At 42.3% G+C, this 288,358-nt stretch overlaps 1 protein-coding gene and 1 long non-coding RNA gene across 2 annotated transcripts; one reads left to right on the forward strand and one right to left on the reverse strand.

The window, feature by feature from the left end:
- Window positions 1-14,867: 14,867 nt before the first annotated feature.
- On the reverse strand, window positions 14,868-188,103 carry LOC126921464 (MOXD1 homolog 2). The gene is made up of 9 exons (XM_050733112.1): window positions 187,292-188,103; window positions 105,727-106,003; window positions 63,363-63,512; window positions 31,949-32,143; window positions 24,687-24,773; window positions 23,323-23,505; window positions 21,858-22,310; window positions 21,432-21,625; window positions 14,868-20,343 (listed from the first exon to the last, which is right to left on the reverse strand). Exons 2-9 carry the CDS (start codon window positions 105,973-105,975, stop codon window positions 19,869-19,871), a joined length of 1,986 nt encoding a protein of 661 aa, XP_050589069.1. The 5' UTR covers window positions 105,976-106,003; window positions 187,292-188,103; the 3' UTR covers window positions 14,868-19,868.
- Window positions 172,571-177,171, forward strand: LOC126921494 (uncharacterized). The gene is made up of 2 exons (XR_007712358.1): window positions 172,571-173,143; window positions 176,562-177,171. It is a non-coding gene; the product is annotated as an uncharacterized LOC126921494 (long non-coding RNA).
- Window positions 188,104-288,358: the final 100,255 nt, after the last annotated feature.

A 288,358-nucleotide genomic window follows, 5' to 3' on the forward strand; every position in this document is an offset into this window, starting at 1 on the left:
ACACGATGCTTGAAAGCATACGAAAAACAAATTCGAAAGCCTTTTGGAAAATATGATTTTTTTATTACCGTTATTACACTTGTTCGTTGAAAATATATTTCGCCCGATACAAATAGCTAACACATACCGATATACCGTGTTTCATTTTACTTTACTTTCCGCATGACAATTTCGAATAATTATCCTCGGAATCGAACGTGCAGGGCAATTTCCGTAATTTGTTTTAAAGCAGTATCGACGGTGAAAAAGAGGCGATGCGTTAATAGCTGTTGACTGCGTTTTAGCTGTCTTGAAGCTCGCGCCGAAAGTAGAATACTTGAACACGCAGTGTCGAGCGGTGAGAACATACGAGCCTAGCCGGCTAGAATCATAAATCGACTGCGAAATTGGGACAATTACGATGACGCCATTTTCATGTGACTAATGTACTCGAATTGATGTTAAAACTGGATTTTCTTTCAAATAACGGACGTCTTTAATATATCAATATTCCATTTTTGTATCACGGATGTATCGCAATATAAACCAACTAAATAATTGAAATGGAAATGGAAATATTGGGAAATATTTAAAAGTCCCCGTAAAACGACGAGGGAAATGTAAGAACGCAGAAGTGCAAAAATGTAAAATATCCGGGAATAAGATTATATTCATATTAAATATATTTTCACGTAAATATACCCTGATAAATATCACACAAGCGATAAGTATACCACTATACTACAATTAATTAATTTTACTCTGAGTTTGGTGTGCACCTTGAATTACTTAATTTGGAATTTCCTAACATTAATTACGTACCATCTTCTACTTCGGTTGAGATCTCAAATTTCTAATCTTAATTACGGTATACGTTCTACTTGAGTTAAATTCTCAAATTCAACTATTTAAGGAAAATTCACGGTTTTTTCTCGTTATGTTGGACAATGTCGTGCGAGAAAACTATTTATTATAATCAAGACTTACGCAAAACCACACACTCGACACGAGCTTTTTAATTATGCATAATTGACGGTAATTAAGAACGATTCCGATCTGATCCATATCGGTTCGGAGCAACGTTAATCTCGACTAAGAACAGGCCAGCTCTTAGTGAATTATTTAAACGCTAAATTGCACGAGAGCCGGAGCTTTAGATATTTTCGAATGGCGTTAGTAGCCGTGTGTTGTCTACGACTTATGCACGACTTAGTAAATCAGCCGTTTCGCAGTATCTAAACGGATTATTTTCCCGTGGAGCTTATAACGTTCACGCGCTATAAATATTTTGATGCACGACCGCGAATTACGCGAGCGTTTCGCATTCTAAAGCGCACGCAACCGGAGCTATCCTCTGTATCCAGTCCTCGAAGACGGCGCGATAATTCTAGATAAAAACGGACCATGCTGAAACACGAGGGAAAATTACCCTCGACACGGTTATGAACGCGATATATATTTTCGCCATGAACCACCAGTGTGTGCTTCTTTTATCTCTCTTTCCTTTTCTTTCCCTCGTTCCTTTCTATGCCATCCCGTCGATTCTCATCGTCAGTCACGAACAAAACGAACCGATAAAGGTTTTGGAAACATTCAAATCGCGATGATATCCGTCGATATAAAACGGTCGGAATTCGAGCGATCGCGGAGCGTCGAGGAAAAAAAATGCCAAAGTCAGCGTCGAAGGTGACCGTAATAAATTTCCTTGGGGTCACGCTCGAGCTCACACAGTTTCCTGCTGGCGCGATTTTCTGTGGAACGTTTCTTCGCCAGCTCAATGGGAGAGCAGAAAGGAAAGTAGGAACAAGCACACCCCTCGAATCCCTTCTCGCTGGTTCCCGTTTTACTGTGTATGCCGGTAGCAGGAAGAGGTGGAACAAGGCCAGAGCCGAGAGTGGGACGAGTGAAGTGGAATTAGAGCAATCCTCTCTAATGGTAATTAATGTGCGGCGTAGTCAATGTAACTCACGTCGAAAGAAGAGGCCACGATCAAGTCGGAAGCGCTTGGAAGATTCAACCTCGACGTTCGACGCGTGTATATGTGTTCGTATATATTTTGCGCGTTCGTGGAAGGATGTTGGAGATTACCGGAAACGGCGGTACTAGCTGACTGGTTGGTGTGTCGTGGCCTGTACCGCACAAGAAACAGAATTGTCCCTTTGGTGGTGTGTGGCGCAGGCAAGGAGTGAGAGAAGGTGGGAGTAGCGTCGTGGTATCGCGGCCAGCACTTTTAAACAATGAAAGCTGATTGAATCGGGCTCCGTGCCGTAACCTGGGCTTCGCTTTTTCGCCAGAGGTGAAACTTGGCCAGGGTTTGGCGTGCGCGTTCCCTTCTTTGCCGCTGTTGGAAGCCATCGTGCACGTTCCAATAGCAGGTCACTTCTCCCTGTCGAACGAGGGTTTGGAATGGCCGTGCACATGGCGCATTCGAGGTCAAAGAACACATAACGGCCACTTTTTCCGATGTCACGACACCTCGTTTCCTCCTTCCCTTAACCGCAACTATTTTTATTATTATCGGTAGGTACACGAGGGTCACTTATCGACGGATGATTTTCACCCGTTTATTGGATCCCAGACGTTGTTACGCTGCTTGGTTAAAATATATTACGCCGTGAACGATGACATAACCCGTCGGCTTTTTGAAATTTATCGGGACACCGAGATAAGCAGGGAAATTATTGCCACGGGATAGTAAGCGTCCTGCTGTATACGATCGCGACACTATGGTTTTCCTTTGTGCGCGCGAAAGGATGGCTAGAGGCTTAACGTACGATTAATTTCGATACGCTTTTTGGCATGAGAAAGTGGCCGAGATTAATACCAGAATGCATTAAGAGAATGCTTCAATGATTCAGACACGACAAAGATTTCGTACGTCCGACGCTTTCAAGTTCGTTCCACTATCGCCCAGCACTCTGATGCACCGTTCCATTAAGTGTTAATTGAATCCCAGAGCTTGAACAGAGTAAAATAGATACGGCTGCAAGTGGAACAGGTACAAACTGCGGCTCCTAAAAGCCCTCTTTAAAACTACCCTCACAGTGCTTAGCCAGATCCCTCGCTGACCCGTGGTATGTTTCTTTCCGAAACGCTTTGAAGTTTCACCGAAAGCATTAGCAGTGCACTTGGTGAGTGCTAGTGAAATTACATACGCAATATCCTCGACTTTCATTATTTAATTGCTGGGATATGCCGTATTGGCGAGTCCAAATGAAATACACCAGAAAGATCGAAAATATAACACAAGTAATTTCAAATAGAATTTTCAAGACGTTTCCGAGAAAGCTGTTCTCGTGCAGATTCCTCTTTTAAAAACTGTATTTCATAAAAATATCTTCGTAGAAAGGACTTCCCTTTTCCAGAATTTTTTAAAGAAGAATTTCTATCAAAAGAAAAAGAGAAAAAGATTTACGGAAACTTTCGTCTCCCTGGTGCCTCGTATTGAGAACACGATGAACCATTTCCCTTCCTTATTCTTCAATCATAAAAACGTCCGAGCTGCAATAACCTATGTTACGTTGCTGCATCAATTTCTTACTAGTTTTCTAAACAACCTATCACGGATATTGAATGTGAAATGCAACAAATAACATTAAAGTCACGAAACGGAGATTTACAAAATAAAATTGTTCCTTCTCTTTATTTAATTTTAGCGCAGCATACGAAAATTTGAAGGAAATTACAGTGTCGCTTGGCACGCGTGTAATATTCGTAAATTAACTCGCATGGCTAAAGCTCGAGTTTTGCGGGACTCGAACGCATCCCTCGGCCTCTGACGATTTGTATTAATACATGGATCGGCGATCAGTATTCGCGACGTGTACATCAATTAGCGTCGACGCGATGGCGGCGGCTTTGACGGCGGAACACAGTTAATAATGGCGTGGTGCGGTACTACTTGCTAATGGTTTTCTATTACCAGCGGCAGAATAATTAGCTTATTACAAGTGATCGTGAGCTACCTGTTGCCGGCTGACTGCTGTTTAAAGTTGCCAACAACTCCGCGGGGTCAGCGCGCACATGCGAAATAATTAACGAACCGGCTGCGGATCGTTGGGACAAACAAGCCGCGTCTACCTGTAATTAAAAGTAATATCGACTCGACAACACAACGCGAGAACTTGGTCCGCGGGATCGATAACATCGGTGCCGTTGAATAAATTTACGCTACTTCTGATGTTCTGTTTCGAAGCAAAAGTCGTGGAGTCGAAAGGAATCAGGAGGAAAACAGAGAGAAACTATAAAGAAGAAAATTAAAGGATGAAATAAATGTTTATGGTGAATGGAGGATTTATGCGTTTTTAATCTGTACCGGCCATACTTTACACCCTGTAGTTACTAATGGTGGTTATTCGAGAGTGTATCATAATGAAATTGTAAATGGATAAATTTGATGAAATAATGTTTAATGTGTGGTTTGGAAAAATGTAATTATGAAATTATTCCGCGTTATGATTACTGTACTTTTGGTGAAGGCTAAGTGATGCAAACATTTCACGTCTATTTCTTCCTAAATTACATTTACGCCTTCTATTAAACTACTTGAACGATTTCATTTTCTAAGTAAATTTAGTTCTTATATAGGAGTGAAAAGGCTTTCGTCGTTATAAAATAAAATATTCGATATTTGTGACGATAATGCAGCCATGACACAACCTTCATTGGATGGCGGTTGGTAGTCACCTTATGGAATTACTTGAAGCGCTTACTTATACTTGCGTCACTTGGTAGAAGTTATTAAACCGTAACACTTGACAAGAAGAGGTGCACTCGAAATTAAAAGGGAGGGCCAGATTTCTAATACGCGAAAGTTGCCTGTACTGTGAAAATTCGATGTAACATTAACCCGTAAAGTTTGGCTTGCAAAATCGGTCGCACGATCGTAAAATCTTACAACTTTGGACAGGGAACGAATTTAATGATTCTGCTTTCTCTCTGTGAAAAAGTGAGCCGCGAAGCTGTGGATAACCGTAAGATTTTACTATCCATGGGATCCTAAGAATAACTTTTTTTTCCGCCGTGAGGGACAAAGAAAGCGAACAAGCGAAGAAGAAAGCGCGTGCACGCGTCGAAGCGGTCTCAAAGCGAATTCTTCGCTAACGGTACTAGAACGCGAAGCGTCGCCAACGAAGACGGCGATATCCATTTAATCGATTCGAGGCTGCTCCTAATCGCTTATTCGCCGATGGCCCCCACTCCCTCTCTCGCCCGGTCGCCCTCTCTTTCTCTTTGTCGTTGTGTGTATAGCGTCCTTGCCGTGCAATCGACTGGTCGCTTTGCAAACGCACAGGACAACGACGTTGGTCGGGAGGCCACGAGGCCACTATAAATGTCTTCGGCCGGTTGATTGAAATTTATGTTTTAATTCATAGTCGAATAGGCGACGTCGGTGAACAGTGCTCTGCGAATCACTATAGAAGAACCGAGAATAGATGGAACAAGGACGGGACGAAGGACGATAGCAAGCGAGAAAAAGAGTTCGAGAAGCCGAGGTCATTTCGTTTCTGTGTTTGCTGTTAATTTACAGTGACGTGTCGCGGTTCAGTGCATCCTAAGCTAATAAATTTCTAGAACGGTCGCTGCACCACCACCACCCATCTCGCAGACAAGCGGCTTTCCGCTTTTTCTGCTATCCCCCACTTCTATTGCCTTCTATTGAAAACCTAGTTTCACCTTTATTTCCTCTCGAACGTCTTCTTGGACATGCTTTTCCATACGATCCCGCCGGCGATTGGTAGTCCTCGATCGCTTTGCATTCGCCATACTGCTTCAAGGATAGGCCGTTGCGACAGACGTTCCTTTGATGAAACTTCATGCGAAGGATTAAAAAGGATAGAACGTTTCTTCTCGCATAGTCCTCTTTTTGACTTGGAATGGAGCTCTTTGAGAAAGTAGATTTCTTTCACTATGTTGTCAATAGCAAAGTACTAGTTTTTATTTGACAATCATATAAAAGTCGGATTGAAATTTCGTAAAGATCACTTTACGGTTACTCGAAAGTCACTTGAAGACCACTTGGAGATCATTGAAAATCCTTATGTAAGGGTTTGAAGCTTACTCTAGATAAGACCTACAAATCATTCGATATAACACGCTATCGATCAGATATTCTATTTTTGTAATCATTCATTTTTCATTTCGATCTCTTTACAGGTAGACTTTAGCTGACCTCCGTCTAAAGAATAGAAATTGCGAAAGGATCACAAAGAGTTCTCACGGTGGCAATACCATTCCATATCATATATTATGAATCTCAGACTTTGGATTAATTAAATTCACGAGAGTCGATAGAATTCGGACTATGGAATAATCGCGCGGCTCGGCGAGAGAAAAACTATCGATGAAAAGTTGCCAGACTATTCCATGAAAGCGAGAAATATTCAGGGTCGTGGGGAGTATGGTACAAAGCGTCGGAAGTCAAAGTTCGCTTGAAGAGCGTCTTCGAAAGCCCGGCGGAATATTCTTACATCGAGGAGCAGCAGGGAAACAGTTCTGGGACTTCCCTATTTGTGCAAATATAAATAATGCCGTTCCATTTACGAGAACGGGGCGCATGAAATCGCGAAATACAAGGCAAACAACGGATACGGTCGATTGAACGTGTACAATTGAAATATTTAGCGAACACGACGATCCGCGTGTCTTTCTATTATGAGGAAAGCCAGGAGGGAAAAGATAACGAAACCTGGTAGCGGATACGGAAAAACTTGAAGGGAATTACTAAGTTCGAAACATTTGCGGTGAAAGGAATTGTAAAGTAATATTCAGCTTTCCACACAGAAGCTTTCGAACGATTTGTTTGAATTCCACGTTGAAAGAAAAAGAAAAGAAGAGAAGTAGAGCGACGCATCGCAGTCTCTCGTTTCGCCTATTGAAAACTTTAATAACGCGCATCTTTTTATTGTCGTTCAGCCATTGTTTGCTCGAACAGTGTAAATATCTACAGGAAACGAGTATTGCGAGAAGAAGAGAAGAAAGCTACTGCGAATCCTTATGCAAATATGTGAAATACCACAAGAACCACGTACTCCGACCTTTGACATGCTCGCCCTTAACAAAGTTTTAAAATCATGTCCTTCCGTTACTCGCTGCCACGTGATTTTCTTTGCATCGCAACCTTACCACGGTTTTCCACCGCCCTTTTTTCGTTCCACAAAAATCCAACTCGGTGAATTTAATGCAATTTCTGCTCGTTTCGCGGGAAACGTTCATTTTCAACGTGTCACGTGTCTCTTCTTCGCAACGTTCAATTTTCGAGGCAGTTCGAGGCGACGAGTTTTTGGAAGAAGAGCAACGATCGAACAAAGGAAGAATAGGGCTAGATACTGTAAATCGGTATCGATACGTGCAATTCTTCATGAAAAATGTCACGAACAAATTATTCCAACGTACAGTATCTTTTGCTGCCAGTAATTTAGCGTAAACGAATGATCGATAAATTTCACAAATTTTTCGGTCCTTCACCCGAACTTTTCGTACTTGTGGTGGGCGTGTGTATGCGTATATTTTGTTCGTTCCTTGTCCAGTGCCGAAAATAAAAGGTCACGAGAACAAACGTTATCGAAGCGGTAGGACCGCGGTATTCGATTACTGCGCCGGAGAAAAGTGGGATGAAAAGTCAATGGAAAAAATAGTAACGTCCGGCCGCGAAATCGCGACAAGATAAACGAGGCGAAGATTTACTTCGACAGGCGTAAAACGCCTCTGAATCGAGAGCCTTTCTCTATTCCAGCGATTTCTCGCGAGAGGATAAAGCGTCCACAGGTTGAAGTCGTGCGCGCGAATTTTACAAATGTTCCAGCCAACGACGTTCATCGAGTCGCGGGGTGAAACTGACTGAAGGTAGATGGAATGTTTCGAGCACGGTGTATAAGTTTACAAGATGGACGATTTTACGCGAAACTCGAACTTTCGAATATCTCATTAATTTCTAACTGTCTGTCGGTGGCAGTCATAAGTTTCGCCACGCTCGTGGCAGTTTCAAAACTTCAGAAAGATCGCGCGCTGAACGCGAAATAAAGAAATGCTCCTGGGAAAGTTCGCCGAGCTAGGCTGGCGCGTTCGAAATATTCGACTTACTGTAAGAGGCTGGCAGTCCTCGCGATGTAAAAAGGTAACTTGCTAACGGGCTGTTCAGTTCTTAAACAGGCAGTTATATCTGCAGCCACGAGAAAAACAGGAACGTACCGAGAAGCTTCGTAATTTGCGGAGCAATGTCTCGATTAAATTCGTTATATCTTTCTTCTTTTATTTCATATATATGAGTATGTAACAGTGTAATTTAAAACTTGAACTGCTTTCGCGAATTCTTAACAGTTTGCGACTTCCATGAAATTTTATTAAAGCCACAATTACCATTGTATACTCTTCTCGATTTTCTAATTCGTTGTACAAACTCGAAATCAACGTACCTGTTATTGAACTAACATAAACACAGCGACAGAGAAATATTAAATCGATACAAAAGGCTGGACTATTTAATCGATAGCCGAGAAGCCGAATCCGAGAGTGCGTTACGTCTGACCACACGCGGACTGATTTTACTGCGCGCGGCACACAGAAAAATATTAACTTTAGAAAGCGTCATCGACTTGGACGAAATCATCGCGAGCTGCTGCTGAAAACAGTCAATGGGAATCGAAATTACAAAAAGTCACGATAGAAAATTTTCTTATCGTCGAATTCGACGATATAAAGAAATATCTTGCATAAACATCTCTCGTAAAGGGAAATGCAGCCGGTTTGACGTATAATTCGATGTTAATTTATGGACTAATTAAACAATCAAACTTCCAACGCAAACAATCGAAGTTTCATTGTTGAAGATGAAAGTAGGTCGGCGAATGGGATACGCGGAACAGGCTAAAAGAGAGAATCAGCGTTGAAAGGAGAAAGATAGAAAGCGGAGTACAATGAGGGAGAATGGTTACGCGTACGATATCACAACGGTGTAGAGTTGGATTTTGTTACGGTAAAGAGGAGGGTAGATTTATACGGAACTGGCGAGCTCGAGTTCGAGTTTCCCAACTTTTTGCAGAAGTGGCGTGCATTATAAATGCGTACAATAAGCTGTGCGTATCTTACGACCAATTTCGGGCAAATTGACCATTTATTATCGGTAACGAGCAAATGGTTCATTTAATGCATGCATATGTATGCAATCGTAGCTGATCTCGAATAATAGATAAAATTGCGCGTCGATAATTTTTCTTGCAGCTTTAGCTACTATTAGATAAACGTTACGTTACATAAAAATTGTTTTCAGCGGGAAAGAACTTTATGCAAAATGTCACTGAATATATTATTAAGGAAATTTATTTCATTGTGGAATGGAAAATGTATTTAATTCAGAGACGTTTAAGTATACATATAGAAGTCGAGTGATTTTAAAAAGCAGACTGACAACGCTACAAATGGTGAATTCTAAATGTATATTTGTATTTATGCATTTCTGGACTCGATTCGTGTCAACCATTTTTCACCTTCCCACTACACGTATGCACGAGCAGAGCGCGCTTCCTGGCTTTGTTCAACACATGCATTAAATATGGCATCCGTTGTTGGCTGGCTTTATAAAATAATATCTGGCAAAACACGGTATTGAAATTTATAGCGGAAACGTGCGGTGCTGTATTTAATATAAAATTAACGTCAACGTTGGCTACCCTTTTGAACTGCTAATTGCAAAAATGACGCACTTAAATCTAAACTGCATAATTTTAAATAGATACAATTTTTAGAATATTTTTAAACGATTGAATAGCTAAATATTTAACAAAAAAGGTAGGAATTGAATAAAATTTCAATTAAATGTTGTACGTCAAATGAATATGCACGGTTGTTTCATTTGCATTATAATATAGAATATAATGTTTATAAGTTAAATATTGTTCCAGTAAATTATTAAATAAGGCGCATAAAGATGCAAAATTAAATTCGAGCTGTGAATCAAAGCGCGATTCCAATGGATTCGCACGACACAATTCATACATTGTATAATGTGAGGCCAGGCAAAATGGACCAGCGTATAATTACACGAAAATGGTGCTCAACAGTTGCAAAATCGGTCAAATTTACCGAGCTGTGAAATAATCCAAGCATATAGTTGGGTTAAAAAAGATAATGGAGGACATCGTGAGCAATGGTTGAATACACGTTGTTCATACATGCCATACGTAAAAATTTCGTTGGAAAAATTCATTTTCATCTTGAATCGTAAACTAATTTTCACCGGAATTCGTTTTACATAGTGTGTAATTTCCTATATCGAAATATCTCTCGAAAAAACCTAATATTATATAGTATTAACACGTCAAACGGTACAGAAGCAAAACAACTTACATATCCAATTCGCGTTGTTAGCGACAGATTTCAATTTCAATTTTTTAAACTAACGCTTTCAATTCTGAAAATAAAATTTTAGCTCGCTACTTTAGCTCGATATTTTAAGAACAATATTTAACACCCCTATGTATCCTCCATTTTGCCGTGCATTTACAAACTCCGAATTTAACCGCAACGAAACGAAGCGTTAAGCCGAACCTACCCAAACGTCCACCTCTTACGCAATCCAGCGCATCCCCCTTTACTTGATCCGTTTTGCAATCAACTTGCATAACCTCTTTCACTTCTAGGGCAGAAAATCCCAAACAAAATGTTCCATACCCTTCTGCGACAAATATAGAATAAACCATTCCCGGGATATATCCACTAGGGTGAACGAGGAAGCAAAGCTAGAGCAGAAAAGGGGTGAAAGGGATAGATTCGAGGGATACGAAAATCGAAGCGGGCAAAAGCGAATTCAATCTCGAAACACTTGGGTAAACGCGAGAGTGCTCGGACATCGAGACGAAACGAGAAGTTTAGCGAGACTGGATCCTCCTGGGTGTATCGCGGAAACGCCAAAATCTGCCGACAGGCAACGACGCGACGGTATTGCCATGCGAGCCGCTGGAATTGGCGTGGTCCCATCGGACATAAATTTCAATCAACGGCACCGACGACGCTGCTAGTCGATGCTAGTTCGAAGGGAACCCGAAACACAGTCCGCGTTCTCATTGAAGGCGTCGCTCGCATACTTCGGCCCCTAGATATTTATTGCTACCTGATCGAAGGTACGCTGATTGGTTCTCGTCGCTCTCTTGTCTTCGTGCGTAACACACAGCGCACGAAAACGTAAATTTCATGACAGTGCGAACCGTTGATTGGTTCCTGGAACTAGCCAGAATTTGCATCTAGTGGAACGTCGATCGGCCATCCTTTGCTGTTACTGCTGACCGATCGTATGTTTATCATCGTTATCTTATCGTATTCCTTTTTAGCCAATTTCTTTGTATTATAAAATGGAAAATAAAACAGAGTGATATTTTTTTATCTCGTAGAATTCGAACAATAAGTAATTCTTGAAGTAACACAGATCTATTTTTCTAAAGTATTTTTTGCTCGGTTACATCCTCATCTCTGTTCATATTTACCTTCTATATCGCTGATAGAAATATATTTTTAACCTACACTGTTTCGACACTGACGAACCCCGACGTCCGAGAGATTCCGTGCGATGAGATTGTTCGACCTATTTCGTATCTCTCACGGTCGACTAAATCAATTTTCCATTTTTATATTTTTAATCAATCTCCGATGATTCCATCGAAGATTCGGCCCTTTTTCATTTCCTCGTCTCACACGACACACCGTCCAGCCATTTTAATCTTTCCTATCGATACCTTTATTCTCGTAAATCGTCCACAAATAAACCATCCTACGTTGGTCGAACAGATGTTGATATCTAACATAAGCACTTACCAGCACTTTACCTTGATAATTCTTACTTACTTTTCGACTGAAATAATAAGAACAATATTTAAGGAATCCTAATAGAGAACAGTTTTCAAACACAGGTATAAGTACAATTTGTTCACCGTCAAGTCGTGAAAGTGTTTCTTTACTACATTTTTCTCCATCCATCGTTCAGAATACGATGTTCTGACCGATATGAGCTTGTCGAGGGGAAAAACGTCCATCGCAAAACGTCGGGCGAATATTGCTTCATTAAGCTTTCCTTAGAGCTCGTTCTCGAGACGGTTTGTTTATCGATCACAGGTACCAGTGCCGGCTAACTCAACCGGCTAACAATCGTTAGAAAAGATTGACGTCCCTCGACAATTGAGCACGGTTTCCATGAACAGTTTCGTTAGCTCGCTGTCGGTGTGTCTTGGAATATTGCTTTCCGCGTTCATTGGCAGCTTTTAATTAACTTCGCGCACGGAAATGTAATAATACCTAGCGCACTTTAAATAAACTCGATAATCGACTGACATGAGCGAAAGCAGCAAGGCGGCTGGGTTGCGTCATGGCTCAGTTACATTGCAGCGAGATACTTGCTTGAGTGCATTCTAGAACAGCAACGAAGTAGCCGCTAATTGCTGGAAATTTTCGGTTCAAGCTGATTACTAGGTAGCCTTGACTGCGACGTAATTAATCATTTAAGGATCTTCGTTAATCTATTCTCAGCCAAATGAAGCTAATCTTGAACAAACAGAATTTAGATGTCGAAAATATTAATAAAATATATTGGAGTAGCTCGAAAAATTCGTAACTAAATTTAAAAATATTTGAAGACAATGTATTTATATGGATTTCATATTTTATTGAATTTTTATCATTTCCTATCATGTAGCTTTACTTTTTCTTTTTTTTTCTTTTTTTTAGAAAAAAACTATTCTTTTTTTAGCAATGGACTCCTTCAAATAGTTATTGAATATTTCTAACAATGAAATCTTTTTAATTAATCAGTTACAGCTTCTATTGTTGAACTAGAAACAATATTTACTTCAAACAGCATTTAAATATTTAACACAAGTTTATGATGAATAATCCTCTTCTAATCCCATTAAATATACTTACCGTAGAATAGAAAACAGCTTTAGTAAATAGGTTTAATTATTAAAGATGAAATTTGTTAAGGATTAATACGAAATAGATGACTTTGCGTTTGTATTATAATTGAAAGAAAATATTATGAATTTGTTAGGATTTAAACGCAGTTGCAAAAATTGAACGGATGCGAATTTTATAACTGACTGAATAAAGCAAAATGAATTGTTAGCAAACAATTATATGGCAATATTGAAAATACTCATCAATCGAAATTATCAGTCGAATACACACGTTTTATTTTACCTGATCACGGTGCAATGCGCTCTGCTGTGCTTTCAGTGAGAAACTTGGCGAGAAACACAGGAAAAGATCAATAGTTCTTTTTCACACTCCTGTAAATTGAAACGAACACCAATGTAACCGAACACTTTTGCAGAGTCAATTATTTTCTATAGATGCGATTATTCTTTGTGGCGTCGCATTAATATCAATTTCATCTATTAAACATTTCATATCTATTCTTATTTTAATCGGATCTTGTCATAAAAACAATTTAATTTTACAAGTATACATACTTCTTAAACTAGAAAAGCTTCTTCAACTTGTACGCAGCTGGAAAAGTGTTTCTATCGTAAAGATAAACTTAAAAGATAAACCTTAAAGAACACTTTTATGCATAAACTTTCTTTATTGTCCCGATATCTAAAATCACATTTTGTAAATATATTTTTACTTTTTTTACCATGCACATAATACAACACATAAAACATTGTCATATTCTCCACGTCCAATCAAATTACCGTAAATAATATTAACGAGATTTGACAGGTAGCTTCCGCATCACGATCGTTGTGGATTCGCACAATATCCGCTGCCGAAACTTCTGAGAACGCCTGGAGGACCTTCACAATTAGTGAATTCAGCTTCTCGAATACACCTAGCTCAGAAATAAAAAAAAGAAACCGCTTGTCTCGTTAAGGTAACGCGCAAGGGCCGGAAGTTTGATTAGTCGGCAGTTGGTACAGGCAGAATATTAGCGAACTTAGCCGAGGAACTTGTTCATTAGTGGATCATCCAAGTATGTGTATATGTGTGTGTGTGTACGCGCGCGCGCGCGAATGTGTGTGAGAGAGAGAAAATAATGAACACTAGGGAGAGAGAGTTGGACGCCTTGGTAAATCCACGTTGTAATCTGACGGTTAGATCGGGCCGCCGATTGAAACTGCCAGCAACAGCCGAACAGTTCCAAGCCGCCGTGGTTTCAGAAGGGTCTGGCCTGCAACTAATATACGTGCGTGTAATTAGTTGTGTCGCGCTCGATAGTGTGTTTGGTGGCTGATTTGTTGTTGGTTATGGTAATTTTATTGGCCCACCGCGACCCTTGGGGCTGTGCTTGGATATCACACGTTCATTTCTATGGCTAGGTACGTTCCTGTGAGCCGTATTTCCGCCATGTTGCAGCCAAATTGGTGATAGACGGGGGAAATTCTGTAATACGTAAATTAGCGACTTAAAACGTACAAAGTCATCGCTGCTTCGACCTCATTAACGAGTGATTTTTCGATTTGATGGAACCGAGAGAGCGAAGATTGCTATTTAGGAATTTGTAGATCGCGACGCTTCGGCTGACATCAGTTTCCTTTGGTGTTATAGTATTAAGCTCCACGGGTGTTTCATTGCATATCGCTCGACAACAAAGCCTTACCGTTAAAAAAGTTAGAAGAGTTTACGTAAATTAAGCTTGTTTCTAAGAAAGCTGTTTCCTAAGACTTTGTCTGGTAATGCACTGAAAATTAATGAGAAAACAGAAACTGTACTTACCTAGTATCTTGTTACTTCGTTGACTGGTAATAAATTTCTTCTTTTATTATATAAAGTCCTCTTTCTACTTTCCTAATTACAATTTACATGTTTAAGTTGATATATCGAGTTGAACATACAAACACATACTTAAAGTAATCATGAAAGGAATGAGAAATATAGCAAGGTGAATGAAAAGTGGAGACTAGTTTTAGAAAAACATTTACATATTTATATATATAAAATATAATACAATTTGTTACAGTGTAGATGATAGTGTAGCGTTTAGACGTTAATATCCAGTGTAAATTAGGTATAAATCTAAGAGCGGTCTGGAAGGATAGGGACGCCCGGTAACGCGTACGATCCGTGCGTGAGCGCGCGTGTCATTAGGCGCGGACACACGCGCACACACACTGCGGGGGAGTACAAGTTCAACATATTACATGTAAATTATAATGATACAAGATGCTATTTAGCCAGCTATCTGAATTCGAATGTGTAGGTGCCTATAAAGAGTCCGGGACGTAATTTAAATCTAAAAACTATATATACAGGGTACCTATGTACACGCACACGCTATTCGCTCGATTCCTTTTTCCCGTCCACTCGTTTGCTTTTTCTCGCACGATCACCGTGTCCCAATATCTAGCTAATGGGTCACAGGCATTGGTTGACGATGGTCGCTAATCTTTTCTACATACAGTACATACATTTCCCGATTTCCTGGCTCCGCCGAGTTTTCGTTCAATGTCTAATCTTTTCGTACTCCGAAAAGCCACTTTTCATACGTCTCTTCTATTTCCATTCTCCATTCTCTTGTCAATTTTATCGACTTGGCTCAAATTTGTTTATGTTTCAAGTTTGAATCGGTGAGTAATCGGTGAATGCTTCACCAATCGCACCGATTCTCCATTCAGGTACTGCACGTTACTTCCTCGTTGTTCCATTATATAATCGTTCGCTAGTATATACGTCGTACATGTTTGTAATTTACTGTTAGGAAAAAATTACAATGGAACGGTAACCTTTGTAGTAGTTTTTCTTATCGAAATCTCGATGGAAGCCAGGGATCTCGGCGTGATAACGAACCAGCTAACGTACATACGATGCAAGATCATTGAATATAAATGCGTAATATCGTTCCCTATTTATCTAACATAATTATCCCAGCATAAATGACATTTACTTGTGACACTTTGCTTGATTGTTCTGGTCATATCACCGGCAGTTCCTATCAGCTCCTCCCAACACGCAACATCCCCTAAAACATCCTGACGACGGCGACGCCTGCGACAACAGCGTTAGCGAACGGCCACTGAGACTGAAGCCAGCGCGTCGACATCGTAGCACGGAAGAAGTCTCGAAACGACTTCCTCTCCTCGCCTCTCGCGCGGCGCGATTATAACAAGTTCTTTCAGCGGTGATAAATCATCGCTTATACCGTAGTGGATCGTACATTCCGTACACTCAGCGAAGAAATTCGAGGGAGGGAAAGTAGCGATCCTTTCTATCAAATGTTTCTCAAATTGTTCCATCTCTCAATACGTGTTTACTATCTTGCTTCTATCCTTCAATCATCGATCAATTGCATCACCGTCGTACTGTTTTGTCAATGTTTTAACATCATCGACAAGTCTCGAACGACTTGTTCTGTTTTCATTTCTGTGTACGTAGGTCTGCGTGTCGTATGGATATTTTTAAACGTGTAAATATTGTACGTGCTGACTCGATGGTTCCATGTTATAAGCATTTACAAACAAAAAAAGAGGGACAATAATAACAGAAAGACGGAGTACAACTTCGAATCGGAACGCTGACATTAGCGAAGCGACGATTGGCAGTATCACGGCAGTATACTCGTCGGCAGTATACAGCAGTATGATCGGAAAGGAATGGACCTTCAGCGCTTAAAAGTAACGTTTTTTTCCTTCGAGGATGAAGGTAATAATCGCTCGACTGCCCTACGATCTCTACACACACAGATCTCCTATGACATTTACGAATTATCGTAGTATTAAATTGTAAAACGTGGCTACGCGCTTATTATTTTTACCGATTAGTCCGACTACGTAGTGAGGTTTTTTTTTTTTTAATATTTCTACACTAGGAAAGAGAGAGAGAGAGAGAGAGAGAGAGAGAGAGAGAGAGATTTATCATCGACAATCGGTCGTCGTAAGTCGTGGGAGATCGGTAAAAGACATCGACAGAACAAACGAGAGATTTTAATAGACGACCGAGAGACAGATGTGAGAATGAAAAACAACCGACACACACGGAAACCGAAACCGCGACATTTCGCTCGTGTGATTTTCTGGAAAAAGAGAAACGCACCTACGAAGCTTTTCGCTTCTCGTGTCTCCGACTGTGAAACCTGCGTTCTCCCCCGATGCAAATAGAATTGAGGAAAAGCGCGCGCATTAAGGGACTCTTGACTACAAAGATATCGATCGCGGTGCTCCGGCGTAAGTTCTCTACTTGCACGCCATCATACATGTTATTCCTTCCTTTCCCCCTTCTCTCTTTCTCCTTTCCCAATAATTAAAGTGGTGCTTCGAAGACTTAATCGACTGAACGAGTGTCAAATGAGGGTACATTGTAACAGGTCAAGAATTGGATCAATTTAAAGTAACAACGCGAAGTAGATTGGATTTAATTCTGTATCGAAAAAAAGAAACAATTCTATTGTATAACTCTTGTTGGTGATTTCAAAATGTTAATAGCAAATGGTAATTCCCGACCGATATTCGTACATCTGTATCGATATTTGTAAATTTTTCCCTCGTATGTTCTCTCATTTAAACATGATCGTGATAAATTGTTCTTTAAAACAATTCTTTTATTGTCTCAAATGTTACATTGTTCGATAAGTCGAATAAAACATGACATTCCAGTAATAGTTTCGATAATAGATCGTTATTTGAATCATGAATTCATAAGTCTGAATTAGCTATGACGGCTGTTAATTAATTACAAACGCCCGACGAGACAATCATTATCGATTGCCTACCAAGGAGTCAAAGCACCGCTTTAAAGCGTGGCATCGCGAAGAAACGGAAGCACGTGTCTTCCGTTGGTGGAATCGATCACGTAGAGATCGATGCAACACCGCGTGTGCCATTCGTAGTGACAAGTGTCCCCGAGCGAGCGGTGGAGAACGCATCAAGAAACTCAACGTACGCTTTCCGACCGTCGCGCTTCGTGAACATGTGACGCGCGGAATATATAAAAACGCATATATATCTAACGCGTGGAAACGCAGGCGAAACAGAGTATCAACGCGACAAGTAAACTTCTTCTCTATACAATTAAATAAAAAATAAATAATCTCCGGCGCGAACAGCCAGCTGAACAACGAGAGCTATACTTAAGGAACTGTACAGAATATTACAAAGGAAATGGTACAAACGTTGGTCAAGTGACACGTAACGAGGCTAAAATAATTCCACGATACAGTGAAGAACGTTGCAAACTTGGTTTGTTAGTCCCGAGTGCGAATCGACCAACGTTTATATGGTCTCCGCTAAAAAACGTATCTATTCGTATAAATTTAATAGTAACAGAATATACAGACTCCGGCGGGAACCAAGCGATTCTCCATGAGATTACTCTTTGAAAAATCTAGAAAGCTGCGCCTGAAAGCTACTTCTTTAGAAATTTTCTCTTCGTTAAGACCACCCGAATGCGTTGAATTCGCTTGGTTCTCAGCCTGCTAAATAAACAGCCAACAATATAAATTCTTTCGAGTCTAGAAGCTTCGAAATAATTCCGCACAATAGACAGGATTTCAATTTCCTCGTGGATATCTTTCGTTCGAGAACTGCTAAAGGAGAGAATCGGCTAGTACATATTCGCGATTTACACTAGGTTGCTTTTATCTTGAGACGACGAGTCGAGTTCGAAAACGCAGCCCGTTGTTTGTAAAAATGGACTAGAAAACTTGTATCATATTTTTACTCTTTCTCGTTCAATCGCGCTGTCACGTATTTACTATTATCAACCAAAGGAACGTAGGCTAAGATCGATTAAAGTTATACATGTATGTAAGTTCATATTCATGTACGACCGATCCAAAAATTATTGTATTATATTTCACGCAATATAATACGCGTCGGATCATGTATAACAGACAGGGCTATAGTGAAAAGTAACGAAATAGAGGAGCAATGAGTAACTTTGTCGCTCACGATTTCGATTCACGATTCATCCGTATTCACGTTGTTCCTTTTATCTGATCGTGTCAAAGGGCGAGAGATCCAGTCGTTTTGATGCAAGCGCCGACTATGTTAACGTTACGACGGAAACGCAATTCTTTGCAGGATTTCAAGGGACTTCCTTTGATCGTATCAGCCTTTGCCCGCGCCATGTTCAAGCGAAATACTTCGCGACTAACCGAATGAAATCGAATTAAATTCTGAATCGATTACTTGCGAATGAACCTAAAAGCTTGCTTTTATGCCGGCGTCGATACGGATCGATAAATAGTACCTCGTAGATACAAAGGTATTTATACGTTTAGCTCTTCACACACAATATCATTTGTGCAATATTTTGAAAAAGAAATTAGATGGTGAAAACTGAGAAACGACGAGTGATCGAAGTCGAAAGATATCCAACGATGGTCCTGCGCGAGTACGCGATTCGTTATAACAATATAGTTGCACGAGCAGAGATCGCGAAAAGGGAGGTTGATCCTTGAATGAGGACACCGTAGATCCTACTCTTCGATGGACGTTCATTAGGGGAAAATATATTTGGCAATCTTCAGTAGATCGTCTCGTGTCGACAACATCCATTATTCGTTCTGTGCGCGATCACGACTCAAAACCATCAAAAATATTTCTTTTTCTCACGTCGATCGAGGTAATCCATCCAGCTGATTCATCGATCAACTCTTCCTTGATGTGCTTCGTAAAACGAATCGTCTCCGTAAGAAAAATTGCGATCGTTCGATAGTAGGACAAACCGGATAGACGTGGAAACGGACGCGAAAGGGAACCCCGGTATTTACCGCTATCCTCATTCAACAACCAATCAACGACGAATATAGTTGTTTAGTTTAAGTGACGCGTTAGAGGATACACACCGGTACGTACTTACATATGCATCTCCTCCCCGATCCAGCGCGATCAACAAGAAGATAAAACGGCCGTCCTAGATAAACGAAATCGATCGGTCGGTCGATCAGCGTGCAGACGACCAACCAGTGTTCACCTGAACGTGCCGCCAACTACAACCACCAAAATGGTCGATATTAAGACCATCGGTGGTACCGATCTAGTCGAGGAACTTCCGCCAGTTGGTCCGTCACTGCTGCGGGACACTTTGCTGCGCACCAATTGTCCACGTTCGACGGCGTTTGTCTCGTCACTGTCAGGATCCACGGGAGCACCGATATCCTCGTCTTCACTAAGCAACATCGACAACTTGTTTCTGAGAGGTTTCTTCGAGCAGGGCAAGTTAACCTCCTCGTACGGCCTCAAAATCCTAGGATAGTGGACTTCCAAGTTCTCCGTGCCCGGCAGCACACCCTTGTTCGTCCAGCAGAGGGGTTTGAAGGTGCCTCCACGAGTAGCTTCTCGGAAACTTTGAAAACTGGTCTCCCAGTCGTAGCTAAGCAAACGTTCCTCCAATGTCATGCCGGACAACTTTTGCGGTTCTTGAATCTTTACCGGGCTGGAACCCCTGTAACGAGAAAGAATGATACGTGAAGGTTTGTTACGGCTTGACTCGATTCCACGTCCTACAGAGACGAAGTTTCAGGAGTCCCGAGAATGACTTTGCTCCTGTGACCCGCATCGTGAAAGCGCGCTCGTTTGCCGGAACAAAGCTTGTTGCAAGTCTTTGTGTATGGCTTGAAGAAAACAGGAACGCGTTTACGTGTGCCTCTCTCTTTCTTGGCCAGGAAATTTTAGTGAACGTCCTGAGACTGAATTAGATTTCGAACGGATAAGACAGAAAATAGGAGTTCAGATCGTTGGTTATGGTTGTCTACATAATGATAATAAGTTGATCATTTAGGTATTTAGGCTAATTAGTTTGATGGCCCAGTAATGATCGCATTGTTGGTAACAGGTGTATGGTTTTGAAGTAGGAGCGTTGTTTGCCTGTCTCTGGTCGATACAGCAATTTGGTCGCGATGTCACGCAAAGATGACAATGATCTCTGTCGGAGTTAACGATCCAACTAGCGACGACCTGCCGATATTAGTGGTAGTAATAACAGTAATTTAACTACGGTATTCAATGTAGTCGGAGTGTGTTTAGTGAAACAGGACGCTTGTTACATTAAGGTTCGTGACACGTCGCAGGAAGCGTCTTCGTGACACACGTAACATTACGTAATGCAATAAACGATGCGTCTGGCGCAATATAACCGACGCTCGTTGAACTAACGACAGGTCGTGCGGTCGTGACGCACGGGCCATCGCCGTCCCTAATTGCCAATTTAAAGTAATCAGAGTAAAAGGAGCGAACGTCTGGTCATTGCTTTGTGTGTAGAGGCATACGTCGTGATCATTAACGTGGTATCAAACCTGCCGCGTAAATTAATCTCAAACGGTCTTTGAACTTTCGATATAAAAAAGAAAAAAAAAGAAAAATGAAACAACCGACAAACCGACAGGCGTGATTATTTCGCGAAATTCAAGTCAACCTAACTGTTTCGTTTGTTTCATAGCAGACAGTTTGGCAAAATGAACGAACAAAAGAGATCTCATCGAAATTATTGTCGATATTCAAACACGAACAGAAAACGTTACGACAAATACTCACTGCATCAGCTTTTGGATTCCCAAACTCTGCAGAACCGTCGGTAATGAAGGCAGAGAGTAGCAAAGCGACAGTTCGATGCGAGGATAATAAAGCGTGGATACCAAACAAGTTTCTTCCCTCGTCGACAATCCACCCAGCGTGATTGCTTGTCTGGATTTAGATGAATATGTACATTCGGCTATTAAATGATCACCCTGTAACAAAAACACATATATCCACCTATGATTACCCCATATGCTTCATTAATACCAAATAAAGAATTACACAACTTTTCCATCGCTATACGCTTCATTTTCCTATTACCTCCAGAAGAATTTTATCATATCGACTCCTTGGATCGCTATTTAAATCTCTGCGAAAGAAACATCGTGCAGAAACACGACCATCGACTTGGTCGATGATCACGAGAGAGAAACAAACGCTCACCGGATAGACCCTGACGGGCTTCTGCAGCTTCCGATACTCCTGATAGCTAGGATCGTAATTGGTGTCAGACGCAATGGGTGGCAGCTCCTCGCCAGACCTTATCTGACGCAATCGGACCTTCCTGCCCAGCTGATGAGTATGCATAATGACAGCGAATATGTTGATGCCGCTGTTGGGTATGGTGTGTCCGGTACAATCCGAGATGCAATGACCTTCGGAGATAACGTCTGGCTGGCCGGGTGGTATGATATGCCTCCAGTTCGGGTCGATGCCGACGCTTAGAATGCCGGCATCGTGGGTGCGCAGCTTGTCCGTGTAATGCAAACGCAGGCCAGAGCTGTCGCTGATGAATGCATCCATCTGCGGGTTCGTATAGTGTGTTTCTAGCATGTAGTAGCGCGGTCCTGTGTGCGGATCGAGCGCATAACCGGCCTCCGGTGGATAATTGAAGCCCTGCGAGAAAAACCGTGACGAACGTTCGATTATACGCTGGCTAGGAACATGTCTGACGATTCGAGAATCGGGGGCGTCAGATTTATGGACGATGATCAAAGGTTCATGGGGTAGCTCGTGTTAGGGATAAATGGTTCTTTTCAGTTTTTATTATTGTGATTTACTATAAATATTTGCGTGAAGAATTTTTAAAGGCAACGCGAAAGTGCCTATGTACGTGCGTTATCGAGGGAATTTTCATTATCGATTGTGTTATTTATTATGGATTAAGTTTCGTGTGTAACATGTTTAGTGTGTGGTGTAGTTTAAAGTAAAGCAAGCACAGGTGCTTAATTATATGTATAAATCATATTTGAAATATAATCGAGATTTGAATCAGTGAGGCGGGTAATTGCACCGAGGTAAATCATTGTCCACAAATGTTAATCTGGCATCATCCTGGGACAAGCGTAAGGGACACACTGGTAGAACACAGAGAGTATCGCGGTAATTCTGGGTTTTGTGTAATGCATATCAATGCGGAGAGCGAGAGAGCGTCGCGAACTCGTTTCTTCGTGGTCACGCTGGTAACACGAATACCCTGAGAAGATGCAACTGATCGCGGGACAGCCGGTAATCTCACACGCGACATCGTGTCATGATTTAATTGCTCGTACATGCGAAAGCACTGTCATCCATATAAAATAATTTAAAAGAAAAGAAGACACTTCTCTCTCTCTCTCTCTCTCTCTCTCTCTCTCTCTCTCTCTCTGACTCTTGGGCGAGTACAATTAAACCTGTCAAGTGTTTTTTTTAAACAATACTTCAACATCAGAGTTACATTGTTCGGTACCATGGCTCGAATCGATTTAGTAATTTGCATTTAATTTCTCTTTTAAGAATCGCTTGAATCGAAACGAACCTAATTTTTCACTTTCTAATTCGAGCGAAATTATATCTCGAGCCGATATCTGTGTCGGATGGGAAATTTATTTAATTCTTCATTTATATTTAAATGTGTCACGTAGCATACCTCAGAACCCAGGCTCCAGATAGCCGCGATTGTGTTACACTCAAGAGACGGCTGATTGGGCTCGTAGCAAACACTGCCGGACGTCTTTGCAGCGGACTCCAATAGCGCCTGATCTCTACGACACTCGTACAAAGTCATGTGATGCAGGTAATCGTGACTTCCGGGTTGTATCACCGGCTCGTACTGAAAAAGGAAGAGTCCATGCACGCTCAGTTCAACACCTGTCAGATAAGAAGAAGGAAAAAAGCGGGAGAGGGGGAAAAAAAGAACGGCTCGCGCCGCTGACTTTGAAGAACTTAATTCATCGCGTACGTACCAGCGTTTACGAATGGATGAAAAGTTATCTTCGATAAATCAAGGATCTTTTCAACGAATCGACGTGTGCCTTTGAATCGGTATGAATTGCGCGTCAGAAATTTTAAGCATGTGTTGCCTATTGACGAACATACGCTATACCTCGATAAAGGTTAACTTTCACATAGAACGGTCGTTCTTGCGACTTCGTTAGACGAGAATCGCAACGTAATCGCATTACATGACGTAGTCGCCAACGGTTCATACAGAAATATTGTTCCAATGTTACGTATCACAACTACTAGGAAATATCGTGCTACCCGTCCATTTCTGTTTTATTCCGTTTTCCCAATTAATAATCGAGTTAGATCCGAGCATCTCGTGTCATTCCGCTGCTTCATGCGTAAGATTAACATTAGTGCGGTGATGAAATATATCATAACGATAAATATACATATAGGTATGATGTCCGAGCAAATTCGAATAAGACCAGAAAATACTTTTTGTTGGTGCGTTTTACTGATGGAAAACAAGTCGCGATTTTACAGGTCGACTGTCACACGTCCTCGTCGATCGGTCGTTTAGAAATAGATACATCAAAACCACGAAGCGTTATCGGAATTTTCGAACATCACGGTTGGAAATAGAGATCAAACTCGACGAATGATTTCGCGCGAATGACAGACCTCTCGAACCGTGTAAAGATACTTTGCCGTATATGCGTGAAAGCAACGCGATGATATGTTCGTAAAAGAGAAGGATTCGCGTTGTATCTGCCGGAAGCGCGATTTATACGGTTTCATCAGTCGTTTGTTCTAATGGAGGGGCTCTTGACTCTCGACATTAACCGTAAACCGACCGACGAAACGATCGTTCCCCAACCTTAGAAGATACTTGCAAGGATTTCCAGTCGACAAACTGACTGAGATCTCTGGTGCTCGACGGCTTCCACGTCGACGAGAATCTGTTCATACGCTCAGGGTTTAATCAAGTTTAGATGGGTTAGATGCGTAAGACGCGGCGCGAGCAGGGTTAAGAGTAAGTAGGTTACAGTTACGAGGAGAACTTACCTTCACGACGTGGTGTTTGTGATCAATGTTTGGCATCCTTAGAACGCGACACCAAAGCAGCGTGTCTTGTCCCTTGGGTAAACGAACCTGCAAAGTAATTTAAAGATGCTTGGTTAAACGGGCGTAATTCTTTGCGTTAGCTGTTCAGGTGCATTGAAACGAGGAAACTTTTCCACCCTATAAAAATAAACCGACTTCGCGTTTATTTCAGAGTTCGAAGGATTTCCAGGTTATATAATACAGTCACTTTGAAATTTTAATCAACTTTATTACAGCAGTTTGCGGCTATATATAGGAGAAAGGTCGCAAACATACAACTATCCATGCATGGTATGGGTACGAAGAGGGTAGAAACGAATCGAGATTGAATAAGGGCATAGAGATGGATGCTGTTAGCCGTACACGCACGAGTTAATGTTTCCTCAAAACTTCTCAAATGTTAACGCTCTGTACAGGTTGGCCACCACATAATACGACTGGGAATTCATCCGATGCTGCACGAAACTGGACGGAACTGTATAGATCTGTCTATACCCGTTAATGGAGGAACGTGGTATTTAGCGCGGTACACGCTTGCTATCGCCGGACTTGCCAGCCTCCAAATTGTTTTTCTAATTGCAACTGTCTTCGACCGAATTTCCTCCAACAACTCGCATGACAAAGATAATCCAGCGAAACGATTTTCGGAATCGGAGCTGTGTTCGCCGGCGAAACGAGCGAAACTATTGCTGTTTTAAACAATTGTGTACAGATGAAATAGTTTCTCAAACTACCGTCATCTCGTTTCCCTTTTACTCGAAAAAAAAAAAACTGAACATTTTCACACCGATGATAATTAAACTGAATATTAAGCCTCCTAATCTAACTCGACGAGTTGAATATTATTGAAAATATTATACAACTATTTAAACTATTCCAATAGAGAAAGAAAGTCAAGGTGTCGTTTGAATAGTTAAACTGCAGGTCAAAAGGATTCCTCTGGAGGCACATGTATTAACGTTGAAACGTCTGATACCTGGCGTGAATCTTCAGGTGTTGCCGCAGACCGTTTGCCAGCAAAGAAACGCACAAAAGGCCATTGAGTAAATTTAATCTACGGTAAGAGATAGAGAGAAAGAGTAAGAGAACGAACCAAAGGATTCCTTACCACCGTGATTACGAGGCGTTTTAAACGATCGAAGAAAAGTTGTCGATGCGCCGATCGAGATTGCATTTATCCCGAAAAAGATCTCGCAATATATAAAGAAAGAACGGGAGGGTTCGGATGGAGTAGGAAACGAAGGTTGAGGCTCGAGTTGCAGCCGCGGGGTATGTGTGCGATTCTGAAGAGAAAATTACGATTCTTTTTTCGCGGCTGTGCTGTTCGACCGCCTTGAGCTTGGGCCACGCCGCCGTAGGGTTCTCCCACGCGCTTCTGCGAAATTATCGATGTCAAGATTACCGAGAAGGACGACTGCGTTTATTGTTTTGCGGTCGAATATGCTGAACGGCCTCAGGGTTCGGTCAAGATTTCGGTCTAGCGAGCCCCGTTTACGATTCTTCGGACTTCTGGCTGCATTTCCTACGGAATATCTTCCTTTGGCCAATCAGATTTCTCTCTCTCTCTCTCTCTCTCTCTCTCTCTCTCTCTCTCTCTCTCTCTCTCACTTTTCATAAAAAAGCTGATGTTTCCGGTATACGCAATATGAGAGCCGATACGTGCGAAGGATGCTTGCAGAATCACTTTGAGGTGGAATATTGTCCGTGATAGTTGTTGTTGCTGGCTGTAGATGTTGCTGCTGGGGTACTGCTGATTTTCCTCCTAATTTAGTTGCGTAGAAGAAAAATCGAACTCCGATCGCTGGGATTCGCACCCGGGTCCCGAACGTTCATAACCTAAGGCGCTAACCACTGCACTGCCGTCGTCTGACACTAGTTAGTGTCGAGTAATGGTATTTGGTCTGTCGAGTGCCGCCTCAACTTTATCACATGAAAACTGGGCATAAACTTTTATGTTCGTCTGGGTGTAATCTGGATAAATAAGAATCGACAAAAATGGATGTTGACCTCATATAAGAAATTCTTCGAAATATGTACGTGAAACGTCGATTCGTTCCGGAATAGATACTCTATATGTGTGTTACGGTAGACACGTTAGTCAGAGATAGATAGCACCGGGATCAGCAGAAATTTTAGATATATCCGAAACTTGGTTTCAACAGCCTAAAAATTAGAGGTATCCATCTCTAACCGTATCTCCATCTTGTATCTATAAATTGTGAAACATCTATATCTAGAATAGATTGATTTTTGAAACTGTTGAAATACTCATCGCAAACTTTTATACATATATATGAGAGTATTATTAACGTTTTACAAACATTTTGAAACTTCTCTGACATAGTATCGAGACACGACTGTCATGATTAATATTACTAAAATTTGAAACCACTGTGATTATATTTGTTAGAAAACCGTGAACTATCGAACTAGAAATAAACTGTGCTGTTTTCATTTATCACTGAATTCTATTTGAATGACACTCATAACACATACACACGCACGTTTTAGTAACTTCCATAAACGAAACATTAAATTGTCAAAGCAATACCTCAAGCTCAGGCTATGAATTCAACGCAAATAGCCGTCATCGCGAGAGCGATTCACGACACGCCTCACCCTTGGCCGCTTTTTCCTTCGCTGCGTGGATTCTTGGAAAGAGAAGAGACAATAATTATCCTGCGGGTATGTCGGGTTTCGCGCACTATGCGTTCAAATGGATGACTTCTTTTGAAGGACAACCCACATAAAAACGCGTTTTATGTTACTCGGCCGACGTGCTCATATAAGCATTTCATATTTCGCCCTTTCCTGTTTCTCATCGTGGCGCCAACTTTTTCTCTTGGTCGGTTGCTCCTATAAATAACTAATAACGCGTCGCGATCCCTTTTCGAAATCAGATCTGATAGAGTCGAGCGAGGCGCGAGAAAAATTAGACGTGTGAAAGAAGCCCGTTGAAAAGCGTATGAAGGGGAAAAAACAGAAGATATACAGGAAACGTGTCTGTTACGAGAGATGTAACAGCGATTCAACGGGGGAGCTTCGTCAGAACTCTCTGAATAACTATATTGAGAATGAAGAATGATGGCGTATCCTTTCACGAGGCACATTTACCAAGCCTATGATTGATGACGAACATCGCTAATGAACTTCATAGTTCATGGAAACTTCTGTGTTTCTTGCAAACATCAACTACAATTTCTCAGTTGAGCAATGAAACGAAAGCTTCATTCACGCGAAACTATCAACACAATAGCGGATTAGGCGAAAAGTCGAAATTATTTATGCGTCAGAAAGATGGTATGCAAACGATGTTTGGGGAAGAGCGTGCGAAAATAAAAATGAGACTATATAAATTTACGAGGCAACAGGGATGACGATGAGGCGCGAAACGGCATCCGCCTGAGGCGAATTTGGCGCTCTCTCGTTGGTGAAGTTTGCCTTTCGATTCGTCCCGAGAATGGCCGGCGAAAAAAGTATCACTGCCGGTCTTGGAAAAGGGAGAATCAATGCAAACCCGTCCTAACAAGTTGGTCCTCGCTCTCTTTGTGTCCACAGACATTCATATTCATCTCGTCACAATACAAAAGTTATTCAACTGACGAGGAACTTCCTCGTACGTAGTTAGCGAGGAACAAGTAGCATTTGTATAAGAAAGAAGTAAGAAACGGAGAGAGACGAGGCACTGTGGTCGTAAGATAAACGACGCTCTGGCAACTTTAATGTCGCCGCTATCCGGCCGTCTCCAACTGTGAGAGAAACAGAGACGAGCAGACGGCTCTTCTCATCGTGACAATTAAAACCGCGATCGCGTTATGAAAGTTTCGGCGATGCGAGAATGCGTGTCGACTAATCAGACATCGCTAGGATTAAGAAGTTTGCGAACGAGGCACGTTACCGTAGCAAAGTATTGTAACTCATGAAGAAATTGTAGATATAAGATGGAATAACAAAAAGGAAGAGCGACGGAGAATACCCTGAAGAACGGTGAATTATTTCTCGGAGATACTAAACAAAATTAAATAGTTGATGAGGTACGGGGCTGACCATGGTAATTTATAGTAGTGCTCTGTAATTCTGAGCAATTCAACTAGGTCGAGGGAACTTGGAAATTGTACGAAGCCTTCTTCAATGAATTCGGTGAGACATCATGCTGCGTGATACCAAATATGCGTACGAAACTTCGTTGCTGCATGATTTACATTAGCACAATCATTTGTGCTGTTAACTTGTCGCACTTGTAGGCTATTACCATATTCAATAGCTTGCATAACATTTGAAATTTTACTCTTTAGGTTTCACGTGAAGATACGTGTATCATGATACACGTGTCATGAACTGCGTATCGTGTGAATGTCGCCATTTGGTTTAATGTCTCATCTATCGCCTTCATATCGTTGACAAGAACACGAAATGAGTATCGCGATACTGCGTCGCCCGAGAATTGTCGTGTTATCGCTTCCATTACTGTACATATATATTCAGTATGTATCATATGCGCATCGCGATACACGTATATCCGTGTCTTACTATTATCACGATCTTTCATTGTAGCATTTAGCGAGATGTACGTAATTGTATAATTCAAACTGTGCTCATTGCATCCCTCTGTTACAATTAAAGTAAAAGCAATCAAATCAGTACTACAAACAATTTCATATCAGAGAGATATCAAAGTAAAAACAGAAAGGAGAAAGGGAATCGTTCGATTTGCTGGACGAACGAGTAATTCCTTTCCAGCTGGGAGACGCGGTAATTTGTTTCAGCTGATGAGCACCGAAACACCCCAGTTTCGCGATCCTGTTGGATACAAATTGTAAACAGAGCTGATGAAATTAGAGTCGTTCGGTTTCAACCAGCCACCTACCCCTCCCTCGTAATTCCAATTTATTATTTCGTTCCCGGCTTTTCCTGATAATGCAAGCCGTTTCCGTTCGTTTCCATTACCAGATTCGTTGACACACGTCGTTCGATTGAATCGCGCAAAAATATCGAAAGTGCCATTTATCGGTAAAATCAGATACGATGCATTTCGCGACGAACCTCGACGGTGGAAATTTCACAAGATACGATGAAAACGGAACGAAAGAGGGAGAGACAAAAAGAGAGAATAGAGAGGACGTATTCTGAAATTCCCGATTTTTCACCGGTCGACCTGCCAACGCGAAAAGACACTGAAGCGTAAGCTGACTGATAACTTCGACATCTCTCCTTCGCTATATTTGCACATCGTCCATCCGCCAATCACGTCATGTTTACGACTTCATTCACGTTGAAACTCGTCGTAGTTCCTCTTAGACTGCCGCCAAGAGTGCTCTCGAATTCTGGCATCGATAATAGAGTACTCGAGTATTTTTCATCTTTATTATTCACGCGAATGATCGATCTCTGCTCGTCGACGACGCGGAATAGGCGCCACGTAAATCCGTACTAAACCATCCCTTCGTTCTCTCTGTCGGTATAAACTATAAGCAAAAGCTCGGCAGCCCGTGGAATTAGCATTGTCCGATCCCAGTGATAGCGTCGACCCGTAATCTATGACCCGGCGACGCTAATGAACGAATAGTTTTTGCCGGATGTGACCCGGTTAAGATTTATGCCATCATAAATTCGGCGCACAATGCTCCGCGGCTTGCATCCGATAAAAATCCACTCGTACCAGGCTGAACGTTAAACGCGTTCGAACATTCATCTCACGCGCAACCCGAGCCACCCACGCTTCGCTTTCTCTTTCCCACTTTCTTTCTTTCTTTCTCTCTCTCTCTCTCTCTCTCTCTCTCTCTCTCTCTATTTTACTCGCTCGTTCGCTGGCTCACTCACCTTTTCGAATAACAACGTCCGCACACGCCAACATGAGTCCACGCGTTCGCGAAACAGAAGCGTGACTGAATTGACCGCGAGAATACCACGACTCGAACAACGAAACAAAAGAGACCGACCGACTTCAAGCAACGAACAAGAACGAATAATGGCCCCTTGGATACGAACAGATCGCGGACCAAATTAGTAACCATTCCTTAAAATTCTGTTAGAAGTTTATCCGCTTTGGCATATAGGAATTTTAAAGCTCATGAAACTTAAGAATTTTTTATTGCACGAATTTCCACGATTAACCTACACGTGAAATTTGAAAGAAAGTTTTAGCCAAAGATATGGGATACTTGAAATTGGATGATGAACTTCGGTCTTTATTAATATTGCCATCGTCTAGCGTGAAGATTCACACGAACGCTCGTTACCGAGGTATTAGACGAGCAGCCGTCTCCCGTGCAATTTCCTTGAAAAGTTTTCACCGCATTCCCCGTTCAATTACAATCAAATTTTAATAACCACGGTCACGATGAATGTGTCTAATAACTTCAAAGACATTATCGAAGTTCGATGGAACCGTGTCAGAGTGAGAGTCTGGCGACGAATCGGAACAGAGCCGCGATTCATTTCGTCCGACACACTTCTCCCTCGGAAAGTAAACTCAGCCACCGAAGCTTCCGGAAAAGTAGCTTCCACGGAGATCGAGTTTAATATGATATCGTTGACACTACGTTCCAGCCCGTAATTAAAACTCTTTAATCGCCTTTTCCGGGAAACTCTTCACCGTACCGATGAATATTAAGCTCGTTCTCTCTTGTTACGTGTTACGCGCGAACACGTCGAATGCTGAATCGAGCCAACTGTTCCTTGAATAATTGGATAAACAACATAGAGAGAGAGAGAGAGAGAGAGAGAGAGAGAGACGACCGTTCGAATATATCTTCGTAAAACCATCTTGAACGAGTTCACACGTATAACATACACGTCACGCGAAACTTATCGATACACACTGCGCGAAACATTCGTTTTCATCTTTACCCTACACATTTAATCTCACTGTTACACTGAACCAAAATCCAGCGAGCACCTATCCATTACATTATTACCACCTACGCCGGTCTCTCCATCATTATGCATACGTAAGACGCGTTGCATCGCACCATATCCTCCCTCCACGCGGTATAATCATATTATGGTATATCCGCCACGCAATGGCTCGTATTACACCATAATTTTTCGCCCACGTGATTCCGCGCTTCGGTTTCGCACATTATCGGCCCATCGAACAGCGGCCGTTCGTGGAACGCGGTACCACACGTTCTACATTACATAAGGATAAAATACATTCATAGCATTGGTAATCGATCGTCTGTATGCCACCAGGGGACCTGGATAAATGATTCGATACCAACCTGCTGGTTCAATATGTCCCACGTTTGAAGCTGCGGCTCGGCTTCTTGGTTACGCGAAGTTGGCTTCGGTTGCGCGTCCCTTTGCACCAGATAAAGCGGCCTCGATCCTCGGATGGCGTCGTGATCCGGCAAAACTCCAGCAGCAGACACCGGTTCCTCCACATGATATTGCCAAACCACTTGCATCGTGTCGTTCTGGAACACAAAGGAAAATGATTGCCGAAGTTCGAGTGGAATCGAGTCTCGGATCGAAAGTTGGATCGAGTCGAGTCGAGTCGAGTTTGGCCGGCAAGGGCCACGGCCGAAGGCTCGGTCCTTCATTTTTGTTATCGAAAAATATCGATAAGGACGGCTTACGGAGGCACAAAGGCCCGTCTTTTATACCTGGCTTGCTATAAAAGTCGAAGACTTCGAGTTACCAGAGGAACGAGAAGGATAAAGCAGGGAAGAGAGGTGGTTGGATCGGGGTGAGGGTGGAAACTCTCTTCGTGCTTTCACGTTCAAATTCCACAGGCATATTCTCAGAGTCTCTCTTCGAGCGAAGGACGGAGCACTCGACCGAGAATTTTTAATTTAACCCTTTTTATTTCGCAATATCCCCCTACTGTCAGGCGAATCGCATATTGCAGTTTCGACAACATCGCCCGAAAGAGGGAAAAGCGTTCCCATGTACGTCGCGTTAACCTGTGTCCTATTATAGAAGACTATCCTCGTTGCTTTTAGGCTAAGCTTCCTCCCCTTGTTTGCGTCCGCATTCCCGCCGCCCCTTGCCGCTCTTCGCCATCGTTCACCAGTTTTACCCATTATTTTTCGTCCGACTAAAATAAAACCGACGTAAGTTGATTAGTGAATGTCGGCAATAGAGTTGCGAGTAGCACGGAATCGAATAGATCGAGTTTCGAGAAGGGGTCACGATTCACAACTCACGACCACGCCTGCCGCAAACGATATTTCCCTTCGAATCGCTCGCGTGGAATTTATCGCGATTCGATTATATCGGTGGAATTAGATAGGCACGCATAGACCATCGTCGATACTCACCACCTTTTCTTCGCGATCCCTCGAAATCAACACGCCTTCCCCCCATCTACGAATAACCAAATTACCAAGTTATCGGAGTGAAATTAATTAATCCGTCGACTATTCGATTGCTCGCTCCCTTCAAATGCTCTTCGGTTGCATGCAAGAGAATCGATCGGTAGAAAAGTCGAATCGTCCATTGTACGGCGCTGTCATTTCCATTGAGCAGCCAGGCTAATCGCGTTTGTCAATAAATATGTTTCGATAATCCGGCTAGTTAGTTTCACAAACAGATTTCGAAATAAGGATGGTCGACCGATTTCGTTTGAAATTCACCTCTCTCTAGAGAGACGGACCGACGCAATGTTATCTTTCTGAAAACCTTGTATTTACCTGGCTGCTGGCACAACTCCAAGAACAAAATAGTGTATGCTTGGTGTTGCACGGCCACCAGCGAAATTAGTAGCCAGCCGCATTTGTTTTGCCCTTTTCGATTAAATTGTGTATGAAATCTGCGCATGCACTCGCGGCGTCTCTTGATCACGAGTAATACAAGTTTGAAGCACTCGCCGTCAAGTTACAGTTTGATCCTTTTGTCGCGCTGGTAAAATATGGTACTCCTTGGTAAAATATACTATATTATACAGTATGTATAGATAATTAAAGAATCTTATGTGCAAAATATATAACTCGTATCAGCGCTTCTGAAAAATTAATAGAGGAATTCGTAGTTCACTCAGATATTTCAGAATACGATAGCGAAACACAAATATATAGGTTAATTACATATAGGGAAAATTTTATCCGGAATGGAAAGGTGATTTTCTTAATTCGGACTATATTATGTCCCAAAATATATTCACCAAAAAAGTGATTTGCAGTGTTATAGCTGCGATGTGCAATGAGCAAGAGCTACATTTTGTTCAGAGCTCCCTAGAGAACACGTGATTAAAGCTATTTGACAGATTCGTCGTTTAAACGTGGTTGAAGGTTTAAATGATACATCAAAGGACATATATCCATGCCGACGAGATGATCAGCCAAAGCCTTTTGAAGATCCTCTGTTGAATCATTCGACTCGAATGCAAGAGAACTGGCATGCAAATATTCACGCTTATAGCGATTACGAATTATCGAATATCAATCTGAATCATCATCGATACTGCTCTCGGTGGAATGAAATACAATGTACATCGAACGGAAGGTACTATATCAAAACATCGATAGACTATCTAGTTTCGACTATTTTAAATATCATCCACGCAGTTTTATCACAAAAACCTGGACCGCTTCACTGCGGGATTACTTAATCCAGCCTTTTTTCTGTTCACGTTTAATAAATATGCCAACGAGCGTATCCGGTTTATTCACGTGACGTGGTCGAAATTTTCCCACGTGAACGCGAACCAAGCGAGCAATCAATCGGCAGCATTTTCATCTCCAAAATTTTTACGTACGGGCATGCCTCGGGGATCAATTCCATTGCGCCGTGTGCACTGATAATCTGTGCCTGTGTCATGCACCCGCATCGGGTGCACCCTTCGCAAAAGAAAGGTCACACGCGAGCCGAGGGTGTCCCTATGCTACGCGTGTCCCGCTCACGATACCGGCAATGGTATTCCTATCCAGTCGATGGTGGTCGACCTCGAAACACGTATATCGATCCGCGTTATGAGCCAATGTGTGCTGGCCCTCGAACAATTTCGAACAATCACACTTGATTGAAGCATTGGCCAGATGCAGTCTCGTTAATGTTTCATTCGGTCGAGGGACTCCCTTATCAGCTGCTTCTAAACTAATTACAGCGGTGAGATTTGTTGCCTGGATACTCTTCTTTCACCGTTAATCTGTTTCTCGGGACATTGCAGTCCGGTGATTAGTGTTTCATCATGTTACTGGCAATGAAATAATCTATATAAATATTTTCATCCACGAATAGTTTTCGATAAATTATATAAGTACTTGAACTATTCTGGATTCCAAAGTTTTGCGCATTGAGCCTAATTGACTGAAGCTGCTATTATAACGTAGTGGGTTGTCCGAAAAGTGTCTTTCTTTCGCAAACGTGTTTTTTACAACAGTGCACATTCATAAAAACGTGAAACCATGTCTGTGAAATGTCACGGTGTTTATCTAAACAGAACAAAACGGATCATACGTAATTCGACAAAATAATATAAAATAAAAAACGTTGTGCATCTATTATTTCCTAGTAAAACGAAAGAAACTTTTCAGACAACCTAATAGATTGGATTCTAGTTGATTACTTAGGATTAATTAATCCTATATTGGATTCTATATTTGCATATTCATATCTGTATATTTATTTATGGTACATCGATAGTCTACCTTACAGAATCATTCCATAAAATTGCACAAAATTCTCTTGGTCTCAAACGACCCAGGTGCTTAAACTGCTTAAACTACCCTAGATTCCAAAATTTCACGGGTCTATCGCACGAAGCTCAATTGGCATTCCAGCGCGAACGATCGTCCCAAATGATCTCGTTATCGTTTCATAACGACGGATAAGATTAAATCGCACAGTCCTTAACGATAAAAGCGAGACGTGCACTGTCAGTGAAAAAAAGGGGAAAAAACTGGTAACACGAACGGTGATTCAGAGACGGACAACGGAATTACGCAGTCGTCGGAATCGAGTGACGCTGGATTCGCAGGCAGCTCACGCGTCGACCATTCACGTTCTTCGATAATCGTCGCTTCGACTAGTGGCACTGATCCAGCCCCGGGAATCATCGGGGCTTACACGTTTCCGCGCCTACGTTCATTCCAGCTCGAGACAATTGGGCGCCGTTTACCTGAATTGGATAGCCACGGTTAGGTGCAGAGCCACCTAGACGACCTACATCCAGCGGGGAAGATCGAAAGATTCCGTTTGAGCGAAGAGATGGAAGGTCGATAGGAGGAAATGGGCATCGCGTGAGAAGCCCGGACGGAATCACGCTATCTGACGCTATCGGTCGAGCCCGGAAAGCCTCTTTGACGACGTCATACGCTTCTCCGCGCTGAATCTCTGTCTTTCTTTGTGCGCCCAGTCGAAGGTTGCCTGATCGTTAAGAAAATTAAACGTGTCGCGTGCTCAGAGACGATCTACGGAGGAGTGCTCTGCATTGAATCGACAACTCTCTCCAGGAACGTCCGCTCTTTTTGGCCTTTCTTTGTGAAAATGCAAGGGAACAAAGATGGTGGGTGGATAGTTTCAGTGAACAGAAGTAAAATCGATGCGTAAAACTTTTGAACTTCTCGCGTAAGAAATTACGCACGTCCTCTCCCGGTTTTCGAGTTCACTGAGTTCCGTTCGTAAGATCTCAAATTTTTCCAGGTAATATAGAGGAAGGAGAGATTGAACAGAATATAGAGGGACGCTTGACTATCGGGAAAAGTTAAAATCCGTTATGGTCGAAATTCATTTCGTTCTGGAGCGTTTCATTGGACGCGAGATTGGATCGAAGGGTATAGTACTCTTTCGAACGGCACTGTCAATAGTCAGCGGAGAGCAAGTTGGAGGTGAACGTTTCGGCTGGAACAACGGAAGATTAGGGGAGAAATGGGGAGCAATTCCGGTGGACAGGAGGCAAAGGAGAGGAAAGACTACGAGAATCCCCGGTTAAGTGGAAATATCTTTCCTTCGCTGGGAACGTTATTCTTCATTAAGAAACTTTGTTGTTCTTCGCTCTCGAAATGCGGAAATCTCTTTCTCTTTTCTCTCTTTCCCTCTCGCGACCCTTACTCCTTACCCTTATATCCCTGACCGTGCGTCTATCTTATGAGAACTCGTAGCTCGCGATTATCCTTTCCAATAGTCGTTGAAACCAGGAGACGAGATCCCATTTGGGAAGTTAAAGATGTCGCTGGGCGATGCGAGCAAATGGTGTCGCTTGATCCCTTCGAAAAGAGAATTGTATCATAAAAGATTTAGTCCTACGCTCGCCCCCTAACATCACCGAATAGAGTGCCAACTCGAGCAAAAATTGAAATTGACGTGGCCGCAGACAGGTCCGGTTTAATTGTGTTTTTTAACGGCACGTCTTGAAACTTTCGATTTAATTGCTTAACGGTGTTACGAGAGAGAAGGGAAGTTCCAATATCTTCGTAACAATGAGTTGAAAGTCACAAAGGGCCTGGAAGTCGACGCAATACGAGAGGAAAGAGATTAATCAGAAGTCCGAATACCGTAATGGATCGCGAGAACGAGCCTTTTGTCAAAGCGATTCGTCCCGTTCCGCGTAAGTTCGTTTGTTTCCCTTTCTTCGGCCCTCCCTTTCCATTTTCCACCTCCTTTACGCCGCTCCTCTCGAATTTAAAACCTTTCGCGATTAACCATTCGCCACAGCGTTTGGATGCAAGAAGGCGTGCTCCGATTTTAACCTAGCACTGAAAGAGATGTTGGTCGCTTGCTCGAACGAACTACTACCTCTCGCTATTGCGAGGAGAAAGATTTTCCAAGACGGTTGTCGTAGACCGCCCTTAGAACGACTCGAAACTCAGAGAAAATCGAGGGAACAAGATAGGAACAACCTCGTTTTCCCTAACTGCGAACGCGTCTCTTTATGAAATTGCTCCTTCCCCGTATATTCGAATGGACATTTGAACGGAGAAAATATCCTAGCACTCATACAATATGGATCGAAATGTAGATTAAACGCATATCGTTCCCGAAACCAGGATAAAAGGATCGTTCCGTTCAGTGACTTACGTTTTGCGGGCCAAAAAGAGAAACTAGAGGTGTTTTAAAACTAAAGCGCCGGTTTTCATCGATATATCATCAATAACGGCGAATCGTTTCACGGATCAACGACTAGCGGTTGTTCACGTGGATAAGAATAGTTTGATCATCACCACGACAAAACTTCGTCGAGTACAATAAAAGTATACCGTCGTCTGAGAGTTTGCGTCACACGTGCAAAACGAAAGAACAGAGGAGAGGATGGACAAGGAGAGTAAGGGGATAGGAAAGTTTTGGAAACGTCCGGCCACTTTACGGTTTCTCCGCGGAGTTTCGCGAAAGAAGAGAGGCGAGATCAACGCCCGAAGGATGGGCAGAACCGATGGAAAAGTAGGTACGAAGCATAGCGCGACTCCTTTTTCAGGCGTCGTTAATTGCTTCGAGTGCAAAAACCAAAGGTAGGATGAGAGACAGTAACGGGGAGGGGGGAAGCTGATTATCGACGAGTAGAACTGTCTTTCTCCCTTTCCTCGTCCGCTGTCGAGTTTTCTTGCGCATCGCCACCCTCTTAGCGGCTCGACTCCGTTCAACGAGCCTTTCTCACCCCCTCCGCCGCCACCGTTGCCGAACGTGTTTGTAACTCCGATAGGGAAAACTAATATTGAACATTCCAAAGTGGAATGCAAAGGGTGGGACTGGGACGAAGTTGCGGGAGACGAGGATGAAGAACGAGGGAGAGGTTCGAGTCGAACTTGAAAGTTTTAAAAAGCAATTAAGGGCTTCAAACTTCCGACGCTTACTTCTCCCGCTACAAACCCATTCTTCTTTCTCAACCCTTATTTCTCTCGCGCCCATTTCCCATCACGATCATCGTTTTCGTCCCTAGCAGCGTCTCGCTTGCCTTAACTACCCTTTCCTTCTCTTTGCCACCCTTTATCGGCCGTGTCGTTCCAAAGCTGGTCCATTATCCCGATCGCGAGTAGAAACCGAATTCTTCCGTTATTTGCACAAATTTTCAACCGAATATCGCTCGCGTTTACCGAGAAACCGTGGTAAAGTTGAAGGAAGCCTACCAGAATTTACGTTACCACTGGCTAATTCGGAAAACAGCGTTAATTGCTGTTAGTTCCTTATTTAGCGGGTTTCCCTGTCCGCAGCCCTAGATCAACTGACCCAGTTTGAAGTTCATTTCAACCAGTCGCGTTACCTCGCGAATTTTTTATCACGAACAAACTTTGTCATGCACCGACTTCCGGTATATTACCGGTAACTCTGACTTCAGATGGTTTTACTTGTTCAAATGTCGAAATTCCGGCGACACAATGATAAATTTACAAGTAGAAAAATAGAGAACAGTTCCGTGAATTATGATCAGCATTGAATGTGCATTTATTGGAAATTTAAATACGGAAACGTCACTATTATACAAAAATATACAAAATGTCTAGACAACTCACCGTAATATTTACAGGGACGAAACCAATTACTATTTAGAATTTCTGTTATATTATATTTAATTATATTTATAATTTATATTTCATGAATATTCACGAAAATGATATATATATATAATGAGATCGGACTCTTACTAAGTATTTATATTATTGCAGAAAATATTATGCACTTCCATATACATTTTCAAATTGATTTCAAATTTTACAAAATTCCGAATGTTTTATATAATACATACAATACATATATAATCGTTTTTTTTTTAACGATAAATATTGAAATTCTTTAGTGAGACTCTGTATAAGTATTCGCAATCTATCAGAAATTGAGGATTTCCTGTAAAATTTCCCTGTTGGAACATCGGTTTCTCGCAATTTTTCTAGGAACGTAAGTGGCTGCGTCTCGAACTTTGAGACTAAATCTTCTAAAGATAACTAACCACTTATATAACAATTTGGCCCGGGAATCGATTCACTTTTCAACCGATAGAGATCCTTAAAGCGGCGTTACATAATGTGCGTAAATCTCGCAGGAGCCCCAGGCTTCTTTCCTTCTCTGGATGGGCAGATCTCACGGCCGTTTCAATTGGAACGCGATATGCATATCGTTGGCGCAGTCAGTCATCTGTAACACGGTCCCATTGAAAGTGTCGCTGCCACAGTTACAAGCTAGCACGTCTACATCGATTAGATTCGAATTCACATCGGAACGCTGCGCGTATATCCGACACCTGCAGCTCGAATCTCTCGCTGGCGGGGATAATCGAATTTCCCTGTAAATTTTTCCATCGGCCCTCGAATAGACTGCAGTTATTACGGGTATGCACGGCTTTTTTCTCTCTTCCTTTCCTCCCATGCAATTTTTTCGCAGAACATAAATAAACGGATTTAGAAGAGTTGCGTTGGTAATAAATTTGTTTCGCTTCGGAGATCTCGAAATTGATTAATGTAACGTTTTTCGTCGTAAATTTCGTTTCTCTTTTATCCATTTTCTACTAATTTCGCATTCTACTTTGAATTCGACAACGACGAGAATAAATCGTATGGAAATAAAAAATAATAAATATTCTGGCGAAACATACTTCGAAGTTAAGGGAATGTTTCTTACACGTGTAAATGATCGTGATGGCACGAATCGTGACGAAACGAAGGCACGCCCCCGCATTGGATCATGGACACGGGACGATAGTTTCCCTCTATCTTTTTTCTCCCTTGTTTCGAGCCACGGCCAGCGCCTAGCCTTCGCCGGCGCTACGAAATATCCTTCATAGCGCCGGCTGATAATTTTAGAATCGCGTGATTAAAGTTTTCGCGATTAAAGTTGCCAGGCCGCGGCCGTGAATAATGAGTTTAAAGCGTGTACCGAGAGGCGAAGCAAAGACACACGAACCACGAAGCGTTCGGGTTCCTGTATTATTTTCTATGCTATTCGCTGCGTTGTTGGTAAAACAAATTGAATTTTAAATGATGCCCGGCCCGGTGTGATAAAATTTTATAAACGCGGCGGGGATCGATCGACGTCATTATAAATATTTCGCGTCGTAATTAGGCCGCGAGCGATACTCGCGCGACACGCGATCACGTGCTCGAAATTCCGATGAATTCTCGATGTACAGGATTAGCCCAGCCAGTTCTCGGTGAAACTAACGTAGATGGAAAGAGAAGAACCGAGCTGTGCTCGTTGTTTATCTTCGTCCTATCCACAGTTTGGGAAACAAAGGGACAATTTTCCAGTGTTCGAACGAGGGCGACGAAACTCCGTTTCGCAAACTGATCCAACATAATTCATGAGGAAACATTGATTGGTCCCGCTTGTATACCGTCGGGTCAACGCCGGAAAAGAGACAGTTGCACTAACAAGATTCCATCGCTTCGACCCCAGAATGGCACGGCACATCGTCAGTGTATACCTTTCCTCATCAGTTCGATGTCGGCGAGCTAACATGGATGAATACGTGGTCATTGGAATACCTGAATACGCTCCTACTATGTACTCAGTCATTAACGAGTAAACTCGACCGAAAGTTTCGATATATTCCGTTAAGATCCACACGAAATAGATCAAGACGTCGCATTTGTATGTTGCGCTCTCATCGAGGAAACCGATCGTAATAGCTGTAAGTACCTGCACGTTTGAGACTCGGTATCTTGCCGATTAAGCGATCTACTAACCTTATGATCGTGATACATTGACATTCTGTTATTTCAACAAATAGCTGAAACATTGATTCAATTTACCGTGGACTAAGGCAGTATCGATGGGATCAATAAGAGTAATTTTCTTTCATCAATATCTACGAGTTCATGGCTCTGCGCGGAGAATTTCTCTACCAATTCGTACCTTCGTGAAAAGAACCAACACTTACGATCAGTCTTGGTATCGATCAGCCGCTGCTGTTCTACCATGGATTAAAAAACTTCAAGCTATTCTGGCTAAAGGAAACGAACGACGATCGATGAAATCGAAACGACTTAAAACCAGCAATCCCGACTTTCGACGTTGATATCCAGAGCGAGGAATTATGTCAAGTAGTTTTGTTTACTCGGCGAATAAGAGCAAGTATCCGAAATTGCAGCTCGCCAAGTATAACTAGCCAGCGGCGGACTAACAGCGAGACAAAGGCAATGAGCATTGGATACCTGGATAGATTGATCGATAGCTGAAATTAAAAGTGAACAGATGCAGACTTTATCGCCTCAGTCAACGTAACGGTCTTCTATACAAGGATAGCCAATTGAATATTCGCGTCTGCATGCCGCTAGGCATGTGCAGCTCTTGTATAATCGATGACTTACAAAACTTTCCGCTTTCCATCCTGGATATCTCACAGAATACACATGTGTTCGTTTGCGACCATGCTATTTACACTGGCCATCGTGAATTATTCGCGATCTTATGCTGACGTTTCTTCCTTGTGATTGCTTCATGTATCGATACAAAGGGTAAATATATATATTCGTAATTACGCAAGATAAAAATATCGTTAAGGAATAATTCTACGTAAGTATTATTAAATTTAACTATAATCATATACATATACATGTATTTATACAAATAGGGTTAAACTGGAGTATAGAAAAATTTTCATTCGATCGACCCGTTTATGAGTTAGAGAAGTTAATTTAAGTTGCAATTGCTGTACAGCGATGTTGTTGAGACAACAGCTTTAAAGTTACGACTGAAAAGACTCTGGGGCTTCTATAGTTGATCCGTTTAACTCGTATTTAACAAGGAGGACGAGCTTAATAAGAATACACAAATTAGTCTTGTCGATTGTCGGAACACGGCGAGGCCGAGCATGAGATATCCTAACTTTTGACGCTGGCTGTCTTGTCGACGAACCGAGGAATCCCTAAAGAGCAAGGCGTAGGTGGGGCTTGGCAGACACTAAAGTTTACCCACTATGTCTCACGAGGAGAGTGTATTACTCGCTTCAACGTACACGTGGGTCAATATTAATCATTGTCATTAGTGCAGGCTGCAAGACAATTTCGGAACAATGGATGTCTGGAACTATAAAATTTCGTGCTTCCTTGCGGTATCTATACGACTGTCGTCTATCATGACCGTTCGTCATGCCTCTATATTTTTATAATCAGACGTTATAACTGAAAAAATACCATATTCCTTTATGGGACATATCTATGCGATTATGTTTTAATTCGATGAACAAAGTGTTTGATCTGACAGATACACGTGAAATCTTTTTACAAATATTCTTTGAAAGGAGACGTTTCATCATTTTCAAATCATTTTTTCGATTTCTATGTGATAAAATTTTTAAGAAAGCAGCAGTCGCAGCATTGAAGGTAGCCAGAAAATAAAGTAGAATTTTCTTCAGTATCTTCGAAAGGAAAATATCGATTGAATTAAATAAAGAAATTGAATCATTACCGAGAACGAAACAGACGCGATGTCTCTTTAAGGCACATGGTAAAAATAACTCTGGAATAAAATGGAATCTTCCATTACGGACCCCCGAGGTTCACGCGGGGGTTATCTAAGACCCCCACTGTTATCTTAATGGTACTTATTGTCTTGACGTATAGTACACGTTGCTTCCTCGCTTCGCTCTCTCTGCGTCCCTTCTACTTCTTCATCCCTTCCAATTTTACCCTTTCCACTGGTACGTACATTAAGCTCGTAGGGCTACGAAGGTAGAAGTAGAAGCACGCTGCTGATGCCAGTCGTTATCGTACACTGAAAACCCACCCTCTTTTCCCTTTCTCCATCTTCCTCCTCCCTACCCTATAACCCTCTTGCTCACCCTTTAGCCCTATCGTGCCACGTTTACCCCATTCCTTTCCATCCTCTCTGTTCTTTGCTTCGTAACCTAGTGCTGACGCATGCGTGCCACCCCGATCAGTGCACGTTGATTTCGAGGAAAGGATGTAGATGGGAAAGGACAACGGAGAAAGGAGAGCAGAAAAACGAAGAGAAGGAGATGATTGGACGTAGAAAACGAGGGAGGGCGGAAAGGAAAGGAAGCAAGTTCGGCACGTCCGATATCCGTGCACATATTGCCACAGCGCGCGCCTTATCCCGATCAGTAATTAGTCCGATCGTTTGCCAAAGACCGAAAGGGAAGGACCGTTGATTGCTATTAACGGCGTCGCTGATTGGGTGAAACCGATTCAATTGCCCCTAGCGAACTTTCCACGGTTGAGCCTTCGTTTCGTCTCGTTTTTTCGCCACTCTTCCCTCCTGCGTCACACTTTCCGTTCAATTCCTCGGTTTCGCTCGTTCGTTTGTTTCCACGCCTATCAATCCTTCGCTCTGTTTCTCTTCGGGGAGGCTGTTTCATCGTTCGTGATATAAAGGGTAATAAATTGCGGACATGTCCATTGGACGGTTCCGCTCGCGTGTAGCCAATCGTGGTTTATTGTACCAGTGCCATACTCGTCGCTAACGTGCAATGTAAACGAACGATAAAACTGCATCGCTATGAAACTATATCCCATCAGTCCTCTCTTTCTTTACCCTTTACTGTGTTTTTACTTTTCCCACTATCCTTTAACGGCACCGTTGTTCCATCGAAGAAAATGGAAACGGAGGCTTTGCAAAGTTCACGAGCCACTGTTAATTTTGATACGCAAAGTGATATATTTATCCAGCCTATGATGTCGCAGAAAATTTATTTACCGATAAACATACCTTTTTGTCGTGACATTAGTTAACTCGCTGAATTTTCCACTCTTGGCCGCGATTCAATTTCCTTTCGAGAAATTCAGTTCCGACCATAGAGTCGGGTTAATTTAATCGTCCGTTCGGTGGGAAAAGGGTGGAGAATCGCAAGAGATAAAACTGAATAAAAGAGAGACACGAACGAGAAAAGCACGTTCTGTTTGGGCAACAGGATGGAACACAACGCGGGAACTGAACGCAGCTATATCTCTGACGTGCAACGAAATCACGAACGCGGCGAAAACAGACGCGAAGATTGGATTGAAAACATCGCTCGATTCGATCTATGAAAATTCTTTTCGATCTTTCCCCTTTCCTATCTTCACCGAGCACGATTTTCGTTTGTTCTTCATATTTCCCTCGGTATTCCTGCCGTGGCAGCGAACGTTCACCCTGCGCGCTTGTTTGAACGTTTTCCACGTTACGGATAAATAAATTTCGAAGCCGAGAGTGCGCGAGGATCACGGGTTGTAGCATCCGGGTAAAACAATTGCCAAAAAGCGGAAAACGGATACAGAATCCGTAGATACACGTATAGGCGAGCAAGAGGATCGAAGAGACGACTGACAGGCTCGTTTCCAGGGTATGGACCGAGCTAGCTCTCTCGACAACAGGGAGTCAGGATTACGCGTGCACACAGACAGAGAAGATGGGAACGAATACCTTATGGGCTTTGAATCGAACAGCAGCAGCAACGTAGCCGGAGCACTGCGATTGATCCAAAAGTTCCGTATCAAGTCATTCAGGCGTGCCGGCCGAACCATCCAATCAACAGAACCAAAAGACCAGCGGCGGAATATTTGCCATTTAGCCGAATAAGCTGGCGGACGAGCAACAAGGCAGGAAAACACTGAAAGACCGGAAGGCAAGCAACGAAGAGAATCGAGAAAAATGGAGCATGGCTAAAGCCAGGGCAAGTAGTCGAAACTCGATGCAGCGCGTACAGTACTGTTCGTGTTCTATTCGAAATCGTTGCACGCGTGGAAAGAGGGGTCGAAGAAAGGCCAGAAGGAAGAAGCCAAGGGACGAGGGGAGCATCGATGGGGGTAGGATTCGACGTTCGTTCGTTGGGCAAAGGGTAGCAATGACGCACGATCGAGCCTGTGTGCTCGTTGCTGGAAGTTTTGCAGACAGTCTCGAACACACACGTGTGTGGGGAAGGACGGTCGGCAGCCGTGAACACGGCCGGAGAAACGAGTAGTCCTCCTGCAAATACGCGAAATGGTAGAAGAAGGGGTGGCCTGGAGGCTGGATAGCATCAGGCAAGTCGAATAGCGCGAAATAGCGCGGATTTCGTGGGAATGCTGGGATTTCGTCTATAGAGGGACGAAATTGAAGATCGAGTGGCGAATACCGGAAGAGTGGTTGCCACTCTACAGCGCAAACGGGTGTATTCGCCGCGCTATATATTCCGTCTGCAAAAGGGAAAACGGCGATGGTAGAGCCTTGCCTCGCCTCGCCTCGCTCAGTCGCGCGTGTCGTCTGGCAGCGTGAGGAATACCGGTAGATTGGGCCGAGGAATAAGCCGCGTAATAGGAATGGAATATGTTTTTGCCTCTATCGTGGAGACGCAGCGATACGGACGCCGATTTACCTACCTTCCTGCTATTTTCAACCCTGATTGAATTCTTCGTCGCTGACAAATCGGAATACCGTCATCTCAACATGCACGCCCCCGCGCTTCCTGAATTCTTATGCAGTCGATCTAGAATGGTGACTTCGCATTGATTTAAAGCCACGTCGATTTTCCAATGGAAAGTAGACAGCTCTGTAGATTTGTTTGCGGCGGACATGAAATATTGAGAACAGCTACCTTGCTTTTGTATGTATACCAAGATTTTGCGTTGTTGGAAAGATAAGGATTTGTTGCGACATTATCGCGAAACAATAATTCAATCGGTTAAGTTAAATATCCGATGAAATAAAAGACTAAAGTTCGAATCTCGGTTCGCGACACATCTTTCCCTAATATTTATAGTGAGATAAGGCGATATTTCTGGGAAGTTATACGAAATGAATCTAGCTCTGTCATCAAGGATTCCTCCCTTTATTACGTTTCTTTCTCTTGATAAGCTCTTTTCCAGGAATATTTCTTACAAGAAAAAGATAAGAATACGATATATCAAAAGTTTCGCATATTTCCAGAACAAAGGCAGTTTAGGTCATCCCCAAGAGTCCATGTTTCAATAAGAAGCAAAAACTAGTACGACTGTACGTGATTATTAATTCCATATTTCCAGTCGACACACTCAGCATACTGGCTGAACGTTCCCAATCATCGGAACGAGATTTTTCTTGTGTGGCGCCAACGTGATCTAAATACGCCATCATTTTCCGTGGACTTTACGAGATCGTGCGTAGATACCAACGTTTTAAAGCTGCCGCGAATCCGCGCGTATAAATCGACACTATAAAAAGCTGATGATACAGCCGGCTCGCGTGTACTTCGAAATAGAGCCACGCTGATGAAAGTGGAATCCGCGTAACTGAAACATATGAATCGCGCCGCGTTATTCCCACTGTCGGTGTTTGTGAATCGTGCGTTTCGCCGTTACGTATGCGCGCTTTTGTACAACTATCGCCCAGCTTGCGATATTATTTTCTATTTGCGACAGGATCGACAAAAGCCGCGAACATAGCTTTCCTGTTCTATGTGTGTACACGCGCGACAAGTTAGACGGTGACCAGAGACAGCTATGATAGCGCTCTCAGCCGATAGTTGGTGATTTATCTGCGAGAACGCGCGTTATAATAGACAAACGTTGCCCAGAATGCTGGAAAAACACGCGTGACGTGCCGATAGCCGCACGTCAAATTCAATTCACATGTGCATCACTCTTCAGAGGTATTAAGGCAAACTATGGTTTCATATAAACTGTGACAATTGTCTTAATCTATAAACAAAACGATTAATGATTTCTCCCATAAATTTGTATTCATGCAAAATAATGATGCAGAAATTTGTAAGTGTAACTACTTATATAAGTTAGAAGAGGGAACGTGTTGTACTAAGAATCGTACCTCTTAGTTGTCACAATTTCGAAATCCAAGTTTCATCAAAAATATTTGTATGAAACAGATGTAAAACTCGGAGATGTTATAAAACATATATATAAAATACGTAATGTACACATAAAAATTAGATTTTTAGTTTCTATTTAAATGTACACATAAGTTATAAATCAAATTATAATTTTTAAACAGTTTTCTTATAATTTCTGACGATAATCTCACTTTCTGTGCATGTTCTAATACATATGAACAGAGATGTATATAATTCGCTATCATACGAAATTATACGTGTGGATACGTGTATTCATATGTGTCGTGGCAGGTATTTCGCAACTTGTAACGTTATTAACGTAGCCACGATAAAGCCATCTCCGTGGCTTTTAGTACCTTCGCGCGTCATCGCCTTCCGGCGAATTTCCATCGCATGGCAAATCAGCTCCGACACAAACAAGAAGTTTGTAGAGAAATTTAAAATCCGACAGAGAACGAGAGACCACGAGAAACGTTTGTACGACGATGTTGAACGTTCACGAAGACGATGAAATGAAGTGCCCGTTAATTAGCTGGACCGTCTGTTCGAACCGCACGCGACCAAAATCGCGCGATATCGCGACCCGTCGAATTATGAAAGTTTCCGGTTAGAACACTTTGCATAAAACAACATCGAAGTTCGCCTGTCCTTGCCGGAGGGTTAACAGCCGACCCTAGTGAGCGCGACATCGCGCCGCCACCAACGATCCACTTACTTGATGAACTTCAATTGAAACTCTAATCGTTTCTGTTCACGGACTCGGCGCTACGGCTCTACTGCCATAAGCCACAACTTTGCTTTCTTTCGCCAACCAGCGAAACACGTAACAATTAAGTCTTTAAAAGTTTCGAAAACATAACGCGATAATTGACCCGAATCTCGAATCGTATCTGGTCCGTTTTATTATTACGTTGAATTTCCACTATCGCCGATTTTAATTTCGTTACACCGTTTCGAATGGAGTGGAAACGTCTATGATCATGTGTGTTTTAATTTCTTTAATATTAAACACGACTAATGTTCATTTCTCGAAAAGCTCTTTATATAAATGATAAATTCTAAAGTAAATTTAAAACACAGTGTACCATCATCATTTTTCTATATGAAGTTGTGGGTTTTCTTAATGCGTCGTTTTTTATTACTAGCGTATGTAATGACGATGAAAAGTATTGATAAATTTCACAAATATTGAAAAGGTAGGATTATTTATTGATTTTTCTTGTAAAATATAATTTTAGAAGTTGAAGCTCAAGTAAGCAAAAGCCAATTATTGATATATCTATGATATGTCGAACTTTACAATCAAAAGTTATGCATTACATAAAATACATTGAATAAAAAATCGTGCTCTCAAAATTTACGTAGGATTTTACCGAAAAATCTAATTTGTACCATTACTTTTTGTTCGCCTATCTTCACATTGTAAGAGAACAAGGCGAATAATACTGAGCAGCGAACGGGCACATAATGGCGTTCGACTATAGTAAAGGTTAATGTCCACGTCTAACGAGTTAACTGAGATCCAAGAATCAGCAGACTAAATTCGAATCGAAAACTGAGAAATTCTAACCGAAGCGGCAATTACGTTTCCACGGATGATTCACTCTTTTGTTCTCGAATGACGATTCTTTCCATTCTCTTGGCATACTACCATGCTCTCCAGCCACGTTCTATTACAATGTCTCTACTCGAAGAATTGATAACGGTTGCTTTATTATTCTGGGATCCCTCAGTATTGGTGAATCGGCCGCTTTTGCATCTCCATTGTCGCTACCTGACTTGCTGTGACGAAGTTAGAATCGTGGAAAACCGATGTTACATTCCAGATTACTCCAATAAACGATGGAAAGCTTGTTTGAACATTATACACGAGTATTGGACACCTGTTACTACTGCGCCACGTTTTAGGGAAAAAAGACTAATCGAACAGGGAACACGCAACATAGTGTGGAAATGCCAAATGATGGAATTCGTGTCAGGCGTATAGCACGCTGTCGAACGCGAGCTTGGACGATTGCAGGGTCTCAACTTATATTAATCCAAGGATTCCACGTAGCGCTTCGATAAGCGCGTAATTCACGGGCAAGGAAGATTACAGACGAGCGCGAGCTTTTACCGTGTCCACGGTAATTCCAAAGGTTATCTTCGCTTTTGGAAATTCATGCCGCTTCTAGGGAGGACGCGAGGCGCCCGCGTAACTTTCTTGAAAGCATTTTTTTAAAGGATACTTTCGTTTGACGGGAATAAATAATTGTTAGCGACTCTTTTTATTCTCGGATACTTTAGTCGAGTTGTCTGCAGGTCAGTCGAGTTGAAATTCAAAATATTTAATTTATAATTACTTGATTTAAAATATATCTGTAAGTTTGAATAAGTATGAAACTTTAAACTTTAAACTATTTTACTAGTATGCATTCAAATTAGAAATATTCGTTTAAGCTTCAAATGAAATTAAAATTTTATCGATTTGGATGGAACAACAGTTGCTAAGTAACATGATTCAATTTCCGAGGTAACATCTCTTCTAATTTTCCATTAGATATCTCCCTTGCAGTAAGGTTACTCTGATTCAAACAACATCAACTCTATTATTTTATCTTTTATAAACACAGGCTTGCGCGAAGCCAAGCTGCTTGAACTCGATTAAGTTGACTAATCCAAACGAACTTTACCAAGATTATGTTCATACAATATAAGGAAGTGCTTATTTTTCTACGTAGTTATCGTCTGAAATAATCTATTTTAAAGGCATTGATTATTTTAGAAGCTCATATCGCTACTAATAAGAATATTATAGATACATTGAGAATATTTTCATTACCATTTTATTTCAAATTGTCATATATTAATGTCGACAAATGACCTACTCGTGATAGTATAATACGTGCGTAAATAATGAATGCATCCGTGGAAGTAGCTAACCTGTTAAATTACATTCATACAGATACGAACATCCTTCTTGGAAACTTAGTTCTGGATACAAAATATCTCACGCGTTCATGAAAAGTGTATGATGCTAATTAACGATTAACAACGAACAAGCGAAAGATACAGTAACCCTTATACACAAACCAGTAGAAAAACATGCTATTATCTATTAATTAAAATTTACATAATCACTAGGTTACATAATTTTCACCAATTCATTGCCCTGATTAATTGCTCCCCTCGGGAATATGGTCTCTAGATTTCTATCGCGACCTACCTGTCAGCTCGAAACGCTTTCGTAATTCTATCTCGAAAAACTCTGTAATGATGCGGATATTCAGCGTACCACTACGCATATCGTATCACGAGGTGTCTCGTGCATCTGTACTTACGTGTACACATTTACGTGTATGTGCATGAAACTCATCGATACCGAATACAAATCGAACGGGGCAAGGTTACTGCAATATGCGACTCGGCTTCTCAATTTCTTTGGCGCGCTTTCACGCATGGAATGGAATCCAATCGGTGACCCACATTTCCCTTCGATGCTCTCGTCGCCACGAGCGGATTTATAAGAGAGGAATCTTCGTAATATTCCGTCGTCGATTCATACAAACCTCATCGATGTCTATTTCAAAAGAATCCCTACATCAAGCTTGAAGTAAAAGCGGAGAAAAAGAAAAGGGGAACCAATAGGATAAAATAACCCGAGGTTTTTTTTATAGGTAGCATTGGCTTAAAAAGTTATCGTTCGATACGCAAACAAAGATTTATATAACTAGTTGAGAATCACAGTATTAGTATAAACCACTGTTAGAGAATAAAATTATAATTTAATTAATTGTGGAACTAAAGAGTAGGTACTAGAGTTTTCAACTCATCATATATATTATAGATCTACGATAAGCGTATATATATAGAAACGCCGAAAATTATATGAAAAATAAACGAGAGATCTGAAAACATCTCTTCCGATTTAAGAGGTCGCATCCTCTGTTGCTCAAGATCAATTAAATATTTCAGACATATCAGTTCATCAGTAAATCAAGTCTAAAATTAAACGAAAAGGAAGACGCATGCTATATTTGTCTTAACATCTCGCCCCAGTTCGCGGTGGCACCGACCCAGCTTGATACGATATTCTCACGGAGAACGATATATTATGTGCGATAACCTGACTGCGGAAACGGGAAAGAGTTGTTCACCCGTAACTTAGTTCAACTATCGCTGATTCCAAGATATTTGCTCGGGATTACCTCTTCGTTTAACTTCCGCGTGCTCGAGGGGGTGGTTCGCCAGCGGTGCATGCGCCACAGTGTGTGCACACATGGATTAACGGAGCAGGAACGATAGCAGAGAGTAGGAAAGAGGACGGCCGAGTGAACGATAGATGGGAAGACAAAGAGAAAAGGAGAGGGAATAGAGGGTAAAATGCCTCCTTCCTTCCGTGTAAGTCGCGTCCTCTCTGGAACCGCTCGAACAAGAGTCATCCAGCGGAGGCCTGAATAGGAGAAAATAGGCAGGGGAAGAAGTTTCCCTGTGTGCAGCTAGAGATGAGAATTGGGAAGTAACACGCGAAACTTCAACTCGAACTCTATCCGGTCTCACAGGCTCGCAGAGAAAACTATAGTTTTACAGCGGAGAAAGATCATACTCCTGTCTGTTCTCCCGTTGGCTGTCTCTCCTGGGACGATGGTACTAGATTTACAATTTACGTTCAAGTGAGGGTTTCACATTTCGAGAATTGCTAAAAATTAGCAATCACGATCGAACAAGGCAACGATCGATACGGCAACATTATTCCGGTCATTTCCTCCTTTTTAATAGATACAATATTTTTTTGTTTCTTCGTTATTATATAAAATACCACTAGTGCCACAATGTCTCATAATAACCAACTTGATTATTCACAAAGTTCACAGTTAAATTTTGAGATATTGAAGCTTAATTCGCTCAAATAGCTTTGTCCTAACCTGAGAAAACTACTAGTTCAAAGAAACCATAAGAAAAAGTATTTATCACAAATGAAGAACAGAACGAGATACCTTTTTCTTCGAAGAAGAAGTTCAACTGCTTTAACTTGTCACGTGGATTACGCGTTCACGTGCGTCAACTAGCAGATTCCATTCCATTAAAAAGTATCTCCACCATCTGGTGTCACGATACACTTTGCCAACTCCCTAGAGATACACCTGATCAGAAATACGAACAATTGCTCTCGTTTTCCTGGACAACGTCTGCTCGTTCGAAGAATGAAACTGCCACTTAGATAAGTTGCACTTACGCATCACGTTACACACGGTATACATCGATTTCCGTGCATATACACGCGACACGGAATACTACGTCCGACGATCGGACATGCATGCTCACGGTTTAGGGATGCAAAGTAAGCTGCAATTTTTGTTTGCTCGAGGCGAACTGCATCGCCGTACCAGCAGCAGAGTTTTCTAATAACAAGGAATACTAGCAGCGTATATATATTTGTACGATGACGTTTCTCAGTGTCTCTTTCTCAAGGATCCCGCGATTACATGTGCGAGATTAAATTAACACGTACACGCGTCCTATTAAAAAATCATTACGGAAACCGGCTTCTTATTAACGTGACTGCTTTCCTCTTTTTCCGGCTATCTTCAACTTGGAATTTTAATGAGATTCGGGATTGAACGGACGTTGTTTTACGGTTAAACTCTATTCTAAATAATGTGGCGTTTTAAATGTCGCGAGTGCTATTGTAAGAAATAGCAACGGATGCGTCAGAACATACAAAATTGCGGGCAAACAGGAGAAAGTTTAAATTAACTTGCAATATCTGGCGGCTGTTAGCTACGCCAACTCCGATCCTAGGCACAGCCGCAGACATAATAGTTGCATTATCGCTGCCAACGGGTATTTCCTAGCTGGCATTTGGGGTCGAAATGATCGGACAGTTTAAACGTTTGGGCCAACACTTAATCGATCGACTCGCGGTGGCTATCAGCCGCGCGATAGGAATGCGACTAAAGAGAAGACCGAAGCGCAAACTTTGTTCGACAGTTCGTGGGTAACTATGATGCATCGATCGAAAAACGAAATCCAGACACCGATATTCTAGTTTAGTGGTCCTTTTTTGCAATATTTCAAGGTGTAAAAATTTTTTGCAAGTTCATGGTTAATCAACGAATGAATTTTATACAATATGAAGTTATTTCTTTGAAACCTCCAGGTTATCGAATCACCCGGACAAATCTTTAGTCGCGATGAATCCTTTCTTTGAAATTTCGCACATATGGAGACCATCTGGACCCTCGTCGTTTTATTTTCTCGTCACGGCTGCTCCATAAAAACTTGGAAATTAACCCTTTGAAAGATCGTCCTTACGTATAACGCGACTTCTCGTTTCCGCGAATTTCGTCTACCTTTTTGCTCCAACCTTTTTTTATAGTGGTGTATTAAAAATTGGGGAAAGAATTCAGTAAAAAGTTCAGTCCGCGCTTAAAGGGCGGACTGGGGCGGAATTGCTTTCGACCGTTCGATTATTTTCAGATCATAAATCACAATCACATTTTGCTCACGAATCCAGGTAAACCTCGTTACGAACTATAAACTTCCGTGCGTGGCTTTTGATGTAACGCCGCGATGTGTACACGTCAGTATGGCTACAAGTGAAATCATTCGCTGGATCAGTTTTATTAATGGAGGGCCGCGATCGCGATCGGCAAGGCTATGACAACCCCGTCAACTTCCGAAAGATTAATGTCGTCTGTGTATTGCGTGAGACAAGTTCTCTCTTCCTCCTCCTCTCTTCCACTTTCTCTCTCTCTCTCTCTCTCTCTCTCTCTCTCTACTCCTCATCCTTTTACCATTCCACCTTTTACCACTCTTTATGCTTGGAACGAGAAACCAGGTCGGTGCCGCCACATTTTTGCATATAAAACCGCAATTAATGATAATGGAAATTGTTTCCTCGGCAAAGCCATAACGCATAATCGTTATAAGCCTGGCTTAATCTCGCCGTTCGGTGTTTCAATAAAGAACATGCAGAACCAGGGGGTAAGGGATTGTACGCTTGCGTTCCGCTGCATATTCGTATATTCGACTCGATCGCACGGGCGTAACAGAGACAGTTTAACAAGGGATTAAACGATTATTAAAAGATACTTACGGAACTCGGATTTCACTCGTGTTTCCTAATCGGTCCTTGGAATAACAATGGTTAAGCTCTTACTGATAGGGGACTAGAGAACTAGAGTGCAGTGTTGTTAATGTTAACACTTTCATCCTTCAGATTTTCCATCTCATTGATTTCAAAGTTGCCACCGAGTAAAATATTCCATTTGACGAGATTTAATCACGATTGACCGTGAGTGATAAGAGGATTAATAAAAAAAAAATGCGCGTAAGCGTGGGTTTCGTAAGAACGCAGCTTAAAATCGCATGACTGGCTCTTTCTCTATGGGACGTCCCCTTTCCGTTGCACAGCCACCTCCTTTAAATACGATCGCTTCCGTTTTGCATTAGCTTATTTTGTATGCAGCTAATTTACATGTCTAACGGCCACGATAAAATTGGTTAACGCTGTTCCGAGCTTGTGAGCGAACGCCACCTAATTTAAGCTACGGTGTAAGCAGTTAAGCTCCGTGGCCGATTTCGTAATATATATGTTGCTACGATTTAATAGCGTCGAGCTCGGCAAGCTCGCACGCGTATAAACTAGTTCGTGTCCGCGGACCCAGCTAGAAAAGCTTTGACGACGCGATTTTAATCTAATTTTACGACTGTACTCTGTGATCGTTATCTCACATCTTTATCCGGAAATCGTTCGTCGGTTTTCCGATTTCGGACGAATTGATTTTGTCTTCGTTGAATCCCGCACGGAACGTCTACGAAAACGGATTCATAAAAGAAAAAAACACTACCGAGTAAAATACATAGCAAAAATGATACAAAGTAGGAGTAACATCCCGGTGTATTTTGCACGTGGAATGATTTCGGCTATTTTTATAAATTTGGCGCTATTTAATATCTGATGTCGCATGTCGACGAAAAAATAGAGAGCGGTGATCAGCCAGCTAAAAAAAACAGAAGAAAAAAAAATGATAAAAGAGACATATTTTGGAAAATTCTACGCTGAGTATCCAGACCAAGAGTACCTATGATTTTTCATTTCCACAAATTACGAATAATCCACTGACGCGCTATATTCTCGTATATTTGTTTAGAAATAATCTCGTGGATTTTTATGCATTCTTTTTCCAGGTCATATATAGCATCCTACATTTGGGACGCAATTCTTATAATATGTCCGTCGAATATTGATCTACTGCAGTGCAGCTATATAAAGCTTTTCTCTCGATTCGTTCTTTCCAAGGTAACGAGGTTTTCGCATCGATCCGCACTTTCTTTTGTAAAACGAAATTAGTGTGGTACAGCGAAAAGTACTTTTCCCCTGGATTCTTCTCTTTTTTCCTTGTCATTTCAACTTCGACATGTCATCGTTTTCAAATCATAAGCGTCACTCGTCTATCTGTCAAATGTTCTCGAAACAAACCCATCGTACGCTGAAATTTAAAATGGATATGGCTGAATCATACCGACGACAATATCCTTGATAAAAAAAACTCAGAAAACTTCCGAGGTTGAATCCAATTGCCTGGTTAAACTATGTACAAAAAATTGCATTGTAATTTTGAAGGAAGAAATGCTTCGAAATGCATCCGCTGCTTCGAGGTTCTTCCGCGCCATTTTCCTTTCATCATTTCGCCAAGACGAAGCTATGGGCCAGCAATGCTTATCCAATTTAGCCTCAAGCGTAGCGTCGATAACTTTTAGCTCGCGAAGGAAAGAAGAGCTTCTAAGGAAACCCTAGAGAAGTTTCGCCTGGTTGCAGCCATGGCCAGTAACGTGTCCAACAGCTTAATCTTCAACTAATCTCCCCTCCCTCTACCCGACGCCTGCGAGGAATTAGAGGTAATCCGAAACACGAGTTTAATAGCCAACTCCTCATACAATCACAAACTGAATGTTTACGGGCGCCCCCCGAATCTGCTACATAAACAAATTTACAGCTTTAGTCGATCAATAATTTGCCAATACCAGTTCCTTATACGTTTTAACAAATACTGGAAGAAATATTCATTGCAACGAGATATTGAAATATTTAAAAAAACATAATGTTCGCTGTTATGTTTTTACTTAATTTCGTTCGATCAACCAATAAAACCTTGACGTCCAAGTGACACATTTGAATTACGGTTTTCCTCCCATGTAGCAGAGGGCCAATAGCAAATTATCAAAATTCCGCCCGATTGCCACACAATTTCATTTAGAGGATGAAATAGTTCGATGATTTAACTTTGATCCTAATTACTTGGGTCTCGTTCAGTCAGTTGATATCCCCTTGTTAGTCGCCTTCGTCTCCTCTCTATTTGCTGCACGCGATTTTAATGCACCGACGATCGGATGGAACATGATCGGCAGATTGGAAACGTTCGAAGAGAAACAAGAGATAGAACAATTCAAACGTTTTCTTTCTCCGTAATCGCGTCACATTCGAAACTTCCACCCTTCTCTCGGTTGGAACTTTATCGCGTCGTTTCGAGTACGAACCATGGTCGAGGGTGAACGCAACGCTGATTGGAACGGGATCCAAAAGACTGGGATTGATCGCGGCCATCTCGTGGAAAATCGCGTCTACTTGCCGCGTCGATAACAAAACGAATCTCTGGTCTGTCTGCTGGACTGGATTCTTCTAGGTAAATGTCAGTTCACAAGTTTTTGGTCGATTGGAAAACTTAGAGAACGGGGGAACTTCTTCGAACTGTCATTAGTTACCGATGTGTGTGTGTGTGTGTGTGTGTGTGTGTGTGTGTGTGTGTGTGTGTGTGTTCATAGTGGGCAGTCGGTTTCACTCAATCTCGTCTGGCTCCCTTTAACAAACATGTTGACAACCGGCCGGATTGCCAGTTACGAAAAATGGGGGAGAACAAGCATCGATGCAATTGGAATTCGCCTGCCCTGTACGATTACTTAAAAATTTCGACTATTTTACAGAAAACTTCAAAAACGATCACTTTCGTTTTACGCTCGATTAAATCGATGGCTTTTGAATGTTCGTTCAACAAAATCTTCGATTGGCTAGGAAAGTAAGTCGTAAAGGAAGCGGTTCTGCATAGTGGAAAGCTTGGCTAAGAGGATTACTCTCCGATAAAATTATCCGGTTAATTTATTGGGTTCGATAAAAAGTCAAGTCGATTCATTTACCGAAGAGATTGCACGATACGAGGCGAAACATAGACTTCTCGATCGATTGAAATTAAAGGACAATCCATTCTACGCGTAATAGCATCGAAATGACCGATTAACGCAACAATTCAGTCTCGGCTGCGTGACGGAGGAATCGAATTTCTGCCAATAATTGTCTCCAAACGTATGTAATCTGGCGCCGGAGGGCCCGCGGAATCTCCTTCCACGTTGATTCGATTTCCCGTCGTACCGGATAGTAGCTTCCGGCAAATCCCCCTGGCGCCCTCTGCTACGACGCTACGGATCCACCCAATAAGATCGTCAGCCCACCTGGCGACTCTCCCGTTACTCCACCCCGTTAGTCCAAACCCCTCTTCTCTGTCGATCCCAAAGGCATCGGTCAAATTCGATTTTCCTTTTACATCGAACCGAACCATTCGGAATAGCGATCAGTTCTAGTGCCGAGGGAGGACCTTATTCAGGAAGTTCGCGTTGGCTACTATAGAGCCGGCCAGTCAACCAGCCAGCCAGAGGGAGTGAAGTGGTAAACTAGATACGGCTACAGATAGGAAGCGAATAGAAGCAGAACGAGGTCAGCTAGCCAATCCCCTCTGCAAGGCACACCAATCTCCCCACCGCACCAGTAACGTTCACGTGCATATCCTCCAGCTAGCGTGAACTCTCTTCATTTCCATCCTCTCTGTTTTTCCGCGGTTTTCCTCCTCGACCTCTTCGTTTTCCATGCGCTTTTCCGAATATGTACGTACGAATCGGCCGATTTCTCCCTCTCTCCTTGCCTCTCTTCCTTCCTACATTTCTCTCTTTTTTCTGGTTCCCCGCAATCCTTCTGTATCCATTCCTTTTCTCTCTCTTCCTCTTTACAATTCGTGCCGATTTTCCGTCACCGCACTAGGGAGGATATCATGTGAAAAAGAGAGCGAAACAGGAACATGGAAAAACCGGACTACGAATCTTGCAAAGTGGAAACTGCCAGTGATGTCGGTTCCATTGCTAGTCAGGTCTGGGTTGCATAATACTACCCGACCGCAAAATCCTTGCCCGACTGCTGCTCCTCCTCAAAGGGGAACCCAGTTGCTACGTGCCGTAGAACTTTTGCGGTTTCTATCGTCGACATCCGACGCAGGAGTTCGCCGCTCGTTGACTCCAGCACGTCCCGCTGCGCCGTGTCGCGCTCACCGTTCATCGGGAAATTTATCGCATGCAAAGGACCAAGACAGCATTCACTTTGACGGCGCGACCCGCGAGCATACGTAAAACTGGGTCGTAGATCCAATTGTTGGATATTTATTTGTCCCGACTGAGAAGTCAACACAGGCTACCGTTTACACATCTTCTATCGTTTCTGTTCGATTTCTGTTCCGTTTTCTTCCACGACACTTCACGACGCTACGTAAGTAAATATACATATTACGCGAAACGTCTTCCAGGAATATTTACATTTCTGCGTGAGTCGGAGAATCTCCGTACGCCAGAGAGAACACTGTATTCTCGCGTTAGAAACTCTGCCTCGGTCGTCAGGGTTCGTTTGCGACAGCACACCATGGCTAACGAAATAATTACTGGTTTGCATAACTCCGCTTCGTGCAACTCGCGCTCGTCCAGGTAAACAAGCTTAATTATGAAAAATACATATTTCAATGCACGCCGAAACATCACTCGTTTCTCCCTGTCATGACCGTACGGCCCACGTACACATTCGTTAATGAACTAATTACAAGCGCACACAAGAGTGATGCGCTAAAATTACCGCCCCGTAAGTAAGAGAGACCTCGTAAGACCCTCTGCTCCCTTGGCTACATCTGTGCCGTCTACGACGTAGTCAAGTTTAATTTCACGTACCGCTGATGAGACCGACTGCATACTAAAGCAAAGGCGAGGCCAGCCGCGCAATATTAATATGCAATCGAAGCCCTCTTCCATGTAAGTCTGTTACAACGGAACATCGCTTAATTTGATGCTCATTCGATTAATCCGCCATGGCTGTCGGTGGAAATAACAATGGTTCGAAGCCTCATACCGGCGACAATCCGTCTCGTATGTACCTATTGCCAATTTGCAGCAGCACACGGATACATGAGAAACGCCGCTAGGTAGTTGTGCGGAGTATCGATAATTTGACACGAAATCGACGCGTACCACGACACAAATTCTTTTCTGTCTTACGTTCGTATAAACTATGCTCGTATTTTGTCTCGACTACTATGTCGACTACGTCGATCGATTGTCAGATTGCCGTGTAAATACGTCTTCACGTTAAGAATTTTACGTGTACGTATATTCGTTCGTTGCATATAATTAAAATTTGTTTATCTTATAGTTTCCCATTCAACAAATAGTTGCTATAAGATTCTGTAATAGAAGTCATTGAAACTAACCTCGCACATATTGGCTTTCTTAAATACACTTTCGTTTGATCCGTTGTTAAGAGAATACGTGTCGTAAAATTTCTTTTCTTCTCGTTTTTCGTCTATTTTGAAATACTATGATTTAATTTTATGGAATTGAAATTAATACAATGAGAGCATATGAGTTTTTCGCGACGATGTCTCATAGGAAAGTACATTGTATTACAGTTCGACCTATTTACTCACAGGTAACCTCGTGGCCGATCGTACCACGGTCTCTTCAACCGTAACTTTTGTTCCGAGACAAAGAAGCCTGGTACGTTTCGCTTAGTGATTCAGCGATCGCCGATAACCCTGTATAAACGTACGCTGTAACAAACCTCCCTGGTCCGTTTAAAGTATCTCGATCCACCTACGGATTCAGCGGTGCCTTCCGCGAGAGCCACCACGCTACCGGTTAGGGTCGTCCTACGAGGCGAACGTGACACGTAAAAATATCATGTAAGGTACCGATACGTCACGCGATCAGATAAAAGAAAAGGGGAGCTGACTTCGTCGTTTGTCGTCCCGATACAATCTTGACCCACGGTGGCTCGTTTTATTTTTGCACCCAAGTATTTTGATGACTCAACTGCTAGATGGATATTCCTGCGGTCGCTGCATTCGCCATGTTCAGTTTCCTCGCAACGGATTCTCGAGATCGAGATCGCAAAGTAGCCACCGCCTGTTTCTTCTAAATTCTGTTTAGCGACTACGTGGAAAAGATCGGACTAAGCGACAACGAGATTCTGAAATCTTCATCTACATAACGTAGACTTCATCGAGTTCGCAGGATCAACAAACCGATTTACTTTGTTCGTGTGTTATTCAGTAGAATATTGAGTAGAATATTGAACAGTTGTTCCGATTAATTAATTTGTACACTCGAGTCCTTAGGATCGGTAACCAGCTTGGTTGGTTTGTCTTTTCAATTTTTCTTATCCAAAGTAGAATAAACAGATGTTAAAGTAATTCTGTTCTCTACGAAAACGATGTGTAATTACTCTATTGACAAAGCAATCCTATTTCGCGAGTTTTGAGACGTGCATCGTCCAATCCAGAGGAATTTCTCCGTGTCAACGTGACTTCGCTTCGTTCCCTGCTAATATTTGCGTTCCACGGGTCAATTATTTACGCGAACACAGAAAGCGAATATTCATCGTCCGTCGAGTCGTCGCCAGACTTGATACATGCATGTTCCCCGTGACATTCGCCGACTATCAACTACCATGGCTGTCGACGACTTATAAACGCTATTCCACGCAAAACATAAACCGTGCAATTATTTCCAAAGTTCGTGATCGTTTTATAGTCGCGTCGGGTTTCACGAGTCTACGTATAGGTACTAGGGCTAGCGTGAAACAACCTTGAATGAAGATATGGACAAAGGAAACGTTCAATTACCGTTTTCATGTTACTGGCCCTTAAACGGCAATTAGTAATATGTAACTATACGCGTTCATCGACTAATTCGTTCGACAAGCTTGTAACTTCTCTAAGCCTAATTAAGTCCATCTCGTCCTATGTCTTTCCTAATTAGCTTGTCTTTACATCATTAATAGTATTTTTCCTAAGATGCGTCCCTCATTGAAGCAATAACGAGGAATTTTTCGTCCGTTGTAGCCGCATGTTTCAAACAATTTTGTTCGCGGTTTCAAAGCGACATTTGTTCCTAGCAATGAGTTGTGCTATGAAACAATCAACAAATATGCTTCGAAGAAACATTTGTTTCTGTCGCGACGTGCTTCACGTGTTTCTTATTTGTCCTTAATTTCTAACGCTTTGAGTGGAAACAGGCAACAAGTAGCAACTCTCTCAAGAAGCATGGAAAATCGACAAAATATTCGTCAGTTGCAAAGACGTAGCTTTAGGCTTATGTTTGACAATAGACTGAAGACAGCGGAAGACATAACTGCATATCAATAGCGATATTAGCTATGCGACCAGTCCCTCGAAAGCACACCGTGGTTCAACGCAAATCGTCCGCTGCCCTGCGACACTGCCATAAATTTCTAGACTGTATGTACGAAGTTCGAGCGAATCGCAACACACGTGTAATCTCTTCTATTGAAGTTGAAGCCGCGGTACCAACCGATTAAACGTCTCTATCATGGCTCGATCTATTTCTGAGTTAATTACTGGCGAAATAAAGAACTAGGTCGGCTTGGTCGTCCTATTCCGCCGCGTGGAATTCAGAGAACGAAGGCTGCCTGATGATAACGAGTCTTTGAATTTTCACCGGCCTATGTTAATATCTTCTCCTTCTCTACTCCCCTCTTTGGCTCGCTAATGATTCTGCATACCGCCCACGACTTTCCGTAACGCCGACGCACTACTTCGTTCTCGTTAGCCGACCGTGAACCGTCGTGAAATTCCTGACACTTTTGCTGCCGCTACGCCGCGTATTTGCTACCCGTAATGTCGGTTAATTAACGTTAATTGCGACGTGTAATGAATCGCGCTCGTATTTCCACGATTTCCCATTGTCGGACGCTACTGCGGCGATCCTATGTCGCGCCGTCGCCTCGCGTTAATTTCTACCTTGCGATAATTCTAATCACTCGTATTGAGATAAATATTTTTGAATATCGCGTTTAGATCATGTCTGATTCAATCGCATCTTCCTATCATTAAACACTTTCACTTTTCACAGTGAGAAAAACAAGCGTGAAACAATCACTGATGCGTGTGATTTCTCGTCTCAATTTTATGTTGAAGAATAAAAATGGTTTCTAATATGTAACTAAGTAAGTTTCGTTATTTATAAAAAGGACGTACTACCAACCTGTAATTATAGCCAAATATCTGAAATATATTAATTACCATATTAACAGTAATATCATAAAAACAGATAGATACATGAAATCACGTTTCTAGCTTAATAGAAACCTCAGTGAACATAGCTAAATGCATAAACTTTGAGTAACTGGAAAAACAACAAATCTGAATCTTACGTAAGATCATATTAGAAATGCTTTAACGATCACATGGCAGTTCTAGATTAGTAGCTCTTTAAAACATGTAATTTATATCATCAAGTAATATATGCATTTGAACGTTGTAAAATACCAAGTTTTCACGATAAATTTACGGCAAAATGACACGGATGGTTAATATCGATTCGTGGTTCTGTTTTTGTACAGTCCGGTGACGGTATGTAAACGCGAGACAGTTACGAAATTGACGGCAATTTTGCAGGATCGCGAAATTAAGTACTTCGATCGTGATGTATACCCATACGCTTGCCATTCCAGCAGAAGGGATTAATTATTTAGCGCGCTGTATATAGCTGCGGTGCTCAATTTCCTAAAGAACCGCGATAAATAATTCCTCCTCGGCCGGCTGGCATCATGCTCAACTGTTCAATTTTTCTCGTAAATCTGTCAAACGATCCTCAGGCGAGCACTTGGCGCGCTACGCGAAATTATCTTTCACGCCGGAAGCCATATAAATCAAACCACCTACCGTGATCTTGAGGTCCCGCGGGTCGCACGTATCGTATCGTCTGCTGAAACGAAGAACTGTGTGCGTCTTGTTCTCGTAACCCAGTAGTAGAGAATAGTCTTGGCTGGAGTCCATCTGCGGATCCTTGCTAGAATTCTTCACGTGTCGATCCTGAAAAGAGTAACAGTTTTTAGTTAAACTTTTATCTATCTATCCAATAGTAAAAACGTTAGAATAATTTGTAAAGAAGATTGAAATCATTTTCGAGAAGAACTTTTACAGAAGAACAAATTCTATCGAACAAGCTTTTCCAAGCTCTCAAGTAATACTAACTAACTAACTTCATTTAAGGTTCAGTAGTTTAAAATCCCATTTTGAACTTTGCACAAAATAATCAAGCTTGACGTATGTTACAAGAAACCATTAGCCTTTAACGTAATAACGAAAGAATGAGGAAATATTGTGTAGCCACATTACCTACAATCAGAGAAAATGTTAGAAACGAGAAAATGATTCGAACAAATCAACCATGAGATTGTTTGTTTCACTTTCTCATTTTTAATAATAATCTATTTTCAAATGTAGATTACAAAGCAAATTGCGTAGCTTGACTCAAATATCTTTCTGACTCAAATAACTCTACCTTATCCTATACTTTCTTGTACTCGAACTTTTCGCACGTTCCATACATCAAACATTAACCGAATCTCTCATTAATAACGTTGAATCACTCCAGTTTCTTGCGTGGTTTCTTGTCCCCGTTCTATTCATCAACGCAGAAAGATATCAAAGCTTCCGAACGAGACAAGAGACAACCGTGCTACCAGGCAAAGTCCGCAGGGAACAGGAGGAATAAAACTATTCAACGCGCCGTCTTTTTCACCGATCACCTTTTTTACACAGGGCCGACGCGTTTCGAAAGCGACACACCTACCACCGAACACCTACCACCTGAGCGACGTAACCGCTTAAGTTAACCGTCCCATGGCGGCACTGCGAGCACCGTAGGGACCGAAGACAAGTTTTTCTGCGAGAATTCCTGGTCACCGCCTCGATATAATTATCCGCGGTTCGTGTCGGCGAAGACGCGCTGCCTGCGACGCCTTCCAACGCCATTGTTCGCTGGTGGACCACTACTCGACTACTTTTTTCTTTCCCGTTTCGGCGAGCTTTATTAGAATTTAATTTACCAGCCACGTGAACCAGCCGGTACCTGCGTAACCGTGCGCCGTGATCTCGAACGAGTCACGCGTGTTATGCTTCTGGCCTCCTTTTGTCCCGACATTCTTCGACTCGCCATTCGTCTCACCTGCAAGTCAGATGGGAGCGTACACGGGAACGAAAATACAGTGTTCAAAGAGGTAGAAAGAAAAGGAAAGTAAAACGGAGAGGGGAAAAAAGAAGGGAAGAACTCGAGAATATCCATTTATGTTATCCTCGACGCGTGAAAGATTCGAACTAACGTGGCAACTGTAGCCCGTTCTGATTGGATATAAAATATAAAACATTTGCAATAAAAAAATTTAGCGGGCGGGCACATGCGTGAGGGAGCCGGGTGGCAAAAACAAGAAATTGTTTTAGCGATAAAAAAAACCGGGCGCAGGTGTAGGAACTCAGGAAAAGAACGATATTGTCAAAGTTACTTAGCGTAGCAGACGGTGCTCGTTTCGACTCCTATAGATTTCTAGCACGCCCAGATTTTTATTAACGATCTGATCAACCTTCCCGCTTTACTCTTTTCTCGTTCTTTACTTTTCTCCTTCGTCACTCTTTTTCGATCTTCTTACACCTTTCTTTCCTTTCTTGTCTTTCCGCTATCAGCATTTGCAATGGACATGGAACTGCTTTAAAATGTAATGCAGTGAATCTAGGAGAAAATTCGAATTCCTAGAAGAAGCAAGAACCATTCTTTCGCTTTGAGAACGCGACGATCGTGCTTTGAAAAGCTCAGTCCGATATTGCCTTCGCGCTTAGCGTGAAGGTTTCCAGCGAAACAGAGAAAAGAAGAGGGCAGGAAGGGTCTTGTGCACGCTGATAGCTAACAACTACCCTCTTTTGTCTCAGCACGCGGGGAATCCGCGTCGTTCGGAATAAGACACTATGGAATTTAAACTGACTCGGCTATAACGTTACTCTTTATTGCCAGCTTAGCGTCGCTTAGCAATCTTCCATTGCAACACCACACCAAAAGAGAACACAATCTGTTATACACATACTGCCAGAAACTTTACCCCTTCGTATATATCGTACGTTATTTAATTTTCAAGAATAATCACGAGACTCGACGCGTATTTTATCTTTTAAAACGCCATGATGAGGTACCACAAACCTGAGTCGAGAAAGACCTGAGAAACCGCAACAGTTCGTAAGTCAAGAAAAGTATCTGCGACCGAGTAATAAATATTTTCCACTGTCGTCTCGCGCAACTTCTTCAATTTCCGCCGCCACATCGGAAATGGGAAGCATATTTTTTCCTCTCTTCGGTAACCTGTACTGGCAGTCGACACACGAACGATCGGAAAATCGGACTTTCCTCCTTCATATTACTCTTATACTCTCTCTCTTTGCTGCATCGCGTACAGCTTATTCTTGTACGATACCTCTTCTCACAGTTCTCGATTCGAAGACTCACAGAGATTACTGTTGCGTTCGAAGTACGTACTGAACGATAGAAGCAAATCAGATCGAACCAACCATGATTGTAACCCGTCAATGTGTACTAGCTTTCCTCCCGCGATGCACATGAAGAACAGAAAGGAAGAATGAAAAAGGGAACGCGGAGAGTATGCAGAAAACATGGTTCTCACTGGTGAAAATAGTTCGCTAGCGAAACGAGTGTTCCGTTTCCGTGAGTATCCCCATGCACCGCAATTGTCTTCTTGTCCCACCAGCCATTGTACCGACTGTTTATTGCCATTCACGTATGAACGCGGTTGATATCGCGGAACGTTGCATATTACCGCGAAAGAATGGTGAACGATGAGTGGCAAGTGTTCTGCAATTATACGAATTATGTCTGCGCCATTCAGAGGCCCGACAATGCCTTCTCCATACATTTAACTGCGCCGATTTAAATGAAAATTTCAACTTCTGTTTCGATTAGTCGGTTTTTCAAACGAACCACCGTTCTTTTGGATACGTATCAATGTATTTAATGATGATTTTTATTATATATATCCAATATGTATCGAAAACAGTATTTTACCTACAGTATATTTTATTTACAGTATTTATTATTTACAGTATTTTTTATTTACAGTATTTTAGAACATGATTTTTTAAATCAATATTTCTTTTTATTACTGACGACTAAAGAATTTCTCTTCAAGAGCTCGTGAAAATTTCTAAGAAACGTTCTATATATCCTCTTGCATGCAACGTTCAACTTTGCTCATGCGTTTACATTTTACACACACTGCTCCATGGAAGTATTGAAAAAATCAGAAAGTATACGCTATTATAATACGTTATCGCGATACGAGGAATGTCGTTTCCACGCTGCACGCGTCCCACGGTGGTATGGCCTTTCTTTCCCATCGACTGTCATTCTCGTATTTATTGTCACGTGGGTGTCATACTATAGCAAAAACACACGGTACTACATAAGTTGTTCGATTCCATATAGCTACTTCATTATGCAACGCGCGTTGCAATTATTTACGCAATGTCCGTTCCGGGTAAATGTCGTGAAGAATAGAGACGAAGTTTAAATGGGCGGAAGGAGGTCGGCTAAGCCCACACGAGCGAAAGAATGTTTTCGAGAAAGACGTACGTAGGCGTGCAATTATACTATATATGAAGCTACGCTGCGCCGCTGCCCTTGTATTGGAACGTTTTAAAGTCACGGTAAAAAACGGACCTTGCATCGAGTAAATTAAAGTCGTTCCCAGCGATATCGTACAAGGCGTATCGCGATCTATGCTCGTTGCCTGGTGAATGGACTTGGAACACGGAATGAATCAGAAAATTTCCTGTAAGCAACAATGTTCTGTTCAATCATGTTTTCCACTTAGGTGATCGTTTGGCGCGGTTCTCCTGTGAAACTTGGACGTGCAGCTTATGCAACATTGAAATGGCTGCGTCTGAGGAACAACGCCAAATAGGACGTGTGTTTTATCGCTCTTCTGACCCTGTTTCATTCTTAAAATAAGATTCAATTGCTACCGGGAAGCAAAATTATGTTAAAATATTGTCGTGTGGAATTACTTATCGTTAAGGGAGAAACGCGACTTTCAATATATCCGACGAATCGGAAAACTCGAAAGAACGAGCTCGATCGAGTTATCAACGGCAGTCAATGAATTAAAGCCTCTTCCCCTACCACTTTCACCGACCACTCTCGTTATCGCGATATCGTTTCACCGATCAAGCAATAAATTGCTTTCGTCGCGACCGTACTTGTTAGTACAATTTCCGATATACCCGGTAATCAAATAGCCCGGCAGTATCGCTTAATCCGCAATCAGATCCGTAATCTGCGATTGAAAATTACGATCACCGCTGAATCTTCGGTAAATTCAATAGTTTCGTCGATTTCGATCGCCACAATCGAGACACACGCGTGCTATATATTTTACCGATGCCTCGTGTGCACGCATACGTGCACGCGCATTGCCCGTGGTTCACAACATAATTGTCTTGCTAGTTCTATCGGGGCAGGTATCTCGAGGTTCGGTGGACAGTGTGCTCACGTTGCAACAACAGATTCCACGCGTTGGGAAATTATAGCAATTACGCTAGGCCAATTCGCTGTTGTCGCGTCCCAACGTGGCGCGTCATCGGTGACGCTGAGAGGACAACGCGACTATATACCGCGTTAATGATCTAACGCTCATGTAAATACTCTACGCTCGACCAGCGACAAATCTCCCGATACCAAACGGAGAAAATCTCACGCGGCATTGCTATGAACGCGTTCGGTCACGCGCGCTTGTATCCGGACCATGTTCACGACGGAAATAATTACCGGACGCCGTGATCGTTAATAAATTGTCGTTGCGTTCTCGTTTGCGCGTTTTCCTCACGAATTTCCGTTCTGAGGAGAGTAACGCACGAGCGAACCAACGAACAAACGTGGTCTAGGAAAACGTTTCCGGAAATACCATGTCGCGACTCGTGGCCAGAAAGTTTCTTTATAATACTGAGTGGCACGAAACCAACGAGGTCGGTTGTCTGTTCGTGTAATCAAGCCCAGTTGTATGTGTGTGACCGCTGTTTCTCACAGTTACCGTGAATCTGCGTTGCGGTTCTACGTAGAGAGACATTATGCCAATTAGGTAGAATACGCTGCTTCGACGGCAGCTATTGTCTCCTATCGTTTCGAGTGTAATAAGAATTATTCGGTGGACAGCGCGAGCTCTATGGCGGAATAGAAATGACAGTGACAGAGAATGGAAGGTACATATCTAGATAATTGGCAGCAAATCCGTGATGCGGTACGAACAGTTTCGTGCCGAGCATATTACCGTCCCCATTATTTTCACAAAGAAAATGAATTATAATTCGATATAATATATAATTTTATATAATATAATTCGACTTTTTGTTCAAAATAACTACGTGTTTTCATGTTTGATTAATAGTTGGTCGCCTCCTGAGCTACGTATTCGTACGCATCTCCTTATGTGCCAGATTGAACAAATATTACACGCAGTAAATATATGGACAACAGAAGTTATTTAAATTGTTTAAGAGGGAGCGATTTTTACAAAATTAATGTAATTTTATATGGAAGATGTAGAAGGTGCATTTTTTTTAGTATTACAGGTCGTCCGATAAATTCGAACAATCTGATAGTAAGTGCAGACTCTTCTTGGCATTGACGCCTTCTCATCGGCATGCTCGATCGATTTCACGTGCCGGACAATTATGTCAATTACTCTGTCCCGATTCGCCGGTCTCGATAATGCGGCGCGACGTCACCAACGCTGACAGCGGCATCCTACCGGAGCTAATGATCGCGCTTAATGGGCTCGCATGGCGACAAGAACGAGATCGATGGCCGAAATTCCCGGAAGAACCGCGACAAATCAGGAATCAAATGTAGTTGCAGATGTTCTTCTATTGCGATTGATCATACATGGTATGTGTGTATAGATGTTACTATATTTATATATATATATTATATAGATATTCTGTGGATTTTCACATCGATTTATAGTTTAACATTACCTTATCCGAAGCTTACTTTATCATTCACAAATCTCTGACATTTATTCCTTAGAACGTTATAACTAGTAATTCTATTTTTGAAACATCTTTCCTTGTGTTCTGGATTTATTTATTTATTTTTTATATAATAATGCTGCTTGTTATTTTTATTTGATATTCTTTCCCAGATCTGCTTGAAATTTTCTTGTTAGGATTTCTTTTTTGGTCTGTTTCTACTACGTTTGTATCGTTGAAATTTTTTTATGATAGCCTTGCAAAATGTTTTTATTGTCAAAATTCTTTTCGTACCCGAATCAAATCTCCTTTAATACAAAACTGTAAATATATCTCAATTGACTCTTGAGACTGAATACGACTCTAGATGTTACTGTTTCTTCTAGATGCGCCAATATAGATTATTTGAAAGGTAGAAATTTAGGAGTTTAAATTAAAATGTAGTTGAATAACTTAAACCACAATATCTCTAAGGTATTTACAGTACTTCGACCAAAATAACTAACTAAATTTGGAGCATTTAAAAGTCACGGGTAAAACAAATAATTTTTATAGAAGAACAATTTTACGATTTAATGCAAATTTATTAATATTAATTAATGCAAAATATTAGTTAAGTTAAATTAAAGTAATAACTAACAACCTATGCTTCACATATGAATCTCATAAAAGTATGGCGTGTCGAAATGAGAAAAAGGCTCAGCACACAGGAGAACCGTCATAAAGTGATTATCGTCGCGCGGCGATCTACGCCACGGTGGCAACCTCCGACCTCCGGTTTGTCGCAATGCGTACAACGAGGCCGACGGATTTTATTCGCCACGCTCGCTTCCACCGGCCGTAGCACGTAATCATTAACACGACGTCCGTGGACATTCCTCTATCGTGGACGTTGTCGTTATCAGTTGCCGATAAATAAACACGATGCTCGGCCACAGCGTTTCTCAGGCGTGAAACGATTCGAGCGTCCGTGTTCTCTCGAAATCATAAAATTGATAACGACAACTGCACGCACCCATGGCTTCGTGTTTATCCGCGGCCGCGAGAAACGCAGCACCGGCCCTCCAAAATGGCTACGAGGGTTAATGACAAGTGCTCGTGCGATAACAAAACTAAGCACGAGCAATTGCGTGCGCGAAAGTAGCCATCAGTTGCTTCGAAACATGCGATAGGAATTCGCCAGTCGAGAATCGTTTCCTTGCTCGTGTTGTCACGAGCAATTTGTCATGTTGTTACGAGGAAAAATAGCGAGGCTGACGATGTATATAGATGGTTTACGATTGATTTGGATCACTTCTGCAACGTATCTATAAAGGTATTTCTACAATGCTACCGTGAATGGTAGGGGATTTAGAAATTTATTATGAACTCCTTAATAGGCAGAATAGATAGACCTACCTGGTTCAGATAGGTCTGTTCCTAACAGCTCGTGCAAATCTATCACCTGACCTAATGTACCAAGTTTAGGGATTCACTTCGAGTTCTCATTTATGTACATTTAATTATTTATATCGCCAACTGATAAGAAACTTTAAAATAAAACATTAAAATATCAATAGTTGCGACAACTGTTTTATCAAACATAATAAAAAATATATTTATAATTTAATTTTATTAGGTATATATGTAATGCGTAACAAACTCTATGGAACATAAAAAGTTTCGTAAAGTATCGCTCCTAACCTGGCGAATCCTATATAAGGAATTAAGAATACAAGAATTAAAGTGAATTTGCGAAGAAAGGCGAATAAGAGACCAACGACAAATGTACATCTATTTGCAATCGCACTACGTTGAAGAGAAATTTGAAATCGGTGCAAGTACACATACAGTGATTTAACGAAACGTTTCTATGGGGGATTCGAGGCGAATGGTTTTTGCTCGAACGCTCTACGAAATTCCTGACAAACCATACAACTCGAACACGTATGTTTACAATTGACACAATTAGTTTGAAAGTAATGGACGGGGAAGGAGAACCGCAAGATCGGTCGATACAAGCGTTGAAAGTAGGATGAGAAGTCGTATGCACGATCTGCTAATTGGAACGAAAGGCAGGAAAAGCTTTCAAGTTATCGAGTTGATCTGTGAAACGGAAACGCGAGAGCAAATCATACCACGGATCAACGGTAAGAACGCAACAAAAACGAAATGCATATAACTTTATTCCTATCGATGTTATCCAGCCGACAGTCGAGCGTTCAGCCAACGTGTTCTCGTTCATTCTCCCCGTCCTTCTGCCTTTTTGTCTCTCCCTATCTTTGTCTCTTTCCGTCGCTCGAAAAATCATACATTTGATAAAGTTAGCGGAAAGTAAAACCGGATAAGCACGCATTCTCGACAAAACACGCGAGGACGAAAGAACGTAGCGGCGGAAGTTGCCAGCTCCAAGTCATCAACGGGAAGATAACAGCTGCAGATGCATTTAATCCGATAGCGCCGTGTTTTCCACGGTGTTTCAATCTGTATGTGCGTCCGCCGCAAAATCTTCTAGCGCAACGATATTGCACGGTTTCAACGTGTTTGCTTGATACTTACGACTCTATTGTCCAAAATTAGAAAACGCGAAGGTAATACAACTGGAAAAGGAACGAAATAATTTTTTGATGCGAATTAAACGATAAAGTAGAATGAAATTAATTCGACGTATTTTCCAAAGCGGACACATGGAGCATTTCGTATACATATTGCAATAAAATAAACAACAGGTTCCATTTCATCGAAATATTATTTACCACTTGTTAGACTCCACTATAACTCCTTTCTTCCTTAGCGAGTCTGTTCTTGACTAGGTTACGTTATTTCCTCTCAATACGTAACACGCTTCCGAAGCTTGAATCAGGCATAAACGACCGGTGTCGTGTCAAAGAATGTTCGCTGTGCGGCTTTCCACCTTAACAGCGCGATTACACGAAGTCGGATTAATAATTTAGTCGATTTGCGTCGAGCGAAACATTGTTCCGTGCAACACGATTCCGCGAGCACACGGCCAGCCTGCACGACATAATCGATATTTCAGCCAGAACAACGACCTTCGATTCCTCGTATTCCATTTGCCCCCGCGAGGATTACAATCCCGACGAATTCGTGCGTCTCGCCGATCGAAAGTAAAGCTGTGCACGCCGGCTGAATTACAATTACCAGCCCAAGAATCGTACGGAAGTACGATGTCCCTTCTTTCGTGTTACTGTTCGTTCCATGAATGACTTTCGACTGTGTCTGCTGTGAAATTTGTTTCCCTATCGGAGGTTGGAAGTTTTGATCGATCAACGACTCGAAAAGAAGGTAAGGTGTGCAAAGGCAGGCGTGAAAATCGTTTCGTTACAAACCATCCTTAGAGGATCGACGGTAGTGCACGTTTTACGGTGATGGGTCTGCATAAATTGGTGTTCGAAGTCAAAGGTCTTGGGAGTCGATGAAAAGCAGCGAGAAGGAACTCGACGCGCAACTCCCGTCGATTTCTTCCATTTGCAAATCAATTCGTTCCTCGACTACCACTTTAAGGTTTCGTCTATGAGCGATTTCCGAGAGGATTACTCCGGCTGCGAAGAAAGCCTCGCCGATAGAGTAGAAGATAGAAGCAGGTGTCGAATGGCGCATTATCGAGAGCGGTGCCTCGAATCCTGAGAATTTACTGGAAATTATCGAACGGCAGGAAAATGAATGTTGGATGTACCGTGCGGATGTATCGCCTTTGCAGAGATTGAGCGCGACTGACGTCTTAGATAGCGAAAATATTTTATTCAAAACATTACCTCGTATTGCCTTGGAATCGTAAGCGGTAGCTCTGGACTTGTTACAGATGAAGACAATTACGGGTCGGCGAGTTGCAAAAGATTGCACGGTATGGCAAAGAAAAACAAAACAGGGATACGGGTAAAAAGTTCCATGAATATCAAAAAGCTGGTAGCTACAAATTTCACGCTAACCTAGATTTCCTGGCTATACTACCTATCCTTCCGTGTGAGTAATATGTCGATATCGGTGCGTGCTACCGTCAATGTGAACAATAAATAGCTCTTACTGTTAGAATCTTTTGTACAGCGTATATTATACACTTATACTATATCTCAGTTACTTATATAATAGATGTTCTTTGACCTAGCTAATTTAGTACAATATAAATTTTCATTAATTAGCGCGTATAGTATGGGTCATGATATAACGAAATTATAATTTAAATCATCTGTCATAGCGTTGTAAGTGGAAATAAAACCGATTTAGGACGAATTGTTTTAGACTTCCATACAATGAAAAGGATATACTTGAAGCAAAATTACTACAAATTTTAGTCGCGATTACATTCCAATAGATTAAGGACGAGAAAGCGGAAGTTATAACTTCAATATAAATTTTAATTATGTACAGAAAGTTTCTTCGTACAACATTAACCATAATTCTACGAAGTTTCTATCAATCCCTTAGTCATAACTCCGGAAACATAATTACTTCGGCTGATTTTACAATCTCGCAATATCGTGCCTCAATATTAGCGTATTGTATCGTCTACAATACTAGTCTCTCTGTAACGTAGCGAACCGAATTCATTTAACGTGCTCTCTGTCTGAACACCTTCACTGCTTCTAAGACGAAATCAAATCTAGACCAGACCTAGTTTGACGAAATTTCAGACGCAAAGTGCCTCGGATTTCGTGGTAATTGTTCAACCAGCATCCACTTATACCACTTGCCGTGTACGGTAAATTTCCTGTCGCCAACGAACTGATACGTGCAGCACCGGTGTTCCGCTCGAAGGAACCAAACTCTGCAGCGAATGTACGCTGATCGTTGTCGCGCGCGGAACGAAGGATCCCGGTATTACACGCTCATGTCTGCCGGCAGTTTAAAGCTTCCCACGAAGGGGGCCACGCGAACAGTCGCCGTTGTCGTCGCGACGCTGAGGTTTGCTTCGAAAGGAGTCATCAGTGCGCGACGCCATTATTCTTTCCGTCCCGTGCAGCCAGTTTTTCTGGATCACGAGTCGATCCTGCTGTAAGACCGCCGTCTTTTCACCGACTGAGCGGCTGCATTAATCACGAGACACCCGAGGATATTATCGTGGAAACGCGAAACGTCCGTTCCTCGTAAATTTTCTTTTTCCACGCCGCGCCATCGTTGTCATCGTTTCTTCTATTTTTTCTCCCCTGCTGCATTTCGCCACTGTCCTGATTAAGTATTAATTTATTCGATTCTTTCTCGGCTCCGTCGCTTGTTTTCCAGAGATATTGCGCGTTACGACGTCGTCGCCTTCGCGAGGGGAATCCATTTCCGTTGGTGTCTCTGTCTACAATCGTATCGTCGGCCGTTATCGTTCCTCGTGGACTTGATCGTTCGATTCTATTGACAATTGTTGCCGCGTTATTCCGCACGATAATGCGTTTCGATGGTATTATAATCCGACAATGGCAGCACAAAGAAAGATGTCTTTATGTCGCGAAACTTTTCCTTTAAAATAAGCTATCGTTACTTTTATGTTCGTACCGCTGCTATGCTAATAGCTTCTCTCTGTAGATAAAATATTCCGTGATTCAGAAACGTAACGTTATTTCTTTAAAAAATAAGTTTCTCTGTGTAACGCTTATTTTTCATATTTTAATTGCTCTCTGGTGGATAAAGATTCATGTAAATAACAGAACGTATTTATGAAACTTTTACATTTGTCGTATCGTACGAACGACGTTTCAATTTTAAAATCACCGTTCCATATCAGAAATATGTACTCATTGGTAAATTTTGTAGGATTATCGTTACACGCAACAAAGAGGCCCTCCTGTTGATCATTTTGACATAATTACGAGTGTTCGTAAATTATCTGCTCGAGTATCGTTGGCGACCGCGCGCCTGTGACAATAGAAAATCCCAGAAAGCGTTTCACGCTCATAAATCATTTTCATCGTATTTAATATCTCGCTACTCCGCCTGACTCGCGATACAAGTGCACCGTGAAAGAAAAATGGTCGGCCTGTGACATCACCTCGAGGTAGAATAATAATCATCGTCGCTCCATCACCCTGCGAAGCATTTTCGATATATGAAGTTGGCTGCCAGTGAACAATCGTTGCGAAACAAATTTTCATCGAAGAAATATCCAATTCGTCCAAACAACCACATTAAAAAAAGATTAGAATAATAAAAATTGTATTGCTAATTTTAGACAAATAATTTTCGAATCGACAGTGGCTATCGCAAGTACTTACACATACTCTTATTTTCCAATGAAGTATCTTTTTCCAGGTTTTACATTTTACTTTCGAAGTATTAATTTTTTGTAGTCATATGAAACTACTACTAAATAATACAAGATTTACACCTAATTAATTAGTAAATACTGATGTGCGAATACTTTTTGGAACCATAGTACAAAAATTTAATATACTGAAATCTAATCTACAGATCTTGCGAACGAAATGGGTTTGAAATTCTAATTTCTATGAATGTTGAATCGACAGTTAGTGTCATTCCCTAGAAAGTTGGTGAAACGGCAGTAGTGTCACAATATCCGCTATCGATAACTAGGAAGATTGATATGGAATAGTTCACATAAAGAACACCGTCCGCGAAGCGGGTTGGGTTAAAAAGTCACCGTTCATCGGCTGAGCGGAGGATCGAACACGAGCTACGAGAGAGTTTGCTCTTTCTCGATCTAATTCATTCGTAACTTCTACCAGTCCGACGAAGTGAAGAAGAGTAGGGGAGGGAGCAGGGAGGGGGCAGGTAGAAAGAAGAAGTCGTCGTCGAGGCGATGGGATGAGGCGAAAGCTAAAAGACGTAAAAGCAGTCTGCGGTAGGCAGTGAAAAATCTCGAAGCCATTCCTCATCTGCCCTAGGTGGAGGGACAGAGATACGAAAAGAGTAGTTGACGTCGATCCAACGGTAGTAACCGAGCTACTCTGGGCGAATGCCACCCGCATCAGATAATATTTAAATTGATGATAAACATTTATAAAAGCGTTTTGTTATACAGAAAACATATTTGGATCATTGTGCGCCGTAGGAATGAGGATTATGAATTCAGGGGGCCCGACTCAAAACCCATTGTCCATCGCCCCTCTCATCTCCATAACGGGTCCCATCTTCGTCCACATACCGTCCCCGTTGTTCGATTCGTGCACGTTCTTTACTGCGTTGCTTTTCTTTCCACTCTTCTTTCTTTTTCTCTTTCTCCCTACATTACAGTTTGCTCGATGCATTCATCTCGCTTTAACATTAGTCGTCGACCACGAGCGCGGAGGAGTTCCACCTTCTCTCGCCCAGAGGTGGGCCTCCTCGTTCGACATCTCTCGCTACCGCTTCTTCCGTGCGACCGCGTCCTGCCTTTGTGAGCCCAAACTCGACTCGATTCCGAACCCTGATTGTTTTCTCCTTACCCGCCTAAATTGTCCAAATGAATGCAACCGGCTGTGCCGCTGCTTTACGTATATACTCGACCCCCGATCGGTACCTACGTACGTTAAACAGCGTCGGCATTAATCGTACCGGCTGGAATCACACGATCTTATCCTTACGAGAATCCTTCTTCGAACTCGTATCGTGGAATTGCAGGTCAGGGAATCACTTTGTAACATCGTGAACATCGTACACCAACTTTGAATCGAATTCTTCATAGTCGATGAGATGGCGACGGTTTTAGGAGAATTCGCTTTAACAAATGTTTTTAATTTGAACGCGCAAATTTTTCATAGAGGTATAAGCGATATAAGCTTAGAATATTATAATATAAAATTTTTAAACAGCGTACCGATGTTCAAGCGATGCGAAATTTTGTTCATCTTGTGCCTATCTTATTTTACTTCAGAGACATAAAAATATCCAAATCGAATACCTGCCCCCATTATACACCAGCTCGAGGAGTTAATAACAATTAACAATTAACTCTGACACGAAACACGCAAAACGAATCAGAGGGCCGAAGAAAATCGTATCACCGAAAATTTAGAACACGGTTGCATGCTATATAGACAGGCTCGTGTTCCATAGCCCCTGCGTTTACCTTGTGATTTCGAGGACGATTAAGACAAGGGATCTTCGAAGGCAGCATCCCGCTTAATTCGAGCGTGCGTCGCACCTTCTCAACCACGACGAGTTCCATGAAAGAGAGCTCGGTATCTTTTTCTTCGCTTCATGTCCGCGATAGATCAACGGTCTTCCGAGCGTCAACGCGCATCAACCACATAGGTAACGACGACGGGAAAACAGTCAAAAGAGCGCGGGCCATCAAACGAGATAAAAGAGGACAAAGAAGGTGAAAAAAGAAGACGAAGAAGGAGAAGAAATTCGAGAGACCGAAAGGATTACGAGCGTCGAAGAGATCGAGCGAAGGTGATAATGCGTGGAACGTTCTTGATGCCTGACTGCCGGGGCCGACGAATAAAATTAAAACATTTTCGCCGGCCCGTCACCGGCGACAGGGAGCAATAACGCGGCCTCGAGTAAATTCCTTCATGGATTATCCCTTGGAAGCCGTTTCCATGCTGGAATCGGTAAAATCGCAGACGACGAACGTTTCCGTTCGATGGTGGACCGTGTAAAAACTTCACGGAATCCCATGAATTTAATTACCGGCACCGTTATAATAAATTCACGAGCCGAATAGTGTAACACGTCGCGCTCTTCTTGCTTCTCCCCTTCCCTCTCTTTCTCGCTCTCTCTCTCTCTCTCTCTCTCTCTCTCTCTCTCTCTCTCTCTCTCTCTCTCTCTCTTTTTCTAGTCTCTCTGTCTACAACCTCTCTTAACGTTTCTGTGTTTTTGTTCATCCCTCTTGGTCGACGACGCCAACCAGACGAACTCTAAGCGAAGCCATTCTCTACTCTACGACTTACATTTGTTTCGGGCGTACGTAACATGTCACGGCCAATAAAGTCACGCGTGCGTCTCCGCGATTTGCATACTACAGCTATCGTATATCCTATCCGCAAAATAAATTCCGCCCGTAGACCAGACACACCGATTTACAGCTGTAACGAGAGAAGACAGGTCGTGTCTCTCTTCAGTTTGGGCCCACCCCTGCGGTACAAGCGCTCGCTGCCGCGTTAGACCCGCGGAAAAATAAAACGTGCTGTGTCGAATACCGATCTCCGGTGTCACTTCGAGGATAAATATTAGTAACAGGTTTCACGGGATCCGGCTCAGTCAACCGAGAAAATACGGATCGACTAAGGGAGCAAACGAAGGCATGTCTCTTGGAATTTCTCTCGAGCACGTATAGTTAGGTTTCGCGAAAAAACGAAAGGTTCAACAGAAGGGTGCCAGGGATTGGCTTGTTGACGTCTTCGCACGCTGATTTCGGGAATTTAAAGTATTCTACTTCCAATTCCGACGGCAATTAAAATGTCACGCACCCATCGATGATCGCTATAGACACACGCGCACGTTTACAGAGTCTAAGTTCAAGCCTATTAAGTATACCTATTAACACCTTCCTTCCACGTGTATCGCGTGCCAACCTTTTCTTGTCGATAGCAGATGTAAATTAGGAGCGTCGAGGAATTTATTCTTAGGAAAGAACATATACAGGATGTTTAAGACGTGATACAATTAAGTAAAAGATAGTTCCTTGTGTAGAAAGATAAAGACTTTGTGTTTTTGAGCGTCTGTCAAGTGCAAGTATAATTTAATCATCTGCTTCCTGCCATTACTAGATACTACTTCACTATCCATCATGCCATCTCCTTATGATAGATAAATTTATGAAAATCAGATTTTTTATTTGAGAATTCGAATATTAATTACATATCTGGAGAATGCGAAATTGATAACTGCAGAGAAAGTTCATAGCTTCGTTGTTTCTGTTCAAAGCATCGTCCAAGGGAACATGCGAAAACATTATCCCGCACTTGCAACTTATTTCTAGGCGAGAAACCAGCCGCGCTCGCCCAATTATACCACAATAGCTGAAACAACTTATACAAGTACAAGTTGCCATCTAGCACAATATCGCGCGAACGGTCCCGTCTGGTCTATTAGTTTTTCAGCGGATGTCTCTGCCCGTTGTTAGACTTCATCCCGTGACCTGGAGTAATTAGAAATTGTTTCCCGTTGCTTGGGGCGGCGCGTCAGCGGGATCAGCGCGAATCCGCCGCCGATAATTAATGTCTCGGGTGCATTGTAATTTATTAACAACGTGCAAGCTTACTTAACGGTGTTCCGCCGCGGATGCGAGTATCTCCGGCAGCTCGTCGCCCGACCCATTATATGGAGATGTGGGGTGGTGGTACCGGTCCGTTGCGGTGTATTTTACCGGGTTGGAACGGTTATTAATTCCGCTTTGCAGTCTCCCGCGGTGACGGAGCCTGTAAACTAACAACGCGATCCGCCTCGTCGTATTCGGCCCGTTTCGATCCCCCGTGAGACTCCGTTCCAATGCAATGCTGTCGATATCGACACGCGTTCGCGTTCCTCGCCTTTGAAAACTTTATTCGACGCCTGTTACACCTTTATAGTTTACGTCTTTTCCTCTAGCGTCGGTTGTGGTTTAGCTTGGTGTAGCTTAGCGCGGCACGACGCTGTGTGGCGTGGTATGGCATATGCGCGCGCGTAGAATAGCGAATGCAACCGGTCGCAAGTTAGCCAAGGAGGAGGGAAAGTTGGCGTGTCGAAAAGTTTTCGAGAGAAAACGAAAAATGGCCGCGTGCATTTTTCCGGACAAAGACCGACAAGGTTTCTTTTATTCCCGCTGGAATAATTTCGTTTTTTGTCTTTCCCCGTGCGCCGACGAAACCCAGTCGCTTTTAGCGTAATGATTTCGTTCTGCTTTCTTTCCCTCCTTTATTCCTCTCTCTTCCGTATTATACGACGGTCCACCGATACGTATTTTCTCACCAATGTCAGAGCACGCGCGATGCTCGATGGACATGCAACTATCGAGAAACAAGGTTATATATTTCTTATAGAAACTGGGGCAGATTCGAGTTGCTCGCGTTAAAAGATACGAATAGGGGAGATGTACGAATAAATATGGTGGAAGAAACTCACACGAAGGCGTTTTCTCTTGTTCTCCGGAGAATTCTCCGTGAAAATGATAGCGTCGGTGTGAAACGACTGGGCAGAAATTCTGGCCGCCCCAGCAAAACAAAGCGACCGGATGAAAAAGGGCAGATAGTCTAGACAAATCACGCGCGACTGCGCTTTTTCCGCCGCGTCCTGGCCTCGACGTCGCTTCTTCGCTTTTTCGACTTATCGCGACGCGCGAGATCAACAAGCCACGACATCGCGTCCTAGACAAATTAATGGTGACGGACGAGCTTTTTCCAAACGGTGCACGATTCGAAGCACCGACGATGAAAGATCGCCGCCGTTGAATATGACAAATTCACGGCATCATCCGCTCGTGTTATTTTACAAGAGAGAAGAAGCGGGTACCCACGTTTCGATCATTTTCGAGAAACCTGATACCCTTAACCGAGCTCGTTCGATTCCCACGAGACGCGTATGGACTATCTTCGTTGCCATGTTGTCCTCGAAACTCTAGGGGTTTCCTTGTAATAAGATGTCATTGACCCCATGAATCTTTTACAATACTTGCCCGCTGCGAGTTAAAGGATTGAATCGTTCAAAGAATCAAAAAGCTGATAAGAATTTTTGAAATATCCTACGTATTGTTACATGTTGCAAGAAATTAACAATTTTTACTGATTTCTTTTATGAATCAAAGTACAGACGGCGAACTTCATAATGAAAGCAACATATATACACCTGTGGGTTGTATTTGTTCTTTAATTGCTTGTGAAGGTATTGACTTTTAGTTTGAATTTAATTATACAGAAAGTCTATCTGAATCGGCCGGTACATCCGGATTTAACAAGCGAATTGACAGAAGATTGATTGCAGCGAGGGTCGGTAAAGATTCATACGCAGCAAGTTCCTGCGAGCTGCGGTCGATAGTTCGATGAACAAGTCAGAGACTAAATTAGTCGATCCGTTCGACGTCAAGCCACCATTACAACAGTCGGACGTCGAACACGTATCAGATTGTCTAACGAAAAACTTCAGTTCGATAAATCAATCTTTGTATTTCTACGTGATCTTCGACGTGAAAAGTGAAGAATTAGAATCAATTTAATCGGATGAAAGACGAAGGGGAAGAAAACGACGTAACGTTTCATTAAAATAGACGTTTAATGAACGATCGACTAACCTGGCACGAGTTACGGGCGAACGTGTACGGGCGGCTGGCAACCAGGTTAAAGGAGGTTTTGCCTCGCAATTAGACATTCCACTGTCTGACGGGTGGAGCTCGCAAATTTCGAGAAAGGCGGAGAGCCAGTCAGAGGCGGGAGAACGTCAGACTAGGTCCGCGTTTTTCCCTCTATCGCCTTCCCGATGGCTCGTACTTGCGGTACGCGGTGGCGAGCAATTATTGAAAAACGATTTGCCAGACCGCAGAATATTCCGCAATTCCAACTATCGCTGATACACGCCGGGTTTCGTTCACAGTCGTGGCTGATCGTAGCTAACCATCGAACTGGTGGCTGCCGTCCACGCCGCAAACGTTCGAACACCGGTCGTAAAGCGTTTTAACGAGCGATACAACGCGCATCGGAATTGACATCTTTCGCGGCGCTAATTTATTTCCCACCCATACACACCGTCGATGATTCACGACGCTACAAGGACCACCACGGAGATGGCTTCCGTACTCCTTGGACGCAATTGATCTCATTCTTCCTTCTTTTATTTCTTTTTTTTTACCTTCTATTTAGATCGACGCTGTAATAACGAAGCTGGCGTTATCCTCGAGCGATAGCTGTGGAATTAATCAGAGAATCGATTGCAGATAAACGTCGACTGGCTGCCTTCGGCTCTCGTTTGTTCGATATCAATTATAACGTATACGGGTGGCGCGCATCTATACCTTATCATTAACGTCGGATTTCATCGCGACAAAGAGGAAGAAGGAAATAGCGAATCCGAGACACGTGGAACGTTCCATGAAATCGATTCCTAGTGATAAATTAAACACGTCGTGCACGTTAAATGATATTCGGAGAGTTTTATGAAGTGACTAAAAGGCGATCAAATCAACGCGTGAATTACGTACAATGGTAGGACAAGAACAGCGTACGACACGAGACTAATCCACTTACATAACCTTTGGCGCATGCACGCATATGCACCGGTAAACGCGTGGCATTCATGTAGGAAGCCGAATGGCAGCTCTGCAAGCAGTGATCAACGCTTCGGTGAACGCACAGGGTTCGCCCAATGCGAGGAATGTCAAGCAGCTGAAAATCTTCCGGCTCCTTTGTGAGATTACGGTGATAAAGCCACCGAAATTCTCCCGTAAACCTTCGTCGGGATTCCGCGCTGTGCACGCCTCAATTATTCACCATCGATATACCAGATCGCCGATCGGCTGGTCATAGAATCTACATCACTACTATAGACGCAATTATGTTTTCATACTTGACGTTTTATCGGATTCTATCAGATTACATTGCGTGTACGATTTATGTTGGCTGTTTAGTCTGCTAATAACGTTAAACGTCCATAAATAGTTTACATCTATATCAAACCTGGACATATGTAATCAATAATTACAGTTTTGACGTTAAAATAAGATTATTGTCATCATTAAAAAATCCCAGAGAAAGAAACTACTTCTCGTTGCACAAAACCATCGCAACGCGTTCATAAAACACATCGAAAACATGATATTAGGGAGATTTATCAATAATAAAGTACCATCGCGAATAGAAAATATAGCATATCAAAAATAGACTTATAGACCACCATAAAAATATATAATCTGTACATCCCTCCCCTAATTAATTAAAAATTTTCTTTTCCCTCTAATATTAATTTACTCGTAAAATTGCAGATGCATTTTAATGAGCATTTTTTTAATGAACTGGCCTATTTAACGAACTAATGAACTGACCATTATCTTCCATTGCCATAATTCATTCTGGAGCTCTCACCTGAATAAAATTAACTTTCCGTTGGACTCGCCTTTAAAATGTCGCAGATATTCGGCGTATATTTTCTTTGCCGAGTCTCTGTGGGTTTATCGTATGCTATCGATCGAATGTATCCTTTGCGGTTGCGGATCTTGAAGGTTCACCCTGGGAAACACCGGTGACAAGAATTCTCTGCGCGTGAGGTTGAAACGCGATACAAAAAGCTGCGGTGAGACGATTCACGGACGCGATGAAGAAAGGACTGACAGGTGGAGAGCAAAAGTAGCGGAATGAGGGTATCGTATTCGCGAGAAACGTGCCGATACTAAAGCTTCACCAGGCTGGAGGAACGATGCCGTTACGCAGTTTCAATTATGTATCTTTGATGATACCGTGCAATTATCAGGAGATAACCGACGGAAGAAGCTAAATGAATTCCGAGAAAACCGAATACGGAATGTAGCTTCGTAGAAGCGATCTTACCGAAACATGTGGTTATTGCGGTTGTTGAATTAATATAATATCATAAGTAAAATTTTACAAGTCATAAGTTGCGAGTTATTAGTGCTACTAAATTCTCTTGCATGGCAGTAACAGGTCTGATGATAAAACATAAAATTTTATAAGTTACTAGTTATTCAATTTCCTAGTTGGTGTCAAATTGTGGGATTGCGTGAGGGGATTTTCTAACCTACACGTTGTAACTTTTTAATTTACCAATGTTATTAGTTGGTAAATTATAGAGCGGGGATATCCATATAGCTACATCGTCCTTATACACCTCGCAAAGGTAAAATTAAGAATTACGAAATAACAGAAAAAGACATATAGATCGGCGTTTACTTCATTTCTTGAATATCCAAGAAAATTGAATACACAGAATGTAAACCCTTACAAGCAGCTCAATTGAAGTATGTTGTACGAGGTAACTATATTATCCTTGCATCCTGCATACGTTGGAGAGCTATAATTAACAATTACAAAATAGAAGAAAAAGACATATAGTCTGACATTTATCTAATTCCACTAGGAAGGAAAGACGAACGAAACGTGCTGCATCATAAAAACGACCCAATTGAAGGATATAGTTGTTAGACGAGCAGAAGGCAGCTATATTTGCATCTATTACTAAGTAAGAGAAAAAGACAACGATACGAATATAAAAGTTTTCTTTGATAAAAAAAAAAAGATTAATTCGTGGTTGGATATCCAAAATAGAAGGAACGACGGCAGGTTCCTTAATAAATTATGTGTTCCCCGACCAAGCAGTCGGACGAATGTCGTCCATTTATCCGTCCCACTTTTCGTCTGTACCTATTTTTTCAACCATCTCTAGGGAAATACTTTTCCTCTATCGTGGAGCTTTCCTCGGCTCGTACCAATTGCTTCGCGCTTGCCTACCAGCCGGGAGAGTTCGCGCGAATGTGAATTTCTCAGTTGGAATCTCGTTCGAACGTAACGAGCGTCCTGCAGCGTAGCGCCACGCTGCCTGAATTAATCGGTTCGTTCCTGTATCACTTTTAATACGTCGCTTCGAATTTTGGATAGGATCACGGGGCTGATAAAATTTTGTTATGGAAACAAACAAGAAAAAAAACAGATCGCTTCCGGTGTAATTGTAAATGTAATAATGAGAAAACTGTAAATTCGTTTCGTCGTATAACAATATAAACCTTTAAGGATTGCGGTATTTATCGATGTTGTTTCTTTTGACCCGATGAGTGCCCTTTTTATGGTACCGTAGTATTTTCAGGAAATCACAAAGGTATTTTTATTTCGCTCTGTCCTAAAATATACTTACCTATTGGTTTTGATTGCATCGTATTTGATAAGACGATCCTTGATTGAAATAGATGTTAATTAATGGATATCCGTCAACAGAATCGTTTCACTCTCTGACAAACAACAATATTTTCTTCGCTATCAACGCCAAGAATAATACAAAATAGAGAGCCTCCAAAATAAAGTAAGCTTGTGACATTCTAATACCATTTGTTTCGAAATGCATCTAGCCAATTGTTCGCTTCACGTCGGCCAGTCGACGACCAACTACGGCGTCAGTGAGCAACAGGAAAATTGTCAGCGGCAAGCGAAAGAAAAACACGACTATTCTGCGGGGGCAGAAATAAAGTTGATAGCCAGAAATGAATAGGACAGAGAGGCAAGGTAGCGAACAAGTTAGACGAATAAGGTTATATACGAGCAAGTGGCTAGCTATCACGCTACGTTTCCTCCCACGTCGTAGTTCGACGTCTCTTTTCGTGGTATCTTGCGTTCGTTGGTCCGTCTTGGCTCATTGTCGACAAAGAAGAAAAAGAAACGACAAATCAAGAGGAAGGAACAACAAGAGGAGGCAGAAAAGAAATACAAAGGCCAACCCCGTTTTTCTTCTGACCATCTTATTGCGGCTCATTACTGCACGCAGGATGTCCCTGGCCGGCAAAAGGTTTGTCTCCACGGAGAATCGAATCGAATGCCAGGTGCCGGCTACCTTCGCCGACTCATACACGCAATACATTATCGAGAGAAATCGAATGGCAAAAAGTAACTGAGGACCGTTTGCTTGTCAACTCGGTAATGGTGTAAACTCTTACCATCATAATCAGATGACAGGAACAGGGAGTACAGAAAACTTCTAGCCTCTTTTCCACGCCGGCACACACAATGGAGCGGATAGAAAACCGCAGTTACGTGAAGCTCGTTACTCGGTGAATTGAATCGAATGCGTCTTACCAGCGTATAGAGAGAAATAGGACCTTACTGACAAGGTACACTCTCCGCAAACCCACGACCAACGTCTTGCGAACATGCAACGCTTTTAATTTGCCAAGTATCGGCTGCGCTGTAATTCGATTGGATTTCTGCTTACAACGCGATTGAGAATGCGATAGAGAACGCGATCGGGGACTGTAAATCAAGGAAGTCTTTTACGACACGTAAGTAACTACTCTGTTGGGTTTTGTATTTCGCGATTAAGATGTACACTGATTCAAAGTATTAGCATAACTCGGTGATATTTTACACGAGGAGAATTTCGTCAGTGATATAGAAGATGATAGTAGAAGGTCGAGGATAAGAAATTGCGAATCACGCTACGTTGTTCTCGTTCCCATAATTAACGCCCTTAATTTCTCGAGTAATCTCTCGAGGAGTGCAACGTGGCTTGGAAAAAGAAAGGAAAAAATGACGCAGCCGCGAATCGCCTGGATCTTCCTTAATTACCTCAAACTCCTTAATTTATGAGAGCCGTCGAGACGTCTCGCAAGAAACCGGGACGCCAATGAATACGTGCCTGCGGAATAATTAATCTATTAACGATTATTGCTTTCCTAACGTGGCTGTGGACTAATTGGTTGTGAGGCGTGACTCTGTAACGCTGGTAGGGCAGAGGTGCGGCCGTTACAGCTCGAAATGGAAGCATCGTTAAGAGTGAGCCATTACACGGACGCAGCAGCCGTTCTACCAATTAACTATAATACGAGTTAAGTAGCCGAATAGTTGGAATTTATCTGACATCCGAGGAAAACCGGTGAACCATAGCCTTTGCCGTGGTCCGATAATCCTTAACAAGACGTGAGTATCCATCGGCCAGCCGCGTTACTCTTGCGTGTGAACGATACCACCGATAATTTGTCGAATTTACAGATAATTCGTTCTCAGTGGCGAACACCGTGGAATTCGAAGATTCTCAAGATGTTATCTCGCTGCCTGTTGGGCAGCCAGAGAGAGTCCCTCGGAATGTCCCACCTACTCCGAAAGTTAACACACCGATCGTGACTTCGCCGCAGCAACCAGTTTGTTCCTTTCAACGGAAACTTAATACGCTTTTAATTCCTCTCCGGTTCAGATTAATCTTCGCCATCTTCTTCTCTGCTGCCTCAGCCTTTTTTCGACTCAATTATTCACGATACTACCGCGGCTCAATATTGACACTCGCGGATGTTTTTGCGACACTGAAAGAAATGACATTTCTTTCTTTCCAGCTTATAACAAGAATAACAAAGTTTATGTATCCATATGTTAAGAAAGAGTATCCAAAGTGTATTCACAATAATTTCCATAGTAAGGCAGCCATTACTGCTAGTTCACGAGGCATCGTAAGCAGATATCTGCGGTGGAAATCATCATACATATACATATACGCATCGCGGTCGGACTACGACGAAACAAGCAACGCCCCGAAAAAACCTCCATTTCCGTTGCACATCTCGAAATGACGCTCGGGCCGCGTTCCAGATAATACGGCGCCACTGCGAGTTATTTACCATGTTTAAAGTGAGCAGCCCATCCCATTATACGATGGTGTACTGGGAGAGAGGAGATACAGGCACGCAGACGTTGGCAAACGCGTGCACGTTCACGTACACGCAAAGGACGGCGGTCGCGATGCCACAGATTGCAGCCTCGCACGGATAACAGCCATCTCGGACAATAAGGCATAAAAGGTGTAAGCGGTCTCGAAGATCATTGCCATACGGGCAGAGAGCGAAGAACGTAAGAGGGAGTCAAGCGAAGCAGAGCAAAGCTGGAGCGGACGCGAAGCTATCACTGCATCTCCTCATTATCATAACTAGTTCCTCCTCTTCCTCTCTACAGACTGTCTTCGTTCATGCCTCTTTAGGCCTCCATCTCCTTCTCATCATCCTCTACCTCCTTCTTCTCCATCCTCCTTTGCCATCATCTACTCATACTCTTTCTTTTCCCTTCTGTGTTCCACCTTTTTCTGTCCTTCGGTCTCCATGTATCATTCCTTCTGATACACATTCACACACAGATACATACATTCTGTGTGTGGTAGAAAAGTGTGTGTCGTTGGCGGACCACGGCTATCCAACAGAGAGTATGATAAAAAAAGAACAGAAAGGACGAGGGCAGAGACGCGCGAGGGATCAGAGAGAAAGCTCGGAAGATGTTCCACGACCAGCAACAGCTGGCTCCGCGAGATGTCGGCGTTTGCCTTATAAGATGAAACAGAGCTGGGAAATGAGAGGATAGAGCAGGACTCTGAAATACCTCGATGAATCTTCCCGTGAATTGGGATCGTATTACAGGGACTTTATTTCTGCCGTCTGTTTTTCCCTTAATGTTTGTAGAATCCTGGTACTGTATATATTTCTATGGCGTTAGTACTTCGAACTTTAGCGACTATGAGAATAATTGGAATTTGCGCGATTTGACACGATCCAGAATAGAATGGACAGGCGCGAATTGAACCGGTTGAAGCGCAGTCGACTCGACTATGAAATTGAAGGTTCGAGTGAGTTGGGGCCAATCAAAATAGATAGATACATGTTAAAGCGGATCGAAGTCTACTAGAATCGAAACTATCCAATGATCATCCCATGCCAACGACTATAAATTTCTAAAATATTACTGCTTGTTATCCGTTCTCCTATTGTGGTCTGGACATCGTCAGCGAAAGGAATAATGGGGCAAACATTCTCAGGCAATTCCTGCCTCCCTACAACGGAACAACGGCATTAAGCTATATCTAGAGATATGACCAGGCGTGTGCTTTATAAGATCAACTGCAGAGTAAGACGATGAAAAAGGCGAAGAAAAGCAAGACAGATAACGAGTCTTCTTTTAAGATGATAAAACACGTACCCCGGCTATTTTCCTTTCTCCACGGTCTAACTGGAGAGCATCCTCAGAAGACAAATATTCCTCTACGTTCTGTCATGCTAGAAGCTATCGAATCTCTACACGGTCGTCTCTCTTTTTCCCTTTTTTTTCATCGCAGAATTAATATTTCTCGCCAGGGTGTACAAGTAACCGAAGGAAAAAGAAAACGGGTGCTCATTAAGTCCGATCGTGACAATGCTCGCAGCTGCTGCGTTGAAAAATATGATAACACGCTTGGCTGAGCGAAATCTGCTACGATGAAGTGAGCTGAATGAGAATAACAGAGAGCGAAGAGTCAAGAACGAGGAAGAAGAGGGAAAGAGTGAAACAACAAGCCCGGGAAGGAGATTTCGGTTAACCTACACACACCTAACCCGACCTCGCCATTCGTCTTCGTTGATGCGCTACCAGCGCAGCGCCGTAAGCATGTATCTTGCAAAATGAGGAATCTCATCGTCAACCGGATCGCGGCAACTCGCATAAAAACGTGTCACGCACGCTCCGCGCAGCGTGGTAGCAAGAAAGTAGCCGGTTTGTGAAATCTTGATGGGACCGGTCTCGTTCTCCACGCGTTAACCTCCAAGTTCCGGGCACCGTTCACGAAAAAATGCCCAACCGAGTGATATAATGGCGCGTGCGTGACTTTCATAACAAAACTTTGACATTTCGCTCCACTGGATATCAACTTCCTAATCCTGAACCGCAATATACATTCTCATTGGGATCTCTGTGTTACCAGGAAAAATTCGTCAATGCAAATTTTTTCAAAACATCTTCCTACCTTCTGTACCTTCAACACGTATAGGTATGCATATAATGTATTCGCTCCCAGTATCTAGCATCCCCTTACGAGTACGTGTCATCTCAGACTAACTACGCTCGCGAACAAACAATAGCGTCATCCTTCCAAATTTCGTGTTAGTTACTCTCACTTTCCTACCCTCTAAATCTTTTAAATTCTTTACTGTTAATTGTAAACATTGTTCCACAATTCACACTGGTAATGGTCTGTCAACTGTACTCATTAGTTGAAAGTTGTTGGTCCTCTAAATAAAAATCCAATAGAAAAGCAAGCTCCCGTCTCTATTATGTTTCTATTACCTGCTTGTGTATACAAGTATGTCGATTCAAATCTCTACTACATTCAATCGCTTGGAATCCCAAATACTAGTGTTCGATGCTCCAAGCACGTATCCTTTCAGCTTAACGTGAAATTGTCGGTATCGCAATTTTCGAGTCCATTCGAGAAGGATTGCCAGAGGAAAGGTGTAGGTCCGTAATCCGCGAGGAAACAGTCAATATGTGGTATCGGCGGGCTTTCTGTAACGTAAGTTTGTCCTTGGTACAGTGTAAAAGGCGGTAAAGAGAAGGAGCACGCGCGCGACAGTCGCAAGCGCGTCCGATTCAGCCGTTTCTTTCCCATAGGGGAAAGAAACTCGAGCGTGCCTAGCCTAGCGGGTCTTTGAAGAGGGCCGACCGTGCAGCAGCATTTGTTTCGTCCCGAAACAGGAAAGGCTCTCGGGAATTTCGATACAATGCTACGCCCGCGCGCGCGGGCCGAGGGGCGGCTGACAGAAAAGGGTTACAGCACGAAGCCAGCAAGGGATGCGAGGAGGTAAAACTACACGGTAAAGCTGACTCGGCAAAGTCGACTTTACACTAGTGCTCCAGGAACAGCCGGAGATATGGAAGGGCGAATACAACTAGGCAGCGAACAGGAAGGGGCCAAGTTGAGCCGCAATCCTTCTTCATCCACCGACCAAAACTGCGACTGTCCCTCCATCTATCTGTTTCGTTGCTGCGCCGGCATCTTCTGGTCGGTTCTATAACCCGATTCTCTAACCCTGGATGCTCTTCTCGGCTTCAACATCGTCCAAGTGTCGCTTAAGCCAGTTTCACCTTGAGGATTGCGTTTTAAGCCGGGGATTGTTAAGAGCTGGCAGATTTGATCCTTTGTATCGTGCCGTCGAGTGGTCTCTGGACTTTGTCTAGAACATAGGACACCATCGTAATATACGTCCCTCGTTTCGTTCTACTCGCCTCTGTTCCACGAATAAGTCCGGAGATGCGACAGAAATAATTATTAAGGATTTCTTCCTCCGGTGTTATTCGATTCTGGTAACCAGAAAAAGTACATTAGCGGATCTTTTTCCAAAGTCAATGCCGTCTCGACATTGCAAAGAATACTTTGATGCTTAGATTAAGTCGAGGTTTTATAGATCCATCCGATGGACGAGACAGGGCGAATAAGGAAAAAAGTAGATTAATTACGTTAAATGGTTGACGAGCGTTTTCACTATAGCCCCGAGTATTTCGGACAAGCACAAAGGAATGTTTAGCCAGTTGACTATCTCTTTTCTCATTAATCCCTTTCGTGGAATCCAGGCTTCTCTCTGAAGTCTAAATAAACTTCGACGGAAGACTGTTTGCTCAGTCGTTGTTTTAAAATAGCCATGTAAATGTATCTCACCCGATCGCGCGTCACTTTCTAAACATTGGCGGCCAGCTACCCCGTCGCACCGTGTCGAGTGAAAATGATGATGTCCCTGGTACCATTCCGCCACTCGAGACTACGTCAACATCCTCGTTGCTTCGGTTCCCGGAGTGAAGGTATTCGTGTGACGAATCATCTGACGGCCGTTGGTATTTGAAGTGCCTTCTCGGCCAAGCGCAACAAGATCGGACTGACCCTCTGCAGACGTTTTTTCGATTAAGAAAGAGACCGTCCTCCCACGAGAACCGCTTTCAATCCTTTCTCATGACCGTAATAATATGAAGATTTTCCAAATATTCCACGTTCTTTCTCCAGAATTACACCACATTAAAGGAAATCGATACAATGTCCACTCCAGTCGATGGAGCAACGATTCAATTCGACGGGACAATTCACGAACGCGTGTTACACTGAAAAATGCGTTTGTTCACGTGCAGATAATAATAACGGTGTTGAAAGAAATGACGAGAATTCAATGTAGCGAATGATTCGAAATAAATACGATTGACTGCTAACGATAAGTGCCCCTTTCAATTGCTAATTCTCGACTGGCTGTTAACTGTTCGCTATCGGCGTACTGGACCAACTATCAAAACCCGCGAAATTCGATTGTAACACGCGACACAGTAGAAGGATTAAAAGCGATAAAGTGTCGCATTTGGATTTGGCGTTGATACGACAAGAGTACAACAGGTCGAGCAACGTGCTTAAAAATGCAATTATTTACTGCAAACGAACGCGAAGGATGACTCGGTAAATCCTCTTACGTGGAGTTCATAATTGCGCGCAGAGAAATCAGGGAATGGGAACCGCAATAAGTCCGTAGTTAGCGTTATATCTGCTCGGCCGTGTTTTATTTCGCGCAAAAGTTGCTGGCTGGTAAACGAGGCTGAATTAAAAATGAACAGTTCTGCGTGCACGCGGGCGGCTTAGCTTAAAGAATCGGCCATTGGGAAGATACATCGGTCGGACAGGACAAAAGACAAAAGCCTGTATCAGTAATTGGCTTAGCCACAATACAATCGATGAATCCTGGCTGGACGGCCGGAGGAACCCAATAGAAGTTAAACCCAATTTAGCAGACCCACGCTAACTTTCCCTTGTACAGTAGCCATGTTTCGCCAAATCTCCGTTTCTCCCTGCACTGAAACCTAACGCCTACTTTCTGCTAATTAGGTAACGTTCAACAACAATACGGCAAAATGAAATGGCCCACATTATCGTATTCCTGCCAGTCTCTGCCATGGAAATAGGAATGTCAGGAAATAATATAGCTTGCAAAATGACGTGAACAAAATTGGACTTAAAATGTCTCCAACCTGGGAAGATACGCTCGTTCCGTGAGTGAAATTTACGTATCAGATTTCGTCGACTGTCCTCCTCGAATTCATTAAAATTTTTCATGATAAAAAATCGTCAAAAATCTCGGTCGGTCACGTTCTCGTTATAACGTTTTAGCGATTAAATTTTTCGCGTGTAAGAAACGTATGCTTATTTTTCGTTTCATAACGTTACTTCGAAGTGTATGATCGATTTGTTTGAAACATCTGTGGACAGATTGTATCTCGAATTTGAAAGGAACTAAAAGGAATGCAATAACTTGTATCGATCGATCATCTTGTTACGTCGAAATGACCTACCGATATCGCAATCGATTTTACATAACGTTTCGGCGTGTTTTTCACTTTTTGCAATATATTTTACGATATAAAATATACAATACGCACCACTGAAGGCAGGTGATCAATCAGAAAATCCAAACGCTGCTCGTCAAAATTCGTAGCGATCATCGAACACGATAAACTTGTCAGCTGGAAAGTCTTATCGCTTGGACAACAAACACTGAATTTCGGTGCCCTGTAACGCGACAGGGATAATCATTGTTTCACCTTCGCTCGACTGTGACCGTGGCCACGTAATTTCGGCATGATCGGCGGCCCCAAGTTATCGTTATTTATCGACGAATCGTATTTCACGGCTCAATAACTATGCGTTCACGTGTCTACGAATTTGCATATGTATCGAATCAGTTGTCGGATTCATATCAGCCGACGATAACAGAGTGACGTATTTACGAGACGTATGCGATTCGTGACAGCGGCGATCATTCGACTTGCATGCGCTGCATTAATCTCGCCTCTAACGAACGCGATGTACACGGTGTAAATTGCTATTTTACGTAGTGTACGCGATATCGCCGTGAACTTCCAACGACGCAACAGTTTTATAAAATATGATAATTGTCCAAAATAACATGCGTTTCAACAGTTAGAGCCAATATCGAAATCGGTAATGGTATTCGTCCATCAAAAAGCTTTCTTTGTACGAATTCGATGATATTTTCGTTCCATTTATCCTAAACGAACCCTTCAAAAATCATACTGATCACGTCGATAAATTGAAAGTATCGAAAAGTGATGATACAAGCAACATTTTTAAAAACTTACTTTAGAATGTATTATTACTTATGTCATCTTACGATGAACGAACTAATGGAAGTAAGTGACTTGTTTCGTGAGGATTAAAAATTAATCGTGTACTTATGTAATGAAATTAAGAAATTAACAAAAGGTAGAAGAATGAGAACGGTGATCGCTACCGATTTCACTGAACCTAAACCGTGGTGAATGAAACAATAATTTCCAAAAACGGTTCCTACATTGCGTTGTAGGATTAATTATGGATGTCAAATGAAACGTCAAACGAAACGTTAAACTGGAAATTCGGAAGACAATGATTTCCGAATGCTCGTTTATCGGAATTCGCAAAAGAGCGATAACATTGTTCTACAAACACCCCCTCACCTCCATTGTTACCTACCATTAGAACGTTTATCCTGCGGCTATCGCATAATTTAATAATAATTAAACGACGATAATGACAACGGATTTTAGCATCCCAATATTTCACGCCGCACGACCATCTCGTCAGTGTAATGGGCAACAGAGATGCATCGTATTAACGATAATTTGATTACGCACGACCCATCGACATTGCAACGACTAAAAACTACAGTGGAACCCATTTTTTGCATAACTTTCTGCTTGAGACAAACTTCAGAAATATTGTAAAGCTTGTCAACGCAGAATAAGTATTATGTGATACACTAAATCGCATATAGCCATACGTGCATATTAAAAAAAAAATAAATATTCCTGATCTATTCGACTAATTTTTAAATAGAAAAATGGAAGGTTTATAGAATGAGGTCATTTATATGCAGATCTTAGATATTTGAGCTGAGCAATCTATAAATTGTTAACATTTCGACTTCCGCGCGTTAATCGCTCGACGCGTCGCGTTGCGACATGAAAATCGAAAGATGATCGTCGATGCAGCAATATCAACAGGGTTCACGCTTAACTTACTACACTTTTGACAGTATCAGCCAACCCATCGAGGCCCCTGTCGAGAAAGCAGCTCGGGACTACCTTTCACGAGGACGCATTACAAGACCGATCTATATTCGCGAAACGAGATGCGATCCATCACCGAGCCGCATGATCTTAGCCCGCAGCGATTCACTCTGGCCCTTTATCTCTCTTGACGCTTTTTATTGTTTCTCCTCACGAGAAGATTGCCTGGCCCCCGACTCGAACTGGGTGGCACGATCTCAACCATCCACGCGTTTCGTCGCGGTCCTTCTTTCTTCCTTTCTCTTGCACCGAATTCTGCGCTCGTCCCTCGTTGCGACGAGTTTTATAGCGACATTAAAGCGAAACCTGGGTTTCGACGCGCGATACAAATGACACGGAAAAGGCAGAACGGAAGCTGAAGCAATGGAACACGCGGTTGCACGTGCTGGCCACGTCGCGACGCGATTTCACGGCCGCCACACGACTCTCTCCCGCTCTCTTGCGCTTCGACGGACTTTTAATGAGCCCGCGGGAGAACGAAACACGCGCGGTTGCGTCCCGTTCCCGTGAAACGATATTTGTTCCGTAGAATTGCGGGGAACGCGAACCACGGTCTGCATAATGAGCGACCGAGACGTGCTCTAGCGGTATAGGGGAACCTCTCCCAGCCTCAAGATCTTTTCACTAACCGTGTACGGAGCTTTTCAGGGGAACTCCGAGAGCGTATCTCGTGCTTTAAATTTTTTCTTCTCTTCTTTTTCCTCCTTTTTTTAAAACGAAGATGCTTCAAAATGTGCTTACCTTGCTGTGCGAGCACTCGAAACGCGCAGGTTAAGCGGAGTTGCCTCCACTAGCCAATCGACGCGCAGTAGGAGCTAGTGGTTTCAACTTCAATTCTTTTTTGTCATATGGATACATAGTCGAAATGTTACAACAATATGCGTTTAACAATTACGTTGCCTGATTTTCAGACAAATCTGCATTGCTTTTGTTTTTTAGCTATTTTACTATCAAACTGTTTCATTTGAATCATGTGCCCTGTATTGCAAGATATTAAATAAAGTAAAATTTATTAGTATCTTAATACTTATACTACGTCCATAATTGAAACTGTCGTACTTAGTTTTCACTTTTGAAGATGTGTTAAAATAATTGAAATTTATGTATCTTTATCTTATAAAGTTATACTATTATACAGGCTGTTACAAAATAATGACTGAATATTTTAAATTTTATAAGATAAAAGAATAGCACGAAGATGATGACACTTCACTTTCCTTCAGTGGTAAACAGGACACCTTAATTAATTGTATATGAATCGAAACTAGGAGAAATATATATCTAATAAAAGTTAATTATGCGAATGAGACGGTTAATAAGAGAAATGGACAGGGTTGATTCGATTGCTCTCCCAGGAAAATAGTAAGGACAATCGTATTAGCGCCATTAGAACCATTCGAGACGATTCGTTTGAATTTTAAGGTTTAAATGGTCCTTCTCGGAAGGATTTGGGTCTGAGTAATCTCGTCTCGAGAGTCTAGACGCAGCCCGAGGCGCCGAACAGCTCGAAAGACGACCAAGAGAGGGACGAATCAGCATGCGAGGCATGGCTTCGGGCCGACAAATCTTTTGAAGCCATCCGTACAGAGGAGAGTCTTCCACCCGGGGTCCTTTCAGGCATACATTTCGTAACAGACTACAAAACCCACTCCGAATGCAATTATGTGGTACCTTGGCGGACACCTAAAGTGCCAGCAACGTAATTACCGCAGTCGTTATAATACAATTTTCAGCGAAATTAATTTCTTTGCAAACGTTTCCCCTTTCGACTTTTGGCTAATATAATATTAGCGTCTTTTGTTGCGTTGTAACAGTTTAATTATAAAATCTACGTTCACGATTGTTCAACGGTATTGCGGTTGTGAAAATCAAAGGTTCGCTCTACAACCCTCTCTGTACTACTGTACGAATATCTGGTTGACAGTTTCACAATTTTGAGTTAATCGAACGTTTCACCGATACAAACTTTAATTCGACTTTACACTAGTTTACGATAGTATTCGAACGCTTGTAGAAATGTTTTACGTATGTATTATGCATATATGAATTATCATGACAATATTGATAGTTTGGATATATATGAATATTGATATATTTGAATATGGAAGCTACAAGATATTTAATTAAAAGTATTTAAACATCCGATAATCTATTATATCAATAAGCCGCGATATTCAATGGGACTATCTTTATCAATAACTGTGTGTTCAAACCGTATATTAATTTTTTACTAAATATAGATATATTTGCAGTAAATGTTTCGTAAATGTATCAGTTGTCAATGAAATTCCAAAATGTACTACTATAACACACACAATATATATAAAGTTTTCTCCGGTAAGTGTCCAAATGCTTTAGTGAGCTATTACGTAATAAAGTAGTTGCGTTCTAACGTCGATGCAAATAGAACGTATGTTACTTTCTGTGCAAACGGAAATCGTAAAATCGATACACACCTCTGACGAATGGTTGAGCCGATACCAAGCGAACCGCAAAGCCGATGTATCCGAAAGTGGGTTCCCTCGCCGTGGAATTTCAAGACGATCTTTCTCCATTCTCCTTGCACCAGTACCACACTTTATCTTAAAATATTTCTCAGACGTCCACGGGTATAATATAATTTACACGAGCGGAGCTATCAAAGCCGTCACGTGGTCCCTATGATTTGTGGTATTCAATTTCATTTTATCCGAAACGCTCGGTCCGGGACGAGACTCTCAAACGGGATATCCTCTTTCCTACTTCCTACAGGTGGAATTTTAAATAGTTCACTACAGGAGAAATTTTGATTTCATCGTATGGTTCACGGCATGAAATGTTGTCAACGAAGGAGGACAGTTGGAGGAACAAATCGGCATGCGAGATTTTATAGGGAAAACCTCTTGTACGCTGCCTCCCCTTTTCGTTCAGCCTACCGAACAGGCGAGTTCATTTCGGATGGTATAAAACGGTTTCTATTCTGATCCTACAAGTACCTCCAACAGAATCAATAATGGAATAGACTAAGTGAAACATTCATCGCCAAAAAGTTGGTCGGCCACGGAAATAGCATATTCTCGCTTCATTCCAACTGATAAAAAATATGAAAGGCACGAAAGGAAGGGATAATGTCGGTTGGCTTTCTTGGTCGACGAGTTCGAGTTTCAGTTCCACTGAATTAAACTAATATCCTACTATGATCTTATGAATCATTTCCATCTTTGACCGAACGCCCATCTTTGTTTCATGTAAAAATCGATCAAGCCCATCGAAACGCGATGGAAGACGGGTTCAATCTTTCGCAGGAACGATTTAGTTTCCAGCAGGAACGAGCAATCGAAGTAACGATATTAAATGCTGTACACTCCAGCGGATTGTATTGATTGTTTCGTTATAGTTCGTGTCTGCGTCAATCCTGGCGACCTGAATAAAAAGCTCCGAAAAAGAGAGAAATCCCGCGTCAAAGTTTATTTAGACCAGAGTAAATATCGCTCCCGTAGCTTCGAATTACAGCTAAAATTTTCACGCAGTCATCTCTGAACATCAACCTCTAACTTCCTGGAAGATCCAAACGACGTCGATTCGTGTCTGAAAGATTTTCATCCGACAAAATTACACCACCAAACTCCGAATAAACCGACGAGCAAAGTATCTCCTAAAGACCGGGCCTAAGTGAAATGCGGTAACATTTAACTTCGTAGCTTCCCCAACCCTTTCGCTAACTAAGCTCCGGAAACGCGACCGCCATTCTGACCCACTAACGAGCCGTAGTTAGAAATAAAGCGTTTATTCACCGCGCTCGGAATCAAAAAGGCGATTCTCCACTTACCGCGATCGCGTCCCCGTTCCTGCAAATTTTCGTAGCGTACTTTGCGTTCCTGGAACGAACCCTCTATTCTGTTGTCTAAGTTTTGACGCAGTCGGGAGACGTAGGGACTTTTAAACAGTGCCGCGACATCATTTACGGGAAGCTGCGTACACGTGTGTGTACATAAATGTAACTGCATTTACGTTGAATCCTATTTACAACGGGTAAAATCGCATTGGGGGATCCCGTAGTGGAAGTACCTTGGGAATAGCCTCTGCGCAAGCTACACCAGCCTCCCGCCTTTCTGCCGCATACCAACCTCTTCGCCACTTTTCTTCAACGTAGCTGCTGCCGCGTACGAATCTACGCGCCCCGGATGCAAATGCATCGCTAGCATTTTTACGCGAGAACGCTGTACACCGTTCCGTTAAGCACTCTTGCGAGTTTCGACATTTTTATCATCTCTTTCTTGTGCTCCTGCCTTTCGACCTCTTTTCCGTTCTCGCTTCTCTGACGTACCCCGCGTTCGCTTTCATTCCCTAATCCCAAACACACACGTGATGCAGAGTCTCGCCAAGGCACCACGGTAGTTTTATAGTAGCGCGCGTCGGTAATTTCACATGTTTTTGAAAAACGACCGCGTGGACCTGTTCTGCGACCTCGGAACCAGGTCAGAAGCAGTATCGTTGTTAACACGTTGTGTCGTCGTTGTGAAAGAAGGAGAAAATTATCTGTATGAACTCGACGAGAACAACGAAAGCGATGAAGGAAGTTGAAGGATATTCAAATCAGCCTATTATTTTTCGTACATATAGGAACGCGAAGTATGGATGGTTATGTATTGAGAATAACTGATCTTCAAGTACTAGCGATACATAAATGAAGAAATTAAGGTAAATAGTCTGATACTTTTCAGGTAGAAATCAGATGATAAAATACGTTTGACTTAAAATTAATGTGTAAAAGAAGAACGCATGACTACTCAAGGTTTAAGGCGAATATAATTACATAGTTGAATGCATAGTTTGCTTCAGATAAAAGAAATTGTAAAATAAAAAAAGAAAAAGGATCACTTTTCGACAAACTAAAATAAAACTTCTCACGTACGTTATATCTAGTAATTTAGAGAACGGCGATGTCGTATCGGTTTTGCACACTTCATTGTCGTTTCGCGATTTATTCAGCCTGATCGACCGTTTGTTCCATTCCCATCTAGTTCGTTGTTGCGTGTACCGCGAATAGCGAGTCGCAATGTGATATTACTAAACATATCATTTATTCACCAAACAGTCAGAATGCACGTACGAGACCTGGCTAGCGACCCCAACGTTCTACACCGCGCACAATAAAGCCGTCGCGGGCTCGGCCCGTGTTTGCGAATAGAATTCAATGTGGACACGTGTTCGCAAATATCCGCAAATTCTTTCAAGCCTCTCCTTCCACGGCGCCACCGAAAAAACGTTTTCTCTGCCCATACTGGATTGCAACGTTTGCAGTCGACCGCGACTCTGGCCGCTCTTGATCCTCTTTCATCGGATCGCAATTCTCTTGATTTCATCAGTGTTGTTCGTTCGCGTTGATCGCTTGTCTACGATTAACGAAGCTCCTGTCAATTTCTAGATGCGGCTCGATCTGCGATTGAGTTATATGATCGAGCGCGAATCTACGAGCGACTATGCGATTCCTTTTGCAACGTGTTTGTCAAAGACTTTGATTACGTGAGATGTAGAAGCATTTGAAGCCTGCGAGTAAATTAGAGATTGAAATATAACGAGGCTTAGGAATATCGAATCGTGATTAATGGTTATCGAGGAGTAGAAGCTTCTTGAAATTAATCGAGTTAGAGGAATTCAGGTTACTCGAGCTTATGTTCATGCAAATCAGGTGAATGCTGGACTAGCAATAAGTGAAATTCACTTCAAAAGAACTTGTATCTAGTTCACATTGTATGTAAGTAATTCACGTCATTGAAGATGTATTTCAAGCTTCAAGGAATAGCTGAAAGAATTTCTTTCCTCGATTTGAAAATTAAAAGAATATATCATATCAAGTATAACTAGCAAGTTAGAAAAGTCAGCTCAAGTTACTTGAATTCAAGCGACTCGACGCAAATACCTAGATATTGCTTTTCAACTATTTAGAATTGTAGATCAATGTTATAAAACCATAACCGTACAGGCAATATGCGTATAATAAGAACCTACATATATATGTATGACTTATTATTCCCAACTATTTTCCGTAACGAAAATTTATCGGAACGACGAGGGTCTCGTTTATATTCTAATAGAAAGACCCGTTATCAAAGATCTTAAACGAAAGTTATTCCGCATATCCTGGGAAAAACAGCGCAGCGTTCCGTTTCATACATACCACTGGCTTGCGTCTACTATGGCCAGGCTAAACTCCAATCTAAATTCCGATGCTTCTAGATCGGAATAGATTTTGCATGTAAGAACGCGAGTTCGTGCGCTGACCGGTCTCTACTCGCTTTCGTCTCCGTTTCCAACGTTGGTTAGCGTCCAAAACGCCACCCTCTTTGCTTCCACCTCTTTCTTCCATCTCTCTGAGTTCTTTCAACCGTCCCCCATTCGCCATTGACGTAGATTAAAAAATTTCTGCGTCGAATTATGAAAAGCTATTTGTCCAGCAATCGTCAGAACCGCTCGTTAATGGATTTCTCGAGCAAGCGTTCCCCTACGTGGAGCGACGCGTCCGAGACAAGGACAACGACGACGAAATATGCATCAACCTGTACAGCCTCCTCCTCCTTGCGGCAGCATTTTCATCCCATTCCACCGACCTTTTTCAGCCACTTTAGCCAACTGCAGTAGCAAACCGCCGACAATGCGGAATAGGAATTTCATTCTGCGCGAAATGCCGCGGTCGTTGCTCGTTTTTTCCGCGGCCAAGTACCCGTCCCTGTCCTGCATCCGATCCCACGCCATAGTTACATTTGACTCGGCATGTGTGCAACGAGAGTAAAAGAGAGAAAGTAAAATAGTAGAGAGGAGAGAGAGAATGACGTGAGAGATGGAGGAACGAGGAGAAGGAAATAAGGCCGAAGCAGATACCGAAATTAACTGCACCAAGCAAGATCTCATTACCATTTCGCTGGCAGCTCGTTTCACGACGACCCAGCGCCAGCAACTAGCTGAAATAATCGCGCATTAGCCGAGTTTTCGCCGCGAGGAAACTGCTTCCGCGCGATGCTTTTCTTCGAATCGAGCGGCGACCGACAAGAGGCTCTGAATTGGCTGGCGATTTATCGCACTGCATTATTTAACCCGCCATTGCAAGCTGCGCTCGCGTTTCTCCAAACGTTCTTTTGCCATAGTTCGCGTACCTACGACCGCGATGTATGAGTTGTAAATATTAATTAGTCCACTCGACGTTACTATGAAGTATATTCGTGGTTCTTTTCTTCAAAGTTTGTCAGCTTTCCTCCTTGCTGTACTATTCTCGTTGGAAACGTCATATTAAATTTCAGGCAATTTTAATTCAATGGCGAAACGTCGTTGAAAAGACACGCTAAAAGTTATATCATTTTTTACAGTAACGAATTGAGAGCATGGAACAACGCGAATGAACGTCGTAGCTCGTCGCGATCGCTCGTTCGAAAAGTATTTCAGGTAGAAAAGACCTCAAATAGACACCGAGCTACGGATTCGCCTTGAAACGACGTGCCGAACGGAACAGTGAAGTTAAACGAAGCGAATAAAAGAATTAGACCAGGAAAATTGAATTCAGCCGGCTGGAGAGACGGGGATCGAAGTGGTTGAACACACAAAAGCCGGATCCTGAAACGGTAAATGTATCAAGAAGCGTACATCTTTAATCAACTTCGATTCGTTTCGTCGAGCGTTACTTTTATCGTACCTATTCTCCTTTATCAACTACGATAACAAAGCAACGAGTATCGAATGTACTCTCTACAAATAGGTTCGATACCACTGATATCGGTGTTACATCGACGAGGTCGATCGCTCATGAAGACGTTAGACCAACTCCGATTCCTTCTACCTTATTATCATACAGCGCGAAGGAAGCTCGGTTCGTTTGTGCTGTTACCAACGACCCTACAAGATGGAAGGGAAAAGTTAAACCATGCGAATAAAAGAATTGAACTGTTAGATTAGGAGAGAGGGAGCAAACCAGGAAGAGAGTAAGAAGCGGTACGAAAGGGGTATAAGAGAAAGAAATCGAGCGCTAGGAATCCGGTGTTCGCCTGGTCGCCTAGCTGGTCTGGATGATCGTGGTTGTTCTGCTTCTAAGATTACGATCATAACGAAAATCTTCTCGTTCCCATTGGCCGTCAAGTTTCTCCTCCGTCTTCCTCTTTTTCGCTCTACATGAGTCCTGTCGTCCATTTGATCCTTTCTTCTCGTTCTATGTCCCTTCCCTGCTCCCCTCTTTTTTCTTCCCATGACGTCGCTCTGTGTATATGAGAGCGTCCGGCGACGGCTGCATCGCATAGAGCATTGCGAGCGGCACGGCATGCATTATGGAACGAGCAGGCAACGATTCTACCGGAAAAATTGCGGACACGCGAGACGAACGCGATCTGCAGCCTGACTACCTACCTACGTAGATATGTACCTAAGCACCGACCCACCACTACTCTCGGTTATCCCACTCTGTAGTCGCCGGAGAAGATTGCTTTCCTATATTGCATCCACCACCCCATCCCTTTACGCAGATATGCGCACGTTACGGCAGCTTTCCATTTCAGAAGAAACGCGGTTCCTTCGTTGTTTATGTCGAACGATGTGTGACACGACAATAAGGAGCCACCACTTCGCCAAGTTAAATGATTTGCCGACAAGGAGCGATAATTTGGATAGAATTTTGCATTGTGCTGCTTTGATTGGTACAATTTTTGCTTGTCTGGTTCGTTTTGTTTCGATTAGATCACAACTCATTCGATCAGAGTTTGATTAGACTTTAATAATAAGCAGGAAGCGATGGCATTTTTCATTTCGATTTCATCACATCAATTGAATGTTAATAAGTATCGATCACAAAGCAGCCGATTTAAACCGCAACGTGTCGTGTATGCAATGAACATTAAACGATCGGCGGTCCAACAACATACATTAATCATAACGAATGGCACGGTCAGTCGACTGTAATCAAACGGTCGAGCGAACAGACATGAATAACTTCTATCGTAGTTATTGCTTTTAAGGTGAATTTAATTAACCTCGCTTAACCGCGTACTTATTTTACACACTGAGTTCGCCTCGCTCTTGTTACGGCGAGTTCACCGTATCTCGGAGATAAGATAAGATCTTTCGTGGACCAGTTAAGAATCTATTATTTCGATCCTAGCGAATCTTCTTCCTACAAACCTTCGCGCGAAGCCGAGATTATAATCAATTTTCATCGGTGAGCAGAGTGTACAAGGAAGGTGAAACTGCTATCATTAATCGCAAAGGTTAATCATAAAAAGAAAAGCATCTGTCTGCGAGAGGGGCTGACAGTGATGCAGCGCGAATCCGAGTGAATTTGTCGTCGACGGGAAATTCCGCGCGAAGTAGCCTGCAAGCGATGATGGAAACGCGAACGAGGACGATGTGGGTGCGGAAAGCCGTTATAAAAGAAATATTCGACGACAAATGTACAAATGAGGACGAGGCAGGAAGAGGACAGAGTTGAAGCGTTCGCGTGGTTGCTCGTGCAACGTTGGCTGTCCCGTTTGCGTCGTGGAAAAGCCACGCAAGAAAAGCGTACAAAGAGAGAAAAAAAGAAACGAATGAACGAGCGTCCATCTCCCTCCGTGTTAGATTATGGCCCTGATGTTATGAAGAACCGAGTAAAGTGACAGCCGCGTAATGCTGATGAAAGGGAGGATAACAGCGTAATCCCCTTGAGTCCGGTTTTCGAAGAGAGTTTTCGTCAACAGATGCGGCAGGATAACGACGTTTTAAATTTAACAGTACTTGAAAATAAACCGTGCGCCCGACCCGATCCTCCGAAAATTCTATGCATGTTCTCTTTGTGGCTTTTGTAGAGAAATTAAACCGGTTCACGACGTTTACCGGTGGAAAGTCTCTTCGTCGTATCTACTGTCGCGCGATGTTTGCCTTGTTAGTTTATCGAGCTTTAGACTTTCAGGGACAGGATGATGTTTTCTAACCCGTGTACCGTTTCGACGAAGCGTAGCTGGATATGTCAGCTGAATCTACGTCTTTTACGTTTTACTTGGAAATCGAGGAAGAACCTTCGACCGCCGTTTTCTCTAGCTGTATACGTATGTATGCACGTACATAGGTTCTTTCTATTCATTTTATCGAACGACTCTCGTATCTATCGTGATTCCCGTTAAGTCTCGTTTACTTGGATTTGAAAAAGTTATCCGTCCCATCGGACGGTACAGGATACGAGCTCGAAAAACACCGTTTCGATAAACACAATACATCATGGGCCAGTGACTGAAAATAGTGCAAGATAATCGGTCCTCAGAAAAATAAAACGACAGAGTGTCGTACAAAATGACGAGCACGCGTAATGACAGACCGCTAGCCTCAGTTGGTAAGATTGATAACTATGCAATGCACCGATCGAAACGAGAAACCCATTACTTATCTTCGGAAGGACTATCATTATGCGAGTTCCCTTGCACACACGGTCCTGGTATTCCAAGTGATCTGTGGAACGCTCGACGCACCGGGATCGGTAGCATAGGAGTAATTAGTCGAAATTATTCCAAGTCAACGTTCGTGGAATGAATGTAATTTTGTTAGAACGCACTCGGTGAAAATGATCGTCTCGCGAAACCATCGTTTCCAATTCAAGAAGCGCTATGCATACCTAAGAAATAATGATAATTGCGTTTCTCCGTTATTTTGCTGGCGCGTTATATACAATACGCTGTCTGTTGGAACGTCGATAATTTCGAGTATTTAGAGTTTAAGAACGAAAGCTCGCGTACGAAGAAACTCGAGCTACCGTCTGACAACGATCGCGAAGGAAATAACGTGACGCTCTTAAGGACACTTACTTGAAGATGGAGCTGTCCGTTGTTGTCTACCCATCCAATGACCATGTCAGCTCCAACGCTGCCGTCATCCCTCGTGAAACCCAGACCCACGTAGCCGAGAGTCTTCACTTGAATCTCGAACATCACATCTCTCTCGCCAGGCGTCCAAAGAACTAAGAAGTTATTGTCCAGAACGGCACTGTGTTTCCACTCGACGGAGAGGACGCCGTTGACGAAGAGGAGGAGACACGTCGCGATTACGGCCTTCATCTTTTACAACCGATGCACCTCAGAACATCTGTAATCAAAGAAAAATGCCCTATCGTTAACCGTGCGTTCTTCTTCAATTTCATTAAATTCTATAAAATCCGAAACTTTTTTAATCATAAAATTAAAAATTACTAAAGATAAATCAATTTCAGGTTAATTTAAATTCTTGCAAATGTATATATGACATAATTCGTTGTTATTGCGAGACAGGAAGTTTTCAGGCAAAGAGATTATTACGTTCAAGAGATACGTTCCCCGGGTTAAAAGGTTAAATACAAACCGAAATATTCAGATTTTCATACATTTACGTAAAGCGTCTCACACATTCCATCGTTATAACCTGCCAATGTGCGAGGTAACAAACCCCATTCATCAGCTTTTGCTACGTCTCGCAACCCCATAATTACAAGTGCTTCGAGCCCTTACGCGGAAAAGCGCTCGCCGCTAAAACGACGTAGCCGCGTTTCTTTCTCGCCGCTCGTTAATCATCGCCATTTCTGCACGACCTAACAAAGTAGCGGAGGAGCGTTGCGCGTATCGATGCCTCTCGTCGCATCGACATCGAGCGAAAGGCCCCGTAACTCGTGTTTCCACGCCAGCGTTCCATGGTTAGCCTGCTATTTAGGCGTTTTACGTGGTCGTAGATGGCTCGGTTATATTTTCCTTCAATATTTTAAGAGCAGTGGCTCGCCATTAGCCGCGTAACCGACACACGGACCAAGCCGCTTGGTCCTAAAGCGTAAACGACTCGAAGCCACATATAACAGTTGGCCACCGGTGCCGCTCGATTCCTCCTATTTCGCATGCGACCCGCTCTATCGCGCTTAAGTGCGCCCCCGAAAGTACACACTTTCGTCCCGGTATTTTCACTCGTTTCCCACGTAAAATCGTATTAGTCTCTTTAGCCCTCGGCTTCCCTAGAACCGCGTTCCGCCACTTGGCCTCAATGAAGATGCGCTCCCGTTACGAAAGACGACGAAAACAACGCGAGCTACGGTGGGAAAATTTTTGGGTGGTGTAGTTAAAAGGACTCTACGTAACCAGAGCGAGAGACAACCAAATTGATTTATTTCGTCAATGGTTTTAATGGGATCCTAACTCCTAATACGTGCTCACGTTAAACTGCAAGATTAATCGTCGACTCGATTCGCGAACAATGATTGATGTCGACCTTAATTCGCGATAAAAGCGACTTGACTTATCAAGAATCAAAACCGATATCACCGGTGTTATTCTTGCGTCGATTTGCGAGCTCTCGGGCATTGATCTAGCTGGCTATCAATTTCACTTTATTGCCGGCACAAAGAGTATTCGTATAGATGGAGATAGGTATATAACGTAATTAACGTCGCGGAATGGATGAATGGTAAACGCGCGGACAAAGAAAGAGTTTCTCGCGTACGATCGAACGAGGGAAAGCGGAACGAGATGGAACGGGGCCACGAGAGCTCGTCCATGTACCATTTGCGCACCGCGTTCGCGGCAATCAAGCAAGACGAGCGCGGCAGTGAATTCGCCCAATGAAAGAAAAAGTCTATTCGTGACCGCATGGATTAAGCGAACAACGTATACGTTCACCCGTGCACGGAACTGCGCATCGCGAGCACGAACGAGCAAAAACGAAAACGACAGTGAAGGAAGCAGCAAAAGCAGAGTCGGCAGCAAAGATAGTGCCGGTATGGAAAATAGAAGAAATTCCTAACCATCTTCCATAATGGTGACGATGAAAAAACACGAGCAAAACCGAGCGTAAAGGAAATCGAATTGATTCCATTGTCGATTAAAAATTCAATAGGTACGCGTGTATGCAGGTGAATGGTCGACGATGGTTTTTGGCGAATCGTCGCTAGAAACGGCTGGCCGATTCGGAAAGGGGTGGAAAAACAGATGGCTGGCCGACGAAATCTCTTTTGTTCGAGCTTGGTGTGCAAACATCCGCTGGTAAATCAGCAGGACACTGTCAAGAGAACTGTCAATTCGATAGCAATCGAATCGATTAATAGTAACAATCGCGTGACGCTTGAACGGACCGATGGAAATCCGGGGGACGCGAACGACGCAGTTACCAAGTGTCAGACGAGTGGGCTCCGCTCCATTGAACTATTCGTTTCTGTGCATGCGGTCGGGAAAAGCGGAGAATTAAGCGTTTCACAGAGATCACCGCATCGGTGGAACATACGAATGATTTTGCGCGCGTCTCTCGCTGTCCCGTTTGTCTGGAAAATACGCGTGACGCGAGCCACTGGTCGCTCGCACCGCTTCAACCACGTGTTCCGCGCAATTTCAGGCACCGCGATCATCCCGCGAATCTCCGACCAATCGTTTTAATTAACGACGCAACAGTAGCTGTAACGCATGCTCGTTCAAGCAATGTAGACACGTACAATGTCGAACCGGTAATTTTCCGCGTTGTAATCAGAATCGATAGCCGTTCTCTCCTCTCTTACGTGTCTGATTCACGACAATGATTTTTTTTACCGTCCGTTAAAATCTAATGGACGTAATCCCGACGGTACCATCTCCGAATCGTTAGGGCGAATTCAAAATGATTCGACCCCCCATCCGTTCACGGTAATTTGGAAGTTCAAACGAGGTAGAGAAATCGTACGATTTTTCGCACGATAATCGTAATTCGAATCGCGCCGTTTGCATTTTCATATTTTTCCAAACATTCCATTACACGATAGGTAAATCTTTAATTGGATAACATTAAACGATTGAAACACGTGTTTCTCCGATACGTTTTGTAACGAAATCGAATCGATTATTTCATGCCGATTATGTAACGAGGCTTGATTGTTCGGGATTAAAGTGAAATTTGACTTTTATAATTTACAAAATCTGGATTTAAACGCTTTATGCGTCGTTTTATTTTCGCGAACACGTAAAATATACGCAGAATGCACGTGTTATTTTAACGAAATGAGAACGCAATATTTATTATGGAACTATGTGATCGATAATACCGTTTCTGCTTGTTCTCGATGAGTGCAACGCGAAACAAAATATCTGAAAATGTGAATTCTCGATTTGAAAACAACGGTATCGTTGACCTGAAACTGGGTCAAGCAACGAAGTAATTTGCGAGGATTGTACACGGTCTCCTGAAACATAATCGTTTCAGGCGCTACACACGGCGTTGGGAAACTTCGATCTCAAGGCCCGAGACCTCTAATAAGGTCATACAAATAGTCAAAGTTCGTCCCATAATGAAACTACGTCGCGGAAACTGTACGGAGTTTCGGGCGCTCGTCAACCGGTTTGTTTCGTGACCGTCCAATTTTTCATAATTGCTTCTTTAACAACTGAACACATTCCAAGCGCAAAGGTTACCGCGAACAACACAAATCCATTAACCAAATTGGCAAGCAAATACATGTAATTTACTTTTATTCGTGTCCTCTATCTTCGATGGGAAAAGAACATAGAGTTTTCATTCGCAGAAAAACATCGATCCATCGAATCGTTGGGTTCGCGATATGGGCAAATCATTGTAATTTATCAAAAACGAGATCAACCGTGACGGGATAGGTTGATCTGCGATCTGGAACGTCGCAACCTGTTTTCGTTGAGGAGCTAACGCAAATAGGAAAGCAGATAACGCGCGTTAGGTCCAATCGTTATCCGATTCCTCGAACCGATGCGACGACCAATAGATACACCGAATTTGCGGATCGCTCCACTATACGGTTCCGTGTACGACGCGACGCGACGATTGGTCCCGGTGATCGGTTCGCGTCCATCGCCCCATCAGGAATTCTCGCTGATGCATGCAGCATGCGCAACGTGAGTTCGTCGATTTTACGGTGCTAGTAGAGCAACCGCCAATCTGAAAACGATCGATTCAATTAACAGTAACAGCGGTGTAATGTGCGCCGGATGTGAGGTGATGCATCGGCAGGAGCAGCTGTCGCGCGGCAACTCGAATCGCTCGACCATACGGAGAAGCGTCAACTCAAATTGAGAGGACAGTCGAGGTCCGCGAAACGAAAAGGATGACAGGAGGGGATGAGGTTGGCATATAGAGGAGGGTAGTTGAAGAGGAGTAAAACGAGAGAGACAGAGAGAGACAGACAGACAGAGAGAGGAAGATGACAAAGAGAACGCGTGTGGTATGCGAGCAAGAGTGTGAGGGTGAACGATAGAGGAGGAGAGGAAAGGGCGGTGTGAAGGGAATGGAGCCAGGTCGGAGGTGAGCCTAGCTAACACACGACTACCACGGACGGGTTTGATTTGCGGCGTGTCGTTCAGTCGATTGCTCTCAAATTGCGTCCAGCGCCAGTGGCATCAACCTGGAACGTAGCCCCAATACATTGACGCCTCCGAACGAGGCCTGAGAGAGGCCCTGGCTGCCGGCTTTTCCATCGATGTACGCGCTCGCGCAACCGCCTATTCTCATCCTTTTTCGCGCCCTACAAAACTATCTATCTCTCTGCTCCTTTCCACCTTGAAACTCTTCACCTTCTCCCACCGATTTCCGCCGTTTCGTGTCCTGTGCGAATCTGGTCACCCACCACTTCGCCGTTCAACTACTTTTAAAGTTAAATAAATCGTGAAGTAACGATGCTAAGGCGGCGAAATCGAAATACCAAGAGTGTTGTGCGTATTGGAGAGTGTGAATGCGATCGCAGAATAAACAGAAGCGACACGCTGCGTCGCGGCGAAGTTGTTTGAGAAAGAAATAGTCGGTGGCATGTGAAACGAAATTATCACGCGATAGTTCTCTTTTTTGTTTTTCTTTTTCTAGCTTGTTCTCTATGCGCGCGATGCATGTTATAATATATAGGTAATATTAAATTGAAATAAACACAGCAGAAAGTATTCAAAATACAGATGTTAGCAGGTATTTGATAGTTTCGAATAAAATCCAGTTGACTGGTGGGATTACATCTTTTCCATCGATTGGCAGTTATAAATAGAGGAAATGGTTAACTGAAAGTTTGCGTTCAACCGACTTTTATAATCGGTTATTAAAACTCTACGAAGCTCGGCGAAAAGAGGGACAAGAGGGCAGAAAAAGAAAATATCTTGTATCGGTATGCTCGGGTTTGCTTGAAAAATCTGACGTGTACGCTAAAGAGCAAGCTGAAATGTAATTTCTGTGGATGACACCGGAGATAAACGTGATGTGAAATATTATAAAGCTGCTCCTGTTCACTTTTAATTCCTACCCGAATTCCGGTGTTATCGGAAGTAATGGCTAAAAACAGCATAGAACCAGCCGTATATCGGTCGATGACGAAACCGAAAGTCCTGTTACGAACTTCTCCAGCTTAAAGACTTTTTAAACAAACGACGAACCAATGTGCTGTCGTCGGAACGGAGACAACCGACCAATTCATCCATCAACTTCTTTCCACGGAAAATAAATGAAGCTTGGGACAGAGAGGAAAAAAGAGAAATCATATACCTGCTAACGGTGTAGGGTCGGGGCACGCCAATTAACGTCCGTAAAATCATTAGATGTCGCCTAAAGACGCCCATACACGTTGCTCAGCTACCTCTCTTCTATCATAGGATCGGGTACCAGGTCTAAACGTTTCAACGTTTAAAGGTTGCTGACGCAAGGGATTCTCAACCACGCATATACAAGAATAGATTAATGGAACTTGAGCTCGTGGTATGTTTCTCCTCATCGTTCCAAATTTACTAATAGGTGTTCAGAGTTCTTAGTAAATGAGTAACGTTGGAGTTTATCGAAAGTCAACTTAATCAATTCAACTTCATTAATGATTAATTGAAAATTAATATTTAATCCTCAAGTATTGAATAATCTATTTCTACATAAATTCGTTTATAATAGTACATTCCCAGATATATTTTTACAAAATTACATAAAATTTAAAATATCGTAATGTTCCTTCAGATTTGAATTATTTGAATTATTAACTGAATTAATTCGAATTAGTATGAATTAAAGGATGACGAGCACCGAATCGTATACGTTAATGAACAAAGGTATCATTTTGTGTCGCGTAACGATATGCGAAGATTTCTTTTTTTATTGTCCAGAGCAGTTTTTTTTATCGCAGAACGGAGATCTGCATACGTGCGCGGCACCTTTCATTGTGAAACCGAGACCGCACGGTTTGTAATCTGCACAGGTTTGCCGCGAACCGGTGCGTGGTAGGACGCTCGGCGTCGCGTTTATTCATTCAACGGTCGCTGATCGTAGGACACGTGACCGTGTCGAAAAACACGCGAGATCGATGCAGAATAACGTGAACGATACTTTGCATCACGATGAAGAATGGGATCGAGTAAATCGCAGCGCGCTATCGTTCTCGTTTCTGTACCCGCGTGATTATCGACGGAATTTAATTCAGAACTTTTAGCTTCGCTACGCCAGTAACTATTTAGCCTGAAAACTACATATAACGTTACACGCGGGCCACGCGAAATATCGTAAGCCAACAAAATTGCACACCAGGTGCAACGACGATGATTTATTCCCGATGCGATCTACTAATATCTGTAATTAAATACAAACGAATAGAGCTATACAGATAAATTAGTGGTGAACCGAATGGAATTACACATGGAATGGATGTACACAAGCTAAAAAATGATCACGTGTCCAGCCTCTACCCTTATATTAGAAAAGACTAAACGACCCGCGTCACGAGTCATGTCAAAACGTTTAAGAAAATGAATGAAGAACATAACGGTTCGAAACTCGCACGGTGATTAATTAATAATACGTCGTTGAAAAACGATAGGAACCAGATAAAATATGTTACAGTTGCGAATGCTGGCCAAGAGGTACTCGAGAGCTAGAAAGCCGATAAGAGGATTCCAGGGTTGGTGAGTCTAGCAGCAGAAGCGTTACTTTAAGCCCGCGACCCACTTTTCTCGCAGTTTTCCATTTTAAAAATGACCGAACCGTATAACTTCTTCGTGAAATCGCGATATTCATAATGTACTGAGTGTAAAGTTCGCTCGTCGGTGAGGCGAAGGTAAACGGACCAAGAATCGCGACGCTGCTACCTTTCCGACACGCCTTCGAAAAAGAGATGGAGAATGCTTCGACGCGCGAAAAGATAAACTTTCCAGGTTGAGAGTAACTCGAGGAAAGAAGAAGAGGAGCGAAGAGAGAAAGAGGAAGAGAGAGAGAGAGAGAGAGAGAGAGATTTCCAAGGACCGGATAAGAAGATGCACGGGACAACGTGGTCGTGAAAAAAGAAAAAGAAAGAGTAAGAGAGATAAGAACGGCGGAAGAACCGACTTTCCAAGTAGTGGAACGGGGAGAACGCAATTGCATCGATGCAACTGTAGTCCCCATAGATCATTCGCTTCCCGTGTTCGAGGGCTGGCGTTGTTTCTCACCGAAGCTCGTTCATCTTTGTGGAGAAAAGCTATACGCGTGACGGACGAACGGAAGGAGAACGCTTTAGCGACTCGAGTTGCGTTGTTTTACACGTTAACAATGAGGAGGAAAACTACAACTAGAACACGCTAGATGAGTAAAGGAGAAAGCAATTAATTTTAAACGCGAAACAGTACGCAGACGTCGCGAGTCACGTACGCCAATGCTGTGATATTTTTATTTTCGCGAGTTCGCCCTGGCAACTTGCTTTCCGTGCAGCAGTGTTAAACGTTGCAGCCACAGCCGCGTCTTGCATTAATTCTGACGCGAAGTTTGCAGTCGTCTTGCAAACGCGAAATTAATTTTCCTCTGTACGGGAGCCGTGCGCGCGTGTGTCAACCACGACAGGACGCGAAACCGACGAGAAATGAAGGAAAAAGGAGGAAAGAGTTGCAAAAATGGAAACACGACGACGTTTTTTCGCAGATGTCCTTTGTCCTGCGAAACGGAAGATCGTCCTGTAGATGCGTTTTTTCACCCGCGAGCAACCTCTGGCTCCCTTTAGCTCGTCTAATTGCGTAGCTTGCCCAATTAACTTTAAAAAAATGACGTGGTCGTCGATCTTGGTGGCGCTAATTAACGCTTGCTTGTCAAAAATACCCCTCTACCGGCCAATCTCGTCCCAGCGAACTCAACGACTTTCCCACGAGCCGGTTTACCGCGCCACGCCGCGTCGTTTCGCGTCCGCTCAGGAGATTTAATTACATTTCTATGGACCTAGGGCAAATGAGGGAGTAATAGGCGGAGGATTCCGGCTGCCACTGAGAACGAGAGAGTCTTCGAGCCTCGAGAACTCGACCACAGCATGCTCTAACCTCGAGTCGAGTCGGGTCGACTCTTTGCCTCTGCCTCGCAGAAGTGCCGGCGTATGCATAATAGGTGATTTAGCTCGCGGAGCACCATAAGGGTAATCCAACTCTTAACCACGTAGGATCAGCAGGAGAAGAGGACAAAGAGAGAAGGGCAAGAGGAGCGAAGATGAGAACCGGAGAGAAGATAAAATAGAGGAACGAATGCAAGAGAAGGAAGGTAGTAAAGTGGATCGAAGTAAGCGGAAAAGAAAGGTCGACGCCACCGTTGGATCCGCCAACGTGCATCGTTGTACCGGGTGCCAGGCTACGAAGGAGATTTCATACGCGTTGTTCCACGGTAAGACGCGCCACTCGCGTGTCTCAGCTTGTACGTAACCGTTACCAGTCATACGCGACTACGAGGTATTGTGGCGCGAAGAAACCAACCCGATAGATCGAGATCGAAAATGTACGAGTTGTATAAAACGCGCATATAAAATACATCGTGTTCAGAATACATAATATATTGGTGAAAACGAAGAGGAGGGGTTAAAGAAGTCGAAAGGGGACAGGATGGAGGGGTCAGGATAATATATAACCGTCGCTTCGTAACGCAATCGTAAATATATTATGAGATAAGTCTCCGAACGCGTTATCCTTTTAAAGCGAGGTTACGCTGGCACTGGCGGGATATCCATGGCGGAAGCGATGATGGCAGCCACGAATGTTCGTACGACACGACTTACGGCAAATATTTCTTACGTTCGCATGCTAAAACATGCTTCACCGACTGGAATTTATCTCGACGATAACGTCACTCGAAACTCGACTAACCGGGAAAACTCGATCGTCACACCCACCTCGATCTTCTCTACGTTTGATCGGCCCCAATTTTTTCCTGTCGATCGATTGCATCGTATTTCGATCAACTTCTAATCCAAGAGTAACCTTCATGGGATACTCGAAGGAAGAATCTACTTATATTCAAAGGATATCAGCGGGAATCACGGGAAACGCTCATGGGAAGCTTTAACAGCATGATTGATGACGGATCAACTTCGATTATCGTGCAATATCGACCGGACGTATATACTACAGGTGTTTCGTGTAGAAGATTCCTTAAGAAAATGTTAACAACAATCTTTCCTGTTCCTTGAAAGTCTCTACTTCAAACTCTGATACTTCGAAACTTTCCAAGTCGATGGTATCTCCTTGATGCTCCGCATCTTGAAAAATACAACTCCCTTTTTTTTTACAGGCTTCGAACGAGATACATTACCGGTTAATGTAATTGCTGAAAGAGAATCTATATGGACAGCCATGAAATCGCCTGAAAATAGAAACGCGAATGAGAGTCAATTTGTACGTCCACTGTAATAATCCTATTATAAATAACAGTATACAATGTGATCGAATAATGTTTCCTGCCTATGCCTACTGTGCAATCATCCACGCCGTTTTCTTATCGTTATCCTTATCACATCCGCGAAAGTAACTCCTTGTAATAACTATGGCGTGCAGTTTCCACGGTAGTCAGCGCTTCTGCGATTCTTGGATCCTTCTTATTCGTACGACGATAATCAGGGTCCTCTGTCTCTCTTGGAAATTGTCGTGGACGAAATAATCGCATCGAACCACGCCCTTAGTGGTCCCGTCTATCGTATTCATACACGTCAACAAGCATTCCACAGGCATGGCGTCTACCTGCAGGACTCGCGATTGGCCAAGGGAGTCTTGCTTCCGGACAACGTTTCTTGTAAGCATTTCAGCTGCGCGTCTTTTGTCTGCGCGATGCAATGGCCGCTCGCTTCCTCGCTCACTCGCGCGTGGTGCACGCACCTGCAGCTACCGGAAATCTATACGCGCCAACTTGCACGCATGTTGACAGCGCCGATGCTGAATCGCGAGAGGAAGTCGGGGACCGAGTACCATCTATTGCCCGCGATGTTATGCGGCTGCTTCCTCAATTAGCGCGTGCAAAAGTATATTTATTGCGTGATCGCGTTACTATGGATGTTGGTTGAATATAGAAAAATATTTTGAAAAACAATCTTGAGTAGAGCAAATTGAAAATTAAAGTTCAAGTAGAGTTTTATGTCCTGGGTAGATTGGAGAAATATTTTAAAACTGCCACATCGGAGAATCGAGATTTTGGTAAAATTGATTCAAATCTATAATGGATATTTGAATTTGACTCGATTTTATGTTGCGAAAGCATCCCAATTTTAGTACCAGAATATGCGTTTGGCGTCTGATTTTACAACGTTCTGATCAATTTTATTGATTGGTCGCAAGCTGTTTACGTATTTATGGAATACGCAAAGTGCACAAATATACAGAGTGGATATAATATGCAGAAATATATAAAAGTATACATATTTAGAAAAATCCATTATATTGACCAGTTTAACTTTCTTTAGCTTCTTTTGCAATTAAACGTACCAATCCCTTAACTGCATTGCATTTTGAAGCACTGGAAAATTTGTATGACACAGTCGAACTACTAAAAGCTTAGTCGACGCGGAAGAAATTACATGGAAATGTTGAACAGGTCCATACGCTATGGTCACGTCATGCCGAAAGAAAACGTTAAATATTCTACGGATGTTGGAAACATTAACCGTGTAATTTATGGGACCGTTGGTGGAGGTCTTATTAGTCGCATCGGTAGATGTGAGCGCAATTGGATCGTTGCTCAGGGAAAAGTTTCCTGCGTCGTATATTCCGGTCGTGGCGGCGATAAAATGCATTTAAAAACGGATTCTCAATACCTCATTGCCGTGGATTCCAATCTCGTCGATCGTTTTTCTTCTGGCAACGTCTCCCGTGAGGCAAATTAAATTAACGGGAAGCGGGGTAACGTCTTCGACGGGAATAATTGCGAGCTTAATTGTGGCGATTCGTTTCGAGGCGCCTTACTCGGCCCCGTTCAATAGAATCCTCGTCATCGACTCCCAATCGCGCAACGCCAGGATCGTTAAACGCATAGCTAGATCGTCGTTTCGCGAACAAAGACTGACTTTCGACACAATAGTAACCCCCTAAAAATACCAGGCTCGTTTAACTGCATCAATATCAGCCGAAAAAACATATTATCGCGCAAATGATCCGTTTCGTTATCTATTTTCTTTTCGAACATTGTTCTATCGAATTCTTCATAGCGATACGCCAATCATGTTTGTTTCAATTATCCTCTGTATTTCTATCAAATATCGTACACGTCAAGCGGCGAATCCCACGATCGAGTATCAAGCTTCGTACTCGCTCGAAATGAACATCAAAGTTGGTGGTTTATTATCGGGGAACCGTATGAAACAATAAGGTGATGGGCGTGATAAGTGCAGAAGAATCACTCAATATGTTCAACAATAAATATTTATTAACCTATGTTCTTTGTATACACTTATGCGTAGAACGCGCGATACAATTATCAGTTCGCGGTTACAAGTTCGAACTCAATACGATACGTTTCGCGGTGCGATTCAAGTTGGAAGATGATTGCACAAGATGTCGAGAAATTCGGATTCATTACTACGGCCAACTACCAACGATCAATTCGGACCGTGGTCTTACGACTCGTATAACGACTAGTGACTAACTTTCCGTCACGATGATGCTGCTTAGGAAAACTATGATTGGGTGTGTCTAAGGATACGACATCATCGGATTCGTTGAGGAAAGCGTTGGTTCGGAAAGTGAGGGAAATGGACGTCACTGTTAATTGGCTAAATTTTGAGTTGGTGGTTGGAAAAGGATGCTAACCACCCTTGAGAGAAAGTTGCTAGCGGGAAGCGTTGTACGTGAGGAAAGCAGATTTCCAGTATCTTCCCGTAGTGGGTGGTATGCGTAGGGACTTAAAACAAGGACTATGTGTCCCTTTGGAGCTAAATAAATCCTAAGATTTATAGCAAGTCCTTAGGCTAGCTGAAAATTTTCTGTAAGAATGTATCGACCTCTGGCAATCATCTTGTTCGAAGGATAGGGTCTTTGTGTAGCGAGCCACGGGAAACCGTTGAAAAGTTTGCTGTCAAGTGCCGCTACAACAGAAAGTAGAAGAAGAGAGCTGTGAACAGGAGCACGGGTCACAAAAACTTGAGAAAACGATTCGAAACTTTGTTTCTTTTTCAATTAAACAAACTGTAATTGTCACTGATAAATTCATTAGTACAGAGGGATATTAAATACGTTACGAACTTTCAAACTTTCGCAGGATAAATAGCACGAAATTCTTCCACGTGGAATCTCTATTCCCTTTAACAAGTAGAAAGCAAATTACCGTAATCGCAATTCGAATCTTTGGCTTGTACGAGTGGTAAACTATTCCGAGGTGTACGAACAGTCGACGAATCCTTTCTCTCTAAATCCAATATTCCAAGTAACTCTGCAACATTCCGTACCGTCAAAAACGACCGAGGTATTTCGGCTCCCAACACCAGACAACCCAGCCAGCGTGTACTTTCGCGTGTACACGTACTCGCACACACATAGCCATGCTTCATGGCAATCGGCACTAGCTGGAGGGCGCAGGCACCCTCTTACCAGGAGCCTCGTTATCACGTGCTTTGAGGCGAGTTGCAAATCGATAAATAACTGCGGCAGCAGTCCGCGGAAGAAGATGGTGCGGCGGGCAGCGCGGCCTCTGAATCGAACGAAACGAACAAGAGAAAATCGCGCGATGCGAGTGTCCATACCGCAAACGAATCGCACGTAATGAGGGATAAACCACAGACCACCTCGCTGCGGATAGACGAACGAACGAGCGGAACGAATCAACGCATCAATACTCGAACTTGCTCCTTCTTCCGCGCGTTACTTACGACAATGAAATTCGAAATCCATTTCGTTCGTTCTAGACAACCGTTCTGATGCCCCTATATCTTAAATTGCGGCCACTTCTCAGTCACGGCGAATATTCCATTCGATATCTCGCGCGTTGTATCGATTCAAGCAAGCGTAACGCGATAATTTATTGATATTGTCGCGTCGTCGTTTTGTTAAAAGTGTGACGTATTTTGAGGTATTTATGAAAATTGGCATTAAAAGTAAGCTATTTACAAAGGTAATCGCTTTAATTATTTAAAAAAATTATATTATCGAGAAAAAAGCACGTCACAATTCACAAAGATTGTCTTGCCTTTTGAAATACATAAACGATATTTCGTGTGAAATTCTCAAAATTCAAAACCTATTAGCTGAGTTTCAAAAGGTGACAAGTTTCTATTGTTAAACGGTTATATAATTGATAACTTTTTAAGTTCTTTACTTTTTTGCCTGTATCACTGCTGTAGTAAACCGACGACGTGCATGAATTGAAAAGTATTGATAGTATTGAACATGGACGTGCTTCGATATCAAAAGAAGATTTATTGCATATGTATCGCGAAGAAATTCGCATACCTCAAGAGGAACACCTGTGAAAGTATTCTTTGAGAAACATTCTCCTCTCCTTTATACCGGAGACTTTTCTTAATTGCCGGTTGCCAAGATACCTCGATGTAATCCCACCAATCTTATAGTTTGTCGAATGTTCGACTTGCAAGGAAAGATTTAAAGGCTGTTGGTTCGCAGTATCAAAGGAAATAATATGTATCCAAGGAAACGAAAGTGGAACATATCTCACCGTAACTTGAATAGCTGTTTCCTTTCATGAAACGTATGTTAATTAAACCACTTAGCTCAAACTAATCCTAAAAGTTCCTTAATTTTACTATCAAGCTACAGGACTGATGTTAGTTTTTCAAAAAGTAAATCTATTAATTTAGATGGAATTCAGTTTCTTTATTAGTCTTTCGAGTAAGTTTATCTTCTGACAATGCGTTTCTCGGGACAAGTAAAAAGTAGCAAGTATATTTTAAACAATAACTACGATTGTCAAGCTAATATGACTCTTATCACGTACAACATCTCCTAATAAGCTGGCTCGTGAAACCTTAATTGAACCCAGGATGCACGTGATCCGATATACAAGCGTTGCGTGGCATATCCTCTTATACGTTGCAGTCGAGTACAATCTTTGAACACTTGGCTGAACATCGCAAAGCCTAACGTCCTCCACGGGTCAGGTTAATATATTCGAAAAGTTTCCGCGGCGATCACACGGAATTCTCGCGACGATCCGAGTGTACAAAGGAAGCAGACTGTATAGGTGACTAATAACGAACGATTAATTGTCCGCACAGTATTCACAATCGTCGATTATAACTGCTCATCGATCGACGATGAGTCACGAGTTTAACAACCAAATTATCATTTTCGAACGATTACTCCTTCGTGACTTGTAGAGCCATAGTTCGAAAACCGCGGCTGGCAAGAGCGAACGAATTAAACGGAGTGCAAAATGTCGCACGATAATCAGAATTCCGATTATAAATTTTGTAATAATTATCGTGTTGGGAGATCTATCAAGGACTTACAAAAAAACGAAAGGGGGAAAGAATTATTGATCATCAAGGAAGGAAGAATCAAAGAGGAAGCGATTGAAAAATCAACACATGCAGTACGCGCTGTAAGTTTCGATGTTTTCAAAAAAGCTATCGAGATGGAAAAAGGCCGTTCAGGACGAAGCAACAAAACAAGAGATAGAAGTGGGAAAATATAATTTAAACGAATGGCACGAGGATTATTTGTCACTCCGTCGATTGCCACCGGCGAGACGGAAAATTTAGGACGATGTGGAACGATTCGATATTTATCGTGCAGCGGAACAGCTTTCGCAATTACTTCAATTAATATTAAAATCGAACCGCGAGATGGTTGGATAGCTGGCTGGTTTTTAGATAAATAGACGCGGCGTTTTCGCAACCGAACAAAGAGAAAGACAAATCGTTCGTTAGTCGCTGGACCGCCGAAGGCGACATTACCTTAATTGCTACGTAGGTAACGTGCCTTCCCTTCTCTCTCATTTGCTACTTTGCTCTGTCTCCGTTGCTCTGGACACACTCAATGCTTGACACTCGAAATGTCCAGTAATACAAATTCGGACGGCTTGAATAAAACGCATAGACGTCGTGCGATGCTCTTTCAGCAGAGTGTCTGGACGCTTCGTCAGCCCACGTCCTCGCGGTCGAATCGCCACGTTCTACACGCTGTTAGCAAACAGTACTCCGCGTAATTGTGTAAATCACTAAGAGCATGACAAACGACTGGCCCTGCAGGCGGCTGACACGATAAAATATGCTGGCGGGAAAAAATCTTCCCTCCGAATGTTTCGGTCAATCGTTTGTGTCTAAAGTGACGAAATTCACACAGCCGCTTAGCTTTCTTAGAAAACGCGACGACAGTTCTACGTTTCGCCCGCGAAACGTCATCGAATAAGGGTATTATCGATTCGTTGTTTTCGTGCTGCAGGAATCACGCCACTTAGGCCTAAACAGACTCGCGTGCTGCTCGCTCAAACAAATAGCGTTCGCACAGAATTATGTAAAGATTTAGTAAATAGCGCGCGGCATAATAATATAAACCTTTGACAAACGCGACAAGCGACCTTGCATCTGCGATCCGTAGCTGCTACGTAGAAGTGAGAAACGAGTGGAACGCGTTTCGAATGTTTGTTTCGAGATGTAAATGGTATTATGCGTGGCGTTCCGCTCTGATTGATGGAGTAACTGATCTTTTGATATCAATGTTTTATCACGACGTCGATAAATTGTACGTGAGGATAAAAGCGTAGAATGCAATTGCGTTGAAATATTTCGCAATCGGTTTTAAGAGCGTTCTACGTTTGAATCAGCTAGTAGATTAATCTGCAAAATTTATGCGCGAACGATGGAACTTTGATGTAAACTACCCTCGAATATGAGGTCACGAACCGTAAAAACATTGTCCAATATTTGGAGTTCGACTTTAAGCTTCATTTTCGGAGCTGATTCCTTTTAATCTCAGATTTTTAATCTCTATGGTTTTCAGAAGTAGGATTCGCCAGTTTATATTTTATTCTCGCATCGTTTGAAATTCTGATGCACTTACTGATGAGAATTACGTACACACGATAGACGGAAATAGATGGAAATCGCGCAACATTATTTCCGAATGGTTAACAATTCTAATTACGCGAACACGAAAAAAATCCGCCTCATCCTCTTCTCGCTGAAATCTTAATTAATATCCTGTCCCGTGTTTTCCATGCTCGTCAGCCTTAAACACGAGACACGCGTTATTAACCGGCTAAATAGAGTATTTTCGTGAGAATCTACAAGTACCACGCATAATTTCATAAATCACGGTGACCGTGATGAACGATTCCCTCTGTATGTTCTCGTTCCCAAGCGACGGGAATGAAATACGCCCGCACGGACAATTTTCTTCGCGTCGTTCACGACCGAACTCAAAATATTCCTATCGTACAAGTCGACTGTGTACACTGTCGGTCATAAATATGAGGAAATTTATTGGAAAATTTATAAACGATGTAACAAATATATGATAAATTACTAGTAAATAAAAGCAGCGTAACAGATGGATAACACGATAAATCACATTTCCTATCTTTCATAGAAGAGCAATTTGAAATTCAATACATATTTAAATAATTACAAGACAAACATACCTCTCTATTAGATTTTGTGATTAAATACATCCTTATCACCTATTTGAACATTTCAGAAATATATCAATAACATTTGTTATTGAGTCTAAGTATTGAGTTAACTTGATACAGCAACTGAACTTCGAATTTATCCTATCTACAGTTTAGTATACATCCGATTCTTTTCTCCATGCAGCATCGTGTTACTTTTTCATCGCTTTCGTACAGGAAAACTCGGGTAAACGAAAACTGAAAAATAAAGAAAGAAAAGAGAAGAAGAGCGACGGGTAGATCGATAGAAAATTTGAACTGAATTCAACCAATTTGTCTCCTGTCCGCCGCGATCGAAGCCATGTTCCGAAAATCAATCGCAACGTGTTACTGGAACGATCCAATCCATCCTGGAGGATTCTTTATCCCGAAGCCATCAGCTTCCGCGGAGGCATGCACAGCGGTACACGCCACGAAAATCCAATATCCGGCACCGGGCAAAAACGCCTTAGGATGCCACGCGTCGCGAAAATTTATCAATTGATCGATGTCTCCGGACATCGTACGGTTAGAAGCATGATACTCGATTTTATGCGCCATGATTACCTAGCGCTAACTTGCTACATATTCTTTTTTTCCTTGTGCGTCTGATCTTTTCATCCATCAGGAGTCACCTTGTCGTGTTTCGTGTTGCAATGCTACACGTACATATAAAAGCGATATTACTTTGTGCATGTAAAGTTCATAAATATTGAGGCATCTATAAAAAGTGAGATTACCTTCGGGAATGATTAGAATACTGTTTAGAATTTATTACGTGGATTGAAAATTATGTAAATAGCATATTAAGATACATGAAGAATTCATACGTTCAACGTTGTGTAAAAACCTTTATATATGTATACTCAATGTTTCGTGTATATCAACAACGTCCTTTGTCTGTTACTTTAACCAATTCTGGCTATCCAATTCTGAAAGTGGTATAAAAGCTTTCATCCTTTACATTCACTACGGATGAATCATTCGCTATACATATTCAAAGTACAAACCTTAAACAATTCCCTATGAATGAAAAGGAGAACAGAAGAAACATAATATGCGAAAAAAATTCAGAGAACGTTACGGGAGCATATCGTTGTTGCAGGTTGCGTGTAGCGTTGTGTACACCCTTTTGTCGTGTAACATGACTGTAACGTTGCGGTTTCAGGCTCTGGCGATTATTAGGAAGGGACCCTGGATTCGATAGAAGTAGCGTGAGTTTCCATCAGTATAAAACGAACGTACAACATTCGTTTGTTTCTTAATTGTGCTGGGAAGTTACGAGGAGAAATTTCGTCTTGAGGGGAGCATGGGAAAAGAAACGTGCCTTGCCGAGGGAACGTGTTATTTTGTACTCGAGCGTCGTTTATAATACTGGTTTTTATGACAATTTGTTCCGCGTATGGGAACATACGGGTGCAAATTGTGAGAGATGCAGTACAGGTGGATAATGGAAAATTCGCACGCAAACTTCGTAATAGATTCCAGTTCTTGATCTATCGCTGATTGCGTTTAAGTACTTTCCGATACTTGGACTCGGCTTTCACTTTCTTCGCGTTGAAGTCAAATTTCCGCGAAGAAGAATAATTAATGATCGATACTCCTTCATTTTTCAACAACTTTTTCCGCTAATGAAAATTGGATGGCTGCTAAGTTAAACCTGACAATGTATCGTAATCGATGAATCCCCGGTATTATTATATAAATTGGGAAATGATCGTATATTCCGTTTCGCTTTGAGAATAATCCGAATGAGATGCCCAAACGAAAATTAGTTGAAACAAAAGTTGCCGCGCAATTATCATCCTGCCCCCGTACAGAAAATTACTAAAATTCGCGTTATCAACTACGGCATCGTGTTTCTCATTAACACCGACGAGGGAGATCGGTGAAAAGCAACGTCGAGGAAGCCGTGTAATTATAAAATTCATTAAATATGGAGATTGTATTTATACGCGAGCTTCCAAGAATAATTTGCCGCTCATTAACGGAAGCTCCCGATGAAAAATTCATCGATTCGAACGGTAGTAGCCGAAGAAGAGATAGTCAGAGAAGAGAGGATGGAATCCACGAGCTAACCAAAGCTTTCCTACTAACCAATCTTTTCATGATCCTGACCAGCTATTCCGCGAATCGTTTTTCTTTCTCTCAGTCGTGTGTACGTACAGCGAGTCGGAATCGGTCAGTTCAGACGGCGTCAAATCGATGCGTTCTCTGCTCTGTAACGAGCGATTTACATCCGAAATCAGGATGGCACGTCGAAAGAATATCTCTGGCGTGTCGATGATTGTATTGCTAATCCCTCGGGCGACGTTGTCGGCCGACGAAAATTGCAAGCTACCGGTTACGATATTTTGCGTACGGTATGTTTGTCGGCAGACGTGCGTATACACGCGTACACACACAGAGAAAAAGCTAGGGGTGGCATAGGTGGAGAGGGATGAAAAAAAGAATCGAAATCATAACCCGAGGCGCCAATCGCAATTTCGTGCTTTCTGTCCTGTCGCAATCGATGCGTTCGGCGTTATCCTATAGCCGAAAAATACGAGGGCTTGGAGGAAAACGTTCGATAACCCGGAGAGACCGATACCAGCACCAGAGCCAGGCTTCCTGGGAACGTGTATAGCGTTAAGTAGACACGTGCGCGATATTAATCGCAAAATCGTTCTAATTAACAATACGAAGCAGCGCTAGGGCAGGTGACACGCGTAACAAGCGCTGTTATGCACCGATATGAAATATACCTATCGATCGTTACATCATAGCCTCTTAAAGCTATACAACGTTTAATTAATGTTAATAATTGTTGGCGAACGTAAAGGCGAAAATTCCATGCTCAGTCTAGTGCGATCGGAAAAGTTTTCATTGCAACATTTCGTATTGATTGGATTATCGCGTGAATGGGCTGTGATGGATATCGCGTTAAGTAAAAATAATTCTCATTTCCCAATGCGAAAAATGAGCTAATTATGATAAAAAAAAGGCAGGGTAGTATAATGAACGGCTTTGTAACTCGGTCCATCAACGACTCTTCTCAGGCTATTCTCCTATTTAAAAGCCTGTTCCAAGTGTTATGAATATGGCACTTTTGCACTTATCAACGAAAGGATCTTTCGTCGATTCTGCATACATAAATTCTGTTTCTGTTTACATAAATATAGTATAATCGAACCATTGTGCTAGAAACAAGGCGGTTGAATGACTAGCATAGAAAATCTCCTATGTGCGTGTCTTCCAAATCGAACAAGTCTTACAATATCATTTCCGAGATATAATGAACAGCGGTAAATTTCAGAAATGTGAAAACCGTGTGTGTGATATGACTAGCTACAAATACGAATAGCCGATAATCTCGTAATAACGATAAACTTCTAACACACGATTTTATTTTTTCCTTTCCTCTTCTTTCTTTTCTTTTTTTTGGTTTTATTTGGAAAAGAAGCGGTTTTTGCGCGAACGTGGAGCCCCCCAGCCCCGTTAGAATGGTGTTTGCGTTTCTGTATGGTCGTCACCGTTTCCGACAATTATCCTCTAGACGGTGGATAGGAATTGGGACAAAACGGGAGGGAGCTAACGGCGCGCGTCCCTGTTCCGCTAATTCGTTTTAACCTGGCCAATTTCTGGCCCTCCGGCCTCGTAGGAAACTCAATTACAACGGCTCGCGGGACGAACGAGAGCGCGTGGCGCGGTCACAACGAGTAAGGAGAAGGAATTCTCTGGACGAAGGTCGATGCTGAAATTGCGGTCGAGATTATCCAGTTAGATCGATCAAAGCGCGTTCATTAATTGCATTCTGCAGATTTGAATGCGCAGCAATGCCGGAAATCCGTTTAAATCGATCATTAAACTGTCCAGCATCGACTGGCAGCGAGCATTCATCGCGCGGACCTCCGTTTCCGGCTGTTTTCGTCATAGCAAGCCAGACGTTTCGGCTGGCCTAATGGAGGATCAAAGATTCATCGAATAACTGGAATAAAGTCTCGTGCCATTAACCGTACAAAAATGAGGCCAAAGTAGATACGAAATTTTCTCTTTGAACTTGCCGACGCTGCTGCCAAGTAGAATCTCGCTTCTAAAAGCTGCCACTGCTAATTGTATCTAATTAGCTTAGACATTAGCGAGGCAAAGGACTGACATCGGCCTCCCCCAGTGGTGTCTGATAAACTATTTAAACGGAAGCTTTGGTAATTTCGCGGCGAATCTCAAAGCGAAAGTTTCACCAATCTTTTGGACGTTTCGAGCGGAGGTCACGTGAATGAACGGGAACGTTCGAGAGCGAGTATAATGGGATAGGACCAAGGTGGAAATCCATTTAAAGCGATCCTCGACGCTCGCATCGTCCAGCTAGAGACTGCGTTAAATGGAAGGGCACGGTGTAATAAGCAACTGCTTGGAATCTCACCTTCGGGCTGTTTAACGGCGCGCAAGTGTTCCTCTTCCCTGCCGAGCCACTACTCCGCACACGCAGCTTCTATGTCTCTTTTCCATCCCCCTTCTCCCGTACTCTCTCCCTCTCCTTCTCACTCCCCTTTCTCTTTTGTGTAGTCACATCTAATTAACCAAGGTATTGCAAGGGAGCGACGTTGATCCCTACTTCCCTAGGCAGCCCAGAAATTTCAACCCTAAGAGGATGCGGTCGAAGTTAAATGAATTAGCGATAAAGTCATTTCAGACACCGGCAGTGTCTGATTGAACGTTCACAAGAGTGAGGCTAGGGAAAGACTCGAATAAGGTGGCGGCGCACAGGCAAGCAACAGTAGCACATGAAGGAAAAGAATTTCCGTATCTGCTTTCTTCGCGTAAATGGCTCTTCGATTTCAATAGGTCGCGTGAAAAGTCACGAACTGTTCAAACGAGTACAAGGGCTGCGATATTTTTCAAGATATCTTGGCCAATATGCAATAAAGCTTCTGAAGATCGTCGCTCGAAAAAAGAAGCTGTAAGATTTTCCTAAGACCTCGATCCGCCGGATAAAGGAAAATATGTTCCCATTGATTTCCTTGGAAGAAGTTGCGCGATATAAAGCAGCTCGACAATATATCCACCGAGCTGCCTCATAAAACGAAACAAAATCTGGACGAAGTTGAACGAGAGATTTACTAAGGTTTTACCTGATGGAAGAAGTTCGTTATGGCGCCTCGGTCAATCCAAAGACCCTATCCCTTCCCCTCGCCGTTTACCCTTGCATTCAACGATATTTCTTTACAAAATACTCCCCGAAACGATCCCTGGACCTTTTTACTTTCGCAAACAAGAACCGTACACGAGACGCTCGTTTCGAATTCGTCGGGAGTCTGTGGCGCTACCCCCTCGAGTCGTCATTTCCTTGCGCTCAACCATGAAACACGCATTTCTATTTACACGGGACGAGCCCTGTGAACTTTTGTACGTACCACAGCCCTGGACTTCTACGGTGCCAAATCATTGTCATATCCGCGAAGGAAAATCAATATTTGACGGCGGCCGATGTACGCGCGCATACGTACGATCCCCGTTCCACGTAATTCCTGCGGTCGCTCAGACGATTGTGTGTACGCGACCAATTTTCAAAAGCTTGTAAATCCCCGTGAACGGAAAAAAACCAGGAAAATACTTTGAAAAACGTGTACCGCGATTTTGGTGGAAATGGAAGTCGAGTTCTGCGAAAAAAAATCGTACGTTTCTCGGATAAAATTTCTCGTTCGAGAAAAATCGAGTGAAACTGGTCGAATCGTACGAAACGTAATAATACCATGCTTCATGCGATCACTGTAGATCGATGATAAAACATAAAAGTTGTTGTTCGAGCAACAATCAACCATGAAAGTCTTCGAATACTTATAAGAGGACCATTTTTATTCAGCGCGATTTATGTTTTAATATGCTTTTGACCTAGAACGCATTACAATTTTAGAGTGGGATTTTATAGCATTTCATTTTATATAAAAATGACCCTTTTATAATATAATGACTTTTGTGAATGTACTCGTAATCTGTGCGTAAAGCCGCTAGATTCGTCCAAACAAATGTATCCACTTATAGTTTGATTAATACGGAAGAGTGAAAGCGGTCGGATCCACTTAAGCTCTAAGAGATGGCTTTTCCATCCGCGACGAAGAATATCCGTGGAGTGAAGCTCTCGCGGGAGAGTCTCGATCTTCTTTCGTCGATGGGAAGTAACTTCTCAGACGAGCGGGCACGCGAGTCGAAATGGGGCGAGACAAAGCTTCGAGTGTATCCAGGGAAAATAGAAGGGCGAAAGGAAGCGTTCAATGTGGTATGTTCTCTGGACAAAGTTCGTCAATCGGTGGAATTTTCGCGAGGTTGCGAGACCAGCTAAGAGAAATCGAAGGCAATCGCGGCCCCTCGCTTAACTCGATCTCGTTACATCGTTTTCTTTTCTTAGAAAGAAACGCGCTTTTCACTCACCTCTCTAGTAACTAACTTCTTGCTGTTGCTGTGTGTGGCTCCTGCTATTTTATCTGCATCGTCAAAGGCGAGCTTTTACGAACGCGCATCAGCAAAACCACGGTGCCGACATCAAAGTAACGACTCGTCGCGCATATAACAAGAAGGTCAGACTCGTTTCCGTGTCAGCTTGAAAAGAGAGGACGGAAACACGAAGGAACAGAAAGAGAGGAAACGCGGAACCGTAAGGGTGGCAAAGATAGGAAGAAAAAAGAGAGAGACAGAAAGGGAATCAATAAGCTCGAAAATTCCATACGACGGGTCTGAAGATATTCGAACGCATAACCTAGTTTCAGTCGTGGCAACACCTGCGACGGTGTTCAACGATGGATCGTCATCAGTGCGATGAATACACGGATCCGCGACGTCCGAAATACGCGTGCACAGGTGCAACGACGTGTACAAGTACAATGCGCAGGTAAGAACGTATGTATATCAGACGACTAACACGTCGAATCATAACATGGAAAGCACCTGTCTCTGGCACATCGATAGATAGCCATCCCCGCTACTACGACGACAGCAGTTCGTTCTGGGTGAACGCTGAGTGATTGGTAGCTTCTTTTCTAACGAGGAAACCCGTTACGTCGGCGGCGATAGCAAGAGCGAACCACGCGAAAGATTTAGCGGGTGTGAAAGGACTTAGCGAGAGGACGGGACGACGCTCGAAAGATAGAAATCGCAAGGGTGAAAATGTCAGCAATGTTGGCAACTTTGGAGACAAGACGCCTGGGGATCCTCTCGTTTTCATCCCTGTTCGCTCGTGAAATGGCATAATGGATATTCCCGATTTTTTTTTCTTTCATTCATCGGAACGACTATAGCCGATATACCCTTCGAGCTTCAATTTATTTTCCTCGACTCGATTCTCTCTTTTACGGCCATCGACTCGATTAGAAATCGTCGAGATAGAATCTGAAAAGATATCGGTCGACTAGAAAAAGACAGGGGAGGTGATGGGATGGGGCAGACGCGAGATATTTTTTATCCTCATCTCCAGACACGCTGCTACTTAATTGTGCGCGCGTTAATTACAAGAGTGAACGCGACGCGGGCGAAGGACAATAAGGCAGAGCAGACGCATTCGATTCGTTCCCTTCGAATACGGATTCAGAAACAACGAGACTCAGCACCTGAAATACCTCGGTCGAAGGATATCTTTTTTCCCTAATGAGAAGCCCCGGCGAAAGGGATAAAGGGTGTGCGTGTGATGATGCGAGGAGTAAGGGTGCTCGGTAAGACTAGAACGACAACGTGAACGCGACCGTGCGTCGGTGATTCAACGGACGGAGAAGGGAAAACGAACACCGGAGATGGAAGACGAGGGGTGAACTTGGTTTGCATAATGCTCCTGCCCGCTCAACTGCGAAGCGTAAGCTGTTTTACCATTTCCATCGACAATAATCCTGATAAAATATTATTTTAAAGGCGCAAGCGCTGGGTGAGTGGCGTCTCCTGAATTTTCCCGCCCTTGCACACTTGCGTATATATGTGTGTATGTGTGCACGAGTATATACATACTTCTTCATACATATATGTGCGCATATCTACATACATAGGGGAGGGGTGGTGTGTTCGTGTGTGGTTATGCACCATGTGTTTGGCATTGGTGCGTTTTATAAGACGCTCGGTAAGTAACAAAGCATGTACGACATATTGAATTTCGCTTCACGTATATAGAGAAAATGTTCAGCTGCATATTTTTCGATAAGTTTACGTGTGGAATTAAGTGTACGATTTAAACAACCGCCTCGTATAACGAGAGCATTCGGTACATCTTTGTTAACGAGGTCTGGAAACGTTAAAGTTAATTCTGTTCGCCTCCGCAGATTTCGGTGTTCCTCTTCGATCTTCCCGACACCAAATTTCAATTAGTTGCGGCAAGCAGCGCCTCGTAGTCGGATCCATCTAATTAACGATTAATTGCACTTTCGATCCAGGAGCGACGACGAATTTCGCGCCGTGTGAAATAATGCACGATTCATTGGGTGTATCACACGCGTGTTTGCGCACCTCCTTGCGATGAGTGGAGCGTGAATGTGGAGATACGCGCGTTTACATGCGCGTTCGATAAACACGAGATAGTGAGATTGGGTGAGCAGGTGTGCTAACATCACTTGCGTTAATCTTCAGCCATAACTCTAGAAACGTTGCGCGAAATATCATGCGTCGACTGACAATTGAGCCGGATGACTACGCTGCGACTAGATCGATTCGATGCCTCTACCGAGGAGACCGTGGTCTCTGTTTCGACGGAAGCAGTTGACCTATAAAACGCTTTGGATTCGACGAAAGAAGAAAATTGCCGAGAGAAATATCGCGGTCGAAGGAGCAAGAAAGCATCGTGAATTGTCTTCAAAAGAGGATCTTATGCGATAAACGAAAGAGAGCGAAACGAGAAGCGGGGAAGATAACTAACTAGCTAAAACAAGTTGAAATCATCGCTGTTACTATAGTCAACAATCGATTCTTTCTCTTGTCCCCGCGCTGAGAAAGTCGTCGTATGCCTTGCAAATTCCTCTGTGCGCTTGTATAGCTGATAACTTTTATATGAATAGATACATAGCGGACGTACCGAAATGTCTCTTTTCAGGCTGAAGTCTAACTTGTCGATAGTCATGAATTTCTAACGAGCTACCGAGGGAACCATCTTCTCGGTACGTACCGTACAGCATGAGCACCGGCTCTAAGAATACACGGCGAAACGACATTAAAGTTTCATGTGTGCAGAGCGTGATGGACTTTTCTGTAAATTTAAACGGACCATGGTGAATCACTTATCGGTCCTAACGGAAAATTGTTTAACCTGCTGAGTAAATTAGATTAAGAAGAGGGCGAATCGTCATATGCATGCGACAATGTCCAGCAGCGGACGAGAGATAAAAAAGATCGGCGAGATTCTAGTCGCCGAAAGATGTTGCGAAGGAAGCAGCCAAGAACGCGCGGTTCAACCATGAAAGCTCTGACTGGAAACGCCGGTGAATTCCACGAGGCATAACGTCCCATGAAATTACTAATGGCACTGGAAAGATCGAGAATACCGGCAACATAATAAATCACTGTAGTGCTCTGCAACAATCAATTAATCCGGCTAGCGTGTAATTTGTACTAGAGGGTTTGTGCGCTCGCTCGTCAGAAATTCAGCATTCTGCCGGCGATAAATAAACGTCGAAATCAATTCTGCGAGCGTGCTGGCGCGCTTCGAATAACTTAAGCTGCAAAACGCACGAGAAACGAGAAAGCTTCCAACTCTTTTTTCATCTTTTTTTCTGTGTTCCCGACGCAACGACCTTTAACGCGAGTCGAACTTTTTAACTCTCTACCAAGAGCCCAACGAACTTTCCGTTCAAAAACGCTCTCCTGCTTCCGCCTGGAAAATTCTCTATATTTTTCGTGGCGGCGCGGCGCGGAAATTTTGTTTGCATATAAGCGAGTAGTTGCAGGCAAGAAGGGGAAGAATAGGGTCATCTGCGATCTCGCCTGGGGCTAACGGGAGGCACGAACCCTCGGCTATATCGAAAGCACCAAACTCCCGGGTGTTTTCCTATAAAACGCACGGTATGAAAGAGTCGATCCTATCGTGCCAATCTTTTCCTAAAGTTATATGTCAAAGATGCGCACGTTCTATGAGGTCAAAGATTTCGCACGTAACCGAGATACTTTGTTACATCGATGAAAAGTTTCACAAAAATACGTCGTTCCGACGATAGTAAAGGAAAAAGTAATTTTAAAGACGCGCGGTAGTTTCTGCTGTGTGCGTGCGTGTGTGTGTGTGTGTGTGCGTGTGTGTGCGCGCGCGCGCGACACGTAACGTAACGTATCTGGATAGTTCCAATGAATGCGATCTGGCTACTTAGTGAAGCGTATCGTATCCTACCTACGCTTGTCGATTAAGTAAAAAATATCGGCTATATTTATAAAACATTTTTAATATACGTACGTCCGCATGGATTCGTCTAGTGTAGATTTCCTTTCGAAATTACAATCCAAGCGGAATGCAGAATGTCTTGTAATCATGATTCATCATCGAAAGGCCATAGATGGAGATATTAAAACGTTGTGGTTAGGTAATCGACTCACTGGTCCGAAGTTCCGAAGAGACATTAGCGGAAGAAGATAGAAGGACCTGGAGCGCGAAGGCTTCCTTTCCATCAATGATCGCCGAAGAGGTGAATGCGCGACTAGAGGATCAAGGGATCAGAGGATCGGCTGCATCGCGCATACAAATAACCGATCGAAGATTCCATGGTCGGCGGAAGTGCATTAAACGTGGCTTAGCTATCGAGCGTAATAGGTGAACCTGTTCGACTAGGCGTTTATTGTGCTTGGCACGTCTATGCTTTTTCCTCCTCCGACCTAGCCAGTCCTCCCTTCCTCTCTCCTACCAATATATGCCAGGTCAACCCTTTCTTCAATGCGAAAGCATCCAAGTACTCAAGCGAGATAACCGTAGGGCGTTTAACTACGACAGTACCCGAGGGCTGTTGATGTTGTTGTTGCTATTGCCGTTATCCCAAACCCTTAGCAAATACCGGCAACCGAGCAGGTAGTGAATAAAGCGGTGTCAGACCTGTCACTTGGATGCAGAGGATCGTTTAAACAGCCAACTAGTATAGGTATACGTCTGATACTCGCACGGACGGTTACCATGAATAGGAAGAAGGAGCGTTTTAAGGAGGTTTTAATGGAAATATTTATATGTTCCCTTACAACGTGGGCTCGGTAGACGAAGACGAATAGCCTGCTGCGGGAGTAGAAATCCTCAGGGGGCACATTATTATTTATTCATGCGGTTTGACGGGGGAACAATTCGTCGTATTTACCTTGATCTTTCATGCTCGGCGTTAGCAAAATTGTGCCCCTTTTGTACGCTCGACGCGTATTTACCCGGTTTTCGGGGACTTGGTTTTCACGCTCTTTATTCGAAAATCGTTCGGCCGTACATCCAGACATCTGCCATGTCCGAGTCGTTCCTTTTCTGTTAAAAGCATCTCGGCATATGCCTCTAAATTATTCGTGTACCACCTGCGATCGAAATGGACGACAACTACGACGCGGAGAAGCGAGAAATAGTACACCGGATTGCCGTGTACATTCGTGAGACGTGTTCCAGTAACCAACGGAAGCTTCGTGACTAAGGTGAGACAATAAAGAAAATTATAAGCAGGAGAAAGTCGAATAATAACAGTGATCTGGTGAGAAGAGTAATTTACTCTGGTACGTTTCCCTCTTGAGACGAATCGAATCGGCTGAATCGCGAGAAGATAAAAATTTAATTCTCGCTAAAGTCGTGAATTTATAGCTAGGGAATTTACTCGACGACACGGTGGAACGTCTTCTCAGCATGCCGGATGATACAAAGGAGATCCAACCGGCGGAAAAACTTTCTTTTCTTCGCTACTTCGCCAAGTTTTTGTTAGTAAAACGAAGCACTCCAGTTTTCCCCTCTTTCAACGGAGCTCGGGATTATTTGTATATCGTCTCTCCGCTTTTCCTCCTTTTCTTTTTCCTTTCCTTCTCTCCTTTTTCTTTCTGCCCGCCTCCGTTTTCTTCTCGTTTTTTTATCGGCGCTCCTTGCAGTCTGTACGAAAGTGTCTCACGAGCTCGAATTTCGCGCCAGTCGCGATTCTTAACTGGAGCACCAGGAGAAAGGTCGACACTCTCAGGTCAACAGAAGAGCAGCGTTAATATTCTGCAGAAGATGTCTCCCGTCTTTCGTGAGTTCAAAGGAACGATGATCAAAGAGAGAAAGAGAAGGAAAGATGTGAGTAGGAAAATTCGTGAGACAGTCCAAGTCCTACAGAGGGCCTTTTGCAATTTTAATAGCCACATCGCGCTCCACGAAGCATTATCATTATTCATCCCGAAAGACACCTTTTGCAACACGCTCTCCGCTTCTCTTCCCACTTATTTCGAGCATCCTTTCTACCCCCATTTAATCTCCTATTCGATAGAAAAGAACTCGTTTGCTGATCAAATAATACACCTACTTTTCAACCCGCGTCTATATTTATTATCGAATGTCGTACAAACGAAGATTTCAAAACATAGGGCTCCTTCTCGGCTCTTCGAATTCTCCGATCCCGTTCAAACAAAACACAAATAGGCTTCCTGTCAATGTGACGGCGAAACGCGAATGCGCATGCGAGAAATCAGAGAATCGGTTAAACTGACGCGGCAGAAGCGTCGAACAAAGATAGAAATCGTGAAAGGACGACACGTTTCTCACCTTGCTGCATATATTTAAGATACTCAACGAAGCAAGGGTACAAGCGACGATCGAAGATACGACGTTGTTTCCAAACAATCTACCAAGAGTGCCGCGCCACTCCATCGCCCACGTTTTCGGCATCGCAAGAACGCTCACGGCGTATCCAACGATCTCGAAACGCCTCGAATGCGGGCAAATATATCATTACTCATTCCCTGGCGACACCTTTTGCTCGGTCGCCCGGTTATAAATCTGCAAATACGCCGCATGTTCCGCTTGCAACGTCCACTACAACCCCACCAATCCGCTCACACCAGCTTGCCACTCTCCCATCTCTTTTATCTTACCGTCTTTTCGACTTATCCTTCCTGTACTCCCCCTACCCCCCGTACCCCCGTAGTTTCCAACATGTTCGTGAGGTGGTTGTCGTGTAGGAATTTCAAGCACATCGCGTGTATTCTTGTCACGTATTAATAATTACCTTCGAACCTGATGACGAGTGGCGAGGTAACGAAATGACGAGAAAATCCGTACCAAAAATTCTGTACATGAACCGCAGAAAGGGTAAAAATCGAATAGGACTGAAGGAGGAGAGAAGAAGATGGATCTGTGTACGTGTGTTCTACGAACATTCATAGAAGCGAATCCATTTAACGCGATCATTAACGTGTTTTGTAACGTGCTACGCACAATAAATAAAGCAATTGTTCGCCACGATCGTTTCTTGCTCGCAACACGTTCATTTCAGTTAATTCGATTTCGCAATTTCCTCGGGTCTTGAAATATTATTCGAACCAATTCCGTGCAACATCACCCGCGATTGTTTAAGCGTTTCATATAGAATATACTTACGAAAGCAGAAAGCTCTGTTTGGTGGGGTGCAATGAATCGATGTCGTGAATTTATCGTTCAGATACGAAAGTTACAATTATTAAATTGCGGATATTTACGCATTTATGAGAAATTTAAAGGTGCTAAAATGCACAGAATGCATATAATATTTAGAAATATATAAAATATTCAAAATATAATATTAAGTTTGGGAAACAAATCTCCATTTAGGTTCCATTCGGCTTACAAAAATGTGAATTTCCATAAGCATCCACTATCTAATCATTACATATCTATAATGGGAATATGATTGGGGGATTAACAATAAAGTTATTGTGTGAAACGATTTTCAAACGTTAAATGCGAATATCCTTTTTAATGGATGCTGTTTAATTTTTTTTTAATCTGCTACGAAACGATCGAGCGTAAGTATCGGAGTTGTGCGCCGCGTAAATTCCGAGGCTGATTAAAATCGCGTCTGTAATTGGAACGGAGGAGTGGGTACAACATGTTTTGCGTAAAACAGGAAGAAAAAAATGGCACGCCATTTCGTTGACTACGATATATTCCGCGAAATCTCGTAATAAAGCTGTTCGACTGAAATCCGGACTAACATCACGGATTCATTCGATTAAATCCGCTAGCGAGAATAAAAAGGAGCGAAGCTAGTAACACGAAAAAAGGGAAAGCGAGGGAGATAATAGACAGAATGGCGGGAAGATGGAGCGACTACTAACGTTGGAAAATCGTTCGTGAAATATGTCAAAAATCATAAAGATACGTCGACTCGTTGTTAGAATTGCACGGCTTGAACGTTGACCTACGAGGAATTTGCTATAATCATAATTAAAAGATCTGCGATCTTTAAATTACAAATTTGCCTAGAAAAGAAAGAAAGAAAAATTGTAGTATTTACAACAATAAGGAAGCAGTTATAGCGCATGTATGAAGGTGATTTGATTTTGATTAATTTCGAGTTGGTTTTTATTAGTTTACACAGAAACGTCGAGCTGCTTCCGTATTTCTACAGTTCCTCCGCTTCATACCAATGTTGAATTTTAATAAACGAATTGTTTGCTCCAGATCTAAGCGTGAATCGAATTTAATGTGTTCACTGTCCCTTTTGTTAAAACCGCACCATGGATCGCACGAAATTCTCCTACAGTCGTTGTTTTTGTACAAGACCCGTGTATCCGTGGGTAGCGCAGATACACGCCATTTTATCGCGAATCTTAATAAAATTCATGAACACGAGCCAACCAGCCGACCGAGCGACTACGACCAGCGACGAAAACTTTTCTCGATGGCAGACTCACGATAAAAAGCAAATTACCGGTCGCGACACGAACTCGAATAGTTAAGGACGAAAACTGGCGGCGAGAAAATGAGAAGAAACGTAATTGCGTAAAACGACGAAGGGTGAAACGATTTGAGGCGCCGCGTACTCGGACGATGGGTAAAATTGTTATTTCGAATTAGCTTCCATTAATGAGAGTAAGAAGAGTAATTAAAATAACGTTAGCGCAAGTGCGTCGACCAGCTGCGCAGTTCGAAAGCGTACCACCAGCGTACTAGCACTGTATGGACCGATAAAGTCCTCATGTTATTAATATTACGCGTTCGAAACGGTTTCGTGGCCGGAAATATTCGCGGCAGGACAATCGTGCGTGCTTCCATTCCGTGTTTTTATCGCGCCGTTACGTCGAGCTATTATATTTTATTACCGAGTTATCCGGTTACTCCTCCTCGGCGCGTATTTTTCGTGGACCTGTTGCTGGCCAAGATGGTGGACCGATCCTCTCCTTCGACGATGCAACGTCGCGAAATTACGTTAATCTAATTCTACGAGGCGCGAGACGAAAATATTTCCGTACCGACGTCTGGAAGTTCTTCGACCGTAAACGCAATTAATTAATCTAAAATTCACCGTGTCTATTTCTTACCATCGCTCCTGCTCTTTTTCCGCTTTCGTTTATATAACAGAACCTCATTCGTTTGAACTTTAGAAGGATCGACATCAGCGAGGATTGTAGTATTGTGGGCAAATGCAAGGGCGCAATGCGAAATTTTTCTCGTTTTATCGATCGAACAAAATAGATACAGGGAAGCAACGGGAATAACCAGGGGTTAACTTGGTTTTAATCGAGTTTCAACGATCACCCAGCAGCAAGATGAATCGAAGACGCGAGCTCGTGTTTCGCTGGCGAACGTGTTGCCTCGCGCGCGTCCTTCTATATCGAATTAAAAAGTTCGGTAAATGAATTCTCCGATAGCGAGTTCTGGTTACTCTTCCAGTCGTTGCAATAGGGGTAAGTTTCCTTTTTGCACACTGACAGGCGGACTTGATTAAAATCTGAATAGCCTGGCCGGAAATATTATTCCGAGTTTCCTCGAGGAACGTTGCCGACCTGGTCCCCTCGTCTGATTTTCCAACCTTTGAAAAACGTAAGAAGAGGAAACGAAAGAACGAGAAGGAACAAAGGACGCCGCTACAATTTGAAAGAGAGTGCTTAAGTTTTTATGCTTTTAGGGCGGGACGAATCGCGGAAATTCGTTCAGATTTCTTCCGCGCTTCGTTTCTGCTCGTTTTTCCTTTTTTCCTTCCGTTTCATTCTTTCCTTTCTTTTTTGTACAAGGAAGAGGGAGGAGAGAATATACGTTCGTTTCTGATCGAGCCAAGTACGGCTCCGCAGACTATGCGGTCCATTTAAACGGGTACTCATGAGTAAATAGTTAAATTCGTCGACGACGCTAAACGAGGAGAACGCGTAAAGTTTTACGACTTGAAAAAACTTTTACCAGGGATTAACATAAATTTGCTTCGGTCTGGGGGGAAAGCGCTTGCCTCGATAATTTCAAAATTTTACGAACACCGACTAGTTTTAAGTGACTCTTGGAAATGCAAACATTACGCTCGTTACCAAAGCTAGTTAACGAATCTCTATGGCTGGCCTAATTGCGGTCATTTTACCCAACTCTCGCAAAAATATTATCTTTCTTCAGTTCTTTCGCTTCTTTCGCTATCAGCACTAGGATATCATAAACGAACAACGACCTGATCCATTAACTTTCTATCTTTCATTCTTCAGATTTAATGCAAAATCTTTCCATGATCTCACAAAGCATTAAGCATCGCTAAAACACTCGTCAACAATCCCGTCGATGACCCCAACCGAAGAACAATTACGGAATTATCGCGTAGACGACACCCTTTTTGTGTATAACTATTCGTAAATACATATATCTACAACGGTATGCATTACTGACGTTTTACCGTATGAATTCTTTCACCTGTTTTCGAACACGTTAATTTAGTACTTTGAATTTGAAATTAAGTATTTGATTTTGAATAAATACATACGCAATAACAAACAACAATTACTTGTTATATAATTCTCTATCAGACAGTATACCCTTAAATCCACGATCAGTTATAATTTTCCGAAAATTTCTGATTTCGCAAGAAAACCGATATAAATATGTTTAAATAAAAATGCTTTGCACGCCAAATATATATATATAGTATATATAATAGATTTATCCCATCTATATTTGACCCGCGTTAAGCCACAAATAAACGTTGCTAACCAGGTACATAACATCGGTGTATCCCCTCCGTTTAAAAGTAGTTCAGAGATAACCGGCTGTCGCTGACTATCTGTCAAAAACTGGATCGCATCAACGGAATGCTGAGAACCTTTGCACGCGCCCGAGGTTTCTTGCCAGGCAGTGTTGTTGGTACTGCACCACGTCGTTCAATGGCAGCTGGGACTTACCAGCCGGTTTAAGCGCCACTGGAGAATGGACCCTGACACGACGTATTGGTGGAGGTCTCGCATTACATAAGTACATATAAGCCGGCAGCGACAGAGCACAATACCAACGCTGTCTGGAAGACGCCCGGCCTCACTACGTTACTCCTTTTGTAAACATGTATCTGGTAGTCGAATGCCTGTGTATATCCATGCACAGAGGGATGAGACCGAGAGGAAGGCCGGTGGCTCCGATGCGTCTACACAATACAATGTTGATATTGAACGCACGCGACTCGCTGCAGAACTGCGAAATGCGCACCGGAAAACTAGACTCCACAATGCGAGGGTCTTCTCTTTGATCGGGTTTCCGTTTCCCTTGACCCTCACGCTCTCACCGACAGATATGATAATGCCCGAAGGGGATTGCTTCTTTTTATGAGATCGATACGAGTCTTTGACTGGACGAAGTTGAGTCCAATACTGATTATGATTTTTCGAGTGATCACTGCACAGGATAAAAAAAAACAGATCCAGTTGGACGTAATAAAATAAGCTATGGCTACGATGGATGCATTTATGGATTGACGGACTATCGTTCTGACGGAGGAAACATCTGAAGACTACAATGTAGTTTGTAACAACATGCAACTACTGTAATCGTAGCCGTATGCTCGCATCAATCTCACGCACATTTTCGACTGTAGCGCGTTATTGATCAAAATAGATATCTGTTAATCGTATTGTTTGATGAGTAGAACCTCACTCCGCTGATCTTCTTTTCGGTTCTCTATTTGTAATACCTCGAAAAAACATCTGTGAAACTTCTGATAAATTTTAGGATTCTTGACTAATCGAAGGGCATTTGGATGCAGTGAACCTTCTACTTAGGTTAATAGTTTCACGGACGTGATGATAATTATAGAATTCCATTTTACTTAAGAGATACTAGCGAATATCCAGACACAAAGGAAAAGGCATAGAAATGGTGTCGATTTAAATGGTTGTCCGATAGGTTGGTTCTCCTATAAGTCTTAGTTTCGTGTATTTAACAGAGAGATCCTATTAAAAGCGTATCAACATTACATACCGTAGACGACATTGATTTTTTCCAATAGTCATGCCAACGTATCGCTTTCCTACGAATACCGAAATTTCATAGAGCGGATCGCGTTCACCCTTGGGAAGCTACTGTGACCAACAAGATCGGCAGGCTTTACGTCGGGTATCCACGTATTAACCGAGAATCTATATTTCCACGGCGAAAGGCCATGAACGCGTCGGTAGGGAAAACGGGCAAGGGGATACATAAAGCAGAAACGTGACGTAGATCTGTGAACACCGAACGGTTGAAATGGATACGTTCTGCCGGTGGTTCGTCGCGCGATATTTCAACCGTGTATATAATCCCATATCAGGACCGGGGGCTTAGTTTCGACACCGTAGACGATGAACTGTAATCCTCTGCTCTCTTCCCCTGTGGCAGGACCAAACGTGGGTACGCCACGACGCGATGTAAAGAAAAAGATTCTACCACCGGCTTATAGGAGTCTGTGTTTCGGAGGCGACGGTGAAAAGGATCGCTGGTTCCTGGAGCTCGTTGAACAGACAAGAGAGAAGAAGGAAGAAAGATGAGAAAGTACGAAACAGCCAGCTCCGTGAGGATTATGTAGGTATAATAGGTGATCCCGAAGGCAACCTCGCGTCGATGGCTCGGCTTTTTGTGCGAGTGGTACCGAGGGACAGGACCAAGAAGCACACCGCAAACCTACGACCGGCAGCCGATTTATTCGCTCCAAGGATTACCACCACCTGCATTAGTTTTGCGGAGATGCGCTGAATTATTGCGCGGAAAGTCTATCGATCTTGCGTTCCGCTCTGCTTTTCAAAGCGAGAAGTTCTCCTAGCCTGAGCAATTGCGTTCCAACTTCTCTTGCTCGGCCGTCCAGTAAGAATTCTTCGTCGATTCGTGTCTCTTGGAAGATCGGATTCATCGGCCGGGCGAATTCTATGAAGGAATTTCGAAATACCGAGGATCGCGCTGAACAGGGAACATCGACAAGGCTTAACGGGATTTCAGCGATCAAGCGAAAGACGTGGCTTTTCTACAAACGCATACAAATTAAAAAGAATCCGTCGAATCGGTTGGAAGAAACTTCGGGTCTTAAAATACGACCATCAACATCGGAACTGATTGCAACAGATGAAGACGTTCTTCCGGAGAATCTCGCCAAAATTCATCATGACAAAAAAAGAGCTTATCAAGATGTAGCCGTTCTTACGAAACTCGTGGACCCTGCATAAAATTGTCGGACGATTCGGAGTATTCCGAAAAACTCGGTGACTCGTTCGGGGTCAAGCTCGGGCGAGCACAAAAGCTAAAAGAGCTGAAAAAGGCGGACACGAAAGGACCGCTTGACCGCGACCGTAGCACGAGCTAATGAAATCCTAATTAAGACGTTGTTGAAACGAGTGGAACGATTCGCGTCTAAGAAAGCCGTGGAAAAAGAAATAGCTGGATGCACCGATGGTTAGACCGAGCAATCGACCGACCGCAAAAGAGCACTTGCCAGCCGGCTACAGTGCCAGGTTTGCGCGCTGCCTTGGCGTTCTAACTACGTTCGGAGAGCCGGAAAAGGGGGAGAAAAAGTAGAAGAGAATGACGACGAAGGATGGAGTGGTGGAGCATGGGGAAAAAAAGCTTGAAGAAAGGAAAGAGAGAAACCAAGGTAAGAAAAAAAAAAGAAAGATTCGCAGAGAATAGCGCACGCGGGATGTCCATACGAAAGCGGAGTCATTAAAACAATTAGAGAAGAGCGTAGTTTTCCTCGCAACGAGAAACGAACAACTAAGGTTGTCAAGGCGCCTTTGCGCCGACCACGATGGCGATACACCAAGTTCCAAGCGGTTCTTAGAGGAGCGAAAGTGTTTGCCGTGCAGAATAAGGTCTACACGAACGCAAAAGCTGGTCTACCCGCGTATTAACGGCTCATTAACACCAAGGCGTCGTCAGAGAGGCGTAAAGCAACGTGGAATTCGCGTAATTGGAGCAACCATTATGACGCGGGGTACAGGTAAGTGTTACATTGAATTTAAGGAGACCGGCAGGAATTTATCTTGTTCCAACGTGGCTCGATTTGACGCACGCTCGTTATTGTCCGTGGTTCGGCCAGGGTAAGCTCTTTGTTGAAAGAGGTTCACGTGGCAATCTGCTATGGAACGCGATCTCTTTTTTTTCTACGTGAATATATTTCAGAGTGGATTTAACCATTTCCAGTTTCAATGACCTAGGACAACGACGTATAATTAACGAAGATGCGCACTTTAAGTCTTGTGCATTCTATAAATGCAAATTCGGAATGTACAAGTACTGAACTTTTCCAACAACGAAGTAACACAAAATATATAGGAGCTAGCGTAACATGGACGAAAAGAGAAACGCGAGCAAATGCTTTTGAAGAAAACGACGCGACTTCATTTTGGAACACGCTAGATGCACAGCATCGTTTTAACCTCGGCCATTTCTTAAACGTTCAACGAGATATGCGAAATCATGACCCAATTCTCTTCAACCACGCAGCGCTCCCGTGTCTGCTATATATGCGCACGACCGTGTACTAACGATATACCACGGAAAGCATCAGAACGACGTCGAATTGACACGAAGCAACGCGGGATTCGCGTAAGTGGAACGGCCATTACGTCGAGTAGCGTAGGTAAGTAGTAAGTTAAATTCAAACCGTACAAAGTGAAGTCCGCCGAGTCGCGCGTTTGTATGCTCCAATTAATCCTATATAGGTATTTTAACGCGAGTTTTAACGCGAGCTTCAGCTAGATCAGCGTTTCTCGCTTTATGCCATCGCATAATATCTTCTAGATTTTAAATCTTAAGACCCTGAACAGGCACATAATTGAAGAATCAGAGATTTAACTCGATTTTATGTTCGTCCCCTTGACAAGGGAGAAAGGACGACATACGGAAGTTATATACTACTTGGAACGTTCGGCGTGTACACGTGTCAGTTCGTTTATAATCTGTCCACCTTTCTCAGGAAATATGGGACAGGAGAGAAGATTCGAATTCCAACAAAGTCCAACGTCATTAGCAAATGAGAAGAAAGTGGCACGCGTATTACCGTGAGTATAGGGCGTGGCGAATAACTTTCGCGTCGTCTCTGACAGGATCGATGTCGCTGTATAAAATGTACACGAGCAGACTTTAATCAAGTGTCATGGTCTGAAGCTGAAATTATAACCGAGACATACTAATGTTATTTTGTGCCCCATTTAAATATTCAATTTCGTTCGCGTTTATTTTTACTCTTATTTGGGAAGAAGAGAGGGACGTAAGAGGAAGACCTCTCTCAAGTTGCGACCACGCCTCGCACTCCGGTTTGCTCTCCGATCACTCGGAGCGGCAAAACATGTTCGCATTCGGATCCAGAGAACGCGAGGATAATCTTTGTGGGAGACGCGCATACTAATCACGAGCTGGTAAGCGCGAATTTACGCCGGTCGACGATTATTCTCGATGCCTTTACTCGGTTGAATGCCTTCGGGGCTTCTCAAAGGAACGATGCCGATTATCATTAATGAGCTGTAATGGCATGTTAATGGCAGTATGTTCTGCAGTGATGTTATGGCTGAATCGTCGCATTAGTCGCAGAATATCTCCGATCTATCCTAAATCACGAGCTTCATTAATACTTGAAAATTCCTCCATCTAGTTGCGCTTTCAATGAATCCCAGTTTATAACCATCTTGTAATTTCATTTGTCAAAGTGCGTATCCGCTTGCAAGGTTAATAGATCCTTGTCACGTGATCATAAATAGCGATTATATATGGGGATACTTAAAGTCATGCCAGAGATATATAGTTATTAAAGTTTATTTGAAAATAAATGAACATCACCTAGAATTACAAATTCACGTGAAGATCAGGTGATATCGTTCGAAGAATATTGAAGTTCGTATTAAGGTCAGGACAATGTTAGATTATATCAAGAGCAATTAAAAATTATTCCACAGGAATTGATTATTTCAAGAATAGAAAATCATCGAAGGATATCTAGGATATTTAAGGTCATGTCGATAGCATTTAAGGTCAAGTTACGGACGTTCGATGCCACGGTAAAAGCATTTGCGGTTCCGAAAATAATATTCGTATCAGTTCGAAGTTGTGGAAGCTCGTGTCAAGGTTATTTAATGCCTATCGAAAATACTGACAGGATCATTAGAAAATTATCACGAGTCATCCAGAATTATACGAGTGTTATTTATGATCATTTTACATAGCGTTAAGATCGACGAAATCTATCTGCTTTTATTACTTATGCCTAAAGATAACTTCATCTATATGCGTTCTTCCTATGTAAATTTTAAGTTACCTGTTCACACAGTGGCAGAGATCGAGCAACAGCCAGACGCGAACAGCAGGTATCGCACCGAGTCATTGAGGAATCTGCCAGTTGTCACGCGAAGCTCGTTTATCCTGATCGAGCTCGGTTCGTTGCGTCACGGATTAAAATATTCAGGTGCACAGTTTCTCTGGAGATGGAACTCGGTCGGGTAATCGCGCTTTAAATTGCTCGGGTGCACCATGGCGCGATGTGTACGCGTGGCGTGGCGTAGCAAGAGCGAGGTCGAGTTGGTGCAAGAATGCAACGAGATTTACAACGAGGACGCAATTCCGGCTGACGCGTTTACAACGGGGAAACGAGCCGTATTATAAAGAGGAACACGGATGTCCCGGCGTAACGCATCTTGACGGCAGGAAATTAGATCTCCGAGGATGAAATTGGTTAACCCGGACGTCGCATCGTTTTTCAGAACATAAACGGTATTTCTGTCGCGGTCTCTGGATTATAAACGTTTTAAGGGATACTCGTTTTTTCTCTTTTATTTTTTTCCTTTCTGTTTTACTTTTCTGACACCAGGAAGGAAATGTCAGTTATACGGGCTACGTAACACGGTTTTACAGAGCACAATAGCATTCTCGAATTTTTATCGACAAATAGATAAACGTATATTTTTTTGGCAGTCCTACCTGCAAACACGATGTTTCTGTAGTTTCGTTAGTTCTGCAGAAAACGTTACACAGAGGAATGAAGATATTCGAGTCTCGTTCGAAGCACGAAATATCCCAACTACGCGATAGGTCCGCAGCTTTCGCAATGAATTTGCAGACATTTAAGACCTCCGAGATATTCGAAACACGTTTCCATAGGAATTCCGGCTTGAAATTAAAATGTTAAAACATAAAAAGTATTGCGGGGCTAAGAAGTGTCGCGAGATTGACGATAACATTCTTCGTCGTGAAAGGTATTTTTTAACGAGATTGGACAGATTTAACTCACCGACAAGTCCTTCGTCAAGTAACGTATCAAATAATACCAAGAGTTGCTTACCTGAAACAAAACGATAAAAGTGGGTATTAATATCGAAATATTTCTACATACTATCTTTTCTACGTATTTATCAAATGTATTAATCAATTCTGGAATAATCTGACGTCGAACGATAGAGGCCAATTAGTTCTGTTACGGGCAATATTCTCCCAATTAAAATAAGTACGCTAATTATCAGTTCGCCATGTACGTTATAATACAAGAACCGAATAAATGTATATGTGTATGTATATATATATACACCAGAAAAGTTGGTCGGGCGAAAATGAACCGGAAACAATTTTCGACGTTATATGCGGTGGCTAATTAATGCATCATTTCCTGCGATACTTGCTTACACTGTGCCCGGCAAACTGACAAAATTGTTCGACTGTGCGGCTAAATGAAGTTAATATCAAACATGTTTGAGCTCGCTTCTATTCTCCATGTGCCAACCCTTCTAACCAACTCCCACCTTCCACCCTACATCATACCCTTTCCAAACAATTCTCATTCTCCTGTACGTTGCTCCTCTATTCACGTTTCTAATAATGCATTTTAATCGCGGACTAAATTAGCGTCGGCGTCACCAGTACACACTAATCGACGCGTTCCTCGCGAAAGATAATCGCGGGAAACGCTTATTAAGTCACCTTTTTGCAGAAATCGAACATTGTTCGGTAAACTTTTCATTCCCGTGACAGCGGTGAACCTGCCAATTCCCTCGACCAATTAGTCCAACAAGTGATTCCGTTAAAGAATATTCTACAGGAATCGTATATTGTGCAGAGCTGAAAAGGAAATGAACGCAAGGAATCTAGGTCAGATTGGTCGTAATGGATTATATTCACCTCAATATCGTATGCATTTTCCATTGTAGCGTATCATTGGAAAAATAGTCACATTTATTAATTGTGCCGCTTCATGAGCGTAATATTGCTGAGATACGTCCATATATTTTGGAAGTCCAAGTAGCCCATTTAAGCATAGAGGCGTATTTTCTGACTTGCGAATCCAATGAATAGATGTGGCAAAAATGTGTCACATAGTGAGAGTGCACCATGGAAAGCGCATTAATTCATCCAGGTTACGGTTAAATCTGTTTTTGCATTCACTTCGTTAAAGTAAAATTACATATTAAGTGTTTTAAAAGTTGCTCCTGCGATTGCTACTTTATAAACAATTCAAACCCAATAGACATCACACCTGTAATTTTCATTCCACTTCTGCATAATACGAGATATACACACAATCGATGTCTACGTTTTTATTCATAACGCATACGAACAAGAGAATGCAATCGAAAGTGGTACGTCACGCTATTATTTCCAATCATTATCACGAACAGCTACACTCAAGTTGTCGAAGGTCTTTGACCATCGCGAGCTTGATGCATTCCTTCGACGCTTTTTTCTCGCAGATATTCTTCGTTCCAAGCAAACGCGTTCGCGGCTAAATTCCACGGATGAGTGCGTGGTCGATTGCCTTTGACCACGGTGGTGGTGGCACTGCTGGTGGAGCGCAGTTCGACGTTTGCGCCACGTGTGGGAACACTCAGATGGAAACGTTCATCGAAAACGGGACCCCAGTTAACGATCTCGCTATGGGATGGTGCGTCGGCGAAACGGCCGCGGATCAAATTAGGGTTCTCTATAAACGAGAAAACTTTTCAACCGGAAAATAACTCAAGGATTGATACCGTGCACCGACGATCCTATTTCCTATCGAAAAAAAAATCAAACCAGCCTCTCGCGTCACACTCCTCGTCCATCGTTTCCTCTCTCCCTTTATCGTTCGGTAATAGTAAACCGGGTCACAAGAGGCACTCCTAGAATCGGCAAAATGCGTCGCCACTGCATCGTAAGAGGATGGAATAAAATAAATACGGGTACGATTCAAGTGTAACGAGATCCGTCTGCTTGTATTTTCACGCTGGACAACAGAGATCATGGATTTTCTGGCAACGACGAAGAAGCGGAAACACGATGGTTGGGAAAAAGTGGAACGGAGACACCAGGGTGAAATACACACCGGAGGGACGAACAGAGACGGAGTATGATAAAAGGAGAACGAACAAGAAGAAAAAAGAGCGGGATAGTTGAGGAAAGGGGTGGAAGAATGCTTGGCGAAATTATCCTCGGGTTCACACAAGCCATCTGCTCCTGTGCGAACGCCAACAGTGAGCATAATAGGATAATACAGAACGGACTACAAAACAACCTGCCGAGACATTTCGTAATTGGCCGCGGCTACACAGAAACTCGACGACCGCGTCCCTCCGATGTTTCCCGGAAAGAAAGTGCGAAAACCACCACGCATACCTGAAGGGTGCCGGAACAACCATACTAATGTCACTCGCAGATTGTACGCTTCTTCCAGGCGGATGTTCGCACAGAAATACCAAGATATAATTCCACGATATAATTTGCACGATATAATTTGCACGATAAAAGAAGAGTGATTTCCTCGAAGGTTACGTAGGTACGAAGATTCGTACGTACTTATATACCGTGAGAATCTGTCTTTCACGGGCGACAGAATCAAAGCTTCCGAGGCTATCGAGGCAAGCTATCGAGGAAAACAACAAAAGATAAACTGCAACGATTCCGCGTAATGAATGGGAGAACGTGTAAGTGTCGTCGAGAGCGTTAGTTTAGTTTCCTTTGGAGCCAGAGACAGCCTTAGTTAATACGGCATTGGAAGACAAAGTGTAGTAAGATGAGAATATCTTGAGTACAACCGTCTAAAGTGAGAACGTATTCACGATGCGGGTATGATATCCCTAATGTCATTTGATAGCGCACAATAGGCCGGTGTCATACACTCGTTTCTCATCTCTCTGTTCTCCGCTGGTATCGATCCCTTTCCCGAGTCGTTTCGGTCGCCTCTGGCTGCATCCTCTTCCGTACTCTCTACCGGGTACTGGCGTTAAGACTTAATTTCGTGACCAGACCAGAAGCCCAGCTACGGTCACCATTATTAGGGAAGAGGGGGTAACTGTCATAAAACTCTGCACTAGCCAAGCGTAAACATGGAACCGAGAGCAGTATCCATCGTAATGGTAATTTCTGGCGAGGACATATGCGGACTGGAAGACGGATGAGACGTCAAGCTGCTCCATCTCTCTGTTTCTCTCATCGCTCGCGCCTTCATTCTGCCGCTGTCGTACTATCTCCGCGCGAGTAACGCAAACGCTCGCTGGAAAATAGATGCATACGCGCCATAAGTTTGCTCCTAATTTCCTAAGCACCGCCACTCATGGGAGCGGATGACGTATCTTGAATATATGCACATCTTCTCAACTTTCGTTCAATTGCTTTTGGGCCGTTGTAAGTACAAGTGTCTCGCCAGTGTATTACCCACTGTCCGCCCAAAGTTTTTGACCACTTACGCGTTTCTTCGTGAACTCGACCAACCAACCTCTTGTTCGAGAAAGAAGTTGTTTCAACCAGATACGTTGCGTCGTCGCTTATCGCCGAGTCCCGTGTGTGTCCTGTGGTCGAAAATAAAAAGGAGGAGAGAGGGTGAAAACCGATAGAACGAGAGAAAGTCGGGGTTAAATCGATGGCAATGGGATCACGCGATGAAAAAGAAAAGTTCGGTAAAATTAATGTCGGTCAGTGTACACTACAGCGAGACGTGCAAACGTTTCGGTCTTCAAACGGTGATTACGAGGGCTTCAAAGATTCGATTAGCCGGATGTTGAACCGGGGCTGGGGGATAGCGAGCGTGAAATTAGAAGCACGCGATCGCAACGGCCGATTAAGTCTTAAGCCTACTGTCAGTAGCACGATAATAACGTCCCTGTTTGCGTATCGCTGACCGTTGTCTGTTCCTGCGAACCATTCTCCGTTTACTCAACGCTCTAGGTTATTGCGATAGCAAATGTCTAACCGTTCGATCACGTTAACGTTTCACTTTTCATAGCCGATACTTTGTTCTGCATTGCAATTTTCCCACCGTTCCCGTTTGTATAATACGAAAGAAAGAGTATCGCGTCTCGGTGTTTATGAAGAGAGACGTTTGGACGAACCGACAATTGCTTTTATCCAAGAAGAGATACAAATTGACAGAATTATTATTATTAATTGTACGAGGCGAACACTCCCTAGAACACTTCCTGGTGGCGTTATTGAGTCTGATAAGTTAGATTAGACGAAACACCGATATCGTCTGGAGGTAACGTTGCATTTATTTCGAGCCCCCGCTTTGGTTCAATCGATTTTCGGCTCTGATCCTTCTGCTATTGACATTCGATCCTTTCTTCTGTCATCGCGCGGGAATAACGTAAGCGCAACAAGCCCCTTGCGTCCAACTAGCTTTATCGACGATCTCTCTCCAGAACATAGCATACGAATTAAACGTTTTCATGAAAGAGAAGACATCGAGGACGGTGGTCTAGTCGCGAAATCTCATTATAAAGTTGCTTGGAAGACGACGGATGGTCTATACACAGAGTGCCGTTTCCACTCCGGCGAAGTCGATATAAATTGCGCCAAAAGAGATCACCGTCGGAGATTCAATTTCGAGACGAGACAACAGGAACTCGATATTCCTGTATCCGAGAAAGAAACGGCCGCGTATACCTGACAGGTTGCGTGACTACATGAAACGCAATATAGCGTTAGAACGATGTATAACTAGAAACAATAAATAAAAAAGAAAAGGAAAAATGGATGGGAAAAAACAAGAAGTCAGGCAGGCAGACGGTGAGAGAAACACAGAGAGGGAGAGGAGGGTTTGAGTCTGGACTTTATGTTTTGTTTCAGCCCTTTTATCTACCATTCCACGTATAACAATATTACTATTCTGTCCCTCTACGCGTCAGCGTGTACAACAGACGTACCACGATGGTATTATCATCGTTCCGCGTTATAATCAAAATATCGTTTCTCCACGGTCGCAGAACCAGAGTCACGCAATATTTATATTTTAACCAAACAGACCTGACGCAAATTCGAAAATGGTTGTCAATAAATAACGTCGGCTAGAACGACGAGATTATATACCTTCTCCTAGTAACCGATGAACAACATCGCGTCCATAGAATAATATTCCTCTTCTACGCGCGCATAGACGTGCCTTCCGCGAGATCGTTTGATCTCATCCATAAACAATGGTCACGCGAATTTTACCAAGAGACAGAACGCAGCGGCATGCGGACGGAAGCATCGCAGTACCTACGTAACGCGACCAACTGAGTTAGTTACGGAAGGAGCGATAGGGCGATAGCTCTGCGTCCAAAAAACTGTTGTCCCGTGGCACGATTTCTGACTTATGCATGCCAAGGCTGAGCCGGTGGACACACGAGGAAACCCAACGTACGTGACCAACGTTACCGGTCCCGGCTCTGTACGAGTTTGTATGCACGCTTACACTATGATGCAGAAAAATATGCGAGCGTCCAGAGGAAAACAGGCGAACCAAGCGTACACCCGGGATAACTGCTCTGAGAATATGTATGCTTCGTACAATGTAACGGTACCATAGAGACCATGGATGACCCAGCCTGTGTAAATGCACGACCTCGGCGAAGACGAGACCCAAGATCGGCAGACAGCCTCTTCCTCCTCTGTCCTTACCTTTCTCGCTCATCTCTCTTTACCTCGGTGTGTGCAGCTCCTACCGGTTGGCCGTCGTCGCGTGAAACACGTAACCTTCCACGTACATATAGGTATGTGCCGGTGTGATGTAGAAGGGAAACACGCGAGCAACGTTGGCAATCGCCGCCGAGTTACCTGAGGCCTTATGCATTACGTGCTTTCGCTGTATCGGTGTGGCTCACGTGTGCATCGCACCCCGAGAATGTATCATTTTGATAATCTTGCCTCGCGCAGAGACGCGGATATTAACGCCAGGGATCGGTAGCTTTGGAATTGTCTCGTGTTTGTTCGCTATCGAGAGCGTTTCCTAGCGAAGCAAGGAACCCAGATTGCAGACTGTTGTTCGAAGGGGTGTCTGAACCAAGCATTCAAAGACGATAGACAGCTGTGTTTGAATATTGCATGTGCACGAAGTATCTATATATGTGGTAGATGATAGATACCTTTAATAGTCTTGTTTACTATACTTTCTTTTCGTATAATATACATAAAATTTGTAATCAGACAGGAAAGGTATAGAGGTTGAGATACGATGCTGAGCGACACAGCGATAAAATTTCAAGCTTTACAGTGTTATCGATATTTCTCGAATACTATCATATTTTCCAAACGAATATTAATCCGATGCGTGTAGCAGCATGTCGTATGTAATGCGCCGAGTTTTTACGCAACGAATTTCCAACGTTTATGCTATTAACACGCAAAATACCAACGAGAGATGAAAAGTTATCGTGTTATACCGATGAAGTACGGAGTCGTTATTTCTGGCAATGATCGTATTGGAAAACACGCTAAGAGCTTTTAAATCAATGCAATTTTCGATGCGGAAACTCTGCGGCTGTAGCGCACTCCTATCGATTTTGCGTCTAATTAATCCCAAATTCAATATTTGTCCAGAAATTTCAACGAGAGCACTTTTTTTAGCATGCAGATGATATTAACGATTTATAAGATTTCCATGGCGTCGTGATCGGATACGAGGCAGAGATAAACTAAATCGAAAACGTGCCGCACCGTAGGTGCTCTTGTGACGCAAAAAAAAAAGAAAAGTGAATACGAGTCACAACACATTCGTAAGTGCAGCAACACTCGGGGATGGGGACGGGAACCAGGATCAGAGTGATCCTGACCTCTCTGCCGGCTCACGCGACCTCCGTACTTACTATACGTGGTGAAACACGCAACGGACCAATCCGCTATATACATATGGCTCCGCCGGGCATCAATTTACGCTGGAATGTCCGCTTACGGTTTTATCAATATGCAACCTTCGACCGAGCGAATGGGAACTATTTACCGTACCGATTCGTTACCCACGTTCTACGTTTCGAACATGTGCACAGACTCCACGTATTCACATCCATGTACCTTTCTCTTCCCCCTTCGTTGCTTTCCTTTCTTTATTTCTTTTATCATTTCATCCCCCACTCTTCTCCCTATTTCTGTATCTTTACTTGGCGTTTTCGCGTTTTCCGCGAATGCCTGTCTATGAACTCGGATATTCCGTATTTTATCGGATATTAACGAGCTCCGTGTTCGCGAGTAACCATACGCGTGTTTAATTATCTAATGAATCAAAAAATTCGTTGCAATGATATACCAGCCGTTTTAATCACCGAAAACGACCGCGATCCAATGTGTCACGGCCCGAGAAACGAGCGTACAATTTAATCACTTAAATGAGATTCCGTGAGGTCGTGCGGAACACGCGTGCGCCTCACTCGTTTTAATTTCGACCCTATCCCTGGCTGCGACGCGGAAGCGCAAGAGAGAAGAACAGGAAAAAAAGGGTGAAAAAGACACGCGCCGGTAATTACACGCCTTTCGTATAAATTTGCCTCGGTATCGGGAATATTTAGCAAAAATGAGCAACGATAAAAGATGACAGAAAAAGGGAATAAGAGAGATGGAGAAAGTAAAAAAACGAAGTAATAGAAGAGAGGTTCGTAAAAAGGCAGCGCGCGAGTCCATGGGAGCGGTATGAGCGTGGCAGTTCTGCTGGAAAAATGTTAGTGGAGAGGAAGCGGAACAGAAAGGAAGCGCGAAAGAGCAGGTTTGCCAAGGTGAATTACTGGTACGAGAGGATTCCAAAAGGTTCTGCGGGTGCTGAGTGGAACCAGTGCCCGACTAAAGCTACGCTCGTAAATGGCAAGCTGTCATTAAAACGAGGGAATGCGAGCTGGCCCGTGTTCCCTGTCGCCTCGAGTACCGTCCGGTTCACGCTCGAATTCGCTCGCCTTTGACACCCACGGCACCGCTGATGACTTGGAGCGTTGACTCCTTTCGTGACGTGTTTAACGCGTAGACACGAATTTATCATCGACGTACAATTAGTTAGTTTCACGGAGTGCTGTTTCTTCGACCGATTAGCAAAGCAGGGGTAGATTTTGAACATCGAAAAATGAGTTCCGACGGCAAAAGGAAAAATATCCCGTTGTAACGCTTCAACTACGTCGAGTCAACATATTTTGGGTGTCGTCGATTTATTTAACGATTCCAGACAGCAGGGGAAATTACATTGTCACGCGGTACCCGGAGAATATTCCGTGACAATCATAAGAATCATCGGCTGGCTGGAGCTGAACGTGCTCACGAGTCGCGATATCTTGAACTGTCAATTGGATATTTCATCAGCCGTGTTATCATCGAGTACGTATAATACTTCTTTTCGAGCACCGAAACTACCTTGAGACTTGTCGATAGAAATTAACAAGAAGTAATCTAGAGATTAACCTTTTTCGAGAGGGAGCAATTTAGAAAAACGGCTGATATCTCGGATTAACCGGGTAACCGTCGATGCTGCTGCGGCTCCTGAATGGAAACGACGTTACAATTTCCGATACAACGCAGCAGGTAGAAAAAATTGGCACGAAGCGGAGAGGAAGGAAATCAATAGACCTTTGAATCCCGTAGGAACGTGTACGACCGGAACTCGCATTTCAAAGCGGCTACGTCGCCCCAGTGCGACCAAATCGCGGGAGCAAACAAAAATACATTTTCACGTATTAATCCACGACGATTCGTTCCACGAGACGCGGACGGACAGTGATAGTCGGGGGCTGAGTAAGCTGAGAGAGGAACTGGTTTGCGACGACAACGTAGACGAGTCGACAACGGCGGTAATCCGTCGGGCCCGCGCCTGCATTTATCTCTTGACGACGAAAGAATCCGGCGGGAGAGAGGATATCAGGGGATGACGTGTGGCTAATTACAGCGTCAAAGAGCTTAATTAGTCAACGAATTCAACTGTCACTGACTCGGATTCTTTGTGCGGTCGAGCATAGACGCTGTGATGAGCGCCGCGACGTTCGGTCGTGTCGCATACGACCAACGAAATCAGGGCGGACCGATCTCCGAGCAAATATTCGGTGGTAACGAATGTCGCGTGACGCGCTACTGCAATTGCTCTGGGCAAGCTCTCGACGACTCTTAATTAAACGACCAATTAAGGCGAACGTGTAATTAATCGCCCACTCATCGATCTACACGGGCAACGGGATACAAGAACACCACGTTCCACCACCTACGCAATACTAATACCTGTGTTCGTTCCGTTGACGCGTGCGTTCCGTTGGAGGATGCGATAGCTAGCTAACTATCAGCCCGATTTTTCCGACCTGCTTGATCGATGAATGAACAAACCGAGGCTGACTGGTGCGCGCGGAGTCACTTCGATAGCTTGAATTATGATCCGCGATATATAACAACAGGGTGAAGGTGCCTTATCTGTTCTATCGTTTCCTAGAGGGACGTAAATACATGGCACATCCGGGATCGATTCATTGGTTTCGTTTTCTCCGCGAATTTGTTGAAATTACGGTACACGTTTTTAAATATCGACGAAAAAAGAAGAGTATCGCTTAGACTTTTGTCGCGTCAAGGTAGTCCGGCTTTCAGAAAATAACGTGAACAAAGGCTTCGTAAAACGATCGGGTATTAGCGAGCATGGTATTAACTGGCAAAGAGCTTTCATTTCCAGGCATAATAAAATACCAACACACTCGTGGCGCGCGTTTAAAGTAACAAAAGTCGTCCCGTTCTTTGTGTAATGAAATAAATTTCTCATTTCCTACGTAATGGAACGGTTGTGCCTTCATTAAAGAAAAGGGGATTTTACGAAGTACTGTTTTTTCATTCCCTTTTCGTTACCCAACATTTCTCGTGAGTCTTTCACGTAAATTGGCCATCATCAATCCGTTATACGTTATATATCGATAGGGTTCGGAACCAAATGACGTGCTCGTTGTCCACTCGTTACCGTAACCCTCGGAGCCGTTTTCTTCCTTTGAGCTTCCTCAGAAAAAAATCCCGGCAAAAAGACAACGTCTGTTCGCGTTCAATAGGATTACGACTATCGGTTGGCAGAGTCCAGCCACGATCACAATCAATCCGCGCGTAATGAGGTCGCGCGAGTGACTTCTGCGGACGTGCCTGCTCCTTGCGGAATCTATCGATCTTTCTAACAAAACTACCCTGTGTATTTAAAGTAAATATTAGTCGTACTTCTTTTTCCTCTTCTTCTCCTAAAGCAGCTTCTTTGTTGCTTTATTAATTAGACTATCTAATCTATCGTAATCTTTTTGCTTCTCAACATTTTCATAATATTAATGATATTCACCAAACGAAGAATTTTGATATGAATAATATCGATATCAATGAATGAGTTGCTTTAGAACCTTCTTACTAAATCCAACATTAATAATCGAACCATAGTAAAATATGATAGGTTTGATTAGAAATGAAACTAGGGAGCGAAAAGACGGTTTTCAACGACCGATGGAACGTCCCCCGGTATATAATCGCAATCTATTGAACCATGACGAGCATCGATGATAGGAAACACAAAGCGGAGAGCCTCGTCGTGCGTCCGCAGAAAAGAACTTCATGGTCTCGCGTCAAACTTCGTTATGACGGCAGTAGGCGTACCTAATTATGTGATACGGTGTGTTCGTTTGCTCGTTTGTTGTCCGCCTCGTTGGTTACGCCGGGAGTCCGCACGGGCACCGGAACTCGACTTGACCCCGCACCATCCCCGAACAGACCCCCCATTCGCTCTTTCTCTTTGCTTCAGAACATAGGGAACCTCCGGGGACTTCCGTAAACTGTGTTCCGCTCTCTCCTCTCGCACCAGTACCGCGTTCACTATTACCGTGAAGATTAAATTGTTGTGCGACGCGAGCTTTTCATCTTCAAAGGGCACTCGTCTGTTTGATGTGGTGAACCGTACGTAGCCGGTCCGATTGCGGATGTTCCATTGTGGAGCGTTGTGAAGTTAAACAGAGAGAAAAAGAAAAAATGTGTAGCCGAGGGAGATGAAGGTGGACGCTGATGCGCTTCAGCTCCCTAAATAACCGCTCGGGATGCGAGCGACGCGTTTTTCTTCGTGCACGCGTCAACGAGCTCCGCGTTTGTTGGCCTTTACGAGACCACAGAATTAGAACCGAAATGCTTACTATCTTTTACGAACTTCTCCCAGCCCCGGATGAATAGATTGTCCGTAGATTAACTCCGAGAGTTTTTTCTCCTATGACTCATAAACGGAACAGATATAGAAACTCTTTCGTGCACCAGATGAAAAAGAAGTTGATTATCTTTAGGCGGAAGGTTCTTTTCTTTTGATTCAAAGGAACCGGAATACCATCGGAACTGAATACTGGACTCCGGAAATGAAGCAATCCCAGATTTTGCGCGGGAAGCCACGGGAACTCGATAGGTCCCGAATCTCGGTGGATAACGAAGGCATTGTGCTAGGTCGCCGCAGGCGGTCGAATTCCGTAGAAATGAGATAATTGTCGTTATTAGAGTTTGCCTATAATCGCGGTAACGGAACCTTGAAATAATGGCCTCTGGCAAATTACTTAGCTGTCTCGGGGATGGAGTCATGTACGGGGGATCAAAGACTCGCGGACAATGGCACCTCTCCAAGTGATATATCGTGACAATCTACACGTATAATAAAGCGGTTCTATCTCTCATTACGTTTCAATTATTAAGTTAAACAAAATAACATATGTTTCTATAAGGTTAGATCTATATATCTATATATCTGCGTTTCGAGATTCAAAGAGAAGTTCAATTCATACCGTAAAGTTACGTTTTACTTATTTACATCTTTAACAATGGACGAAACAATGTGTAACAGCAACTTCTATGTACAGAACTCGAGAGCAAGATTGCTGGCGTATTTGCAAACAGCTTCGGTAATTAACATGGATCGGTTCGATGTTATTAGACGGTGTAAGGCGATCAAGAGTATTCCGGTCTCTCGCGACGAAACAATCGCTCCCTGCTGATTTCGTAATACGGACAAAGTCTGATTTGTACGGCAAACAAATTGAAACGTGGCGGTAACGCGGAGTTGCCACAATGTAATCCGGGAAAATGGAGAAATATGCTCGTTGCAAGGAACGTGACAATGTCGCGACTCATGGGAACATAGTTCACGACGTTTAATTTCCCCGATACGATTGATTTTTATATTGGGATTACGGTAAACATTCATTGCTCACGTTGATTGCAAGTAAACGCGATCCACGTTCTTTAACGTGTGACGGCTGTTCGTTTGTCGCCTGGAGATTGGTTTCGAAACAATGTTTGCCTGGCGACAATGGACCGGTAAATATGCAGGAGCACGTGCACACCCCACGTCTCTCATTATCGAGTATCGAAAATAGCGAACTCACCGCCCCAGCTCTCGATATTCCCTTCAACGACAAAAAATAATCGATGTTATTACGCCACTTTGTTCGCATCGATGCAACGAAAGTCGAAAGTCAGCCGACTACCCCTCAAAACGCTTCGTTTGCTTATCTTTAATCGCTCATTGATCCAAAACTGTCAAACATTCTTCACCAAGTTTTAATGCATGTTTCAACGCAAAGAAAAAAAAACGCATGTCGTGCGCGACAGCCTCCACAGCTGCATCCAGGAAAAATAATTGAATATACCAGTAATTACGAGGACGTCAATTGGAAACGAATCTGTAGTTAAAAATTCCACGCAATTCAACGGGATATTTATTATTCAAGAACGACGGTGATAATAATTAATCGAATGAAAAGTAACTCGATTAAATGGCGAATAGATTTCCTCGACACACAGTCTGCACGCAAAGATCAAATGAAATATAGAACGTGATTTCCGACCGTCTTATTAATTCCTTCATCCGCAGTATCGACCGTAGTTACAGCCGTCTAGCTTAATCGGTCAAGCGCGCCTCGACTCGTGTACGAGGGCCTTACACAATTTACACTCTTCGTTTTCCACCGGGTGTCCTATACACATTGCCCCGCGTACGTATTAATGCCACACATTAGCATATATTGACCGCGAACGGAGCTCGTTGAGCGTGTCTGCTGTGGTACTTGTAATTATGAGTTACGCTCGGCTGTAGTTAACGAACGAAAGCGGCTTTCGCGAACGTGTGCAAACGGGAGCCGCAGGAGACCGTAAACGTGAACTTGTAGCAGAAAAAAAGAGATTCGCATCGCTTTGCCGATTTAATCTTTTGCGTCGCGACGCCCGTAACATCACGATTTCTTTATGCAAACACGACCAAAAGAATTCCATTCAAAGGAATGTATATGTTTAACGATTAAAATCGTTCGGTTGATATCGAATATTCGCGAAAGTCGAGTATGTTGTAGGTTTAAGGAGTAACGAATGACTTATTCAGCGGCGATAATAAAGCGAATCCAATAGATTTCGTTATCGATCGTCCCAATGATGCAAGAGTAATCGTTCGATGAAATTTGCTCTCAATTTTCACATTCCATTAATTATCATAATATATTTGCGAAATGGGAACGTCGTTTAATTAAAAAAGAATAGATCATTATACGAGAATCAACTGCCGTGAAGTACCCAGGGTGCGTAGCTATATAATGAGGATGGAGACGTTGGGACTACTTCATTTCTACCCCTCTAATATAAAAGGAACCCTGCCAACTTTCAGAGTGGTTTGCCAAGTGGTCTCTACGACTGTCGTTGAACTCCAACGATCGTCTCACCTGCTCGTTCAATATCTGAACAGTATTCGTGAATGTAATCCTTCCATCCGGGTAACAACCGCCGCGCAATCAAACGTGTTATACAGAACGATCAATTTTACCCCGGGTCTGAAAGCCTAGGTCGTGCTGACTTTATTAGCAACGATACGTCGAAGAAAGATAAAATTTTTCGGTGAAGCATCCAATATAACAAGCGTATCTGGAATTCTCGGATGATATTCTCAGAACGTCTGTCGTTTGTCAAAATAACGAAAAAAGTGGTAAATTTTTACGATCTCGCTCAACTATTAATTATCGCTCATCTTTATAAAGCTGGGATTTGCTACGTGCGTCAGACGCATTTGTACCGTTATAATGGACAAGCATGCTTTTATTTTCGCGGTGGTGTCGTGTGATTCGGGTTTAAGAATGTGCCAGATGCAGACGCACGTGTTGGATGCACGTAAGAAATCCCACCTTAATGTTCCCCTTCCCACGACTTTTCCTGGCCAGGGCTGTAAAGAAAGTCTTGAACTCACCAGAAATATTCTCCGAGAAGGAGGAAGAAGTATTATGGTATCCCGATGAAAAAGTATCACGAAAGTCCGGATAGGTCAGCGCGTGAACGAAAAAAACTACCACGTTCATCACACTAAAGTGACCTAATTACGATCTGAAAATTGCTGGCAGTTTCAACTTTCCGCTTTTCTTTTCTCCTGGCTCCTGCTTTTCTCTCTTTTCTTTTACTTTTTCTCTTATAAACCGCAAAGTAGGAAAGTAGACCGCGCGACGTGACGGATTCACGCTCACGCACACAGCCATTTCCTGATCCTTGCTACATGCAAATGTACCTTGCGTCTCTTTCTCCGCCTTTGTCATTATAAATTCCACCTATGCTTCTTCCCCTCCCACCCTGTCCTCCGGTAATGCTACGCCCCGATAGTCTTCTACGACTTCGAGAGTAATTACCAGCGACGCACCTAAACGCCACCCACGATCGTCCACGCTCCACACCAGGGGTGTTTGACGAGCCAGGGATCGGCGCTATAAAAGCGAGATGCTGGCACAAAACGAAAGTGTCGTAAAAGTAAGCACTGAATATATTATGGAATATTATGGGGGCACGTGAAAATTAATTTCTATCCGCGGTGGCATTTTATTGCTTTACATAAGATCTCGTTGCTGTTAATATAGGTATAGCAACTAAGAAAGAATATATACACTGGCTACAAACAGTATTTGCACATGTTCTTATTTTCCAATGAAGTGTATTTTTATTAGATTGTGTACATTTCATAGTATCAAACTTATTTAGTCATGCCAAAGTACGTACTACTAAATGGTACGAAACTTATTTTACACACGTAACGTACTTTGCAGCCATCGTGTATCTTGCATTATAAAATACACACAAAAACAAGAGCTCGATATTGCATTTGCCAAAAAGTATCGAAAATTGTGTCAAGTTTATTTAACGTCTTCTATGAATACGATTGCAATTTTTCGTCCTTTCTCGTTATACGTATCCACTTTATACATAAAAGAAAGCGGTACACGCTTTCTACCATATTTTCTCGTTAAACTCAATAGTTCTGCTCTCCAAGCCATTGTAGTTATTTGATATAAAACATAGTGTCTAGTATAACGTTAACAGTGTTCCAGTGATCGTTTATACATATCGACTGCTACAATTCAAGCACAATCGTACAATATCTGGTATTGTTGAATTTCGCGGGATATACGAAGAAGACGTTATCGTTCGCTCGACAGAAGCCATAGAGAAGCTGACCGGTATTTTGTCGGTAGATTAATTTCCCCAGAATTTTCGTGTCACGGCGCTTCATTGAGCTGGATGGTTCGAGCGTATCGGATGGTTCGTCCCATGGGAATCGGTTTCTGGCAAGCGGACGAGCACGCCGTGTATATTCCCGGTAGACGAGCACGCCTGTATAAGAGAACGTACGAGCGCCCACGCTCAGCATACTTAAACCGACGCGCGTGTATTTTACGCGGACACACGAGACCGAATCGCGGGGGGTGGAAATTTTACTTCCGTCGGTGAAACACTAGCCTCGCGTCAAGTATTATCGTATACTCGACGATTTATCGCTTATTATAAATACGCCTACGCGAAGTGCTCGGCAACTGCAAAGACATAAGTGAGCTTTTAAGCGGAATCGAGATCGATCCACCGAAAGTAAATTCTTCCATGAAATCCACTTTCCACCGCATGCGGATAGTCCACGTTCGTGGAATCTCGCCGTTTACGATCGACGGGAGGAAGGATGTGGGGTTGAATACGGGTAAAGGCGATCAATGGTAAAGCTCTGGAAAACAACTCCACGGAATTACGAAAGATGACGAAGGACAAGGGGAATGAGCCTGGAATACATAGCCAGGGATTAGGGGAGCTTGAGATGGGAGAATTTAGATTAGCTCTATCTAAATTCGGGCCACGGAACGTTTCCGTAGAATCGTAGAAAGCCGAGATTAAACGAGATTTAACTTAATTTAACGCCCCGGAGGAACCCCGGCCTGGAAACCGGTCCGAAAATATCGGTGGCGAAATTCGAAACTGGTCTGCCAGCTCGGGAAGTCAGGTCGACCAATCGAGGAGAACCTACGTGGATATTTTCCTCCGATCTCGGTAATAACGATTTCTCACGATCCTATAAACCGACTACTATGATCCATCATACACGAGATTATCATAAACACGCCTACGCACCAGTCTTGAAATCGAATGCTTCACGCTCCGCTTGAGAGATACAAAACCATCAGACTCGTTAATAATATCGTGTTATATAACGTTCGCATGGCTTAACGCGTCGCGTATTTTGACGACGCAACGCTCTCAAATCGAGAAACTTAATCCTTAGGTTGGTTCTACGCGACATAATCCTATCGAAATTAATAGTGACTCGTGAGCGTCGTAAGTTTTATACAACAACCAATTTACATTCACAGTGATACAATATACAAGGGGGCGAGCAAGGGTTCCGGTGACTTTCAATATTTCACCCAGGTTTCACCCTGAGTTCTTCGACCCTAACTTTACGATTTTGTTTTACGAGCCAGCACGGCGTATTGGAGGATTCAAACACGCCGCGTAAAACCATCGCATGATCTTCCTAGCCTACGGCGTGCGTGCGTGCGAGAATGACGTTATTTACGACAGGATATAATGAGATGTCGGTTACTAATGAGACTGACAATGGCCAAATTATAGCCATCGTTCGTACAAAAATATCGTGATACATGGCACCTTGGTTGCAAAACGGTATAACAGACTTGGCGTCTGCTATTGCAATGATGTAACAGTCGCCCTAGAAGGAAAAATACTCGTGACTGGAGCAAGTGTACCCGGGTACGTGCGTTGACCTATGGATTAAAGCGATGACCTAACTGTCTAACGGGACAGAACAAAGCTATTGTATCTTTTTCTACTAAATCTGAGTGGACTGGTGTTTTCTTCACAGGCTGGTACTCTTGACACGATCGCAATGGATTGGAAGCACGCTTCATGCCGCGTGTGAGAGTGTTCTCGTTCAATTACAAAGTGGACTATAATTTGATAAATGGCAATTGGACGAACAACCGGCACCCGGTATTTAATTTGTCGCCTCGGTATCGATGTGTCTGTGCACAATGACTGGAATCGACACGGACGTTGCCGGAAATAAAAGTTTCAAACTTCCATTTTCTCGGATTAGATCGCGGTTCGATCTCTCTTTCTATTTGAATACGAGCACCACGTCGGGCCGAAGGAAAACAAAATAAATTTGTGTTTCATCTACGGGGTTTCGTTTTCCTCCTCGACTCTCTGAGTATATTAAGAAGAGATACGTATGTATGCCATAAATTTACGAGCTAAATAGTGTAACGGTGGACCGAATCGCGTAACAAAAATAACGAGGTTTCAATGCGTGTGCAATGACAAGCGAAACATACGATGAGCACGGTAAATCACGCGTGGGAGTGGTGTTCCGCAGCAACCTTCTAACGAGCTACGGCCGAGCGGCTAAGCGTAATAAATAGTCGGCATTTTTCGAGTTGGTAATTAGTTTCGGGCGTGAAGTATCGACGATACGTCGAAGCCAATGGGGAACAATACCTACTGCGTATGCGCAAGAATGATAAAACACGATCGTCGAACGCGGCAGTGCGCATGAGATACAATACCATCAACGTCGAGCATGGCTGAAGCAGATCAGTCCAACAACCGGGCTAACGTTACCACGAGGAAGTTAAAAATGTTCCATAAATCACATTACGATGAGAAATGCTCGCCACCATTCGGATAGACGAACGACTGTGTTTCGCGTCGATTTTGATAAAACGCTTTTTTCCCTGGAATTTTGTTCCGCGCATCATAGGACAAGTTACTGAACAAACCACGCAAGTCATCGATGTAAGCCTAAAGGTGGATGAGTTTCTTCAATAGTACGAAGGGTTTGCTGTTACTTATGGCATGAAAGTCAACCGTTTTAATAAGATACCTGAGCTCTCTGAGAGGAGGACAATAAATCGTAGCGTTCACGTACGCGTGTACGTTGCATTTACCGCGAGCGATAAATCGTCGAGACATCGTCTGTATCTTCTGAAGAGGGATAGTGTATGTTCGTCGTCGAAACGACCGAGGAGAAGTTACACCTTACAAGCGTATATTATTTGCCACCTGCGGCGGTATCCGCAGAAATAACGTCGCTTTTAACACGAACGGAGTAAACAAAAACGCCACATTTGGCTCAAAGTGCCTTCAACGACGAAACCGAGGTTCAATGGGAACGATTTTCTACGTTACAAAATCGTTAAACGAGAACAGAATACGCATAATAGCAGCAACGAATGCTAGTCGGATTCGTCGTGTTTACAGGGATAAAATCTCTCATTTCGTCAGGACGATAGGATTCCGCAGAAATTACCGCATAACATAAATCTTGAACCTGGGTAGGTAACTGGCAACCGGGATCCTTGCCACTCTTAATTACGTTTTTTTTTTCTTGTGGCCGTGCCCATTACGGTCGGCCATTAAGTCTGTCAAGCTAAGTAGCGACGTGATATCCTGGCTCGCTTTTACCGTAATATACGCATAATGTACATATATAGAGTAGCCAGCGCTCGTCGTCGTTGTGGTCTCATCCCTTTCTCACAGACTGTGCACTTGTCTTTTCATTCCGACCGCATACTCTCTCTTCTTCGCTTCTCGCCATTTCCTCCTCCTACTTCTTCTACTTCTTCTTCTTCTTCTTCTGCTCTACTCTTTCGTGGTTGCTCCCACGGTCTCCGTGTCCCTCGCGCCACTTCAGCACCACGTCCAACGTGCCGTGGCCAACTTAATTATATTTTATCGCAGCTTCGTCGCGCTTATTTAAATTTAAATCGTGCGCCTCGCGCTTAAATCCAACGTCCTACAACGGAGAAGGATGCTTTAACGACGCGCCACGGACCCACCGACCGCCGACCGCCGCCACCACCACCATCGCCACCAACATCGCCACATCACCAACCTGACGGTGGCTGTGGCGGTTCTGGCGGTAGTTAACCGTCGCTTTCTCGTCTACACCGTTAGACAGGAACTCGGTGAAAGGAACGTGCCAGCCGAGAAAAGGAAGAACCCGGGAAATGATAAGTTCCCGTGCTGGGATGAGAAGGGGAGCCAGACCGTACATGTAAACGATACCGTTGAACGGCGCGGCGGAACGAAGCAGATGTTGGAAACGATTTCGAGGGCACGGCTGCGTTTTACGAGTGACAACACTCGATGATAGCCTCATTGATTCCTACGTACGATCCATTTCCGTGTAGAAATACCGATGTACATTGCTTAAGTTTGGGATCAGCTTGCACCGAGTTCGAAATCGACTTGTTCCATGAAGATTTAATGGTTTATAACGTACGCTGATCCCGTGGTGGTTTAACGTGGTACGCGATGTACTCGAACGTTGCAGGTAACTAAACGAAGATTTGAAAAGCGTAGAGGTAAGGTGGTTTTTCCAACAATTTTTAAATTCCTTTTTAATATTGCATAGCAGGATTAATTAGAGATTAGTATCGAGGGAAAAATATTGCGTTATACGGCTTATGCAAATCTGGAGAAAGCAAACATCGCGAAACGAAAGAGCAAAAATGTTGAGAGAAAACGGGGAGAAGCAGAGAAGGAAAAACAGATGCAGCGAATATCAAGTTGTTCGTGCTTTAGTACAGTACCTTTAGCGCGCTCAACAAATGGAAGTTTAACAACGTTAGCAACTAGAGCAAGAAATGGGAACGAGAAAATGCATACATTACAAAGGAAACTATGCAGTCTGAGCAAACAGGCATCGCGAAATATTATATAGCTGTACTGCGTTTACGTCCTCTGTCCTATCCCTTGGGTATACGCGATAGATATTAAAATCGTGACATTGTTTCAGGAGATCTAATTTCCAAAGCAACGAATTCGTTAACGTTCAAAGTTAGCAGAATGATGGAAAATATTTGGGATGACTAAACTAAGAGAAAGGAAACAGATTAACGTGTTAATTATAGAGATATCGCGATGATTTGAATTTAAAGCAACAAGGAACAACGAGAGTATAAGATGAGATCGCCTTCTAGAACTCGCGATAAATGGTAAAAATATTCGTTGCTGTAAACAACGAAATAGACTTACAAATTAAGCTACTTGCAAAAGAGAGACGGACGGGTACAAAGACGCGCAGCAAACCAAAGAGAAAAGCAGGAAAATAAGTCTTCTTCCGGCTTTGCAGCCTGTATTTCAATGAGCGTCGTCCGAGGGTAATATCATCGGTCTCATTGTACGGCTGGTGGGTCTCATCTTTACCTTTCCGTCAGTTCTTCATCTCGGAGCGATTTCTGCGGTTTATCGTCACAAAATTATTTCTTCTACCCCAAATTGGACTACCGATTCCATAATGTGGTTTGAATATTTATAATTACTCCTTTGTGATATCAGTAATTACTGTGGTTCCTTTAAATCACCAAAGGTCTAATTCTTCCTGCGTTACGGGATGACTGCACCACAAAGAAAGATAGAGAAAGTATAAAGAAAGAAACAAGTAGGGAAACAGAGGTCCTCTCAAAGAGAATTAAACATTTCGACGTCGAGAAAGAGGACTAGCTAAAATTCGACGATATTAAGTAATAAAGCGGCAAAGTGGAACTTTTCGCATCAGTCAGACCCGTTTCCAAGAACCGTGACCAAGCGCCATCAACGCTCGCTCTCGTTTATGCACGTCGTTATGTTCGTCTTTGTCTCTAAGCGGAATGAATCGTTCCGTCTACACGGTAATTTCCTAACCGCGTCCCTTCGCGAAATAATCATTATTCTCCTCCACTGGGTTAGGCAGTCAGTGGGTTGAAAGAGGTCGGAGTCGAGCGGTTATTAGAGGACAATACTCGGTCGCGGAAAAGAGTAGGCTCCACGCAAGAATTAGCATAAAATCTTTCGTCTTTCACGTTCGACTGCTAGGTAGGTATATGATCAGCGCAGGACGAGGTCATCTGACCTTTGGCCACCACGAGAAACTACACGCATCGTGTATGCTATTCAACTGCATTAAGTATGGGATACAACCATCAATTTGCTGCGCAACTCCTACTTCTATATCTCGGTCAAAGACTACGACAGCTTTCGATCCGTGTTAATACCTGTCCCCGGTTTGCGCCGCATAACTCGATACTTGATGCTATTGATGGCCAACGGAGAATTTACGACGCGAACTAGTTCACACGATAAATTAAATGTTAAAATAGCATCGTTTTTGGATATCAATATGTTTGGATTGTCCAACAAGTTTATGCTTTTTCCTTTTATTTAGTAGCTTTCAGCTTTAGTACAATTTGTATCTTTTTTAAATATCAATATACGATTGATTTTGGAATATCGAAGACTCTAAACTATTCTTCTTGAACCGACGATCTCTTTGTTTCAGCTAATTGATTAAGAATTTTGTCTTTGATGTGAAAAACGTAACTAACCTTCAAGGTGAACATTTTTTAAAAGTGATTAAATTAGGTGCATCTCCGTTTACGCAATTATTGTCTGTATTCATAAAACATTAGGTAGGAAGAATGTACTCACATACATTGCAGCACAAACACATAAAAAATCTAATATTAAGGCTCCTCATTAACAGGGCTTTGCGAGTGTATCTACGTGCACATACAGTGGCGCGAATAGTAATAAATTCAACCGCATTTTTATATTTTTCATAATATTAAAACAAAAATTAACAGAAATTTTTATATAATTTCATACTATAATATAGTACACAATTGAAGATGCAACAAACGAGAGTTTTCTTCTTCTCAAGTCCGCAAACAATTAAATTTTTACTCAAAATTGAGTTTTTAACTATGAAAAATATAAACTCAATGTTCACTTTTTTGCGTGTTCATTTAATGTTTTGTGAATTTCTCTTTATTTTTGATCACTTCTATTAATCCATTAGGAACACTGTTCACTAACTTATTTGAAGTTTCGTTTTAAAAAAAAATTCACACAAATTTCATTCTTTTTTTAAATTCAGTAATATCTTCTATAGGTGGATTCGTGATCGTAAACTTTTTTTGCTAGAATTCTTCACAGGTTCTCGATCGAGTTCGTATCAGGACTCAATGCTGGCCATGATAACAATCCTATTCCGATATTTTGAGACCACTTTTTTTGTAATGGCGGCTGTATGAATAGAAGCATTGTCTCGCTGAGAAATTGTTTTTTTGTCTTTTATCTCGGTCATAGGAAGCAACAGTTTGCCATGTAACATCTCCTGATATCCTATAGCGTTTTATCTACCCTTTACAAAAGCAATTTCACTTAACATATCCAGGGATGATCAGTGATTCCTTGGAGATATTGAAGAAAAATGATTCGAATTTATGATTATTAAAGAACAGGAGGTGAATCACATAATGATATAAATTACGTACGATAAAGTTGTACAGTCAAGAAACAGAATAAGAAGAGCGAAACATACAGTTCCTCTTTACGCTTCACTATATAGATAGCGAAGTAGCAACTAATCGTAATGGAAGGAAACGGAGTGGAGAATAGGGGCGAGGGTAAAATAAAAGTAACACAATTAGCAAGGAAACCGTGTAGCAGTTCCGTGCGATCAATTGTAAAGTTCGCCCTCCGTCGTGACGGAATTCTTGGCACAAGCGGAAACGCCGATAGAGTGATGTTAATTAACGCTTCGGCACTTCGAAGCGAGGAATATTTCTTCCGAGTAACGTTTCATTTATTAAAGCCCTCCGAGATAATTGTGCAAGCTCGCTGTAGCGATAACGAATACTTTCGCGCAATTAAATGCCGTTGGAAGTGCATGAAAATTATTTAAGTGCACGTGCATCATGCACTAGCTGATTGCGTCTAATGCTACCGTGGGGATAATAACGTTCGAGGAAAAAACACTCCTAAAGTGGTTGTAGTCATACAGGTTCTACGCGAAAAATGATTAAAATTAATATCGCAAGCCCGGTAGGCAGTGTAACGCCAGAGAGATTATTAAACCTATAAATCTCGCAATTACGCTTAAATTGCAAACAAGCCCGTGACCACGGCTCGTAATAAATACTTGCGACACGGCAACGATCCTACTTCAAAAAGGCCAAGGAAAAATCCAATTGATCAACAAAGAAATATAAAACAAACAATCGATCAAAAATTCTCTGATTTAAAGTTTGTTCCGATTAATATTTATCAACCGGTTTAAATCCTGCAGCAAAGCAAAAATCTCGTTTCTCTCGTTAAAATAACAAATCTGTTTCTTGCTACCAGCCATTCGATGATTTATTGCTCTATCTCAAACAACCGCGCAGTCCGTCTGACTTAGTTATGCGTAACTGCTACGTGTATAATCATCGATACCAATATTCCGTTTAATCTTCTCGTTCGTTTCCGTCTTCCCGCCAAAAAATCTCTGAACATATAACTCAGTCAACTTTTCGAAAATTCTCGATGTTTAGTTGATCGAATTCGATTAATCACCGAGGAAGACCTGTGATATGATCTGAATGCCGATCAGAAACGAGTAACGAGCAGGTAATACAGGGTCACGAGGAATTCCCACGTCACCGGAAGTCAATAAGCCGGACGCGTATCGAGCCGTACGGATTCCCCTTCGCGTAAGCTCGAATTTCCGCGTTCCGCGGTACCGGCGCATTGCGAAGGGCTACAAGCGGACAGCTGTATTCCTCGTGCCCGCAATGAATTCCTAAGCGAAGCTCAACGTGACACGAATTCCCGACCACGAATTCGGATTTGGGATCGTTCACGGGACCAAAAACAAGGCCCAGCTTTATGGTCGCAGGTTCCCTAACGTGACCTAGTTTCTTGTCGCGATACTAGAAGGGGAAATTCTTGTTGATCGTGTTTAGCGTCGGAACTATTGAACATGTTAAAATGATGAGTTGCGGGTCACATGTTTTTGCAGGTATTAAACTTTGCAAGTAGGTAGTTGGTAAAATTAATCTTAACTTTCATTAAAACAGAAGCTTTGCTGTAGTTATTCACGGTCCATGTACAATATATATGTTCAGATACATATTATTAATCTGTATTTTTAGTGTTGTCTTTTAGCTGATATAGCGGGGGTCGAATCACTGACAGCCATAATGTATTTTCTTTCATACATTTAGCATTTTTTTTATCAGTATCGTACTTTATACTAGCTATCTTTGATACTCTTTCGATGAATAGCCAGTTATTAGTCGAGCTCTCGACTCATTAATTCTCCATCCATTACTGATTTATCATGGATCTACCCCTCACGACACAAATTGAAAATTAATAACGTTTCCAAGCAACTGTTTCTTACGACTTTGTTACGAAAGTGTTGATTCCAACGGTTTAATAATAGACGATACTCTACAAATTTTTCACCAGAAATTCCACAGATTTGTTGAAAAAAGGCACGAGTCGCGCGTCAGAAAATTACATCTGTCAGGGTGCCAGTATATTTTCGAATGGCTCGGCTCTCCGAATGGTAGTGTGCGGCATGACGAAGAAGGATTGTCAAGCAGCTGTAACCCTGGCTGATTCGTCGCGCGAGACTAACGGGCCGCACGTATTTCTCGAGAAACACGTCTCTCGAAAGTGAATCGTGTGTGACAGGCGCGGCCACGATTCGCGGCACGAACGTGCAAGGGAATGGGAATGCAAATACGAAGAAACGCGAAAAAGAAACAATCGCTCCTCCCACGTAAACAGCTTTCTGTTTTCCTTTTCGCGGCTAAACGCTGACAACCCAGCGATGAGATACAATCAAAGAATCATATCTTTTTCGTTATGCTTGAATCCTGCTGGGAACACGGCTGTATTTCACGCAACACATTTGCCATCGTAAAGAGTGTTAAATTTCTATTTCTGAACTCTTTCGCGTCTCGAACATCCTCCTCAGAACGATGACAAATAAGTACAAGGAACATGTTCGTTCGATAGTCGGTTATAATTTATATTCCCAACAATCTGATCGAAATGCATATTGTTGTCTTCTATCGTATAATTATCGTTCACTCATTAACTGTTCTGGTTTCCGCATTTCAAAGTCCCTTGTACGAGTGCACACTTTAAAAGTAGAGAAGAAAGAAGAATGTTCCAAACAGTTCCCTAACCTCGATCGTTTGTTTCATTCGACGTATTCGGACAGCTGCACGAGTGGATTCGAATTCCAGGCGCGGATGGTGGCGGGCCACACGCATCCCGGTCCACAGAGACACGCCGTCGCTGGGGCCGCGTAACAGACGTAAGTACGTACACTCGGATGCCGGCGAGAAAATCGGGGACACATATACGGTGGCGCAAAGGAAGGAAAGGCAACGTTTACGTAGACAAGCTCGTCCAACAGACTCGCCGACTCCATCTTGCATGAATGTCCTCTCCCATCCGTTCTCCTTCGGACGTTACCTCCCTCTTCTTCTTATTCTTCCTGTTTCTCGTCTTCTCGCCTTCCTTTTCTTCTTCTTATCTTGATCCCTGCTTCTACATCGTCGTAACCGTTGTCGTGCAACCTGGCATCTGCCCACGTTAGTGGAAGATCGCAGCCGAGCACAGCAGCACGTAGGAGTGTATCTTGTTCCCCGGCCACGTCCATATATTTATGGTATCCCAGAGTAGCGCGAACGGAGGCACTATTCCTCGCGGCAGTATGCGTCTCGATTAGGTTTCACAGGATGAGGCAGCGGTAGGAATACCGAAAGCCACTCGCGTAACCGACTATTTACGATATCCTTCTGTTGCATTAGAAGCCGGAACCAGGTAACTTGGTTCAAATCACTGAGAATTCTTATTCCCCGTTGTCACGAGCCCCGTTTCGTATTTCCTATAGAAGACCGTTTTCATCGGGGAACCGTAAAAGATCTCGTCGTGTTCGATAAATATTTACAACCACCCGACACTCGGGCTACATGACGCTTTTATATAAATATTTGTGTAGGTGGCGGTCGATCGATCGCTGGTGCCCGTGAGAAACTTATACCTTCCCACTGATCGTTTTTCTAACCTGAGAAATACATACCTGCCCAGAGGGCAATGTTCGCCATCTCGAAACGTTTCCAAGAATCGGCCATGTAGAAAGACTGAATGAACGTTTTCCATGATCGACTCTCGCGCGCGCGATCGGATCGATCGATTGTCAGCAGGACACTCCCTTTCACCTGCAATCGTTCTTGATCTCGACGGGCGTCAACGACGCTCTGCAGCAGCGAGTGCCTGGCAATCGTGCAGAGAGCGGAAATTGCGCGTGAAAAAGCACGCTCGCTGACCGGACACACGTACCATATGTATGTTAACCTACGTACCGAGAGTATTTATGGGACGTTGGAACCGGTGCGAATGGTATTCGGCCTCGCGGCGTCGGCAGCGCGCGAAACGACGAGAAAATCGTGTTACGGCAAGCGGCCGAAACGAATCATTCGTTTCCGTGACGAGCGCAGGCACGAACAGCGTGAGCCTGCTTTAACCGTAATCGTCGATTCTCGATCGTCCAGCCACCGGGTATCTCGGAACACGCACGGAACATGAACACGGTGCGCGCAAATTCAGACAGGGAAACGCGAGAAAATGAACAGTGATTTATTACGGAAAACAAATAGCGTGTAGAAAGGGCGAGAACAGCTGAAGAAAACATCAAGAGTAATGCGTTGCCAGAACGAAGGAACATCGTGGAGCGAGCAAGAAGCAAATCGATGATGTCCGGTGATAGAAGTATGTAGCGGAAGAAATAAAGTTCGAAGGTAAGAGCGGAACACACGAAGAGAACGTTGCACGCGAGTAGAAAGCGAAAGGGGCGATGAAAAGCAATCTGTACGGTTGGTTTCCTTGCGAGTCAATGGCATAGTTGCTGAGGAGAGAGAGCAAACGGAGATTATCGCATAGTCGAAGTGGCCTCGTTAGGAAGGAAGGCAGTAAGATACTATAATCGAAACAGTATATCGGCTGCTACCGTAATAGTGCGAAGAACAGATGTACACTGCAACTACACCACGCGCACACCGTATACCACGTCCATGCGGGGCTATCTCGTTACATTGTTTCGCGTATACACGTGTTCCGCGTGAAGCTGTCCCTGTTTGTATTCAGATAGATGGAACTGAAACGCATTCGGCATAAGAGGTAGAAACCGAGTCGCGGTCATGCGTTTATTCGCGCTTACTCCGTCATAAGATTTACCGCGAGGAATCCGAATAAAACGCGATCTTTAGGAATGTACAGAGAATGAAAGAAACGCAAGGCTAAATTCGCAGCAAAATTTTCCATCAAGAGCACCCACGCTGCTTCTATCTTCACCCTTGCCTTCCTTTTCGCTTTCTCCTTTTTATTCTCCGTACGACGTTTCGGTATATTGTTTTTCTATTTTCCTCGAGGCCACTAGTCGTATGTCTCAGCTCCACTTCCAGAATGAATTAAACTGGCACGGTCGGAAGTGGAAAACGAGAAAACAAAGCGGCTAAAAAACGGGTCATATTTTAGCTTGAACTCTAAGCGACCAATTTAAAAGCGAGCCGTCGCTGTCGTCTTTAGAGTTTTGAACGCGAATATAACTCAGATTTATTTTGCGAAAATTTCCTTGAACCCTAGACGCGAGATAGGCGTACGAGATCGTACGTAGAGCGTACAGGGTGCGAGGTGAACAGACTTTGTACAACAGAGTAGAGAAAGCGAAGCCGAAGAAAATGAATGACGCCCGAAGCGGGTAACCCTTATCTAATTAGTTCCTTCGAGGTGCATGAAATCCAAGCCCGACTCTGAACTCGACTCGTAAACGGTATGGTCTCGTTAAAACGGCGCTCGACTGTTCTAAGGGTGCTCCAAGCTAATTGTCATCCGCCTAGCTAGACGAGCGATAAATTCCCACCGGCTGTACCACCATCGGCCGCTCGCGACTTCTACCCATCGACCAGAAAACGCGTCGAACCGTTCAAGCCGCTCTTGATGGTGCACCGAGTTTGGATCCCGCTCTGATCTAGCTAAATTCACGTTAACCCGACATCCGCGGCGAACGACTGTCGACGAAACAGTTCGGCTAACAAGCGGAGATTTCACACGCGCCTGCACAGACAAACGTGTGAATCCCTAGGATCCTTGTAGCGTATATTCAGCGTCGTGGATTGGCCTCGGCGATCGTTCAATACCTATACGATAATCATATCAACCAGTTGTACGTTATTCGAACATTAGTCGTTAGTTTGTTTCTTGCGTCTATTATCTTTAAAACGAGCGGTGAATTATTAACATTAGTACGAAGTAATCGCACCAGGAAGGATCGTTTCGATTAAAATTTTCAGCGGAAGCCTTTCACGAAAGTATCTAAATATACAAGTATTAAATTAGTACATAGGAGATTAAGCAAATAAAATATTATATTTACATCTTTGTAGAATTAAAACGCTTTTAATGTTAATATCCTGCAATGTGATTATTAAAATATCGCATCATTAAAATGTTAAAAATGAAATACATTTTAAAAGTGTAGTGAAACCGCTAATCCTCTAGATTTAACAAGTTCCATGGAATAAAATTCCCAAAAATAATTATTGGCGAAACGGTTTTGTATGTATGATATATTCAGCAACGTATACACAAATCCTTGTGCGCAGGAAAAGGACCTGAATCCTTTTCTACATAACCAGGGTTAACCGTTGGCCACATGATCTACTCATTAGAAGACGGTTCTTCCTTGCTCGTCTGTAATATTCATCAACCGCTGAGAGGAAACGAAGGAAAGCGGCAGAGCGCCGGTTCGAGATTAAAATGGAGATTCATCTCGAAGAAACGGCCGAAGGGAATATCGCTCTCAGCTGGATCTTAATTGTCCATGTAAACTGAGAAGTCAATGTCGTCGGCGAAATTGAAATTATTTCAATCGCGACGAATTAAAGTGACTTCAAGTAACGCGCATCCGCGCGGTATAAATTACTAAATTTCTCATAACAGGTGGCATTATCAGAACTGATATATTTCCTCGCAGAAATATAGTACACATATACAGAGCCAGTGATCTTTAAATTAATCTTCTCATAATTCAAAGAAAAAAGAAAAACAAGAATACCCTGTTTAATACTTCATTCTCATTTAACAAAAACTAGCTCGATCTCCAGACACCATATCAGCAATTATGTACTAACCCGCACGTGAAATAATTAATCCAAGTTTTCGATTAACAGAATGTAACGCAAAATGTACTCATTAAATAGCAACACGCCACGCATGCAAACATTCCGCAGCGTCGAGAACGGTACCGCGCGCGTATCGTTAAACAGAAAACGCAAAGGCTTCGTCAAAATCGCGCGATTTAAGAGCAGATAATTTGTATCCAACATGAAACGAGAGACTGAGGTAAAAGGAGAAAGGAGGCAAAAGATGGTGAAAAAGAGAAACAGGTGGAATAGAGAAAAAACACGTCGCGCTCATTCCTGTCGCGATTATAAGCACGTTCACACGCGGATACAGATCGTTGCGAAGCGTTATACGTTTATCCGCTCACAGCTCACCCCTTTGCTTCATTGAACTGCATACTTCGAATGCTTTCCATAACGAGCACCGTGCGACGAGAGTTCGACAAATTTATTTACTCGACTTGCGCGTCATTCCTTTCCCCTTCTACTTGCCCCTCGATCATTCTCTCTCTGTTCTTCCTGTTCGTGTCCAATTGGCGCGCGCGTACACGTTTCCTCTCAATTTGTATAGCGACGTTATTTATACGCGGGAACGCGATAAAGATAATTAAAAAATAATGATTGAAATACCGAAACGAACGAGTGTATTAGTGGGCCGGTTTTCGAGGACGCGGCTTTCATCCGTATCTAGATCAGCTTCGTTTCGCTGCCCGCTCCGTCGCTAATTGTGATTTAATTATTAATTCGTTTATAACAATACTAATAACAAAGTAATTGCGTCGTTAAACCGGACCGACACGCTAATTGCAATTAAAAATCAATTCGTGACGCACGGATTGCCAGTTCGCACCGACTCTTAATCGTGTTAAGAAATCGAGCTGCGGTTAACTGGTTACTGCCCCTCGATGTCTAGGTTATCTAGTATTCGACATATACTGTAACTTATGTGTATGTAGCGTCATGAAATGTAAATATAATTAAATCATACAGAAGCCCACATGTATTCGAGCCGAACTCTACGAGATTAATTGTTTAGTTTTCAGAAAAGTTAAACGGTTGTAGCGGTACTCGGCAACAAACTTTCCAACGGTTTTGTCGGTACAAAGTATATCACCAAAGCGTAAGTGCCGACAGGCCTAATGAACCATCGATATCCCTACGGTCCTTCCGCCGAATATTTGGAAGAAGGCAACGTGGCAACGGTCGCGGACGTCTAACGAACACGTGTGTAGTGGGGATATTGAGAGGCGACAAAAAGAAACGAATCTGATCAAGAAAACAGTGGAGTTGTAACCAACAAGTGACAATCGTCAGTTGGAATCGAGAGTTGTACGAAAAGAGTACGGAAAGCGAGAATTGTTAATAAATATACTGTTAAACACCGCTGAGTATTTCTTTGGCACCCTACCTCACCTCACGGTAATTATGAAATTGAAAATTTTTTAAAAATTTAATTAATCCTTAGAGTGCTATGGGCGCATATAGGCGTCTGGCGAAAGCTATCGGTGTAGACTAAGGACATATATATGCGTTTTCTGTAAGTGGACTAAGGACGCATGTATGCGTTTTTCAGTTTTTCCGAACACCTACGCAGAAGTAATACTATTACGTTTGTGTGAGATAAATATAAATGCATTTCTTAGTAACGGCAGTAAACAAATGCCAATAATGCCTCGTTATAACAGTTGTCTACCTGTTTCGCGGACAGTCGCATCAAGAAGAAAATGTGTTGTTTGTGTGAAAAATAAGGGAATGCAGAAAATGCGATGTCGGATTATATATCGATAATTGTTTTGAAATTTTGCACATACAACTGAATTATTAACTTGTGTTATATTTACTAAATTTAGTTTTCTAGTTTATTGTTTTCTAGTTTATTGTTTTCTAGTTTATTACCCAAATTCTAGTTAACTGTAAATTCCAATGTTTATAATAAATAATTAATACTAAAAAACAACGCTCTTTAATCGTTTAATCTCGTGCAAAATAATTACTATAACTTATTACGATTTGCGCTTTGAACAGTCAGTCAATAGAGTTCAGTCTAACGAAAAAGTATTCCGTCCACAGCGATCGTCAGCGCTAGCTGCGCGCCGTCCGTACGGACTGCATAGGCCGCGAGTATTCAGCACTCTAAGGGTTAAGAGCCGAATTATGTTCGTATTCTAATGTATATATTAGCTCTCAAAACAATAATTTTACAAGTCAGTTAACGACTAAGAAATATGCTTCATGTTTTTTCCGTGAGATGTGTTTTCTTTCCGAATACACTCGATTAATAGGGGTACGGTACCTTTATCGGATAGTTCGCCTCCTTACGTAGTACGCCAAAGAAGCAGTACCTTCGCGACTTTATTTTAAAGTTTCCTCGTTAAACTGGCCCGAACGAGCCACGATAGGGTTGAACGCGAAAGTTTTTCGCGAGGAGTGTAAGAAAATGCAGGGGTGATCGATGTTTGCCTGCGCAGCCTGACAATTCGGAGTTACGAAAGCAGGGAAGCACTCGAGTCCCTAAAGAAAATGCCCGTTGCACTCGAGAATCCATCGAGAGAACTCGAAGTCACGTCGAGAAGTGTGCAACAACTTGTTCTTGATGGCTTTAAGGGCTTCCCTCTTGACTCTCTCACTCTCACTCTCACTCTCTCTCTCTCTCTCTCTCACTCTCTCTCTCTCTCTCTCTCTCTCTCTCTCTCTCTCTCTCTCTCTCTCTCTCTCTCTCTCTCTCTCTCTCTCTCTATTTCGGACGGACTAGAAGATTTCCGAATTAGTATGCACTCATGAGAATGGCGCATGATTTCAACCACGTAAATGCATTCTCGAAAATGAACGAGCTCGTACAGTGACTGCCTTTATTCGAAGAACAACAAACTGCACGGCTTTATTCTCTATAGAACGACCTTCCAACGAGAATTGGTCGATCAAGCTCGGATGACATTAAAAGGATGAATTGCTATTGTTCGTAAATCGTTAAAATAATAACAATGATAATCGGCTTTCATCGTATAAAGTAAAATTAGGTACAAATGATAATGAAATGAAAGAGAAAAGCAGAAATAGCGCAAATTGGGTATGTAATTGATAAATAAACTTTGTACTTATACTATAAGAAACGAAATATATGTACGCTTAAAATATGGCGCGAGGAAGTATCGTATTCTAGTTGTAAAAAAAGACTTGATTTTCAAATTATTCCATGTGTCAGAAGTGAAAAATCGACAAAGTTAAACAGCAATCACAGCGGAATAAATGCGGTTAATTGTTCAAAAGCTCATGGCGATAGGCGAGCACGATAAAAGTGGAACGCTGTTTGCCTAAAAGAAAAAGTATTATCTTCATAAAAGCATCTGCGTTTCCTGAGGATGGTCGAGCGAATGAAGGGTATAAATGACGGACAATTTAATATTTTACCCCTTGGTGGCGCAGCCCACCGCCTGTTATCTCCCTGCATACTACTTCGGAGCCGGATGAGAGCAGATAGGGTGACACAGCGTTCGGTGTTGTTCCGTGTGCAAAGCAACCAGCGAGATGACTATAAATACACACCAGAAGCGGTATAATATAATTATATACGTGATATATGATGTCACTCGCCCATTTCTTAGTTGTAGTATTTGTCATCTAACGCAGATGACACGACCGATCTGTTATCTTTACGGTTTACACGTGCTAGAACACTTAGCTTTGTGTTTCCTTTAATAAAAAATAAGATCGCTATTAGAATATTCCGAAACTTAAAACGAAACGTATTACACGCAGAGTGAAAATGCCAATAGTTTCGGGTTAACTTGAAGCTGTGGTTTTTTCGGGCTTTTCGTGAATAAACATTTCACGCGCAAACACGCGGCAGCCAACTCGGGGAAAATGAATGAAATTTGAAAAGCCGGTTCGTTGACCCCAATACGTGCATATCGACTTTTTAATTTCATGACATTGTATCGGTCGCACAGTCCATTTTGCGAGAATACGGATCGATCTTTATTCAAGAAGCAAAACCACGAATGGCTCCGTGAATGAAAACTCGGCTTGACACAACGACCGTGTCTTTTTTTCTTCCTCTCTCTTTTTTTGTTTTCTCCCCGTCTCTTCTGTTTCGTCCACTTGTCCGACCGAAAAATGGAGGGTGTTACATCGACGTCGCGATCGATTGCTCCCTCGCGCCACGATATACCGATATTCAATTAATCATTTTAGTTCATACCGTGAGGTTTCGGCATGCGACAAAAGCGTGAATCGATGGATATCAGCGAAGCGTAACGGAACGGGCCAGACAATACGTTTTCCATCGATGAAATTTCTCCGAACAAAAGCTAACACGCTCTTTTTTCAGCCAGAGCCGCGTAATTTCAATTTCAAATTAGCAAGTCAAAGGGGCCCGTCTAGTTTTCATATGTCCCTGTCATCGGCCAAACACGATGGCACAATTAATTATCGCACAGCGAAATCGCCCGATTTCGAACGCGTTCACACGATTTTTCCTTTATCAATACGCGCAGGACGAAACAATGCGAATTTACAATCCTGCGCAAACATGATGTCTCGATAGTACGGACCGTTGTTCTACGGAAAAATGAACAGCCAACTCTCATAGCTTTACCAGTGTTTTTGACTTAGAGAAACGGGGAGGGCACACTGCTGATATTTGTTGAAAGAAATTGGAACAAAACTAAGGAATGGTGCACAAGAGCGTATTGGTTTTCTATCGGAAATACGAAATGAATGGTATCGGAGGTATACATTCGCGAATAAATCGTGCGCCATAATTACGTGTGAAAAGCGAAAAGATCGAATGACTCATACGAGCGATACGAAATTAGCAAGTCAAATTGTGCTTTTCGTCGTCTTTCGACTCTTTGCCCTTCCTCCTTCCTAATTCTCACGGATAATGTATACCTCTGTCTCGACGAAATCATGGTTTTCAGGGCGCAGCTTAATCTCGTCGCCCTTCCCAAATTACCGGGTTCTGTCCATCGCAACCGCTCGCGACTCTCCATCGTCGTAATTTGTAAGTGCGCCTTTGGTCCCACTACTCCCTTCCCTCGGACCTTTTTCCCTTTCTCTCGATGTTGGCTCTCTCTCTATCTCGATATACTCTCCGCTGCCATCCGTATCTTTGACATTTCCATGACGAAATTACAGATCAGCCTCCTGCGCTGGGAATTTCGTTTTCTCTCCATTAGTATTCTTTTCGACTATCATTAGGACGGTACCTATTACGACCCTGGATGAAATTTAAAGGCAATTAACACGCGTCACAGGGAATGCGATAAGGCGACGTAGGCGTATGTCTGCCTCTCAAGAACGTTTCTTCTGTTCGACTACTATCTACCGTCGTACAATAAGCTGTAAGTGCCTGGATATTCCTATTTGAAGTTCGTTGCAATGTTTCGTGTGACTTAAACTCGTGTTTTAAATTCGTTTTTAAAGATCATCATAAAATCATAGTTATCATAAACGTAATTTAAGAAAATAAATTGAGGAGTCAAGACGTAATCATTGATATATTGGGAGATTCTATGAATTGGTAGAGTTAGCAAAAAAAAAAATGTTATGTAACATCAAATGGTTTTGAATCGTACGGCAGAGAGTCTGAAATTTCCTTCATTTCTCAAACTCGAGATCCTTTAATTATTTTGGCCACTTTTCGAGTTGGCAGAACACATCAGTTGGAATGAAAGTTTTAATAAACGTATGTCCGCGTGCTGCCTCGTTTGCAACTGTTTCACTGATACTTTTTCGGTGAAACGCATAAAATGGGAATTTTTCTGAATTTTATTTACTAATATAGACATAGATAGAAATATCAAACCAAGTCAACATTGAAGAATTTATACATTAACAGAATATTGTAATATCACACACAATAAATAAAGGATCACAAGTCGGATTCCAAACGAAGAAACAGACTCGAGACGATCTCTGTAATTCGGTTGCGTACTTTAACGAGACAGTGAAACAAAGTTTACTTTGCATTAAGATAATTACCAGAGTGCAACAAACTGTCAATGTTATGTCTACAGATCAAATTAATTGGAATTAGCCGAGACGTTAATCACACCGCTGACGAGTTGCTTTGCGCTTCCATTGTAAACCTAACCAGCATGAAAGTTCACATTAACGTAGAAAAAGGAACTTAAACATATATATCGAATAAAGGCAAATATAGGGTATGAGTATGCATGCAGTTATACATTCAATTATACCCTGACACGCCAATGCTTGGAATAACAATGGTGCCAAGTATGGTAATACGAGGGCACACGCTGTAAACGCGTAACAACGACGATGCGAACGGAAACACGGATAAAATGCGTGATTTGCTCGCCCTCTTGAGGGAAAAGGAGACGTTCGTGCCGCTTGAAAAAGGGAAGAGCTCACGCTATAGAATTAGCATATGTTACGCTCACGGCAGGACACCTCAGTCTCCGAATTCGATGCTGCATACTTTCTGTTTGAATCATCGTACTTCTTCACAAGTATCATTTTTTACTATGATAACTTATTTTTTTTCTTTTGTTTTTCTCTCCTTCCTTTTTTTCTTTTTCTGTATGAATTTTGTATTTCTAAAAAATTTTTTAAATTAATTCTACAAATACATACATGTCTACGATGACTAAAGTAAAAAAGTTCTCAAGATGTTGATTCAGGAGTAGTCCTCGTAAAAATAAAGTTAAGCTTGGTTCTAAAATTAAAGTATGCGAACGTTAAAGCGTCAAAGTACACGCTATTCCAGAATCTTATTAATCCTTAAATTTATGTCGCCCTCGAGAGAGCACAAGTCGAGGGCAGTACTGCATTTTGTCACACACTTGTGAGATCTACCGCATTGAAACACAATAAACTAGGACTTGGGCTCTTGGCTCTGCCGAGTGACAGAAGCATTATTTGAGAACGTTTAATATTTAAAAAGGAACTCGTAGATCAAGCTTGGTCAAAGAAAACTATATCAACTCATAAGAGATCTTGTCTCGCAATTTTAATTCGACATGGACACTTATAAATAAATGAAATTGTTACAAAATGTAGGTGAAATTTCAAAGTGAAAGGGGAATGAACGGTTAATATTTAACAGAAAGAAAAGTTATCCATACAGGAACTTGTAATTCAGTGCTAGAAAAGGAGAGAAACGCAACGCCGGTTCCGTGCATTAATACCGGACTCTTAATTTATTAGCCGCATAAAATAAGTCAGATCGATACGAGGCGCGAAATCTACGCGGGAAATATACGAGATCGTATCGCGCGGCTCGCAAAACGAGAATTCGCGTGAGCGAACCGTTCGTAGGGTGATAGAGGTGAAAGAGAGAGAGAGAATGCGAGGGAGAGGAGCGGTTCTGCACAACCGATATCGACCTTTAACGTCGCCTTATCTGTTTCCACGATTTAGACGGCGACCTAATGATTCAACTCCTTCGAGGCCCACATGGTACGTGTTTAACGTCATTATCGAGTCGCTGTTGAATACGCAGGATCGTGATAACCACCGAAGGAAATGAAGACCGCGATATAGTCGGACTATAGCGAAGGAGATAATCGTCGCAAATGATGAAAAGACAAATGACAAATAATCGGTGCGAGTTAAGTAGAAATTAAATCAGTTCTCCATTTGAATTCTTCCAAACAACGTGAAGTTCAACGTGACCGCGATACCATGCGGAAAAATATCAGCATGCATTTAAGTTATATCCTGCGACAGCAAAATTCTGAACTAAACTGGCAAGCTTGCGATGCTACCGAATTACACATAGACGAAAGGATAGAGAAGAAAAGGGAAGAGAAAATTATATTTGACAGTAGCTGGAGTCAAGAAATAACACGCAACACGCAGGGAGCCGTTCTCGCGTGATTTCTATGCAGATGCGACGAGCAGAAAGCACGCGCTGCTGTATTGGCCGCAGGAAAGAAAGGATGGTTGGATGCGAGAAAGGAAACGAGTATAAGAGATGGAAACGCAAACGGTCTTGCACTTCAGACAAACGAAGACCTTCGGTAGAGAGGCTTAAAGGAGATAGCCGGTAAAGATTGTGACACAGGACAAGCGAATAATGTATAGCAGTGGTGGCGCTATCCGCCTGCACCATCTCCAGTCTTCGTGGCGCTTTCGCCTCTCGTGCGACAATCTTTTCTCACTTTGCGAAGAAGCCATCCCTCAACTTATGGAAATTTTCTTTACGCCTTGGCCCGAAACTTTCGAACTGCTGCCGCTGTTGCTGATGTTGCGACGGCTAACGACGACGTTGCTCGACCTGCTACACACGACTAACCGACCAAACCGTATACGTACTCTGTATCAAAACACGAAGGTAGACGAAGTCGACGTACAGGCGAGGACGAGGCCGATGTGGTAGTTTTTTTCCTTCGCGATCTCTCATTTCTCTTGCTGCTAAGGGGCTTAGGCGTGACGTAACAGGATGTAAGACGCAAATGATACGGAAGACATTTGTGCTTGATCCTTCGCGGAGCCAAATAGTTGTACAGTTTCAAAGTGATTTGTCAAAAATATTCGGAGGAGTCGTTTAGAACAACAGTGCAAAAACGCCGAGCCATTTGTAATGGAACCGGTTATTTAGAGAACGTGGCTAAATGGAATTAAGTAGTTCATGTGAATTTCATCAGCCAATCGTACCATCGCTAGCAATTAATTACGAAAGTTTAATTATCGATACATTAATGGCCATCGTTAGAATAGCACGTTGCAGAACTCTTGCCAAAATCGTAATGCATTTTAATAATGTACAATCTTTGTCAAATATGTAACTAATTATTTACACGTTTACTTAATAAACTAACAATAATCCAAATACAATTCGATCGAATATTCTGCTATGCTAAATTAAGACATCTTCAGCTTGCAAAAATAACAAAAGCTCGTGAACTATTTCTCACTCGTTAAAATAGAAATGGTTCCTTGATCTGCTAAGCGAGCGAAGTCAGATTTCTCTTTCTTTAAAATCATCGTACTCCTCTGATTTCCCGTAATTTCGGCCAACACGTTTGCATTCGTAACATTTTCGATGCAAAACGTTGGAAGAAGAGGAAAAGCGGAGCGGGGATAAAGGTGTGAGTGGAAACATATTGCACGAAGAAAAAAGAATTGATATCAACGGGGTCCCGGTGTTGCGCGCAACACACTTTGAACAAAGAATAAAAAAACTTTCTCTCCTTTGAATCGTTTGGCTCGAAATTAATGGGACGTTGTGGAAAAAAAGACGAAAGCCTAGAGGGCACTAGCGTTATACACTATCCGGAGAACCGTCAGCGATAAGCGTAATTCCTCAAACTCGAAATTAATGTTTTCGGACGCATTAGAATTCAACCCGATCTCTTTCTTTTTCCGCGGACGTGGCGAATAAAAATCTCATTTCCTTCGTAAAGCTATATATCTCTCTTTTATACGCATTGCCACATGTATCACGTAACCATCAAGATTACAGCGTAAAAACGTACTGCCGGTGTGCTTTTATTTCTCATCATTTCCGTGTCGTATTTTTTATCGTCACCATCGCCATCGTCCTCCATCGACACAGATACGGCCGAAGATGGTCTCCCGAAGATTTAGAGATATTCAGGATATGGCGGGCAAACGGGAGAAGGACTTTTCCAACCTAACGGTGGACCTTGAGCAAAGAGTTTCATTCAAACTTTTCTTATTTCCGACTCAGCTCCGCTACACGACAATGCTCTTAAATTCTCTGTCTTGCACGATGGATACAGCCATTATACTTCGGGCTCTTCGTAAGAACTATTTGACTGGTCTCGTAGAAATTAGGTCATTCATCATCATCGGCTATGAACGAACCAAGCGATGTATAAATCGTGTCCACGATGCTTTATTATGAATTTTAGAAAATCTCTTTCAGTTATGGAATATCATTAGGATTTTCTAACGTACTTCAAAATTGTTAAGTATCATACATGATTATATATTACCGAGTAGTTTCTGAAACACTTGTAATTTTACGTTTGAATCGATACCTGTATTTTATCATATTATTGTAGTTCCAAATTCAAAGTATAATTTAGTTGATGAACTGGCATAGTCAACCACATCGCCTGTAAGATGCTATTTTAGTCTCGCAACTGTTTGTTTGGCCTTGGTGTCCGTTTCAAATTTCAGAGCCGAACTGAGAAAAGAACATAGGCGTTTGGCGATCCAGGCACATAAGGAAGTTACATCGCAAGCGGTTAAGTTAAATGCGAAATATTCTCTGTTTTCTTTTATATTTTATATTCTCTTCTAATAAGTATATTTACATTTATGTCACTAGATAACGATCGCTCTTTTCCTATAGATCCTATCTTATCCTACAGTATTATATTATCATCTTTGTAATTATGATATGCATCATTTCTATAGCTTTATTCTAAATAACTTCGAAATTTGTTAGAATAAAATTATAGGTCGACGCATTGTCAGTTTCCAAGAATTTAAAACGAATTGATAAGAGAAAAGAAAAAGTTTGTAATTCATCATGTCTATTCCGAGTTCTCGAAAATTCTGTCGAAAAGCCGGAACCATAGTTGTGTTTTTAAAAGTTTTCTAACCTCGATTACTCCGAAATTTCGTCCTGCCTCTGCTCCGCTGCACAAAGTGAAACTCGAGCATTTTCCATGGTATCAAGATAAACATTCGTGGACATAGTCGTTGCTTAGGAGCAGCTTGATTGTGAAAATTCGAATTGCAAAAAGCCAGGGAATATTGCAGTCGAACTGGGTTCTGACGATATATTGCGTACGCAACCAAAAGCGACATACACGCAAATTAAGCATTCAGCCTAGTGAATAGTAAATTCCCCGGTAACGAACGCTCAAACTCTTGGTGACCAAAGAAAAGTGGATACTATTTCAATTGAAAATTTTGAAGCGGAAAAAGTAAGGATTAAGTATAAAACAAAACTAATTTGTAACGAATTCTTTCTGTATCTTTTTCTTTCTTTCACCATCTCCTTCGAATAAACGCAATCTCTCTGATTTTAAACGTCTGCTATTTATACAGTATTAATTTTGTAAAAGAATAAGAATAACAATATGCTCGCGAAAAGGAGTACACGAATTCTTGAAGGACGTCAACGGGCATAAATATTGAACGAGTAAGCCGATAAAACATTGTGTGACAAGTTGACGAAAGGAGACAAGATCGATCTCTTCCAGCTTTCTATTATCGGATAAAACGAAACAAATTGTAATTCGTACTCACGTTAGGTTCGTCATAAGCGATAACGAGCCTCATCCACGAACGAGCACGTTTCCATCCGTCAAGACTGGCGACATCGCTAGCCATCAGGGAAAATTCGATCGAGACTACTCGATCCGCGATCCTGTTGCGATAACTCGAAGTTGGTGATCACTGCGGGGTAGCCATCTTTTTTTTGGCGCGTAAACGTCTATCGCGCAGCATGCGATCCTATCTACGATGTGGCATGGTCAAAGCACGAGAAGGAAACGATCAGGTAAAGTGCACAAGATAAAAGGAAACACGAAAAAGTAGGATGGGGCCTATCTCGACGAGTCGCGCGTCTTCTATTCCGGAGCAGATCGAGGGGTCATCGTATTCGTAAGTGGACGACCGATCAACGTCGACGTCGTCAAAGAGATTTCTTTGTGAGAATCTCTCGAACTCCTTCTATGGCGTACAAATCTTATCAATCGGAAAGTCGAGTAAAGTTAGACGCAAGTATGCCTAATTCACAATCGTACGTAGAAAAAACAAGGGAAGACAGATAGAGAAGAAATAGATAGAGAATAAAAGATAATAACAGATAAAACTTACCACTCGGCGAATGAAGTGCCTTGAAGTTGCAGCCAGTTTTAATAGTCGGTGAGCTCCTCGGCTGAAGAAGTACAAGTGGCAAAAAAAATCTTAGCGAGCTATCTTGGCCGTTAAAAAAAAGGTAGGGTAAAAAGATAACTTCTTCCTTTTTCCACTTTTCGCCCTGTTTACACACTTCCGTCACTCTCACTCACTGAATCACGGTTTAGAGTCCTTCGAGTGTGGTCCAAGTTTTTCACCGTTTATACCCGATGCGACGATCAACGACAACTGCGGCAGCTACGATAACTAACAAGAACACCGCGAACGTTCGTCCCGCAGTTTACACTATGAAATCGTCGACTGGTTCTCTGCTACTGTTTCAAGGAGACCTCCGGTCTTTGTTTGTTTATGCTGCGTATGCGTGTACGTTTCGAAGCAAAACCTCCCTTGGTAAGTACATCCAGACACGATAGTTTTGTATATGTTGTCACGGTTATATTATTTTACTGACGAGGTTTACTGGTTAGCAATATTTCGAATGTACGATGTGGTCACACGCGATTAACGAAGTGTAAACCATTTATACAGTATGATTCGACAGTTTCATTCACTACGGGGAATATCGTTATTATCGTTCAATATTTTCCCTCGAAATTATCACGTTGTCGTTCACCGTATGGAACTATGGAGGTTGCAAAGTTTTCACCGTCTCCGATAACTATCATAGGAATATACAACCCGAAACAGCACGCAAGGCAACCGTACGGTACGGCGCTCGCCTGTAAACTGAACACCCGTCGCGACCTGAGGCCGGGACTCGACTGGTTTCTGCTAGGGAATCTCCCCACTCCCCGGCTCTCTTCTCGCGCGACCCTAGGCACACCAACCCCTTGTCCAGCTTTCTCTCTTTCTCTCTGTCCCTCCCTTGCTCCTCTCTCACCCTCATACCCCTCGTCGTCCTTTTGCCCTTACTCTCACCCTATCACGCTTCATTTCTTTTTCTCTCTCCATCTATCCTTTTCCTCGCTATTCCACGTTCCAACTGCCTAACGCCGACCCTTCACGTACGACCGAACGACCACCCGTTTCTTCGGTGTATACCCTCACCCTCGTACCTCTTCCTTGATACTTCTTTTTCTCTCTTTTCGCTTTCTTTTTTTCTCCTCTTTCACTGCATCTTTCTTTTCTCGTCCGTCTTGCGTTCTCACTTTTTCTCGACACCGCGTCTTAGGTGCACTCTTTCCAAGGACTTTCCGGATCTCGTTCCCGTCAGCCGCCGCTCTTTCAGAAATATTTCGGCGCTAGTACACGCGCGCATGTACACCCTCGCACCCGATTCAACTCGACCCGACTCGCTTCGACTCCGCTTTTCGAACGAACAGCAAGAAAGTACCCCGGCCAATCCCGTGGCACATGCTCGCCACTTCGAGTCCTTCCATTCTTCTAGAATAAGGAAAAGAAAGGGGGAGTAGGAGAGGGGAAGGGGCTACAGGAAGCGAAGGGTGAGGGAAAAGAAACGATGAGTGGGGAGATCTTTTTATCATACTCGCGAAGGATGGATTTCTCGCTGGCAAGTGCACCAAAGTGTTTTGACCCTTCGTGTTTGGGGCCAGAACGATGGCCCTTTTAAGGATACGATGGCTTACATAGCACGATGCTCGAGATCCAAATACCGAGTGGCTCCTCGAAGACCGTTTCGTTTCATTTAAAACTCGAGCGTGAGAGGGACGAAATAGTAAACGACGAAAACTGTCGACGAACTCCGATTAAAAACGTAAAATTTCATGAATCACGAAGACACTTTTTGCTTCCATCGAAACAGTGTTCGCTTTTCGTACGAGTGATACATTTAGAAAGTATAATTAGCGTTTGATAAAACTGTGTTTCAATTTGCGTGACGCGGCTTTAAATCGACGAAATAAAATTCGCCCGATGCGTTGTACATTAGCGCCCGTGCATTTTTTTCTTTTTGGTAGTATCCTTATATTTTTTTAGTAAAGCGTTAATTAAAGTTTGACACTACGACTAGCAAAATAATTTCATTTGCGATATTTATAATATTTGTGCTTCAAATTTTTACGCGTCCTTAAATTTGATACGAATATAAAATATTAAACTTCGTATTTTACCAAGTTTCGTATGGTATGGTCAAAGATAAAACGATCTCTACATGTACAAACGGAAAATTACGCGCAGGGAAAGGGGGGGAAAGGAATACGAATACTGAAAAGTGTCTTTTTAACCATACTATCTGAATATTAAACTTTAACTGTACAAGTTTGCATAAAAGTAAAAATTTGACGAAAAAGCTTTATGAATTCCCTCAAATCCCTGAATAAAATCATTATACAAAATCGGCATTTAAACATCACGAGATTTTTAAACATAATTTTGCGCAACAACTATACGTATAAGAGAAATTAACGTTTCCTGTATCCTTTTTACAAAAATTTGTCCAACTCGCACAATATACATATATATCGATGCAAATTAATTGAAACATTTATTATTCTTATTCGAAAATAAGAATCGGCGCGAAGTAATTCAAGGAAGGTTTATCGTCAACCGGCAATGAGCTTAATTAGTTTGTACGCTGGCGACTCTACGTTTTTCATCAGGAATATATTCTTTTAATACTGCCGAGGACGAATATAATTACATCCCTGGGAGCCACTTCGCTATGGATTGCTACTTCCGCCGTGTAAATGAGCTTTTATCCCCCGCAAAACGTAATTCCACCTTAATCCGTATCTCACTCACGTTTGAATATCATAAACGCGAACGTAATAAGTTCTTTTGTCGACGTCTTGTATTAGATTGGCATCAGAAAGTAGTTTGAATTTAAACCGACATAATAAACGTTTTGCTGATCTTCTCATTTCGAATGTAGCACACGGCAAACGCATAAACTTAATACGCGCATCGGTTGGTTTAGTTCTCATGCTCTACGAGGTTTCGCTAATCTTCACCATGATACCCGCATCACACGAACCAAGCAATTAACTGGCTGAATATGTAGATCCGTTTACTTCGAGATGAGACCGTGTTGTAAGAATAAATCCCAGTTGCATATTTACGGCAAACGCATACACATTCTTAAACAAAAGAAAATCATTTTACCTTCATCTTTATTCTGTATATGTTGGAAGAACCGTGCAAAATTTTTAAGAGAATACAAAAAATAACATCATTCTTGTTTAGCCGACTAATCTACGAATATTCGTACGTTCACCAACAAAATGGCATTTGTCGTCTGCTTCAGGCATCTCTTAAGCGAACCAAGTTTCATGCTTCTGCGAGCGGAAAAGGAAGCGCATAAAATTTAATTCTATCCCGTAGGTTAAACGTAGTCCCTCTCGAAAATTAGATTTTTTAATGAAAGTTCATTCGCTCTTGAACCCTTAATCCATAGTAGCCAAGGATTAAATTCCTGTCTGGCGCGAGCTAGAGCTACTCGCCTTTCGAGACCTTCGAAACAATTTACGATATGAAAGACGATAACGTCGGCGAGGGTATGTTTTATCTACCGATATTACAAATTGTCGCCAAATCGAATAATAATTACATTTATATCAGGTGAAGTAATTAACGTTCAATTCGCCATGTAATATAACGATAATTGCGTGCAATTCATTGAAAGAGCTGCACATTAAAAATTGATATCAGGCCACAATTCTGAATTCCATTTCATGTGCCCGCCACTAATGCACCGAAATTCGTAATACACCAGGACAAGAGATCATCGTTCAAACGAACACATTTCGTTCTATTAAATTTTTAATCTGACGATAACAAATTAAATTCAGTGTGTCATAGTGATATAATATAATTATGGTTCGGATACTTCATCATTTATGTTTTGGATAGCGTATCAGTATACAAGTATTTGCATTTGAAAATTCATCATATATATTTCGATCGTTTCGCGATGAAGAACCACTATTGGAGAGGAAATAATTTTACTAACGACTGCTTGGTGTCAAATACTAAATCATCCTATTGCCGGAAAAGCAATTTAGATGAGGTACAATATTTTGAAGTCCTCGAGGAAACACGAAAATCCCATTTCGACGGCAATGAGCTCGCTCAATGGGTCGACCATTAACGAATAAATTGCGAATGACGTATTGCCAGTAAACTAATTCCAGAGTTTATCTGTTTATGACTCCCGATACAATGACTCGTACCGGGCTCAACTAATTGGCGTTTATCCCGTTTTTTTCTCTTTTTTGTTTCTTTCTTTACATTTTGGCGTCTGCCCTTGAAACCTATGCACAAGTAACCTTGACGATCGAACAATCGTAAAATTTCTACTTATTGCAATTTCATACTCTCGCTTTTACGGCGTGACAGTCGGATTACGAAGGTGCTGTCGAGTGTCGTAAAACCAGCAATAATCGTAATTTATGTCTGTTCCATAACTCGTGATTTACGGGACTTAAGGATTTTCATACACATTCTACAAATAGCTATCGGTGCAACCGGTTAGGATCACGCGCGTGCCCGGTCTTGAATATAATAATGGTAGGATCCCATTTTATGGCGACGAGGAATATCCACGTATAAAACATGAAATCTTCCTTATTATAATTTAATCAACGTACCTTCACAAACATTGCTATATACTAGGGGTAATGGCAAATACCGGCACATATTTCATCCTCGAAGCAAGATTAAATTATATACGACATTTTTTTCGAGTTATTCGGAGGATGAAGGATGTTGCGTCTTGTCTTGTTCTCGTATGGTCGCACGCATCGTTTCGAGACACTCTATCAATTCATTACTCTGTAGCAACTTGCGTACACGGAATTTCGGTGAATCCCAGGAGCACCTTCGTGTGCTCATCGATCATGTTCGCGACTGAACTCAGACCGCGGAACACCGAAAAACGAAGCACCTTAACGACTCCGTACGTTTCATGCCGTGGCAGCCATACAGAAACACAATTACGGAGTTTTCACTGCGGAAGCTTCCGCGAGACCGCCCGCCAAGACGTTGAATTTCTTGCCGCGTACGCTCGTCTTTTGCAGCCTTCCGGTTTTTCTCTCAGCTGTGGCTTGACGATCTGTAGCTGAAGCAACGCGGCTGAGAAACGGGATGTATGTGGTTTGTCCGGCAGGTAAAACTAACGAGTGCGTCTTCGAAACTTTTAAAAGCTATTTTACGTCAGGACTGTTTTCAGACAGTTCCATCGTGTTGTTCGGTTCGTAGTTGAACTAGTTTTTACCCGGTCGTTTAGCTCTCACCAATCGTAATACTCGACCTGCAGAAAACGCGAGTGGCTTCGTTCTTCCACATTATAATACAAAACACCAGCAGGAAGTATAAGGATTCGGTGTAGTTATTTGGCTGCCTCCATGGTTGTGCCACGGCGTTGAGGCGCGGAACATACACACAGAGGCTCGGTTGGTACAATGTGAAAGCGTAATTACTACGACAGCCAGCTCAACGAAGATGAACACGTTCACCTCTACCGGCATGGCGGTAATGCCTTCGCTTCCCTGCCCAGTCGTTCGCTGGTCTCGCGTCGTGTCTTACTCGATATCTCTTTGCCTATTCTTCTCCGAGCTGTCCTTTCATCAACATTTCTCCGTTCGACCTGTACGACTCGTCAAGGGTGAGAAACACTGAGAGTTTCATGTATGTACACCGCTATACCAAAGGGTAGTAGTGAACGCGAACATCTTTGTTTTCGCCTTCTACTGACCCTTCTTCGTCACGACCCTTGTCTCTGCCCATTAGAACCCACCAACACGCTTTTTTCCCTCACCGTTCTATCGTTGTTTTAACGCCGTATAATGCTGGACACAGCCCGCTTCCTGGAGATAACGTCCTTTCTTAAGTGGCGATCGATGTTCATTAGGGAAGTGTGATTTCTCGAGCATTGGTTTAATGAACCGGCGCCATAGCCGTGGTCTTAAAACATCGGTATTTATCAAGTTTTCATGGGTTGCTTTTCAAGACCGTGTTTGGAGTTTGAATTATCATTGAAGATAATAATTGTCTATGTGATTTGGAATTTTTTTTAGTAAAGTGATATATTAAAATAGCATGTATATATATATATATATATATACATACATACATACATATATACATATACACGGTGATACATAGCTATTATTAAGAGTCATAGCGCGGTCAAATTTTCCAGAATCCTACATTAACTCGATTTATCAATACGCAATTTAGGTATTATTGGATTCATTAGAGGAATCAGGAAAGTTATGTCGCTCTAATGAAATCGCGTGGCATTTAACAATTCCTATTCGATACTTGTCATTCTAATCACCGATACTTGAAATTTCTCGACAAACATCACAAATATATATCATCATTGCGTAATCATTAGTGCAATTTTGCAATTCAGTAGAAGAATAAAAATTCCACGTACGAAAGAAATAATTCATTACAAATGAATTTAAAAAATCCCAGGTATTAAAAAGTTTCAACAGAGCTTATCCGTAGCATTACGAAAACACGTTCAATCGATGCATTACAAGATGCAAGACCTCTCGAGCTGCACTAACAAGGAATCGACATTTCCATGAAATCCATCAAAAACTTTTGCCAATAGGATTTGACAAACGCGGCGTGGCTGGTTCCCTAAGTCTACCGGAGCCACTCCATCGTCAGGACTGTCGTATAATTCCATTAGTTGCGCGAACGTGGATGTTCCCACGTTTGTCGTCTCGGCGTAGCAGGGAAGGGCCGGGTATCGTTCAAAAAGTTTGTCGATTACAACCACTTCGTGCGATTAGTGCCACGAAGTATTCGGGTGCAGGTTTCCTCACAGTATATCCTCCGTCCACTGTACACCCGACGACGAGCATCGTCCTACGGAACTACTTCCAACTTGAAAATATTTGCGTATATCCTTATTACGAAGTTTCGTGATCGAGGAGAGTGGCGAGAAGAGGGAAGCCAGAAGAAAGTTCGTGAAAGTGTTACCAGCCAGGAAAATGTTACAGCCGAAGGAGATAAAAAATATTAAGAGTTTATTCGCTTACTTAAAGTGCCATACGCTGCTACTGAGCAACGATATCGGCCAACGATACCCTTGATCTTTCCATAGAATATGTTTTTTCTGCCTTTTTTTCTTTCGCTTTTTCGTTTTACTAATTGTACCTCCAACTCTCATAACTCAGGTGGTGTTGTATTTTGGAGAATTTTAATAATTTCTATTGGTATTGATACAAAGTAAAATATTTCAAGTATCTATCTTTCTCTCTTATGTTTATTACAAATTAAATATTTTTTACGATATTTCATTCTCTTGGACGAAATTAAAAACCTTGTCATAGTATTATTAACATGTTGAAACACAAACTGACCACTAGAGTGCATTAAATCATATACGAATACGTATCATATAAGAAAGCATCTGCATGTGCTTATAGAAATTCAAGAATTGCCTGAGGCAATCCTGAAGCAAGGGCCATACATTAAACATGTCTATTCTTTGGAATAACTTACAATGTATTACTTTAGCGCCCTACTTGCGACAGTTGCGATAAAAATAATTCGTGTCAATCCTGGGCCTAATCGTTCGAGTGTAAGTGAATCAAAGATTTTCCTTTAATAGCATCGAATGTAGGGTACAGCAACAATAATAACGTTGTCTAATCTTCACTGCGATAATAAGGTGCACATAAACTTCATACAAGCCATACGATCCTTGCCAGGTATCCATAACTGGTGAAAGCGGTTGTCCTGGCAGAAATGTTTATCCCACGAAGTGGCGAGATTTGGAATGCTGCCACTTGCTCTACATACGTGAACTGCAGCGTCAAACAGCTATTCGCATTTCGGCGCACACTTCTGCGATTTACACCCAGATTGCATTACATGATCTTGAGCAAGCTCTACCGTCTCTTCTATCCGACCTTACCTTCCTCGTTGAATATTATATTTTTTATATACGTGTTCTCGGCCTTTCTTTATCCAAGGCGTTCGTAGGCGTTCCGTAACTTCGAGTTATGCTAAGCCACGAAGAAACGAGTCAATAGGATTCATCTTCAATTTTATTAGCCGATTTGAGTATAATTCCAAAGAAATGCGACGAAAATGTTTGCGCCGCGATCGTTGCCAAGATCTTTGGATGAAAAGATACGGGCAGAACGACATTACAGAACTGAAAACATCATTCTATGTTATTCTTCCACGTATTAGTTTTTTATCGCTTGAAAGTTCCTTTTTAGGCCATGATACTGATTAGTCGTTTGGTCGTATCAGTCGTTATCAAGGAATATTCTGCAAAAGAGGCTTATAAGTAAATATATAGATATCAAATATATCTTGTAGTTAAAGTTTCTTTAAAAGCTGTTATAATTATCGATTCAAACATAACTGATACTAAAAAATTGGCTCTAAATCTTTCAACACATTTACTCAATTCCGTATTTTATCAGTTAATCCTCAATGTTCCTTTTATTATACGATCTGGAAATCTTCTTAAAAAGGGATTGCGTTATCTATTGTGTTCCATAAAATACGTGCAGTATACTATATAAGCAGGAAGATTATACTGTAACTTTGCGAAGCAACGCTAATACAGACACGAAGTCAATAAATTTCGTAATTTTCTGTTATCTATGTCTACCCCTCCCGTTCTAAGCCTCCGAACGAGTATTAATGTAAAAATGGGAACTCTCCCGCTAGGAATATTTCTGGATATTATCTGTGAAATGTGTCACGGCTGCAATATGCACACATATTACGATACATCGGCCGCAAACACCGTTTCCCGATACGATGCAAGCAAATTGCACGCGTTTCTCGTTTATACCGGACATCATGGCTTGAAACGTAATTCGCATGACCATTCGCAGCAAAAAGTGCACGGGCCATATCGACGGAGATATCGAAATAAAAAGGAAGAGCACTTCGTATAATCGGAAACGTCAAATGATTCATTTCTATGAAACCCATTTTGTAAAAAGAAGATATATCAATAATCAATATGGGACATTACGATTCATCATTTTTTAATCGGAAATATGATTACTTGAATTTTATTCTTTTCAGCGAAGTAACATCTAGTTACTAGTTGCGTGTATCATAAGTCGATACATTTTATACGTTAACACTTATTGTACAAGCATGTTAATGAAGCTAAAGAATTTTTTACAAAATAATTTCCCGTTGTAATCCGTGCTCCGGGTCTTTGTCGGCGCTTCATCCGAAAAAAAAGAAAATCGATGCGAACCCTAGCGTCCGTCAGAACTAGATGTTTGTTCGATATGCTTTACCGGATACCGAAATACAAGCATGACGTGAATTCTAGATTAAATAGCCGACGGCGTATTAGAAATATAACGGCAGTTTCATACGTGTAGCTGTCGAATCTTTTGATTCTTTCACAAATCGGTGAATATACATTATACACGTGTATCTATAAAATCTCAACCGCGTGTCTCCGCGCAGTTAAAATTTTGATATCGTTAATCGTTTGAAAAACATAGTTTCAGCTATAGATAATATAAAATAGGATAATTCGACAACACTTAAATGTTTCGTCTCACAACTTCGGTTTTCGTATAATAGTAAATTGGTTGACGTTCGATCAATGTTTGTCATTCTAACTTGCGGATAATGTATGAAGAGACTTCACTCGCAAAAAAATATATTTTTATTGCAAAATTGAAGATCGAAAATAGTAAGGGCTGTAAAAACGATCGTTCCGCAGGAATTCCTTTTTGATATTGTATCGAAACGCGTGGATACGGTAACATGATGTATCGCGTTAAAGTTTAAAATGTTTCTGGCTGCTCGAACTGTTTACTTTCTACCATCTTCTAGGATGGACCGCATGCGGTCATGCTTGCTACATAAACGACAAGGTTCTTGTAATTCGCTGACGTGAAACTCTCGCGCATAGGAAGAAAAAGGTTGCCAAAAAAAAATCATTTCCGTCCGTAATTAGTAGCATCGTTTACGACGAAACAGTGAGTTTTGGCATCAGCGAAATGAAAGAGGGGTAGAAAAGAGATAAAAGGTAGAGGAACGATACCTGTGTTAATTAACGAGACTCTTTCGTAATATAATCGTTATGTTTTTCCAAGCGAAAAATCGTAAATATTATTACTGCAAATGCGCTTCAAGCTCGATTTGTTTGCGAAAAAGGCTTGTCAAACGACCATATAGATATTTTACGATATTACTCAGTTATTCTGATCGTTGATATTTTACGTAACTTTTTTGAAATATTGTATAATATATATGTATGAATCGTAAATGAAAGTTAACTGGTAGCTAGAGAGAGGTTTGAAGAAACGAATGATAATAGGTAGATGTGGCGGTTCGCTTCGAGGGAAATTAACAATAAATTCATGCAACATATACGAGAATTGCCTGCTACGGAGCTTCTGCTTGCCTTACGTTCTTCATCGATATTCCTACCTTCGACGTCCCGGATAAAAAGGAGCTACATGGTTCTCTGGAGAGAATGCGTATACATATCGCGCACGTGTTCGCGGATGAATTTCACCAAAGGAGATGTAGGATCCGTATTGGTTGAAAATCCAGACGATCGAGCGAATGCATGGATTTGTCGATCGGTTCGTGTCGCAAGAACACTTGTTGGTAATCGAACGGAATGATTTTGCGCAGAGGAAATCACTGGCTGACTCAGCGAAGCAAATCGTAGCCAAATCGAAGACTAGACCTCTTTGCCGTTAGGAAAATTTCAATTACTCGCTAGGAGTCGTAATATCGGGTAACATAAATATTGCATTGACAAGCCGGTAAATAGGGATTCATTGTAAAAACATCTAATGGTCGAGAGAGGGGTGCCCATTTCGGGGTTGCTTTCCATTTGGTTCCATGGTGGGCTGCGAAGTAACCCCAGCAGAACTCCCGGCTGTGACCGAACTAGATGCTATTGGGGGAAAGGTAAAGTAAAAAAAGTAATAGAACGAATTTTGCACGTGTTGAAAATATGGGAAGGACTTAATACATTCTTTGAAGCGAGTGACTAATATAGTTTCTCACTTGGAATAGTCATTTGAACGTGACTGATGCGACGTTGTTATTTTATCTCGATGAAAAAAATTTTTGTTTCCCTATTTTATTTCTTTCCTCCTGCTTTTTATTGATTCTTTTATTTCTTTACCTTCCTTTCTCTCAACTTATCACTTCTTTTCTTCTTCCCCTTTCATCTTTAATCCCAGCGTCTTCCTCTTCTCTCTTTCTCGTCCTTTACCCTTACTATCTGCATTCTTCTCGCTTTCTCTCACTTCTGTAGTTTTTCCACGCTCCCCTCCTTTCTCTCTCTCTCTCTCTCTCTCTCTCCCTCTCCCTCTATCCTTTTGTCTTCCTTCTCTTCTCACCTTTCGTTTCTTATTTAGTCCCATTCCGTATAAAGTATACTTCAGAAGAAGACAGTGTTGAATTTCGCGCGATTTTAAAGCTGGGCTAGCGCATTTGTTTGTTCCGCATTATGAAAAACGTTTAGCCTGTAATGGCAAAACTTTCCCCCAAGAGCCACTGTAAAAACGAAGTTTCTGACGACAAAGAGTCGTTCTCATTGTAAATTCATAGTAGGCGAAGAATCCCAAAAGTGTTTCAGGGTGGTTCGAATGAGAAATGCGGGACTATCTTGGGGAACCGCCTCGGACCAATCAGGTCGTCTTTTCGTCGTGTTAAAACTACTGGAATGGCTTAAATGGTCCTGTGAATCGCAAAGGGCAAAACTATATAGGGTCGCTCCCCGTGAACTGCACCCGTGAACCGTCGTTATTCAAGTGTTACACGAACACGTTATACTACTTACCCTGCAACTTGCCTCTTGTATTGCTCCGCTAGGAACCATATTGCCTTTACTCACGAGTACTACTAGACATTGCTCCATGAATATATCTTTTCTAAGAATTTGTACTATTTTTTAAGTTAACGAAAGATCATTTCCGTATCGATAAATTCGTAGAAATTTAACTTCAAGTTGAAAGGTTGTACCATTCTTGAGTTTTAAATAATTTTATCGCAGAACATTACGAAAATTTACTGGAAAACTCCATTAAAGTCTGGCTTATGTACTACGTTTGTTATAAAAATAAATCATAATTTATATCTTCACACAACACTACGCTGTACACCATATCTCGAGGCTTTGGAACTAAAATCTAAATTGCATAGCTCACGGCAAGCTCTAATATCTTTCAAGATTGAATTTCAGTTCGTATAACACGAAATCCTATAAAATTCAGTTGTACGTTACACCCCGTAGCATAACCGAGAGAGCTTAGGGCGTAAAAGTGTAAAGGATTAATCTCGTTAACTACATCCATGTGCACCGAGAAGAGAAGAAAACCAGTCTAATCACGGATCATAGATATCCTCCATACGGATTAAAATAACCACAAACCGAATCACTGATAGCTTTCTCGTTTCCATCCACTTTTTTTTCTTTTCTTCGGTTGTAACGAACGTATAGATTTGTTTCTTGCGAAGAGGAACGATGCGAGCGACGCCGGTGTCGCCGATGTATGCCATTTATCGGTTGACCCACTCATCCTCGCGATAGAATCCGGCACACGAGTCCGATTTCCCCTAACTCCCCGGTTTATTAGTGGGGAGCCGATCATCCCTTTGTGAGACCCCATTGTGAGCCATTGGTCCACGTAAACGAAATTGCCGAGGGGCAACGGAGGGATTGAATACAAAAGCGAGTATAGTATCTGGGCGTGACTGGCGACGATTCGTCGTGGCTTCGCCCGTTTTCACGCTACAGTTCCCGAAAAACTGACCCCCTTCGGTCGTCGTCGTCTCCTTACTTATGACGTACTTCCTCTTCTCAACTTCACAATAAATTACTCAACTTGATACTGTTTAATTTATGATAACAGTATACTCAAGCTGTCAGCATTATCCCGTCCTTCTATGTATTTTTAGGTACTTATTCGACTGTTCGATAAGAATAGTTTAAATTTTTTAGTATTTCGGCATCGTGAAGTTAAAATTAAACGAAAAAGCGAAATATAGTATAAATATATTTTCGTCTACATACGTATTCATTTGAAAGATTTCGTTATGAATATTCAAGCATTTATGAACACAGGTAGTAATGTATTTGAATGTGCTGGGAATTGTGGATCTTAAAAGTAAAGGAAATAAAAGTAAAGGAACACTAAGATTACACTTAGAATTTATATTAAAATAGTTTTAGATTTATTTAATAAACGATTTACACGCGTTGATTAGTCGATATACATTTGCACGCGTCTCAGCACTCCCTTTGTCTCAGCATCTTCTATACCACACTGCCAACGGAGCAGTTGCATTCATCTGTTTTTCGAGGCGCTGTGCACACACATACTTCCATACACTCATATTCACATACGTGTGTCATTACTACGCGGCTAATCTACACTAGCACACAAAATTATACATATCTCAATAGAATGTTTAAATACATAGGTATATATTTTTCTATTGAAGTTTGTCCCTACAGCTTTCTCAAATCAGGCCTTTGTCATTTGCACAACTATCCCATCGAGCCGTTCAAATATAGTCAGCGGTTATTCTTCCTTTCATCCACTGTACATAATTATGTCAGTTACGAACTGACGAGCAGCGAAGAAATCGAACTTTATCGTTCAATTAATTAGTCGACACGGCCGACGAATAAATCGGCGATATACCGGCCACGTTTACTTATGGCCACGTTGCTCCTCGTCCACTGCACGAAATTCCATTTATGCGCAGTGAAAAATTGGGCAAATCGGTTTTTATTGGATTCGATGTGTACGCTCCGATACCGCGTGTGTACCTTCCGTTCAATGTTTTCTGTTATTGAATCGAGAATCAGAACACGAGGCTCGGTTTTGCTACCGAAATTTTCTTGCCTCCGATTGAACATGGGATATTTTCGAAAAAATTACAACATTCCTCTCCGCCGACTTTCATATCTTCCGTTCTGCCCGGCAATTTCGTTGCTTTAATCTTGCGATCGCGAGTTTCTAGTTAAACTCGAACAAGCCACGAGGAAAAAGAACCAGGCTTCATTTCGTATCTTTTCACTGAAAAAACTCGTACATCGTTTTAATTTCGTTGTTCAGGTTGTGATATTAATAAATTGCTAGGATTCTTACCGTATCCCTTTAGCACAATAATTAATGATATCGAGATACAATCCTTTTTCCTTGTCGACGGAAATTCATGGAATCCGCATGATAATCCGCTTCCTTTTCCATTCGGAAAACTCTTCCGGATTTAGAGATAAACAAGGCGTTCACCGTATCGAGCGTATCGATGATGAAATGGAATTAAAATCTAAATTCAATTATTCTTTTCGTTTTTTCAATCGAACCTTGACAGCGAACTATCGGTCATTGTCTTCTGTTATCGAGAATTTCAAGCACCGGAATCCCCATAGTTGATTTCAGAAAAATTAATCTCCAGTGCAAAGCGATTCGAAACACGCGAGCGATACGGCGCGGTATTTAATTCATCGCCGTCATTCACGATTTAATCCGTTAATTAAATTTCGTGCACTGCGATAGTGCCGAATAAAGTTTGTTCTGTTGACAGTGCGCTTAGCTCTCTCCTACGCTTGTCAAAACGCTCCAAATAACCGCGCGTTTTCTATTAGCAACTCAATTTTCTTTGAAATTTAACCATACTTGAACGCAAGCGAAAAAAAAGAACAAAAAAAATATTAAGCGGACTTTTCTGTAAAACGAACCGGGTTAAGAGTAGGTCAAATACTCCACTCGCACTTAATGCGACCGAGCATTCGAAACTTTTCAATGTTACATCGGTTCGTTGGAAATATTCGTACGTTACGAATTCTGCAAACACTCCAACATACTACAGAGAACAACCGGTGATACTTACTGCGTTAGTTGAATCGCTCTGAAATATCCGTATACTTCAAGGAATGTAGGAGAATCAGTTACGAAACGTAGGGAAGTACGCTCGTTTCCAATATGGAACATTTGAAACGAACAATATATATCTTGAATATAGCCTTGTTCGGAAAATTCTCTTTGTCGACACAGATTAATATTCGTAGGAAAATCCACTTACAAAATTTCTCCTTTTGTTCTATCGTGAAAATTTCGTAGAACTTTTTGTTTATATATAAATAACATATTTTCGACGGATATATAAAAAAATAAGCTTAAATCCCTTTTTCTGTTGAATAAAAAGAATATCACTGTCCAAATGCACGATGGAAGAATTATTTCCAACATTCAACGAATAACCAGTGTGACGAACTTTGAAAGCCTTTGAGCTTCTGAGGGGTTTCCTCCACGATTTGCCATCGGCAGGCACAATCTTGATACGCTATAAAGATAGATTAAGTATACGACTACAGTTTCGATCCTGATGAATCGAATTATCCTTGGGATTAATGCGAGGGGCGTGCTGTGTGTACGTAATCCCGGAATTTTATGAACACGATTTGTTACGGACCGTCGATATCCCAAGTCGGATATTTTTTTCTAAAGGGCAACTGCCTAAAAGTTCTAAAAATGGCTAATTAGAAGTCTTCCGGTTAAGAGAAAGAAAAAGTAACATTTTTCTCGAGTAAACTGGGTATTACGGAAATTCCCAATTATGAAGATAAATAAACTAATCAAATAAAGAATAAGTAGCGTAGAGAAGTATATAAACTTGGATCATTATCCTTTCTATCTAGCAACTTAATCAATCCACTTTGTTTCTTACAACAACGTAAACGAATAATCCAGAAAGTTACCAGTACGTTATATTCAACTTATTTTCTGCAGACGCACACTCCAATATTCGTTATAAACAATGCAGAACAAGTAACACATTATGTTTCTGACGTATCCTGGACTGTCTCCAGAAGTTAAACGAAGTTTTCTCGGGATTGTACCTACAAACAAGAAACTTTCTATACAGCAGCTCAGCCTACGAATCTTCTCGAAGAAGCTGTCTGATGAGCACGAATTCGTCGTAGGTTTCGCGCGCGAAACTTGTTGTTAGTTAATAAAAAGTTGCGTGGAAGTTTAGTGCATAAAGAAAAGTCGATCAAAGCGGTATGGTTAGGCTTTAAAAAAAAATCACGAATGGATAATGAGACCATATCGATCCTTTGCGAAACGAAATCGTAGGAAAAAGGTCGTCTACGAAAAGGTAAACTCATTATCCCTTACCGATCACCGGGTAAACATTCGTTAAAGAGTATAAATTATGAAACAGCAACACATATATACGTGTATAATGCATGTACAATTTAGCGGGGACTATTTAAATGATAATTGACGCCAGTACAAATGACGCTCGCGGTGTGTTTAGCCGGGTGAACGCAAGTCTCTAATTAAAACGTCGTTTACAGGATTTTCGACATTTATGTAGCGACAGGAAATTGCGGTTTTAGTACGGACAGTTCACCAACTGGAGATTTGCTAAACGCGCTGAAATATTTACGTTCGCGGAAATTTATTGCATATTTGATGGCGCACCGCATAAAACGCCCGTACCCCTTGTTCGTGTTAGTTGCGCTTAATAAAAAATGTATTATGCAACTTCTCGCATTATCGATCGAAAAGATAGCATAAAGGATTGAATTATGCAAACAAGCTAACTTCAATTTGCATTTTTGTCTCTCTCTCTCTCTCTCTCTCTCTTTGTCTCCCGACTTCTTCGTTTCTCCTCTCCTTCCTTCCTCTCTCTATCTTTATTTTTTCTTTCTTCACGTATAACGAGAAAAGTAGGAAGGAACTCTTGATGAAGAACAAGACAAGGAGTAAACAAAAATACGCATATTATCCGTGCAATGAGAACAGCACGCTCGTGCTTTTAAAAAGAAATATCGTAACCGGTTTAAGGTTGTTATAGATCGACCTATACCCCACCTATTATTTTTCATTATTCCTTCGTTCGACAGTGTAGCGTCGTGCCATCGAACCCTTCTGCGAGCCGCCACGGAACAACGCTTGTAGTTTCAATTTGATTATACCACCCGCCAGCATCCCATCTCTTCGAGTCTCGATGTAATTTAAATAAGATAATCGCGCTCGAATCGACCCGGTACAGCCATTGGGGTACGTGCAAACGGGTGCGTGTCACACGAAGCTGCTGCGGCCACTGGCATGCTCGGAACGAGAGCCTTGCGTCAGGTGAATTGAGCTTTGTTTAAGCCGCGCGCACACGCTTCTTTTATATATGAGTAATACGAAACTGCGGGAGGCATGAATCAGAATCAAGGGAAGCCGGTGGAAATGAATGACAACCCATTTGTATGACGTATCTTTCCTCACCCCCTTCTCCCTTCACTCACTTCACCTCCCATGGCCGTGATTTTACGTTCATGGTGGCGAGACCGCTTCTTCTTATGTCTCGTGTCGTAGGCAGGTAAAATATCACGGTCGTACAAAACACGATTCCGTTTACCACCCGGCGTCACAACGATAGGCGCGTGGAATAAGAAACCGGAAATCTACCGTACCGTAACTCATTCGACTGGCAATGCCCGTTACAATTGCTACGAATTCCAATTTAACGTCTCGCCGGTGTATCGTGGAACCGAGCGCAGTGTCCGCTATTTCGGTTCGGAGAAACCCCATATTCAGGCGCCAGCAAGTCGCGACGTAGGTGTATCGTTATCGTAGCACAGGTCATACGGCTCCAGTTCTGTTCAGCAAGTGGCACAAGCCGATACAACCACTCGAGGATACAATTACCTTAATAAAGGGTGATCCTTAAAATTTCAAAAGATTATTATTCGCGCTACCAGTATAAAGGCAATCGATATCTTTTCAATTCCCTGTAAGCGGCTTATCAAAGTTCTTACTTTGTCGAGTAGGAAATCTATTATGAGAAATGATAATGTCTTTTTGTGCTACTGTATGATTCTTTTTGCACATCTGCGAGGATGATTGTCAATTTGCCAACTCTGTTTCACGTGCGCTATTTATTAAAAAGAAAGTAATAATACAAAAATTACTAATCATTATAATAAAGTAATAAATCTAATGCGTTGTTGAGTATAGTTCTTTGACCGTTACTATAAAACGTTACGGTGCATCGGTCGAGACAATAATATAAATGCCGTGGAGGATCCTGCGGCGATATAGTTATAATTTTTATCCGAGAAAATTGAATCGAGATGAATGTCACCATATAGTGCAGCGGGATGTCGGCTCGTGGAACACGAGTAGAGAGACTAAAGGTACCCCGGACGGAACTCGCTAGCCTGAAAATCCCCTTGGGAGGGTTGAAATCTACTTCTCCCCCGTAGTTCCTCCTCTTCTAATTCTGAGTTCCATCACATTGATTCTGCTCTCCCTTCTCTCTAGACCTCTATCAGCATATACAAGGAGGGTCCAATTTATAAACTGCCCGCAGATTCACTCGGCTGTGGTGTCTGATTAGATGTCCCTACGATTGAATATATCTTGATGGTAATTGGAACAGAAGATTTCGGTTGGAACGGGAACGCGTCTATTTTCAATTTACGTCCATTGTGACCGAACCAGAAAACGCAGCGTTTTCTTTTCTCCATTTTTTCTCCTTTTCCCTTTTCCAGCCTTTAGATTCGATTAAACGAAACGAAATTTCACTTAATAGAGCACGCGTCTTTCGGTACGTTACGTCGTGTTCGTTCTCCCGTGACTCGTTTCGTGCGAGACAAATGTTAATACTACGCAAGATCTTAGCGCACCGATTATATGTAACGTAGCCCGACATTAAATGTAATACGTCGTGTATTTAAAGAAAAAGAAGGGAAGGAAGGAAAATGGTGTATCACGCGAACGCGTTATTGAGAATTTGCACGTTACTTCGAATCGTGTTTTCGTTGTTGATCGCGCCAACGGTTACTTTCGTTCTAAAAACGCGTACAAATGAAGAATGCGCTGGAACCGAGACACATTTAACGCGTGAAAACGGTTAAAAGAAATTTGATAAAGAAACAAACAAAGATGTATTAAATGGCTTGTGAATAGATTCGCGGTGGAAACCTGAGTTTACTATAGAAAGTGTTGCGCTAAAGAATTTCTTACGAGTATTCTCTCAACGCTCGCCATCGTCCCAAATGAAACGTCTCGAATAATTTTTTCCTTCGCGGAAATTGCATTTTACTGATTCTGCCGTGTGAGAGCATGAGTACGCATTTTCCTTCAAACAGAATTCAAATGCGTTTTACTTGCCCCGATAATTCTGTTTCGCTGTTCGTAATTCGTTTTCGTTAAATCCTTCTCGATTTGGAACTGATTCGATATTGAATCACTTGAATAGAGGGGTTACGGTGTAACGCAAAATAGATATGTATGTATATGTACCTATATGCGAATCTATTCACCAACTGAGATCCCCTATTCTGATAACACTGCGTCACTCTTCCATGGGGTAGTTAGAGATATGATTTATACGTGTACTCGACAACGTTGCTATGCTAGAACGATAACGTTCGAATAAGTAATTGCACATTGGCAAAGAAGGTATACCGAATGTCTTATTTATAAATCTGTATACCAAACGAAGTCGCTCTACGATTAAATTAACTGGGAACCATCATTCTATAATTATATCAATAAAATAGACTATTTTGATCTAGAAAATATGTGTCATACAGCTATTTCCGATTAAATCATGACTTTGTTTAGAATGTTATTTTAATTTAGGTAGCTATGACACGATTTCGTTAAAAATTTAACTTTAATTCAGTTATAATTGTTTGTAAAAAATGATGAAATGAGTGACAGATATCCAATTTGGATCACTATTTAGGCCATCAGCCAGATATGCGACCATGATAGTAGCTCATTTTGGACAACCATGGTGTCTATAGTTGTGTCAGATTTTAAATTAGAATTCATCACGTGCTACCCTATTGTTGTAAGACCTGTTTCACACTGTCTCAAGTTGAGGGGCACAAATCTAACGTTCGATCAGAATTCCAGGACACAGACGTAAAACACGCCACAGACTACACAGAACACTCTAGTGTGATTCAGGATGTTCCATGAACTCCGGGGTGGAGTCTTTTCACTATACGGTGTGTCGTGTCTCCTGTATCTTGTAGCCTCAGGGTGATCATGATTGCTCCTTTAATCAACGGTATCCTGCATTGTCAAGGACGCATTTTTCGCCATTGTCTTTTATACACAGCAGAAAGCATCTTTTTATGCTTCCAAAATATTTCTTTTCAATAGAACATAAATATTAAATGTCGAACGTAAATATTAAAATTTATTTATATGATTTAATAAGCTCGAACTTTCCATATTTTGGAAACATCGAGGAGAATTGTTAAGCACAACCTATTTACGTCTAAAGTTGAATTATGGTGACTTATGGAGGAAAAGCAAGGTAGCGTCTTTGAAAGTTCGATATCGAGGACATTCCGATGCTTTGACGGAGAAAGTTTGGAATCTTTTAATACCATCTTAAAGTCCTGGACCTATCTGTTCTCTCTGAACTTTCTTCTTTGTACGCGGCTCGCTATCATCATTCAGTACTTTCAAGTCATTTGGATTGGCACTTCGGAAGCTTCCACGTTAACTTACAATTAGATAACGTTCGGTTCTGGGATCAAACCTGCCAAAGTATGTAATATTTGAATTGCTGGAATTCCCTCCGTACTTTTCAACTGTTAGTCTAATATTATCGGAAAACTGGATTATTTGACTACAGGGTAACATCGTATGTTTTATAAAGAACGATAAAAAATTCGAACTTCGAATAAATTAAATAATAAATTTCATAATAATAATAATAAACCTTTAGATATACTTTCTGTGCACTGCACGATAGATGTTTGCTCTGAGAGAATGTAAATCGAAAACAAAACATTTTAGTAAGTTCAAACATTCAGGAAAATTTGATATTAAACGTAGACTTTCAAAACCAATTTCCTCGGCTCTCTCGAAAACGTTTGAAGAATAGCACGGTGTATTTCGGAAATACTAGCATTAGGAGCAACCTCAGCATATTTCTTGAAAAACCTTCTTTATGTCTGTCGTGCGCCATTCAACTACCTCGGTGAAGCTGCTGCGGAGTGAAGCACTCACCCCTTGGGACGAACTAAGAACAACGTTTCAATAAATTGCTCCATCAAGCAAATGCCAGATTTCTGTCGGAAAAGCAATTCCAGAAGTACCATTTGGTAAATCGAAAGTGGGGACCTACAAAATCTGAGTTGTCAAATTCGTTAAATGCAAGACGTTGTCCCGTGATGCCTTCACGATTTCCTCTTTTTTTTCGCTCGAATCTATTCTACATTCTTAAAACTTTCAACAAAAATCGAAGTCTGCCGAACATAACTACGCGGTCGGTGACTCCTCTAAGTTAGAACACGTCGCGAACGGTACCCTCCAAGGATCTTTCTTCCACTAGGTATTAAAATGATCAGACCGAACCTTCTATTTTCTTCGTACCGTAGTTCCCGCACGATGCTCCTCGCTGCTCGGCGTGGACTCGTCGTTCTCGTCGTTATCCGGTACATTTAAATAATTGCGAATGCCGGGTGTCGTTTTAGCAAGGATAATTTATAGGAGCGATTCGCGACGCTCGCTGAACCGACTCGTTCCGTGGCGAATTCCACCGGAGCCTCCTGCCTCGATGTAATCGTCACCGTTGCGTATCCAGGCGGATTCATCCCCCCGTTCCATGGTCTTCTTTCATTGGCGCTAGGAGGGTGAACTTAAGCCCGTCGGTGTTTCATCTACCTCGGTGACGCTAGCGCTGCCGTTGCTGCCTTTCGCTCCGACAAGCCGCTTGTTATGATTGTCTGGGCTAGGTATGTACGCGGATCTGTGTTCTACTCCCTGCCCAATGCCGTCGGTGAATTCAGGGGGTGAAATCGAGTCGCACCCTCTACACTCGATATGAACTTCCAGTCCTTCTGACCGGAGACCGTAGAGTGAAATAGGAAACCGTAACGGAGTCAGTCACTAGTTTTTCTTTCATACGTCCTTTTTTTACGAGGGAAATTGTTGTAACCGGAGAAAAATATTTTTAGGGTGAATATCGTTTAAGTGTGAAATTCGAAGGGTGTTTATCTCGACTAACGTGTTTGAAATTCTGCAAATTTCTATGTTATGCGAACCGTAGTATGATTTTATTTCAGCGTGACGAAGGGATTTTAGAATCGTAGAGACGCAGGATACACGGTACGTTACGGTTTCGTAGACAGGTTGCGATTTAGATTTTTAGGTTTTACAAGTAAAATGTCCGCTGATAACGTCTCTCATTTGGAAGTCCATTTATTTTAATAATGTGCGAAAAGAAAAATATACGTGAGTACCTCGGACCAGAGTCTTTGATGCAAATGTACAGCCCTGCCTCGGCGCAACCTTTAGCCACCCCTCTAGTCCTTCGTATCTACCACCCCGTGCAATTCGACTCTGTCTGGTAAAGCAGCGTGCAGCACGGAATTTATTCCCGAGGGAGAGGAGCAACGCGCATTTCGATAAATCTCTTCGCCACCAATAACGTATTAAATTTTTCGCTCTCTTTTTTCTCTACGGCTCTCTCTCCCTTCTTCGGCGCAGACCGATGCGGGAAAGGAACAAACGGACTATCGATTTCACGTAAAAGTTAATGCCGCGGGTTATAAATAAAAATAGCGAAACACTCGCGTGACGTAATTCCGCGATTTATGTCTGAAAATATGCGAGGCATATTTTTACATTTTTTCGCGTGAGTGGAGAAATATCGCAACTGCAACGAAACTTGTCTGGAACCTCGTTACGCGGAGGGAAGTTCGTCTTTTACGAATAGTATAACAAGCGTAAGACAGGTAGAGAACGGTACGACAAGTTCTCGAATATAGTTGCGAATGGTTCAGTTCGGAAACGGATTTGAATAATCTCATGACCCTTCCTGTTCGACTATTACGAACAATCCAGCTGTGTCATGTAAACCGTGTATTAGAGAAATTACAGAGAACAAGGGGAGATTAATTTGCTTCCATAAAGCTGATTTTCACGCGACCATGTCGCTAAACAAAATCCTATTCCTTTGCCTTCTACGATTCTCGTAATGGCAAACTAGACGGAAATTTCGCATTTCATGGTTATCGTCAGCGATACCATTCGACATGATTTAAATTTGCACGCGCAGTAGTTCCAGGCTTCGAGACGATTGATAAGAAAACGTTAAACGAGTCGTGTGGACACGGTCTGATTCAGCACGCCTTTTCAACGATCCTTATTCTTTCGTAGTTCACGCAAAACTTGACTCAGCATTTAGATCAAACGCAAATAATAGCCCTGTTTCAACAACTGATACGGCCGGAACACCCTTATCCCTCTACTCGATATCCGTATCGATGACCATTTGCAAACTAGAGACCAATAAAATTTAGTAGGAATGTTATATGCGGAGCCTCTCAAATATTTGCGGTTAATACTCGTTAAGATATCGTTTAAGATATTTAAACGATTTTGTATCCGTCGCTGAGTAGAAGAGAGAAAAAGGAAGATAACAGAGTTGGAAAAGAAGAGAAGAATGTACAATTTCCAAATTCAACGATAGTCAACGAGCGAGAATAAGGAGGACAGCAAGGACAAACAATAAAGCTGTCTAGGTTCTATTCTAGTTTGATACTCCAAGTTCTCTCTGACATATTTTATAGCAATTTAGCCTATTCCTCTGGAGGCACGTATCTAACATACCGCACAATTCAACTCTATCAGACAAGCTGTTTTCAAGCACAACCCGACATCTCCCGGGACAGGTTGGGATAACGTTTCGATAAATTGAAGTACTATACGAGCGGCGAAAATTTTCATTTCGATGTCAATTACGTAAATGTAGATGGTCCTGGCCGGCTGCATTTTCTTCTTCATGTAATTTAATTCTTTCCCTGCTGAATATCAACTTCGTAATGAAATTGTAATGAAACCATCTTATTAATCGAGTTACTTCTGTACGACGAATTCACAAAAGCTTTTGTATCGTATTCGTATCTAATATAGAAATGTTTGTTGCAAAATTGTAAAGATATAATTGAGACAGGAATTTCATGGAGCTCCGCTTCAATGAAACATTTCCAGCCATAGACTCGGTCCACCGTACGTATAGTTGAACTGTATTAGAAACCATGTGGTATACAAGCAGCAAAGGAAATGTTACTATACAGGCGAACCCGAATAAACCTCTGTACTGCTTTCTTCGAGCACTAACCGGCGACGCGTAGTACAAATTAATTTAACGGCTTAAGTTCTCTCGACCGACGGGCTCGCGGAATTTAAATTGATTCACCGGGAAGCGTGTTCCATCTTGTCCGGCGGCAATTAAATTACAAAATATACAGAGCGGCGGTCGGGCAGGCAGTGAGGTGGAGCGACTGGCCACGGAATATCCCTTAACAAACCCCCCTCAGTCCTTCGAGTGTACCGTTGCTGTAGAATTCGACTCTATCGGGCAAACCGTTGCGCAATACCAGAATTCGGTCTCCAGGGACGGGAGGAGAATAGCGTGCGTTTCAATAAATTTGACTAGCAGCTCGTCCGCCGCCGCACCCGCCCACTCGTCCCACACATCCACCCGCCGATGTTCGCCACCTACACCGCATATCCGGCTGTACTACAAATTAAACCCGCGTGTACTTCGTTCATCGAACAAAATTTCAACACCGGCTTGACTCGAAACTCGGCACCGAGGGTGACGAAGCATCGAGTTAACATGATCGTACTTCTGCCCCCTGATGATATTGCACCAGCGAGAGAGGGACTTTATTGACTATCTGTATTTTAGAAGTCGTAGTTTTGTACGAACGGTCCCTTTCGTTTTCGTTTATCTGTTGCGATTATTCGTCTAGCTTTACATCGTGTCGTTCGACTCAATATTTATTTAATTTTGAGATATCTACAGACATTAAGTCCAAACATACATTATTTACTGTAACAAGGATGTAATGATTCAGCTGTTCAAAAGTCACATTGATGAACTTTGATACTAAGAAATTAATTAAGAATCGATTCTGGAAGTTTCACTTGTTCTATAAAATTATACTGTGCGTTTAGAAAGAAGAATATCACAATTTAAAACGATATTAATTCAGTTTTTAATAGCGGATATTATACACGATATTCGTTAAATAATATTTTTTTGTAGACTCTTAAAACCCAAAGACTTCTTTTTAGATTGAACAGGAATTAGTTCGTTGCAAAATACACGATTAAGTTAAGTAACTAATAACCTTGCACTTAGTGTATAGTCTAAACCGAGCTAGAACATATCGATCATCTTTGATTAAAATATCAGACAGGTATTAGTTTACCATACCTCCGTTTGAACGTTGAGCTGAAAATTTACCGTTTCAGTATTCGTTGATAATGCGTCTATAATGTCTCGAATGTGTGAATTTGTCAGCGGTTTACACGCGGCTAGGATCATCGAGCAGTACAGGGATGCAAATACGCTACATATTTCATGACGCCCCGAATATTCGCTAAATATGGGTAAAGCTGTTGAGAATATTCATTTCAGCCCGAGTGTTTCATATCATTATGCATGAGTTTATGGCACCCAATAACGCTCGATGGCCGAGCGATGTGGCTACGATACGCGAAGGTTCGCTAAATCTATCCTACATAGAAGAACTTGTTCAAAATGTTCCGTTTAAAAAATACGATCCATCGAGAAAGATATTCAATGTTTAATTCAATATTTATCTAACGGGTTTAAAACAGTATTATTATATCGTTATATGTTCGAAAATATTTTCTATCGTATTCTCCCCTTACGAATCGTAACGAGTCAACGTCCGTTAACAGATCGAAAATCCGTGGTACGCTTCACGGTATTCGCCACTCGAGCGACTTATCAATTTTCCCTCTCTCATCCGACGCTTCGTATCGTGTAATCGGCCTCGCGCCAGGTACCTCAATTTATACCCTCCGATGTCAGGGTGAAACCACTCGTATTTCTATTCCCGGATTACCAAAACGACGGCAAAATATGAAGGGTATGAACGAAGGCGGAACACTGAGAGAGAGGGAGAGAGAGAGAAAGAGAGAAAGAGAGAAAGAAAATGAGAGAGAAAGACTAAAGGAGGGAGAGGGGTTGGCAATCTCGAGGTAAATATTCTGCAGCGCGGTTTTGAAGCTCTGGCCGACGCGATGGAGGGAAAGCCCAAAGTGTTGTTTTCATAACGCAAGCACCGACTGCTGTACGTAAGCGCCGACCTCGAAAATATTTCCTGCAACACCAACAAATAAACGCACCTCCGTTATTTGCTAAACGTGCTCGTTGTTATTTTTCGTGCCCGTTCGTCCAGTGTTTTTAGGCTCCTAATCCTAATGGATGAGATCTCACCGAATTTCCCTCAAGATCCTCTGCAAAGTGATTTATTATCGCACATGTTCGTCCGCCCGATCCTCCTGTTCATCCTTCTCTCTGTTCGTTACCTTTCTTTTTTTCTCCCGATTTCGAAAGCAGTTTGGTTTGCCTTGGACCTTTTGTCCAGACGTCCCAGGAGGTAGTCCATCGTCCAGCCAGTTTCCTTAAAACTAAACTATCTCCTTGTGCAGAAGGTGAACGAGCCTGTCCGCCTTCCGCAGAATACTTAATTTATTCCATGACCGCCTCTCCTTTCCCTGTCTAACCGTAACGGAACCAGGCCAGTTCCAGTAGAGAGGGAAATGGATCATTTATTACATTCAGGACTTTGGAGTTCCGCAAGGGTAACCGAGGATTTGACACGGTTGACCTTTGTACAAGCAATACTCTTGCCAAGTCAGCGTGATAACACAGAAACGCGAGATACGAGCATTGATTGCTTGAAAGAGGGTGATTACAAGCTATCGTGTTTTATGATTGACTTGAATAACAATGCAGGCGTGTGCATAATCCCTACTACGTATCAATTAAGTTACTATTATTTTACACGCAATAACGATTCGTTCTCCTTACAACAATCAAGATCAAGTTTATGTTTAAACAGATACAAATTCCTACAGGCTGAATTTCTAACCGTTTGATCTACGATAGTAGTTATACGCTCGACAATATTGCACGAAAGGGGACTCGTTTTCCTGTAATCCCGTACTTAGACGCGAATTCGTCCCACGCGGCCCTTGTCACAGAATTCGACTCTAAACAGGCGAAACACGACTCGCCGTTGTGCTTTTATTTACAAGATAGTAATAAAGTGGTAATAGTTCGTAAAGTAGTTTTATTGAATATAAATTTCTAAGGACGAGAAAGTTTACTGTGTTTCTCGGTGGCGGGGCTTGCGACGAGAGAATTATTGAGGGAAGAAGGGAGACACAGAGGGGACGATACTCTTCTCTTGAATCCCCATAGGAAAACCGTCTGGGAAATGTAAAATAATACACGTTGTACTGCTTTTATGCATTGCCTCGCGGCCGCTGCGTTGCTATTTCTCCAACTGCCGGATTTTACATAGCTACACCACCACCGTCGTAATTTCATTTTCGACGAGACAAGTGAATTATCCGACTATCTGTGTGTATTATCCAAACACAAGACAGCGGAGCGCCGCGACGCTGCGACGGCTGCTTCCTATTCGTGGCGTCCCCTTGCCTCCGACCAGGCAAGATTATTTCGACAAGTGCCGAATCTGCGTTCTGCAGTGTTTGTCTGCGGTATTACGCTTTTCCGAGAAGGATGAGATGCCGGTCGCGATAACCGTAACACCGTTTTTCGATGACGCAGTACCAGAACTCCATGCGTCGCGACTACGCAACACGGCTGATATACTAATGACTCAGTATTTCACTCGTACTCCGCTGGAATCCTAGTACTTTAATCCTTGCCACGTTCAGGGCAAAATGCTGAGTGTGTAACATTCTCAACTGATTATGTAACTAAACGTTAACTTTAACTATTGAGTTGTAACATATCAAGTGTCCATCTTCAATTTACTTCTCTTCAGACTAAGTCTATTAATCCAAGTATTGTGTCAGAATTGATGCAGCATTGAAAGAAATATTGTCTCTGGTATTATTTTTGAAGAAGATTGTTTTGTATTTTATAACTTTTCTCTTATGAAAATGATTCGTATTTCGTGCATATTCGATGTGCCGTTACAAATGAAATATCAAAGAACTTGCGATATTACTTTGAGCAAAAGATATCTATAATAAAAATACATAAATCGACGTTTAAATTAAGATAAAAAATCTGAAGTGTTCACGTACGAATATCTTACGTATTACAACGTAACGTATTCGTTCCTTACGTGTGAAAATAGACAACAAAATTTACAATTAGAAAGCTTTATCATTTTAAATTGTGATCCTCTTATTGTTAGATATATTTTTTTTATATTTATTTCTTAAAAATTCACAATTTGTCCAATTTGGACATTTGGTAGAATTTTTTTTAACAGTTATGTTAACATGTTGGTAGCTACACCCAGCGGGGTACTATCCTCGCGTTTGCTAGGTTATATCCTTTGTGGTTAGATAGATTTGAAAGTGTTTCTAACCCTGTTTTAGAAAATTCCATATAACAGCTTAGTTACCTATGTTCTTGGTAGTGGCACAACCGAGTTTTCGTCACGTATCTGGCATCGCAAACGGGTTAAGGGTCGAATTTCGTTTACGTTGTCTCCGGGAAATTGTATACCCTACCTCCATTTCCCTCTTTCCCTGCCTCTCTCTATCTCTCTCTCTTTCTCTCTCTTTGTAGATCTAATCGCAGTTCGAAAATTCTCCTAGCTTTATCTCGAAAATGAAATTTTTAAGTTGCACGACACGGCCCGATAGTTCTCCTCGCGCGGAAAGTTTGGTGGTCCGCTGATCTGTTTGCCGATCAATCGCAGATTCCTATCCCTGGCGGATTTCGCTTACCTTATCTGATGATGTGAATCGAAAACACCGTGACATTAAAAAGCAACCCGAGCCGAAACTAAAATCTATTTGTTCAAGTCGTAAAACAGAAATCCATAAAGATAGGCATCTCTGTGCCATGGAATTTATAGCGACCGGTAAAAACTGACCGTACACACCGATCGTGCTAGGATCAGAGCATAGAACGAGAGACACGATCTCCAATGTGGCGTCACGGAAATAAGATATCTCCTGTTTAGACGCGATTCGACACCAGACTACGTCGGCAAACACAATCGTCGCCCCCACAAAGCGAGCGTGTGTACGAGGAGGAGAGCATACACAAGGGAGTCCTTCGATCCTCTAGCCGAGCACCAGGGTCAATTGAGCGTTTATACGGTTTTCTACCTGCTGCCACGGAGCACGAAGGAATCTAGGAAAGGCGGTAATACCTACGACAACCAGATCCAGACCTGCCCAAAATATTGACTGTACCCAGAACTCGAGGCAAACTGCCAACGTATACGGTCAGGATCCTACATTACTGCAGGAAGCAACAGTTATGAACTGGCAAAGACTCACAAGCTCAATCTAACTGGCACTGCGTTCGATTAATTCTATTACTTCACCTGATCGAGTTCGATCGCACGTTAGTTCCTCGAGCACGCAGCATCACGTAATACGCTGACATCATATGGCCCGGAATCGAGAAATTCTAACTCGTGCACGTCGTAGTACACTGAGACGGTTTTAACTCCTTAACGCGTGGAGCTACAGTTGGAATATCGATCGCAGTAGGAAAAAGAACACTACTATCGATATCTCGGTGTCGAAAGACAGCGACAGACCGGATATGCCTGTTAATTATTCCTCCACAGTGGAAATGGGAAAAATCTATTTTTGGTAATCGAGAAAGCGAAGTTCTAACGAAGTAATCTTCTCAAAATGATCTGGCATCTCGCGTAATCCCGCAAATTTTCGCTCTTTATAAGGTCTTGAACTGATAGGAAATATTAAGGTATAATAGAAGTATCGAGAAATGAGAGCGTGGCCAGGACGGAAGAAAATACAACGGGAATTACATATCCGTGAGTCCGATATCCCGTGAAATTTGTAATTTAACAGTATTGTTTCGCGTTAAACGTTTCCACGAGCGAGGAAAACGGATCAACAGAGAATCTAAAGTTTACCTAACGATAAGGAGACTGCCAGGCAGGTTGCCAACCGTTCGAGTAACTATCGAACTCTTCGGCCACGGAAAATAACAGTCATGCTCGTTTACCGGCCCCATCTGTTGGCTGTACCATAAACACGCAAACCAATTTTCCACGAGTAGAAATCATATTGTTCCGGGACCGACGACTTATTACGGCTGTCAGTAGGAAATTACCGGCGCCACAGATTTAATCGCCCGACCCTTATTTTTCCCGAATAGAAGGAGAAATACGCCCTAAAAGGTGGACTAGATAAAAATTTCGCTACCAGGAATCGGCCCTAAATGCTATTCCGCCTGGCTGTGGTTGAAAGCATAACTGCAACAACCACGATGACCACAGGTTGAAAACGACACCAAGTGTCATGGATGCACGAGTTTCCATAGCCACCAGCAACGTTACGGTTCACCGTTTTCGAAGTATAATAGAGAGATACCATTGGAAATCAGAGGGTGGATAACGTTTAAGAGCGCTGGAGGGTGTATGAATTATGGATCCGAAGGGCTGTTTTTGCTGATTCCGTATAGAAAGAGACGCGCAACCCGGGAAAAACATCTGACTCGATAAACTATGACGTTTTCTGAAAAACGTGTTAAGAAAGCAGCCTTTTGGTAGGCAGTGTAATGCGTTGCTTCGCAAAAACTCTCCAGTCGTATATGCGCCGCTCTGCACTGGGAAAAGGTTTCTCGCAAGAAAAATGACACCATCTCTTTTTTCCCTCTTTTCCCGTGTAGCCTAAACTCTCAGAAAGAACAGATCGAACGGAGAAGAAATGATCGAGTCTGCGCTTGGCCGTTTCGCCACGGCAACCGTAGTAAATCACCAATTTCATTGTTGGAAGGTGGCAGTCGACAGAAGGTGCAACCGGTTGCTTCTAAATCGAATTCGCTAATTTCTTCCGGATCGCGTGAAGGCAGAGGCGATACCTTGTACCCATACGGTCGTATTGTGCGTCGTGTTTGATCGGGAAACCGTCTATGGATTCGGGAGGCGAGCCCGGAAGTCGAGGAGCTTTCTTAATCAGGATTACGTGTGCACGGACGGCGTCGTTGTTTGGAAACTCACGATGAATCATACTTACACGCTTTCAGCTTAATCACGCGGCCCGCTTAATCAACGAAGAGCCGTACCTCGGGTGAACGATAGCGGATAATAAATTAACACAATTATCATCGGCTACCAGAAAACGCACATGAAACGGTAAACACGCTCTTCATAATATCGGGAATGGCTCGGCTCGTTTGGAGACAACGGTTTCACGATCTAATCTCTTTAAGTGACATTATCGAAGAAGCCAAGTTGTCGATGAGGAAGCAGAACATTTTAAGCTTCGTTAGAAATTTAATATTGGCAATGAGCGGTGTATTATTCTTCTTAATAACGCGATCCCTCCAAATGTTCCGTGTTTATCAGCGGCATAATAAAATTATTCGTTACTACTCCCCTCCCGTTCGCTTCCTCTCCAAAATTATCTCTAGCAATTTCTCTAGGTGGGAATAAATCAAGATAAAACACTTTTTAATAGAGACGTTCGCGGTTCACGCGCTCAAGATACCATTAAAATGGCGGCTTGCGATGTACGCGGCGTACTAGCTTCCCCATTAAATTTATGTACACGTAGTAAATAATAACCAACACACGGTTCCCCCAAGTGTACATTAAATCGGCGATACGTGTATGAATCGACATTATACCAAGCAGGGGCTGGAGGTGCAAAGTTCTCATTACTTTCTTGGCCCCCACGTTCCTTCTCTCTCTCTCTCTTTCTCTCTCTCTCTTTCTTCCTGTCTTTCGTGGTCTATGGGACGAAAGGGGCGGATTCGCCATTATTTATTGCCGCAATGGTTCGCCAAACTTCTTGCGAACGAGGGGCCGACTCTTGGGGTTGACGGTGAATTTAAGCAATCCCATTTTTTATCCAGCTCGCATAGAGAGGATTCTCTTGGTCTAGTAAGCCCAGACTCGGTGACGGCCCTCTCGCTAGAATGAACAATGTCCTGCAGCCTTTTTTCCCCCTTTCTCTTCTCACCCTACGCGCAACCATAATCGTGTCTGGCTGTTGAATAAGCACGAAAACCGCATTCCTTGTATAGCGATAACTTCTACAGCTCACGCTGCTCAAGAGATGGATCGAAGCTAGCGAGATCAAGGAGTAAGGTGGATATGATAAGATTATGATGGTTTATGAAGTAAATTTAAGCCATATCATTCGATTACTACGCCTGAAACGTAATATTATTTTTGTTTCTTTTCCTTTTTTTTTCTTTTTTCTAATACTGATACCGATTTTGAATGTTATACGTAATCGAGAATGAAACAGGTTCTACGGTTACGTGTTATTTCATAAAAAGGAAAAGGAACGCTTTTTTTATGGACGGAGTGGGTAGAAAATTTATCGGTGATAATCTTACTTTTTGTCAGGCTCGCATTGGAGAGATTCTTTTGCCTCACTAAACGCAGACTCCCTGACGACTCTTTCACAACATAAAGCAAATTCATCCTCCCTATTGTTGCAATCCTACCGGCGTAAAACGACGCATCTGTAATAGATGGGCTTTCATTTTTCTATGCTCGCGTAGCATATATCGTGGTCACCGTCTGAAAAAGAAACTTCGATATCTCAGTTGTACTAGCGAGTACATAAATTCTCTAAAATTTCTAATTCTCTACTTATATGCGATAGTAAATGTATCATATAGACCAATGTAAACTGCTTAACAATCTCACGCGTGAAATCTAACACGTCAAACGTAACCACCATTGGACGTAATTGAAAAGCTAAACAGTCTCTCTGTTATTATCGTATTATACGCTAAGGACTGTGATGTGATTTCCCAAGATTCGGCTGCTACGAAAGAAATCACAAAGGACGTTAAAAGATTCACGGAACAACTAGCTGATTTACGGATCGCCGTGATAGCCACGCGAGCGTAGTTCCCGAAGGGACATGCATTTTAAATCATCTGGGCGACGTTTTACATGCGCTACCCGATATTTCACCGGGCAGCCTGTAAGGTGCAAAGTTCTCATTACTTTTCCGCACGAAGTACGGCCTCTGCACAGCAATTGCGATATTATTTATCGTCCTGCCAACCGGCTAAATCGCTTAAGGAAGGGTGCACGCGTCCAAGGGATCGCCGCTTCTCCTCGGTTGACGGTGAATTTAAGCAAACCCATTTTTTATCGGCCACGCGCACCACGCGGATTGTCATGGTCCAGCGAGCACCGAGTCGAGAACGACGTTCGTACCCTCACCGAGGAAATCTCGATAAAGCGCTTGGAAACTTCTTCGACAAGTGCACTACTCGACCGGCTTCTCGGCTGACATGTTTACCGATCTTATAGAAAGTCTATGCCATGGACGATCACGTTCGAACCTCGTGTGTCACATATTTATCGTGATGTCGAGGATTCGGATGTTCCGTTCCAATTAAAGAGGAAGTTTTTCATCAAGAGCGAATTTTTCATTTTTTTTTTTTTTTTTTTTTTTTTTGTATATCATTCGTTCTCTCTTTTATGCGATAATCGCGAGTATCTATATTTTCTTATGTTTCATTTTTAGCTCAGTCAAGCCACGAACTCGCTGTATATTCATTAATTTCCTTGATAGAGAAAGTTCGTAATTACAGAAACGCTGACTACTTCTATTAACGAATCGAACATTGCTTGAGATATTTGTGTAACGGTCGGTTTATTAATTTCGATCGGAACGAAAATAATTGGAACTTCGTATCTAGGTAAAGAGCCATTAGCGAATGCTCGCAAATCCACTCGACATCAGAGTGAATTCGAAAAGCGATTTATTATCAAATCATCGTTCTCGTATACATACTGGGACTTAAAATGTTATAATTTCAGCAGAAAAAAGGAAGGAGGAAGAAAAGTAAAAAAGTAAAGAAACGAGAGAAATAGCACTCCGACAAGTGCACGATATAGAAAGGTACGTGTCACGCAGCGAATAACGATTCGCGGTTTTCCGAATTCCATTTCGATCAGGCCACTGCTGCACTGTTTACCTTTCCGTCTCGCAAACGCAAGCTAGCGTACTGGTCGTTATTTTCCTAGGTTGACCCAAATCGCTGGAACATAATGAACATTTCGATTCCCACTGTAAATTTGCTTATGTTCTTCTGGTGTTGCGAACCGTCGAATGCTGGCTCGAACGGAAACATTCAGGGAAAGACAGGTGTTTGTGAAACCTGCCACAAGTAGATTACCAATAGTTTTGACGAGTGGCGTTCAGAATACTTTCACAAATTTTAATTCATTTTACTACGATTCTTAGAGAAATAAGACAAATTTAATTTCCTCGTGTTCTATATGTATATATTATATATTTCTTATATATATATATAAGAAAATTGAATTTGTCTAATTATATTGTATACATATTCATTTGAGAAACTAAAGGACTATAGTAAAACTAAATATTTAAATTATTAACTCGTCAGTTTAGTTGCTAATCTCTTGGGTATAATAACTCCTCCATTTAGAGATCCATTTCCTTTTTTTTATGCGTCGCCTAAAGGAATATTTAATTGTGAACGTTGTAAAATTTAACAATTTTTATGAATTTCAAAAGAAAAGTATGATGGACTCAACGTAAAAATATAATTTGGGTATCAACGAGAGCTAGTATGTAGCATACGATATAACCGGTAAAAATTTCAGAGAAATCGACCATGTAGTTTTTAAGATTTTATCTACACCAAACGACAAAACTATGTTTCGAGAAAAACGCATTTAAATCTTTATTCCGGAAAAAATAATAAATTTGTGAAAACATTACTTGTAACACCGATCGCCGATCTCAGTTTCATATAAAATATTTTCAGCTTCCTCGTATTTATCATTTAATTTTAGTCACGGAGCTATGCCTTCCTAAGATTTACATAGCATCTGAGATAAATTTAGATATTCCAATCCTTAAATTACGTATCCTAATGGAAGATCCTGGTGCAGAGACGACCTGATTAGTATATTAACATATTCTATACACTCATAATATACCATAATACTTTTATCGATTTGCCCATCTGACCCGATATCGCTGCCAACTAATAACACTTTCGATGCATTGAAAGAAAATTTTATGGTACGATCGTAAATACATCGCTCGAAAAATGCAGGGAAATACAATTATTGCGCGTGAACCGCAATTTTGTCCTCGTCGATCATCATACCATCCACGTGTTGGGCGTGGCCACTGATCGAAGATATATCGTTAACGCGGAGTTTTACAATTCCTGGCGTCGCTGGTGAAAAATTTCGCTCTTTTGTGACGCAAACATTAGTACCCTTCGTCCCCTTCTCGTTCGCGAAAATACAGACGAACTAAAATTGCCGTGGGGCGCGCTCGCTATTGCGAAAAAAAGTCGTCTGCACGTACGAAGAGCGAACAGGGAGGGTTAAATGCAGTGGCAAATTATAAATCATTTTAACGAGCTTTTGATTACCAGGGTTTTTTATGCGACAGACATAAAAGTGTCACCACCGATCGTAATACCTGGCACGTTTGCCCCCATCGTTCACGAACCTTATCCGCGTGACACGTATTATTCCTCTGTGCGATCTACCTATGCAACGCATCGCGTGATAATCGAACAATACTATTACGATATGAACACAAAAATCTACATCAGCCAAATATGCGCTGTTATCTATTGCTCCAACTGACAAAAGTATCGGTTACATTTCGTGCAATATAATATTAGGGATAGTCCATTAACAAAGAAAGGTTTTAAGGTAGAAAGGAAATATCGAGAACGTCTGTGTTTTTTATGGAGTGAGTAAAAAAGGCGATGCCTGCCACGGGTGATCCCTAACAACATGTAAATGAGTCATAGCACGAATCCTAGTCTGTCGGAGTTAGTAACAAACGATGACTCATTAAGGAAATCTATAAGTTTCCATTTTTGGATCTTGCAGACTCTTGGTAGCGAAAACCTATTTCGATAGGATTACGAGACAAAGTAAAATATACAAAATAAAAAAGGGGAAAAACGAACAAGCTTTCATATTGCATAGCTAGGACGTTACATATAATTTCAAGGAATTTTCAGCGGCGAATTTTAATAAAGTCGCTCGCGCAAGCCCAAAATTTCCGTAGTTTCTAGTAGCGAGCTCGTTCAGCCAGGAAACAAGCAGCGGATAAAATCTTCGTAACGTGGCGTGCCTCCTTCTAATTAAGTTGCCAAAAATGCAAAGAGACGAGAAACGTGTAGGACCGTTTGCTTCGTTTCGAGGAAAATTCGCGATTCGTATGTATACATTTTCTATTAGACGTGGCCGTTCGTCATTACGAACGTCTCATTAATAACATATCCGCCACTTCGTCAAAAGCGTCCGTAGAAACATCCATGAACCAACGCTCGTTCGCCATTGATGTTATCTTTGCAGGAGAGCTCGTCAGTTCTTTGAAGAACCGCTTTGAAAAGCGAAGCAACCTGCGGCCATATAGACGTCGAAACGAGTAAAATTGGAACCCGAATCGACGTACGTGTTACAGACGATCCATTAAGTCTGACCGATTGCGGACACCAAAGAAAAGTAGATATCGCTGAAAGAGCTTTGAGCCTCGATGGTATTTGCATTAACGTCTTAGATTAGAAATACGAACATCTTTTTACATCCATTTGCCTGTATATCAATCATTTAATGTCACGATTATATATTCATTCAATAAATATTGCGAAATTATCTTTTAAATTTTGAACAGAAAAAAATTAATCTTGATGCCACTATCTAGATATCTTTGCTGATAGATGTTAGGAGACTACCTCGCTATTTGTGTTTAGCAAACACACCCAAGAAGACAAAAATAGTTTACAGTTCTAATAATTCATCGTCTGCATATTCGCGAAGTTTCGTGGTGGAACTAAATAAGGTCGCTACGGTGGGGTTTCCGTGCGTTTCATTTTTTAGCAGGAACATTGAACGATCGCCGGAGAAATAAGACACGAAAATTGCCGTTTTATCAAGTTTTTCGTGGGAATTCTTTGGAAGGCTCATACATCACTTAGGAAAGAGCCGGCCGGCGTTATCCGCGAAAAAATAATAGCCAATCCTTTATGTTTTTAGGCGGCACTTTTTCTTGACAGAAAGTAAAGGGAGAACGCGACAATCCTCGGGCGACTAAGTAGATTTTGATCGCGCTGCGAATACCTGTCGATGCAACGACCCGGAATATCGACGACCGTGTACTTTTAACAACGTCGTAAACCAAAAATCGACTACGACGACAACCGACTGCAACGTAGTGGATGGAACGGAAGCTGCTTCGCCGCTATAAATTCAAATTAATATGGAGAAGTTTCACGCGTGCCTCCTTGCAAATTACTCCGGCCTCTCCCTAACCCGTGGCGATCAAATTATAAAGTTGCGCATTCCTCAACTTACTACTTTACGGCGGCTAACTTTGCGGCAAGGAGGAATTACTCAGATTTAAAAGCTGATGGAAGTCAATCCGTCGGCATCCACGCCAGTTCACCATTGGCCCTTTAATGGCCCCGCATATTCTATTTCGTAAAGTATCTCATGCGTAGGGACGATCGTGAACTTTCTTCCTCTAACGACCGTACCTCGAATATTTTCAATCTGACGCTTGAAAAATATTCTGAAGATATGTATAAGCATACAAGAGGTGAAAATTGAATGTTATTTTAAATGACCGTGAATTTTCAAATTTTTTATACTAGTTTTCGTTGAAGATTATAGCGAAACGTCGTTACTAATAAGTTACTTAGAAATTATTCCATATAATTCCATTGAGACAATGACGATGGCATGTTCTTTGCAATTACTGATTAGTACAAACTGAAATGGATCGTTTACTGCTCTAGCTTAGACTTGTTAAAAAAAATTCGTCCTCTATATTATATATTTCTAGCGTTACTTAATCAGAAAAACAGTCGGTTACGAGTTTTCAGATTTTTAGAATTTCCAGGAAGAAATCACGACATTTCTGTGATTCACTACGGTTATAAATTCGTTTAAATAATTCGGAGAACCCGATATAGCTACGCAATAATGGATTCTGTGTAAATGTTACGTAACCGGTGACTGTCTTCGAAAGTTAGCGGCACCGGAAAGGATCTGAAAAGTAACACCGTGGAAAAGAGCAGAGATGAATCGTTTTCCTTCAGCTAGATCGTTGAGCTAAAGTTTTCGAGGAAGAACTTGAGTTCGTGCCATTCTACGGGGTAATTAAATTGAATGTTCCTCGCGAAGAAAGTGGCAAGCAGACGGTCTTCCCTCGCACACGCCTAACCGTTCCGAGGATAGCTGAATCGAATGGAGGGAATTCGTCGTGAAAGGGCCTGATTGCTCGCTAATCTTCGCGAAATTGCGCCGCGCGTTGAGTCGCAGTTCAGTTAGTCGAAGACCTCGAACTTCGAGGCATTGTTTCGCAATTCGAGGTTTCGAAGTCGCGAGGGAACGATTAACGTACGACAACCTGCGCTCCTTCCTGTCTTCGTAAAATCAACGATCACGCTTGCGCGTTTTCTCTCTCTGCGGTTTTCTACTCTTAAATTCGTTCTATATTAAAATAAATTAAAATATAAATTGGAAAAATGAATGATATTTGAAAGTTCTTTGGCAATACGTAATGTAAAGTAAAATTAGATTATCACAAGTAATCTATAATTTAGTAAATATCGATAGTTCCGAGCATAAAACGCAGTTTGTTCTTTCCGGAAAATACGGATTTTTCGGAATGCGACGAAGTACGTGCTAACACACGAAGCTGTACCGATATCGGAAGTTTTATTGCACACAAACAAACGTTCGTGAACAAACACGCGGGCCAGTTGATTTATTAACTTAAAACAAAGAAACGGTTGCGCGCACACCAATCGAAAACCGAGTTAAGCAAGTCGAAAGTAGCTTTGAACATTAAGGACGATATATTTATGCGACGGTCGCACCATTGCGGTCCCAATAACACCGATACGCAAGCACAAGACACGAAATTGTGTTATCTGTTCGACTATGGGGAAACTAACCGGAATTCCACTGCGGCTATAAACATGACACTTCAGCGTGTGTATAGAAACACGAACTCGTTGCCGTGGGCATTAGATACCGTCCTCTTCTACGCTCGAATGTTTAGACGAGCTTTCTTCCATCCTAAATTATATGTTTTTCTTCGCTTCTATTGTTACAAGCTTGTTCAGTAATTGCCACACGTTTCCAACCGAAGCTCTTCTAAAACTCGTCTATGTTACATTGGTTTACCATGGAACGTTCCTCCGTGACGTACTATTCGTGTAACACGCGGCTGTTCGTATAACACGCGTTCGTTCGATATCTATGAAACATTTGTCTAAAAGCAGAAATCATCGTCCATCGATTGGAAGCGATGCACAAAGCATTTTATTCCGCGAAATTTCGTGCGAACGCGTTTATTTTCTCTCGTGACAATAGCGGAACGTTAGTCACTGGGAAACACGAACTTCACGCTGCGCAAACACGCACGCGACAGTTTTTCGTTTTATCCGGATGGACACGCGATACGCTCCACGATTTTATCGTCAAATTTCTCCGAATATCGCGGAAACGACGTTACATTTTTTCGTTCGTCATTCGGAGCCATCCGTTAGCCATCCATAGCGGTGTGTAAACGAAACGATATGCGTTTGAAAATGTCGGATAGAAAACGATGATGACTTCGAACGCGTCGTTTATGAGTCAGAGGAGACATCGCCTCGAAGAAGAGGCCTTCGTCGTTCCACCGACAATATCCAGCAGACCTGACCCAGCGGACAGGCCGTCGTTATTAAACCTAAATCATTTGCGTCGACCGCGACTGCCATAATTCACAGCCGCCTTAGTGAAATATGATCGGCGTTCAAATTATTATTGTGTGCCTCGAAAACTCTTCTGGCTTCGCGCGTCTACGAATCTCTTTTTCTTCTTCGTACAGGCGCGGTCCTCTTCGAGAATCCGCTCGGTCTGATCTCTTTCCACGCGTCATCCCAAGACGTTTCGCAGTCGGAACAATTCCGTAACGCGTCCATGATTTACTGCACGTGTCAGGATTTAACTTAGGAGTTTTAAGGGACCGCAAACTCGCGCGGCCATTCTTCTCCCTACTCTTCTCTTTCTGATCCTTGACAGGCCTGTGTTCGGGTTCCACCGAACACTGAAACTCGTCGAATCCACCCGTCTTCCGAGAAATTTGTATCCACCTCAGTACGATCCGACTCGTTCTATTTCCGAGGATTTAGCGAGTTTGTGGTTCCCTCCGAGATTCCTTCCATCTTCGTATTACACACATACTTAGATTATGGTTACAGTGGATGCGTGTCCTGGCGTACTATTGTTTTAACGAATACGCTGGAACAATCAAATATTTGGATGACGATAAGAATATGCGTTTCGGTGTTCAGATGCTTAATTTTTCAGAACGGCAATTCGACAGAACTTATAGGTACAATTATGCATAAAGATATCGATGCCAGTTTTCGGATCGGTAACGAAATTGACGATAATCACTAGGGAAAACGTTGATTCGGTTGAAATGGAAATGGTCGGTGACACGTGGATAGAGATACGTTATTATTATTTCACCGCAGAACACCGGGCTTCCCTGGCTGGATTTAAAATATTCAAAACAAATCAGGCAGAAACGACCGGCTGAAAGAGCACAGCCGTCGCTGCATCCCGCGCTTTCGTTTTGTAAGGCCGTAGACTCCCACCGATAATGCACAGGTAATTAAATATCGTTATGTGATTATCTTGTTCAATTGTTGATTACAATATTCGATGAACCGTTAAACGATATTATCATCGTCTGCGAATCATTTCCACCATTTCGCAGTTTGACCTTTCTATAATGCACGCTACGTTTCACTGCGTACATCCTGGCGCGCTCTCGTTATTCAATTAGGCGTTATTACCGTCGTTTCATACGTCGTATCGGTGGGAATTGTTCCTCCGTAAAATGCCCGTTTATGAGGATTCTTTTCATCCCGGGTGGTTTGGTGGTCATGTCGTTGCGCTTTGTTCGTTTCGTGATTATAAATAGCTGCACGAAGCTATTTATTTCAAGCTCGAACGAGAAACTATTAATAATTATTCATGTTATGTAAATGAGCAAGCTGGACGTGTCGTGGACACGGCGCATATATACGCGTTTCCCTTTCTATAAAATTAATTCGCTGTTATAAATTATGACGATCGGTCGTGTACACCGGTGTCACGTGTATCTCTGCCCGATACAAATACTCGTCCGGCCATTCGGTACAGTGTAATATCGAAATCTCGCAACATACGCCGCATGATGTTGTACCGCGCGAGCAAATGGCTGATCGGAATCGTTAAGGCCGCGTACATCTTATTTATTAGTCGTGTAACCGTGTCGAGTGTGGCCAACAAGGCCGAGCCCCGGTAAGGAACGATGCCGAGCCGAGCTTTGATGAATAGTCCCTGCTTACGTATTCACTTAAGCCTCAATAATGACTTTATAAAACACGGTCCAACGTTCGATGACTCGTTATCGTTCGTCTTTTACCGATCCTAATAGCTAATTGGAATGAGAAAAAGAATACCAAGGGTGAAACGTGATGGGAAACGATCCGCTGCTGTTTAATTACCCCCGAGCATTAATCGAGCTTCGATCGAATGATGAAACGTCATCGGTTGTAAACTGGCCATACCGAACAAAGAATCATTATCGTCAATCGATCTAACATGCATTTCGCGGAATGGAATCGACATATTTAACGAATCAATATTTGATTTATATTCAGCCGTTTCATCGTTCTGCTTGTACTATTACATTTTAATTACTTTTCGATCAATAACGTGCGTATACGTTCAAAAGAGTAAATTCACCGGAATTATTCTTTTGTCGGCAATTCGACTGAGCATCCCAACAGGCAACGATAATCGTGGATCGCGATACGCGATGTATTCGTAGTTGTAATGTATACACGATGAATACGAAATTACCGAATGAACTCGAATTGTCCTGACCTCTTATGGAGAAACGGACACGCCTCCGGGACGTACTCGACAATTCCTTTATATCATTTGCGTTGTTAAGTAATTATACGCACATTCGTTTCCATAGAAAAGACGGAGTCATTGTGTTTGTATGTAAGTATGTACGTGCTACGTGTGTGCGTGCGCGCGCGTGTGTGTGTACGTCTGCAAAAGGAAACAAGTCAGAACATTACAAAGTATAGGTGAAACCTGGCGAAGGCTTGATTACTTGAAATTAGATTCCCAATGAGCTTAATTTCTAGAAAGGGTTTCTCACAATTGGTGTCCTCGCGCACCAGTTGGCGTTGCTCGACGAAAACCCCGTACACTTTTAACCAGCAAAGTACATACATGACGCGGGAAACACGGTCATCTCGTCAACAGTATATTTAAAAGTAATTGGTACAAAGCAGCGTGTTTGCGGGTCTCGCTTTTGCCCGAATAACTTGGCCTCGTTGTTACGACGCAGCTTCCCTGGCCCGTTGTGAATGTAGCATTAATCACAGAATTAACGAGAACACGTAGAACACACGTTTTGAATAATGTCATGACCGAGCGTCAAGCGCTTACGTTTCTCTATGCAAGAAAACAAACGTTCCTTGTCTTTGTATATACACGTCCCTCTACTGTAATTACTGCGTAACGATAATCTAATTTTTACTCAAGCACGATAGCGTATCTTTTAAAAAAACAGACGTAAAAAGATTAATTTGTGGCAATATAGCGTTGTTAAAAACGTTGATGGAAACAATAAGCATAAGGACATACGTTTTGCATCTTTAAAATATATTTGAAAAAATTGCCCGCCTATAAAAGAAAACGATTATGATTCGTTTCTAACGTCTAGAAACTAATATTTTGAAGTCCGAAACATATCGTTGAACCATTAAGGATGATAGGAATTAATTTTAAAAATCTGACGCAAAAGTGCATATTGCTTACTTTATTTTACAACCAGGTATACAATTTTAGATTCTAAACATATTCAGTAATTTCTCCGTAATTGCCCGTAGTGGTATTTTCATCAATAAAACTAGCTTTCAGGTTCGAATTGCAGTAGTCAACTGGAAACTCGAACGAAATTTCATTCCGATTCTACTACCATTTATTTTTCCTGCTTCTAGTTGGCCGTATTTAAATGTATATAGTTAGAACGATAATGGTACAACGATCGGTCTAGGTATAATTCCAGAATATATATTTCAAAGAGCGTAGTCGGATCTATTTACGTTTCCGAACATCGTGGCCTAGCCACAAGGGTAGAAGGATTAGTCAACCACTCGTTATATATCACGGGTTTAAACCACAGACTGCCCGGCCAGGTAAAGTATCTACAGGGTATAAACATTCCGACCTGTCGGCCGTACCGAATTATGGCGGAGGCGAGCGTGACGAGAAAGGCGCTTTCGACGATGTCTCCTAGAGATCCGGCACACAACTCATACAATTGGAATTCCTCGTTTTTACGTCGAATCAGCGTCCGCTGTCCCCAATTTTGTCAACTGGAAGATGGTACCACCTTGGTCAGCCTGACATCATACGAATGGTGTGAAATCCTGATTTATACGTTTCTGTGAGTAATTAGGGGACCACGTGTTTGGATTTTAGAGGAAGCTATATTAAGGACGAAGAGAATGTCAGCTTTTTAATGAAGTAATATTTCACTAAGAAATGTGGTTGATTATTATGAATCGTTTAATCCTCTTATACACGTCCAGAATCTCACAAATGATTTCAAACTGAGGAATTCTAAATTCCACCGCGCCGCCAACGACTCAACAATGCAGAAACTATACCTTTAGATGGTACAGAAGAAAGGTAGAGGAAGGAGCTAGGAAAAGCAGGCAGTAACTCGTGCGAAGATCCAACTGCAAATTGCTTCACGCCGGCTCCAAACTATCCTGGCTCGAATTATTTCCTTATTAGCATTCAGGATCGATACAATCTGACCCGATACACGGCAAATTTCCAACTTACTTTCGGCTGCCGAGCCAAGGAAAGTACAAAAGATCGTTAAAAAGATAAACCGCAGGGTGTTCCAATCACCGAAGAAATTTCTCGTTCCTCTACCCAACTTCGTTTCTCCTCTTTGGTACTCGTATTTTCGACCGCGAAATGGGCTCTCTTCTCCGCTTGTCCAAACCGTGAAAATGTAATTGTACCATGGTGGAAGAAGCTCGAGGACACCCAGGAATCAGGAGTCCGTGGTAAGGGGTAACTACGTGTCCCGGACGACTGTTTCCTCGGGAACACAATGGACGTAATGGGCGGTTGCTGCGGGCAGACGTTCCTGGCTGTGTCTCCAGACGAACGTAAGAAACTGTTCCGGGGACCGGAGACGTTGGGAGGTCCTTGGGACACAGGGGCTGGTTCGACGTCACGCCGTTTACAAGCTCAATACATCATTCTTTTCACAATTTGTCCGAAAGCCGTGAAAGCTGTTGGTTTGTCGGCGTACCACGGCTGCCGGATACATCCACGGATCCGGCAAATGTAGCCTCTGACGCAACGGAAGTGACAGCTACTTATCCCCGGCGGTTAAGTCCTACCGCACCGTACATTTTCCTCGCTTGACCCGTCCAATCGAACTTCCAACCAGTGCTTTATCCGCCGACTCCTGCAACCCTCGATCTCGACAAGAAATCAAAAGAAACCACACGAAGAATCCGTGAGAAACAGGATGTTACGCGTACGACGGATTTACACGGAATATAAGTAATGCGATCAACGTTATTTATTTTTGCTGGGATTCTTCCTTTGATAAATGCGTGGAAACACCCTGAATAAATCCGTATGAAAGGGATGTTCCCGTAGTTCGTTTACGATCAATAATAGAACATTACCGGGGCGACGATGGAACAATTAACGTCACGTAAATTATACATCAACCCCTTAAATGAGTAATTTATGATCTTCGACGAGACAAACCAAAAATCTGGTGTATGTTAACGACGAGCGAATTCACGTTCACCCCAGCTCGTTAAACAGTCGCGCGTCCTGCGTGAATACCTGAGTAAACAAATAAAAGCAGAACATCCCGTGGGAACCGAAATTGGCCCTCGACCCTCCTCGACACTACACCTTCATCAGCTGAAATGTCGGCGAAACTTATTACCTCGACCCCTGTCGTCTCATCAGTTACCCGGCAAATATTTCATGGAAAAGGTTGCTTTCGTGGCAATCGCCACGCATGACCGAAGATTAAATCAAAATAAACGCATAAACAGGCACATATAGATCGGTCAACTAGACGTGTGCGTATAATAACAAAATATGAATTAACCTCGAAAGAATGAGAATTAATTTACAATTCAGCATTACCGTCAAACATCAATCCCTTTAGTACTTTCCACCCCTATCTCTCGTTGTCTATCCTTCAACGCCCTTCGTAGTCTGTTTTTCTCTACGTACGAAGGGCTAGGTGCGTCCTGGATGGGTATACCATAACAAGAAGTGGAGGTTCAAGGGTGGATCGCGGATGATAGAGAACCAGAGGGGGTTGAATATCGCGTGTCGGATCGAGGCTCATTGTCTTGCTGTCAGGACCGCGCAAATATTGCCACCATCTCCAGCAAACGCGGATATTTCGTCTATATATCTGTACGGAGCGTAAGTGTGTACGTGCATGTGCGCGTATTAAGGCTGGTATGCGCTTGATGCCACGGATGATGGTGAATACGTGAGATGCTCCGTACGTAGGTAGTAAGTGGAGGGTTGGTTATTTCTGACAAAGCTTTCTACGATCGTCACTCCTTTGACACGAGTGGCAGGGTCGACGCTAGGGAGGACGACAAATCCTACGCGAGGGATTTCCACGATAACGGAACGATGTTCTGATGGAAACTCGATTATTCCGTCTGGATGTCGTAGGTTGCGATACAGAAAGCTAAAAAATTCTTGCGGGGTTCTTATATCTTTTATAAGAAACCTTTGTCTGACGCGATGTCCAGATGTACGAGAATGTTGTCTGATATGACCATCATGTCAAAAATTTAACGCAAAACGTTTAATGAAAGTATCCATAAAGAAATCGATGAGCTCGCGTAAGAGTTCGTCGAACCGTAAAATTTCAAAGGAACCTTAAATCGCTACAAAGTTCACGAACGCTCTCTTTCTTTCTCTCTTCCTCGTAAGCTTTTAGGTAGACTCGATGGAATACGGTCCCTTCTGTTTTCATTTCGTTTTCTCTCTTGCTTTCGTTTCTCCTGACGTGAAATCTTTTTCCGATTGCACGGCGCTAATTATTTTCAAGCGCACCACGAAACCACGACATCCCGTCCTAATGCATAATGTATGTCCGGCTTTCCCGAGACACCCTCGGAGCACGAATGCACGGACCGCCGTATTAACAAAGGCGTCGTAGACGGTTTAACGATGTTCTTCTCGTGGAGCTTTCTATTAACCTTATGCCACAATCCGACGCTGTTAGTGCGAAAACATCGAAATACCACAAAGCGTCGTATCGTTGCCATCTGGTCTATCCTAGAGGGCATGAATTAACTCCAACGAACCCGTACCATCCATTCGCCTCAGGTAAAGAACCGAAAGCATAGATTTTTACCACATACAGAGTGGTCGTCTTCACGAGCGTCTTGTTTGCTCGTTAAAATAGTTGAAACGATGGAAACGTTTGACCGTAAGCAAATAAATCTTCTCTTTCGAGGCTGGCCCCTGAAGAAATCACACTTTCAAAATGCAAATCTTGTTGCACGGATATTGGTAACTTTAAACGTGGGGCTTCCTTTAACGTCCGTTTTATCTTACATGTAAACAAGAGTAGAACGGATCTTTTTGTTCGATGCAGATATTATACGTGTCTAATGAGAAAAATATAACGGGACAGTAATTGTTTCGAAAGACTGAAGATCGATGAGAAGAAATTGTATTTCCAATGCTCGAGGAAGGAGCGCCAACTAATTTTCCCTCTTTTCCCGTTCAGAAACAACGATTACAGTTTAATAGAAATCTTACGATGGTGCCGCAAAAAAGTTGAAGGAAAGGAAGAGGGACGACGCGTAACGAGATTCTTTTTCAATCTCCTTCGAGTTGCAGCAAGTACGAAAGGACGCGATATTAATTCACGTCGCTATTAAACGGGAAAACCGTCATGAAGACGACGAACTACGCGTTTCCGTAACTAAGCCATGAACGTTAGTTCGATATTTAACTGTCTTTCTTTTACAGTAGGCATGACATTCGAAGCAAAAATTTTCTTTGGCTACAAGCAGGATTTTTATAGTCTGTTTCGATCTTAATATTCGACCAATTGAACACAATTCTCGAGTGTATCTCCTTCTTTTCCATCTCATTTTGGCGCTGATGGTCGGGCGTAAATGAGTCGGACGCTAGTGCCGAAATGAGAAGATCAAACAATTATTATTCCTAACTTATTTCTACATTAAGCCAATATAATTAACCCATATAATTCGTACGCCTCTCCATATTAGAAAGACGATGAAGTCAGCTTCGTTGATTTATCACGACTGTATGCGCTTAACAAGCTCAGTATCGATTTAGTTCTACTATCGATAAGCAATTCGATATTTGACATTCGCAATGCGCTTAGCAAAGGATAATACGAAAAGCAATAATCTATGAAAGGAGAGTAACGCGGTAAGGAACAGCAGGTTAAGCAACTGCTGGTATCTTTATCATCGGAAACACAATTTCATTACAATGTGGCCGCGGCGCTTACGAGTCCCAGGGGCGAACGCGCCGTGTGCGGTTTAATTAATCGTCCGTAAGTACAGTTTGCATCCTCCGCGTTAATTATAGCCGGTACACTGTAGCGCGAACTACGGCGCGCCAACTTCTGTCCGACGTAAATCGACGACGCGACGAGTTCGGAGCTTTTTCGTGCGTCCAAGCGTAAAGACGTTCTCACGTGCCGAGTTACGGGTACCCACTAAATTGGATCTACGGAAATTAGTCTAGAAATATGTAATATTAAAGGTTGGTGTACCGACGATGCTCCAACGTGACTAAATGATAATAAACCCCGTCACGTTTTTTCATCTTATAACCGCAAGAGGCTTCTCGTTTATTCGATGGGATAGGAGATTTTATTCAGAAATTCTGAGGGGACAAAAGCAGAGAATTTCGGGGAAATTGCCATTAATAGGAATATCAAAATTACTCGGTAAAGGAGAATGAGTGCTTTTTTCAATATTTATTTAACAGATGGATGATACGTATTTTTCATGACAGTAATGGTATTTAATTTTTTTAATGTTTGGAAAAATATAGATTTTCTAATAGTTCTTTCGCTTCAAAGATTTTATCGCCTATATCCGTTCAATGAAATATAGCGATGTAGCTTTAACCGCGTACGAACGATTTTGCAAGCATTTTTAAACGCGCAACAAACGTTCATTACTCTCGTTACGCTCTTCCGCTCGCAAAATGAATCATCGGCTACAGTAACATACTTTCATCGACACTGAAACCGCGCTACGGTATCGATTATGAAAATAACGCGAGTTAATTGTTCGACAAGCGAGCTCGATGAAAGCCAGCTCCGTATCGTCCCGGTAATATAATGCTCGTTACCTATCGGTTACTAAATAGCGTGTACGCGCGCGCACCAGCTCGTTATCTGGCTGGATCTTCATTACCGTCGTGCCAACGCTTGTTTCGCGCCGGCTACTCGCACGACGACCATTGTGCGCGACGATTTGAAAGCCGTTTCACGACGCTCGAAGAAAAATGCATGAACAGGTGCGAAATACGGACCTGATAACATATGCCGCGTCATAACTCACTGCAGCAAGAGTAATGTTCGTGTCGCTCATAAAGAACGCGGGGCTTTGTCAGTATCGAGCTACTCGTCGTTTCATCGAGTCCAACGCGTTTCTCTCTCTCTCTCTCTCTCTCTCTCTCTCTCTTTCTCTCTTCCTCTTCCTCACTCTTTCGTCTCTACCTGATGCGCCCCCTGAACGATGAAAAAGGAAGAATTCGCCCTGGGAGGACCTGGCGCGGTGCAATCAATATTTTATCGCTTCCCCTGTCATCGAGGACCATTGTAGACCGCCTTGCGCGGACTTCGACCATAGTTCAGCCGATGACATTTCAATAAACCCTTTAGGGAATAAGGTCAGCCTAAAACCCCGGCCGTCACGAACCATCGAGGCCCATTCGTAGCCAATTCGAGACCAAGTCTTTCGTATAAGGTCGCGCTGCACTGGTATTATAATATATAAGACTAAAAGAGACAACCTTTCTCTACTTTAATTTAATTCATCGTCTAGTTTACTACCAATGGAAACTCGTATTTACAAGAAAGAATTTACTACTGTTTGTTCGTTAAGCTGATCGTATTACGGATTTTAGTAGTTAAGAAATTTGTAATAGGCCAGATTTATATCTATATTTACCGTCTCTTTGCCTTCCAATTTAATTCATTCGCAAACTCTAGCATTTTGCAGAAACGTTTGTATTCATGAATATAATATTGCCGCAGTCATAAAGTGTCGCGGTATTAAACAAATTGGACGAGCGTTAGTGATGTAAGCGAGTCCAACAATTAAGCATAGCTCTGCCAAAATTGTAACCCTGCTAAAAATTACACGACATTTTATTGGACGAAGATACGGAGCACCGAGAGATTGGGACTCCTTCCTGTTTTCTTTTTTCTTTTTTTAATCCGCTTGTTTCATCTCTGAATCAGCTTTCTTGAACAAAGAAAGGAACGACCTTAAGCCGGACCGAGCTCGACGAAAGCGGCGACATTTCAACAAACTTGTTAGGGAATAAGGTCACTCGAGTCCAACGGTACAGCTAGCACTCTCGAGGACCTCGAATTGAAATGCCAGCTCGTAATCGCGCGCCGCGAAACACCCTGCCCCGTCGAGATGGTAATTTCAGGAAAACTCGACGAAATTCTCAGTTCTTGGTGACGCGTGACGCGATAATAGCCGGTGTTAAATTGCTCGCGAGCATTGTTAACGTTCTGACTCATTACTTTCTGACCCTTCGTGTCTCGCGGATTGTAAATGAAATACGTCACGATGCGTGGGACGATGCGCCTTGGAACGTTTGCATTTTTCAAGGGTTTGTAGAGTAGCGCGTTGCGGAAGTAATTAAACACAACAACGAATTAAGAAAGAGGAAATTGAATTAAAAAGAAAGTGCGCGATGGCGTGCTGCAGGATGATTTAAAATTTAACTGTTAATTTCCATCGACGAAGCTAAACTTCACTCGTTAGTACCACTCGTAAATGGCTTATTAAAGTCTTACCGGGGATCGCTGTAATTAGTAATACACGCTATTCCAAGCGCACAAGTCGCATTTTAATGTACATCTTCATTTATTCATGTATCTCGTTATCTGCTTTTACCTTCTCTAAGATTTCTGTAAAATTACCTATGCTATTTGGCATTCGGACAATCGATACAAGAAATCCTAAGATTTGTGTAAAATTATCTACGCTATTTGACATTCGAACAATCGACACAAGAAATTTCCATCAGATTCAATTTTCAGAAAAATTCAGATCGCAGCTGCGAACTGGAATTTTTAAAGGAGATCAGTTTTCATCCTAGGAAGAAAGGATCGCTTTGAACAAGAACGCGAACAATAGAAATGGAAGTTAGGAAATTAAAAATTGTTATACGGTGTTTTTCTGAAAAGAAACATATGGTCGGCAGGTCTCTGGAATTAGTCAAGGTCGCAGAAAAAAGAAAGCGGAAAAGAGGAAGCGCAAGTTCTCCTGCGCGGTGCGGAAAAGTCACGAAAATAGCTTTCGTGTGTCACGATGCAGAGAAACGAGTGGATTCGGAGAGCGAAGGTTCTCGCGTGAAAAAGTTTTCACAGACCTCCTACGGCGGCCTCCGCGACGGGTGGGGTCCGTGGAAGGCAAGTCCTGGGTCATTGTGCGTAAATACTGAATCATTGGCGGCCATAAAGGCGATTTCAGCGTGGTATTTAACGGCTTTTAAGGTGGCTCAAAGCAGCGCCAGCTTCGAGCATCGGTACACCAAGACTCCCTTCTTCTCGATATCGTTTTTCATTTTTCACCTTTTCACATCGATTCCCGTGGCACAATGAAGTTTTAACGGCACCCATCGTGCAGCTCATGCCGACCAAGAGAAAAAAAAGAAAGAAAGAGATAGGGAAAGAGAGATGACATGGAATCAAACACAAGGGGGAAGCAGAAAGGTATGAAAGGTAAGCTAGAAAGAACAGCATGATTTCTTAGAAAAATTTATATGTTCCGCTCCAAGTGTACTCTCGTCAGAGTAAAAATTCATAAAGTACCGGGCGATAAAATGGAAACTAGTTTACAACGTTTAATGTCTGAATTAATTATCATTTTACGGAAAGGGGAGGGGTGGATCCGGTGTGGAGTACACGGTACCCCTCAATTATTTACCGACCTCGATAGTGCGTTAAAACTTGTTACGTCCTACCTGGAAGCTACCGTAACGATGCTTAGGGGTTGTCCGAGCTTGGGCGAGTAAGCGAACTAAAAGAGAGAGAAAGAGAAAGGAAATTGCCAGCTATCTCGTAAAGGATCTATGCTGGCTGCGCGCTTCTTTTCTATTTAGTTTACTTAAAATTCCACTTGCGATATCAACGTCAACCACATGGCCTACAACTTGCACACGTAAGATTGTCTTGTACAGGCCTTTGCAAATCTGGTTTAAAAAATTGTTTTCTTTTAACAAAAATATATATATAGATCGAAATAACGTTTTACGTCACTCTAACGACGCCTGTGTCTTGTAACGATAACATATGTAACGTACAAATCAAAGGTTTCAAACTATTTACTGACATTGTGGTGTATATTGACAATGACAAACGCAAACGTTAATAATGGTAATCATTATAGGCCAACTTTTGTCCCGAAGCAATATGCTTCGGTGACAAATAGAAACCTCGATTGAACCAATTGGAAGGGTGTGAACGTTCACTGCACCACCTTGCCAATTACGCCATAGTTTAGTTTGATTTGCTTTATGCGAAATCAAATATATTAGTGGTAAATAGAGAATGTAATAGTGGGACTGTCATTCTAGCAACGTTGCCACATTGGTATCATCAATATGTTTACATCGTCCGCGATTCCCGTGGATTACCCGTGCTGCAAATCTTGTTGCAATTTCCTATCGATCTGGTCGCGACAATTTCGAAACTCCGCAAGTTGGACGCGGCTTTCCACGGCGACGAAGATCGACACATAATTCCCGCTAGCTACATAACTCGGTCCCGTCTTCACAGCAAAATTCACGGCGGATTCAGTGGTGGCGCGAAACGACAGCAGAATTTCCGTGGAATTTGGCGAACGATCGACGGCGCATCGACGTAACGTCGAACGTGACGTTTGCCACCAACGATTCGCCTTCCCCACGTACTTTCTCGTGTTCCTGATGACGTATGCATGAAATTGCAGGCTAGTTTGTCGGCTATCTCGTCAATGCAAATTGTGACAGAGCCAGCCTGTTATCGGGCTTGGTGCGTTTACGTTCGCGTATTCGCGTCAGTAACTCGGCCACTTTCGCTTAGACGCCAGATTCCAACAGATGCGAACTAAATTTACGAACACTGACAACCATCATGCAATTCTCTCTGCAGACTGTTTAGGTACCTGAAATTTCATTAGTTAAATGGACTGTCGTTAACTTCGTCGAAGATCCCGTCGAATGCCGAGTACATTTCTCACTGCTAGAAGACTGTTCCTATCGCTCGACCATCGATTTATCTATGTGATGTAAAAACATATCCCGTCCTTTTGACTACGTTGAGATAAATAATTGCGATTTTTTTATCATAGAAAATATTTCCTTCTTTTATCAAACATTCAGAACTTGGATGGAAATTTGTGAAATATCCATTTATAAAACCTTTCAAAAAGCAGGAAATGCAAAAGCACGTCATGATTTTGTAGATTTTTTAATCTTCCTAACGAGAATGAAACTTTCAAAAGTGTAAATTTCATGTGAACCAGAGTTAGCTTGAAAAGGTGTCATTTTGCGTATGTAGGGAAGAATTTCATGGGATTCCAACATTTTTTAAGGTTGACACCTATCTTACGATTTCCTGGCGTCCGCCAGATCAGAGTTGTGTCACCACGGGTGATCACGTAACGCCGCAGGTGTGCCAAACATTTTTCAGGGAACGTGAGCCGCCCGTGAGCCAAAATTATACGAAATCTCCAGCGGTGAAACGTCTCTTCTGTAAATTCCGACCTCCTCTTTCGCTTCACCCTCTTAAACTCTCGTGGAAGTCCTGCAGACACGTCGTTGTTACGCGACTACCGAAACTTACGTCTTTATGCTCGAGGACGAGCCTCGAATACGTTACACGAGATACATTTCTAATTAAGGAATATACATCACGAGGAAACTTGGCTTGATACGTATCCTTAACAATGTTGAAAATCCATTCCTTCTATCATAAAAGCAAATTGACGCGAAACGATAATATTTCTATCGATTATGAAAATCGATTATTGAAAGAACTTTTTTCTCATGATTGTTCTAGCATAAGTTCGCGTACAGAATTAAATTTCACGCGATGTCGCACCGAACGAAATCAATGAAACGTTCGACGTGATCCTGCAACTGCATTAATACCGCTCCCGATTTATTTATTTACAGAAACATAATCCGGAGGAAAAAAACCGCAAGTCGAGCGGAAACGTTTTCGATAACAGGGCGGAAAAACGAAAATGAAAAATGATATCGACGAGAGAAGAAGACAGAATGAACGATTACCCGCAATTTCAGCATCCATTCGATTTCCATGAATTCTAGTTCAAATTTTATTTTTAATCTTCTCATTTGCAATCAGTCGTAAATACAATTACCGTCGCCGGTGAAACAGCGAACGCATGTCGACAATTATTGACTGGCGGTTATCGATACTCATCGAAATGAAATTTTCAAAGGCAGCCTGCCGATAAATCCGGATTAGCCGCTGTACATACATATATCTACGCATACCCTCGAGATATACCCGTCTCGGTTAGACATAATTCATCGATGACGATTCATGCAGGCGTTTCAAATATTTTTCTCCTCCGGGATACCCAGAAACCACATGAATTAAAATTACATGAAATCTCCAACAGAGAGTGAGGTCTTTCGAAGATTCTTCCACGCATGGATCTTGTTTCTTTCTCTTCTTTGCTCCTTTTCTCGTTACCATCCGTTTCGTTTTCTCTCGTCGATCCTCAGGATGAAAAGCATCGTTTGATGCTGAACGTGTTGCGCGAATCGACAATGCACGACAATACAGGATATATCTTTCAGAGGTAGTGTGAGTAGTTTCAAATATTTTCGTAATAATGTGTGATCAGGGGGAGGGGAAATGGTGACAGCGGCAACAACGGGATATGTCTCAATGTTTTGGTCCGCTCGTTCAGCTGTCTCCATTGTTAAAGAAAATCGACAATGGCACGTTTCGAATGACGTTTTCTTTTCAAACGCGGTCACGGTGTATACCTGCAACGAGAGGAACCCACATCGTGGAGGTCCCATTTCGAAACGATTTCCACCGCTTTTAGTGACACTTAAGATGGCTGGATGCTTCAGTTTGCTCTTTTGTGGCCTTCGTTTTGGAAATACGCACGACCACGCTTCTGCTAACCATGGATATCGTGGAAGATGGATACCTTCCTGGCGGCGCCGCGCGGCGCGAACAATGGCGGCTAGTCGTTCTGCTCGACGAACTTTTAATAGATTTGTTACTGCTCGTTCGTGAGTACCGGAAAACGGAGGTCTTTAGGGAAAGACTGAGACGTATCTTCCTTTTCTTACTTCTCTTTCGATATCGTGTTTGTATAATAAATAGTTGTTAGCGGTGTAAGAACTATATTTTTCACGGAAGAATGAAACATTTTTCTTCCATTACGCTACAAACTTATATACACTCCCGTATATGTTGTTAATATAAAAATTTATTAGAAAATTCACTATAAATCTTTGGTTACGTCATTTCTGAGTTTTCGTGGGAAACGAGCAAATTCCACTTAAAACGATCACGATTTTTTACTCTTTACAACATCCTAGACGAGCACTTGGTTTTTGGAGAATAATAGCCACGCGAGGAAGTTCTTTCAATTTTCTAATATTCGAATCGCGTGTAGCGTTAACGCAGAGGTAAAAAGCGAGCAAGTAAATTTCCACCCGAAAAAGTTGGCAAAAAGCAGAAACCCGTAATCATGAAGCGACAAGGTACGTTTTCAGCGTATTTCGTAGTAGGCAGTTATTCGTATGGTTATGATTAGACTGGACGAAATATAGTATTCCGTCTAATTGCTTAATTGTACCGTTTAAGGGGACCCATTTAATTTCTTCACTTTGTTGCGCAAATTGTGGTCTGTTAATAGGCCGGGTCGATTCGAAATGAAAGGGTTCGATACTCGTCCACATATATCAATCCCGAGAAATCCGAAACACGTCTCTACAGCCTCTTGAGATGCCTAGATGAAATTATATAGCGAGGCAGCACTGTCTAAACGACGGAATGTAAGTCGGTCGTTCTTTAAACCAGCTATAGACCAGTAATTACTCGACAATCTCTAAAGATCGGCTAGCTAAATGCTGCAGAAGATCATAGGCGGAAGTACTCGATCAGAATAATTCGAATTAAGTCGTAGAAGCGTCATGGAGTGTCGACGAAACCGACGAAAGAAAGAGGATCGTTGTTTCTCTTAATCGTACGTACGTATGGAGCACGAGCATCCGAGCTGAGAGGAAACGATAAGTTTCGTCTGGAAAGTCAAGCCGGAAAAGGTGGCAAGAAAGTAGAATCATCTTACTTGTTTCTTACAGCCAGTCTCCATAAATCTTTTCTCGGTCGGCTCAAAGAGAAAACCAGCTCCCGCACAGAATCGAATTTCTTTGCCACGTGACAGATCGTATTTTATTGTAGGTTCCTGAACAATCTTTACAAAAACAAGAACAGCTGCCTATCCTCGGATTATTCTGTTTGTTGTAAAGACGTCGAAGGGATACCAAGGATCGTAGTTTGTGTTTGCGTTTAACCGCCCTCCCTCGAACATCTTATAACAGAACAGCTTTCGCAAAGATTAACTTCGAATTAGATCATCGTCGCTTGAAATTGAGGGATTTGCTAGATTGTCATGTATCACAATATTGTTGTAGTAATTTGTTACAAATGAAAAGCAAACGCCTTTAATGCTTCTCTTGTCACTATTTTATTATCAGGAATACTTTACATCAAGAATAGCAAAGGATATCTAAAAGTCACTTATAGCGACGTTTAAAGACTGTTCAAAAATCCTGGAAGGTTACTTATATTTGTTTGATGGTTATTCGAAGTTCATTCGAGGTCAATTGAAGAACACTTGAAAGTAGACTAAGGTTGTTTGATGTTCGCTCGAGGATCGTTCAAGATCGTCTAAAATTATAATAAAATTCCTCAGAGTCATTTAGCAACCATCATTTTAGTGTCATGTCTACAAATATTATCGATAATGGTATATTTACAAAGCAGAAATATTAAATTCCTATAACATTATTTTCCTTGGCTGGACTGATTTTAAAACTACGGCAAGTTTCAGGATGACCCAATATTTATCATCTACGAGAAGACGTAGCTTGTCCCGCAAGCTGCTTGAAACTTTTCCTCCGTTACATTTTTCAAGCGAACTTACGTCACCTTCCGTACTTTCGAGACTACTTGACATACAATTATATATCAACATGAACAAATAGCAGCAGCCGTGGACCGACACGAACGCAACATCTTTACAACATCATTAAATTGCAAGAGATTCGAGTAGTAACCGAGCTGACGGCGCAAACGGCAAGCTTCTCTCGCGAATTGAAAAATAAAGAATAGTGACCGGTGTTTTTGCGAGAGTCGGACGTCTTGTCGACGCTCCATCTTGCTGCCACGCGCAACGTTTGCTTAACTCTTTGCAGAAGGGACTGCTCGGCTCATCGCCTTACAAAATGAGATAAGCAAATGCTCTCTTTCTCTTTCTTCCTCCTTCGTTTCCTGGAAAACGAGGTTGCTCATGGTAACATGATCAAATTTACGTACACTAAAATTATGCTTATTCTTCAAATTATTTAAAATACTTACTGCTTTTACGTTTCGGTGAATTAATGAATTTCAGTGATTCGAGAGCTTCTTAAAGTTTTAAGAGATATTCGATTTCTGATAAGTATTTGTAGAAGTTTGTACCTACAAGTAAATTTCTTATATTCACTAGTAAAATGAACGAATCTTTCGATAGGTTTTTCTTAATGGTTGTTATCAACGGCCATTAGTATTCCACATTGGATTACTGCGCCTTCTATCTTCTCCGTATGTCCAACTATTAAATCAATCATCTTAAAGATTGGGTCGATTGGATCGAGCGTGGATAACGCCCATAATTACGACGCTACGTGACATGTTTGACGATATAGTCTGTAAATTTGCTCTCGTTTCTATCGATTTTCGTGGACGATAATTTCATATTTTTCGTAGTTGTTTCAAGAAGCCTGCAATTTATTATTTCGTAAGTTTTAATTCCTTACACAATTTTCTTTCATCCCTTTTTGAATATATCCTACTAAGTTCCTTACTCTTTGCTCTCATTTTGTTCTGGCTTCACTACTACACACCAGATGGTCGTTCAACAATTCAACATTTTTCGTCCTTGAATTTCTCATCTGCATCTGCACTACCGTCTATAAATATTAGGACATTTATCGATATCTAGCATAAAGAGAATGCTCCGCACCGTTTTCCCAAATCCATTATTCCATCTGCATTGTATGCATCTCATACTATAACATTAAATAAAGTGAAATTTGTTAGAGTTTGCTAATAAATATAATAAGTGGGTGTCCCAATATTTACGACCGGTAGTGTATATAATAATACCAACCCTCTTTTTCCGACTCGATAGACAAAGTACCTAAAACAGCGCGATCCCCGTTGTTTTTCGAAACCTGTCCGTTAAACGATTTACGTAACTAGTGCATCGGGGATAAAAAAAATATCATATTTATGCGACGAATTGCCGGTCGAATCTGCAAAGATGGTGGAACTGAGGAAGAGGGGCTTTGCACTGAAAAAACTGTTTTTTCGACCCTCGTCCGATACCGCCCTTTCATGCTCTGGTTTCCGCCACAAGCAACAACACTCGTCATTTATAAAAGCGACCCTTTAAAATAAATCTACATCGCCTCTCGCAAGTATTGCTCCGAGGGATGCGCCCGTGTTCGCTTCAACCCCCGTTATAATCCACACTGAACCATCACTCCACTTCGTTCTCGCGCTCGCCGCCGAAATTGCTCGCGGCTCTATGATTAACTTCCATTCATCGGTAGCTTAACCGAGCCACAAAATCGGAAGGTCGAACGAGAATGCTTGGCAGCGATTGCGTGCCACCTTACTTAGCGATGTTATCAACGAAGAGTTTTTCGGAATGCGCCATTTCCAAGAGACTATCTTTGATATATCTTTGATAAATTAAAGGCTAAAATAGAGTTAGTTGAGTTCAGCAGGATTTATTGCAATCAAATTAAGTAATTTTACTTTGTAATTAGGCAAATTCAATTATGAACAATTCTTACGCGATTTAGATCTGAAAACGGACTATTTAGATGAAATTTAAGATGTTGAATATATCGGTAACGTAACTGGGCCATATCGATATGGAGTGTTATTTAAAGAGTATTTCGTGTTACAGTTGGATATAGATAGATCCTATGTTTGTCAGGAAACAAAGCTCGTTCAATCCGAATAACGTCGTTAACTATGTATAGGTAAAATAATAGGAAAGAATATTCGTTGATTTTCATTAAGTCGTTACAAGGAGTATTGGAAACAGGGGAAAACATTGAGACGAAGATTTCACGATTGGGAATAAAAAGCGACGAAGGTAAAGAGAAAAATGTTTTTTATTATTCGCCCTCGTAAAATCTGCTGTTACAATGATGGTAAAAATAAATCAGCGGATGCAGTTGGTTTGCATGTTTATCGTGAAGGGTGCTGTAACTAATTTATTCAGCCATGAAATCTATGTGCATCGCTGACAATGAGTTATCTTTTTTTAGATAAAAAACGGGTTTTAAAAAATATCACAAACCTTTGTAGCGGAGAACGTTATCGATGGTAAATAACAATATACAGTGTATTAAATTTAACAACTGTCGTATTTCTGAACGTACCGAATAACTATTCTCAGATGTGACGAACTTTCAAGTTGAGCATCCGATAATAGCATCTTTCTGGTTCACGTGACACTATACCGCCAATTTCATGGTTTCAAAATTCGATATTAGCGATGTGTCCGTGTCGTGAGAAATAACGATATCCCTTCTTTGCGAATAAACAATCGTATAGAGAATGATGCATTTCAAGCATGCTTAGCTGCTCGCGTTCTCATCACAGGGCGTTTCTAACCGAGCACAGACCACAGAGATAAGTCCTTAATTAATCGAATAATTTGCACATGGGTCGTCATCTTGGGTCAACCTCAGCGTATGGTTATCCATCAAACGGATAGTTTGTTGGTCTAATGCTGAAATTATGCTTTGTAAACCACATTATGGTCGATTAAGGTTCGTGGAATTAGGCCAATAGGTAAGTGTTTTTCAGTTATCCTCGCGAACGATCCGATATCAACACGTGAAAAATTAAACAGATTCGAAAAAAATCAAATTAATGATTCGCCTCTATTATAATTTCGTGTCTAATAAATTCATGTCCATTATTAATACATTATTAATTTTTATTCGAATAAAAAGCCATTGTAGAGTAGCTCGACGAAGAAATGAAGTACGTCCAAAAGATTAAGTCTCCCACCGCAATACCGAAAAAGCCTATACTTTCAAAAAGCTCCAGTCAAACAACGCTCTAGCAAGAAACAAACTCTCATCCGTGCCTTCCTGTATTAAGCACGCGATGAAATTCGTCGACATACCAACTAGTGGAATTCACGAGAGCGCATGTTTCTTAATTAATGCGGCCGGTGTTCTCGATTTCATCTGATGTCGTGCAGAAACCCTCCACATAGTCAGCCAGTCATTACTTCGTGCTTTCGTCTCATCATCTGCCCTCAATTTACTTTGCAAAGAGCATTCGATAATAAAACCGAAATAGACGGTTATCGTATAGCACAGTCGTATGTATTCGAGCTTTCGCGCGAAGAAATATCGCCCGATAGAATCTGGTTGCACCAATAAAGTTGTCGCCGTTTAATCTCGCGCATTAAGGACGAACATGCGCTTAATTAAATTGTAGATGCGCGACATCCCGTTCTTGGCTAACGATTTTCTGCTTCTTTCCAACGAGCGAGGTCATTAGGATGAAATAAAGAATAAGGAGAAAACGAAGAATAGCTCGTTTCTTTTTTTTATTCTCCTTCGTCTCTCCTTCGCAAAGTTTGTATTTCTCATTGTCCTCCATTGAAATTCGCGTGCTTTGATTAATTAAACGAATGCAAGCTCATCTTTTAAGCCGACGGAGCAGTTCGCGATGACTTGCGAAAGAAATTATTATCCGTCAGATTCTCACGAGGTCTCTCTAAGAAAATGGTGACTCTTATAACGGAGGCACAAAATAAACCACTTCGGTGAATGGAAGCTTTTCTTTAAGTGAGCGTTTAATTAGACAAATGCCGGCATATCAGGACTAACAGCTAATGCCGCATTTATTTTCTCCTTGTTTTCGACCTCAAAAGCCCTGCTACCAAACTAATCATCTTTTACCGAGAAACTGTTCGCGCAATTTATCGTTGCCTATCCTTTAAAAATTCATCCCTACCTAAAATGATTATTGAATTCCTCTTTAGCAGACAAAGAATCCTCTTAATGATTTCTTTAGCAATTACTGGTTTCGTTCGCGTCCGATTTTTTCAGCGTATAATTTTATCATAGAATCGAATCGAGCCGACCTATTCCGCCCTTCTTTTCTCATCGACTTTCCCTTTATCCGGATGTATCGTCGACGTAGAAGCGTTCAGCAAACTATCACGGACTTAACGCGACACAACAGCATCTCGTGTTTAAGGAAACAACTCTCCGAAGACTGTATGCGACTAAGTTTACTTCCCAGGCCTGGACATTCGGGTCAAGTACCTGCTTAATGAAACAATTAACATCCACCGCATTTGCATATAACAGTTGCACTGAATTTCCTTAACGAGCTGAGGAAAGAACGGATTAACCGACGCGGTCGTAACTGAAACATCGGATTTTCGGATCTCGTCGTTTTCATCTCTCAATGTTCGCGCGAATATTTGCTGGTGGGATAAACTCAATAAAGACCGGTCTCGGCCTCCGTCCCAACATTTTTTCCTCCATTTTCTTTAGCGAATGTCGGGCTCAGCTTCAGCCAATAGGCAGACATCGCAGTTAAAACCACCCACTCCCCTCGTGATTTGTAACACAGAAACCCTCCATTATCCTCGTTGAATTTTCATTTCATACTCGGCTCGTTGAAGGCGAGCAATTGCCTATAAGACGATGCAGGGCGCGACGCTAATTGAATTCCATCATTCTCTCCTTTTTAATTAAAGCATAAGTGTTCCAACTATGCTTATACGTTTTACGTTCCGGTGAACCTCGTGAAACGTAGTCTCGACCGGCTAAACGTCGGTTAGTTGAGCGTGGGACGCGTCTCGTCTCTGGTCCAGTAATTTCGTGAAGCAATTGAATGTTTCGAGGACAGATAAGCCGAAAAACATTGATCGTAATTAACGCGTCTAATCTGACTACGTTTCCTAACGGCTCCGAGGACGACCAGCGAATAGTTCGTACGCGATATTACGAGGTTGGAAACTGTTATCCACGGATCCTCCTCTTTCGTTCTCTCTATGGCAAAAGTTTGCTTAACCTGGTGAAGCTCGGACGTTCGCCATGCGGACAAGCGCTTAATTAAGCGAATAACATATATCATCTTAACGCCTAACGCTGAAGCCAAGTTGCCCTCGACTTCTCTTTGCACGTAGAGGAACGGAGCTAACAGGGCGGGCCCCTTGTAACATGCGCCCCGTACATATACATATATAGTTGTATGTTTGCATAGATAGGATACGTCGGACCCAGGAGATGGGCTGCTTTTCACCGGTTCCTTGGCTTCCTCGTATGTGAGCCACAGAACCAGCTCTTCCCCGGTTCAAAGATGCCTACCCATCCTACTCCTTCTCCATTCTCCTTTGCCGACATTGCACACCTTAACGTGTACCTACATCGCTGCACATTTGCCGGTTAACTAATAGACGGTCCCTCCTACGGCCTTCCTCTCTTCCTTTGCGCCTTCATCCTTTTGCACCACCTCCAACACATCACCGGCTACCGAATATGCAGCCTCGTAACAAAGATATCCTGGAATTATACAGCCGGCTTGTATGCCGCACCCTCCGGCGATTCGCGACTTAGATGTCTTTCCGGTTGTCAGGCATCGATCTGAAAGAGATCGAACCAACACCCACTCGTTCACTTTCCTATCCTTTATTGCTATGTATCGTACATGCACGTAGATGTGTTTACGCTATAGAATTTTCTCAATTTTTTCGAGCCGTTGTTTCGTTACTGAAAAAGAGAATCTCAACAACGTGGAATGTTTCAGTTTGCAACGTAGTTCGGAAAGTAGATTTAGTTGACGCGAAGGATGTTTACACGATGCTTCGAGAGTTTATGAATTACTGCTCTTGAACCAAAAATCGAAGAACAGATTACCTCCGAAATAGGTTACAGCCGTTGAAGATAAAACAACAGGTTTGAACGTGCAAGCAGTTGGTGCGTTCGAAACGATCGTAGAACCGTACGCAGGTGTCGATTCGGTAGTCGTAGCGAGTAGAAAAGAGCCTGACCGATATTTAATTATCATTAGGAAATTCCATTAGCCAGCAAACATCACACTCGTTCGCTGATTGTAACTAGTTAGAGTCTTTAACTATTTGAGTTAGAAATTACCGGTCGTAATTTCAATGCTGCTTTCACGGCCGTTCTCTATTCATGCACGACGAGAGGAGCTACTGTCACACTGCCGTTTAAGGACTTCTCTCTCCTAAAGACTGAAACGTGTCTGGCATAATTGAAGCGCCTGAATGGGTGCGCGAATATTTCAGCAGTCGACTAACGTCGATGTTTTGCACGGTAATGTATTCAAAATCGTACGTGTCGTACGGTAATTCCCATCCCACCCTTTCAACCCCCGCCCGTTGAAACGCTTTAATAACCCGACGTAACGTTCTCTCGACTTCGCTCTCGAACTCTCTAGCTCTCGCGAGCAAGCTTCGATGTAAACACTAGTTAACGAGCAAGCTACTGTGTAACGCGTGGCAAGCAGATAATAATTCCGAACTCTCAGCGGAAGTTCCTTCGTTTCAGTGTAGTCAAATCGATAACTATGAATACCACCACTATCCAAGAGTTATTCGTTTTACTTATTAGTACATATTAATTCTAACGAACGAGTAAAATTGTCTCTGGTATCGTGTCTATTACAACGAAGCAAGTAACGTTATAACTACGAGTTTACATCTACTATGTTATAACAAGTAGCACTAAATACCACTAGAATAGAGTTCCATAGCTTGGAGAAATCAATTGATTTCGAGCGACCAATAGCAAGTACGGATGATGAGTCTACACCGAAATCAACCGAAGACGCGAATGGAATACGAATGGCACATTCTCCAATCTCCTACGTCTCTTTTATACCCCTGGACTTGATGAAATCCCCAGTCAATAAGATACAGAAGGTTAAGGCCTATTCAGCAAGTAGTTGACGAAAGATCGGTCATTATTCTTCAAGAAATTTTTATAAGACCATCCAATACCCATTTGCCGTGAAATCTTGTTCTTGTCTTGAACATCTGGTCCTTTTCTTCGTCACGCCATTCATCAGCGACAAAATGCTAATTAAAATATCAATAAACGATTGTATACTAGGCTTTTCACACGAGATGCCAGTTCCTCGTTACTCTGCATATCTTCCACGTAGCCAATTTTACTCCCGAGAAGGATTACAACCGTTCTTATTTCATTCAATTACACGGAAATGCTTGGCTGGTATCAAGGATACGTGCGTTTATATCCCTCCACGGCTGACGTGCCGACAGGTATCTAACTGCCTGAAAAAGAATTCCAAGCGGCTGATAGGCCATGGTAACGTGATTAATGCGCGCGAGATAAGAAGCGAAGGCTCTCTACTTTCGGCCACGAGAGACGCTACCGGTAACAACGGCGAATGATTAAGTTACAGACGCGGACTAATGAAATCATCAAAATTACCTTGGTTTTCCTGTATCGGGCAAATAACACCACGGCCTCGATCTCCGTCGAGGATCTTCCTCCGGAATCGTATTACGAGGAAGCACCGAATAAATGAAACTCTCTTCCAGATGTATGGGGATTTACCAGCACCGTCTTTGTTGCTAAATTCCATTTCCTATGATTCAATCTTTCGTGATAAGGGTCTCACTGATGAACTACTATAATTTTATTCGTTTCATATTTTATACCGCGTTTTATGTTATTTTATAATTTTGTAAAAATCCAAAAGAACAATGGAGATATAATTTAAAGGCTTAGTCTTGATACTAGGATATCGGGAAGAAAGTAATTTAAAGGTTCAAAGCAGTATAACAAGATCTTCTACTTATGATTCGCTATTATCATTTTCTTTCATTGATATATACCCGTTTGTAGTTTGATTATATACATACTACGTGCAGTATACAAGAACGAGAGCAGTCGATAACGTGGCGGTTGCTCCGATCGCGTTATTACACGTAGGTACATTTATAATTGGTATTCGGTTACAAGAATATTTCTGCATTAGTTGTAACGAGTAGCAACTAATGCCAAACGTAGCACGCGTTCAACCAATACAAAGTAGACACGAAAAGCTACGCGTTTGTTTCGACCACTGTATTGTGGTCAACAAGAATCCGCTTCGCTTCAAGCCGACCTTTAATACTTTGCGTCAGTGAATACATCAAAGGCTTTTGTTGTTACCTTTGCTATTGACACCGTTTGCATACCGTTGGTGGTATAATATTTAGAGATTAAAGTGCATAATTGCGTTCTTGGGAAGCAAAATGGGCAGCAATAAAGAATTCGAGAAAATGATCTTAAATAGTATTTGAAAGTTAACTACTTTTTATTGCGGAAGAAAAATTTGTGCTATGAATGGCAAGAAACTATTAGCGAACTGGGAAACGAGAGATATCGTTCTTTAAAATTGCTTCGAATATTTTTTTAACCATCGCGGAATAAAGGTGATTGTAAAAAGAAGAGAACGTTGCCCTATTTGGATGTAATTAATGACTGTCGGGGAAAATAGAAGCGTAATTAACGGATGGCCAGGAAGGTAATTTTCTTGGTAGTTTAGTGTGTCACTCTAGCCGGTAGAGGTAACAGTAAGCCTTACAAACGAGTGAAAATACATCGTAGCTCTGTCAAAGTGACGTAAAGCAGGTGGCCGAGGATCGTGGCGAAATTTAACAAAACAAGAAAAGGGAAGTTAGAGCGAAGACGGGTTCAATATTTTTGAAGTTTAGAGCCGTGGAATTTGCGAAGAAATCCCGTTATTTCTAGAGTTGATGGCTGAAAAGCTCACAAAGCGCAGCTCAAATTTATTACAGGCGACCTATGTAAATTCCCTGTTGATGAACGATAAATGTTAAAATGACAGCATGCAGCTCGAAACGCGAGCGTTCAAAAGAAACACGCGCATTTTACGCGCGCGTAAACGCATCATTGGAGCTGCAACTATGAAAACGAGATGAAAAGCGTCGCACGTTCACGTCAAACTGTGAGATTGTAAAGAATATCTTTAGAAATGAAACGGAGAGAACGAGAGAAATGGATTGCTAGATAAAAAGTTAAAAAGTACTCCAAAAAAAGGAAACATCAAATTAGAACAGAATTGATGTTATCAAATTTGATGTCGACAGAGCCCTGGTTGATTGCTATCTATTTCAATCGATCGCTAAAAACATCAACGCTACGAATACACACATATATATATATATATTTACGGCAAATACGTAAAAGTTTAATGGCAAGATCCGATCGTATTTTCTGTTTCTCGTAAACACAGTAACGAAACAGAGGTAACGACAAATTACCTTCCAAGCAAAAGCGACAATGAGAGTATGCTCACCGCGTTCCTCTGGCTATTTCTAGCGTATTAGAGGAATAGAGTTCCGTTCCTTTGGGTTGCCATAAAACGGAAGGGCGACCAATCGTCAGTAGATTAATAGCCTGTACGAAAGGTTATCGTTGATTGACTACGGCAAGAAGTCTAGCAATACGATGGACGTACGATAAAACAAACGACAGTGTCGCTTCACGAAGAACTTCCTATACTCAACGATAAAAATAATATTTTTCATAAAAATAATATTGTAATACTTTTTTGCGTGCTTTTTTATAATGGCTAGTAACAAAAATATTATCTTTCGGATAGGATGAAAACGAAAAAAAGAAAGGAATATAGAGATAGTGTTACAGGCGTCAATTAATGTGTTCGTTGTTTCTTAGCGCGCTTATTTTCTCCGAGGATGCATCGTATAGTTGCGAGCATCCCCGCTGTCGTTGAGAAGAATACAAGTTTCCCGTGTAAATTTAGCCTACATCCTGGCCAGGCCGTGCATAAGTGGTCTTGTCCGAGCAAAAAACGGTTCGCTATGAATCCGTCGTCGTCCCCGCAGCGTACTCGTGTCTGCAGTTGAAATGGAGCGCATGAGAAGTTTACGTTCACGATCTGTGAAACTGCTGCCATCCTGTCGGAACAGTTGCTACCTCCGCGGCACTGTCGCGCGGACACGTCACGCGGAACACGTGTTTATGCTTTCTAGAGTGTCGTGCCACGCAAGAAATTAAGGATCGAGCGACGCAGAGAGAAAGAGGAAGAGAAAAAGTGAAAAGGGGAGCACAGGGGCGGCACCCGCTTGTCGAGCCCCGAGTTTGATCGATTCTCCAGCCGCAGCCAAGACGTGTTCCGATCTCCGACGGGTTTCTTATGTTCGCTTAAACGAGGAATTAGCTTTCGTTTAAAAAAAAGGGGAACGTTTTTTCGTCCTTGACCTCTCGTACGAGCGACTCTCTGTATAAAATGTGAATTGCCGCAGTATATGGATTTTCGAAGAGTTCGTCGAAACCAGGTGAGAAGATTGAGAATTTATTTACGACCGTTGAAAAATTCGCGTATACCGAGCTTCGACACATTATAAACTACAATTCGATTTTTCAATGAAAATCCTTCAGCCATATCGACTGAATCGAAGTTCGATTGCAATATCGAGATACATACATATATGTACATAGATTATATCCATAATGTCGTTGTAATAAAATTTAATACGGATTACCCTCACCCCATGTGCTGTTTTTGGTTGAAGTGTGCAATTAATGGAAGCAGATGCAATTAGAGAGCCATCGAGTTTGTACTGAATCGAGATCAGAGGCGGCGCCATTCTCGCGGAAGCCGATCGGCCTGCGATAAAACGTTGAATAAAAGAACAATTATTACGCTATCTGATTCCATTGTATGCAAATAAGAATATAAATGCGGACTAATTTCACGTCTGACACCTACAGTAGGGACACCAAGAGGGTGAAGCGGAGAGGCCGAAAGAGTCCATCTTCCTGCTTCTATTCATGCAGTAAAAGCCCATTATCGCGCGGACCTGTGAGAAATAAGAACAGGAAAGAAAGGGTGGGCCTCTTAACGTCGCTTCATTTTTTCTTTCACCCCCCAATCGACTACCTTTAGTCGTTTCCTACATAGCCCGGTTCACCAATAATGTCCTTTAATACAATTACCGCAGCAGTCGACACAGCTCTACTGCAATTACTTATTCATTATCGGAAAATACATTAAATGAATTGTGCTACCGCTGACGTGTGCGCTCGCAATGAAATCTGTAACGCGCGGTATCTGCTGGGAAAAGAGCGGCGACGATAGAGTCCCGAGTTAAAGGAAATTAAATTACCAGACGTCTTAATACGGGTATTACGGAATAGAATTACAGGAGGGGACCGGAGTTGTACCGTGGGATAATTAGTTGTATAATTACATTGCGATTTGTCTGTTCCTGGATTACGAACGGACGAGGAAAAACAGCGCTGTTGTAATACCAAGATAGACAAACAGCTACTTTATCTCAAATGGAGGAAAGTTCACGCCCGTAGGAAACAAAAAAAAGAGCTCAGAAAACTTTCAAAGTTCATGTTATTTCGATATCCACCATTGGTCTCGTTCAACGACGCAGATGCGCATATGTAAATAAAAGTAAAAGTAAGAGAGTAAAAAAGTGGTCGGAGAAAAAAAATGTACCGAGAGGTCTTTCGAATTTCTCTTTCACACTTGTCAATCCTCGAAACGCACTATCTCCGTGCAGCCATCAATCTCGAAACGTCCCGGCCGCTAGCTACGCCCCGAACGACATAAATCCAATTTCCACCGTTCCAGCCTAGGCATTCTATTTACAAACTATTCCGAGGTTCGCGCACCTGACCGAGCCTCGGCCGATGTGAAGCGAATTTTCATTGCATCCTTTTTCTTCGACACTCGCACAGCCGAACGAGCCGCAACGCGCAGCCGCAAATTCAATAAACTTCCTACGGCCTGCTACTTAAACGGAATTGACCGAATCGCGGCCATTCTATTCTGGAGCATTTCCATGGGGGCAGCGAGAGTCTGGCTCCGCGTGCCGCTCTGCCCGCAGCTGCGGCGAACATTCACTGTCGGGGTTTATTTAGAAGGCGTTTTGCATTAATTATTCAAATGGATTCCCGTCGGACGAGGGCGAATTACGCAGCTCAACTCTTTACCATTCTTCCATTCTTCGTTTACCCGTAACTTAGTATGTGCTTTTCTTCGATGCGTAGACAAAATGATTTCAAGGTAGACCAAAAAGTTATTTATATTGAAAAATTATATTTGTAGATTAGAAAGGGGAATACATATATGAATAAAAATTGTATCTTGTTTCCTAAAATGAGGTTGTGAAATTATAATATTCCTTTTTTCAGAATTAAGCAACCAAAGCATTGAAATTTATTTAAAAATTTTCGATTTTTTCTTCTACGTGCTCGTTCTTAATGGAAGATATTTTCTAAAAAAAAGGAACAGATGTCTCGTTCCCTAAGAATCCAACTCTTTTCCTCGTCGAATCTTTGAACGCCATTAACTCCAACTTCATTACTTTCAGGCTTTATCTTGACAACGTCGATCGGGGGAAAAACCGCGTTTTATCACGTATCCCGTTGCTATCGATCTCGCACACGGAGTAAAATAATACGAGTATGGACCGAATGGAATTAATGTACTCATAATGAAATCCGCGTTTGTTTGAATAGAAAGCGTGTCGATGATAGTATAACGTAACGAAGAAAGAAAAAAAGACGTGAGAAGCACTTGGAAACCGACACTGTGGCAGGTTATTGAAATATTCGTTGACACGGGCACGACACGTTGAAATGACAGGAAATTTCCAGTATTAACGTTCGTTTGCTACCGGCAAAGAAATTGACGTTTCTGGAATGAGATGCGGCTCGAAGCCTTCGTAACGCCATCGCGACGCGAAAGTCAAGAAAATCTCGTGCCGTTCGAAGTTGTGGCAAATGACATAACATTACATTGCCAAAATACCGAATGTTCAAGCATGATACGGACAAAAAGCTATATATGAGGTGTCAGAGCTATCGAAATGCAACAGTAATGTATTCTCACCTGTTGACACAAAGTATCTATTGCTCTTTGTCACTTTACAACCATACGTTATCCAAAGCAGGCCACCCTTAGGCATATATTATAGCGTTATTCTTCCTAAATCTTTCTCTATCTTATCATCCTCACTCCTCTTCCCTAAATCCTGAAAACCTCCATCTTCCCTTCCTAATGACATCCCTCCAGGGAATCCTAATTGCATTGTGACCACAGACTGTCAATCTACGTACCGCCAGTTGTAGTCCGTTAGTCAGGACGTTGTATACTTGGCGGAAGAGATGTAGTGAAGTCATAAATTAAATTAATGGACGACACCGATTGATGCAGGTGCATCCACAGTACTACCCAGCTTATAAGAGTAGATTGAATTAGATGCTGCAAAAATTAATTAATTGATTTCTTTATATACATATATATGAATCAATATACTTCTTTATAATGTGTGTGCATTGTATAAAAAATAACAAATTGTATGTTATAAATATTTTGTTTCGGTACCGTAGAGAAATTAAAAGTTTTGAAGTGAGACGCGGCTTTATTTTTCGCAAGGACCGTATTTTTAATTGTATGTTACATACTCTTTCTAAATATGTTACAAAAGAAGAAACTCGAAGGTGGTATCCCGCTGGGGGTTGCCATCCACATGGTATTTAGCAATTAAGTTAGAAAAATTTACCAAATGTCCAGCTGGACAAATTGTAAAGTACAAATTAAATAATAAAAAAAAGAAGAAACAATTCTGAATTAACATCATATGTTTCTGAGAAAGGTTTTATGTTCCTTATCTCCTTCTATATGTCCGAAATTATTATTTTACCTCTTGAAGCATGAAAAACTTCAACACGTGACCGATTTTGTATCCAACTTTTAACCTCTTTTATCGACAGCACATTATTAATTAAAAATAGAATAAATCAAGAACATGCAGCACAAATTTTTCTGATTATTCCACATCGAATTTCTGCGTTTTAGTGCGGAAACGCGAAGTTCCAAAAAGCGTTTCGAGTATAATCATGGTAACTTGCATACCTGCATGGCTTCTCGAGCGAGCGATTAAAAATTGATCGACCGTTCGATGGTTATTCATCAGGACCAGTTTTCAGCGGCGCGCATCTGGTCGGTCGCGACAGCCTATGATCGCTTTCTTTCGAACGGTCATCTTTCATCTGACCTGCCGGTTAAAATTTATCACTTTTGATCCCTTTCGCATGCCCCTTCCCCCCTTGAACCAACCTATCCCAAACGAGAGTTCCGCTATCGTTGCCCGATAATAATTCACGCGGATTCACGAATTCCACGCCACGGTGAATCATTCATGAAGATCCCCGAATTTTTAGTCTTTGTAGGAAGATCAGAGAATAGCGGAGAGTTTTTGTGGAAATCGGTCGAACGATCGCGTGCAAACTCTGACCTACGATGAAATTTCTCGATTCTGAGCAAGATATCCCCATATATTTTTTGTATCCTATTGATTTATGAGAATCATTGTTCACTCGCAGTTTCTGATAATTTTAAGAACTCATATATTTTATACATATCGTAAGTCTGCTAAAAAAGAAACAAAAGAACAACTAGAAAATGTGAATTTTTCAAGAAACCGGTTTAAAATAGAAAACTTAATAATGAAAAAATCAAATTTCTTTTGCAATTTATTTGATGTTCTTTAAATTTTGATAGTGTCTGATAAAGTATGATTTATGTGCATTCCTTATTATTAAAAGGGAAGTAATAAAACAATTTTTATAAATTCCGACATTCTTCCTGTCAGGTTAGTATAATTTTATTGTATAATTATTACACTCCCGTGCTATTAAGTAATTTTTACGTATATCTCAGAATCGACAATTTTTTAGGCGTATCACTCCTTTTAACAAACCAACGATATGCATATACCCAGATGGCTTTTAACTCACGAGTGAAACGAAGGGTTAGCCGATAAGGTACAGCTCGAGTTGGACACTTATGTTAGCACGTTAACATTGCGATACCGGGCATGGCGTGAGCCTTCAAAGGGATCCATTGACCGGCCCATAAACGGTCAACGATTCGACTGGGAATGAGCGTGCCGCTTCAAATTAAGTCGTAATTTAGTGCCCTGCTCGGTCCTCATTTACGTACTTTTATGAGAGAAAGATAAACACAGCGTTGAATCGGAGAGATGACTCTTTCCGTGTTCTTATGCCGATCGTTAAAAGGCTTACTTTATGCTGATTAACCATCGAGACACAGACGTAGAAGGGACGGGGTATCGTGCATATATACGCGACCTTTTTGCACGTATGAATATGTATAAATATAAATGAAACTGTTACGACACTGTTACCTCCGACGGTATTCTCAAGACATCGTTTCTCTGGCTTCGATTGATACCTCTTCAAATTGAAATTCTAGATTGTTTTATCGTATCGATTCCGATCGACGTTGAATAATATTAAAGAAGTTAAAGTTTTCATCCATCTTACTAGCCCCTTAATAATAGACGCGAAATAATAGAGGCGAAATCAAACGTTTATTAAAATTAAAAGCTTTAATTATTAGTCTGCGAAGAAATCAGAGAAGATTCGATTCGCGACAGATCACCCTATTTCACAAGTTCATCGTTAATCAACGAATCTCGAGCCAGCTGGTTTATCCTCTCGAATTTCCATTGTTCGTTATTACTTGTGAATTTCCGACGGCTCTTCGAATAATTCGACGCCTGACGTCAGTGGCATTTACATAAGACGCGATAACATTTTACTTGGCGTATACAGTAGCAGACCACGTTGAATTTCGACGTTTTCATTTGAAAGTTCCTTCCTTTCTTGCACGCTTTCTTTTCACACATCCCTGAGGACTCACTTTTCGTTCTTTCTCTTTTTTCTCTCTTCTCTTCTCGCTTTTTTCCATCCTACAAATAAATCTGCTTCGGCTAGCGACACGACTTCCCATGTCCCAGCGGCCTCCTGGAAGCATTACATCTTACTACAACCAGAGGAAAACGGAACCATCGTCTCGGGACAAGGGGAGGAACTTTGAGCGGTCTAATTTCTCGATCGTCGATGGTCGCGTCTTCTCTCCAACGACTTTCGACCCCTCCTAACTTAACCGTTCCCCCTGTTATATCACTGTGAGTAAAGTGGAGCGTCAAGCTGGCGTCGTAACGAGTAACAAAGACGATCGACTGTCTCCTAAAATTGGCTGGCGTAAGAAAACTCGACGGAGTCGAACCTAGCCAGCCAGGTAATCGCACAAATAGCGAACATTGCCTTCGACTGCTCGAGGACAACAGCGTGGCGACCGGATGTTCTTAATAAGTCGAATCTGCGATCGACTTGGAACACGATTACAAAGATATACCAAGTACATTCTTTTGAACTTTCTCATTAACTAATATTAAAAAGCTCGGAAATCGCTATAATGAAAATAAGGATATATACAAATTACCAATATCTATAAAATTGGCAACTTGAATGTTCTCCATGGAAATTTCTTTTTTACAACGATTATCGAACTCGCAGTGCTCTCATTCGAAAACATATCGGGAAGCTTCAGAATTTTCGTAACTTGGAAAACGTTAGCTGCGCCATCGAAGCTATAACGGAGAATGATGAAAACGAGGTACAGGTCGAAAGAAGAAAATAGGAAAAACGTTGGGAGATCGAGGACAAATCCGATTGTACAAATCTGTCGCATACATCACAGGAGACGAAAACATTGCGGTTAAATAGAATAGTGGTTGCAGTCAGGCTGTGGCATGCACGGTACTCGCGAAAGGGATAATTCAAGCGTTTTCAGCAACCACCTCGAGGGAACGATCGCGCGAGAGCCAATTGTTTCGCGTGATCGTCCGTTCTCACGCGCTCGCGCATGCGCACCTGCCATTCTTCGATTCGACACAATTCGTTTAGTCGACGATCGGTGGAACGCGACGAACTAAAGCGATTAGGTCAACGAGGAAAGGGTCCTTTTGTTTCCACGTGAACGTTGGTAAATTTACATCGGTTAACTGCTGATAGATAAAGCCGATTTGATTCGTGGTCAAATTGAAAAACTCTACGAGTGGAAACCGCGGCCGCGTTTAGCACGCGGAATTGATCAGTATCTCGCGATGCATTATTCGTCCACCTTGTTACACAGGTTTGCTCTTTGTGCTGCGGATAATCATTTAAGCTGGTAACATTCCGAATATCACTTCGTCAATTATTTCTCGTCCTTCATTCGTGTGTTAAAAGTTGATGGTTCTTTTAAGCGATGTAAAAGTCATTTTCCTTGGAGGTTAACAGCGTCAGAATTGATTTATCGAAGAACTCTAAATTATCGTATCTATTATCGTTTAAATTTAATTTATTTTAATCATTTAAAAATGGAATACTTGTTTCCGAAAATACCGATTATGTAAAATAAAAATTTTACAAAGAAATTAGATTTTAGCGGTTAAGGCTGATAAATATTTTCATCAACGCGAATTCGATCAGGACTCGTTTGATTACAACTAATTTGAGCATGATAAATTATTTTCGCTTGCACTTAAGCTTGTGCACGTATTACTTGCGCATTTTGCATCGATCGTTATTTTAAAGTTGCCCAGATTCGACCTTAGTAAATTTACTCGCGATCCTCAATAGGTCATTGTTTTCGAAGCGCAGATCAATAGGGTAATCTTTACTCGATGATCTTTGAGGTCAAAAACATCCTTCGCGAAATGAACGTTTGCTATTTTAAAAGCAGAAAAATCGACGAAGTGAGTGTTTTTCGCTTTTCAGATTAATGGAGATTGCGTGAACGTTATCAAAGGCTGCGAACCAACTTTCCATGTCGAACGTGATAAATTTATAATGGATCGCAGGAAATTCCTTTTAAGCCTGCAGTCTCCAAGATCGTTTAAGAACATCGCGCGCGGATTTTACTTCGACGGAATTGTTAAACGCCTCGCTGGTATTTTTCGGCTTTTTTGAGATCCATCGCTTTTTCGCGACGCCGTATAAAGCGATGCTCGCGTTGCTAAATTGCTTTTAGCAGTATCGTTCGAGACTCTACGACGTCATTTGCGTCAGACAAGTGACACGCGAAAGAGATGCAAAACTCATTCGAACGAAAAGGCGATCATAAAAACGAGTTTTGAAAAAATGAAGGCCTACGATCGAGGCAATCGAGATATATCGTAAAAACAAAAACTGGAAACTCGAGGCGTCGAATTTTTAACGAAAACACACGATCGTCATCTTTTGGTACATTATCAACGCTGACGGCGCGAATTGTAAAGTACATAATAAAAATTCGTTTGTTGAACGATACCGGACTGTCTTCGAAGATAAAGTCTTGCATTCATCGACCGCGTTAAATTATGCACTGTCGTCTAACCAAATATAATGACAAGATTCGTCGATGTGTTTCTTATCGATTGCCTCACTATTTAGTAGATGGCTTTTGTAATCTTCTTACATTGATATTTTGAAGTCAAAGAGCAATGATAGGTTGTCGATACTTTCCGAGTACGTTTACCTCCTTTGACAAGAATTGTAAATGTCTAAGATAATATAGGTACCAGTGAGGAGTACGTCTTAAAACCAAGACGATATTATTAACAGTCCGCTCTCATTTCTTTCTCAGAACAAATTACTTACTTTAGATTGCTTCGTTTGAAACGGTCGAATCTCCGTGCGCGAAATTTGGTTTAATTATTACTAGCCAGACCTCGCGAGTTCGTCATTAATTATAGCGCGATCGTTAAGTAACGCGACTCCTCTGCTGTCAGAGGATAAAAAAGGAGTGCCGGCCAAATGGTGCCATAAAGCGAACGCTTGGTTTTAACGAATAGAGCATTAAACGTTCCTCTCGTGAATATTATTAAATTTTACGGCGAGCCCGAAAAATCAGTCACAGAAACGTATCGCCCCTACATTTGTAAATAATCAAACGGTCTAATGGATTTTATCGCAACATATAAAAGGTCATTGCTCGCGATACGAACTTGCAATCGTCCGACGAGAAATCGTGAACCCGAAGCCTTTAAACTATTAATCAAATAAAATAATTTCATCCACGGTTTAATTAATGAATTTTTATAAATATTCTCGAGTTGTTTCATCAAGTGACAACCATTATTATCCCTTCGACGCTTCTTGGCTCGTTGGCCACTAAGACTTTTTTTTACATAACAAAGAAAACATAAATGTTTCCTTATTATAAATGTCGATCGCGTACATAAATTCGACAATCACGTACCAAGGATCGTTGGAGAGGCCGCATGGCTCGTGCTACGTTTCGAAATTATCTTCGACACATGTTTCCTTGCGTATTTCCACTCGCTACCAGAAAGGTGTCACGCTTAATTGCATCGAGTTTACACCGGTCGTTAAACTTCCTCGGGTTCTATCTGCGCGACGGTGCAAGAAATTGCCACGACAAATGGGGCTTGAGGGACTTCACAGTTGACATACAGTTAACATAATCAGGGAGATTTTAGAACTGTTCTTCAATCAAACACTCACGCTTGAAATTTCTTTTTCCATAGTAGAATTTTAGATTGAATCAAACGAATTGATCTAAATTTCTGTATCAAAGTCAAGAGTTAACAATTAATGACTAAACATTGAAAATTGAAGATTGAAGATTAAAACTCTATTATAAGCCATTAACGCGACGTCGAAATTGTAAGAATGGAAAATCAATCATACGGGCGAAAGAAACCGATGTCCAGCTGCCATTGTTAGCCATTGACTCCGTTTCTTTGGTTGCCACGTCATGAAAGCATATGGCATTTGAAATCGCGCATTATCAAAGACACAGCAAGGGCAAGGATGCGGCGAGACAAGACCGACAGAGATCAGGACAAGGGAATGAAAAAGATGCTGTTAGTCGTCGCTGGTTTTGTTGGTGTCAGAAAGAAGGTCCCCTGCTGAGAATTGCGCTCAAAGAAACCGACGTCGGCCATGCTGGCCCCTTTCGCTCGCGTCTGGCCAGCTGTCCATAAATCTTCGGCCTAGACAAAAGCAGGAAAAAATGGAGAGCATCAATTAAAGGCAGGGACTCAGGCCGGACTGATGACGCTTAAAAATTCGCCGATGAGGGCGTGTGCACCCTCTGGCGCCTCGGGGGCATAACCGCAATCGTTAGAGAGCGATGTGCACGTGTCTTCAAGATGTTCCATTCTCCAGATCACTGTATATCATTTTAATCACCGTGTAGAATTCTTCTGAACGCACGGATGAATACTTTCGACACTTTCTTCGTTGTTTTATTTTTTTTTATCACCCCTTTCTTTAGCGAAGGAATTTCAAAAGTAGGTAACGAGCGTTATAATTTTCCTTTCGAATGAAATCGTTTGACAAAAATAGCTCGGAAAATGGATTATAAGCGGTATAGAAATCGTACCGCGGTTGTTGAATGTTTCTAGAATTGTTCGACCCAATAATGTCATTTTCATTCGCTATTAACACGATTTTTCTGTAGGAGGAGGGAAAATCATAATACGACCACTTTTATTCAGAAAGCAGAATTCATTATAACGGTAATGGGAAATCACGATAACCGGGGTTAATCAACTTTCCTAACAAAACGAAACAGACCGAGCGGCTTTGTGCCCTATTAAAAGTATTAAAATGCTTTCAAGTATTACGCGATCGTTCGAATAGGTAGCAGTATCGCTCCGTTCTCTCGTAAGTTATTGTACGCCACAGCAACGATAACGGCTTTATATAAGTGACAGCGGATTCATCGTTAAAAATGCTTCAAGGAACAATTCTAGTGGCTTCATTACTCGACTACGAACAAGTTGCTCGTATCGACAAACTCGCGGATGACTGAAAAGGGGAAAAAGAATCAGGCCTGCCCGCTCGAATGGCCGTCCATTCACTTTTGAAAAAGTACATTGACTCGTTTCGAACGAAACTTGAAAGGGTGCCATTGAAATACGATTCCATTGTGTTGTCGAGATCTGTGGATGCTCGCTAGCACCGGCGGACCAGCTCGGTTTCGTTTCGTCCGAAGAAAGGTTTTGACGACGACGGTCAAGTCGTCGAAAATATCCTTCTTGCTACGAAACGCTGCGTTCGCTAAGAAATAGTTGAACGCGAGCATAGTCGTCGTCTTCGATGTACTTAATCCTCGCTGTTTCTTGACGACACGACGACGACTTTCGAGATCGATCAATTCGTCGAAAAAATTCTGAACGTTTCTCAACGAACACATCAAGGCCCTCCCGCTGCTTCTGATCCGATCTGATCAGATGGTGATAGCACCTGCTGACTGAGAGTCAACCACCTGGACTTGCTTTACCGCCTGCATGATTAATAATTCTTGTCTGGCAAAGATAGCAACGGAATCGCGTGCGCCTAATTCATAGGTGAGACTTTTTGAATTATCGGCCTTTGTGCCTTGTCCAATGAGATGGAGACACTCGATCGAATCTACTAACACAATCGAGATGGTTTCGTTTGTCATGTTCATATCGCGGACATGGTGCGAAGTGGAAAAATGATGTTGTTTCTCGTAACTATTAAATGTAATCGTGCATGTGATGTGCTAGACAACGGTCGCTTTTTTTACGCGAAAAATGTGTACTTGAAAGCCAAATTAACCCACATCCTGGTTTTTTAAAATTAAGTTATTATAAAAGGGATATGAAAAATGACTTATTGAATAAGATACAAAAATAATTGAACAAGTAATGATTAACTGAATAAATTAATCGAAATATTGAATTGATGAATGTGTAAAATATCTATAATATAACACATAATACTTGTTCATCTGGATAATGTATAAATATTCACAGAAATATATATAGATATATATTATATACGTCGATATTCACTTCTATACGACGTACAAGTTGTTTATAATTCGGGGTCTCGATTGATTTATGCCAAAACACATTTATAATGACGCGAAACGTTACCATGGTTCTGCATAATATAATCGTATAAAAATTCCTCATTCCTGCAAACTCATTCCTGTAATAACTCCATTAGGGACAAAAGCAAAGATACTACCATCTCTAATGACTTCTCTTTCTTCCTTTCTTTTCATTTTTACACGAAAGTAGAAACGAATATTGTTATTTTTACTGATATATTTTCTCCTACGTTCCATGACTTATAAATGTTACGATTTTTATCACAAACAACTAAGGGGAGAACATATATGAAAAGTAACAGTAGCGGCAAAGAAAGATGGTGCCGCGAACGATGGTGTCGCAGGAACTTTGGCGGCGTCGCGACGACAGGAAAATCCACTAGGCATAGGGGGCTCGGGCGGCAAATTGGGAAAACATGTCACCCCATAAGCTCAATCTTATTTCACTCGGGGCCCCGTTTTATCTCGACTGAGAGCCGCACCTGTAAACATCCAGCAGAGACAAAGGAGGAACTAAAACGTGCCAGAACGATTTCGTTTTAACGGTGAATTTATAGCGGCGCGTGATTTTCGCCCGGAAAGATTTCCGCGAGACCAACCACTCTCTCTTTCTTTCTATTTTTCTTTCTTTTTCCTTTGGTTCTCGGTGTTCCGCAACGGTGGAAATACTTTTCCCCGCCGATAACACGGAAACGAGACCGAACGAGATTGCAATAGCTTCGGTGAATGTGTGCATTATAAAGAAATAGCGTAATCTTCACCATCCCCGCCGAGAGAACAACTTCGCCACAGGGGCAACGACAAAAGGAAGGGGTGAGAGCAGCGCGAAATAGAAGTGGAAAGGGGAGGAAAAGAGGATAAAAAGTCGAGAGAGGAAAGAAGGATGACAAAAGCAAAGGGGGAGGCAAGAATGAAGAAAGGTGAAAAGAAGTCGAAAAGGACGGGACGAGGTTACGCATTACGCGACATTCGGTTTACACAAGCAGCAACGTGCGCGTGCATCTGCGTGCACATGCACGACAGGAAAGCACGAGCCACACGTAAGATGACACAGGGGTGGCAGCGCGTGCGCGTGCACACGAACACAGAGAGGCACTAAACGTTAGTCGCGAGCATGCACTCGCGCCTGCACGTATATGTGTCTCTCTAAGAGCTAACCCTCAAGTGAGATATGGATCTTCCAGCTCGTTGAACATACAGAACAGAACGTTACGTTACGTTACGTTACACGCGGTGGGAAGGGGTTGCGCGAGTGAATGTAAACCGCAATGCCGCCCCGCAGCGTCCACTCGACGTTACTATTGATATGAACCACCTATCTCCGCCGTACTTCTGTTTCTGTTCACCTTTCCGCTCGTGTTGTCGAATCGTCAACGCGAACGTAGTGCCTCCTTTCTATGTACGTTCCCGAGTCGCGGAACTTTCGCGTCTATTGCATGTGGCTAAACGTTCTTTCTCGTCGAGGTGTCTCTGTTGTTTTAACGTACCTATAATCTTCTGCAGATCGAAAAATAAGGACGATTTTTATAAATTATTTGGTAAAAAAAACCCCTTCTCTCTCTCTCTCTTCGTTCTTATTCTCAATGAATAATGGTAGAATGAAGCTTAAACGATGTGAATTACAAGAACGAAACTAATTAAGTATTTAGGCTTGGTAAATGATAAACAGTAATTGTCCGCCAACAGCGCAGATCCTGTACGGTTATATGCATAATTATGTACTACTCTATATATCTATACGTATAACAATAATAGGATGTTAGGTTACGTCACGCGTAATGGTTAGGGGTTACCCGAGTGAATGTGAACCGCAACGCTACCCCCATGATGTTCATGCGACGTTACTATTAATACGATGCAACGTTCGTTGTCTCGCTTGCTTTTCTATCGTAAAACTGAACGCGCCATGGTTTCTTCATGCTTGAAATTTGCGGGTTACCTTAGACACCGTTTTATCCCACGATCCGTTGGAAAAGGAAAGGGACGGGAGAAATAAAATGGCCAAACTATTGTCCGCGAAAGAAATCGTTGGAAAGTCGTGCCATTAAAGATTCCGGGTCGGGGCATCGAGGAAATTCGATGAAATTAATAGCAACCGGCTGTTCTTGAATTATCGTATCGCGCTAGGTACTCGAGTGCCGCTGTGGGGATGAATTAAAGCTCCTTCCATCCCCTTTAAGCGTCAGACAAAGCCTGAAGTTTAAGCATGATTCGTCGGGCTACTCTGGTGAATACGCGATATAAATCAGCTTCATTATAGAAACTGCACCGGAAGGCACCTAAAAGAGAATCTCGTGATACGTAATACAGTAGTCAAATATAGTAGCTTCTGCACTTCCTTCGCGGAAGAGTTCAATTAATTCGTAGCTATACACGGTCGCAGTGGGACAACTGGTTTATGTACGATTCAAAGTTTCACCAAAGGTGGAAATAGTATTCTATTTGCTAGCGAACTGCTATTGTACCAGTCAGCGAGTCTTCGATTTAGAGCTACAGATGAGTATAATTCGCTCAATAATTAATTTCTTAACGAGGGAATAATTTGTTTTGGATATATTTCATTTTGTTTCTAAATAATATTACGTTTCCTCTTCAAAATTTCGCTTTCTATTCGAAGTTGCAATGAGAAACGAAAATACTCTTTTATTTCGTAATATACATAGCAGCGACTGGAAGCAGATTACTCTTGCTTATTTCTACAGCAAAATGTTAAAAGTACTTTTAATTAAATCATTGGCTATTTAATATTCGTTATTGTATCGCTAACATATTGTGCTCCATTTCGTTTACGTTATAATGATTATCCGTGAAATCAATGCGTATTTTAATTTCGTGTAAGAGTAAAGGAGAATGTACATGGACGGAATGACTACATATATATAGCGCATTTAAAATATTTATTAGCGATTCAAGTATATATCCATTGAAATTTACAGCTCATTCACTGAACACTAATTTCATCAACTAATCCGGAAGTTTCGATTTTCAATACCAAAGTTCGCCACTGTATTAATTAATGAAGTACGTTGCGTTCGGTTTGCATGACATGATTGTTTGAACGAGTTGATATTTTTCTAGTTTCTGAGTTTTTCGAAAGGTAATCGAAAAAGGTGGAATTTATTTGGAACGCCGAATGAATGCGGTTCGATCCATTTCTGATGAGCTTGTTTCATATGCGCTACAAACATCAATGCTTTTTCGATTCGGAAAAAAACAAAACATTTTTATAAAATTTATAACCAAAACGAATAGGAGTCGATAGAGCTTCGCGTTTCTGAGATTCGATGAATGCAGTCCGAAAATTGAGTAACCCGACATCAACAATCATGAATTGCCCGAATTTGAGTTTCATAGAACTCGATACAAGCAGGGTCCCGACTCATGAGTTCCTGTATACGCAGTCTGGAACACTGTTCAGACGACTACGGATACATATGACCTAGCTAGATAATAGTAACACTAGATTCATGAAGTCCGACAAACTGAGATGCCTATCATTCTAATGGTTCACGCTTAATATAGCATTTAGCTGATACGCACCAGTTTCAATTCCTGATGCGTTTATTAATAATTATAGGCACAGATAAGTACGTATGTGACTACGAATTCCAAAGTCGTTGACACCAAATCCAACAGGTCAACGGGGATTTTCATTGCCTTCCACAACTCGGAAATTCAATTTCAGTTCCATGTCTAACATGACGTAATCGAATATGAGGAAGCTTTGTTTTATGCATTCGAGGGAACGCAGTCGAAAATATAGAGACCAAAGTACGGGGACGGGTCAACGAATGTCGAGATAATCTGATTGAAACTGGGTCGTAGAATTTAAGTCGCGTAACTAGTCACAAATAAATGAAATCAGGTCTCAGCTGTCATCGCGATCAAGGACTCGGTTTTCTTGTAATTTACCACTGAGACAGTTAGCCGCGGAACGGTAGAACTTTGGTAGAGCGATTAATCTGATAACGATAACGATGTTACCGATGATGTAGCGGAGTCATGCAGCACCGAACAATCGTTTTGCAAACACTGTGACGTAATCCCGTTCTAGAAACTGATCCCGCGGGAACTGGTGAATCTATTCGACCGGGGGACGACGGTGAGCACACGTTATGCAACGTAGCTCACCTCATTCGTCGTGCAACCGTTCATTGTGCCAGAGGAAATAAACAGCACCCTCCCCCACAACGAGGAAATAATCTCCCTGATAAGCCGATCCGCACGACCGAAACTTGATTTTCATCTTAACACGTGCTTTATATCGACACGCTCCTTTCACTAATTTTCTGCCTTAAACAAATCAATTGTTTAAACAAATCACTTTTCTGTTCTTACATTATTTTTATTTTTTTAAATTATCTGTTTTGTTTTCTTTCTTTGCTTTAATGATTCAGAAGTATAAGGCAAATATTTTATGACAAATATAAGTTTCCAGGTTTCAAGCAAAACGTTTTTTGTGTCGGGGTTGGTTTTGTGCGCGACTGTGCGTCCATATACCGTGTCTCTCTAGAGACAATCGAAAACTTAACGCGAAGAATCGCACGCTGGCTGAAAGTTTAAATTTGTTCATTCCAAGAAAAGGGAACACAAAGCATGGTAGAGATACAGAGATATAGCGTTATTTAGAAACACCAACAAAAATAAAATGATACGCGATACGAATTGGAAGAATTTATTCTGTCGAAGGAACACTGTTGGTTAATTCGAATCTTTTCAGTCGAATAGTCGTTGCTAGCTCGTTGAGAACTATGTTCTAGTGGCCAGGTGCCGATCGATGAATATATCCTTTTGTCAATACGTCATTCCCAAGCAGGAGTATAATCTCATTTTCCTAAATTCACCAGAGGAGACCCACATGACGCAACATAATTGTCATCATAGCAGCATACCAATTTGATAGCAACAATGATACTTGCGATTATGAAAGATAGTCAATTAAGCAGTTCGTATTCAATCATTGTATTGACTTTTAATTTCGTTAATCCGAGATTGGAATATTTTTGCGAGATATTGCATTCTTCATTATTTTTGTTTCAGTTGTTTGTTTGTTATTTATTTTCTGGATCTTCTTGTATTATGATACTAATATCTTTAATGGAATTTTACAAGTTACCAATATTAATACATCCTCTTTCGTAATAGTGAAAAGGTTAGTAACAATAGCTAGATTTAACAAATAGATTTGGCAAATTACAAATCACCTCAAGTATAGTTGGTTTACGATGTAGCGTTAAGAAAATTATATATACATGTTAACTCTAATTGCTATTTACATATAAGAAAAAGTTTTATCGTATGATAAAATAATCAAAGTAACTAATCGAGAATTAAGAGAGAGTCGACGTGGCATCGGGATTTGCGAGACAAAACCGAGTGGAGTTCACTCCAGAGGGAAAAGCGAACTCTTAAACGTCGGCTCGTTATGCGAAAACACAAAGCTCTATTATAGGCTGGCAGAGTCAAAGCGACATTACGTATAACACAATCGGATTGTCATGCCTTGACGATTCGAAAGAGGCCCGCACGACGAGACGCAACAGCGACTGTGCCGTTGCTGTTTCAGTGTCGCCGCAAATCAGTCGTTATCGATAACGATAACGACATTCGTGACGGTGATGCACATTTGGCCATCCAACAGTCAATTGTTCCCCAAACGACGCAATCTTGGTCCAGAGAACGCGATACCGATTACTATGATCAACCTGGAACGAGGTGGGCACTAGCCCATGAAATTCAGACGGAATGATTTCAATTATCCAAATGAACATCTATATTAAGCTCCCGCGGCCTAATGAATGCCATCTTGCTCGCGCGCTCTACGAACGCATTGAAACTCTATCAAAGATATTGGCCGACGGTTCGCATCGTTGGTCTTTCTCTTCCTGAGAGAATCCTGAGCCGTTTCTCAATGAACACGTCGATGAGACTTTTCACTCGACTTGTCAGAAGTTTAATTCTGCAAGGTGGAAGAACCGAACGAACAAGAGGAACCATGGAACGGGGCTACGAGGATGCACGGGGTGGGTGTCTTCCAGAAAGAAGAACATTGAAAATCTCTTATTCTTCTCGCGATCGAAGCCCACGGTAAGTCTACATCTTTGCCAGTGGACATATACGAGTAAACAAGCTTTCTGCCTGTAGAAATGAACAGAGGAGAAGACACAGAAAGGGCTCTACCAACAAAAAGTTAATTAGGGAATCATCCCGAGCAAAGAAACCGCACCAAAATTTCTTTCTTATACCATCTTCTTGTTTCTTCCGTTTGTTTTTCTCACGTTCGGCGGATCGGTCTCCTCGATTTCGATGCCAATTCCATCCTACCTGGCTAATAATGTGGCTTCTTGTCCCTCGCCACGTACGAATGCAAATTATTGCTGCCGGTGGCCAATGAGGCTTCGGCTGCCAATGCGCATTCTGATCGAATCATCCGTCGGTATGATCATTGTCTTGATCGTGATGCAACGAGTGCACATGCCAAATAACACCTAATAATGATCGGAGATGCGTTGAATAAATAATATCGATAACGTTGAATATATGCGTTCCTTCAAGAGTGAAAGAAAATAAAATAGCGTCAAATTTAAAATTGATTCTTTCTGTTGGTACAATCTCGTTGAAAGCTATTCTTTGGGAAGGTCTGTTTTAGCGATTCGCAGACGAACAAGTTAATACGAAAATCGATGAAATTCCGTTAGAAAGGTATAGTGGGGAACTGAATTCGCGTTCCAGGTTAGTTTTAATGGCCATTGTAGAATCGTGGCGAAAGGTGTCAGGTCATAGCGGGAAGAAGGGGGCTGAAAGAGGACGAGTCAGTATGCGAGGATACACACGTCTGCCCTGGGTGCATCGTCCTACGCGCGCTCGATCCCAGATAGGCACGCACGCGTTTTACCAAGAGATTGATTAGAAGCGTTGTCTCTATTTGAATCGTGAATCCATTCTCAAAGACAAATGAGCGTCGCGTCATTTACGTGAACGAACCACCCATGGTTGCACAGCTGGCCACCTTCCTCCATCACGGATATTAATACGCGAGTATACGTCATTTCGCTGCGTGGTTCAGCAATGTTTATCGTCCTTGCAGATCGATCATGCATCACGACAGTACACCAAATTGCTCTATGATCTCGCGGCCGTTCTGATTCGGGCCTGGCAACCATCAACTAGTCGTCGTTGTTATCGTTTTGCACCAGTCATTTCGTTTTTTATTACGTCCCTCGTAGTTTTATATATTTCAAACTTTTATTCTTGATTCAAAGAACGAAAGTACCGTTTTGAAACATTCGCAAACGATTTCCTATTAACACAACCTGCTATGAAAACGTAACATTTTTCCCTCTATTTACGCTTTTCCTAAAAATGATTCGCATTTCGAAATAAAGACCTATCCATTCGAAACGTATCGAGGTTTCAGACGACCGAATTCCACCGAAACACGGCGCATAATCAGTAAGGCGCGTGTAGCGAGACATCTACATCATGTCGCGTTTCGAGGCCTGGCCATGGATTAGACTCGGTGGTCCTGGCACTCGACTGCGGGAAGATATGTGTGTGACCCAGCTGTGATTCTCATTGAGCGCGTTCATCAATCATTTAAATGTAACACACGGTCTGATATCGGGCACCCCTTTCCTGCCTGGAGGCTAACCAAGCTCTCGGCTCACTTTGTCTTGACATCTGTCAAATCGTGGCCCGCCACGGCAGCGTCCTCTATTGTTCCTTTTTCTCTGTCGGATCAACCCTTTCCCTACCTTCTTCTCTCTTTCTCCATTCTCTCTTCCCTTTTCTCTGAGCTCGTGCATAATTTCGTATGCTCTCCTAAATAAGTCTGCTCGGACAACCATTACCATTGATACCGACGAGCTTCAACCCTGCCTTTCTTTCTCTCCTTTTTCGTCGTTTCGGACCCCTTCTTCTCCATTTGTTAGGTCGTGGGCGAAGCTTGCGTTCCGTTGAACGATGGAACGTGGAGCGCAATGGGCGCGAGCCCCACCCTTTGCCTGTACGCTCGGGTGTCGTATACATGCTCGCGGCCGGAACAGGTTCGTGAAATATGAAGACTTTAATCAAACGGGCGACAGAAGAAGAGCGGCCCGCTCGAAACGAAACCGTAGCGATGCGTACAATGAAAAATTAACGATCGCTCGCCGGTATGTGCGCCGCGCGGCTTATCAACTGTTTCGCGGACGCCCGCTACCAGTTAGGTAATAACTTGATAGCGCTACGCTTCTTGTTTGGTCAACCGACCGGTTGTTTTCCGAATCGTTTCATTCACAGTGAACCATTTTACACAACCACTGGAGTTTCCTTTTGAGGCGAATGTCACGCGAAAAATCGGCAAACTTTAATGCACGAAATTTTCATTGTTTTTTTGTAGTATGTTATTTTCTTAAGCGAACTAAAACAATTCTGACTGGCAATTTGCGAGAGAATGTTGCGGCCAGGAGAGTTAAGTTAATGAGAAAATGTTGAAAATCGGATGACTCAATGCGGATAAAATATAATTATAAGTTGTGACCTGTCAGGCAAGTTTTCATAAAACCGAGTTAAGGAGAAGAAATAGTAACACGCAGAAGAAGACGCCAAAGTCATGCGGAAACGGATCTTCAAATATTAAAGTCCAACTTGTACCAGTTTTCATTATGTCTACTCGCGCATCTTCTTCAACTTCAAGTCCAACAATCCTAATACTTGCTATTAAGCTAATTTACAAAGTTCCTCGTTTCCTCTGACTGACGACGACGGTCGCTATTTTAGTTAGCCGAAATGTCGTATATTTTTATTAACCTGCTGTCTTAAAGAATATAAACATACTGGGAGGAAAATAATGGAACTGCGGAACGGCGAGATGAATAAAAAATTAAAGAGGCGGCGGAATCCCCGGTCGTCTGTTCTGTATTCGAGACACGCTTTCTCTATCGAGTAGTCAGCACGCTATATTTTTCAGCGGTTCATTGTGCATTAAATATCCGACAAATTGTATCGTGACGTTCAAGCTATCCGGTGACAATTCGTTTACGCGATCGCGTCCCGTTCTACGTTGGCATAAACTAAATCCACCGTCAGCCTTTGATAAGTCAAACCACTGGGCAAACATGAAGCAGAGGCAGTGCAGAGGTTGACAGGATCACCTACATCTAGCTTCTCTCAGTTGGGAATCTGGTTAAAGCCGTCTGAGTCGGTGCCAGATTGTGATCGAGATGATTGAGCAAATGGAAACGCCGATTCTACGAAAATTGATGGAATATTCGCTTACATCGTTGCTAAATGTTGTTTCGATGAGTGGTTGTTATAAAGTGATTGTTATAAATCGTGTTACTTTTTAGTTGGAATTAACTTTCGCTGGTTTTTATTGAACGAGGTTACAGGTAGAAGAAAAATTTCTCATCTCGTACAGTGGCGATTTCCCTAGAGAATGCTTCTCGTAAGAAGACACGATAAATTCATTGAAAAACGATAAAAGTTTTGTAATCTTCGTATTATCGCACATACGCGAGAGTAGGATGTTCACGGGTGGTTAATAAACCGGCTGTTCGAACGTAAAAGTACGGGAAATCAATTATCTCGCCACCTTAACCTCAGAAATCCAAGCCAACCGCAATTTTTCTCTTTCCACTTTCAGTGATTGCCAAAGAGATTTAGAGCTGCGCCTGAAGTCGTGTTCGTTTAGAGTGAAAGTGTAGCTGCGAGATCGAGTACGAAATTCATTCCGCCGTCTATGTGCTACGTATACCTGTTTATACTTAATACATATGCTGTTTTCACAGTTATTATATCTCGGTAGAATTTTTCACTTCTATCTACGATGTACGTAACGTAGAAATTGAAAAATGTGTAGCGACTTAATAAACAAATTTAAAAGTTCGAGCATTCATATTTAAAAATTAGAGGATTTAATAAGAACATGAACTTTTGTTGGAACAACTCGATGTAGTTCCACATTGAAAATCGAAACCCAACACGCGCAATCGTACCAATGAAATCTGTAAGTACTGCGCTCGACGTAAAGATCGTTTCTGTTCCCTTCAATGCAACATCCGCACAGACTTTCGCAGAAATATCGAACCGTGTATTTGATCAGTCGATGCCTTAGGGAAATTACCAAGCCGCGCTAAGGAAATCCTTCCCGCGACTGACGTCCAACAATTTCTGCGCCAATTGCGGAGCATTCTTAACGCGTCTGCTGCGTCAATCGCCATCGCGCAATCCTGGATCTGCAATTGCTTTGACGTCGTTAAAGCGACGCAGACGATTGTATAAAATCGTAAATATGATTAAAGGAGGAAGCGAGGATTTATATATCGTGCGTTGATTTTATCTTGCTACGATTTACGCTAACGTTCATGACGGGTATACACGATGAAAATTTATAGCAAAAGTTGTTACGATTTTGAAAAACACGTTAAGTTATTTGTTAAATAACTTAACAAAGAGAAGTGATCGAAAGCACAAAATAAAAAAGAAGTAAATGAAAGAGACACGATTGACATAGGGGTTTAATTATCACGATCGATCGAATAATCCCTTAATCGGATGGGCGTGGACACATCGATCCGCCGAACAAAGAAAAGGACTTTCCTAACAAGCGAACAACGAGGGGATGTTTTTGCGTGGTATTCAAGTCGGCTTACGGTTAGCATATAAATTGGGGTAAACACGACGGAATCGCGATCGTCGTTGGGTATGTCGTACCTCTGACGGTTCGACGGATCGGCAATCCAAAGGAGGAGGAGGAGAAGGTTTCAGACGAGAGTTGACGAGGATCGGCTGACGAAACAATGGCTAACCCTAAAATCGGCTGAGCTTAATCCAAGATGCTCCGTCGTATCGTCGCGTCTCGATGCTTGATTAACACGGTCCATTTGATCGGTAAATTGGGAAAACAGAATCAACGAAGCAGCCCGGCGGACTGCTTTTCGGTCAGCTGCATTACGTTTACGTGTACCTACAACCAGGGTTTTTATTTCGGACTTTTTCCACCGGCAATATGTAGCCTCTATTTTAATAAAGCGAAGAGGATCGCGATGGGATTACCCCCCCCCCCCCCACTCTTTTTCCCTCCTTTCACCCCGCATAGCTCTTTTCGCCGTGCTACAAAAGCTGCATTTTATGTATGAGTTTTATCGATCGGACAGGGTTATCTTTGATCGTTGTTTAAAGCTATAATCACGTTACACACAGGGAGGAGGAAGTACTCTATCTGTGGTAATAGTGAACGATAGTGGTGGTGGAATGCAATAAAATTCTGCGCGGCGCGAAATTTTCAGTGAACGCGCTATCGACGGTAATGATCGTCGATGTTTTTCGCAAGCCTCGCGAAATTCGACCGAGAGAATAAAATATTCAAGGGCCACGAGCAACGAGTTAGGCGGGTAAGGGATGAGTTTGGAGAGGTGGAGAAGGGCACGAAACGAAAATAACGAGAACGGTAGAGCGGACTGGCGCGCCATGCCGCCGCGTTCGCCGCCGCTTTTACGCCAGGATTTACATACAATTGGTCGATTCGAGCTTCAGCGTTAAACGCTGAACAAATTCCGCTTTTAATCAACCATTTGATCGAATCACCGGAGAATTTCGCCGCACTAATTCACTGTCGTGCGCGTCCTTCCAGATTCCGGGCCAGGAGTCGGTCGACCTTCGAATCACGACGTTGGAACGTTTTGATCTAGCCCGCTATTCGGAAACTCCTGATGGAGTGGAGGAGTAAGGGTAGCGAAAGGATAGAATAAGGGACAGGAGAGGGTTCGATTAGGATCCAAAGCTTCAGAGGATCGTAATGAAAGCAGGAAACGGGGGCTGGAGCAACGTCAAGAATCGGAAGGGTGGTTAGTTCTGAGATTATACGAGTTTCCCCGGCGCCGTAGTCTTCCACAAACCTTCCTAAAACCTCCTACCGGGCCAGTATTTTGTTCTCTACCCAGCATTAACGATTCTCAGCTCGGAAAATGTGTAACGTAAATTTCATCAACGAATATGCTTTTGCTTGTGAGGGAACAAAAAAAGAAACGAGAGGAAAATACAGAATATTAGCGATATCGGTGTGAATCGTTCTCTCTCTCTTTCTCTTTCTCTTTCTGTCTTTCTTCTTTTTCATTCATGGTATATAGGAAAACTGTGAGAGAAACAGATTTTCATTTTTCTTTTCATACAATTTGAATCTAGCTTTAAAGATACGAGGCTTTCGAAAAATTAAAACATTGCTAAAATTGCTTTTATACACGACGTGAAATGGGGTTAAACCAACAATCAAATTACTTCTATTTCATTTATCAGGTTAACATCGTTTGTATTTCAATCTCCCCATGATTTCTAGCTACATTAGAAGGGAGCAACGTTTATCCCGTGATCGAACGCTGACGAAATGCATGCGAGGCAAATCGCAATAAATAAGCGTCGGCCTAAGGAGATTCCATCGGGAGAAGACCGGTTCACCGCACCGCCAAAGAATGCTCCATCAAAGCGCAATTAAACCGCCGGGGGCTACGCGGATTATATAAAGCCGAGTTATTGGCTTTATTGGAAATTCGGTTGGAAGCGAGTCTTTTCGGAGCAATCGGCTGCTTTTCTTCCCGTCCCGGTTCGCTACACTCCGAAAGCGTTATGCGTCGTTTAAGCGATGCCCTGGCATGAAAGCTCCCCGCTACTTCCTTTCATCGCGAAATTGCTCGTGATTAAAGATAATTGCCACGCCATCGTTCGCTCAGGTGAACCACGCTCGACCGCGATCAACGACAACGCTCTTGTTAAACGTTTTTTGATCAGCTACGCGTAGATAACGTATTCTGTAGCTCTACTATCGCGCTTTGTTATCTTGTTTTACAGCGACGACTAATGCAACCTTTCTTTACAAACCGCGGCGGTATAATCGCTCGATAATCCCTCTCATTCGTCCTACACGACTAGTTTAATTAATAGAAAAGAAGTAGTAGTTATACCAGGAGAAAGGTTAAACGCAGAAGTTCGATTGAGAAACTTTGAAGTTGGAGCCTCGTATTTACTCAAGGTTCGTTTCTTCGGAAACAAAAGTTGTTTCGTATCTTCTTATTTCGTGTTTTGTCGTGATTGCGGATCGAAGAGATTGTAAATTTTATTGCTTGTTCAATCGTAACTGCTGGATATTTGTAATAAGATTCGTCTATTTAATCTGTGGAGGCTGGAAGTTGGAGTTGAAAGTTACAATATCGTGAACTCTATGGCAAAACGCACGGTCGTTATACGAGGATCACGGTATCAAATGAAGAATTTCAGTTCTTCATTCCATCATGACAAATCTGAAGCATATTTTTTCACCAGGAACTCTACGACATTCGCACATTCGTGTTCGTGTACGATTTGACCTGGGAATAGATGATTCTCGTGGAAATTCCTAAAGCGTCTCCGGCCAAACCGATAAATTTGGAACTACCCAAATGGATTCTGCGAGCGGCACGCAATCTAGCGCCGCCTAAGCCGGACCTTCGTCCAGGATTTAGTTATGAGATTAGAACTTTGGCAAGTCGAGTGATTATCGCATCGTTTTCTTTTATTGTTACATCCAATTCTGCAGAGATAATTTATGTCTAACGGAGTTCACGAATTCTATCGCTTACGAAACGGCAAACCGACGGACTTAAACTATCAACGAAGAAGGAGCAAAAGAAAAATTGATGGCCAACCAAAGCGACTAAATAATCGAGCTGAATTTCTCTGCTACGTTTCTATCTTATTTTCTCATTTTCTATCTTGCCAGTTGTACAGCTGTTATTTCTTTCCCTATCATATTTGTTTCACGATGTGTATGTATTGTGTAACACGTGCATTGTTGAACGCATTCTCGTTATGCGTGATGGGTATTAAGACTTGTCTTAATTATCTTTTGTACGAACAGGAAAACGTTTCATAAAGTATGTATTTTCTGAACATAGTGATATAAGGGTTTAATATTCATTTACTAGGAAGCTACCATTCTTGCAGCTCCCATTGTAGAGCATACTGCATTTAAAACTTCCACTTTCACCGTCCAACAGTAAAGTGTTTTACTTCCAGCCCTCCTTTATAATTCTTGGATACGAGGACGATCCTGAAATTTCCATTGTTGTCCGTCCTTGCCCGCCGGTTTCAACTTTCTATGAAAGCAACTACTCGATACACCGACTTAGCGAAACAAACTCGAGAGATTCCTTCCCATCATGCTCAGCCGTTGTACTTTATTAAATCAGCCGGTTTCCCTGGAATTTGTTTAATTTCGCAAAAACGTTCGAGAGTTTGACGAAAAGTTCTCTCTGGCGGAAGAACCAATTACGTATCAAGATTACCATGGAGAACAAATTAGATCCCCTAATAATTAGATTGGAGACAGCAATATCGGGAAGTTGCGCGCGAGACACTGAAATCCCTTGAATAATTTCTTGCCTTCTTCCTTATAATTATTTCATCCCGGAGACGGATGACAGAGGAAAACCGTGTAGAGAACTCGGTGACAGGCGGCGCTCTCACGATCGAAGAATTATATACACGATAAAGTTCTACGTGTACTGTCATTCGATGAAATATCGTACGCGTTCACATGGACACACCATCCCATCGGTTGGAATCGCAGTATGTATACAGATTTCGCGACGGCACGTTGCCCGTGACAGCTTAGCCTATTTCGAAGATGACAAAGTGGTTATCTATATTCTTGTCCGGCCGCGTCGAGTGGCCATTAGTCTTCAATCAAACTGACCTGGAATAAAATCCAATGTACCAAGTATAATGAATTATGACATTTCGATGTCGATAAGATCGAACAACCAGATAAACTGCTACAACTGACTCTGTTTTGTTAGTAATATCATAAGTTGAGAAAATAATAAATTAACCCAGAGTTTCGGCTACGAAATCTAAACTAACGTGACAAGTATTTATTTTGTCCACAATACCAACATCTTCTCTTTACATAGCACAAGTATGTATATACTATATTTATCTTTTCCTTGTACGTAAGGAAACGTAAGAGGAAATGCTCTTTGTAATGATAATAAGAGTAGCGTTTACGTTCAAGAAAAATTCGTTAAGAGGAAAATCATTCGACTCTCCTCTTTGTCGCGAGACCTTTGTCAAAACAAAATCCATCCCTCAGGGAGATTTAATATCAGAGAAAGTGAGGGGAAAGCGTCGTGAGACTACCAAAGCTCACCTACGCCATTCAAAGAATCGTGGCAAGTCGTCGTCCGTCTATTCGTACCTACCAATCCTTTCCCGCAGTCCCTATTGATTATAACGTTGTTCGAGGAAATCGCGGGCCGATCGTCGCGTCCATGCGATCTACGAAGAGGGGGCTCAGGAGCTTGTAACGGCCGCGCATATGTACATATTGTTTGAGGGCAAAGGACGCTAGAGACATGTCAGAGCCTAGTTAGGCGGACAGGCGATTCAGCCAGACAGCGTCTAATTATTATAGAGGGAGGCGAATGAAGGAGAACCGGCTGCGTGGCACGATGTCGATCCTTCACGTGTGTCCTCGTGATTGCACGTCGCGCTATTGCCTTGTAATCTCAGCTCTCCACTCGACGCACCCTTCCACCCAGCCTCTACGATTTTACGCCCTGACATCGCGTCCCTCCGACAGCCTCTCCCATTTCTGTCATCGATTGCCGATTACATCGGACTCCGATACATCGTCACCTGCCTGTGTCGATTTCGATGCGTCTGCACCTGTTGTGAGTATCTTTCTTCTCATTTTCTCTCCTTCCTTTTGTATCTCTCCTTGTTTCTTCCGTATTTCTTTGACGAGAAAAGATTACGCGATCGATAATATACGATGTCTCTCTGTAATTTGTTTCTACGGTAATTAAAAGACTCGTTCGGAAAAGTTACTGCTAATATTTTGTAGGGTTAATTAGCCAATAGACACATCCTATATTAATATTTTTAAACTCAATTCGATATATCGATGCGTCTTATAAGATCATTCTTTGCGTATTCATTACATCATCCGCATGTTTTCATCGTCTATTATCGTATGCATTCTATCGGCTATCGATTGGTTGTAAATTCAAGTGTCATCAGTCATGAATTTCGAGCCCATTTCCCATTACCATCACTCGCTATCGATCATAGGAAATGTTCCAATATCTGATCAATTACTAAACACCGTCGAATGTTATACCAAGTTTAGAAATTGGAATATTGTACCGTTCACAGTAATCCTATTTTGATCGATATTATCTAAAATTAAACGATTCTATCTCTCTCTCTCTCTCTCTCTCTCTCTCTTTCGGGTTCGAAAAATCACATGTTTAGAGTGGGGTACGAAGAAAATATTTTTCAATCAACGTCAGTCTGTCTCATCGATAATCCTATTTTATTCGGGTACCGTTGGAACTAGTAAATTATTAACCGAAAATGAATCGTTACGGATGGGAGTTGGAAATGCTTGTTACGAAGTGCGAGCTTGGTCGCTGGATCGAAATCTTCACCATTTCGTAGATGAGTTGGTAATTAAAAGCTCGAAGGATAATTAAGGACATCAGTGTCAATTTTCCGGTAATGAGGAGCGAGAATGCAAATTAAAAATTAAAACGTCGATGTCCCGATATGCGTATCCTCTCGCGTATTTATAATGCGCAAACGCCGCCGTTAATTATTTATTTGAGACTCATTAGCGGTCGTAGGGTCGCAGACACAAATTTTTTCGGTCACGCTTATATCGTAACGCGGAAACGTTATTCAATCCTGTTCATTATTGATCCCAATTTTTTTTCTTTTTATTTCCAAACCAAACCATTTTGTTTGTTCCCAGATCGTTTATTTATACTGCAGTCGACATCCCGTTGATTTCTTTGGGATGTAATCTTCGAAAACAATAAGTTTTTCAAAAAGCATGTTGTAAAAAATTCCGTTAGAAAAGATTTCATTTCGTTGGAAAGGAATTCAATTTTTCCTTGAATCGACTGGAAAAACGTGGTTCGAGCAGTCCTTTCCTATGGTAAAGATTCTGATGTTTCTATAAAGTATACTTGAAAGTTCGATGGCGTTTATTATATTAAGGAAACCGATGTGGCCCGCCGCAGTTTTTAATTTTTAACTCTTTCATAATTGAAAGACCAGACCTGCGGCACGGTTCCTATCATTAAAAAAGTTTCTCATCCACCATCTGCGCGTTTCACTTCGTCTTCATATTTTATTCTTTATAACAGCATAAGCTACTTGGCAAAAGAACCACTTTATATTCGTTGAAATTAGTTGCTCCAAGTATATCCTATTTCTCGTTCACCGTCATATCCGTGATCACGGAATAGGGGGACAAAAGACAGACGCATTTTACATGATTTTTTATTGCTTTTGCGATAAACTGAAACAACATATTTAATAATTTACATCTGTCTCTTTCTTTTTGTTGCACGTTTAATTTTGCTTTATGATTCTAAAAAATATAAGAACTTCTTTCAGATATTTCAAAATATATTCTAAAAATATTATGTGTATCCTTCAATTTTCATGAACATGTTTTTATTATATTCTGGCTGTAATAATAAAATTTGTTCCTAAAGGGATTGTAAGGCTTGAAATCACGAGTCTTTTGCACGCCCGTTTAAGAATTTCGGCACGATTCTTCTCGCGTGCGAACACTAGCGAACGTAAATGGATTAACGTTGTTTAAAAGCGCGTTGGAACGTAATGTTACGATGTACATTTGCCGATGACGTACATTGCACTGCGACAATATTTGATCCCAAAACTCCTGGAATTGATATGTGCTTCCGAAACGTAACCATCGTTATTTGTACGTGTTTATCGCTATAGATTCGTGAACTAGAAAATTCTACGCTCAAATGGCGCTGTCATGGAAACGAATGTCTTTAACACACATTGAACACTTTCATTGAGGTTTGATGCGTGTGAGAAGGAAACAAATATATGTGGCGGCACTCGACAGCAAACTTTTCCAACGGTTTCTGTCCCATGGCTCGCTACACAAAGACCCTATCCTTCGGTAAGATGATTGCCAAATGTCGAGGCATTCCACACAGAACATTTTTCAGCTAGTCTAAGGATCCGCTATAAACCTTAGGATTTTTAGCGAAGGTCCTCCAAACAAATGAACAATCTGTGTTTTAGCTTTATTATTACCTACTACGGTAAGATACGGGAAACCTGCTTTTTCTCACGCACGATGCTTCCTGCTGACAACTTTCTCTCAAGGGTGATTGGCATTCTTCTTCAACCGCCAACGCACAAACTAACCAATCCGATGACCACACATCCGTAGACACACCCCGTCATAATTTTCCTCCGCAGCATCATCGTAGCAAAAAGTCAGTCGTGAGACACCGTTCAAGTACGACAGTCCACTAGAGCTCCGCGACACATCTCGTGCAATCATCGCGCGAAAGCGCTCCGCACACTTCGCACAATCGTTAGCAGTGGTCGCGAGTTTCACTCGAGTGTATGTATATCAGTATTTGTTGAAATAAACTGTTAAATATATCTGAGTGTTTCTTTGGCATATATCACGACCCATTCACTTCAAATTGGTGACCCCGACGTGATATAAAGTGAAGGAGGTGACCGTGATAGTGCCACCGAGATTTTAATTACTGTTTCTTTTTTTTTTGCGTTTGTGTAAAATGACGAGTAATCCAGCCGTTGCAGCCAATCTGCTGGCCCGCGTGCCTCCAGTTATGCCCAAAAGTATAAGGCTATGGTTCAGTATACTGGAAGAGCAAATGGAGGCAGCAGATATAATAGACGATCGGTAGAAGTGCAGAGCCCTCGTTGGCTGCCTCAAGCCTCAATACTTGGAGCAGATCGAGGACGTATATATGCCCCTCCCAGCCGATGGATGGTACGATAAGCTTAAGGCCGAGCTAACGCGCGTCCTCGTGGAATCAGACGACGAAAAATTTAAAGACTAGTGGAAAAGGAAGAGATCGGTGACAGGAAACCGTCGAAATTTTACCACGATCTCAGAAGACTCGCCGGTCCTCTGGTATCGGACCATCCTCACCCCCTAGAAGAACCGCCTACCAGCGCGGGTCAGGCACTTCCTGGCTAGGGTCGACGGCGACGACGTAGGGAGAATGTTGCGGATAACCGACGAGGTACACGAAGACTACCCAGATAACGACCAGCGCGCGCCTCGATTGGTACCCGTCGCCGAGCAGCCGGTACAACCTGCGGCAGCAGGCGAACCTTGGATCTCCTTCGTCAACGCTCTGAGTGAACAGATAACCCAACTACGGGTGGAAGTGCGCGCGTCGAAATGCGATCATCGTTTTTGGCGGTGATCCGATCCGAGGAGACGTAACAGGCCGAGATCGAAAGAAAGATCGGGAAACCCCGATTTTTGCTATTACCATCGAACGTTCGGGGACCGTGCACATAAGTGCCAGTCTCCTTGCAAATGGATGCAGGGAAACGGGACCAGCCGTCCGTAAAGGTGGCAGACGACGACGGCCTGGGATCCCGTCGCATTTTCGTTACTGATAAAGCGACGCTGACTTCTTTCCTTGTAGACACCGGCGCCGACAAAAGTGTTTATCCCTGCAGCAAAATACGCCAACTCACGAACAAATGTGAGTACGAGCTGTTCGCGGCCATCGGGACGCGGTCTCAACATATGGCACCATCGCCGTCACCCTCAACCTGTCCCTTAGAAGAGCGTTCACATGGCAATTCGTGATAGCTGACGTTCAATGACCTATAATCGGCGTGGATTTTCGGAGCCATTATGAGTTGCTCGTGGACCCGCGAAATAAGCGACTCATCGACACGACGACTCAATTATCATCATGGGGATACACTGATACGACGAATGGAGTGTCTATAAGAACTATAATCGGTGAATCGGTCTACCATCGATTCTTGGCGGAATTCCCGGACCTAACTCGTCCACCCGTTTTCGGACGAGAGAAGATACGACACGGTGTGGTACATCACATCGAAACCACACCAGGCCCACCCGTCTACAGCAAACCACGTCGCCTCGCACCTGATCGCCTCAAAGAAGTTAAGGAGGAGTTTCAAGCTATGATCGAGCAAGGAGTGATACGGCCATCGAAAAATCCATGGGCATCACCCCTGCACGTTGTACCGAAAAAGTACGGAAGCCTGGGACTATGTGGCGACTACCGCGCGTTAAACGCCCGTAGCATACCCGACAGGTATTCCCCACCCCATATCGGAGACTTTGCCCAGCATCTACACGATACGCGAATATTTTCGAAAATCGATCTCGTCTGCGCTTACCATTAAATCCCGATCGTACCCGAAATCGTACAGAAAACCACGATCATGACACCTTTCGGGCTTTTCGAAGCAGCCAACATGATGTTCGGGCTTCGAAATACCGCCCAAACGTGTCAAAGATTCGTCGACGCGATAACACGCGGTTTAGATTTCGCTTACGTGTACATAGACGATTTCTTAATAGCCTCGAAAACCGAAGAACAACACCGCGAGCACTTGCGGATTTTGTTTGAACGTTTAAATAAGAACGGCGTAGTGATCAACCTCGCAAAATGTGAATTCGTTGTGAATGAAATCACATTTTTGGGACACACCGTAAACGCAAACGGTACAAAACCGTTAGCCGAGCGCGTTAACGCCATTGCTGAAGTACCTCTCCCTGCAACCGTAAAAACATTATGCAGGTATCTCGGTATGATTATCTTCTACCGACGTTTCATACCGGGAACTGCAAACATTTTTCAACCTCTAAATGACCTATTGAAAGGGACAAAAAAAGGCAACGCGCCCATCGAGTGGTCGAAGCAATCCGAAATTAGTTTTCGCGAGTCGAAACGCGCCTTCGCTAACGCCACGATGTTGGCGCACCTGTAGCCTCGCGATAGACGCATCCGGCTACGCACTAAGAGCGGTCCTGCAGCAATTCGTTAACGGCACTTGGCAGCCGTTGGGTTTTCTTACCAAACCCTTGAACTCCGCACAGCGAAAGTATAGCGCGTACGATCGCTAGCTATTCGCTATGTTCATCGCGGTCAGGTGATTTCGACACGCCATAGAAGGGAGCAATTTCACAATCTTTACAGATCATAAACCCCTTACATATGCGTTCAACCAAAACCCCGACAAATGTACGCCGCAGTAATTCCGACACTTAGATTACATCGGGCAATTCACCACCGACATCCCGTACTTAAAGGAGCTAGATAATGACGTAGCCGACGTCCTGTCACGCATCGAAGCGATAGGGAAGTCCGTGGACCATCAAACTCTCTCCGCCGCGTAAGAAAACGGCAACGAACTGCGCAACATCGTCAACTCTGGTACATCCGCGTTACGGTTAAGAAAGGTACGTTTCTCCGATCACGACGTAGAAATATATTGCGACGTATCAGGCGACACGATACGACCTTACGTACCAAAATCCTTGCGCCGCGACGTATTTAACTCGCTCCACGGACTTTCCCATCCCGAGATACGCGCTACTCAAAAGCTGGTGACGACATGTTTCGTCTGGCCGTTCATAAACAAGGACACCCGAACTTGGACGCGACAATGCATCCCGAGTCAACAATGTAAAGTCACCGGGCACGTATCTCCACCCGTCGGAACCTTCCGACCGTTAGCAGGTTGATTCAAACATATACACATGGACACATTATCGTGATACAATATTCCCAAGGCTTCCAATACTGTCTAACGTGTATTGACGGTTTTTCGCGTTGGCCCGAAGCCATTCTCATCGCTGATACGGAAGTGGCAACCGTTGCCGCGGCTCTCCTTAATACACGGATAGCTCGTTTTGGCGTACCTTTAAGAATAACGACCGATCAAGGACGCCAGCTCGAATCAAATCTATTTAACGAATTATTCCGGTTACTCGGCGTCAAACATTTGCGCACTACAGCCTACCACCCCGCGTCCAACGGGTCCTAATGGTAGAGCGCCTGCATCGACAGTTAAAAGTAGCAATCAAATGTCACGATACGAGCAACTGGGTAGATGTCTTACCAATAGTTTTGTTAGGCATAAGAACCGCTATCAAGGAGGACCTGAACGCAACGGCCGCCGATATAGTTTATGGCACTGGCATATGGTTACCGGCAGAATTCTTCACACCATCGAAGCAACAGGCCAACTAAGATTACGCGAATCGACTAAAAGAGCAAATAAAAAGAATCAGGCCTCACTCGATTACGCAACACGGCGAAAAAAATCTTTCGTGTTTCGTGACCTTCAAACGTCGCCATACGTATTCGTACGCCATGACGCGGTCGGAAACCCTTTGCAACCACCCTACGACGGCCCCTATCAAGTTGTACACCGCGGAACAAACACGTTCACACTTAAAATAAACGATAAAAACGTTGTAGTTTCCATAGACCGACTAAAACCCGCATTTTTAATAGATGAATATATCGAACACCACACCACAGTAAAGCATAACATAATAGTACCACCGAGCGTTCAAACCGAACAAAGCGCAAGACCCGAAATTGAGAATAACAGTGACACAACCAACAGGTATGTCACGCGCTCGGGCAGATGGGTCAGATTTCCGGATAGGCTACAAGCAGGATTCGGTTGAGTGTTACAAGTTGTCGAACACGAATTACCCGCGTAATTGCTAAAATAAAACAGCGACAGACAAGAAAAACCGTAAAATCTAAAAAATAAAAACGCTATCACTGGTAAGGGGGTACTGTGGCAACACTCGACAGCAAACTTTTCC

The sequence above is a fragment of the Bombus affinis genome, chromosome 10 (assembly GCF_024516045.1).
Source record: "Bombus affinis isolate iyBomAffi1 chromosome 10, iyBomAffi1.2, whole genome shotgun sequence".
Classification (NCBI taxonomy): domain Eukaryota; kingdom Metazoa; phylum Arthropoda; class Insecta; order Hymenoptera; family Apidae; genus Bombus; species Bombus affinis.

Bases quoted from the DNA above. Each gene is read 5' to 3' on its own strand.
- LOC126921464 (XM_050733112.1), bottom strand. From the start codon at position 105,975: ATGAAGGCCGTAATCGCGACGTGTCTCCTCCTCTTCGTCAACGGCGTC. The intron at 32,144-63,362 runs GTAGGTGGTTTG...TTTGTGTTCCAG, and splicing joins CGCGGGACCTCAAGATCACG to AACGACACGATGCAAGTGGT. The intron at 24,774-31,948 runs GTTGGTATCGAA...ATTACTTTGCAG, and splicing joins GGGACATATTGAACCAGCAG to GTTCGTTTACCCAAGGGACA.